The sequence below is a fragment of the Phacochoerus africanus genome, chromosome 4 (genome assembly GCF_016906955.1).
Source record: "Phacochoerus africanus isolate WHEZ1 chromosome 4, ROS_Pafr_v1, whole genome shotgun sequence".
NCBI classification, from domain to species: Eukaryota; Metazoa; Chordata; class Mammalia; order Artiodactyla; family Suidae; genus Phacochoerus; species Phacochoerus africanus.
In genome coordinates, this window is record NC_062547.1 from 119,813,277 (window position 1) to 120,101,634 (window position 288,358).

At 38.8% G+C, this 288,358-nt stretch overlaps 3 protein-coding genes across 4 annotated transcripts; 1 reads left to right on the forward strand and 2 right to left on the reverse strand.

Annotated features, from left to right (window-relative positions):
• Positions 1-114,298: 114,298 nt before the first annotated feature.
• On the reverse strand, positions 114,299-127,396 carry CDO1 (cysteine dioxygenase type 1). Its single transcript, XM_047778455.1, has 5 exons — positions 126,749-127,396; positions 123,548-123,625; positions 121,582-121,736; positions 116,631-116,800; positions 114,299-115,036 (listed from the first exon to the last, which is right to left on the reverse strand). The coding sequence occupies exons 1-5, from the start codon at positions 126,916-126,918 to the stop codon at positions 115,007-115,009; spliced, it is 603 nt and encodes a 200-aa protein (XP_047634411.1). The 5' UTR covers positions 126,919-127,396; the 3' UTR covers positions 114,299-115,006.
• A 6,353-nt stretch (positions 127,397-133,749) lies between these two features.
• On the reverse strand, positions 133,750-152,578 carry ATG12 (autophagy related 12). Its single transcript, XM_047778458.1, has 4 exons — positions 152,130-152,578; positions 142,216-142,352; positions 136,060-136,122; positions 133,750-135,142 (listed from the first exon to the last, which is right to left on the reverse strand). The coding sequence occupies exons 1-4, from the start codon at positions 152,290-152,292 to the stop codon at positions 135,083-135,085; spliced, it is 423 nt and encodes a 140-aa protein (XP_047634414.1). The 5' UTR covers positions 152,293-152,578; the 3' UTR covers positions 133,750-135,082.
• A 40-nt stretch (positions 152,579-152,618) lies between these two features.
• AP3S1 (adaptor related protein complex 3 subunit sigma 1) lies at positions 152,619-223,266 on the forward strand. 2 transcript variants are annotated; one of them, XM_047778456.1, is made up of 6 exons: positions 152,619-152,851; positions 176,033-176,124; positions 179,695-179,806; positions 197,822-197,893; positions 213,294-213,401; positions 222,546-223,266. In XM_047778456.1, the coding sequence occupies exons 1-6, from the start codon at positions 152,783-152,785 to the stop codon at positions 222,672-222,674; spliced, it is 582 nt and encodes a 193-aa protein (XP_047634412.1). In that variant the 5' UTR covers positions 152,619-152,782; the 3' UTR covers positions 222,675-223,266. The 2 variants fall into 2 exon arrangements, with proteins under 2 accessions (XP_047634412.1, XP_047634413.1); XM_047778457.1 differs by lacking the exon at positions 197,822-197,893 and having other exon boundaries at positions 152,651-152,851.
• Positions 223,267-288,358: the final 65,092 nt, after the last annotated feature.

Sequence of the window (288,358 nt, forward strand, 5' to 3'; positions counted from 1 at the left end):
ATAAGACACATTATACAGAAAAAAAAAAGAATACCAGTCTGTGTCTGAGTAATAGTCTCATTCTATTGTTTCTGCATCTATTCATCTAGAAATTTAGGAATCACCCTTGATTTCTCTGTTTTCCTCAGTACTGCTTTTAGTATTTTTAATAGAAAGAACTATAATAACTTCCAATTTGAGCTTCTTGCCATAATGTTCCTTACTCTCTGCATCAGGAGCAAACCTGGAAATGTTATCAGTTCTTTGCTATACCAACCTTATATTCAGGAGCTGAGAAAATAACTACAGACTGTATCTTGGGCACACCTGGGCTTAGAGTGAAGTAGACTCGAATCAGAAGCCCTGCTCTGATTGGTGAATCACAGTGATGTTTGGAGTCCCCTGCAGTTAGTGTTAGTTAGCTAGCACTGAGTCATCCTCAAAATTAGAATTATTTCTCCAAATGCATGATTTCCAAGGTAGATGGCCAAAGTCCCTAAAAAGAAGACAAGCTGCATCATCATGGAAAAGGGGTTTTTTCAAGGATAGTCAACATCTTACTCGAAACATTCTAGGGCTGGGAACAGACTCAAGTCTGAAAGTAGATGAAGGCTCTTGTCTCTCTGGAGTGGAGATTCAGCTCAGGTTTCTCCCAGCCTTCACCCTACCTGGAGTCTGGGACTGCATAAATCAAGAAGGACCCTGGTGGGTTGCCTACCAATTTTATTCCTGTGGACCCAAGTGAATTAACTACAACCAGAAATCTCTGCATAGTAACCCTATTCTAGGCCTAATGAATAAACACACTCTTGCTTGTTACAATGAAATATATTCTTTATAACACACTGTCTTTAGAAACCCTTCTGATTCCATTGATTTCAAGGAGGCCATTTGTTCAGCTTTTTCTACCAGTCCCAGTTTACTAAGGACAACCAGTAAAGCAGGTTTTAACGGTGGTGGTACTCTCCTCCCCGATTAAATTATCATGGCCAGATCAGGAGTCTTCAAGACTACAGTGTTGGCGAGAAGGTGAGTGGAAGGGATGCTTATAATACTGAATTCAACATGGAGGCCCTCTGAAGTCTTTGAATTCATTCCTCTACCTCATACAAAGAAACTTTTTCCCCTTTGATACCATTTAACATAGCCATTCACTGCAGGCTTATATTTGCTAATCCAGCCACCAGGCTTTTATCTATTTATTTATTTTAAAATCTCTTTATTTATTTTCCAGACCACACCTGTGGCCTGTGGAAATTCCCAAGCTAGGGGTCAAATTGGAGCTGCAGGTGTGGCCTACACCACAGCCACAGCAATGCCAGATCTGAGCTGCATTTCAGCTTGTGGCAACACCAGATCCTTAACCCAATGAGCAAGGCCAGGGATTGAACCCACATCTTCACAGACAGTATGTCAGATTCTTAACCCACTGAGCCACAATGGGAACTCCCAGCCAATACACTTTTAGAATCACAATTGATTTCCTGAGCCAGCTCAAAGAATAGCAACACTTGCATCAAAACATAAGCTATCTGAACATATTCCCTCCTCAACCAAGCACCTTCAAAGTCCATTTTCATTAATATTCTAAAAATTTTTATGATGTGACTTGGTAAATTCCTGCAATTCCTTAAAATATAACCTTCATTCTCCCTATTCAGGTATTATTTTTCCCTCTATTTGAGTTTGAATTCTGGTTATCAGCCAAGCTACAATGAGATTTAAAGCATAATTGTCAGCTTTCTTCTACAAGGGAGGTAAGCTTCCTTGACACAGCCAAGTAGTAGTCTATCAGAAGATTTGGAAGGTTTTATACTTGCCAAGTCCTAAATGTGTCCTAATATTTGCTCTTCTAAATGTCAGGATCCTAGTTTCTCCTTATCATTTTAGTGAATCCTGATGATTTTATTTAAAAGTCATAGTGAGGTTGTGAATTCAACCTTATAATAAGGCAGCCCTAGAATTAATCTCTCGGTTTGGTTTTCAGTGACTTCAAGCTCCATCAATCACTGGAAAGGTTTAGAGTTTCATCCTGTGCTTTAAGGAAAAAATTTTTAAGACGTCAGTGTGCCTTTCTTTCAGTTTTTCATCTAGTGCCTTTGCAGACAATTCTCCTGCTTAGTACACCAGAGATTGGCTCCAGCTGAACACAGACTGGAGACTACCTGTCTCACCACAGGATACCTTGGGCTGTTGGCTTCCAGCCTGGAATCTGAACTTCTGTCACTCTCTCAGTGTGATTTTTTTTTAGGGAGTTTGTATGAAGTAAACTATAATAACCATTCAGATTGGTGGGGGGCTTATGTTTAAAATCAGATGAACAAAATGCTATGTTACTGGGCATTTTGATATTTATGCTGATTACATATGAGCTCTTGGACTTGTCCTCAAAGGTTCTGAAAAAAGGACAAGTCATCTCTTCAGAGAATACAGCTCATCAAATAGTATGATAACATGTTCATCTAATAATTTCCCACCTTCAATTCTCTTTAGAATATGATACATGAAAGAAGGAAAAGAAAAAGGAAAACAATAAAAAAATAAATAGAAAATCACACAAATAAGTTATAAGGAATTCTTACTGCTAATGACTCATATTTTTGCTACCTTTAGCTTTACAATGATGATAGCTTATTAAAGTTCTGTGACTTGTGTGGTATGGAATCTGATTCCCCCATCAAGAAAAGGGGTTATGTGATGTATGCCAGATAATCACTTTCAGAATAGAAATATGATTAGACAACTGCACACTGACCTTTCTAAAGGGATACAAGAAAAAATTTTTGGCCATCCCCTTATGGTTATCATTGGCTATCTGCCCAACATATAAATTTCTTACCATACAGCTGACTCAGCAAGAAGAAGAAAAATATTCACCAGTAATTTGACAAAAGTTATGTATAATACTGAGGGTTCATATGTCATATTTATGTATGGAGAATAGGATAAACTTTTATTTGGAGATTTGGAATTTTATTTGTGCTGAAAATTAACCCATTCCAGATTCCTCACTCAGTGGTTACACGTGATAAAGTAGTTAATCTTGAGAGTGGGTGAAATTATTAAGTTTCCCTAATGTTAAACCATAGCAAGTTTTTTACTGGCTTTTAAGACACGGCAGGGATGCAGTTTCTGAGTTAGGCTATACAATTCTTTTTTTTTTTTTTTTTAATTTTCCCACTGTACAGCAGGCTATACAATTCTTATGTGTATATTTCATTTGAAAATTCATTTCGGCAATAGGACAAGGGGAAAAAGAAGGAAACGGACAGTATATTGTGTCAAGGGTGAAGATGACATAAAAAAGGCTAAGGTCCAGATAGTAATCTCACATGAGCTTTCTTACTACACAGGAATAAAAGATGATAAATTATTATTATTATTGTTATTATTGCTTTTTAGGGTGGCACCCACAGCACATGGAGGTTCCCAGGCTAGGGATCTAATTAGAGCTGTAGCCGCCGGCCTACACTATAGCTACAGCAATGCGGGATCTGAGCTGTGTCTGCGAACTACACCACAGCTCAGGGCAACACCGGATCCTTAGCCCACTGAGCGAGGCCAGGGATCGAACATGCAATCTCATGGTTCCTAGTCGGATTCGTTCCTGCTGCACCAGGTCGGGAACTCCAACAAATTATTATTATTATTATATAACTCTACACTGTCCAAATGCACTATAAAAAATAGCGTGTTTTCCTTAAGCCCACACATAATCATACTTTATACATATAAAAAGAAACCATGTTTCCAAGAACTAAACACAAGAATAAAGACTCCAGCAGGGAGACTAGCTCAGGGGGCAGAAATCAAAGCAGGAAGCTCTTCCTGAGGAATCGTGGTCACAGTGTGAGGTCCTGCCACAAAATGTGACAAGAAGTTGCTAGGAACTGTGAAGAGCAGAGAGTATTGTAAATCTCTTGGGGATGTGGTGTGGAGAATTAAGTTTGGCTATGAGAGGGAAACAAAAAAAGAATCTAGAATGACCAAATCAATCTTGCAGAAGAAAAACTGTGAGAATTTAGACTACCATACTTTAAGACTTATCATAAGCATCTTGAATAAGACAATGTGATATAGGCACATGGATAGTCAATTAAAACAATGGAACAAAATAAGTCCAGAATAGACTTACAGAAAAATACCAATGCAATTCTTTGGGAGTGGGGAGGAGAGTTACCTTTTCAACTTGTTTTTTAGTAAGTGGTGTTGAATAAATTGGATAATCACATGGAAATCAAAATCAGCTTTGATTCCTATATAATACCATACACAAAAGTTAATATGCAATGGGTAATAACCAAACATGAAAGGTAAAATAAATTTTTAGGAGAAAATGTCTTCGTGACATTGCTGTAGGTAAAGATTTCCTAAACAGGACACAGTAAGCACTATCATTGAAAGAAAAATATTAGATTTCATTGAGTTACAAACTTAAATTCATCAAAAGGTATCATTTAGAGAGTGAAAAGACTGGGAGGAGAAATTCACAACTGATAAAGGACTCATAATACATACATCATTTTATCAGATTGCTCACTTTAGAATTTTGTACTTGACTTAATGTATAGTATACCTCCATACAAAATTTTTAGATGTTGTGGATAAAGAAAAAGTTATAATGAAAATTATAAAGAGGAGAAGTGAGTTAGTAGCGACAGAGAAGAAACAGAAGCACTAAATGGACAAGTCATACTGCTCTGTGACTCTAGGATGTGGCAATTCCTAGAGTAGCTGTTGTGTTCCAGGGTTGCGGTCAGGTTACTGAGCTACAGCTATATTGGGAACCATTCTTTATTTTTCCTTGAAGATTACTGAGACTGTTTTCTGCTCTCCCTTGTTTTCACTTGGATTCTTGCAATAAAATCTTATCATTAGAGGTAACTTGAACTTATCTCTAATTTTTGCAACCTGTTGTGTTTACCTGACCAACATTCTTGCCCTCTTTTGCGAATAGCTGGGGACCACTCTGAACACTTTCTCATTACTCAAAGTTTTGTTTCCTGAGATGTTGACCCAGTCTCCAAGTACTATACTGGGCCCATGGTCCAGGCATGGTTAAGTAAAGCACAGCCTTACAGGAGGCTGATGCAGGGGTGGGCACCTGTCCACTCAGACCAGTCAATGTTATTCCCATGACTTTTGCTGAAACCACTGGGAAGAAGGCAGTCTCTTTCCTTGAGGTTACTAGCTTGATTAAATCCAGTCTAGAGTTAATGATGACCACTTTTCCAACACAATGGGAAGAATACCTTGCTTGAGAATGAAGCCAAAACAGAGGAAAGCAGAGCAGAGATGGAGAAGGAGAAAAAGCATAGGAGTGACTGCTAACAATATTCCTGAAGGTCCTGGATCCAGCGATGGTTGGATCCATATTTAATTGCTTTTTAGCTTAAACTAATTTGTTCTAGATTTCTACACTTGCAACTCAATGCCCTAATAGCAGCCATTGACCAATACAAAACCCTATCTCAATTAAAAATATCACTGCTCTTTCAGGAACACAGAGGATTTACATATGCATTTTCCCTTAATGTTACAGTTATTTTTTTCCCTTTTAAATTAGTATTTATAAGACAGTTTTTATACTATATATCAGAATGTATAAAAACTTTACCAATTTCATGAGATTTCATTGAAACTCTTAGAAGATTCAGCTTTTTTTTTTTAAAAGGGCTGCACTTGTAACATAAAAATTCCTGGGCTAGGGGTCAAATCAGAGCTACAGTTGCTGGCCTACACCACAGCCATAGCAATGCTGGATCTGAGCCATATCTGCAACCTAAACTGCAGCTTAACACAATGCCGGATCCCAAACCTGCTGAGTGAGGCCAGGGATCAAACCTACATCTTCATGGATACTAGTCAGATTCCTTAACTTGCTGAGTCACAATGGGAATGCCTATGGTTTGAATTTAAATTGAGGAAATAAATAAAATAATTTGTCAGGGCCATGGATATTCAGTAGTTATAGTACAAACATAGCTTCCCCAAAGAATTATTCTCCTTTCTTCCATGGAGCCTCCTGGGCATAGGCTGCTAAAATGAGATTTTAAATTATTGGCATGATTGAAATGCTCAGAAAAATCAGTGCTCTTAGAAACTGCTGAGCTCTCATTATTTTTCAAATACTTAGAATTCAACCCTTTTGAGTGCTATCTTCAATTTCCCCACAAAAATCCATGAGTAAAGGAAATAAAAATCATAGCAATAGCAACAGAGCCAGCAGATTAGTGCTGAGCTCATCTGCATTTTCCTCTGGGATCTGCTCCCAGGCCGAGCCCTTGGCTAATACTCATTGTGTGCGCCCTCTCCCATGAATGTGTTCTCCAGAGAAAAGCCTGGATTCCCACATCATAAAGGCTGAAAGCGTTCTCTGGTGCTTTCAGAGCACACCACATCGCACTGCAAAAGCTTGTAGTTTTCATTGTTATGGTTTTCAATTCCAGTTTTAATAGCATGAATTTTGATAGCAGAACTTTCTTCTTAGTTAATGCTAATCAGTGGTTAATAGACAGAACTTTAGAGACTGCAGATGACTGAATTACTCTTCCCTCTAAATCAGAGTCTCAATTAATAAAATGTACAGCTATTCAAACAACAATCCTGCATTCCCAGAGCAAACAAGTTCTCTCACAATGGCTTTCATGGGTTTTGTGCACAAATTCTCCCCCTTTGGCTGGCCTTTGCATTCCCATTTTAAAAGCAGAAGATGAAGCACTTTTCAGCAGAAAGGTAGTAGGTGTATTTCTTTTGGCTTGCTGCATGGTTCATTTTATTTCTAAACACTGATCTTATTACATCAATGTAACGTGATACATTGAATCAGATTTACAAATATTTGATTATTGGAATAAATTCAGATAAGACTACATCTCAAGTTCTCCAAAGAACTGAAAAACAAGGAACACATGTGCCTCCCAGCAGGAGTATCTAGGCTTTTAGCTAAAAATAATTTCATTTTTAATAATGCTCATTATTATCTCTGGTCTCTAGCATAAATACATCTTTAATCAGTGAATAAATGAATGGATGAATTCTAGTTCATCAGGGACATTTTCTCTTTCTTTCTTTTACAACTTTGGTTTGCTAATAGTTTGCAATTAAATCTTTGCTGCTGAAAGTCATAAAAAGATAACTTAGATTTATCATATGTTCATCTGCCTTCCTTTCAGGGCATTTTCCTTCCTTAACTTTTTCCCAGAAATCTAATGGGGAGCGACTGAAAAGGAAAATTCAGTATTCATCTTTTTTCTTAGGCTCAGCCAGTAATTTGGGAGTCTAAGAGAATATGCCTGTTCACTGATCGGTGGAAGGCTTTTTTTTTTTTTTTTTTGTAATGGCCACATTCAAAAAAATGTATTCCTGGGCTAGGGATTGAATCTGAGCCACAGCTGTGACCTATGCCGTAGCTGGGGCAACGGTGGATCCTTTAACCCACTGTGCCAGGCTGGGAATTGAACCTGCACCTTCACAGTGACCCAAGCTACTGCAGTCAGATTCTTAACCCACTTTGCCACAGTGGGAACTCCTGGTGGAACACTTATGGCCAGATAAACAGTTCTTTGTAAGATGCTGATCTGCAAAAATCAAGTCAGGCAGAATGTCAAATGAGAGGCAAAATTCCAATTCTCCTGAGGGACAATGTGTTCCAAAAAAACAAAGCAAAAGTTTCCAGCGCTTTTATACTGGTCTGCATACCATGTTCAGGTATGCTCGCCTCTAAAATTTATCTCGTTAATTCCACCATGAATTTTTAATGAATTTTTATTTTTTGCATTATAGCTGGTTTACAGTGTTGTCAGTTTGCTACTGTACAGCAAAGTGACCGAGTCACACACACTCATATATATATATATATATATATATATATATATATATATACATTCTTTTTCTCACATTATCCTCCATCATGCTCCATCACAAGTGACTAGATATAGTTCCCAGTGCTATACAGCAGGATCTCATTGCTTATCCATTCCAAATGCAATAGTTTGTATCAATTAACCCCAGATTCCCCATCCACCCCACTCCCTCCCCCTTCCCCTTGGCAACCACAAGTCAGTTCTCCAAGTCCATGAGTTTCCTTTCTGTGGAAAGGTTCATTTGTACCATATATTAGATTCCAGATATAAGGGATATCATATGGTATTTGTCTTTCTCTTTCTGACTTACTGCACTTAGCATGACATTTTTCACAGAACTAGAACAAACAATCCATAATTTTATATGAAACCATAAAAGACCCAGAATTGCTAAAGCAATCCTGAGGAACAAAAACCAAGCAGGGGGCATAACTCTCCCAGACTTCAGGCAATATTACAAAGCCACAGTAATCATGACAGTGTGGTACTGGTACCAAAACAGACAGAGAGAGCAATGGAACAGAATAAATCCAGACACCCTCAGTCAATTAATCTTCAACAAAGGAGGCAAGAATATATAATGGGGAAAAGACAGTCTTTTCAGCAAGTGGTGCTGGGAAAAATGGACAGCCACATGTAAATCAATGAAACTGGAACACACCCTTACACCATGCACAAAAATAAATTCAAAATGGCTTAAGGACTTAAACGTAAGACAAGACACCATCAAACTCCTAGAAGAGAACAAGGCAAAATATTCTCTGATATAAACCTTACAAATGTTTTTTTGGGTCAGTCTCCCAAGGCAATAGAAATAAAAGCAAAAATAAACCAATGGGACCTAATCAAACTGACAAGCTTTTGCACAGAAAAAGGAACCACTGGAAAAAAAAAAAAGGCAACCAACAGAATGGGAGAAAACAGTTTCTTTCAAACGATGCAACTGACAAGGGCTTAATCTCTAAAATATACAAACAACTTATACAACTCCACAGCAAAAAAAACCAACAGCCCAACTGAAAAATGGGCAAAAGACCTGAATAGACATTTTTCCAAAGAAGATATACAGATGGCCAACAAGGACATGAAAAAATGCTCAACATCCCTGATTATTAGAGAAATGCAAATCAAAACTACCATGAGATACCGCCTCACACCAGTCAGAATGGCCACCATTAATAAGTCCACAAGTAACAAATGCTGGAGAAGCTGTGGAGAAAAGGGAACCTTCCTACACTGTTGGTGGGAATGTAAGCTGGTACAGCCTCTATGGAGAACAGTACAGAGGTACCTCAGAAAATTAAATATAGAACTACCATGTGACCCAGCAATCCCACTCTTGGGCATATATCCAGACAAAACTTTCCTTGAAAAAGACACATGCACCTGCATGTTCATTGCAGCACTATTCACAACAGCCAAGACATGGAAACAACCTAAATGTCCATGGACAGATGAATGGATTAAGAAGATATGGTATGTATACACAATGGAATATACTCAGCCATAAAAAAGAACAAAAGAATGCCATTTGCAGCAACATGGATGGAACTAGAGACTCTCATACTAAGTGAAGTAAGTCAGCAAGAGAAAGACAAATACCATATGATATCCCTTATATCTGGAATCTAATATACAGCACAAATGAACCTTTCCACAGAAAAGAAAATCATGGACTTGGAGAACAGACTTGTGGTTGCCAAGGGGGAGGGAGTGGGAGGGACTAGGAGTTTGGGCTAAATAAATGCAGGATTTGCCTTCGGGATGGATTAGCAACGGGAACTTGCTGTGTAGCACTGGGAACTCTGTCTAGTCACTTACGATAGAACACGTAATGTGAGAAAAAAGAATGTATATATGTATGTGTAATTGGGTCACCATTGCTGTACAGTATAAAAATAATAATAACTTGGTCACATAGATACGGTCAACTGCTCTAGTGGCTGACTTTTTTTTTTTAATTTATTTTTTTTGCTTTTTAGCGCCTCACCTGCAGCCTATGGAAGTTCTCAGGCTAGGGGTCGAATTAGAGCTGCAGCTACATCACAGCCACAGCAATTCTGGATCCGAGCCACATCTGTGACCTACACCACAGCTCACGGCAATGCTGGATCCCTGACCCACTATGTAAGGCCAGTGATCTAACCAGCAACCTTGTGGATACTAGTTGGATTCATTTCTGCTGAGCCACAATGGGAACTCCCTCTAGTGGCTGACTTTTAAAGTCTGACCTTAAGATTTGAGCAACTTTGGCCTAAAGAGGGAAAAAAGCAGGAATCTGTTATAGCTTAAATTGATTTTTCACATCAGTTTGAAGCTGCTTTAGGAGGAAAATAACCTGCATCATCACTTTTCATCAAAACATTTAAGAGAAGAGACAGAAGTTAAGAGTGAATCAAGTCAGAGAAGGTCCAAGCCAGAACCAGCTCTCCTGGAATGTCACAGCCCTCACTCAGCCCTGAGAGTAGCAAGCAGCTGGGTGCTAGTTGCTTTCCCTTTTCAATCTTGTGTTTCCCTTGAAAATGAGTTCTCAGATCTCTCTGGAGGAGTGACTGCAATTGTAAACAAAGAATATGGGTGAGAGAAAATACTTCAGTTATTTTCTACCCTTCTCCAAATAAGGCATGGAAGTTAAACTTGGGAGAAGACAAAATGAAACCACCCCAGCATGTAGATAAATAGCATCTGTTTAAATGATTGCACTTGGGATTTTGTAAACACCATGAATACAGGTCAAGAAGCATGTGGCTTTGTGGAAACTGTTTAATGGATCTTTATGAGCAGCCTAGGAACAGAATCCGAAAGGTGACAACTGTAGATAATGGGACAGAGTTGGATTGTGGGAGAGATTAACTTTGCTAATCTCTAGATCAGGAGATTAGATTTAGATCAATAAAATGCCTGGGATTCATAAATAACAGTGGAGGGAAGAAATGAATGTCCAGAAAGCTGTTATTCCTCTGCTTAGCTTTTAGCAAAGTCTGAGGAATTTGATCGGGTTATTTGAGAAATTCCTGTGGTACTTATGACATAATTAGACTGAGGTTTTCATAGCTTTGCTTGCCTTCCAGATGCTAATGATTGCTGCATAGGAGGTGTTAAATGAGTTTTCCTTCCTGTCGTCTCTGGGGGTATCTGGCAGTGTGGGTACCCTGTCAAGTATGCCTCAGGGGTGAATCACCAGATCCCCAACCCCTTTTCTACTCTGGAGGCAGAGATTAATCCCCAGGCCTCGTTTACCTCCCTGACACTGCCCAGAACTTTAAAGAAATTTTAGAATCCTCAGGGGTATGACTGCAGGCTTCCGTATGCAGGCTGAGCTTGGCCCAAGAAGGCTTTTTCACACCAAGGATGTTTGTCTCCTCCACCTTCCCATTCCTCAAGGGCTCTGCCTGCAATGTTCTCAGCCTCTGAGCAACCTCAGAAGCAGCCAGCAGAGCTTCAGCCAGATTTGGAGAAACACAGCCAAGAACACAGCCTAGAGAACACTAAGCAAGCCTGTGAACATCCTAGAACTCACCACCTGGTCTGCCCCAGGGCATACCCTCTTCTTGAGGGTTTATGCTCATGGTCAGCTTTGAGTGTAGATGGGAAGTGAGTCCCCCAAAATACACCCTTCTTCTCCTAAAAGTGTAGGCCGAGGTAGTGAGAAAAGGGGACCTGGGCTTGTGTTTTAAAAGCCATCACTGTGAGAATGTAAACTGGTACATTTCCATACTGATGGAAAACAGTTTGGAGTTTCCTCAGAAAATTAAATATAGAATAATCATATGATCCAGCAATGCCACTCCTGAACATATAGGAGGAATGTGAACATATAGTTCCAGACAAGACTACAATTCAAAAAGACACATGCACCCATATATTCATTGCAGCAGTATTCACAATAGCCAAGACATGAAAACAATATAAATGTCCATCAACAGATGAATGGATTAAGAAGACGTGGTACATATTATACAATGGGATCCCACTCAGCCATAAAAAAGAAACGAAATAATACCACTTGCAGCAACATGGATGTAACCAGAGATTCTGATACTGAGTGAAGTAAGTCAGGGAGTGGGATGGACTGGGGGTTTAGGGTTAGTAGAGACAAGCTATTACATTTAGAATGGATAAGCAACAAGGCCCTACTGTACAACACAGGGAACTTTGTCCAAAATCTTGTCATAGAACTTGATGGAAGACAGTATAAGAAAAAGAATGTATAAATGTGTGTCAGAGAGAGACTGGGTCACTTTGCTGTACAGCAGAAATTGGCACAACACTGCAAATCAAGTATAATTTTTCAAAATGTAAAAAAAAAAAAAAAAAAAGCCACCATCGTGATAGCCATTCTGACTGACAGGTATCAACCCTGACTCTGCACCACAATCACCTGGAGAGCTTAAACACCAAACCAAAAGCACACCTAGCTCACTCCTGACACTCAGACCTAATCAGGTGCTGCCACTGGGAGGTTAAGAAGGCACCACAGATGGTTCTCGTCTTTGGCCAGGGCTGAGAGCCTCTGCTCTAGACTTAGACAATGATCAAATTTTCTGGTTATAGAAATTAATTCACTGAGGTAATAGTCTCTGTTCCCCTTTTTGTGCTTGGGGGAAAGAACAAGGTAAATGTTGGGGAAGATGATGTCTGCTGGGAGATAGAAAGGATGCTTTATCCTCTTACGGAGGCAATAAGGGGGCCTGCAGCTGCCCTCCACCTACAGCTGTACAGGCAGGAGTTGACCCATATAATCACATGTTTCAACATGTCCTTCTTGATTGTCACTGAAAGTTTTCTGGGATAATCGTGGGTTCACATGCTCTGGTAAGAAGTGATACAGATTCCATGTACCCTCTACCCAGTCTTCCTTCATGATAATATCTTGCAAAATTCTAGTACAGTTCCACAACCAAGGTATGACTCATATGATTTGCTGATGTCATTCAGATTTCCCATTTCATGTGCACTGTAAATTTAGTTGCATACAATTTTTGACTGTCCACAACCACGGTCAAGAGGCAAAACAGTTCCATCATAAGGATCCCCATGTTGTCCTTGTAAAACCACACCCTCTCCCTCTACCCTCCCTATCCCTCTAACCCCTGGAAACCACCAATCTGTCCTCCATCTCTAAACCTTTGTCATTTCAAAAGTATCTATAAATGGAATCATAATGAATATAACCTTCTGGGATGGGCTTTCCTCGCTCGACATGATTCCATGGGGTCATTACATGTGTTAACGGTACTGCATGGAGCAAATTGCACCACAGTTCATTAACTTATTCACCCATCCGAGGATCTCTGGACTGTTCCCAGTTTCTAGCTATTATGAATAAAGCTGCTATGAACATTCATTTTGTGGGTGAAGTTTCCATTTCTTGGAGTAAATATCCACGAGTACAATTGCTGGATCAAAAGGCTTAGCTTTATACGAAACTTTCCACTGTGGCTGTACCATTTTATATTCCCTCCAACAACAGGGGCCAGTTTTTTTCACATCCTTGTAGTTTTCACGACTCTTTATTTTAGCCCTTCTGATAGGTATGTAACGACATTTAAGTGGGGTTTTAATTTTTATTTTTCTTATGTCTAATGACTTTGAACATCATTTCATGTGCTATTTGCCATCAGGATGTCCTCCTCAATGAAGTGCCTATCAGGTTTTTGCCCATTTTCTAACTGGATTGGTTGTTGTTTGCACTGTTGAGTTTTGATTTCCTCATATATTCTGGATACAGGTTCTGTCAGCCAGAGGGCAGACAGGGAATACAAATAAATGCTGAGGGCTTCAGAATTACATGCAGTTGTACATTAGGTGATAGAACATAGTCAGTATGCAGCTCAGCATCTGGTTTTAGTTCTACTGCAGTTTGCCTTTAGTTAAAAATAGATGTGATGGTTGCCAATAACTTTCCCTGATTAACGTGAAATGATTTATGCAGAAGGAAGAAATTCCAAGCCACATCAACACAATGTATTTCCATTGTCTAAGTCTGTTCAAACACAATGTCTAGCATTTCAGAACTTGTTAATAACCAAACGATGTTTAAAAATGAGAGGTTTTCACATTTTCATAGGATTGGCAAGTCTTGCTTCATGCTGCCTTTAAAAATCATTTGTGAAAGTGACAGATATTTGCAGTTGTCCTCATGACATCATTGAAACCAAATGTTTTCTGTCAAGATCAGGTGAACCCATTAAGGAAGTTGCTAATGTCAAGCTACCAAGTGACAGAATGTTAGTTTCAATAAGAGCAAAACTAGAATGAGATCCAGACTGTTCAGCTCTTAGTCCTGGGCTGTAGTCTTGACACTACCAGAAAGTCTTTAAAAGAGAAGGGGGGAAAGAGCTTTAAAACATCTGTTACATAATTTTTTAATTGAGATGCCAGATCATTTGGGAAAATCTGGATACAGAAAAAAACACTCACATTCATGCCACCACCTTTTCCACTTTCAGAAAGTGGAGTAATTTTATTTATAGAATAATTTAATTCAGTGGGAGAAAAATGCTGGAATGTTTTCTTATTGTTTTCTAGGACTTAGTGATTTCAAAGCCCTCTCTTATATTAGCTATAGATCCAGAACTTCCAACAAGGTCATTTATATAAGAATTTCTATTTTAAAAAACTGCTTGTAGAATATAAAGAAATCAGGAGGACAAGGAGTCACTTGGCTCAGAATAAAGGGGGAAATAATTATGAATGATTATTCCTAAGAATTAATTTTAAAAAGACTTTTTTTGGCTGGTATTGTTTCTTAGAAAGCAATTCAACAGCATTTATTAAGTATCCAATTTGTACTTCAATCAACCCTGTCCCCATTTTCAGTTTTAAAAAATTTCTCTCTTCTTCAAGGCCTGGCTTGAACACAAACTTCTTTCCTGATTTGTTTCTTCCTGTCCTGTGGCACAAAGATGATTTCCTCTTGTGTTTTGAAGACTTTTTTTTTTTTTTATTTTACCTGTTGCAAAGTAAGCTCCCTGAGACCTCATCTGTTTTGTTCAGTACTAGAGTCTCAGAATCTATAAGAGGTGCTCAGAAAATAACTGTTTTCCCCACTTGCTGGTCTTTCTCATCGAACTAATACAGGCACACCTGATTTAGAGTTGCCCTGCAGACTGCTGAATCATTAAAGCCCTCTCAGCCAATTCAGAAAAATCTCCAAATTGCTATGGCTATACTCTGGCCATGCTTAGGTTAGGATGGTGCACTTGCTTAAGGGAAAGTGGTAGTTAAATTTATGTGTCAGTATGGCTAGGCTAAGGTGCCCATATGTTTTGTCGAATACAGGTTTTGTTGCTGTGAGGTATTATTTAGATATGATTAACACTTAAATCAGTAGACTGGGAGTTCCCATCGTGGTGCAGTGGAAATGAATCTGACTAGGAACCATGAGGTTGCGGGTTCAACCCCTGGCCTCGCTCAGTGAGTTAAGGATCCGGTGTTGCCATGAGCTGTGGTGTAGATCACAGATGATGTCATTGTGCAGTGGAAATGAATCCAACTAGGGACCATGACTTTGAGGGTTCGATCCCTGGCCTCACTCAGTGGGTTAAGGATCCAGCATTGCCATGAGCAGTGGTGTAGGTTGCAGATGCGGCTCAGATCCAGCATTGTTGTGGCTGTGGCTTAGGCTGGCAGCTGTAGCTCCGATTTGACCACTAGCCTTGGAAACTCCTCATGCCACTAGTTCGGCCCTAAAAAGCAAAAAAAGAAAAAAAATCAGTAGACTGGATAAAAAAGATTACTCTCCATAATGTAGGTGGACCTTCTCCAATCAGCTGAAGTTCTTAAGAGGGAAAAAACTAAAGCTCTCCAAAAAATTCTGCCTCTGGACTGCCTATGAATTCAAGGTTACAATATCATCTTTCTCTGGGTCTCAACCCTGTTGGCCTCCTGCTTAGGACTTGCCAGACCCTTCCATCACATGAACCAATTCCTTAACATTTCTCTCTCTGTTTATGTATGTGTGTGTATGTATATATATATACACACATATGCATACGTACACACACCCACCCCACTGGTTCTGTTTCTCTGATGAGCCCTGACTAATACTGGAAAGAAGTCAGAGAGGGAGACTGGCAGTGATGCTTTTTTTTTGTTCACTTGTTTTCCCTGTGAACATAATGTGACCTAGAGCATTTTTCTGTGCACCCAGCTGAGAGGATTACATTAAAATGATGAGGAGTGACCACAAAAATCCCTTGTGCTGCAGAAAGTTTCACCTTCTAGCAAAAACAAGTTTATGGAAAGAGTTATCATGCTTAAAGATAAGAACAAAAGGAAGAGGCTATAAATCTTCTGACTTCCTCAACGAGGACAAAATAGCTGAAAGTAGTATGCCCTCTAGTAATATTTTCAAAAAGATAGACACACAGTTACTTCAAGGTGAAGGCGGTGCTTTAAACAGTGAGTGAGAAAGCAATAGCTCAATTGCGCTCCAGAACAGTATCTCAAAAGCAAATGTTTAGAAATAATTTTTGTTAACAAAAGTAACTTAAAAACCTATAAAACTTACATATTTATACACTTTAAAGTTGGAGATAAAATGTTAAAATGCAGTATCTTTCACAGTTCATGCGAATGGAAATGACAAGAAAGTGAGGGGTAACAATACTCATATCAGACAAAATAAACTTTAAAACAAAGGTCATTAACAATAGAAATACAAACAAAGATAAACAACTGGGACCTAATCCAACATTTAAGTTTTTGCACAGCAAAGGAAACAATTAAAAAAGAAAGAAAGAAAAGACAACCTACAGAATGGTAGGAAATAGTTTCAAAAGATGCAACTGACAAGGGTTTAATCTCCAAAATATGCAAACAATTCATATAACTCAATAACAAAAAACAGACAACCCAATCAAAAAATGAGCAGAAGACCTAAATTTAGGTCTCTAAAGAAGACATATGAATGGATAGTAGGCACATGAAAAAATGTTCAACCTCACTAATTATTAGAGAAATACAAATCAAAACTACAATGAGGTACCACCTCACACCAATCAGAATGCCTATCATCAATAAGTCTACAAATTACAAATGCTGGAGAAGGCGTGGAGACAAGGACACCCTCCTACACTGTTGGAGGTACAACCAATGTGGAAAACAGTTTGGAGGTTTCTCAGAAAACTGAATATAGAACTATCATATGATCCAGCAATTCCACTCCTGGGCATATATTTGGACAAAATTTTCATTGAAAAAATTACATACACACCTATGTTCATAGCAGTATTATTCACAATAGCCAAGACATGGAAACAACCATGTTCACCAACAGATGAATGGATTAGGATGTGGTATATATACACAATGGAATACTACTCAGCCATAAAAAGAACAAAATAATGCAATTTGCAGCAACATGGATGCAACCAGAGATTCTCATACTTAGCGGATAAGTCAGAAAGATAAATACCATATGATATCACTTACATGTGGAATCTAAAATGTGGCACAGATGAACCTATCTAGGAACAGAAACAAACTCACAGACATGGAGAACAGACTTGCGGTTCCCAAGGGGGAGGGAGTGGGAGGGACTAGGAGTTTGGGGGTTAATAGATGCAAATTATTACATTTAGAATGGATAAGCAATGAAGTCCTACTGTATAACACAGGGAGCTATATCCAATCTCCTGGGATAGACCATGATGGAAGGTAATATAAGAAAGGGAATGTGTATGTATGTATATCTATATATCTATATCTATATCTATGGCTGGGTCACTTTCTTTTATAGCAGAGATGGGCACAGCATTGTAAATCAACTATGCTTTAATTAAAAAAACAAGACAAAATGAATGCCATTAATAAAGATAAAGGACACTACACAATGATAAAAGGATCAATACAAGAAGAGGATCTTACACTCATTAACATATATGCAGCCAATATAGGAGTGCCTAAATACATAAAACAAATACTAACAGACATCAAGGGAGAAAGTGATAAGAAAATGATAATAGCAGAGAATTTTACATCACACTGACATCAATGAACAGATCTTCCAGACAGAAAATCAATAAGGCAACAGAAACCCTAAATAACACTGTAGAACAGTTAGACTTAATTGATATTTTCAGGACATTAATCCAACTAATCCCAAATACATACTCTTCTCAAGTGCACAAGGAATATTCTCTAGTACAGACCACATACTAGGACAAAAAGCAAGTCTAAACAAACTTAAGAGTATAGATAAAAATTATTTCAAGCCTCTTTTCTTATCACAATGGCATGAAACTAGAAATCAACCACAGAAAGAGAAAGAGGGAAAAAATTACTACATAGAGCATGTAAACAACATGCTCCTAACAACAACAACAAAAACCAATGGGTCACCAACAAAATACAATAGGTGTTAAAAACTAGTTTGAGCAAATGACCAAGAAAACACAACCATACAAAATCTATCCTTTCCCCATTATACAGTTATTCTTGAGTGCTGCCCCATGTAGTCAAAAATCCATGTAAAACTTCACAGCCAGCCCTTCATATCTGCAGATCTGCAGCCACAAATTCAATCAACTGTGGAGAATGTAGTACGTATTTATTGAGAAAAATCCATGTATAAGTGGACCTGCACAGTTGAAATTTGTGTTGTTCAAGAGTCCACGGTATAGTCTTGGTTCTTTTGTTACAAATTAATTTACCATATAAGTGTGGGTTTATTTCTGGGCTCTCTATTCTGCTCCATTGATCTAGTGTCTGTTTTAATGTCAATGCCACACTGTTTTAATTACTATAGCTTTGTGATACAGTTTGAAGCCAGGGTGCACTTTGTACTTCATTTATTATGCTGAACCATTGGTTGCACTTTTAGGAAAGGACTCAAAATTCTAAGAGAGAATCCATTGGAGAGAAGTATCATTAATATGTGTAGGTGGTAAGAATCAACTTAGCTGATTTTAAAGGAGGAGACTTTCTATACAAAACCCTAAAAATATTTTTCTCCATCACATTACTTCTAGCTCATATGGAAGATCTGAAAGAATAGAAAAAGTAGGGGAGTATTCCTAAGTATTAAACCTGGCTGGATGTTGACGTGTCGTGAAAATGAGGAAGTTCTGCACCAGAAGAGGGTCCTAGAAATAGCAGGAAATAATAGTTGTTCTCTGCTACATAGTATTTATGATATTTTCAGGAGTAAATAAAGTCTTTTTGAGTATGTTTGCATTTCCTGTTGGGACTATTTCTTAAAGATAATGAGTTCCATACTTTAACTGTAGATTTTGTCTCAAATGTATTGTGCTTATTATTTTAAAGAATAAACTCTTAGAGTTCCTGCTGTAGTGCAATCAGATTGGCAGCATCTCTAGAGCACTGGGATGCAGGTTTGATCCCTAGCCTGTCATAGTGGGTTAATATCCAGCATTGCTGCAGCTGTGTCATAGGTCCCAACTGTGGCTCAGATCTGATTCCTGGCCTGGAAACTCCTTATGTTGTGCGTCAGCCAAAAGTGGTAAAAAAAAAAAAGAAAAAGAACGAACTCTTAATCTAGCAAAACGAACACTTATGAAAATATAGTATAGTGAAAAGAGCATGAACTACGAAGTTGGAGCAATTTGGACTGAAATTCCAGCTTCACCACATATCAGCTATGTAATCTTAGGCATATTGCCTAACTTCTGTAAATCTGAGGACTCTCATGGTGATTCAAACTACTAACCTTATTGGTCTTGTTTTATTTTTTATAACTAAACTCATAAATAAAGTGGTCTCCTCACTTTGACTGGAATTTTAACTCCCTAATCTGGTCTAATCTTTCATGTGTCTTTATGTTTTTTGCACTGCATTTATCATTTACTTAATTATCTACCTTTTTGACTAGATTGAATGTAAAAAGGTATAGTCACTTTGGAAACAGTTTGGCACTTCCGCAAAGAGTTAAAACAGTTGCCTTATTATTAATCAACCCCACTCCTAGATATGTACTCAAGAGAAATCAAAATATGTGTCCACACAAAAACTTTCACATGAATGTTCATTTTAATATTATAATAGCCCAAATATGGAAACAACTCAAATATCCATCAAGAGCACAATGGAATATTATTCAGTACTGATAAATGCTACAATATGGATTAACTTTGAAAACATTATACTATACTTAGAAACATTAAAACCACTGGCAATTCCAAATGCTAGAGCAGATGTGGAGCAAAAGGAATTCTCATTTACTGATGGTGAGATGGTAAAGCCACTCTGGAAAACAGTTTGGAAGTTTTTTACAAAACTAAACATACTCTTACCATATGATCCACTGATCATATCCCTTGGTATTTACCCAAAGGACTGGATATAGATGTTTATAGCAGCTTTATTCATACTTGCCAGAATTTGAAAGCATCCAAGATGTTCTTCAATAGGTGAATGCATAAGTAACCTTTGTTATATCCAGACCATGGAATATTATTCAGCACTTAAAAGGAATGAGCTATCAAGCCATCAAAAGATATGGAGGAGCCATAAAGTTATTACTAAGTGAAAGAAGCCAGTCTGAAGAGGCTACATACTGTATGAATCCAACCATATGACATTTTGGAAAATAATAAACAAAAAATAAACAGTTGCCAGGGGTTGGGGGTGGGGAGAGGTAGAAAACAGAGGAATTTTAGGGCAGTCAAAATATTCTGTGTGATACTAATAATGATAGATATGTGTCATTACACATTTGTCCAAACCCACAGAATGTACCACATCAAGAAAGAACCCCAATATAAACTGTGGACTCTGGGTAATAATGATGTATCAATGCAGGTTCGTCAGTTCTAAACAAATGAACTGTTCCAGAGGAGGATGTTGATAATGGGCAAAGCAATGTTTGTGGAGGTACAGGGGTTATCTGGGAAATCTCTGTACTTTCCTTTCAACTTTGCTGTGTGCCAAAAACTGCCCTAAACATTTAAAAAATATGCTAATGAAATAAACCAACTATAAAAGACCACATATGATTCCATTTATATGAAAAGTCCAGGAAAAGGAAAACCCATAAAGTAAAATAGTGGTGGCTTATGTCTTGGGGTGGGGGGATGAGAGAGAAGCAGGGGGTTATAGCTAAGGGTTTAAGGCTTCCTTTTGAGATGATGACAATGTTTTAAAAATGACTGCAGTGGTGGTTGCACATATTTTGAATATACTATAAACTTTAAATTGATAAATTGTATGGTATGTAAATTGTATCACTAAAAGCTGTTAAAGAAAGCTATATGTCCTCTTGCTTATTTTCTTTCAATAAAATGTAAAATAAACTTTACACTGTGTTTTCTGTAATACTCAGGGTTTGGTTATTTCTGAAAAACCTAATTAATTAAATGTTCTAAATTTCTGAAGAGCTTAAGATATTTAAGTCAGCTAAGTTATTTTTTTCCATAAAATACTTAAGGGCACAAAAATATAAACAGACATGTTTGATCAAATTGTAACAAATACTACCTCTTAAAATCATTGTATTTTATGAATATCAGACAATACTACAAATACTTTTGACTTAGTTATTACACTTTCTGAAAACTTTAAAATACCATCTACCTAAATTTTAATACCAATAGCAATTATGTTACTCTATACTTTCCAACTTAATTTCTAAGATCCTTAGAGCTTAGACTTGCATTAAATTAATTTATGCACAAATTTGGTTACCTGAATTCTTTGGTTATCTGAATTTTTTTTTTCTTTTTAGGGCCACACCCATGGTATGTGGAGGTTTCCAGGCTAGGGGTCGAAATGAAGCTACAGCTGCTGGCCTACACCACGGTCACAGCAATGCCAGATCCGAGCTGTGTCTGCAAGCTACACCACAGCTCACGGCAATGCCAGATCCTTAACCCACTGAGCAAGGCCAGGGATTGAACCCTCAACCACATGGTTCCTAGTCGGATTCATTTCCGCTGAGCCGCGACGGGAACTCCATGGACATTTTCTAAGGAGATTAAAATTTATGAAGCTGGAAATTACAAAAACAATGTAAATGAGTAATATGTCTTTAGTTTTTGCAAAGTTTCAATTACAATATAAATTTAGTACATTAGATTTAGTATACTCATAGTCTTAGGTAAACTAATGATATAGTTAATATATCTGAAAGTTAAAATTAAAGCTTTAATTTTCATCTTGTTTATATGCACTTGTGTTACATTTAAACTTACATATAGTATTATAATCGAAGCATGAAACTGAGAACCCTATGAATAATAAAGAGAAAAAACTAACAATTTAGGAGGAAATGGTCTTTGAATATTCAGTATGCTGTTTAATACAAAGAAAAGAAATAAAAGTCACATCTTATTTGGTAGCTTTTATGAAAAAAAGAACTTCCTTATCTCACAGAAAGAAAACTTCTAGAGAAGTCTCCCAACTCTGTGATTTGTGCAGATTTCTTTTTATACTAAAATTTCTAATTTCTGTAAAAGTTAAAATTTCTAATGTTACTTACTGATGTGATTGATTTAAATATTATTATTAGTATAGCTAAGATTTTTAAATCTTTTTTGGTCTTTAGACACCTATGTCTTATGTTTATAGACTAATGCTATAAAATATTTATTTCATAATTATTTTTGATAATGATTTTCCCAAATTTAGGCTTTAAATGTTGCATAATGAAAATGTTAAGATATTTTTCATCTAAAGTATCTTTCAGATTTCCCCAAGAAGGATTCTGGGACAAACCAAGGACTTGGTCTGGGAATTTATAAAATGAATGACACTGCAAGTGATTAAGAATATGTATTATATGCTATGTGTTTTTTTAATGAGCTCTAATTCTGAGAGCTGTCCTGTCATCGGTCTCATAGAGTGTGTGGAAAAAACCCTCTCAAACCAAACACACTTGACCTCTCTAGGTTAATTATACACAGCTAAAATGTTATGAATGCATATATATTCTTATTTTCAGGATACTTGAGAATCATTTATATTAAGAGGTCTTGTTTTCTTCATTCTAACAATTCTGGGTAATGTAATGTAGGACTCAGAGCCATTTTGCTTTGTTATCAATAGACAGTGTCTGCCTTTCCCTTATACTTGTATAAAGGGTTTTACACAAACAGCAGATCAGAAATTCTGGATAAAATTTCAAAAGATCTTCAGTTAAGAACTGCTAACCTTTTGAGTCCACAAAAAAAAAAAAAAAACAGATTCATGGATCCAGACTTGCCAAACAAAGCTGGTTTTATTATTACAAAGAGACACCTTGTCAGACTTCAAGAAGAACAACTTAGAACCTCCACAATTCTTTCAGCCAAAAGCAGTCATTCTCACAAAAGTAGATCTTAAGATAAGATTAATAAAACAAGAATTAATCACCTAGGGCTAAAGGAACAGACTTAATTATACTAAATGCTTTATTTACAAGGGGTATATTAAAATTTAATTTTCCCTTCTTAACTCCTACCCTCAGGAATAATTCCCTACAGATCCCATAGACTAATGATTTGGTTAGTTTATTTTTTGAAATAATATGAATAGTAACTCAATCAGTGAGATTGACTATGTGCCCTTTTTGCACATGATATTTTGCTAACCAGAATGTAATTATGTCGTCAGAAAAGTGACTTGTGCCTCTAATTGTTTACACTCTACTACATTAAGGATATGTCGATATTAGCGATTTTTTTTTCTTTTTATGACCACACCTGTGGCATATGGAAATTCCCAGGCTAGAGGTTGAATTGGAGCTGCAGCTGAGGCCTCTGCCATGGCAACACCGGATCTGAGGTGCATCTGAGATCAACACAGCACTTCGTGGCAATGCCAGATCCTTAACCCACTGAGCAAGGCCAGGGATCAAACTTCAACCTCATGGAGACTACATCAGGTCCTTAACCTACTGAGCCACAATGGGAACTCCATGATATTTTTTACATTAACAATACATTAATTTCATGTGTCTCCAAAAATGCATCTAAGAATATTCGGGTTATGTGCTACTATTAGGATTGTGTGCTCTTTTTAGGGATGTCTATTTTAACGTTTATAAATATATCCTATTCAGCTTTGTTCTGCTTTTTTTTAACAAGAGATCTGTGATAGTGAATTCTGTGTATCAAATGACTAGGCTATAGTACTCATTTAATCAAACAGTAATCTAGATGTTTCATGAAGATACTTGGAACATGTAGCTAATACTTATAATCAGTGACTCTAAGCAGAGTAGATTACCCGTGATAATATGGGGGGCCCTATTAATTACTTGATATTTTAAAAAGCAAAATCTGAACTTTCCCAGGAAAAGCAATTCTGCTTCAGAACGGAGACGTCATCTTCTGTCTATGCTTCAAGCAGGGTCTGCCCTACAAATTTTGCACTTCTCAGTGCCGCCAGCTGTGTATGTCAACTTCTTAAAATAGGGAGTTCCCATTGTGGCTCAGTGGTAATGAACCCAACTAGTATCCATGAGGAAGGAGGTTCAATGGGTTAAGGATCTGGTGTTGCCATGAACTGTGGTATAAGTTGCAGATGCAGCTTTGATCCTGCCTTGCTTTGGCTGTGGTGTAGGCTTGCAGCTGCATCTCCGATTCATCCCCTAGCCTGGGAACTTCCACATGCCACACCTGTGGCCCTTAAAAAAATTCTTAAAATAAATTTATTTACATAAGTACCTATATCTATGTCTGCCTATATAGCGATCCTGTTGGCTTTATTTCTCTGGAGAACCCTGACTAATAGAGGAGTGGATTTGCATAGAAGTTAGCTAAGGTTATAGGAATACTGTTGGTACCTGTAGAAAAATAGGTTTTTCTCTATGAAAAGATGACTGAAGTCATTTAAGGAATAAATCCATAAACTGGATTTCATAGTACCACCAGCTTGTAAAATAAGGATCTGAAGGGATGGGCACACCAAGATGTATTTTTTAAATAAGGCATTTTATTCTTAATCAAATTATATCTATTTGTTTCAAGGTCAGAATGTGAGAATTCAGAATGCCATGAGTTATCAAAGCAGAGTTCTCTTTGTCCTAATTTTTCATCTTAATGGCTGATTAGATAACTTTTCCATTGACACACCAGGCTTTTATGTGTCACCTACAGAGTGGATCTTATTTTCTCTATCAGACTTCTCCTCAAATATTAAATGCTTCAGAGAAACAAGCATTCCAAAATCAACAAGGCAGAGCTGGAAAAATACATTTCTTTTAAAATCATAACCACACTTGACCACAGAACAGATTTGTCTCCTTTGGGAGACCACATCTATTTCCGTTCCAACTGCTAACACCAGTTAAAATGCTATTTACCCTGTCTTCAGAGGAAAAAGCATTTTCAAATTCATATTCTTACGTCTTCATCTTTATCTAAAAATTTTTAGAAGCTTTTTTTCATAACACAGTTGTAAAATTAGTTACCTCCACTAAATACATGGAGAAAAGGGGCAACAGGAATTTGAATGATTTTTCTAAGAACAGTTTCAAAGACTAAAAAAGGATTTCTACCTCTCAAATAGTTCCTCACAGTACCCAGTAGAAAAAAAACTTCATTTCTAGCCTGTTATTTTGTATCTATTGTTATTGGCACTTAAAATAAATGTCAAACAATAATGAAAAGGTTATTAATATATTCATGTGCTATGGAGCTTTCATCTATTCATTTCCTAAATTCATGTGAGCCTTTTGAAACAAAAATCATGGAGTTTCCACTGTGGGGCAGTGGGTTAAAAATCTGACTGCTGCGGCTCGGATTGCTACAGAGGTATGGGTTTGATCCTAGGTCTGGTACAGTGGGTTAAAGTATCTGGTGTTGCTGACAGTATGGCAAAGGTCACAACTGTGGCTTGGATTCACCCCCTGGCCCAGGAACTTCCATATGCCATGGGTATGGCCATAAATAATAACAATTTTTTTTTAATTTTTAAAAATTTGAAAAATCAGAAAAATGTGTTCCTTGCATTACTATCCCCTAGGATTTTGGTTCTGCTACTTTGGACATCAATTGCTATAGAAGGTTCTCCATAAAGAATACACTTTATCTTTTCCAGAATACAAATGCTAAACATTTAAAAATTCTACAGACTATCATAAAAGATCGCCATATCAAATTGTTACAAGAATAAAAACAAATTGCCCAACAATATTTACATTGTTATATAATGTATAAATTGGTATGCGTATTGCTTAAACAGGAAAAAATCTGGAATAAGAGTTATCAGTGTATATCTCAAAGGACATATGGTGCTAAGGGTAGAAGGAGACATACCTAAATTACAAATATTTACAGAGGACCTATTTATGAAGAAGCCTAGAACCTATTTGAAAAGATCTTCTACAACTAAAGATATAAAGAAGGAACTACAGAAGTTCCCATAGTGGCTCAGTGGTTAGCAAACCAGACTAGTATCCATGAGGATGCAGGTTCGATCCCTGGCCTCACTCAGTGGGTTAAGGATCCAGCATTGCTGTGAGCTGTGATGTAGGCTGCAGATGTGGCTCAGATCCTACATTGCTGTGGCTGTGGTGTATAGCAGCTACAGCTCTGATTCAACCCCTAGCCTGGGAACCTCCATATGCCACAGGTATGGCCCTAAAAAGAAAAAAAAAAAAAAAAAGGAGGAACTACAAAGAGATGGGGAGGAAGGGCAAAGTCAGAGTAGGCAACCCAAAAACAAGAAGACTATTTAAATTGCAGAGGCTCTTCCCAAGGAGTGAAGGGTCTGAGCCCCACATCAGCCTTCCCAGCCTGGGGTTCCTGAGCTGGGAAGACAAGCCTCCAGAATGTTTGGCTTTGAAGGCCAGACGGGTTTACCTTCAGGAAACCCAGAGGACTGTGGGAAATAGAGGCTCCACTCTTGAAGGGCACATACAAAAACTAATACACTCTGGGACCCAGGAAAGAAGCCATAACTTGAAAGAAGACTGGATCAGATCCATCTGCTGACCAAAGAGAGTCTCCTCAAGAGGCATGGTAACTGCAGCTTACTCTAGGAACACAGACAGTGGGAGTAGCCATTTGGGGGAACTCATTTTACCACAAGGACACTAGTAAGTGCCAGTGCCATTTTGGAGTCCTCCCTCTAATATACTAGCCTCTGGACCCAGCCTCAACCTGCCCACTAGCCTGTAAGCACTGGGACTGGGACTCCTCAGGTCAAGCAACTAACTGGGCAAGGACACAGCCCCACCCACAAGTGGACAGGCTGTTTTAAGACTCTCTGAGCTCACAGCCACCATCGAATGTGGCCCTGACTACCAGAGGGACAAGGAACTGGATCCACAACATGGTGCACAGCACTAGACCCAGGACTTCCAGGGCCCTGTAGCCAGAGACCCAGGACCCAGCTCCATCCACCAGTGGGCAGCCACAAACCCCAGAATATCCATGACCATGACACCACCCACAACCAAACTTGATCTAGCCTCAAGAGCAATCTCACCCACCAGTGGGCAGACATCAGCCCCAAGAACTGCCATGACAGGACCCAGCCCACCTACCAACAGGGCAACAGTAGCTCTGAGACACTCTGGGATCCTCAGCCAGTCACCCTGGGATCCAGCCCCACTCATCAGTGGGCTGACATAAGCTTCAAGACACCCTAGACCCCACAGCCAGCTGTGTTAGGAACTGGTCCCATCCACCAATGGTCTAACACCAGCTCTGAGAAACCTGGGTACTGTAGCCATACCCCAGAACCTGGCTTCACTCACTGGTAGAGAAGCACCCACTCTGGGACCTCCTCAATCCCAACCTCACCCACCAGTGAGCAAGAACTAGCCCCAGCACATACATCCCATGATACTGCAGCCAGCTGCCTTGTGACCCAGCCCTGCCAACAGCAGCCAGCAGGCTCCATACAAGGCAGGACCTGGCAACAAATCAGACAGGGGCCAGCCATGCTTACTAGATCACCCACCATAGTGAGTCTGCCATAAAAGAAGGATACGAGGAGCCCACAAAGGGGTAAACAGCCTTAGGGACCAGAGAAGAAAGCATTACTGGGACATCTTACAAAAGACTGCTTCTTCAAGGTCAGGAAGTATAACCAATCTACCAGCTACATAGAAATAAAAACAGAAAATTAGGCAAAACAAGGTGAGAGAGGAACATGTTTCAAATGAAGGAATAAGATAAAACCCAAAAAGAACAACTGGTGAAGTGGAGATAGGCATTCTACATGAGAAAGAGTTCATGGTAATGACTACAAAGATGAAAGAACTTGGGACAAGAATGGATGAACAGTGAGAAGTCAGAAATTTTTATAAAGAATTAGAAAATATAAAGAACAACCAAACAGAGATCAAGAATACAGTAAGTGAAATATAAAATATACTAGAAAGAATCAGCAGTAGAATAAATGATACATAGGAACAAATAAGTGAGCTGGAAAATACAGTAGCAGAATTCACTGAAGCTGAACACAAAAAAGAAAAAGTATAAAGAGAAATGAGGACAGGTTAAGAAACTTACAGGCCAACATCAAGCATACTAACATCCACATACGGGGGTCATAGAAGGAGGAGAGAGATTGATAGAGAGAGAGAAAGAGAGAGAGAGAGAGAGAGAGAGGGAGAGGGAGAGGGAGAGGCTGAGAACATATTTGAAGACATAATAGCTAAAAAATTCTCTAAACTGAGAAAGGAAATAGCCATCCAAGTCCAAGAAGTGCAGAGAACCAACAAATGATTAACCCAAAGAAATTCACACCAAGACACATTGTAATTAAAATGGTGAATATCAACAGACCTAAAGGAAAAAGTTGACAGTAACACAATAATATTAGGGGGCTTAAACACCCTACTTACACCATGGACAAATCATCCAGACAGAAATCAATAAGGAAATAATCACCTTAAATGACATATTAGACCAGAAGAACTTGATAGAGACATATAGAATGTCCCATCCAAAAGCAGCAGAATACACATTCTTTTTAAGTACACATAGGATACTGCCCAGGATAGAGCCCATGCTAGGTCACAAAACAAGCCTTGGTAAGTTTAAGAAAATAAAATTATATTAAGCATCTTTTCCAACCACAATGTTATGTGACTAGAAATCATCTACAAGGAAAAAAACTGCAAAAAAAAGCCCCACAAACATGTGTAGGCTAAACAATACACTAAAAGCAACCAAAGGGTCACTGAAGCAATCAACGAAGAAATTTTTAAAAATGACAATGAAAACACAATGATCAAAAATCTATGGGATACAGTAAAAGCAGTTCAAAGAGAGAAGTTTGTAGTGACAGAAGCTTACATAAGAAAAAACATCTAAAAGAAACAACCAAAACTTACACTAAAGGAATTAGTAAAAATTCAAACAAAATTTAGAGTTAATAGAAGGAAAGAAATCATACAAATCAGAGAAGAAAGAGACTTAAAAAAATAGAAAAGATAAATTAAAGTAAGAGCTAGCTCTTTGAAAAGATAAACAAAATTAATAAACTTTAGCCAGATTCACCAAGAAAAAGAGAGGGCCTAAATCAATAAAATAAAAAATGAAAAAGGAAAAGTTACAGTTGATACCACAGAAATACAAAGCACCATAAGAGATTACTATGAACAACTATATGCCAATAAAGTGGACAACCTAGAAGAAATGGACAAATTCCTAGAAATAATCTCCCAAGATTGAACCAGGAAAAAATCACAAGTATTAACAGACCAATTACCAGTAATAAAACTCAATTAGTAATAAAATAACTCCCAGCAAACAGAAGTCCAGAACCAAATGGCTTCACAGGTGAATTCTATGAAATGTTTAGAGAAGAGTTAATACCTATCTTTCTCAAACTACTCAAAAAAAAATTACGGAAAGAAAATAATGCTTCTGAACTCATTCTATAAGGCCAGTATTACCCTGATACAAAACTAGACAAAGATACCACAGAAAAAGCAAATTTCACATAAATATCACTGATGAATAGAGATGAAAAGTCCTCAACAAAAAATTAACAATACATTAAAAGGATCATATACCATGATCAAGTGGGATTTATCCAGGGATGCAAGAATGGGTCAATATGCACATATTAATCAAGGTAATACATCACATTAACAAATTGAAAAAAAAATCATCTCACGGATGCAGAACAAGCTTTTGACAAAATTAAGCATCCATTTATGATTAAAAAGAAAAAAAACCTCTCCAAGGGAGTTCCTGATGTGGTACAGTGGGTTAAGAATCTGACTGCAGTGGCTCAAGTTGCTGCAGATGTGCAGATTCAATCTCTGGTCTGGTACAGTGGGTTAAAGTATCTGGTTTTTGCTGCAGCTGTGGCATAGGTCACAGTTGTGGCTTGGATTCAATCTCTGGCCTGGGAGTTTCCATATTTCATGGGTGTGGCAATAAAAATAAAAAAAAAATCTCCAAAAAGTGGGTATAGAGGGAACATACCTCAGTGTAATAAAGCCATATATGCTAAGCCCACAGCTAATATCATAATCAAAGGTGAAAAGCTGAAAGCATTTCTACTAAGATCAGGAAAAAGACAAGGATGACCATTCTCACCTCTGTTATTCAACACAGTATTATAAAACCTAGCCACAGCAATTAGAAAAGACAAGGATTCCAAGTCAGAAAAGAAGAAATAAAACTGTCATTGTTTGCAAATGACATGATACTACACATAGAACATCCTAAAGAAGTCATAATGCATTTGGTAATGTTGTAGTATACAAAATTAATACATAGAAATCTGTTGGATTCCTATATACTAACAAGGAAATATCAGAAAGAGAAATTAAAGAAACAACCCCATTTACAATGGCATCAAAAAGAATAAAATACCTGGAATGAACTGTCCTAAGGAGGTAAAATACCTGTACTTGGAAAATCAGAAGACACTGATGAAAGAAAATGAAGACAACATAAGAGGAGAAAAGATATACCATGTTTATGGATTTGAAGAATTAATATTGTTAAAATAACCAGGAGTTCCCATTGTGGCTCAGCAGTAACAAAGCCGACTAGTATCTATGAGAATGTGGTTCAATCCCTTGCCTGGTTCAGTGGGTTAAGGATCCAGTGCTACTGTGAGCTGTGATAAGGTGCAGTGCAACTCAGATCTGGTGTTGCTGTGTCTGTGGCATAGGCCAGCAGCTGCAGCTCTGATTTGACACCTAGCCTGGGAACATCATATGCCACAGGTATGTCCCTAAAAAGACAGAAAAAAATAACCGTACTACCAAAAATAACCATACTACCAAAGATTCAATGCAATACCAATTAAAATACCAAAGGCATTTTCCATAGAACTAGAAAAAAAAATTTTTTTAACTTGTGTGGAAACATAAAAGAACCCAAATAGCCAAACCAATCTTGAGAAAGGAAAACAGAACTGAAAGAATGAAGTTCCCTGTCTTCAGACTAGACTACAAAGCTACAGTAATCAAAAAAGTATGGGATTGAAACAAAGACAGACACATAGATTTTAAAAAATGGAAAAGAATATACAGCCCAGAAATAAACCCATGCACTTATGGTCAATTAATCTATGACAAAGTGTGCAAAAATATATGAATAAAAGACAGTCTTTTTTTTTTTTCTTTTTTCTTTTTTAGGGCCACGCCTGTTGCCTTTGGAAGTTCCCAGGGTAGGGGTCAAATCAGAATTACAGCTGCTGGCCAACACCAGAGCCATAGCAACACCAGATCTGAGCCACATCTGTGACATACGCCACAGCTTGTGGCAACTCTGGATCCTAAACTCACTGAGTGAGGCCAGGGATTGAACCCACATCCTCATGGATACTAGTTGGGTTCTTAACCTGCTGAGCAATAGCAGTAACTCCAATACAGTCTCTTTAAGTGGTACTGGGTAAACTGGACAGATACATGTAAAAGGATGAAATTAGAACATTCTATAACTCCATATACAAAAACTAAACTCAAAATGGATTAAAGACCTAAATGTAATACTAGAAACCATAAAATTCCTAGAAGAAACTATAGGCAAAACACTTTTACATAAATTGTAGTTATATTTTTTTGTTTCTATCTCCTAAAGCAAAGGAGATAAAAGTAAACAAATGAGATTTAATTAAACTTAAAAACTTTTGCACAGCAAAGGAAACCACTGATAAAATGAAAAGACCACCTACTGAATGTGAGAAATATTTGCAAATGATATGAGCAATAAGGAGTTAACAACCAAGTTATATAAATAGCTCATACTACCTAACACACACACACAAAACCAAACAACCTGATTTAAAAAATGGGAGGAACACCTGAAGAGACATTTCTCCAAAGAAGACGTGCAGATGGCCAACAGGCGCATGAAAAGTTGCTCATCATCACTAATCAGTAGGGAAATGCAAATCAAAACCACGATAAGATGCCACCTCACACCTGTCAAAATGGCTATTATGAAAAAGAACGAATGTTGGTGGGAGTGTAGGAAAGAAAACCCTTTTACTGTTGGTGGGAATATAATCTGGCATATCCACTGTGGAAAACAGTATGGAGGTTTCTCAAAAAACTAAGAATAGAACTACCATATGATGAAAAAAATTTCACCTCTGGGTATATAACAACAACAACAACAAAAAACCCCAAAAATTAATTCAAAAAGGTACATGCACCCCATTGTTCATAGCAGCATTATTTATAATAGTCAAGATATAGAAGCTGCCTAAGTGTCCATCAACAAATGGATGGATAGAGAAGATGTGGCACATACACAGTGGAATACCACTCATCCATAAAAAAGAATGAAATTTTGCCATTTGAAGCAACATGGATGGACGTAAGGGTATTATGCTAAGAGAAACAACTCATAGAAAGACAAATACCATATACTATCACTTTATGTGGAATCTAAAAAATGAAACACATGAATGAATATAACCAAAAAAGAAACAGATTCGCTGATATAGAGAACAAACTTGTGGCTACCAGCAGGGAGTGGGATGGTCAAAGGGGCAAGACAGTGGTAGGCAATTAAGAGGTACAAACTACTTTGTATAAAATAAAGGATATATTGTACCACATGGGAATATAGCCAATAGTTTATAATAACTATACATGGAGTATAATCTATAAAAATTGTGAATCACTATGTTACATACCTGAGACTAATGTTATAAACAAACTATTCTTCAATTTTTAAAAGATTCAGAAAAAATCCATATCAAAATCACTTGGGGAAAAAAAAAATCACTTGGGGAATAACCAACTAAAACTCTTCACATGAGTCAAAGACATGAAAGATAAAAGGAAAGACCAAAGTATTGTTACTGATCTATGGAGACTAAATAGACATGACAATGAAATGTAATATGGTATTCTGGAACAGAAAAAAGATATTAGCGTAAAAAATGTGAAATCCAAATAAAGTCTTCAGTTTAACTAATAGTATCGTACTAATGTTAATTTCTTGGTTTTGATTAAGTGTACCATGGTTAACTAAAATGTCTGAGGCCTAATGAAGGGTATAGGGAATTCTCTGCAACTTTTAAGTATATATAAACTTATTTCCAAATAAAAACTTTAATAAAAAAGGGAAAAGGGGAGCTTATAAAAATTACACATTCCTGGAGTTCCCATCATGGCTCAGTGGTTAATGAATCCGACTAAGAACAATGAGGTTGCGGGTTTGGTCCGTGGCCTTGCTCAGTGGGTTAAGGATCAGACGTTGCCGTGAGCTGTGGTGTAGGCTGCAGACGTGGCTCAGAACCCGCGTTGCTGTGGCTGTGGCGTAGGCCGGTGGCTACAGCTCCAATTAGACCCTTAGCCTGGGAACTTCCATATGCCGTGAGAGCGGCCCAAGAAATGGCAAAAAGACAAAAAAAAAAAAAAAAAAAATTTACACATTCCTAGACCCCACGTCACAGTTAATAAAATAGATCAAGCAAGGAAATCTGCATGTTAAATATGCTCCCAGGTAACTGTGCTGCAAATCAGAGTTTAAGAATTTCTATGCTATGTACTTCAAAAAATGTTTTAAACATTAAGACTGTATGAAAAAAATTAACAAGAATGAATTTATGCATTACTTATGTAACTAAAAAGAATATGAGAACTGTCAGTGGTTCTCATCTTGGGCTGGATGTCAGAATCACCTGGAGAAGTTTAAAATAATCCGAAGACCAGAGCACTCCCCAAAGACTGTGTCGGAGTTCCCAGGGGTTGGACCCAGGCAGGAGTAGGTTTAAGAGATGCATGGTATTTTACTGCTTTATTGCAGGAAAAATTTTATAAGAATTTCCCAAATTCTCAGTATCTCATACAGTACATTTTATTTAGAAAAAGTTACACTGAAATTATTTTAAAAGAGAATGAGCTATGGGTTTTTGTTCACAAAGAAGGAAGAGGGAAGTCTAGTCTCATTTTCCAAGCAGATCTCCACTCTTTTTCAGGCTGAGGATGAAATGTTACCAGCCTTTTAAAGGTCGGTTAGTGGAGGCATCTAGTTCTTTCTGAAGAACAGAACTGCTCAAGCCACATATTTACATGGTTGCAGCAAAAGCAGCCATGTCTTAACCTGATCCAATGCTGCACCCAATCCAGCCAGGTGTCTGGACCAAGTTAGTATCTAACCTAAGTTGGGTCTGAGAGAACTTTCCTGGTATTTTTTTTTTTTTTTTGAATGTGAGAAAAAAATATAGCTAATCTTTTTTGGGGGGACTTGAACTGTAAGATATTAAACTTGCAGAAATAAATCAAGTAGTGCCTTTTTTTTTTTTTTTTTGGCTTTTTAGGGCTACACCTGCAGCATATGGAGATTCCCAGGCTAGGGGTCGAATTGGAGCTGTAGCCTCCGGCCTACGCCACAGCCAGAGCAATGCCAGATCCCAGGTGGGTCTGTGACCTACACCACAGCTCATGGCAACACTGGATCCTTAACCCACTGAGCAGGGCCAGGGATCAAACCCACATCCTCAGGGATACTAGTCAGATTTGTTTCCACTGAGCCATGACAGGAACTCCAAGTACTGCCTTTTTTTCTCAGTTATTGCTCAGTACAATAAAACATCCATGTTCCCACTGGCATATGATGATCAAAGAATCATAAAATACATACCATACATAAACACACTGTCAGCAGTGATTCCTTTATTAGCAAAAGAGTGGAAGTGGGGAGGGAAAATAAGCTTTTTTTTTACATTTAGTATATATTTCAATGTTTTCTAGAAAATTTTCATAATCAATGGATCATTATGTTACCCGAATAATTATTTAAAACCACAGGGGTCAGAAACTTTGATTATAGTAGGTAGTAGGCCTGCTGCTAGACTGTAATTAATGCATTCATAAAGGAGCATGTGTATTACAATATCACAAATTTGACTTAATATTTAGGTAACTGTATTTATAAATAATAGTTTTCATCTGTAGCCCTATATATGGTGTTTTTATGCATTTAAAACATTATTCTTAGAAAAAGTCTGCAGACATCAAGAAATTTCCAGAGAGGTTCATGACATAAACTAAGTTAAGAATCTCTGCTTAGGGCAAAACAAAAGTCTATTTAACAAATAAAAATAATAATGGACTTTGACTCCTGTTAGAGGAGATTTACAAGGAATTCCTGCCATAGTGCAGTGGGTTAAGAATTCAACTGCAACAGCTCGGTTTGCTGTGGAGGCACGGGTCCAGTCCCTGTGGGTTGCAGTGGGTTAAAGGATCTGGCACTGGCATAGTGGGTTAAAGGATGTGGCACTGCCACAGTTGTGGCTCAGATTCAAGCCCTGGGTGAGGAAATTCCACACGCTGTAGGTTATGGCCATAGAGTTTTTAAATTTTTCTTCAATTAAAAAAGAGAGAGATTTATAGATCCTTAAAAGTCCATATGTTGGGACTTCCCATTGTGGCTCAGCAGTAATGAACCCGACTGGTACCCATGAGGATGAGGGTTCGATCCCTGGCTTCATTCAGTGGGTTAAGGATCTGGCGTTGCCATGAGCTGTGGCATACGTTTCAGACACAGCTTGGATCCCGTGTTGCTGTGGCTATGGCATAGGCTAGCAACTGCAGCTCTGATTCAACTTGGGAGCTTCCATATGCTGCAGGTGCAACACTAAAAAGAAAAAGAAAAAAAGAGTCCATATGTCAAAGAAGTCTTTATTTTTTAAACACCTAGCACAAAGAAAATAACATTACCACTGTTATCTGGAGGTAAACCATCTTCCTATAGCTCTAAAAAGATCTTTTGTTTAGAAAGAGGACTAAAGCAGGAAACAATTTTTTACAACAAACATGGTATTTTTTTCCTTTAATCAAGTAAGCAGTATTTGACAAAGTCCCAATTTATCATATTTCTCTTTCAAATGATGGAGAGGGTGCTTTGAAATTTCGACTGAATTTTTCTAAACAAGAGACCCATATCCCATTTTATCTTTCTGGATCTAAAAAAAGAGGAACAGGATCCATACAGCAAGTCAAAATGATATGACACATACAGTACTCAGTTTAGGATTTCAAGATTATTGCCTGGAATCACTGTATTAAGGTTTCATAGCTCAAACAACATCTTCAGAAGGGCAATGCAGAGAACTGAGCAGTAAGTCAGCCGCAGGTGTCTGTGTTAATATGTTCCAGAGTGTCCGTGGACTTTAAAAAGTTTGCAGAAGGATGGCAGTGAGAGAAGTAAAGACCTCAGGACTTAGTAAGGGGATATTAACGGATGGGGATGAGGAGGGGCCGCAATGTCATGTGATGCCCCACATGTCAACAGAGCACAGTGTATAATAACCTTGCTTGCCCCTCCGTGGGACACATTCCCACCCTCATGTTGAGTTGCATAAGTAGAGATTTCAGGGTTTCCTTTTACCTTATCAGTGAGGATGCTGTTTATGGTGCAAGGCATCAGGACTTATGGACTAGAGAAACATCCCTCTCCCCTCCTTCCTCTTACTTCTCAGTGTCTGAGTTTGAAGCAAGATGCAGGGCATCCCAGGTTACCCTAGGAGGGCAGGGAAGTCCCATCTAAGAACAGAAATGAGAGGGATCAGGATGGAGGACTATCAGGGCGCAGATATTCAAAAGAATGGCACCAACCAACACATATGCTGCATGTTTTTAAGGTTTATCTGCTTCTGATTGTCCTGGCTCCATCAGCCATATTTATTAATAAATAAGGAGTGATCCACCAGAGACACTCAAGTGTGGCCTGTGGACAGGAAGCATCATCCAGGAGCTTGTTAGAAATTCAGAGTCTTGGGATCCAGCCCAGAGCTACTGAGTCAGAATCTCTGGGGTGGGGCCCAGGAATCTGTGTTTTAACAAGCCTTCTGGACAGTTTCTAGGCAAACCAAGGTTCAGGGAGCCCTGACCTAGACAACCATCTACAGACTGTTCTTCTCAGGAAGAAGGATGTCATTGTGTCACCAGGCAGCAGTAGTATGATGGGGTGTTTATTAAGTGGCCAAAGCCCTACACCTAAGGGCACCAAAGCCAAGATCTCATTGGAAAAAAGACCAAGCGGGAAAAAAATCCATGAGTTTGTCTTTAACTTGCCCGTGCTGCACCCATGCCAGTGAGTTTGCAAAACATGCCACACCTCTACTGTGACTAATTGTTTTGAAATTGCAGGCAAGAAGAGAGGTGGAGTAGTTCAGAGAATTAAGGCAGAACAAGTTGTTTATATAGTTTGAAATCTTTTCCGGTCTGCCCAGTGACTTTCTATAAACATGTTAAAAGCCAAGACTGGATCATATGCATGTTTTTATTACCAAGGACCTGCTTGGAACCTGGTTCATTATAGCTGCTCAAGCAATGTTGAAAACTGAATAAATGAGTGAATAAATAACATTAAATGAAACTTTCATCTTTACCTCCACCTATTAGCTTTATACTGCTACCAAAAAAACTTACCACTAATTTAGTGGCTTAAACAAAAATGTATTATCTTACAGTTATCCACGTCAGGAGCCCAGCATGGGTCTCACTGGGCCAAAATCAGGGTGTCAGCAAGGCTGCATTTCTTTCTGAAGGCTATCGGGGGCAATTTACATCCTTGATCATATGGGTTGTTGGAAGAATTCAGTCTCTTATGGTTGCAGTAGAAGTCCCCACTTCTTTGCTGGCTGTCTGCTGAGGGCTTACCTAGGTTCTAGAGGTAGCCTGCATTCCATGCTCATGACTTCCTTACGCCACCCATAAAACAGCAACAGAGGGTTGAGTACCTCTCAGGCCTTGAATATCTCCTCTTTCTGATCCTGCTACATTTCTCTGGCTGGCTCATTTGCCTTCCTCTTCCACTTTTAAGGATTAGATACATCTTAGTAAGACTCATATCAAGATTCATTATCTTCACCATAGCTGCAAAGTTCCTTTAGTTATGTAAGGTAACATACTTACCAATTCCAGAAATTAGGATGTGTATAACGTCGGTGGGCTATTATTATGCCTACAACACTCTACTGAATAAAGTGTATTACAAGCATCTGACTCCCAGGAATTTGGTGGAGAGTAGATACAATATTCTTATAGAATGCACTGGTCTCAGGCATCAATAGCCAGAATCGGCCCATTGAGAGATGATGAATTTAAAGAAATTTCTAGCTTTCCACTATCACCACTTTTAAAACTTTTCCTCTTACATTTCCTCCTTCTTTCACACAGGGCTAGACAGCACCCAAGCTCTTAACCCTTCCTCCTCTTTCCCTTTTCCTGCTTCCCAACCAAAACATAATAGGAATAGCAAATAATCATTGACTGTTTTACTATATACTGAGTATTTTCACACAAACCATTTCATTAAATGATCTCAATTCAGTAATTGTATTTTCATTTTGGAGAAAGAGGAAGCTTAGAACATCTAAATAATCCATTCGATATAGTAGATAATAAAGCTCAGATTCTATCACAAGTCATTATTATTATTATTATTATTATTATTATTTTGGCTTTTTAGGCTCTAACCTGCGGCATATGGAAGTTCCCAGGCTAGGGGTCGAATTGGAGCAGAAGCTCCCAGCCTACACCACAGTCACAGCAACGACAGATCCAAGACTCATCTACGTGAGACCTATACCACAGCTCATGGCAATGCCAGATCCTTAACCCAGTGAGCAAGGCCAGGGATCAAACCTGCATCTTCATGGATGCTGGTCAGACTCATTACCCCTGAGCCACAATGGGAACTCCACACAAGCCCTTATTGTTAATCATTACAAATCTTACCTCCTTGAGATGCCCTGTTTTCACATTTTTCCCTTCACCCCAAGAAATAAACAGGAAACTTAATTCAAGCTTATCTGTTCACTAGCTGATATGCAAAGAAATCTTAGTCAGTGTTCTCCAGAGAAAAAGAACCAACAGGATATATAGATATATATAAGGGATTTGCTCAAGCAATTATGGATATACAATATGGAAATTAGAGAATCAGGAAAGTAGGTGGTATCATTCAATTCCAAAGGCCTGAGATGCAGGGTGCCAGTGACATAAATCGTGCACAGGACCTGAAGGCCCACACTCTAAGAGAATCAGGGGCACTGGAGTCTGTGGGCAGGAGAAAATGGGTGTTTCTAAGCACCTTTACCTCTCCTCTGCCATTTTGTTCTGTTCAGGCCCTCAGTCATTGAATGACCCACCCATATTGGTGAGATTGCTCTTCTTTATTCAGTCTCCCAATTTAAAAGCTAATCTCTGCTGCAAACACCCTTACAGACACACCCAGAAACAATATTTTACCAGCTATCCGGGCATGCCTTAGCCCAACAAAGTTGGGCACATAAATTTACCCATCAGAGAGACTTTCATAACAAGATTTCAAGCTGTAAAAATCACCTGCAAGGGTCAAAATCAAAGTAATCTTGTGATAAGCCACAGAGGAAGTGAAAACATCTGGTTTCATTTGGGACAGAAACATTTAAAACCCTAGAAGAGTAGGAGTTTAGGAGAAGAGCATTGGAGAATTCGTTTTCATCCTTTCTGTGCCAGGAAAACAAGGCACTTGTTTGAAGTAGTTAGAAAGAAGGACTAGGGGAAGTCTCAAGAACACTAGTTATTACTATAGACAATATTTGAACAAAGTCCCTCACTTCTAGATTGAAATTCTGTCCCTACCAGAATTGTATCCAGATTGGTCCATATGTTTCCTGAATATGTGAAGAACATGTGAAGTAAGAATTAATGAGTAATGGAGTTCTCTTGTGGTGCAGCCGTTAACCTGGCGTCAATGCAATGGCTCTGTTTTCTACTGGGGCCCTGGTTTGAACTCTGGCCCTGTAACACCTATATGTCATGGGCATGGTGGAAAAAAATGAAAGAAAAAGAAGAAGAAGTATTAAATAATGAGTTACTCTGCCCCTCTTTTAAATATTTAGCCATTCTTTGTCTAGTTTTATTAATTGGTATTCAGTGACTTATTATTTGTACATAGGGGTAGAATATTTTGCTATTTGCTGATATCACGATAGCTACAGAGGGTAAAAAAGCAAGAATTAAAAAGTTCAAACATAGATTGAGACACACTCAGCAACCAGCAATTATAATATGACATGATCTCATCAGGGTACACTCTCATTTTTAATCTTTATCCTGGATGATGCCTTAATTGAGAACCCCAAGAAACCACAAGGAAACATGGATTTAATTTTAAATGACTTGTTTGTTTGGAGGCCTAGTCTTGCTCCCTAAGAGATTTATTTTTAACAACTGTCCCATACAGGTAGGGAAGCCCATTTCCCCTTTGCTCCTTCATGTTCCATTCACAAAAAGGAACTGTGTTCCTGGAGAACAGGGACAAGACAGTAGTTCTTCACCACGAAAGACTGTTTCACCCTTAGATTTCCCACCAGCTTTCCTGAAAGAATAATCAACTTAACATTCTCTTATGACTTACACCTTTATTGAAGCCATAAATGAGTATTTATTGTACCCAGTGTTTGCCATACATAATTTGCCATGAATAATAATCCTATAGCTATGATAAGTGTTTAATTTTTTTTCATTAGCAGGACTGACCTTGTGAAAATGATCATGTGGGTGAGTTTGTCTTCACACATCTCTCCTCATTCATCACTAGTTGACTCTTACGATACCAAGAGGACAGAGGATGCTATTTGATCCACTTTTACAACTACACTTCCAAACTTCACCTACCTAGCATGTACTTTTCCAGTGTGCATTATGTGGCTTTGGGATTTGTATTGCTGATCTCAAGACCCTATTCTAAAAAAATTTGGTCCAGTTCCCCTCTCCAAACTGAGTTCACCACTTCAGAACTTAGCTCTTTAACAAATAGATAAGGAACCAGTTACAGGACAGGGTCTATGTCTTATATATATCTCTATTCTCAATGTCTAGGTCACTTCCTGGCTATGATAATAAATAAGGACACCACAAACCAATAGCACAATGTATAGTATTTCATATGTGCCAAGCAACTATTTATACAATTTATATATATTAATTCATTTCTTCTCATAACAACTATATGAGATAGGTACTGATATAATATTCATTTTATACATAATAAAATTAAACCTGTTTGATGAGCTAATGAATGAAAGAATGGAAAGTCACAACATATGCTTAAGTGGACTTCCTTGAAATAATTCCTTTGGGTCTGGAAAGATACTTGGGAGTGAGGGGATCTGACATGGAACAGGACAAGTCTTTCACATCCCTTCTGTGACATGGTACCCAACTTAGAGTTTTTCAGGAATCTCACCATGGCTATGGTCTTGCTTCAGACAACTGTGCTCTATCATTTTTCTGATTTTAAGGAGTTCCAGGAGTCAGCACATGTTTTCCCAGGTCAGGGAAGTTCCTTGGAGAAATTACAGCTCTGCAATCCAAGGATCCTGAGGACCATAAGAGAGGTGAACAGACGAAGCCAGCTTAACCAGCTAGAGAAGCCTGTGGGACAGTGCTAGGCCTGGTTCTTCCTCTTGTCTACAAGGGCTCTGTACTAATTTTCTATTTTCCTTAAGATAGTACCAAAATCTCAGCAGCTTAAAATAACACTCATGTGTTACCTCACAGTTTCTCTAGGTCAAGAATCTAGAAATGGCTTATCTGGATCTCATGAGGCTGCAGTTAGACTGTCACCAGGGTGCATTCTCATCTGGAAGCTTGAATGGGGAAGATTCCACCTCTAAGATCACTCAGGGTGCTGGCAGAATTCAGCTCCTCACAGCTGTAGGCCTGAGGACCCTGCCTACTTCCTGCTTGTAGATTGGTGGCTTCCCTCAGCTCCTTGTCACACAGACCTCCCACAATAGCCCCTTATTCCTTCACAGTCAACTACAGAGTTTCTAGAGTATGTGTTATCAAATTGAACTTAGGTCTCCTTGCTTGCCAAGCAACAAAGGCAATTTACCAACACCAAGTGTGGTGAAGGGAAGTACAGTGTTTATTGCAGATGCCAATCAAGGAGTATGGGTAGCTCATACTCAAAAGACTCAAACTCTCTGATGGTTTGCAGGAAAGCAGGTTTTTTGTCTCTGTCTGTGGCATGCAGAAGTTCCTGGGCCAGAGACTGAACTCGTGCCACAGTGGCAACCTGAGCTACAGCAGTAGCAATGTCAGATCTTTAACCTGCTGAACCACCAGATAACTCCCAGGGAAGTGTTTTTAAAGGCAAGATTTAGGGGTGAAGACTTCAGGATGCATGATTTTCTTCTGATCAGTTGGTGGTGAGATAACAGAATATTGTTTCAAGAATCTCAGTCATCAGCCTTCTGGTTCTAACAAGTCTGGGGCCTATGCATTTATGCTCAGCATGTGGTCACTGTCTACCACCTATGGCAGGGCAGTGTGTGGGGGGGTGCTTATTTCTTGCAGGACAACTCAAAGATATCCATTAGATTATTAGGTAAATCCCTTGAGAAGGAATTAGAACTGAACTTCTCTTGTTTGACTGCTTTTCCTTTCTTTCCAAATTCCTTTACTTTCCAAATTAACAACTGCTTGTACCTATTTTTTGGGACTCAAGGAAGTCCTAGGAAACTAAAGCCTATTCCTACAAATAAGAAATGGTGAGCATGGAGAAGCTTTTGTACCCAAGAGGGCCCTGCAGAGTCCTGCTTGATTCCATGTAAGCAAGATAGACTCTTATACATCCTATTATAATCACTGAGCTTGTAACCTCTCTTCCACAGTCTCCCAGGACAGTTTCTTGAAAGAAGCCCCACCACGCTACACAGAAGTGTTCCATGCATGGCCATTCACTAGTATGTGAATAGGCATTATCAGGAACCCTGTCTGACCTGTTCATGAAGGGATCTTGAGTTGAAAATAGTGCCTCTCCTCAATTAATGTCTGTCCATGAGTGAATAAGTGGATGACTTCTGGTATCGCACCTGTGGTAAAGAAAGGGAGTAAACATGCTGGGCAGGAATGAGGCTAGAAAGCGTGCTCACGTTAACCTGATGTGTAAAGATGGCCCTTTGCTACTATTTACTCCAAGTTAACTAGTCCATTTTCTACAACAGAAGGTCATAGGCAAAGAAAATTGAGGCAGGAGACAAGGGAGGAGGAAAAAGACTTTGGGTGAGGACACATTTTCTGGTGGACAGAAAACTCATCTGCTCTCAGGAGGGATTAGATCCTAGGCCCCAAGTCATCCTGGTTGTCTCTGCTCTTCATAATCTTTGAAAGCACTATAAAAACATAACAAGGGCCCTATGCCTTTCTCTTTTATAGTACTTATATCTTATAAACTCTCAGATAGAGTTTTCTTTGAGCCTCACTCTTCTGGTAGCAACAATGGACACAACGAGAAAATAAATGGAAAGACAGAGAGACTGAAATGAGAAGGGAAATTTTTAGCATTAAAGTGGCTCCAAGATCCAGACAAAGATAAACCCAGATACTGCTTAGAGCCTTGAGTGTTTGACCATTCTTCCTAGAGCATTTCCTGTGGGGCCCATCACATTGTGCTAAATTTGACCCAGGTGGTACAGGCATGTACACATGTAGGAGCTGGGACATGAGGACAACAGCAGAGCAGATATTCAAGATGTGGCCTTTGCCATTCATTTTGACCATATTGAAACATGGCAGAGTTTGTCAACCAAATTCAAGACCAGTTCAACATTTAAAACACTGGTTGTGGAGTTCCTATCGTGGCTCAGCGGAAACGAATCTGACTAGCATCCATGAGGACACAGGTTTGATCCCTGGCCTTGCTCAGTGGGTTAAGGATCCAGCATTGCTGTGATGTGGTGTAGGTTGCAGACACAGCTCGGATCTGGCATTGCTGTGGCTATGGTGTAGGTCGGCGGCTACACCTCCAATTCGACCCCTAACCTGGGAACCTCCATATGCCATGGGAGTGGCCCTAAAAAAGACCAAAATAATAATAAAAATAAAAATAATAATAATAATAATAATAAAACACTGATTGTTGGTGTGTCCACGTGCTAGTGCATGTGCACAGGCATAGATACAGGCATTGGGGAGGGCACACCCAGCCTCACTTTCTATAAATCAAGCAGGTATAAAGGGGAGGAATAAAGAGTTAAGAGGGAAAAGAAGACATGAGACTTTTCCTACAGAAACCCAAGGTGTGTGAGAAGGACAGGGATCAGAACTCAAGAGACTGCCTGTGGCCTCCTCTTCAGCAGATTTTCTAAATTCCAAGTGCACAGGAACTTTCAAAAAGGATAAAGGATCTATTCACAGGCAAAGCCTTCACCAAAACTTATAAATCAGAGCATATTGTATAACTAACAGGTAGGCTCTGCAATCAGGCCAAGAAAAACTCTAAAAGGGCAGGATTTATTTCCAAGAAGAAACAGTGACCACAGAAAACAAAGCACAAAAAAGCAGTAAATAATCGGTGTTACCTTTCCACCCACAACTCTGAGTTGCTGTATGTCCCAGGCATTTCTAACATACAGTTCTCATCTTCTGTGTCACTGGCAGATCATGCTAACTCACCAGAGACTCTAAGGACTTGAGTGACCCTTAGAGGGTCTGGAGGTCTTAAGACTTTCTTTGTCTTGTTCCTTTCCTCCAGTCTCCCATCTCACCCACCTCTCCCCACCCCTCCTCCCACCAATGTGGCTGATAATGAGACATGTCACTTATCTCCAACAATCACCCATTACTTCTGGATGAACTGTATAGAGGCCTCAGAACACTTTTATACTTCCATAAAATTTCAAACATCTTCCTAGCCAACTAACCAAGTAGGGAGCTGGAAGCACTTAGAACGTTTCCAAGCACTGGTCTTTCCAGTTTGGACACAGTTTGTGATTATAGATGATATTCAAAGAAGTCATAACTGAACTTTATTTGAACCCATGAGGCTAGGGAAGCTTTTCTCAAGAGACAGAATGTACAATAGCAAAAATTTTACAAGCTAATTAGGGACAGTCAGATTTCTTGGCGCTAGTTACAAAGATATGTAGGCACAAAGAATTTCTGCTTAGCTCTAGGTAAGAGAATCTTTGAAATTCTGGCTGTGCTATATTTTTGGAGTATACTGTGAGCAGAAAGAATATATAATAAGCTTAATAAAGGTAAATAAGAACTGGCACTTTAGTTGAGTGCCATACATGCCAAGGATGCTCAGAAATGCACAGGAGTGGTGGGAAGATGAAGTCAGAACTTGAAATTAAAGCCTTTACTTGAACAACACGATAAAAAAGAGAGAGAGGACAGAGTGGGAGAGGAGAAAGGACATAAACATGGTAAGTGGGTAAGTGTCACCTCAGAATTTATGCACAAGGCATTAGCTGCAAGAAATCTGAAATGCTATTTTTGTGCTTAAGGAATAAAAGTAACAAAAAGGTTAAAATAGGGAAAATAAGTTTATCTGGGACCTGAGTGGACTGAGAGACAGAATTATTTTTACAATTAAGATAGACCAACTCTTATCAAGATTATGGTGAACTTCACTAACATTTGTCTTCTAAGCTGACAAAATAACCGTCTTTTCTTTTTTTCTAAATTTATGTATTTATTTTTCCACTGTACAGCATGGGGGCCAAGTTACACTTACATGTATACATTTTTTTCCACCCTTTGTTCTGTTGCAATATAAGTATCTAGACATAGTTCTCAATGCTACTCAGCAGGATCTCATTGTAAACTCAAGTTGTATCTGATAACCCAAGCTCCTGATCCCTCCCACTCCCTCCCTCTCCCGTCGGGCAGCCACAAGTCTATTCTCCATGATTTTCTTTTCTGTGGAAAGGTTCATTTGTTCTGGATATTAGATTCCAGTTATAAGTGATATCATATGGTATTTGTCTACTTTCTGACTTATTTCACTCAGTATGAGAGTCTCTGGTTCCTTCCATGTTGCTGCAAATGGCATCATGTCATTCTTTTTTATGGCTGAGTAGTATTCCATTGTGTATATATACCACCTCTTCCGAATCCAATCATCTGTTCATGGACATTTGGGTTGTTTCATGTCTTGGCTATTGTGAATAGTGCTGCAATGAACATGCAGTGCATGTGTCTTTTTCAAGGAAACTCTTGTCTGGATATATGCCCAAGAGTGGGATTGCAGGGTCATATGGAAGTTCTATGTATAGATTTCTAAGGTATTTCCAAACTGTTCTCCATAGTGGCTGTACCAGTTTACATTCCCACCAGCAGTGCAGGAGGGTTCCCTTTTCTCCACGGCCCCTCCAGCACTTGTTATTTGTGGACTTATGAATGATGGCCATTCTGACTGGTGTGAGGTAGTATCTCATGGTAGTTTTGATTTGCATTTCTCTTATAATCAGTGATGTAGAGCATTTTTTCATGTGTTTGCTGGCCATCTGTATATCTTCCTTGGAGAACAGTCTATTCAGGTCTTTTGCCCATTTTTCCATTGGGTGATTGGCTTTTTTGCTGTTAAGCTGTATAAGTTGCTTATATATTCTAGAGATTAAGCCCTTGTCTGCTGCATCATTTGAAACTATTTTCTCCCATTCTGTAAGTTGTCTTTTTGGTTTCCTTTGCTGTGCAAAAGCTTGTCAGTTTGATTAGGTCTCATTTAGTTTATTTTTGCTTTTATTCCTGTTGCTTTGGGAGACTGATCTGAGAATATATTCATGAGGTCGATAGAGAGTATTTTGCCTATGTTCTCCTCTAGGAGTTTGATGGTGTATTGTCTTATATTTAAGTCTTTCAGCCATTTGGAGTTTATTTTTGTGCATGGTGTGAGGGTGTGTTCTAGTTTCATTGCTTTACATGCAGCGTCCGGGTTTCCCAGCTACGCTTGCTGAATAGACTTTCATTGTCCCATTTTATGTTCTTGCCTTCCTTGTCAAAGATTAATTGACCATAGGTGTCTGGGTTTATTTCTGGGTTCTCTATTCCATTCCATTGGTATGTCTGTCTGTTTTGATACCAGTACCACACTGTTTTGATGACTATGGATTTGTAATAGTGCTTTAAGTCTGGGAGAGTTATGCCCCCTGCTTGGTTTTTGTTTCTCAGGATTGCTTTGGCGATTCTGGGTCTTTTGTGGTTCCATATAAATTTTTGGATTGTTTGTTCTAGTTCTGTGAAAAATGTCATGGGTAATTTGATAGGGATTGCATTGCATCTGTAGATTGCTTTGGGTAGTATGGCCATTTTTACAATATTGATTTTTCCAATCCATGAACATGGAATATCTTTCCATTTCTTTACATCTTCTTTAATTCCTTTGATTAAAGTTTTATAGTTCTCAGCATATAAGTCCTTTATCTCTTTGGTCAGGTGTATTCTGGGGTATCTGATTTTGTGAGATGCAATTTTAAAAGGTATTGTATTTTTGTATTCTTTTTCTAATATTTCATTGCTGGTATACAGAAATGCAACTGATTTCTGAATGTTAATCTTATATCCTGCTACTTTGCTGAATTTATTAATCAGTTCAAGTAGTTTTGGGTTAAGTCCTTAGGGTTTCCTATGTATAGTATCATGTCATCTGCATACAGCGACAGTTTTATCTCTTCTCTTCCTATTTGGATGCCTTTTATTTCTTTTGTTTAATTGCTGTGGCTAGGACTTCTAAAACTATGTTGAATAGCAGTGGTGAGAGTGGGCATCCCTGTCTTGTTCCAGATTTGATTGAGAAGGCTTTCAGTTTTTCTCCACTGGGTATTATATTTGCTGTGGGTTTGTCATAAATGGCTTTGATTATGTTCAGGAATGTTCCCTCTATACCCACTGGCAAGAGCTTTGGTTGGATCATGAATGGATGTTGGACTTTGTCAAATGCTTTTTCTGCATCTATTGAGATGATCATATGATTTTTGACTTTTCTTTTGTTAATGTGGTGTATGACCTTAATTGATTTGTGTATGTTGAAGCATCCTTGTGAGACTGGGATGAACCCTACCTGGTCATGGTATATGATCTTTTTTATATGTTGTTGGATTCAGTTGGCTAAGATTTTGTTGATAATTTTTGCATCTATATTCATCAAAGATATTGCTGATAGTTTTCTTTTTTGGTGGTATCTTTGTCTGGTTTTGGAATTAGGGTGATGGTGGCATCATAGAATGTCTTTGGGAGTGTTCCTTCCTCTTCAACCTTTTGAAAAAGTTTAAGGAGGATGGGCACCAGATCCTCTTTATATGTTTGGTAGAATTCACCTGCGAAGCCATCTGGTCCTGGACTTTTATTTGTAGGGAGTGTTTTTATGACATCTTCAATTTCATTTCTAGTGATCGGTCTGCTCAGTTGGTCTGTTTCTTCTTGATTCAGTTTTGGCAGGCTGTAAGATTCTAGCAAATTGTCCATTTCTTGCAGATTGTCAAACTTGTTGCCATATAGTTGTTCATAGTGTTCTCTGATGGTATTTTGTATTTCTGCAGTATCCGTTGTGATTTTTCCTTTTTCATTTCTAATTTTATTTATTTGGGTTCTTTCTCTCCTCTTCTTAGTAAGTCTCGCCAAGGGTTTGCCAATTTTGTTTACCTTTTCAAAGAACCAGCTCTTGGTTTTATTGATTTTCTCTATTGTTTTTTGAATCTTTATTTTATTGATTTCCTCTTTGATCTTTATAATTTCCTTCCTTCTGCTGACTTTAGGTCTTTTTTGTTCTTCTTTTTCTAATTCATTTAGGGGGAGGGTTAAGTTGTCAATTTGAGATCTTCTTTTTTGAGAAAGGCCTGTATTGCTATGAATTTCCCTATGAGCTCTGCTTTTGCAGTGTCTCATAGATTTTGAGAGGTTATGTCTTCATTATCATTTGTCTCCAGGTATTTTTTAATTTCCTTCTTGATTTCCTCATTGACCCACTGGTTTTTTAGTAGCATGTTGTTTAGTCTCCATGTAGTAGGTTTTTTCTCATTTCTTTTCCTGTGGTTGATTTCCAGTTTCATGCCATTGTGGTCAGAGAAGATACTTGAAATAATTTCTATGCTCCTAAATTTGTTGTTTCCCAATATGTGGTCGATTCTTGAGAATGTTCCATGTGCACTAGAGAAGAATGTGTATTCTGATTTTTTTGGATGTAGTGTCCTAAAGATGTCAATTAAGTCTAACTTTTCTATTGTTTCCTTTAGGATCTCTGTTGCTTTATTGGTTTTCTGTCTAGAGGATCTGTCCATTGGTGTGAGTGGGGTATTAAAGTCTCCTACGATTGTATTCCCATCACGTTCTCCCTTTGTGTCTGTTAATATTTGTTGTATGTCTCTGGGTGCTCCTGTATTTGGGGCATATATGTTGACAATAGTAATATCCTCTTCTTGGATGGCTTCCTTAATCATTAAACAGTGTCCTTCTTTGTCTTTCTTTATGTCTTTTGTTTTAAAGTCTATTTTGTCTGATATGAGTATTGCAACTCCTGCTTTCCTGTCATGTCTATTGGCATGAAATATTTTTTCCCACCTCTTCACTATCAATCTATATGTGTCCTTTTTCCTAAGGTGAGTTTCTTGTAGGCAGCATATTGAAGGTTTTTGCCTTTTTATCCACTCAGCCACTCTGTGTCTTTTGATTGGAGCATTCAGTCCATTGACATTTAAGGTGATAATTGACAGATGATTATTTATTGCCATTTTAAACCTTGTGATCCAGTTGATTCTATGATTCTCCATTCTTCATTTCTTTTTTTAGTTGGATAGTCTCCAATTATTTTCTGCTTGAGTGTTTTTCTTTTCATTTTTTGCGAATGCAATGTTTGGTTTTGATTTGTGGTTGTCGTGTTTTTTAAGTATGCTAACCCCTTCCTATAATTATGCGTTTTAGCCTGATGGTCCTGTAGGTTCAAACACTTCACTACTATACTAAAATTAAGAACAGAAACAGACAAAAAAAAAGAGAAGAAAATTTAAAAAAGAGTCTATTTATTTCCTCACACCAAGTCTTTTTTTTTTTTTGTCTTTTTGTCTTTTTGTCATTTTAGGGCCACACCTGCAGCATATGGATGTTCCCAGGCTAGAGGTCCAATTGGAGCTGAAGCCACAGGCTACAGGGATCCGAGCCACATCTGTGACCTACGTACGCCACAGCTCACAGCAATGCCAGATCCTTAACCCACTGGGCAAGGCCAGGGATCGAATCCATGTTCTCATGGATCCTAGTCGGGTTTGTTAACCACTGAGCCACGACGGGAACTCCCAACACACCAAGTCTTTTCTAAACACTCCGCACCTTTTTTTTGCTGAGAAATTTGGATGGTTGGATTGACAGTGTGGTATGTGAGAAAAACATCTTTATAAGTCAAATGATCCTGGCTCTCTCTAACACACCAGGCAGTGCATATCATTGGGTCCCATCATCAATGGATGATGAACTGTTCAGCCCTTATCCCCTTCAGTGAAATGGAAAGCACTGACTCTACATTAGTCTGCTAGTGCTGCTATAACAAAGTATGACAGACTGGGTGGTTTGAACAATAAGAATTTATGTTCTCACAGTTATGGAAGCCAGAAGTACAAGATCAAGATGTCAGCAGGGTTGGTTTCTTCTGAGGCCTGTCTCTCCTTGGCTTGGAGATGACCATCTTCTCCCTGTGTCTTCACAAGGTCTTCTCTGTGTATGTGTCAGTGTCCTAATCTCTTATTATAAGACACAAGTCATATTAAGACCCACCCTAATGACCTCCTTTTGCCTTAATTATCTCTTTAAAGACCCTATTTGCCATGAACTCCAATGTTCATTGCAGTACTGTTTATAATAGCCAAGACATGAAAGCAATCTAAATGTTCATCATCAGAAGAATGGATAAAGAAGATGTGGTACATATACACAATGGAATATTACTCAGCCATAAAAAGAATGAAATAATGCCATTTGCAGCAATGTGGATGGACCTAAAAATTATCCTAAAGTTAAGTAAGTCAGATGAAAAAGACAAATATCATATGGGATCACTAATATCTAGAATTTAACAAAAAAATGATACAAAAGAGCTTATTCACAAAGCAGAAACAGACTCAAAGGTTTCTAAACCAAACTCAAGGCTACCAAAGGGGAAATGTTGGGGAGGGATTAATTAGTATATTTGGATTAAAATATACACACTACTATACATAAAATATATGGGTGACAAGGACCTACTGTATAGCACAGAGAAATACACTGGATACTGTGTAATGACTTATATAGGAAAAATATATGAAAAGAAATGGATGTGTGTAACTGATACACTTTGCTGTACACCTGAAAGTAACACAACACAATAAGTCATTTTACACACTGCAATAAATTTTTTAAATGCAAAGTGAGTAAAAAAATTAACAAGCTAAAATTGGTTTTGAAACTATAAAACATTCTTTTTTAAAAGACCCTATCACCAAGTACAGTCACTTTCTGTGGTACTGGGCATTTTTCAGCCCATAGCAGACTCCAAGGAAGTGGAGACCAAAATAGGAGTTTTTAAAAGGTGCTTCTTCTTCTCAGTTTCTCCCATCATTTGCATAATACCATCCCTAACTGTGAGCTCTGTAGATGAGAGGAGGTTCCCAGTCTCTCCTGAGGCCAGGACCGATATCCTCATTTGAAGACCCACTATGGAGACTAAGATTTGACCTCAGAGTCCTTAGTGGAAAATCACTCAACAGTCAGAGGGAACCCACACAGACTTTTCTTCCTTTTCTTCTATAAAAACTGCATATTCTCTTTGCAGATATTGTGCCTGCACGTGATCCAGCATAGAGCTGCACCTTCGAAGTATATCTGTTATTTCACTTGGAAACACAAAAGCTTCACAAATTTTCTGTCACCGTTCTAAAATGTGATATGCATACCATTGGCAACACCTGTGACAATATAAGCAGGGTATCAAGTTACACTGAATCCAATAGCGAAAATGTTATTCCCTTTTGATCAATTTTTAGTTCTTTTGATTAAATGAAAAACAAAATATCAGGTTGGGGCTAATATGTCTTTAACACCTGACACTAATCTTTCTTTCTAACAAAAAGGGAGGACCTTAGGCCAGAGAATTTAGCAGGCAAAAGCAAGCAGCTGGAACTTAATATTCTTTAGTCTCCATTACATGTATTTTTAAACTTAAATTCTATTAGCAGGGAGGTGAGAAGTATTCATTGATCTTTTTAAGTTAATATGTATGTAAATGGAGTTAATTTAAAGAAAACATTAAGGGAATCATAGCACAGGTGGTATTTGAATATGGCAAAAACTGTGCGGGCAATTTTTGCATTGGTGAGTTACAAATGACTGAAATTTGGAGAAATCTGCTTTATTTCATTTAATTATAGCAACAATTCTACAGCAATCATCTTTATTTTTTCTGTTATAGTTGATTAACAGAATATTCTTAGTATTTTAATGAAGAAGAAACTGAGGTTCAAAGAGCTTGTTATTCAAGATCACCCATCTAGGAGTTTCAGGGGTGGCACAGCAGTAATGAACCCAGTTAGTATCCATGAGGACTTGGGTTCAATCCCTGGCCTTGTTCAGTGGGTTAAGGATCTGGTATTGCCATGAGCCATGGTGTAGGTCATAGACGTTGCTCAGATCTGGCATTGCCATGGCTATGTCATAGGCTAGCAGCTACAGCTGTGATTCAACCCCTAGCCTGGGAAGTTCCATATGCTGCAGATGCAGCCCTAAAAAGACAAAAAAAAAATCACTCATCTATTTATTTACAGAACCAAAATTCACAGGTGTGTATGACTGCAAAGCTTATGCTCTTAATCATTCAACAATCCCACTTGTTCATCACACCCACAATTTATTGAGTAAAATAAAAGGTAACTGCCTAAAGAAAACACCTCAGAAATGGGAATGTAACTAGGGAGGGATAGCTTGGGGTTTAACTAGTATGTTAAAAAAAAACATTTCTTCAGTCAGTCAATAAATTTGTACTGAGTGTCTGCTACTGCCAGCCAAGAAACTTGCTACTGAATTATGATTTTTCTGGGAGTAACCAAAGACATGATTTCCCAGACAAGAAAAAAATCAACCAAAGCAAATTAACACAAAACAGGGAAATCTCTTTTCCCATGGTGATCACCTAGTGGACTGAGAATGATTTAACCGCCAAAAGATCAGTAAGACTCGTCAACAGCAAAGTGTACTGACCTTCCGCTCTGGACCATAAAGTAAATATCAATGATCTCCTCATAAAGGAACATTGCACCATTACTACTTTAAGGCATGGGGCTCTAAACTACAAGGCAGGAGGTTCTTATCCAATCTCTGTTGGTATGAATTTCTCAGCGTTGGCAATAATCCCCAGTAATTTTGCCAGAAAAGTCATTGCAGTCTTTCAAAGACTCTACCTAGGAGGACTGCCAAGACAGAAAATTCAAACTGTGACAGGGGTCAGAATCCAACTTACTCAGGCTTCCCCAGCCCACTGTGCCACCTATCATAAAAAAAGGTGATCGGCAAACTGAAACCTGCTGGTGAGCAACTGACCAGATGAGGATGAACAATACCTGTAATTTCTATAGCACCAGAACAGCAGCAGAGAGAAAGGAATCAAATGATTCTCTGCAGCCTCTTTCTCTTTGTGGGGCCCTCTACCAGGAGCCACACCCGAGAGGCATCCTCTGAAATCTAGCACCGGCAACCAATGGTTTCCCCCTCTAGTCCTGGGAATCTTGGATCAGAGAAAGAGCAATAGAGTTTGCTCCCGGAACAGAAGCCCTCTCTGTGGAGTTAATTTGGGAGTTTCCCTCTACTTCTTTCTTCTACGTGAAATGTTTCCAATTTGGGGATGGGGGGGGGGGCACTTGGAAACTTTTGATTAAATATTCCCTGAGAGTCAGCCTCCACCACACAGTATCTTGGCACTGACTGCCACACTTCAAGGGGCAGAATCCCTTACACCTAAGCAAATAGGATGATTCAGGTTTCTATCAGAATGTACCACCCTTTCAATCAGCAGATTCAGCCAACTTGACCATAAGGAGCTATTTTTAATACCCTGTGAGAAATGTTGCAGACTACCACATAATTGCAAAAGAAATAAGAATACGGGGTCCTTCAAAATTATTTTTAACATTTATCAATCTCAAAGTAACTACATATGTTTTTAAAATAAAGCATATATGTCTGAGATAGATCATTCATTCAGTCTGATGAACAAACAGATTCTCAGAAAAAGATTTCCTAAGGAATCTCCACTCTATAAGCTGAAAAGGATTACACTGTGCCATTAGCTCCTTGAGGATAAAAGGATGTTTTGTTTAGATTTAAATCCCTAATGCTTAACCCAGTACTTAGCCCATAGCAACTGCTTAATAAAAAATAAATGCTTGGGAGGTGCTTTGTTTAAGTTAACACTTGTGCCATTCATGGCACACTTACTGTGGGCCAGGCACAGTCTGAGCGATGTACATGTATTAACTCATTTAACCATCAAACTACCCTGGGGGTAGATTTTTTTTCCATCCACATATATAGATGACAAAACTGAGCCTCAGAGATATTGTATAATTTGCTCAAGTTCTCATTGCAAAGAATTTTAAAAGCCAGGATACAAACTAAGATTTTATTGTTTTCCGTGTGTTTAATTGTAACTTCGCAGAGTCCTCAGCTATGGGTATTCAGTAGTGCTTTGGGCACGGCTGAGCCACCATTTTAATAGAGTGCCATTGGGAAACTCCACCCCATATGAGGAGGAACGGGTGCCTTTCATGAAGAGGCATTAATCTCCTCGTCTCTAGGCTACTAATAAACAGCTTCACAAGCATGCATCACAGTGCCAGTCCCAACCTGATGTATTTCAGACAGTAAGCTCTCACCTGGTCTTTAAGGAGAATGAGAAATGACATGAACGAATGATTGAGTGAATGAACATCCATTCCTGCAGGAAGAATTTAAATGACATCTATTACTTTTTCTGAAATGTAAGCCCTGCCATGAAAGAAAAGCATGTCAGGGTTTGTTTCTAGTGGCTGAAGCATTAGAATTCATCAGTAAAAGGCACAAAAACATGAAGCCGAGAGAGAGACATGAGGCCAAGCCCAGCCCAATGTGGTCAGTCTGACTCCACTGCTTCCCCTCAGCTCTGTGTGCTCCAGAGAGGAGGGACTATGAGAGATGCAAAGAAATGTGGAGCGTGCTACCCCCGAGGAGCTCAGGTGACAGAAGGTGAAATGTGTCCATCGATAAACACAAAACAAGGCCAAAATGGGACCTGAGTTTACAAAAAATAAAACAGAGAAAGATTTGAACCAAGTGTTCTCGGAGCACAGAGAGGGTCAGGTGACTGCCAGCTAGGAGAAGCAGGAGATACCAGCCTCTGAACTAGCTGTTTTTTGATTAATAGAGATTAGAGGGGAAGGACTTTCTACACAAGTGAAACTCCCTGGAAATGCAGTGGGAGGGGAAGAGGAGAGAGAACAGGCAGTTCATTCCAGTTGATTAAGCAGTAGTTGCACACTGGCCAACTCTGGGCTAATCTTCCTTTGGCTAGTACATTATTGTTTTTAAAAAACAACAACAACAAAAAACTCCACAAATGATGTATTTCAATGCCCTGATGGAAGATGTGGGTTCGGTATTAGTCACTATCCTCCGCTATCTGACTGAGCAATTCACATGCTCGTGTTACCTGCTGTCTCTGAAGGTTTTAGGATGGGTTACCCCTCCACTAAAGCAGAGGGTGTCTGGAGGCTTGTTGGGGAACAAGGGAATGGGCAGGGGTTCTTCACCTGGAATTGAGGCAGAGAGGGAGTTGGGGGAGAATGTGTGTCTGTCTCTATGAGGTTGAATTTGACAGGGGAAAAAAAAATGCACCTTTGTTTTCACTAACTTCTAATTGAAATTTAGCATTTCCTTCCATTTTAGAACATGGGCAAAAAAAATCACATTAACAATGTGGGTGACTTTGTCACCAATAAAACTCACAGATGAACTCACATCAGCATCGTCGCAGAGATCTTAAACTACTGTTTACGTTCATCAGTACGTCAACACTGCGGTAGTTAGGAGACCTACGTCAGCTGTTCTCATTCAATGAGTTCATAAGGAAGTACATACACTACCATATCAAACATTTGATAAGTATTTTGATATAATTTCCATTTCACTGGTTTCCTTTACACTCTTACATGTTTTATTTTTCACCATGCCAACAAAATGGGCCATGACACCAAATAGGTTAAAAACCTTTGCTGAAGGTAGCTTGGGCCCATGTAACAGAGAGCTTTAAATATCTTCAGTGGTATGAATTTAATCCGATAGGCCAATAGGAACTACTGAAGAGTTTTTTTGGTTTGATTGTTTTACGGTGAATTGTTACTTTTTTTTTCTTCTTTAAGGTCACACCTGCAGCTTATGGAAGTTGGGCTAGGGGTTGAATCAGAGCTGCAACTGCAGGCCTATACTACAGCCACAGCAATGCCAGATCCAAAGCTGCATCTTCGAACTATGTTGCAGGTTGTGGCAACAATGGATCCTTAACCCACTGAGCAAGGTCAGGGATCCTCATAGAGACTATGTCAGGATCTAACCCGCTGAGCCACAATGGGGATGCCTTATAAATTATTACTTTTTAATTGTATGATTGATGCATAATTACTTTTAGTAAATTTTATTGAAGTAGAATTATAAAGACCTGTACCCTTTTCAAAGTGCAGTGAGTTTTAACAATGTGTAGATACACATGTAACAAACACTACAATCAAGATACAATTTGGGTGGTAGAAAGTAAAATTTTAAAATTGTACATCCTGCTCTCCCTTTCCCACTCTGGGCTCACAGCCATTCACTGAGGGACCCAGGACCCAAACTCTGCAGAAGAACAATTCTCAAAGCAGTTCAGGTGTCCAAAGGGATGGCATATTGAATAAAAGAGATGTATATTGGGAGTCCCTGTCATGGCGCAGTGGTTGACAAATCCAACTAGGAACCATGAGGTTGCGGGTTCGGTCCCTGCCCTTGCTCCGTGGGTTAACGATCCAGCGTTGCTGTGAGCTGTGGTGTAGGCTGCAGACGCAGCTCAGATCCCGAGTTGCTGTGGCTCTGGCGTAGGTCAGCAGCTACAGCTCCAATTCGACCCCTAGCCTGGGAACCTCCATATGCTTCGGAAGCGGCCCAAAGAAATAGCAAAAAGACAAAAAAAAGAGAAAGAAAAAGAAAAAAAGAGATGTATAGTGGGATACATACATGCACAGACTAGTGTTAGTCTTCAAATATCTATCTATGTAATAATTTATGGAACCCCTACCAAGATCACTACTTTTTAAGGGTTAAGGAAGGGACAGAATCTTAGCGCGCAATGCTGCTAACCATACAGTCACATGGATTGATAATACTTGTTTTATATTAGCCACTACTTAAGCTACACTTTGCTGGAACTCCGGAAAACTAGAGACATTCATTAAAAAAAAAAAAAAAAAATCTCCAGTAATCTTCTCTCTGGGACACTGAGAAATTAGGCCAATTTGGTTTGTCAGCTTCTACAAATATTTACCAGGGTAGCATAAAACTAAACAAAGTCACAAGATTACCTTAGCTGCATCAGGGTAGGTTTCCACCATCCTAAACAAGGCTTTTTTTTTTTTTTTTTTGCTTTGCTTTTTAGGGCTGAACACGAGGCATATGGAGATTCTAAGGCTAGGGGTCTAATTGAAGCTACAGCTGCCAGCCTACTCCAGAGCCACAGCAACACAGGATCCGAACTCAGGCTGTGACCTACACCACAGCTCAGGGCAACGCTGGATCCTTAACCCATTGAGTGAGGCCAGGGATCAAACCCACAACCTCATGGTTCCTAGTTGGAATTGTTTCCTCTGCACCACGATGGGAACTCCAAGGAATGCTGAAGCTATTATTGAAACCCTCCAATATACTTTTTTAGTGTCTGAGATAAAATTGAAAAGAGAAAATTTTATAGAAGGGTGTATATGGAGTTGTTTGACTATTATACAGGTTTTTGTCACATGCTTCCTTGTAGTATTCATGTTAGGGAAGCAAATTACACTAAATAAATATGTTTGTTCCAAATTAAATTTTCTGCAAGAATGTTCGTAAGCCTATCACTGCATGCTAATGATTACAATACAGTGACACAGTGATTTTTTCCCCCCGATGTAAATGGTGAGTGTTTTAGCATTTACTTTAATAATAATTGTTGTCATTTATTGAATACTGACTGTAGATCAACACTGTATAAGACACTTTATTTATATTTATGTGTCTTCATTTAATCCACACAGCAATCCTAAAAACAGTATTAATAACCATATTTTTTACAAATGAGGAAACAGAAGCATAGAATGCCAAGTGGCAGGTCTGACTCCGTCTTCCAAAATTACATTCCTTTCACTTCCTTATCTTAACATTGGATACCTTATCTCACTGTCTAGAGTTTGTTCACTATACTTCAGAATCTCATTTTACAACACCTGGATTTGAAAGGTGTGAACTAAGAGTGATGGATTCTAAGAAACAAATTCATGGACATGGAGAACAGACTTTTGCTCACCAAGGAGGAGCGGAAGGGAGTGGGATGGACTTGGAGTTTGGGGTTAGTAGATGCAAAGGAATGAATAAGCAATGAGATCCTGCTGTATAGCACTGGGAACTATATCCAGTCACTTGTGATGGAGCATGACAGAGGATAATGTGAAAAAAGAATATATGTATATATATATATGTATAACTGGGTCACTTTACTGTACAGTAGAAATTGACAGAACACTGTAAATCAGTGATAATAAAATTTTAAGGCAAAAAAATAAAATGAAAGCTGATTGTAACTTCAAAAAAAATATTTTTAAAAAAGTACTAGATTCTATTTTGCAGCAGATAATCTCATCTTTTGTAACTAGTGAGATTGCCGAGGCAAGGGGTAAATTTTAAGAAGGGGATTGATCCCACCAAGTTCCCAGGACTAATTGGCTTCGTTCTTCTTCTAAGACCTTTACTCTGGCCTCCTTCACTTCTTACTAGAGACTGAATGTTTGTGTTTCCCCAAAAAACTCATGTGTTGAAACCCTAACCTCCACTGTGATGATATTTGGAGATGGGGCTTTGGGGAGGTATTTAGGTCATGAGGGTGGAACCCTATGACAGGATTAGTGCCTTTTTCAGAACAGACATACACTCCCTCTCTGCTCTCTCTGCCATGTGGGGGATACAGCTAGTAGATGGCATTCTGCAAACCAGAAAGAATGGCCCCACCAGACACCAGATTTGCAGGTGCCTTGATCCTGGACTTCCCAGCCTCCTAACTGTGAGAAATAGTGCATGTTGTTTAAACACTCCTTCAACGGTATTCTCTTACAGCAGCCTGAACTAAGAAAATTCTTTAACTCCCAGTTACTGCACAGCCATACAAATGCACCTGAGGCTATCCCTGATCATCTTTTCTTTTGACTCTTTTTTAGCCTATTTTTAGTCTTCTTCCTAAGAGAGTGCTTTTTCCCATAATTTAACAATAACTGCAGAGACTGCTCAGAGAACTACTGCAGGGCCTGCTTTAGCTCTTGGTGATCAGTACACTGAACAAGCACATTCATGAGAGGTAATCAAAAGGAAATGTGAGCTTTGACTCCAACTGTCCCTTTAATATGTGTTCAGCTACTCCTTCCCCTGAATGCAATCCAGCGTGTTCCATGACTCTTCTGCTCACTCTTAGGGAATAGGCCATCTTAGGTCATTTTATGTCATAAAACAGTCTCTATCTGATGAGAATGTCCAGTCTCATGTAATAGAAAGAACTCTTTGGTTTAGTGTTAAATCTTTGCCCTCTCCTAGCAAGGGCAGGCTTCCAGAAGAGTGGTGAACTGTTTCTCTCACTCCCAACCTGGCAAGCAAAGCTCCTAGGTCCCTGGGGTTGAAGGAAAGAGGGGAAGGAGTAGAAAGTTCTTCCTTGACAGGTGTCATTCTCAAGGGCTTTGCATGATCTGAAATGGCAGATGCTTAAAGGACTACTTAATAGTATTCCTAACGGATGCATAAGGACTTCTATAGGTTCTTCAGAAAATCCTTTAATAGGACCCTCCGACTGCAACTCTGCTTGAGAAACCAACAGTTTCTCAACAACTTTTAACAAATGTCATTTTGATCTGCTTCGTTATGCCCTTTGGTACCCGAAAGCTATTCTATCTCAGAACCTCGGTCCACATTTCCTATTTAACAACCTACAACACCTGCCATTACATTAGTCTTATATATTATGGCTCCCTTTCACTGAGTGCAGAATGGCATTCCTTTTAGCCAGTAAAATTATATATAAGAAAAATGCTGACTGGCCCTTGTTATAGTACTTGAAATTTTTCTTTCTTTCCTTTCTTTTCCTTTTTTTCTTTCTTTCTTTTTTTTTTTTTTGTCTTTTTGTCTTTTCTAGGGATGCACCTGCAGCATATGGAGGTTCCCAGTCTAGGGGTCCCATCAGGGCTGTAGCCACTGGCCTAGACCAAAGCCACAGCAACTTGGGATCCGAGCTGCGTCTGCAACCTACACCATAGCTCATGGCAACGCTGGATCCTTAACCCACTAAACGAGGCCAGGGATCAAACCCACAACCTCATGGTTCCTAGTCGGATTTGTTACCCACTGAGCCACAACAAGAACTCCAAAAATTTTCTTATAATTAATTACCATTCATTCAAAACTTTGTTTTGACTTCAATTTAAAAATGATTTATAATACCTCTTCCACTGATGCTAATTCTTTTTTTTTTTTCAATTTGTTCCACATTTGATGGTTGTCAATAAAAAGACACTCAAGTTATCTGTGCTTAGACTTGAAATCAATTCTGTCTCTCCTTGCTGACGGGAAATTTTCCTATGAGCTCATTTATATATTTTCCTATGTAAAAATATAGAAGAGGGTATACACCAGAATTCCTAATCTCCAGATTCACACCACAACTGCAGATCACTGCGCCATTCTTGGTCAATATCACCTGTGCTATTGATGGGCTTATTAGAGACTCATTGGAGTTACATAGTTTAAAATAACAGTAGCATGTTAATTTTTAAACACTTCAATCCCTTTTACTCTCTCTCACTCTGCCCTAGAATTATATTAGAGATTACTGTGGCAATTCCATCAGCATGGAAGTGACTAGGGTGAGGAGAGTGTGGCATCTAGGATACAAAATTTAAGGAGGCAGTCACTTCCATGGTCATGCAAGCTCAGTGCCTCCTTAAATTCTGCACTCTAGGTACCTCACTCACCTTACTCTTACCTAGTCTCTGTGTATCAGACTTGCATTTATTCAGTAATCTTGAGTTCCCATCATGGTGCAGCAGAAACGAATCTGACTAGTATCCATGAGGATGCAGGTTCGATGCCAGGCCTTGCTCAGTGGGTTAAGGATCCCATGTTGCCATGAGCTTGTGAGTTGTGATGTAGTTTGTAGACATGGTTTAGATCTGGTGTTGCTATGGCTGTGGCATAGGCCAGTAGCTACAGCTCTGATTCAACCCCTAGCCTGGAAACCTCCATATGCTGCAGATGCAGCCCTTAAAAAAAGAAAGAAGTAATATTCTTGAAAACCTTCTGTGAGTCAAACACTGGTCTTCATGGTGGATCTCCAGAAGGTGAGCAATCAGATAAAAGTTTCTACCCTTACTGCATAGTAACAAGTGCCATGAAGAAATATAAAGCAGAGAAAGGGAACGAGGAAGTGTCAGGCTGGGGTGGGGCGTGTTATTTCAAATAAGTTGGTCAGGGAAATCCTTACCAAGAAGGTGACATTTGAGAAAAGAATTGAAGAAGGTGGAATATTTTTGAAACCTTGACAAAGTGTTCAAAGTATTTTCTAAATTTGTTGCCAATGATACAGGATGAATAGATTTCATAAAAAATATCTAGTTTCTTTTGACAAATCCAAAGAACTGGCCATGAAGAGCCACACCACTGTAAAAGAACTAGATGGAGATGAGAAGGGCTAGCCACTTTGAACCAGGACTTAAACTGGACAAGAGTTTTCTGGTTCTCTAAGTCTCCAGCCACTCGCCATCCTCTGTTACATCACCTGTCTGTCCATTGTAAGCATTGGAGTTTGCAAACTTGGGCAAGAGTCATTAAGAAGGACCTCAAATGCTGATAACCTCCCTCCAGGTAGTAACTTAAAGGTTTGGTGGCTATTATGATGAGACGGTCTGTTTACCAGATCACAGTAAAATCACTCCACTGGTGAAGCAAGGAGACCTTGACTCTGGACTCCAAAGATGAGTGATGTTTACTTAATTGCTCAAAGCTAAGGAGAGAAGATAACAGTGGGATGTCCTGTTGCACAGCAACCGACATGACCAAAACTTTGTTAAAACCCTGCTGTCCTGGTCTACTCAGGTTCTAACATTCAACTAGTCCTTTTCATGGAGCAAAAAATTTAAAAATTATGGAGTATGCAAGGCATGATTTTCTGTCTCAGCAGAATTTTAATACAACAAGTAGTCACAGGCCTTTGAAACACCGCCCATCTGCTGGCACATGTCAGGGACAGGAATTTTCCACATGGCTGAGATGCTCATAACGTTCATTGAAACTATCCTGAGGAAGAGATCTGTGATGGCAGAGAGCTCCAACAGACACTTCTGTGAAGGGATGACAGCTAGAAGAGGTGAAGGCACATCGCCATAACAACTATCCCTTATTCTTTCCATGCTTTAGCTGGATTTTCGTTCCTGCAACTCTCCACCTAAATTACAAGATTTTAAACTGATGCCAAGTAGGTGAGAACAAGTTAAGATTTCTCAACTTCAACTTATATAAAATCTCAACTGTGAAATGAACCAGTTTTGTTGTAAAATAACAATTGCTGGGACCACTAAGACTTTGAAGCAGACATGGCATGTTTGCTTGACAAACGATGAAGAGTCTGGATACACTACAATCAATTCACTATATTTGAACTTCATTAAAAAAAAAACCTTCACACCCTGCCTAGTGTACAGAGTACATTGTCTCAGCTTTATTTCACAATCAGCTAAAAAAGAAAAAGCAAGAAAGAACTGCGTGTGTGGGGGGGAGCATATTCCCAATCTTAACTCCAAGTAGGTTATTGGAAAATTTAACTTTCATATTGGTAAAAATGAAAACCATGGGTAAAATATTAAAACTATTTTTAGGACAAGTTTGCAGATAACTACCAGGCCATTCACATAATGCAAATACCAAACTCACGTGAGGTGAAGGGAAACATTTTAGGGCAAACCAAAGAAAATTTGTGAAACAGGAGAAATTTCTCCTTTGCGTGCAAAATATCTCTTCTCTGTACTTTTCCTCCACCTTTAGTGGCCTTTCCTAAACACTGCTCACCACATGGTGCCCCTAATCAAGCTCTCCTCACATTTCTGCCATGCCCTTTCAAAATATGCACCAATGGGAAGACACAAGACACTTTTAAAAATCTTCTTGAAAGCTCTGGTTCAAAAATTGCCTCTGATTTTAAGAATGTGAGGGAAAGAAGATCAAGGCAACAAAGACTTTTTCCCTTTACAAATTCTTATGACATGCTTCTCCTCTGGAGCACATTTTTCAAAGGATGTCAATCATTTTAACAATGATAGGTTTTTGCAGTGTTCTTTCGGAAATCAAGCATTAGGCAACAGCATCTGGCCTGTAAATTGTTCTAATTGCTCTAATATCTTCTTGTTACATCTATTGCATCGTAAAGGTATTTTGCAAAAGTTTTCTTGGGATATCCTGAATAAACATATGTTCTAATTATGTAGAAGACCTGGACTTACCAAAAGTAAAACCAAAAGAAATCATATTTTAATTTTTCCATTAAAAAAACCTTCAGAGTTCTTTTTTTAGCCAGCATATATCCCTTTTCATTCTTTTTAGTTTTGCCTGTAAAACAAGTCTGCAAAGTAACTACTGACCCGTGCACAAAGAATTTAAATACTAAATTCTTATTAACTGCAGGAAATTCTAATTTTAGCTTGACCTTCCATATGTGAGAGAAACCACAGGTGAGAGAGGTATTACTTTAAAATATTGAAGATGCAATAAAGCCATTTAACAAGAAACACATTTTTTTTTACAAAACAATGCCATTTGCAGCAACATAGATGGAACTAGAGACTTTCATACTAAGTAAGTCAGAAAGAGAAAGACAAATATCATACGAGATCACCTATACCTGGAATCTAATATACGACACAGATGAATATTTTCACAGAAAGGAAACTCATGGACTTGGAGAACAGACACGTGGTTACCAAGGGGGAGGGGGAGGGAGTGGGATGGACTGGGAGTCTGGGGTTAACAGATGCAAACTATTGCATTTGGAGTGGATAAGCAATGAGATCCTGTTGTATAGCACTGGGAACTATATACCTATTCACTTGTGATGGAGATGATGGAGGATAAAATGAGAAAAAGATTGTATATATATGTGTGTGTGTGTGTGTGACTGGGTCACTTTGCTGAACAGAACACTGTAAACCAACTACAATAAAAAATAAAAATCATTATTAAAAAAAAACCACAAAACTGAGTGGATGAGGTTAAAGGGATATACATAAACTCTGTACTTTCCACTTATTTTTTCTGTAAACCTAAAACTTCTCTGTAAGGTAATATACATTAAATTTTAAAAAGTAAACAAACAAACAAAAAAGGCTGAGGAACTAACTTTGGGTACAGGGCTCTTTGCAGTGCCCCAGAAAGCACAGGAGGCGATGGGAAATTCCGCTTTTGCCGAGGTTGACCCTGCTTACCTGCTTTTCTTTCGTGAACCATTACTAAGGTGCAGCAATGTCTCAGGATGGTCCGCAAATAGACGACTCAGGACAGTCCCTGTCCTCAAGGCTGTGCACTATATGAGAAAACATCCAGCTTTTCTCAACTTTCTGTGATGGCACCTCCCTATCCACTCCTTGCACCTCCTTCCTTCCCGCAGAGGAAGAAGATTCTCTCTTCTGACTTGTCTTTTCATCCACTTCCTTTTTTCATCAACTCGCTCCTCTCCTTCTGAACACCTTCCCCTCCTCCTATCAATTCCTTCCTGGCTGAAAACCTGTGCCCATCTCCCCTATTCTGAATGACCCTTCTTTACACTGTGCTGTCCCCTCAAGATACTACTGTCAACATTCTTTCCCTACCAGTCACCCTGAACAAGCACTGCCTGCATGGGAATCACCTGGGGAGCAGTGTTCCAGCACAGATTCTGATCCAGTGAGGGCCTGAGAATGTGCATTTCTAATGAGCACTCAGGGGACGCCCATGTGGGAGGGTATCTCAATGTGTTCCCTCTTGATTGTTCTTTCATCCCTTATGGCCCGTTTCTTCCACCTCAATGAAATGGTTCCTACAAATCACCCCTGATCTTCCTACCCTCAAATCTAAGGGCTCTTTTCTTTGTCCTCAGCTTCTCTAACGTATCCCCAGGATCAGGTATCTCCACTGGTCACCTACCACCCCTCTTGTGGGTTCACTGGCCTGATACGCCTTTGGCTCTTCTTCCACAGGCAATATCTTTGTAGCACTTGCCCTTTTTGACACTTGAAGGAACCTAGTTGCCACCTAGCTGATGACCCCCAAATTCAGTATTTGCTCTTTGGTTCATCTTTGTCCCCTCCCTCAGAATTATCCAATATCTTGACTTCATTGTGTATTTTTCAAATGTGTACTTCTAAGGGGACCTTTCCCCCAAATCACATTCCAACCTCCCACTAGCCATTTGTTATGTCCATCTGGACAAGGTGATCATGCCTGAAAACTTAGGTTTTAGACCAAACTCGAGACCTAATTTCTATGCCTCCCTTTTCTGTTTCTCTTAATGGTGTCATTATCACTCCAGTCACACAAACTCTCAACCTCTAAGTTATCCTTGGTTTTCCTGTTATTTCAAGTCCCATCACTAACTCTAAGCCAGCAGTACAGAGGAGGAGGCTCACAGGATCCAGCAATGAGTGAGTTGAGACTATGTACTGTGAGATTTGCTAATCCCATTTCTAGCTACATTTTAGCAGTATTTTACATCCTTGTGAAAAATCTAGATAAACCTCAGCTAACCTATCATCTTAAACTCTTGTGCTCTTTTCTTCTTTCTCTTTTAATTTTCATTTGCATCCACATCTCCTATTTTCTTTACATTTCTCTGTTATTTCCTTCTTCCTTTGCTTTTCTCTTTCTCTTCTATCAGTAATCAATCATACTTTTTAAAAGGAATCACATTCCTTCACCTCTCCCAATCAGTGCTCCTTTAGTGAACAATATTCTATCCAATCCTACCACCCTCATCTCTCTCCCATTATATTCCATCACCATACTCATTCTTATAATACTTTTTAATCTTTTTTTTTGGGGGGGGGAGGTGCATGCCTATGGCATGTGGAAGTTCCTGGGCCAGGGATCAAACATGCACCACAGCAGTGACCCAAGCTGTTGCAGTGATATCACTGGATCCTTACTTAACCCACTGAGCCACAAGGGAACTTCTGCCTTCTTAATCTTAAAATAGTTTCAGGAGAACAACGACCATTCCAGTGTTGTTCCTGTCTTATCTTGCATCCCCTGGTTTCTGGCACTGGGTAGGTGCTCAGTAAGCATTTAGTAAAGGAATAAAGAAGGAAGGGAAGGAGGGGGAGAATATGATCCCATTTTGCAGATGAGTAACTACAGCTTCAAGAGATTAAGCAGCTTGCCTATAATCGTACGGTTCACTGGTGACAGAGATGGGTTTTTATGTCTGTTCTGTGTTAAGGACACTGCCTTTCTGTGTTCCCAGCTCTGCATTAGGTGTCCTAGGAGGAGACAAATGTGTACAAGGTAAAGGCTCTGCCCTGAGGCGTATATAAATTAATAAGGGAGCTAAAAGCACAAATAGCTGTAATAAAAAGTAGGGTATAATCATGAGTTCGCATTTCCTAAAATGATTTGTTTACTACCTAGCTTCCGGGTAAATAATTTTTGAGTGTGACAGAATAAAACAAGTTAATGAACAGTGTTTAGTTGGAAGGTTCTCCTTTTCCCTGGAGCCTTGTGGTTGCCACTACTCAGACTAAAAAAAGCCTTGAAAGCCAACCAAAGAGAACTTTCCACCCCATGTTAGAACTAGTGGCCCAGGTTAATGGAGACTCCACAGTAGTTCTCAGCCTAAAACAGACGCAAGGTGCTTAGGAGCAAGTCTTAACTACAGGCTGGCAAGAGCAGAAACAGTGTTACTAAAAGGTGCTGCCAGTTTATTGTCTTCTACAAGTTGCTACAAAAGAGGAAATTTCCCTAAGGCTTGGAAGAGACAAAAAGTTAATTTTTTTAAGCCTCAACTAGATAAACAATGTAGGTTTCTCTTATTATTTTTCATTCTCAGATGCTTTATCACAAAAACATTTGGCCTTCTGAAGAAAAATTTGGTATGACTTTCTGGCTGCTTAGCAAACAGACTGACTGGGTAGTATGCTCAAATTCATGCAAGCCACTAAGGTAGAATGCAAATAGCAAGCAAGTAGGTACTTTAGAGAAGTTAGTGTGCAGTGCAGCTCTGGAATGCAAAAGTTTGATATGAAAGGGCAGCATTAGCCATGGACAAGTAGGTTCCATATGTGTTTATTACATTTCTAAATCTCTAGTAGTTTGGGGTTAGGTTGTCATAAATCAGACATTTCAAATCAGAAGGATTAACGGCATTAGAACAACTAGCCATCTATTTGGGGGAAAAAGAAAAGTCAAATCATTGTCTTAACCTTCCATGAAAAAATATATCACGTGTGTTTTAAAATTTAAATAAAATTTCAGACTGTAAAAGTACTAGAAAAACTGTGCAAGAGGTAAATCATTTTACACCCATAGGGCAAATAAGAGTCTCGGTAGCATGACACCAAAAGCAGAACCCTGAAACGTGCAACTATATGTAAGCATGCTCAAAAATGAAAAAAGAAAACTCCTGTATTGCCAAAAATGTAATAAAACAATGTCAAAATTAAAATTAAAAACTAAAAAAAATATTTAAAACACAGGCAAAAAAAGAATTTACATTTCTACAGTGATTCAATTCAAAAAGGAGGAAATACATCCTTCCTATAAAAAGATAAGAAAAACAAATTTTTTAAAAAGATCCATAAGTTCTCAGATTGCCAAAAATATGTAAGAATCATCACATCCAGTGACAGCAAGCACGTAGGAAAATGAGCCCTCACGCAGGGCTTCAAAATGGACCCAGCAATCCTATTTCTAGAAACTATTCTAGAAAATTTTTAGAAAACTACAAATCAATATATATCCAAAACATTTATTATTATTTATAATAGTGAAAAACTGAAATATATTATGATCCAATCATACAGTAGAATATTCTGCTACTATTAAAAAATCAAGAGCTGGATATGCTTTTGCTGACACAGAGAGTTATTTAAGATATGCTATTAAGTGAAAGAAAACCACATTAGACCACAACTTGTGTAACAGTTTCTTTTTTTAAAAAAGATATCAAATAACAGAACTTGTGTAATAACTTCTTTTAAAATAATACATATGCACACACATACATGTGAGTGCTAATAAACATATATATATGTGTGTGTGTATTAACATATGCATATAGGAGTTCCTATAGTTGCTCAGTGGAAACGAATCTGACTAGCATCCATGAGGATGCAGGTTCGATCCCTGGTCTCACTCAGTGGGTTAAGAATCCCACAATGCCATGAGCTGTGATGCAGGTCGCAGACGTGGCTCTGATCCTACATTGCTATGGCTGTGGTGTAGGCCAGCGGCTACAGCTCCAATTTGACCCCTAGCCTGGGAAACTCCGTATGCTGTGGGTGTGACCCTAAAAAGACAAAACAACAAACAAAAATATACATAAGATATGTGTATATTAAAAATACACAAAAATATTTGTATAAAAATATACAAAAATATACATACACATGGAGAGAGAGAGAGAAAGAAAATGGACCAGATAGTCACCAAGGGCCCCACTGGAGTTGAACTGGCTTTGAGGATCTGGTGAAACCTGTATTAGCTTAATGCCAACTTCATCCCCTTTGAGAGTTCAACACTCTTCCCTGAAGTGTACTTCTTCATGTTTCCTTCTGGCTCTGCACTTCTCTATCCCTGGGTACTGGTCTTGTTTCATCTCATGAACTCCGAGATAAAACTTAGTCTTTTCACAACAAATCCACTCCCAGGAAGCCTTTTGTGAGTTTTGGCTGACTTTTTTTTTTGTCTTTTTTTGTTGTTGTTATTGTTGTTGTTGTTGCTATTTCTTGGGCCGCTCCCAAGGCACATGGAGGTTCCCAGGCTAGGGGTGCAATCGGAGCTGTAGCCACCGGCCTATGCCAGAGCCACAGCAACGCGGGATCCGAGCCGCATCTGCAACCTACACCACAGCTCACGGCAACGCCGGATCGTTAACCCACTGAGCAAGGGCAGGGACCGAACCCGCAACCTCATGGTTCCTAGTCGGATTCGTTAACCACTGCGCCATGACGGGAACTCCTGGCTGACTTTATTGAAGGGTTAAGGAGGGTGGTGGTGATCACCTAGACTCCTGGCTCAGCAGCTCTTCAGTCTTCTTCTGCCTGATTTTGGGGACACTTTGGTGTTGGCCAACATCTGGCCATGAGAGGAAGGTAATAGACTAAGATTCTCTCCTTATCGTTAGATATGTGTGTGTATGTATGCATGTATGTATTGTATATGCACATGTATATGGATGTATATATAATAGTGTATGTTTACAAATGTACATAATATCCTTTGGCTCTCTGGATATTTAAAAATCTAGGAAAGTATTATTCAAAAGTTAACAATGGCTATCTCTACATAGTGGAAATTCGAGTAACTTTTATATTCTTTATATTTTTCTAAGTTTTTTGAAATTTTTATAAGCATGTACTATTATTACAATAAGAGGAAATTTGTTATTTCACTGTGAAAGGATAGAGGTGTAGAACTGATGACACAGCAGTTTTTTTCTGGATCTGTCCACACCTGCTCTGCAGAAACCCAGCCCCTTCAAATTCACCCCTAATTGTTTGAGGACCCTGTGGGAGATGTCCACAGGCACCATGAAACAGCCATCTGGCTACCATGTTAGCCTCCCATTTGCTGTCTCTCCTGCAGTAACGTCCCCCATCCATACCCCAAAGGGCATTTGTCGTCAGATGGCCCTCAAAGAGCCCCACACTACTGCCAGCCAATGCCCTCCAGCATCTCAACCAAGGGACCAAAGGTCCCACAAGGCCACCATCCCCTATTTTTGCCCAAAATGACTTTATTCTACTGATTTTTTCTTTTGCAGCTACCACAGAGAACACTGCTACCTTCCAGAATTAATAGCGATCTCTTTTCCCCTGATTCTATCTTTGATAGAAAGAAAAGATAAAAAATAAACAAGGCTTAATGTCCATGGAAGTCCTTCAGTTTTTCCTCCTGCTCAGGTCAAAGAGAACAAGGAATCCTTGTAGTCCTACCTTCCTGGAGATCTCACTGTGAGACCTTGGCAGGAGACCACGTGGAGCAGCTGAGAGACTGGCTGGACCACCCACACAGAAGTGACAGAAGCCTGCCTAGCTCCCAGTTTACCTGTCTGGTGGAGTTCGGGGGTAGGGTGGGGACCAAACAAAGGTACCCCTAGTAGACTTATGACAACTACGTCACCAGTCCCATTTCATTGGAGATGTGTCTCCATGTGTCTCCATCCCTAGCACCTTGCTATGGAAGGGTCAGCTCCTTACAGTCAACCACTCTGTAGAGGATGTGTGAGCTGAGATGCACTACCAAGACCACAAAATATAGCTTCCTGTAACAGTCTCTACATGGCTTCATAACCTCAGGATGGGAAATACACAAAATCTGAGGCCAAGTCTCAAAGGGCCTGTGCAGCCAAAAACACCACACTGAATACATGGGTTTCCAAAGGAAAAATAATGAATCTCAGGATCTCTGGCAAACTGACTCACCCCAGGCTGGATCAGGTTTTGTTTTAGGCCACTCACCTGAAGGGGTGACAGAGTGAGCATGGATATACCCAAGGAAGCACATCGAGGCACAGACAACAGCCCATGGGAAGATTCTGAACTGGGAGGTGGACCAGTGTTTTCAATTAAGAGTTAATGTGGTTTGGAGCAGAGTAAGTGCATGAGAGTGAAATTTCCGAGTGAAATAACAGAGTAAATACGTAAAATATGAATGAAATTTCAGAGGGAAATAACAGATACACTGGATCACATGCAGGCACAGTATCTGCTGAGAAAATGCAGTTTTTATAAAAGAAAGGGAAGGAAAGTGTGTTGTGGGTTCCCTCTTACTGTTGGGGGAGTTTCTACAAAGGACTCTGAGGTCAAATCTTAGACCCCACCGTGGGTCTTCCACTTAGGAATTCAGTCCTGGCCTCAGGAAGACTGGGAACCTCTGCTCATCTATAGAGCTCTTGGAGATTATAGGGTAGAGATGACGTGGTGTCCTGTAGAGTGCTGTCATTTACTGGGTGAGATGGAAAGCCACTGGAAGGTTTTGTTACTTATAATCATACTCAAGTTACTGATTTTATTACAGCAGAGCTAAGAAGAAAGGGAAATATTTTTTGTAACCATGTCACCACCCTGATCCCTATAGACATCTGAGTTTACAATTCATGTGGCACTACTGGAATATGATAATATAGGACAAAATATCTGGCTTTCTTCACCTTGATAGGCCACATCAGTCACACTGACCAACTTTCAGGAAAATGCCAACTTTGGGGGTCTCCTTTCTCTAGCCTTTGGATTCAATCATGCCACTGTGCTCTCACCACTTAGAGCACCTGTTTCTCTTCCTTTACTTGGGATCTGCTAGTGCCCTCATCACAGAAGTCTTCTCTAATCCCCTTTGCCAAAGCCACCACTCTGAAGGTTCCATCCAGATACAGATTCCACATCTCCAAACCAGAGCTGCCTTACGTCAGGACTCACACCATTGACAGAAAGACTCGTGATCCCTTGAAAAGGAAAATGCAGCACCCAAAAATTAACTCAGCAACCACACCTCACAGGTAAACTCTACAAATGGAGTCAATGCTTGAAATATGCTTTGAGATTAGAGGAAAGAGTTTAACTTCTAAATGCAAAGTAAACTTTTCTGAAATTAGTTCACCAATTAGGAAAAAAGTTAACTCAGGAGGTTAGAGATTAGGGACTTAACCTAAACAGTTACATATGATTTCTGAAAAGAAAGAAATATGGCCAAAAGTAATCTGGCAGAATGCAATATGAAAAAGTCAGTTAAACCAAAATAGTCAGTCCATGTAAATTTGCTCCTAAATTAACACTCTCAGTCACAAATGAAAACTCAAATTTAGCAGTTGATGGATTCAGTTGACACAGAAATCCACATATTTATCTTGGTTATAGTACTTTCTAGAGCTCAGTTATTTCAAAATATTTGAACTCTGAGGGTACCTCAAAAGGGTTAAATTATTATGACTGGAAGCTAGAATTATGCATTTCTCCCTCTTCCTTCCTCTAGATATAGCCAAATCCCTGAATGTAAATCATATATAAAACAAACATAAGAAGATTCTGAAAGGTTGAGAGAAGAAGAAAGAGCATCTATGAACCTTGGAACCTTAGAAACAACATGGCAGTGAATTCTCTGGATTTTCTTTTGCCTTATATATTCTATGCTGGGTACCGAAGAAGCCTAGAACCCAGAAATGCCAACAGACAAAAAAAAAAAGCATCAAGAAAAGCCTGTTCTCTCTAGCTAGGTCATCCTAGCAAGACAGAAAATTTTTGACAAAACCCACCCAACTCCAACCAAACACCAGGAAGAAAACTGATCCCATCCCTGCTCCTGTCAGTGAAGGTCCAGTGGGGAGCTTAGATTTCCATCCTCACCCAGGTGTAATGAGGCGCCCTCTTCATTTCCTGGGGGTAACAAAGGAGGTTGAATTGGGAAGCTAGACCTATAATCCCACCTAGCAGTATCTTCCCCTGACAGTGTGATGCTAGAAAAGGCCTGCCAAAACAGAAGATTTAAATAAGATACAGAGTCTTACAACATAATACCTAAAATGTCCAGATACAATTTTTAAAAAATCACTTCATAAAGAAAACCAGGAAAATATCAACTTGAATAAGAAAGGGCAATAAAAAATGTCAATGCTGAGATGACACAAATTTTAATATGACAAGGATTTTAAAATAGCTATTGTAAAATTGCTTCATGAGGTTTACAAACATATACGTGAAACAAATGGGAGAAAGTCTTATAAAAAACAAACCAAAAAAAAGGGGGGGGGGGAGAAGACATAAGGAAGAACCAAAAGGAAATTTTAGATCTGAAAAATAAAATAACCAAAATAAAAACTTCAATTGACAGGCAAAATGAAGAAGAATAAGGAAAGAATAAGCGAACTTGAAGATAGAACAATGGAGATTACCTAATGTGCACAGACAGATAATAAATGGAAAAAAATCAACAGAGCCTCAGGGACCTATGGGACCATAACAAAATTTCTAACATTCATGTCACTGAAGTCCTGGAAGAAGAGGAGAAAAAGGATGGATAATAAAAAGCATTTGAAGAAATAGTTACTGAAAAATTTCCCAAATTTGGCAAAAGACACAAAGGTACACATTCAAGAAGCTACATGAATTCTGAATAGGATAAACCTAAAGAAATTCCCACCAATGGGGGTTCCCATTGTGGCTCAGTGGTAATGAACCCGACTAGTATCTGTAAGGACATGAGTTCGATCCCTGGCCCCACTCAGGGGGTTAAGGATCCGGCGTTGCCATTGCCATGAGCTTTTGTGTAGGTTGCAGTTGTGGCTCATATCTGGCATTGCTATGACTGTGGCTAGGCTAGCAGCTACAACTCCAATTTGAACCCTAGCCTGGGAATTTCCATATGCTATGGGTGCAGCTCTGAAAAGCAAAAGAACGAAATCCCCACAAAGACATCATAATTTCTGAAAACTAAAGATAAAAAAAACTTCGAAACAACTAGAGAGAAACAACACTTCACCAATAAAAGAAAAACTATTTGATATTAAATTTCTCATCAGAAACCACGGAAGCCAGAAGGAAGTGGCTAAAAGGACTATCAACCAAGAATACTATACTCTGCAAAAATATCCTTCAGAAATAAAGAGGAAATCAAGACATCCTCAGATGAAAGTAAATTAAGAGAATGTGTCACCAACAGAACTATCCTTTAAAAATGGCTATAGAAAGAGTTCCCCTGGTGGCCTAGAGGTTAAGGATTCAGTGTTGTCACTGCTGTGGTGAGGGTTTGATCTCTGGCCTGGGAACTTTTGCACACAAGGGGTGTAGCCAAAAAAAAATCCAAAAAAGCAACTGATTCATTAAAGTTAATTAAAAAAAAAATAGCTACAGGAGTTCCTGTCATGGCACAGTGGAAATGAATCCAACTAGGAACTATGAGGATGCAGGTTCAATCCCTGGCCTCACTCAGTGGGTTAAGGATCTGGTTTTGCCATGAGCTGTGATGCTGGTTGCAGACACAGCTTGGATCCAGTGTTGCTGTGGCTATGGTGTAGGCCAGCAGCTGGAGCTCCAATTTGACCCTTGCCTGGGAACCTCCATATGCCTCGAGTGCGGCCCTAAAAAGCACACGCACACACACACACACACAAAAAAAAAAAAAAAAAAAAGCTACAGGCTGTTCTTGAAACAGAAAGGAAATAATAGAAGGAAACTTGGAACATCAGGAAGGTAGGAAGAACAACAGAAAATGTAAAAATATGGGTAAAATACAATAGACTCTCTTCTTGAGTTCCTAAGTAGTGTTTGACCTTTGAAGCAAAAATTATAATACTGTCCAATATCATTTTCAATGTTTATGTAGGATATACTTAAGACTACTGTATTATAAATAGTAGAGAATGAAGGGGCTTAAAATGAAGAAGGTTTGTTTTTTTTGTTTGTGTTTTTTTTAGGGCCACTCCCACAGCATATGGAGGTTCCCATGCCAGGGGTTGAATTAGAGCTATAGCTGCTGGCCTACACCACAGCCACAGCAATCGAACCTGCATCCTCCTGGATACTTGTCAGGTTTCTTAACCACTGAGTCACAACAGGAACTCCACAATGAAGTAAGTTTTCTATACTTTACTTGAACTGGTAAAATGTCGACACAAATAGACCATGATAATGATATCACTTGTGCATGGAATCGAAAAAAAATAAAAATAAAATAAACTAGTGAACATAACAAAAGAGAAACAGACTCACCAATAACAGTGAACAAACTTGTGGTTAATGGTGACAACTTGGGAGAGGCAAGTTAGGGGTAGGGGATTAAGAGGTACAAACCACTCTGTATAAAATAAAGAAGGTACAATGATGTATTACACAGAGAATATAGCCAATATTTTATAACTTGTATTGGAGTATAACCTTAAAAATTGTGAGTCACTATGAAACAATAACACCTGAAATATAATTATAAGTAAAGTAATAGTTGAAACACAATATTGTACATCCCAACTACATGTCAAGAAAAAGAATAATATAAAAAATAGACTATGATAATTTATTTATGTGTAATATAATAACTAGAACAACCACAAAGAAAATCTATACAGAAAGAGAGATTCAAAAATGCTAGATATATCAAAATGGAATTCAAAAAAACTCCAAGTGATGTAAGAAAAAGAAAAGAAATTAAAAGACACAGGAAAACAAATTTTTTTAAATGTACTGATATGTTAAGCGTTTTTTTTTTTTTTTTTTTCGTCTTTTTACCTTTTCTAGGGCTGCACCCGAGGCATATGGCGAGTCCTAGGCTAGGGGTCAAATCGGAGCTATAGCCGCTGGCCTCTGCCAGAGCCACAGCAACGCGGGATCCAATCCACATCTGCAACCTACACCCACAGCTCACTGCAATGCCAGATCCTTAACCCACTGAGTGAGGCAAGGGATCAAACCCGAAACCTCATGGCTCCTAGTCGGATTTGTTAACCACTGAGCCACAAGGGGAACTCCAGTTTGTTTTTATTATTTTTTTCCCCGCAGACTAAAGATCTGGTGTTGTCACTGCAGCGGCTTGGGTCACTGCTGTGGTGCAGGTTCATTCCCTAGCCAAGGAATTTCTACATGAGTAGCAAAAAAAAAAAAAAAAATGACGGATGGACTGGCTGCCATCCCATTTTCCTCAGAATCCTATTAATTTGTGCTCTAAACTTTCATTTGTTAAAAATGAAGGTTTGCATGTATAGACACGCCCAAAATGGTTAAAGCCACATTCCCCCCTCCCAATGGTTTTCCATTCCTTTGACTCATTACAAACTTTAAAATGTTCTTCAAATCACAGACCTTAGAAATCAGAACAGTAATCAGTCAGGTAGGGTTTACAATTACCTAAAGCTATGATATCTTTAGCACTTCCTTCAAACCAAGGTTTTCCAAATATTTCAGATTTAAATTAAGCCTTGGAGTTGCTCAGCTCAGATCCCACATTGCTGTGGCTGTGGTACAGGCCCGCAGCTGTAGCTCTGATTTGACCCTAGCCTGGAAACCTCCATGTGCCATGGGTGTGGCCCTAAAAAGACCAAAAAAAAAAAAAAAAAGACATGACAACTGATAGGCTGCAAGAGAGGCACTATAACCATGAGTAAAACACATAGGTACTCAAGAGCAAAGCAGTTTAGGAGTGGGGACAAATAGTTACACACCTCAACAGGCAGGAAGTAGCTGTATTATAGAATAGTGCCAGCAATCATGCTGGCAGTGTTGACCCTGAGTCATTAAGGAAAGTCTGACTCACGTTCAGATTATAGTATTTAAGACATTTAGCGAAGAGTGAACTGCATTTCTATCTAAAACTTTTTTTTTTTTTGTCTTTTCTAGGGCCGCTCCCGCAGCATATGGAGGTTCCCAGGCTAGGGGTCCAATCGGAGCTGCAGCCACCGGCCTACGCCAGAGCCACAGCAACACGGGATCCGAGCCGCGTCTGCAGCCTACACCACAGCTCACGGCAACGCCAGATCGTTAACCCACTGAGCAAGGGCAGGGACTGAACCCGCAACCTCATGGTTCCTAGTCGGATTCGTTAACCACTGCGCCACGACGGGAACTCCTATCTAAAACTTTTTGAAAGTTTGTTTTCCAATGAATAAACGTTTAACTATTTGAAATGCAACCAATTAGAAAATGTAATGGGAGCCTTCGCTTGAACCCCAGCTGGGCCTGGATGGCCTAGGGCTCAGAGCTGTGTGATCATGAAGGCCCTTGGAGAGGATGCCGGGAATCCTGGAAAAGGAAACTTACCTAAGGAAAAGTACCTGTACAAGAGAAGGTGCAGGGGCATCTGAGAAGCTGGTTCTTAGTGCTCTGTGACCCACATCCTCCCTTCCCCTGAATATTTCACACTGCCGCCTACCTGCAGGCCTGAGAATTGCCCTGGCGAGCAGACAACTAACAGACAGCCATTCCCTGGTAGCTGAAACTACAGTGTGTGAGCAACATATGAGACCCTTCAGGGGTTTAGAGAGGACCAGAAACCTCAGCGGGGTCCCCAAGCAAGGCCAGGGATCGAACCTGCATCCTCATGAATGCTAGTCAGGTCCCTTGCCACTGAGCCAACAAGGGGAACTCCATTGTTCTGAATCCTAACTGAATTTTCTTGTAATGTGCACTTGTAATCTGCATGTTTGGTTTTCTGTATCTCACTATAAGGAAAGTTATTATGAATAATGTCTTTGGAAACTGAGACTCTAATAAAACCATCATAATGTAGATGAATTTGGTTAAATTCCTGTCCTAGGACCTTATACAAGGTTTATTTTTCTATGAAGCTATTATCTTTCCTGAAAAAAATTATTAAAATATCTCCTTGAATTTCCCATTGTGGTTCAGTGGAAATGAACCTGACTAGTACCCTTGAGGATTTGGGTTTGATCCCTAGCCCTGCTTAGCGGGTTAAGGATCCAGCGTTGCTGTGAGCTGTGGTATAGGTCGCAGACATGGCTTGGATCTAGCATTGCTGTGGCTGTGGCATAGGCCAGCAGCCCTAAAAAATAAATAAAATAAAAATCTCCTTAGGTAAATTAGTTCTCATTCAAATATTGAAAAGTGTATGTGTGCATGTGTGTGGACATATACAGGTTCTGGGGTTAATTTTATTTTATTTTATTTTTTATTTTTTTTTTTTTGTCTTTTTGCTATTTCTTTGGGCCACTCCCGCGGCATATGGAGGTTCCCAGGCTAGGGGTCCAATCGGAGCTGTAGCCACCAGCCTAAGCCAGAGCCACAGCAACACAGGATCCGAGCCGCGTCTGCAGCCTACACCACAGCTCACGGCAACGCCAGATCGTTAACCCACTGAGCAAGGGCAGGGACGGAACCCGCAACCTCATGGTTCCTAGTCGGATTCGTTAACCACTGCGCCACGACGGGAACTCCTGGGGTTAATTTTAGATATGAGAGAATGATTTAGAATGTGACTAATTTATTTTGAATAATTAAGAAATTAAGAGATTTTTTTGGCGGGGGGGGGGGGGGCTGTGCCTGTGGCATGTGGAAATTCCTGGGTCAGGGATCAAACCTGAGCCGTAGAAGCAACCCAAGCCTCTGCAGTGACAATACCATATCCTTAACCTGCTGAGCCACCAGGGAACTCTGATTATGACATAATTTTAAATATATGTACTATTTAAACTAGTGATGCATAGAGTTCCCTGGTGGCTCAGCAGGCGAAGGATTTGGCATTAACACTGCAGTGGCTTGGGTCACTGCTGTGGTGGAGGCTTGATCCCTGGCCTGGGAACTTCCACATTCTATGGGCACAATCACTAAAATAAAATAAAATTAAAATTAAATAAAATAAAACAGCGGTGCACAATATTGGGATTCAAAGATAGTCCAAAAATAGTACCTTTTGAAGTAAAATAGATGCAAATATTTTCAGTGTTTAAAACAAAGTGTATATAACTTTATAATTAAATAGATCTCTCAAATGCCACATTAAAAAAAGGGGGCAAAGGGAAGGAAGAGGCAATTCACAAAGGAAGAAGTAGAAAGAGATAACAAACCTATAAAGCTTTTCTCTACTACAAATTTTAAAATAAATAAGTAAAATGATGTTTTTCTCCCTCCTTTTATTTTCTTTCCTTTTTTCTTTTTTTATTACTCAATGAATTTTATTACATTCATAGTTGTACAAAGATCATCACAACTTTCTCCATCCGTTTATTGGGAGAGGAGGAGGGGCTTCCAAATCAAGAAAATGCAAACAAATGTCTAAAGCCACTGTTGGCAAAAGTGTTTAGAAGTGGACAAAGTCACGTGAGTGCACAGGTGCGTGCAAAGGCTCAAAAATGTGTGATCTCTACCAGTCAGACCTGAGACACGTTCAACAGTCAATCACAGGAAGTAATTAATAAGTCATAACATCACTGATAAAGTAGATTGGCAGCGAGGTAAATCTGTGCTCAAAAGCACTGAGATTAATGACACGTTGTTAAAAAAAGAAAAAAACCAGATGCGAGATCCAATCACCATCTTGTTACTGATAACACTGATGCTGGAGAAGGGGGCTTGTATCTATAAACAGAAAACTTCCTGGTATTGGAGCTGAAATTAACCCCTTTCCCAACAGCAGTGGCAAGGCTATCCTCTGCATGCAGAGGAGGAAGATTCATATGTGTTCTATCTGGGACAGTTCACTCTCCAAAGGGAAGGAAAATGAAAAGTCTATGCTACTGATGCTCATTTTTATCCTTCCAAACTCATGGGTGTGATAAAGGAGGTAGTGGAGAAAGTGTTACCTAATGAATGTGCTTCATATGGAAGGAAATATCAGGGGTGATTCCCAATTAATCCTGGGGAGCAGCCACCCCTTTGGGGGAAATTATCAGTTGTCTGTCACTATCATCCCCTGCTCACCCATCATGAGCTTCCCAATACCAATGCCTTGCCCTGTGAATAGCATCGTGGAACCACTGGTGGGACTTTTTGATTTTGCTTTCAGAGGCTCATAAATGTATCCGAACATTAAGTAAAGCCAAAGTCACTTTATACCCAGTTATAAAAGTTGACTACCTAATCTTTCTTCCATTACAAATCCTGAGCAGCCTCATTGTCCAACATCACCTGTTACACGGTCACAATGACAGCAAATGACAACATTAACATAGACCAACAAAAATGTTCAACATAGAAATATGAATATAAATTCCCTCTCATTAACAGTTCTCAAAAACCAATGGAGGTCCATAAACTGAGCCCTGCTTACAAAGTGAATCTAAAGCCATAACAGTGAAAAAAGAAGCCCAGAATCAATTTTCCTTGCCTTTCAGTGTTAAAGTACAAAGACATTAGTGCTCACAATTTACCCTTTCCAATTCCTTATCTTGTTGAGTTTTGATAGAGGAAGTCTCTATTTTGGGTAAAGCTGGGATTCTTGCAGTAGCCAAACCTTCATACCATAATAATTAATGTAGTTTATAAGAAGTGGTATCACCTAAATGCCAAATCTTTGACAAACCACCCTTGAAAAAAGTCCAGAGTTAATTATTAGTAGGACATAAAAGATTATCATAGCATTGGTCCAGGTCTACCAAATTTAGAAAATGACTCGATCCCCAGTGCTTAGGGCAGTTAGCCCAGAACAAAATTATATTCCCAGAACTCAGTATTTAGTCTAGACCAGAAAGAGCTGGCAAGACCACAGGTTCAGTAGCATTGAGAGAAGGGCATCTCCTTGTTTTGACCTGTGCCAGTGTGCCAGAGTTTATGTTAGTTGTCCAGAGACCATGAACTGTGAACTTCAAATCAGTTGGGAAATAGCTCCTGGCAAGAGATTACTTTTGGAACTATGAATTTTCTAGATTGGGAGAGAAATCCACTAATGCATATTGTCTTTTCTCAGAGAAGAGCATTTAAGATATTGCTGCCTTGAGACAAGTCTAGAAATTTGAACTACTGGCATTCCCAGTCTGATGTGAGGTGCCTTTCCTTCCACCTCATGTATATCACATTTCCTAACTTTCCATTTCCCCTTTGAATATGCTTTGAATGTTAAAAGAATTTCCAAAAGAAGCAAATCATAACTCACATATACACAGAAAATGAACATATGGTAAAGATTTTATTTCACTCATAGATTAAATGGAAAAACCAGGCAACTGGCTCAGAGAAGCCAAAGAAGCACAGATATTTATGGAGTAATGAAGGTTGAAATAAACGTGCAAATAGATACCAAATTGGTTTTTGCACAGGATGGGAGGTAAGTGCTGTCCCTCCACAGAAGGAATCATTTCCATGTCTGAAGACAATTATTTTGCATTGCCATCAGTTATTTAACTTACAGAGTCAGTGGTAAAAAAAATGGTTCCATAGAATCAGAATAGGATAACCATGAAGGGTGTGTGCCAGTCTAGATGGCTCATGGATACATAGTTTTCAATCACAGTACACATTTTCCTTCACTAGCACCCCAATATTGACTTGAATGTATGCCCCAGTTCATTCCGTAGTATTTACATTCTTGTGTAAGCCTGCCTTTCCCTTCTTTGGCTGTAGATGCTGTTTCTAACACCTCTGGCCGTGGGTTCACTAGTCCTTAATACCCTGCCTTCTAACCTGAGCCATATTAACATCACATGGTGGGGAGTGATTCTTGAATCTGTCCACAAGCCCTGTGAACCCAAAGTTGGCTCTTTCACAGCTCACTTCTTCGGTCTGGAGGCAGAATGGAATTGAGGCAGCTCAGTTAATGTTCCCTCCCAAGCTCTGGCATTCATAATTGAAACCCTCTGCCACACACACACACACACATACACACACACACACACACACTTACACACACTTCATTTATTTATTTATTTTTGGTCACACCCACAACATGTGGAAGTTCCCAGGCCAGGGACCCAAGCTGCTACAGTGACCATGCCTGATCCTTAATCTGCTGTACCACAAGGGGACTCCTGAAGTGCATTTTAAAAACAGCAAAAGAATTCTGCTTTAAAAATCTCTTTTTCCCTAAAAGTGGGTGATTGCCTCAGCTCCTTCACTATGAATTCCTCTGAGGCCCACTGGTATTGCAAGAAGCCCGGGAGGCTGAAGCACGTATGCCTGTGTAATCCAAAAAGACAGCTGCAGCCTGTACATCAAAGCTTCCACTTGGGAACAGTACTTCTGCTGAGCTCAGCAAGGCCAGGGTCAGCTTGCTCACCTGTCCCCTCATAGCTGTCTGCTGAGGCCAACCGTGGATCCCCTACATTTGCTGGATCCTCCTCCATAAAAGACAGCCACTGGCCTGCGAATAAAGCCCCATGAGCATCAGTAACAGCAAGTTCAAAATACCACATGGCCCACGAGAGGGAGGCTCTGGCCCAGGCCACAGCCATTAAGAGTTAATTGTGGAGTTCCTGTCGTGGTGTAGTGGTTAATGAATCTGACTAGGAACCATGAGGTTGCAGGTCCAATCCCTGGCCTTGCTCAGTGGGTTAAGATTCCGGCGTTGCCGTGAGCTGTGGTGTAGGTCGCAGACATGGCTCAGATCCCGCATTGCTGTGGCTCTAGTGTAGGCCGGCGGCTACAGCTCCGATTCGACCCCTAGCCTGGGAACCTCCACATGCCACGGGAGCAGCCCTAGGAAAAAAAAAAAAAAAAAGTTACTTGTACAGCTGTGCAGATTGTGTGAAACCACCACAGTCACAGATCTTCATGACAGGACCCCACCTTAGACCTCCTTCCATCTTAGACTACCATTTTGCCACCCAAATTAATTCACTTCTTTGTCTAGTTCTCCAGGTTTGCTGCAAATGCCCTAAGGCCCAGCACCCCCTGGATTCAACTCATCCCTTCATACTACAGTCCCAAGAGGACCAGAAAGGAAGAGCAGGGTCCCTGCAGTCCAGCTTCTGCCATACTCTTCAGCGAGAGAAGCAGGAAGGGAAAGGCTAGAGAAAGGCCAAAATCTCAGGGCTAAATGCTATCCTTTCACATCTCTCAAAGGAAATATAGAATCAGAAATAACTACTCAGCAAACACAAAGTACTACTTAAGATGCATTTGTTTCATGTATCGCCAAGATAGAAAAAAGAACTGTCCTTTAAGCCATGTCACGTCATCTACTATAAGATATATCCCAACCAGAAAGAAATTACAAATTGGAGAGAAAAAAAAAAATCTAGTCTTACAATCCCATAGTAATGACAGTAACAAGAGCTAAAATTTGCCTTTAGTTACAATGTTTCAGGGACTGTTTAAGCTCTTTATTTGTAGTGTCTCATTTGATCCTCTCAAGAGCCTCATGAAGGCAGATAGTATTAGTACTATCATCCCCATTTTACAGAAGGAAATGGAAGTAGAGTGAGACAGTCATTTTCCCAAGCCCATGTAAGTCTTAGTAGAGCCAATCACTGGAGTCTAAATCCCTACTCTTGCACCATTGTAGCTCTCTTGGAAGTTACAGAAAATATGAAGCAGCAGGAAAAAGTCACCTGTGATCACATGATTAAAAACAGCATCACAGATTTGACACTGTTCCCTCCAGTAATAAAAATAACAATACATTTTCTGTGAGATTTTCAATGATTAGTATTTGTGAAGGCAATAATTTATATGGGGACCAAATGGGACAATTAATAAATACCACCCTGAAATTGCTGTCCAACATTTTCTAATAAACATACAGAGTCTTCTGAACTAGAAAATTTGTGTTGGGTGTGCCTGCCAGCCGACTCCTTGCTTTGTTCCTTACTGGATTAATCCAAGCCTTCCAATGATCTGCCCCATCTTCATGGCTTATGAAAGTCCCCAAGAAATATGTTTCTTATGTCAATACCAAGTGCTTCTTGGACACTGTAACATGATGCTGCTAGATTCTTGCAGAAAGTGGTCACAGACCCCTTGAGACACCATATGGCAAGCAACTAGATGTCATCATAAAAGCCTGTCTCAGATTTCTGGGCAGCCAGCAGCCTCAGAGGACATAGCTCCTCCAAAGCCTTGGCGTTCTTGCAATACCACTAACTGGTTGGAATGAGTATCTCCAGGTCAGACAGCCCATCCCAGAGGGGTGTTTGATACTTGAGAATGCAGGTGAGGCTTAAAAGCTTGTGTATAACAAAGCTGAAGATTTTGCCTGTGCATGTGACATCAGCTGTTCATGCATCCAGTGAGGCCAGAAAATGGAATGCAGATTAGCTATATCCTACTGGAACAAATTGAAAGTATTATGATGCAATATAGTTCCGCTTAAAGCACGCAGAAGGGAAAAGTGGGGTGCCTTACACTGTCAGGGCCTCCAAAGGCCCCATATGTGATTGGGAATGGTTTTGTATGGAAATAAATTTGGCAGTACATGTTTTTTCAAACTAGGCAGCGGGTGAGAGAGACTTTGCTGTTTCGCAAAAGCTTGGGAATTTTTTGAGTTTTCATTTTAAAAATAGCAAAAAAATAATTTTGTTATGAAGAAATCATTTTCTGCAATGACAATTCATATCTGAAAAACTTTTTTAGACTAAAACTTGATTTCTCTCAAAGAAGAGTTTCTCCCACTGAAAGAGGTGAATATATTCTTGTGACTTTATGAGAAGGTTTTTTCCCTTAAAAAGGTTAACAGAGCTCTGAAATTTGAAAAACATTTGTGTAGTACATAAAAATTTTTTTTTGTCTTTTGTCTTTTTTTAGGGCCACACCTGAGGCATATGGAGGTTCCCAGGCTAGGGGTCGAATCAGAGCTATTGCTGCCGGTCTATGCCACAGCCACAGCAATGCCAGATCCGAGCCACATTTGCGACCTACATCACAGCTCACAGCACCACCGGATCCTCAACCCACTGAGCAAAGCCAGGGATCGAACCTACAACCTCATGGTTCCTAGTCAGATCATTTCTGCTGCGCCACAATGGGAACTCCCTTTTTCTTTTCCTTTCTTTTTTTTTTTTTTTTTAACATGAACAAGTTTTTTTTTTTGTCTTTTTGTTGTTGTGGTTGTTATTGTTGTTGTTGTTGCTATTTCTTGGGCCGCTCCCTCGGCATATGGAGGTTCCCAGGCCAGGGGTTGAATCGGAGCTGTAGCCACCGGCCTATGCCAGAGCCACAGCAACACGGGATCCGAGCCGCATCTGCAACCTACACCACAGCTCACGGCAACGCCGGATCGTTAACCCACTGAGCAAGGGCAGGGACCAAACCCCCAACCTCATGGTTCCTAGTCGGATTCGTTAACCCCTGCGCCACGACGGGAACTCCATGAACAAGTTTTTAAAATTACTACACCTCACTATAATTTGGGATCAAACTGTAATTTGGGATCCCTCTTTTACCTCCATTTCTCTGTTAAAAGGCTTCCTCTCACTCTGAAATGAGATGTAAGATCAGGTGAAGTTAATAAGCTGTAGGTCTCTCAGCGGAAAGATATGAACTTAATGGAAGATAGTAGTTGTTTTAGGCATAAGTAGGAATCCAATGCATTCTACAGATAAGAAAAAAAAATCCATTCTTACCCATGAGCTTTGCAGGGGCCAGGGTGAGACAATGGAACAGGGGCTCAGAGCCAGTTGGTCTCCTCCTTGGGCTCTTCTGCAGGGGTGGGTCATCCTGGCCGTGGTCAGCACTGGACATCTAGGCAGGAACCGCAGGGGGATTTCTATTTTGGTCAGATAAGCAAAGCAAACCTCTATGTAGAGAACAGTTACATGCAAGTGAAAGTACATATAAAAGTACCTACATGATGCTTGGCACAAAGCAGACGACCCTCAGGTGTTTGTTCATTCTGAATCTTTAATTCCAGTTCTGGAGCTCTTATGGATGCAGATTTGGCTGGATAAAACTGATAACTAATATTCTGGACAAGCTTTTGTCTTATGCTCTGCCTACCTTGGGTAGAGACCAATAAACATACATTTGACAAGCCCACAGTGGATCTCTACCATATATATGCCAGGCACCTGTGCCAGGTGACTTCACAGACACTACTCCAGCCCTTCCCGGGTCTTCCAGTGTCCTAGGTTCAACCCATCCATGAAAACCCAAATAAATAATGGTCCCATCTCATATTACTCCAGAAGCCCAAAGCCCTAAGTTTCTGGCATGAAGCTCCCACTCTTCCTATTAGGTTTTCTGTCCAGTTCACTTTATGCCATAATGTGGATACTTCTTATCCATCATTCCCCAAAGAACACTATCTAGCGCTCATTTGCTCTTAAAATGAATTCAGCTGCTTCTCTAGAAAACTACCTCTGCAGCAGGATTCTTACCCCCAAACGATAAGCATGTGTTTCCATTCCTTACTCTACTTTTATTTCCTAATCCCAAAGAAATCACCTTGCCTATGAGAGACCCCTCTCAGGCCAGCCCTCTTACTGTTTACTTGTATCTAAATTCAGAATGCAGATTTATTCTGATACCTGTTAGTGCCCAAATAGAAGTTAAGGATGATCAGAAAAGAGCAAGTTGCCTTACACATGCAATTCTACAAAGTCTTTCTCTATTATAAGGCCCTATCTCAATTATTTCATTTCAGAAAACAGAGTACTATTGAGGTAAACACTCTATCAGTGCTAATTATGGCTCCCCAGAGAGTCACCTGATGAACTTGAAAACAAAGGAGGAATATAAACATTCATTCAGTCATTATTCCTTTAGATATGACCACACAGCTGTGGTTAAACATTCTTGTAAGTCTTTTTTAAAATTACTTTTAAAAGCAGTATAGTAAATGGTTAAATTTGGGCAATGAGGGAAATATATACCCACAGAAGAAATGAAAAACAACAAAGAAGCACCATCCTGTAGTTACCTGCTGGTGTACCTACAGCTTGCTTCAGGACTGTCTTCAGCTGCATGTAACAGAAGCCTAGCTAAAATGACTTAATCCAAAAAAAAGGTTGAATTCTTCTCACGCAGCAAGTTTGGATAGGAGCAGTCCAAATCTGGTAGCGCCGTGCCACAGTCCCAGTAGGAACACAAGTTCCTTTTCACTCTCACTCCACCATCCTCACTGTGTATTTCAGTCCTGGCAATTACAAGACGACAGCTCCACTTTCTAGCTTCAGGTCCACATTCCAGGCAGAAATAAAAGAAAGGATTAGGATCTGAAGGCAAGTCCAAAGAAATCAATGCAAGCTGAGTAACTAACCCTTTTCTGAAGAATTTTTCCTGAAGCCCCTTCTGAAACAGGAGGGAAGGCGGCAGGGCATAACCTTTCAAAAAAGCGGCATATGAAGTTCCCCTTAGTGGCTCAGCGGAACCGAATCTGACTAGCATCCACGAGGACGCAGGTTCCATATCCGGCTTCGCTCAGTGGGTTATGGATCCGGCGTTGCAGTGAGCTGTGGTGTAGGTTGCAGATGCTCCTTGGACACACACATACACACACACACTGTGGTGTAGGTTGCAGATGCTCCTTGGACACACACATACACACACACACTGTGGTGTAGGTTGCAGGTGCTCCTTGGACACACACACACGCACACACACACACACACGGTACATAGCAAAATTCCCTGGTGGCACAGCAGGTTAAGGATCCAGCATTGTCACTGCTGCCGCTCAAGCAGCTGCTGTGGTGTAGGGTCAGTCCCTGTCCCGAGAATTTCCACGTGCCAGTAGCATGGCCAAAAAGAGAAAGAAAAAAAAGAAAAATTACACAGCTCTTGAGAAAGCAAAAATTAGTTACAACCCATAACGCCCAAGATGGCGGAAGATTCACTCCCAGCGGCCCTTGAGCCTCTTTATACGCTCATGGTAATAGCATATGCTAAATAATCTGCCAGGCACCCTGACAGTTCTGAGGCTGCCCACAAAAGAGCAAAAATGGGCAGGAGCTCAGTTCCTAGAAATCCGTACCCCTCCCCTGAAACGGTTGGAATAATCCTCGCACTCATTAGCCTATGAAATTACCCAGCCCATAAAAACTCACCACCCCTAAACTGAGGCCTCTTCCCTCTGAGATAGTCTGCACAACTTCTATGAAGCGTTATGCTCGCATGTTTTTTTGACTGTAGGAATAAACCACATTCTGTCTATAGAATGTTTATTTTCACTTTTTTTTGGTTCTTTGAAACAGTTTAGCTTTATGTCTATTTTTTGTTGGAGTTTCTTGGTAGCTTAACAGCTAAGGATTTGGTGATGTTACTGTTGCCGCTGAGGCTCTACCTCTACCCTAAAAGCTTCTACAGGGGTTGCTAAGAGAAAAAAAAATTGCACAATGGGTATTTCTTTCACTGAAGTTTTTCATATTTTGTGTTCTCTTTATGTCCTTAGAGATAAAACCTGAACTACAATAAGCAGTGAGACCAGGTGTGTGATTTTAATTAAAAAAGAAAAAAAAAAAAAGCTGTGGGTTCAAGTCACAATCTGACTTGTGTAGTTTCATATCCAGCAATTTTTGCTTACCTCTCATTAGTCAGAGGTTAATTGTGTTATATGGTCAAGCCAGCTGCAAAGGAGTCTAGGAGGCTGAGTATTTCTAATTGGGCACAGTGTTCCACCTAAACAAAGTTGGAGTTCCATTCTTTAAGTGAAGAATAATGGCTATTGGGAGAGCAATGAAAGCATTTGCTGTAGCATCTTACAGAGGTTGAAAGCATGCTATACTGCAAGCAGCTGACAAGGAAGTAAAAATTATGTACTCTGAGGGAAAAAATGACACTAGTGAAATGCTTTGTGCGGACCTATGTATAGTGCATCTCAAACATAATTGTGCATACCAATAACCTGGGCATTTTGTTAAAATGCATATTTTGATGCAATAGGTCTAGAAGAGAGCTTGAGATTCTGCATTTCTGACAAGTTCCCAGATGCCAGTGCTGTTGATCCATGGATATGTGTAGCAAGGATGTAAAAGATACAGATGAAGAATAAGGTAAAATGGTTTATTGATATATTGAGTAGGGAAAAATAACATTTCTTAATCAGTACATTATTTTGAATAATACGTCATTTAAAATATGTATAACAAATTAAGTACGTGAAACTAGTCATCATTTCAAAATTTCATCTACTTCAGTACAAGTTTTCATTTTCAAGATGGCCCCTTGAAACGTTTAAAAAATGAGAAATGAGGAAAATATCTTTTATTTAGAGTTGCTTTTTTTCTTTTCTTTTCGGCACCTTGTGGCATATGGAGTTCCCCGGGCCAGGGATCAGATCCAGTGCTGCAGCACTGATCCCATTGTACCACATCAGGAACTCTTGGAGTTGCTTTTTATCTGGTCATATTCAGCAACATTGAAATCTTGTCTTATGTCCTGTAAACCACACTCTCCTGGATTCTGTAACTCCTGGGGCCACTGTTTAGTTCACATACTCAATAAGACAAGCCATTTTTTTTGGAAGAAGTAGGGAGGGAAAAAAAGATTAAGAGATAGGCTTCTTAACTCAGAGAAATCAGAGTTCTAATCCCAACTATTCCTATTCCTATTCCTATGTAGATCTATTCCTATATAATAAATTACCCCATTTATTAAATACCCTGAATACAGCCATAATCATTTATTGTATCTTACAGTTCCTGTGGGTGAGGAATTCAGACATGGCTTGACTGAGCTGCTCCAGCTTGAGGTCTCTCATGAAGCTGATGTTACATGTTGGCTGGGGCCAAAGTCGGCTAAAGGCTTTTCTGGAAATGGAGAATCCACTTTCAAGGTAGCTCATACAAATCCACTTTCAAGGTAGCTCTTCCCCTCTTCAGGGAAGCCTTGAGCTTCTTTTTATATGCACCTCTCTCCACGGGGCTGCTTGAGCGTCTTCACAGCAATTCAAAAGGTTAAGGCTGGGAATTCCTTAGTGGTCTAGTTGTTAGGACTTGATGTTTCACTGGTGTCGTGAGGGTTCAATCCCTGGTCTGGGAGGTGAGATCCCACATCAACGTGCTTCACACAACAGCCAAAAAAAAAAAAAAAAATTTGAAGCTACAGTGTCTTTTCTAAGCTTACTTCTGAAGTCATACACCATCACTTGTGCCATATGCCATATTTATTGGGCGCAGAGAACAGCTCTGATTTCAACACAGGAGTAGATTACACATGTGTGGGACTATCAGGAGATAAGGATCATTAAGGGCCTTCTTGGGGACTGGCTACCATTGTTTAGCTCCGTCACTTGTTTTCAGAAGATTAGATCACCCCTCTGAGCACCAATGTTCTTATTTTTAAAGTGAGAATTAATAATAGCCTCTAATGTATATGAAATTGTTAAAGATAATACATAAGTGCCCTTCACTTAGTAGGAATTCGGTATCCATTAACCATAATGATAATACTGTCATCAACATTGTTAGATGATGGCTGTGATCCTGTGATTTATATAAGACATGTAAATTTGGTCTTCCTTCCCTATACACTGCTCCTAAAATCCTTGCAATTTCTTAAGCAGTAAGAGAAATGGGAGCATCTTTATTATTTTTTTTTGTCTTAGTTCTTGAAATAGCTCTAGAGCAATAAAGATAAAATAATCTCTCTTGTTATTCACAAAGAGCTCCTTTCCACCATACTTGAGTTTATGTTAATCAGGTGAATTTTGGAAAGTCCCCAGATAACTACTTCGTAAGGGCTAGTTGACAAGTTACCACGTGATTAGAGTGTAAGAACTTTCAGCCCCACCCTCCACGCTTCAGGGCCAATAATTTATTGACATGCCTGCATAATGAAGCTTCTTAAAAAACTCCTAAAATATGGAGCTTGGAGGTCTGAGAACTTCTGGCTTGAAGAACTCTGGAGGTGCTGGGAGAGTGGAAGCCTAGAGAGGTCCTAAAATTTCTGTACCCCTTTCTCCTACTTTGCCCTAAGTGTCTCTTCCATTTGACTCTTCCTGAGTTGTATCCTTTCATAATAAACTAGTAACCTAGTATGGAAACATTTTTTCTTTTCTTTTCTTTTCTTTTCTTTCTTTCTTTTTTTTTTGTCTTTTGTCTTTCTAGGGCTACACCTGTGGCATATGGAGGTTCCCAGACTAGGGGTCAAATCGGAGCTGTAGCCACTGGCCACAGCCACAGCAACGAAGAGTCTAGGACCTACACCATAGCTCACGGCAATGCTGGATCCTCAACCCACCAAGCGAGGCCAGGGATCGAACCCAAGTCCTCAGGATTACTAGTTGGCTTCATTAACCGCTGAGCCATGATGGGAACTCCAAGGAAACATTTCCTGAGTTCTGTGAGCCATTCAAGCAAATTATCAAACTGGAAAAGGGGATCATGGGAAAGTCTGACCTACATCCAGTCAGCCAGAAGCACAAGTGACAACCCAGACTTGCAATTGGTGTCTGAAGCGATGGGTCAGTCTGTGGGACTGATCCCTTTAATCAGTGGGGTCTGATGCTCACACTAGATAGTGTCAGAATTGAGTTAAATTGTAGGATACCAGGTAGAGAATTGGTCTGTGTGAGGAAAAAATCTACAGATTAGGTGATGGATGTGAAGTCTTAAGAGTGGTGTGTGTGTGGAGTTCCTGTCGTGGCTTGTGGTTAACGAATCTGACTGGGGACCATGAAGTTTTGGATTCGATCCCTGACCTTGCTCAGTGGGTTAAGGATCCAGCGTTGCTGTGAGCTGTGGTGTAGGTCGCAGATGTGGCTTGGATCCAGTGTTGCTGTGGCTGTGGTGTAGGCCGGCAGCTACAGTTCCAATTGGACCCCTAGCCTGGGGACCTCCATATGCTGGGGGTGCAGCCCTAAAAAGCTTAAAAAAAAAAAGAATAACTTAAATAATTTATCTTTCCCATATTCTCCATAGACTGTGAATATCTCAGAGTCGGATATTAGATCATCAACCTCTATATCTCGCAGTACTTAACGTATCAGACAAGATCAACGCATTCAGGGTTTGGTCTAGACTCCAGGACTTAATGCATCTGGAGCCAAGGAGATGTTTAATAAGTATTTGTTGAATGAAAGAATGAATGAATAAATGTTAGATTCCAGTATAAACTCCAGATGAGAACACTGAGGCCCAGAGGGGTTGGATTGGCCCAAGAGTGAACAGACAACAAGAAAGAGAAATCTTAACTCCCCAAAATGCTTTCTTCAAGGACAATGCTGTTTTTACTGTGTCATATCATGCATGCCTAAAACATCTTTGTTTTAATAATATCCCATCTGTTCCTCTTTCGGCATTTGGCTACTTGAATGGAATTCTGAGAGCTTGTTTTTCTAGTTCTTCGTCTTCATGGAAACCATCACTGTTTATTCTTGACGAGACAAAGTCCCCACGGTATATTTGTTCACCTGGTCAAGCAGTTGCTTGGTCATAAGTCACAAATCTTCAGAATGCGTAGCTGATCAAGGACCAGACAAGCCTTCCCACTGAGATCTTCTTCTAGGATGCATTTTTACAGAGGAAAAATAAATTGAGGACAAGAGCTCTCAAACTTTTTGCCTGGGACAGCTTTACCTTCTTAAACATTACTAAACAGCCCATACCGCTTTCGTTTATGTCAGATATATCCACTGAGATTTGCTATATTAGAAATTAAAACTAAGGTATTTTTAAAATATTTAACTTTCTAAAAAATAGCAATAGAAGATGCATTACGTGTTCGCATAAATAATAGCGATAATTATGAAAAATGAGTATATTTTTAAAACAAAAAAATAAATGAGAAGCAAGACATTGTTTTCTATATTTTGAGAATCTCTTGAACGGTTTAGGTAGCTCAACAGAAAGGAAGGCTAGATCCTCTCAGCTTCTGCATTTAGTTTGTGGTGATGGTACTCACCATTTAGCCTCAGGAAACATTCCCTCATTCATGAGAGAATGAATGTGAAAAAGTCAAATAATGTCTTGGTATTCTTACAAAAGGGCCACTTTGATCTGTGACTCTATGCAAATGTATTGGTGATCCCAGGTTTTTTGTTGTCTTTGTTGTTCTTTTGCTTTTTTAGGGCAAATGGAAGTTCCCAGGCTAGGGGTCAAATTGGAGCTACAGCTGCAGGCCTACGCCACAACAATAGCAATGGAGGATCCAAGCCTACACCACAGCAACCTACACCACAGCTCATGGCAACACCGGATCCCCCGACCCACTGAGCGAGGTCAGGGATCGAACCTGCATCCTCATGGATACTAGTTGGATTCGTTTCCTCTGCACTACAACGGGAACTCCAAGAGCCATACGTTTCTATTGAAATACAAACAAGGAAATGCAATTAAACTATGTGTTGAGTTTTTGTTTTGAAAATGTGTGTATTTTCATATTCCTGTAACAGTGGTCCTCAACTTTCAGTACGCATGCTTAAGAATCATTTAGGAGGCATATTTAAAGAGATGATTCTGGGCTTCCTTCCCCAAAGCTACTGATATACTAAATTTCAGCTGAGATCTAGGAATGTGTGCTTTTGTTTATTTGTTTTCTTTAAGGAATGTGTAATTTTTTAACAAGTCACCACTCCAGTTCCTCTGTCCCCAGGTAATACTAATCCACAGCGGATTGCTTGAGAAAAATTGTTCTGGAGGAAAAAAAAAATAATCTTAGTTATTTTGCAAAACTGAAACACATTTCAGTAAGATGAAATTTTAAAATCTGAAGTGAAAGAAAATATCTAAAACAGAGGGAGTTACCAAGAATAGAAAGAGGCATTTCTTGTGATACACAAGGGCCAGTTCTGGTTATTGTACCAAGAATGTATATTCTTTGGAGCATGTGGCATGTAGAATTTTCCTGTCTTTTGGATTTCACTATAACTAAAAGCCCCTTAAAGTCATTCAAACATGGTTCTTCAACCTACTAATAAGATATTTACTTTATGCCATGAAAGTGAAGAACACATTTTTTTTCTGGAAGGAACTAAACATATCCTTAGAGCTTATGAAAATATTACAAAAAAGTAAACATTTTAAAACAAGGACTTGGAACATGCATGAACATTAAGGTAACTCCCTTATGTCTACCACCAAGTCATGGAGGCACAATTTGACGTAATCTTCCCCAACCTATCCAAAATCCTTAATTTTTAGGTAATGTTAAGTTTCTTCCATGTAAGTCTAGTCATTTGACTTGCTTGTCTATTTGGCTGAGAAGACAAATATGTTGTATTATTGTGAAGTCTATGAATAAATACATTAAATGTGTTAATATTTACCAATATCTACTAAAGTGCTGTTATTTTAATTTTATAAATTCTTTACTTAAATCTTAATTTTTTTTGTGTGATAAAGAAAAGTGCAGCATTTATCACAGGTGCCAAATAATGAGTGCAAGTAGCTGATGCTTAAAAGACTGGAACTCCCTGGTGGATTTCAGGGAAGGTTTGTTTTTTTTTTTTAACTTCATAATGATTTTTATTTTTTCCATTATAGCTGTTTTACAGTGTCCCGTCAGTTTTCTACTGTACAGCAAGGTGACGCAGTCACACATACATGTATTCATAAAAAATATTTCTTAAGAGTCCCCATCTACTTCACCCCCTTCCCTCCTTCTCTCCCTCCTTGGACATCAGAACTTCTGGCCTGTGCCAGGTTGTAAGCAAATTCTTCACCTAGATCTTCTAACCAATACTTAATCTTCACTTTTGTCGATGCTTCTGTTAAGCTTTTTGACTGAGATTTCAGATTTTCTGTTCATATTTTTAATTCCCAAGACTCTTGGAGATTTTCATAATTGTCTATCTTGTCATATATGGATATATATCTATAGTCCTCTTTTATCACACGAGAGTTGTTATAACGTTTGGGATTCTTTCTATTTGTTCTAATAACTGTTTCTTCAAGTGTTGAGTCTTTAGGAGTTCCCATCGTGGCACAGTGGTTAACGAATCTGACTAGGAACCATGAGGTTGCGGGTTTGATCCCTGGCCTCGCTCAGTGGGTTAAGGATCCTGCGTTGCCATGAGCTGTGGTGTAGGTCGCAGACTCAGCTCAGATCCTGCGTTGCTGTGGCTCTGACATAGGCCGGTGGCTACAGCTCCGATTCAACCCCTGGCCTGGGAACCTCCATGTGCTGTGGGAGCGGCCCAAGAAATGGCAAAAAAAAAAAAAAAAACCAAGTGTTGAGTTTTTAGGTGAGGTTGGTGCCTCTCTTTAACAGTATTCCTCAAGTTGAGGGTTGCATGCTTGCCTTTCTATCAATGGCTCTGTGTATACATATCTGTGGATTTGGCTTCTGCTTACTACAACCTGCTTCCAGGGATTGTGGGGTGGGACAGAACACGTGGCCAGGAGGAGGTATCGCGACAGATGTTCTCTGTGTGAGAGGTCTCCTCCTGTCCCTCCTTGAGTCAGCAGCTCTCTGGGGCGCTGCTGTGCTGTTTCATCCCCAGGGTCCACTGTAAGTGTCAGACACTGCTGCCACTGCTTATGTGAGGGAGAGAAAGGGGATGGGCTGACCCCTCCTGCTGCTCTGCACAGGATGCCCTCATTAACACCTGTGGCCTCCTGCTTCACCTCATCTGGGCTTGCAGGTTCATTGAACTACAGTTAGATTTCACAGTTACTTATAACAGATTTCCTTTAAACAACAACCATTATTCTAGAGAATTCATCTAGCGCATAATATGAAACACATTTATGTCAGTATAATTATGATATTTGCTTTCCGTTAAGAGATCTATGAGATTTCTTGAAGCCTCTTTAAAAATGTTTTTGCTTTATGACCTGCATAAATTGTTTTCTGGGGTTTTTTTGTTTGGTTGGTTTTGGTTGTTTTTTTGTTTTGCTTTGTTTTTGTTTTTGTTTGCTTCTTAGGGCCTCACCTACGGCATATGGAGGTTCCCAGGCTAGGGGTCAAATCGGAGCTGTAGCTGCCAGCCACAGCCACAGCCACGCCAGATCCAAGCCACGTCTGCCACCTACACCACAGCTCAAAGAAACACTCCTATCCTTAACCCGCTGAGCAAGGCCAGGAATCGAACCTGCATCCTCATGGATACTAGTCGGATTCGTTTCCGCTGCGCCACAATGGGAACCTCTGCATAAATTGTATTACGAAACTTCTAAAGAAATATGAAATTCTCAACTTACTGTTTTAAAAAAACAATGCTGAAGTTCCTGTCATGGCTCAGCAGAAACGAATCTGACTAGCATCCATGAGGATGCAGGTTCAATCCCTGGCCTGGCTCCATGGGTTAAGGATCTGGCATTGCTGTGAGCTATAGTGTAGGTGGTGGATGCGGCTCGGATCTGGTATTGCTGTGGCTGTGGCTAGGCCAGTGGCTATAGCTCCGAACCGACCCCTAGCCTGGGAATCTCCATATGCTGCAGCTGTGACCTTAAAAAGATTACATAAATAAATAGGCAATGCTAGTCACTAATCAATTGCCTGATGGTATTTATAGATCTCTTTATTTATTGGTGTACATTTCTCTCTAGAAAGTAGAATTAGAGCTTTGAATAAAGCCAGGAGATAAGCAAAACAGTTATGTCCAAACTCAGATCTAATTTTAAGAACTTTTGGTAGGAAACTATTACCATCATAAACAACAGCAACAAATAAGCTCGTCCTTTAACAGAATAGGTCTTAAATATCTCTGTACAGTTTAGGGAAAATAAATGAGAGAGAGAAAAAGGCATAAACTCAATTTAATTTGATGTTTTAAAGATACATAGGGTCAGCTGAACAACAGCAGCCTTCCCCAGTGACTACACCAATGCATGCTGTGGGCATGGCCAAAATAAAATAAAATAAAATAAAATAAAATGCCTACTCCTAGTTGCCATTCACCTCCCAGAGTAAAGAGATGCCATTCACCTCCCAGAGTAAAAAGGAACCTATTGATGAATGTGGAGTGATTTAGATTATATATTCCACATGCATCTCAACTGAGGAATATACTAAGAACATTTCAAGCTAAAGAAAGCTTAAAAGAAGATGCAAGAATGATGAATAATGAATCTTGACAGACTTGTATTTGGCTGTATTTTAAATAAACAGTGGTAGAGTTTGTAATGTAAGTGTCAAATACAGAGTCTCAAACTGAAAAGTTGAAGACATAGACAGCAAGTGAAAAATCTAAAAACAGTTTAGAATTAAAAATACCAAAGAATCTCAGCCAATAGGCATCAGGCAATGGCGTGAAGTAAGGGAAATATTCTAATCTTAAAGATCTACTTTAAAGAGTGAAGAAGCAGGAGTTCTTATTGTGGCTCAGCAGTAATGAACCCAACTAGTAACCACGAGGATTTGGGTTTGATCCCTGGCATCACTCAGTGGATTCAGGATCCAGCATTGCCACGAGCTGTGGTGTAGGTCGTAAATGTGGCTCTGATCTGGCATGGCTGTGGCTGTGGCAAAGCTGGCAGCTACAGCTCTGATTTGACCCGTAGCCTGAGAACTTCCATATGCCGCAGATATGGCCCTAAAAAGACAAAAAAAGCAAGGGCAGGGGTGAAGAAGCAAAAACCTGAGAAAGGCAAAAGTAACCCTTAGTATCTTGGCTTTTATGTAATAGCAGAAAAAAATATGTAATAAGTAGGAGAAATTAGAAAACAACCTCCAGTGGAATGGAAATTTAAGTAAGAACTTCTAAAATGAGAGCCCTTTGCCAGGAGAATTTGGACGGAGTCTCAGTTTTATGCCCAAGGGCTCAGTTTCTTGGCTTTAAGCATCTGAACAGCTCAGCCTGAAGCCAGGATACTCATCTGGCCTCCAACTCAAGAGTGTGAGAAAAACCCACTGTAGAGTTGGAGCTGTAGGATGCATGGAGCACAGGCTTTGGAGTCAGTCATTCAGAACTTGATCTATATGTTCAGAAGTCTGCCACTTTGTAGCTTATCACTATCTGTAAAAGGGGGATAAAACGCACCCTCATGACACCAACATCAAATGCTTTCACTGACATGTGGAATCTGAAAAAAGGACAGACTGAAGTTCTTTGCAGAACAGATGCTGACTCGCAGACATTGAAAAACTTATGGTCTCTGGAGGAGACAGTTTTGGGGGTGGGGAGATATGCTTGGGTTGCGGGATGGAAATCCTATGAAATTGGATAGTGATGATCATCATACAACTACAGATGTGATAAATTCATTGGGCAATAAAAAAAAAAAAAAAGAACTATTAGCTGAGAGGTAGACCAAATTTCCAAAACTGAATATAATTAGTGACTTTATTGAAGTGATATTTTTGTTTAGAAAGAAATGCGCCCTCACAAGGTTGCTGTGAAATGGGGTGAAATAATAATGTGAATGTGCATGCAGAGCCTAGCGAAGGTAGCCATGCTGCAAGAGTGGTTCTTATTTTTATTATCAGTCTTATTCTTCAGGGAGATTAGCTCAGCCTGCACAGATGTTCTGGAGCCCAGGGGCCAACTGGACTCAGCTGGTTAGTCAGGGATTTCGGTTTCAACCCCCTGACCCCTGTTTTAACTCTTTCCTATGTGACTTTGTTCTGTAATTCCAGGACATTCCAAGGACCATTCCTCCTGCCTGGAGATCGATTGGACTGGCTTTTTGAATCTCTCTTTACATGACTCTTTGGAATATATTTACATGATTTTGTTGATCTGTTTCTTTACATTTGGTGAAGTTAGGATAGCATACATGGATTAAAAAGAGACCGTTTTGTGACTATTCTGAAAAAAACCTGAAAATTATGAAGTAAAAGAAGTTTAAAAATTGAAGTTGGGTTTGAAAGGGAAGTATTCAAATGCTTCACTAAATATTTTCACTAAGAGTGAAATCTGTAAGTTAAAAACTAATTTTTTTCCCCAGTTAGGACCACTGCAAATTCCTGCTGATATAGGGTATGGGTAAAGAAAGAATGCATCAGACTCAAACCTAGACTTAAAATGTTGTCGATGGGAGAGTTCCCATTGTGGCTCAGCGGGTCAAGAACCCAACTATTATCCATGAGGCTAAGGGTTTAGTCCCTGGCCTCACTTGTGGGTTAAGGACCCAGCATTGCCACCAACTGCAGTGTAGGTCATAGATGCAGCAGAGATCTAGCATTGCTGTGGCTGGGGCATAGGCCTGTGGCTAGGGCTCTGATTCGACCCCTAACCCAGAAACAAGGCCTTTGAAAAAAGACAAAATATTGTAGATGGAAAAAGAACTTGATGGTCCTGCAAACAAGGGCTAAATTAACATATGCAGACAAGTTTATATCTTGGATAAAGATAAAGCATAGCAAAATATGTAGGACTAGTTTTTAATGCACCCTTAAACCTACTTTTAATGATTTGCATGGGGATTTTTTTTTCTGAAACTAATTTGATAATTCTTTCCGTCATGTGCCTAAGAATGATACTCTGTTATATTTACTTCAAAACAACCTATTTACCTGAGTAAATTAAGTGAATCTCCTTATATGTGGAATATTTTTAAATGGAACTCATAGAGTGGAATGGTGATTTCCAAGGGCTTGGGAAGCTGGTGAGAGAAATAGGAAAAAACTGGTAAAGGATACAAAATTTCAGTTGTAAAATGAGTAAGTTCAGAGGCTCTAACATGGTGACTAGAGTTGAGTAACATTGGATTACATAATTGCAACTTGTGAAGAGAGTAGAATTTAAATGTTCTCACCTGTATACCACTGCTGCTAAATAGAAAAGGTGGTGGCAGTGTTATTAATTCAATGGTGGGAATTCTTTCACAGGGTATACACATATCAAATCATCACATTCTACATTTAAATATATTATCATTTCACTTGTCAGTTATACATCAATAAAGTTTTCTGTTGCTTTTCCCCCTTTTTTATACCGCAATACAGCTGGAAGAGAAGCAGTTATTAATAGAATGAAAAAATAATTAAGTGAATCTACACATTGTTATCTTGGCAATTGACACAGAATGGACTCTCCTGTGAAACATCCTCCATCCCATTCCTGACTGCATTCATTTTCCCTTCAGGCTGTACTCTACTGACAGCAGTGAAATTCGGTTTGATAAGAGAATTAATAAAAAGCAGATCAGCTCATAAATTCCATTTCCCTATGAAACTACCCCAAATCAAACAATTTTATCTTTATGAGATATAGTTCTTTCTGACTTATCTGTGGTAGATATATATTGTCCCTTCTTCCTGGAGCCTGGTGGACATGTCAGAGTCATCTTTGATTCCTTTCCACAGATTCTCCTTCCAGCCAATCCATGACTACATTCTATGGATTCAGCCAGGCCAATGGCTCCTCCATTCCTTGGCCTCTGTCTGTTCAACCTCAAATTCCTAATCCAGATCTCCCTGTCAAGACTTCTGCAGAAGCTTCTAAAATGACCCTTCTGGCTTTACTTCTCTCCTTCCCCCAACCCAATTCACATCAAGAACCAGGTAATGGAGTTTCCATTGTGGCTCAGCGGGTTAAGAACCTGACATAGTATCCATGAGGTTGTACGTTCAATCCCTGGCCTCACTCAGTGGGTTAAGGGTCTCGTGTTGCAGCGGCTGTTGCATAGGCTGGCAGCTGCAGCTCTGATTCAACCCCTAGTGGAATATCCCAGTAAAAGCTAGTAAAAGAGCAAAATCAGAACCCAGGTCTCTTGTTTGAGTATTCTTTCTATTCCTCATAGAATAGGGTCGTGATAGAAAAATGAAGTCCAACGAGAAACAGACTAAAACTCAGAAGAGATACTAAGAAACAGTGTAGGCATATGCATCATAGCAGAACAAAGTCCCAATAATAGTGACACAAGTGGTATGAACCTGCAGGGTATTATACTTAGCGAAATAAGTCAGAGAAAAAGACAAATACTATATGGTATCACGAATACATGGTATCTTAAAATAAAACTATTGAATATAAGAAAACACAAATAGACTCACAGATATAGAGAATAAACTAGTGGTTAATGGTGGGGAAATGCAAGATAGGAGTAGGTATTTAAGAGGTACAAACTACTATGCATAAAATAAATAAACTACAAGAAAACTTTGTATAGCACAGGGAATATAGGAAACTTTTTCTTTCTTTTTTTTTCTTTTTTCTTTTTTGGCTTTTTGGGGACATACCTACGGCATATGGAGGTTCCCAGGCTAGGGCTCAAATCGGAGCTACATCTGCTGGCCTAAGCCACAGCCACAGCAACGTGGGATCCAAGCCCACTGAGCGAGGCCAGGGATCAAATCTACAGCACAGCTCATGGCAACGCTGGGTCATTTAACCCACTGAGCAAGGCCAGGGATTGAACTTGTGTCCTTATGGATGCTAGTCATATTCCTTTCCACTGAGCCACAACGGGAATTCCAGCAACATTTTATAATAACTATCAATGGAGTTTAACCTTTAAAATTTGCGAATCACCTGAAACTCATACAATATTGTATATCAACCAGACTTCAATTTAAAAAATTTATATTGGAGTTCCCATTGTGGCTTAGTGAGTTAAGTACCCAACAGTGTCCATGAGGACATGGGTTTGATCCCTGGCCTCACACAGTGGATTAAGGAACCAGTGTTACCGCAAACTGTGGTGTAAGTCAAAGATGCAGCTCAGATCCTGTGTTGCTGTGGCCGTGATGTAAGCCTGAAGCTACAGTTCCAATTTGACCCCTAGCCCTGGAACTTCCATATACTATAGGTGTGGAAGAAAACAAGAAAAATCGTAATGAAATCACATATGGAAATGTCCCTAAGAGATCACCTTAGCACCAAGAACACTCTAACCATCACCCTGCTATGCTTCCGAAACTGCACTCTAGGCTGGCATCCCCCTCTGTCTTCTCTGCAGTGGGCCCAGAGCAAGGCAAGGAAGAAGAGAGGAGAAAGAAATAGAGCAACCAAGGCCGCTTAATGTCACCAAGTTTGTTAGAGAGCACATGCAAGCCAATTGCTTCAAAGGCTCAATAGGATAGCAGTTGGAAAATGCACTAAGATTCAGAACCTAGAACGATATAAAATCTAAAATGTAATCTTCTACAGCATTTTTTTTTCATTTAATATCAGTTTTCATGTCTTTCATTTGTCTTGGACCAAACATTGAATTAGATATCTGCCTGAGCTGGATGACATCAGATTAATATTTTATGGGATGACATCAGATCAATACCTCATAGCATGATTTCCCCAAGTGTAATATACATCCACTGATATATGCAAAGTGGTTTTGAATGGTACACAGACAAGTAATTTTTAAAAGCTGATTTTAATTATGTCAGAAAAATGTATCATTGGCAAATCAAATCCCTGATTCCATGAGAATTTTTGCTTCAGGCAATGCTAAAGTGGAAATCATTAAAGAACCAATAAAACTTTAATAATAATATAGTGAGATGTATGACATTCACATTTCCACATGGAAGTCACCCAGCTGCACTAACACTGTGCGTGCCTTTCCCCACCCCGACTCTGCAGGGAGGAAGAGGGACTCATCTGACTACATAGAGTGTGGGAGAAGAGCTGAGCATGCGCACTTAGCCCCCTTCCTCAGTCCTGCAGACTGTTCCCTGCTCAAGGGTGCTATTCTTGGAAAAGGTGTATGAAGGGAAAGGGGTTGGGGAGAAGGCCTAACGTTTTCTAGCTGGGCCAGCGCCTAGATAAGTGACTAAATCTGATCAGGGAGTGAGAGAGATATTAGCAAACGCACGTGGCTACAGTCCTAAAGCCACAGGCCCCAACCAACATTATCAGCATCAGAGCTGGTATTTTCAGTTCTATATGTCTGACTCAGAAGAGTCTCTCTCAACTTTGTTCCAAACTCAGGCCCCCTGATCCTCTCAGTGTGTGAAGCTACGAAAGGAATCTCAGAAATATGGGTGTATACATTCCATGAAGACAGTGAACATGGATTTGGTTACTCTCTGTATCTCATCTCTCAGCACATCCCAATGATTAAGACTGGGTGGGAGTTCCCGGTCACGGCCCAGCAGTAACGAACCCGACTAGTATCCATGAGGACAAGGGTTCAATCCATGGCCTTGCTCAGTGGGTTAAGGATCCAGCATTGCTGTGAGCCGTGGTGTAGGTCACAGACACAGTTCGGATCCTGTGTTGCTGTGGCTGTGGTGTAGGCTGGCAGCTGTAGCTCCAATTCGACGCCTAGCCTGGGAACTTACATATGCACAGGCATCGCCCAAAAAAGACAAAGAAATAAAAAATTTTAAAAGGCTGGGTAACAAATGACCCCAAAATATAATGATGTAAAGCAAGCATATGTTATGCTTATAATTTTGAGCATAATTGTAATTATGAATTCAAACAGGGCACAGAGGGGATGATTTTCTTTGCTCTCTGTTATCTGGGATTCTCTGAAAGCTCATTTACTCACATGGCTGGCAGTTAATGCTGGCTGTTGGCTGGAGACCTCAATCTCTGTTCTCATGTGTCTCTCCATGTGATCTTTCTGCATGAGCTGGTTTGGGCTTTCTGGAAGCACAGCGGCTGGGTTCCAAGAGTGGTCATGCTGACAGAAAGAGAGACTGAAAATAGGTGGAAAGTGGTAGTCTAGCCTTGAAAACCATGCAGCTTTATTTCCACCACATTCTATGCACTGAACCAGGTTTGAGGAGGGGAAGTGGGATAGGTTAAGGGAAAGCCTGTGGGTCCAGAGGTAGTGCTGGAGCCATTTTGGAAAATATAATGTGCCACACAGAGTAGCAGGGTCTAAGAGAAATCGTCTTCCCTTTATCACATCTGTAAAATTGCTGTTATAAGACTTAGCTACAATTTGGTCATTGCATACGATATTGTGGGTCTATGAAGTGATTCCTCTGGATTATTAATCAACTCTGAAGAAGGTCTGTCCTTCAGCATGGAAATAAGAAAGGGGTTGAGGTGGGCACCAAGGTGGATGAATAGGAAGAAAATGAGAATAAAGCACACAGGACACCCCTGCCCTGTGGGAGAGAAGAGGATGGCACTTGACCCATGGAAACAGGCTAGAACATAGAAGAAAAGAATTGAAAGGAGATGTCTGTGAAATTGTCTTAGTGGTATAGTGAAGTTATTGTAAGATCTCAATCTTTATATTGAAAACCTTTGTATTGTGTGCAATTTTTTTTTTCTTTTTAGGGCTGCACCTGTAGCAAATGGAGGTTCCCAGGTTAGGGGTTGAATCATAGCTGCAGCCACTGGCCTACACCACACCCACAGCAACGCGGGATCCTTGACCCACTGAGTGAGGCCAGGGACGGCACCCACATCTTCAGGGATACTACTCGGGTTTGTTTCTGCTGCACCACAACAGGAAATCTGCAATTATTTTTTAACGAAGTATTTTTTGGCCAATATTTTATTATGAACAAGTGTAACCTATAGCCTAAAATAATTTAGTCTATTTGGAATTAATTAGAATTCAATATATATTTACAGGCCTTTTTTGAGGTAAAAATTCAAATTTATTTATTTTAGTATGAGTTAATGTCTCTTAGTATTGAGATAGCGCAATGTTTAGGAGTTCTGAGGCACATAGCTTTATTCTTGCTCAGTCAAAGTGATGAAGTGGGAGCAGCATCCTCTGGACCCAGCTGGGTGGTGGCCACAGGAGTTGGACTGGAAGAAGAGTCTCATAGAATGGCAAGGCTTGAGGGCACGGAATGAGACCTGCTTGGCTTCACCTGGAGATGCTGCTCATGCATTAGATCCCAAAAAACCTCACTAACCTTCAGATGTAACCTTGGATCATCACCTTTCTGTTACATATATTCATGATGAAGTTCCAGTCCCTACCAGCATGATTTTGGACCCCCAGTACTTGTAAAGCACCATCTAGGTATTTTTGAGAATATGCAGGATGCTCTCTTGTGTGTGTAACAAACTGCCTTTGTCCCTCCTTGCTGCCTCACCTACTGATTTTGCCGTGACTCATGAAGCATACTGAACCCATCAGTGTGTCCCCAACTCTGGCCTCAGGGAGAGGACACCACAGCCCTTCTGTGAATTCAACCCCAATTTTCCCTTGATCCCTCAGAGCCCTGTAAAGACTAAGTTAAGGTGAACAAGGCATCACTGAGAGCTCGGACACAACGAAATGAACTATAGGAGCTCCTGCAGTGGTTAAGTGGGTTAAGACTCTGGCGGAAGCAGCTGGGGTTGCAGTGGAGGCATAGGTTTGATCCCCACCAGGTGCAGTGGGTTAAAGGATATGGTATTTCTGCAGCTGCAGTGTAGGTCACAGTTGTGGCTTAGCCTGGGAACTTCCCTATGCTGTAGGTGTGGCCATAAAAAAAAAAAAAATACCATGTATAGTACATAGCCTCACAGTCCTGCTAGATATGGTTTCCTGAGACCCCATGCTCAGACCTGCTCTGAGGCATGGAAGGAGAAACCTGGCTTCCCTGCAAAAGCCCTGAGATTCATGTCACATTTTACACTCTTCTGCTGGGCAAGAAGAAGGAGTTTCTCACATCCTGTTGGTCTGTGGCCCAGCATCTCTTTCCCTCAGCCAGAATCTGCCTCTTCCCAGAAGGACTGAGAGAAAACAGACGCTCCCTTTAGGCCAAGCCTTCCCCACCCTGTCCACCACTGCTGCCTCCCGGACATGACCTGGTCCCCTGGCTCCAGCAGGACACTCACAACAGAAAACACGTCCAACAGAAATACCTTGCCAAAGTCTGGCATGTTCCGTAATGACGGCCGGATGGCTCCCTTGCCAGTCCGGTTCCTTCCAGCATCTCCTGCAGAGCGAGGTGACCATGACCATGTCTCTCCTCTAGTCTCCTGTGGACTCCAGCTTGACCATACACACTGTCTACACAGACAAAAGATCCCTTTACTCCAAAGTAACAATAACAACTACAAAGACATAAACCTAAGTCGTATGACACCCAGAGCATTTAGCTTATTTATCATAATACCTGAATAGAGATGCATGAATACGTCACAGTTTTCTCAAAACAAAAATGTGGGAGCTTCTTGATTTACTTTTTTTTTTTTTATCGTATTTATGTTATGGAAAGACTGTCCAAAGATACTTGCCAAGAACAAAAATCAGTCTTGAGCAAAAGTAAGTCAGAAAGTTCTAACAACTTTTAAATCACCTTTCCCCCCAATTTTCTATTGTCCTCAACGTTTCTAAAAATATCAGGTTATCCCATAACACATATTTGTCTTCTATCTGACGAAGAATTGAAGGCTTTCCGTGATTAACACATGCTTGGGTACTTACTACTGCATGGTGATAGTTAACTACTGTATTCGTTGATGACAACATGTATTTTGAACCTCTGATAAGTTCCTGTTGTCTTCCAGAGACCAAGAAAGATTGTTGTATAACCTGCCATAACAGCGAAATGCACATCTTCAGAAGGAGGCAAAACTAAGTGCATCTATCAGCTGCAGAGTCTGAAGAGGCTCATCTGATCCCAGATGATACTGTCTTCTATTCTTACACTACTTGTGCCCTTTTGCTCATGATTTGGACCTTTTCTGCCTTAGAAACCCAGGTGTTCACAGCAGATTCTTGCCCCATGGTCCAGTTGCCTGCAAGTCTATGAATCTGAACCTGGCTTGAAAAAAAAAAAAAATCCCTTTTGACTGGGCATTTAGTTCACAGCAGCCAGCCTCTTATTCAACTCTGGAAGCTGTATTACTTTATTTTTCTGTGAATCAAATTAATTCCAACTCTTGGCCAGTATTCTGCCAGGCTGGTGGGAATTCACTTTTAGGTTTTTATTGGAAGCAGTTCCTTCCCTGACTCAGAACTGCACAAGAATTCAAGAAACTTATGTGATGCTGAAAAAGTAAATATTCTAGGTTTCAGTTTATCTTTGTAGTCACTGATAGGCTTATTGCTTAAATCTCTATGGTCCCTGGAAATATCCTGCTCTGTGCCAAGGCTGGAGGCACCGGTTCTCAGAGTCCAGCCCTCCTGGGTGCAGCATAAGTGAACTCTTTTCAAAATACTTCCACGGAAGAGGGCACAAGTCCTTCTAAAAGATACTCCCTTTTCCATTCAGCTGTCATTCACAATCCCCAACCTACACAACTCCTGAACACTTGCCATAATTTCTCCAGTTTAAGCTTGGGGGGTGGGGGGGAAAGGCCAGGAAAGATTGTCCCAAAGTCACTTCTTTGTCCCCTGAGGCAAACTCAAAGACAGACAAAAATCAAGGGAAAAAAACCCAAAAAAACAAAAAAAAAACAAACCTCAGTGGCCCATAATCTTTCTGATTTCTGTAAAGTAGTAAAAACAAGAAACAAATTATATTCCCTTAAAAAAAAAAAAAAGTTGCTACAATTCAAAACAAGAGGAATTAGCTGGGCCCATTGAAGAGAGGTCCCTGTTTTCAGGGCAGTTCCTTGTTATCTGGTAGTAGAGCAAACACAAACAAATTTCTATAACCTAGAGGAGAATATGTAAATGCTGTGTTTATGAAAAATTTATCAGTTGATTTAAGGAAGAAATGGAAAATTTTATTTGGGATAAATATGAGTATTATAACCTAGGAACAATGTCTCAGAAAGCTTTGAAAACGGTTTCATCCTTTAGGAATCATGGCGCAGTTGGCTAAGGTTTTTTTTATTTCATTTTTCTTTTTAGAGCTGCACCTGTGGCATATGGAGGCTCCCAGGCTATGGACTGAGTCAGAGCTGCAGCTGCATGCCTATGCCACAACAACAGCAATGTGGGATCCTTAACCAACTGGATGAGGTCAGGGATCAAACCCACATCCTCACAGACACCATGTTAGGTTCTTAACCTGATGATCCACAGCAGAAACTCCTGGATATGTTTTTTGGAGACAGTGGGCTATACATTAAATGAGAGTTACACAACCCTGATCTAAGCCCCTTATAAGATCTGGAAGAAATGTTATCTTCTAAGCTGTCTTGTTGGTGCTAGCAGAATGTTGCTCTTTAAGGTTGAGGAGGCATTTCTGCCTATGGCAGAGGTTTGGTTGATGCATAATGCAGATACACAGTGCATAGTAGGGGAGAGAGAGGAGGATAAAGGGCAGAGAAAAAAAATTCCTGTTTAAATTTTTCTTGTCTTGCCAAAAAATGTGGATTTTATTTCATAGTGTCAAGAAAGTGAAAATGAAATTCTAGAGAAGCCCAAATATGGAGAGATTCTGTCCACTGGGGAACTTGTAAAAGAAGTGGTTTTTGATCTGGGCCTGAAAGAGTTGTTGGAATTACCCTCAGAAGGTCAGGTACTGGGACAGAGCGCATTTTGGGCAGGAGACAGGAGAGCAAGGCCAGTGAGGTAGCAAAGTGTTATTTGTCTAGAGAACAGGGAGGCCTAAGATCCAAATGGAAAATCTGGCTCATCTGGGCAGAGGAACGGGGAATGGGGAGGAGGGGGCAGGAGCTACATGAGGTGTAGTCCTAGCAGGAGCTGGGATGCAGCTCTAACAGGCTCTTGCAGTCATGTAGACTCAGGAATGAGTATTAGACAGATGTGAGCAACTCAAAATGGCAATGCCATTACTCCAGCTCCTCAGCCTTATCTTATGCAGACAGAGGAGGGGTGATGGGCTAGTGTTGCTGCTGGAAGAGCAGGGGCCTCTGGCTCCTAATAAGCCCCAAGAGAAATGCCTTCCCTTACATCCTAGGGGCTTTTTCTGTTCACTTTAGAATATGAGGGTATTTGACACTTTTTTTCCCCCCCAGGACTGCATATGTGGCATATGGAAGTTCCCAGGCTAGGGGCTGAATCAGAGCTGCAGCTGTAGGCCTATACCACAGCCATGGCAATGCCAGATCCAAGCCATGTGCCCGCAGCTCATGGCAATGCCGCATCCTTAATTCTCTGAGCAAGGCCAGGAACTGAACCTGAGTCCTCATGGATACCAGTCAGGTTTGTTACCACTGAGCCACAACAGGAACTCTTGACACCTTTTATTTTCTATTTCATGACTTATTTAGCTACAATTCTGGGACAGTGTAAAAAGCTCACTTTCCCCTGTCACCTAAAGCTGTAATTCTGGTGGAAAATTTTGCTTAATGGATTAGAAATGGTGGAGGATATTTACATATTGGAGGTTTCCTTGGGGCACACCTATGAGTTTTTCTGTAAATGCCTCTATCTTTGGAGTTATGGTGTGTTTTGTAAGTTTTATTAGTAATTAAGTGAAAGAAAAATGACTACAGTTGAATTGTTTTTTGTTTGTTTGTTTTTGTCTTTTTGTTGTTGTTGTTGTTGCTATTTCTTGGGCCGCTCCCGCAGCATATGGAGGTTCCCAGGCTAGGGGTCTAATCGGAGCTGCAGCCACCGGCCTACGCCAGAGCCACAGCAACACGGGATCCGAGCCGCGTCTGCAACCTACACCACAGCTCACGGCAACACTGGATCGTTAACTCACTGAGAAGGGCAGGGACCGAACCCGCCACCTCATGGTTCCTAGTCGGATTCGTTAACCACTGTGCCACGACGGGAACTCTGAATTGTTTAAATTGATGTTATCAGGGGTAAAAAGGTGATGGAGATTTAGTTGCTATGATCTTTCCTTCATTACTTCACCAAATATCTGTTGGGTTCCCAAGTAGTAAAAATCAGTTGGTTTTATCTGCCCAGGACTTAGTCTTCCCTCTCCCCTTTCTTCTCAAAAGAGTACTCAGATTTCCCTTGGTGACCTTACCCATTCCTCCTCCACTAATCCATTTCACTGGGCGATACTGGTTCCACCCCTGACTCCAGGGGCAAACAGATGACCCAGGCCAGGGCTGAGCTCACACGCTGCTGCCCTCAGTGAATGGGCCAGGGATGTGCATATGATGTAATCAGAGCCCACACAGCTAAATTCCAAAATTTCTGTGGAAAGACTGTAAAGAAATAAACCCTTATCTTGCCAAAATTGAAATTGAAATTGTAAACTTGGAGGTAGGGGGAATCCTCTTATACCACAAGGGTAGGCCTCAAAGTCAAGAGAAGTGGTGGGCAAGGTAAGAGTACTAAAAAGCTCTTTGGACCCTTTGACCCACTCGTGCCTGAGGATCCCCTGGATTTGAAAAGTACATGAGCACATTTTCTTCAGGTCACATGGATCACATTTTGTCGCTTGCAACTGAGTGAGTCCTAGTGAAAATAAGCTGGAATACTGGTCTGGTGCCACGGGGGTGTAACCATGACCGCAGGTGCCGAAGACTATAACCTGTGCTCTGTTAAAAAAGTAGGAAGAAAGCACAGATCACTCCCAACTTTGCTATGACAGAATAATTAATTGGATCCCCTTGAGGGAAATACGACTGTCCCATCCAGCTTGAGGAGTTCCTGAGTATTTCTCTTTTAAACTATGAAGTCAGGAACCAGTTGACAGATTTCAGACAAGAAGGCCACAGAATCACCATTGCATTGGCCACATCATTAACTTTCTGTCCCTGCTTAATAGTTTTTCTCTCCTGCCAAAGGTCCAGTGTGTCCTGGGCGGAACCAATGTCTATTTTGGTCTTTCCATTACCTAGCAATGTGTCCCTGGGTAAACTATTTGATCTGCATCTGCCTACATGTCCTTATCTCTGAGATGGGGAGGGGAGAAATAATATCCCTATTTTACTCTTAAGGATTTCTCTGAAGTGACAATAACATTTTTCTAAACATGTAAAGGTCCAATAACAATGAAAGGATCAACATGTGTACTTAAATACTCTAGGCAAACTTTGTCTTTATTTTGAGTTGGCTGAATAGCCTTAGATACAGAGGCTTGCTGTCAAATGTTTAACAGACTCTCTTGAAGAGAACGGCTTTGATTTGTAATATTGACCGATTGCCACAGTGTAAATATTCCCACTAGAGCCAATTTAATCTATCAATCAGCTTGTGAAATTCCTCAATATTGACTCCCATGGGGTTGTGTGAACCCGCCCTGGCATACCTCTGCTCAGGTGCAGCGGCTAACCTTAACCTCACCTGCCTCAATTTCCTCATTCATCAAAAGATTTGTTTGACTCTATGCTCACTCAGGTACATTTCCTCTTCATGACTCCAAGCTAGCATTATTTTATTTTATTTAATTAATTAATTTATTTATTTATTTTTGTCTTTTTGTCGTTTCTTGGGCCACTCCTGTAGCATACGGAGGTTCCCAGGCTAGGGGTCCAATTGGAGCTGTAGCCACTGGCCTAACCCAGAGCCACAGCAACAAGGGATCCAAGCCGCATCTGCAACCTACACCACAGTTCACGGCAACGCCGGATCCTTAATCCACTGAGCGAGGCCAGGGATAGAACCCGCAACCTCATGGTTCCTAGTCGGATTCGTTAACCACTGAGCCATGACGGGAACTCCAAGCTAGCATTATTTTATGTTCATCAGTGAGATGAATCCTGCATGAACTTATTATAATTACACCTTCATCTGCTGAAAGGGGCATCGCAGTGATCTATTGTTGTAATGATGCTTTTTCTTCTTGTTATATGTGCGCAGGAGGCTAATCAATCTTCCGTTGTATCACATATTACATTACATATAATAACTATTATACTATACTATACTATTCTATTATAATTGTAATGCACATATAGCTTCCTAATTCTATAATATTTCTATCCCTCTTATGCAAGTAATTTTTCTGGTTGCACTTTTAGGTAAATATTGTATGAACCACTATGGTGTATGATATACAGACACAAATATGTTAAGCAGATCACCACCTCCTTGACCTTGTATAAGGATGTCCCTCAGACGACTGACTGAGGCTTACATCAGTGCTCAAAACCACATTCAGTAGATCTCTTTACATCTCTCTGTGCGTAACTCCAAAAGTAAACAAAATGCCCCTCATTAAGCAACCTGAGGCATGTTTTCAAATAATACATGAAGCCGTCACATCTTCAACCCCTCAGAAAGCTCAGCGACTAAACCAAACAGACAAACAATCCGTCAAGCTCTTCTATTGAGCATGGGCAGAATCCTCAATTCACTGTGACTAGATCATTCACTTTCTCACAGAGTCAAGGGACTTCTTGTTGGTGTTAAGTAATCTCTGCCAGTGTCAAGCTTCTGACGGCGCTGGAGGCTTCACATGAACACACTTGACCAATGAACAGTGTGGAAGTGGTTGAAGAGTGATGACATCAGGTGACAGGTTCTGCCCTGAAGGGGTCCTCTTCAGCCAGGGCAGCTTGCTATGACCTCCCTCTGTTACCTCATTTCTCGGGGCTGAGTTATCTTGGTTGTTTTGTAATCAAGAATGTCAACTACTATTTGTGGAATGACTTCATATACATGGTTGTTCATTGCAGAATTGTTTGTACTTGTAAAAGGCTGGAAGTCACGTCAAAGTCCATTGGTACAGGACTGGTGGACTAAACTATGGTACATTCATCTGATGTAATACCAGGCAGCCAGCCATCAGTCCAAAAGGAAGGGGGAACTTTTTAAGATTTTATAAGTGAACTGCACAAACTTGAGAAAGCTACTATGTGTATAAACAAGGGGAAAAAGTAAATGAGGAAAAAGAAGAAAGTGGTAACATAGGTTAGGTTACATCTAGAGAGGAAAACTGAGAGCCTCGGATGGGAATGAAAAAGATACTTTTCACTATGTGCCTTTCATATAGCTTGCATTCTCTCTGACAATTTTACCTAGTCCAACACATCACACACACACACACACACACACAATTCACTCACTTTTCTCCCACATACACTTTCTTTCAAGAAGTAACTTCATGTGGGAAAATACACATTTACTATTTTAACTATTCATAAAGCTGCAGTTCAGTTATATCAAAGACATTCACAATGCCATGTACCTACCACCATTATCTACACCTAAATCATTTTCATCAATCCCAACAGAAACTCTGCACCCATTAAACCCTGACTCCCACTTTCTCCTACCCCTTAGCCTCTGGTAACCTCTAGTCTACTTTATTTCTCTGTGAATTAGCATACTCTAGCTATCTTGTCTAAGTGGAATCACACATTATCTGTCCTTGTGTGTGTGGCTTATTTCACTCTTCTGCATACGCTTGTAAAAGAAAACATCTCCCAACAAGATAAAATTGTGAAAGTCTGCAATGTTTTTCATGTGTTTAGAGATAACTGACCTTGTGAAACATGTGGACGTGCCTTGGACAAGGTAGCATCAGCTTTTGGTGTTTTCCTAGAAACTCCACTATAGCTTTTAAAAGGTTAACAAGTAGCCCAGCTTGCGAATGCTTTCCTTGCTTAGAAAATGAAGCGAAATAGCCACCATTTCTCACAAGCCTTGGAAAAGCCTTACATTTGCCAGGCTGGGGTCCCTAAGGGCCTTCACAGGGTCCAGGGAATTGGACCTGAAATTGTATGCAAATTTGTCGTGTGCTGGCCTTTCTGGAGCATTTTTTAACTTTTGAAGATTTTAAAAGTGGTCTCTGAGTCAGGAAAAAGAACAAGACTAAGCACCATTGCTAAATGCTGTCCCTTCCCATGAAACATAGATAAAAGCCCTTCTTTCATCAACCAATTTGTCTAAGGACAAGATTAATGAACTCACACTAAAAGATAAGCCTCTGACATGGGCCTGGCACTTCTGACTTCTGAGCAATGGAGCTGGAGAGAAATAAATTTGTGTTGCTTAAGGCACTTGGTTTGTTGCAGTATTACAGCAGCAGTAGAAAACCAGTAGAGTACCACACTTATGATTACCACAGTAACTCATAAGAAGTTTTCTGGATTTTGTGACTATCTCTATGCAACTTACAACAATGTCTAGTATGTTACAAGTACTCCATAAATGTTCATATTCTCCTCAAAGATGAGAGGAAGCAAAGGTATAAAGATGTAAATAATGCTATGAGATGATATAAAACCATAATCAATGACCTAACCGGAACTATCTTCAAAGGACTTTACCTTCTGATGAAGTTGCCAGAGATGACAGATTCCTAAGAAAATTGCCTTAAGTAGGGGCAACGAACTCAAATGCATGTATGGGTTTTTCAGGTAACATACACGAGGGAAACAGGCAAGGTGGGGACTGCCACAGATAGGAGAGGTGGCCCCAGCCAAAGGACAGACCCCCACCCAGCCAACTGGTATCCCTGAAAGTGCAATGTGGGTTCAGTCTTGCCAGATTCATCAAAATCCATTCCTTCTTCTGGGAAATCTCCAGTTGTTAAGTGGTGAAGTCAATACACACAATTTTCAGGCAAAACTGATTAAGTCTACGAGCCACACTAAGGCCAGAGGCCCTCAGGTTGGTATCTCTGTCCACTTGGTGAACACGTATAAAAGCCCCAAGAGGTAAGCTGCTTTTCAACATCATTTTTGGGCTTTTTTTTTTTTTTTTTGTCTTTTTAGGGCCCCACCTGCAGCGTATGGAAGTTCCCAGGCTAGGGGTCGAGTTGGAGTTGCAATTACACCACAGCCACAGCAATGCCAGATCCAAGCCACATCTGGGACCTACACCACAGCTCACAGCAACCCCAGATCCTTAACCCACGAGCAAGGCCAGGGATTGAACCTGCATCCTCATGGATACTAGTCAAATTCGTTACTGCTAGGCCACAATGGGAACTCCCAGCCTTTTTATATTCTTATACCACAAAAGCATCTTTTGTGATGGTTTTGGTAGTCTACCTAAATCTGAGAAGCCATGAATCGTATGAAATTCTCAACATGTTAAAGAGAAAGACAACTTCAAATTATGTTCAAATCCAGTTTTATTAAAATGATTTGGCAATTTTGGCAGCAGTACAAAGTCTTTGACCACTGGACACATTAGAATGAATTTATATTTTTGGTTTGTTGTGGATTTGGATACATGTACTTTTCCAAAGCTCCTGCCCTTCATTTCATTACCAAATGGCCAAGTACCTTAACTTTCTCTATCTACAATACCCTATTATTTATAGAACAGGAATTTGTAAAATAAGATTGAAAAAATAAAATGCATGGATTCAAAAAATTCTCTTCCAACATTAAGAACGTACAAAGTATATTGAAGACACCCACATTTAATTCTCTAAGTAACAAGGTGGGTGGTTTGATGTCTTGTTTTTATTTATTCCTAATTACAGTTCAGAGACCAAAGGATTTCCAAAAACTATAAAAACCTTTGTTGATACTCTCCAGATGGTACCAATGGATTTAGAGGGTGAAACCAGTAGAGCCCTTGAGCTGGCCTTTAAAATCACAAGCCTTTTTATCCTTAGTGGGAGTTTTTTTCTTCTATAGTAGCTCAGGGCACTATTTGCTTACTTAATGCCTTATAATTAGCATCTGCCTTATAGTAGATCTAAATATTGGCTTTGTAAAGTGTATTACTGGAAAGAAAATGGTGGGAAGCCTTCCTGTCCATGGCAAAACTTTCACCAGACCTTGAAGTAAAACATCAGAGGGTTTGGTGCTCCTTAGTTGTTCTCCAGGGACCCTGAAGTTGCCTGTAAGAAAGGAAAAAAAAAAGAAAGCTAGGTAAGAATCTTGACCTAAAACATCTCTGCTTGTTCTAAGTAGTCCTGCTTATCTAGCAGTGTAGGAAAATTCAGGGCATGGCAATGGAACCCTGTTGTTTGTTCCTGTGATAACAGTATCTCTTGGAGACTGAAATGCAGGAAATAAAGGAGGGTGATCACTTGAGAAAACTCTGTCCTAGCTTCTCTCAAAGGCTGTACGTTCACAAGATTAATAAGAATTTTCAGCCTCTGGCTTCATGCATTGTCTATTTCTGCATTCTGATGAATAACTCTAACTTCTTTCCAGAACAGATACTGACTCACAGACCTTGAAAAACTTAATGGTTTCCAAAGGAGACAGTTTAGGAAGTGGGGGATGAGCTGGGGTTGTGGGATGGAAATCCTATAAAATTGGATTGTGATGATCATTGCACAACTATAAATGTAATAAATTCATTGAGTAATAATAAAAGAAATAACTATAGACCATTCCCCTGAATGGCTGATTTATTTCAGAGGCAGAAGACTGCCATCTCATATTATGGTTGGTTGCCATCACTACTCAAAGAGAAAGCAACCTGGCAATCAAAACAGGCAAGTTTCTTTATATTATCAGAATTAGCACTCCACTTTGCAAAGGTTAATTATGCAAACTGTGCGTATTTGTGCAGGTCTCAGTAAATCAGACCTGTAACATTAACAGGAATAAGTATCTATTTTGAATTTTTTCAATAATCAATTCTTTGCATCTAAGGTGTTTGTCTGTTTAAGGGCTGCACCCATGGCATATGCAGGTTCCCAGGCTAGGGGTCGAATCAGAGCTGTAGCCACCATCCTAGGCCATAGTCACAGCAACACCAGATCATTGGATCCTTGATTGAACCTGCGTCCTCATGGATGCTAGTCAGGTTCGTTTCCACTGAGCCACGATGGGAACTCCCCTAATATATATACATATATATTTTTTATCCATTGAAAATATAGTCTTCGGGGGAGTTCCCCGGTGACCTAGCAGTTAAGGATTAGGTATTGTCACTGCTGTGGCTCAATTTCAGTCTCTGGCCTGGGAACATTCACATCCTGTGAGTGTGGAAAAAAAAAAAAAGGAAGAAAATGTAGTTTCCGAAGTTTAACAAAATAAGTTTAATAGGAAGTTCCCATTGTGGCTCAGTGGTAACTACCCCAACTAATATCCATGAGGATGCAGGTTCAATCCCTGGCCTTGCTCAGTAGGTTAAGGATCTGCTATTGCCATGAGCTATAGTGTAGGTCGAAGATGTGGCTTGAATCCTGTGTTGCTGTGGCCATGGTGTAGGCGGGTAGCTGCAGCTCCAATTCAATCCCTAGCCTGGGAACTTCCATATGCCGTGGGTGCAACCTTGAAAAGCCAAAAAAAAAAAAAAAAAAGGAAATACTGTGTCTTTCCCCCAAATTAAGGCTCATCTCATTCTCCAATTTAAGAATACTTGAAACTTAAGATATTCAAACAATATCTAGAGCAAAAAAAAAAAAAAGCAATGCATCAGTATAACGCTGCCAACCCACAAAGTATTTAAATAGAGGAGAAAGAAATTATACTTACAAGTGGAGTCCTGATTCCAAATTTGCTATGGAATGTCATGGTGACTTTGTTTTTATGTCCTGTTCTTTGATCAAAGGCATGGCACGTATCGAAGGGTGGACTGTACAAGTGAAGGCTCACGGCAGGTTCTGTGTGACTCATATTCTCTACTCGATGTAAGCCAATGGAATCTAAACAATATCCACGATGAAAGAAAAGGTGAAGAAGGTTAGACGACAGCTGTAGGTAAAAACTTTGTCCATTGCCCAAGATACTTAATAATTTGATGGATTTAATAAAAATTACTTAGAACTGAACTTTTGAGTTACAGACAATAAATGACATACACTCTGCTTTTTCTTAAAAACTCCCCTACAACTGCAGCATAAGAATAAAAAGGCATCCATATTACAAGACAACGGAAAAAGAGAAAACTTTTAAACTTAAAAAATAACTTAAAAAAAAAAACTTGAAAGCTTAAAAGTAGATGGATGGTGGGATTCCTGCCATGGCACAGTGGAAACAAATCCAACTAGGAACCATGAGGTTTCGGGTTTGATCCCTGGCCTCCCTCAATGGGTTGAGGATCCAGCGTTGCTGTGAGCTGTGGTGTAGGTTGCAGATGTGGCTCAGATCCCGCATTGCTGGGAACCTCCATGTGCTGCAGGTGTGGCCCTGAAAAGACAAAAAAGACAAAAAAAAAAAAGTAGATGGATGGCTTTGCAGAAGAGAAAGCTAAATCCTCAGTTGTCCTTGGAGACAGCCAGGAAATAACCTGATTTACATCCTGAAACTAACAAACAGCTCAGCAACTGTACTGGTACTTCTTAATATGAAGGTGAAGAGGGGCTACAGATATAAGATCTGGTTGAGGGAGTTCCCGTCATGGCTCAGTGGAAAATAACCATGATGACACAGGTTCGATCCCTGCCCTCATTCAGCAGGATAAGGATCAGGCATTGCCATGAGTTGTGGTATATATCACAGACAATGGCTCGGATCTGGCATTGCTGTGGCTATGGAGTAGGCCAGTAGTTACAGCTCCGATTCGACCCCTAGCCTGGGAACTTCCACATGCCTAGTGTGCAGCCCTAAAAAGACAAATAAATAAATAAATAAGAACTGGTTGAAACCTATTCAAGCTTTGTCTTAAACCCTTTTCATCACTTCTCCCTCGCCTTTCTTCCACCCCTGATAAAAGCCTGAGATCTATTCTCTAGAAAGAGTACAACAGATGAATCCAGGACTGGTGGATACCCAGTGAAAAAAGGTGACTTAAATGAAAATTTACACATTGAGTGGTAAGATCTCTACTTTCTTCACCACATAGCCACCAGAATGCTGCCAGACAGGAATTTCTTCTCCATGCAGAAGATGGGAAGCAGATTCTCTGAGAACCAGGTCAGCCCAGGAAAGAAGTCCTGAAAAGATTGCCACTGGTTGTTCCTCAAGGAAAAAGCTTTACCAGATTATCCTGAAGTGAAGTCCAGTTGACCAACACTATCCATGTGTGAAAGTTACCAATGTATTTTTTTGTCCTGGTTTTTTAAATATTAGCACCCAGCTGAGGTTACTAAACATGCAAGCAGAGCCTCTAGTATAAAGATACAACCTGAAAAAAAAGACGACTTGAAATAAAACACTACTCAAGGGAAGACTTTAAAAAATAAAACCAAAAACTTATCATCAATATCCTCATAGAGATAAAATACTATTTAAAAAAAGGACTAGAGAATAAAGAGGTTTTATAAATAAAAAGATAGCAGAAATAAAAATCTGAGTAGAAGAGTTAGAAGAAAAAACTGAGGAAGACTCAAAGAACAAGGGGCCAGGAATTCCCTGTGGGCTTAGCAGGTTAAGGAACTAGTGTTGTCACTGCAGTGTCTCAGGTTACTACTGTGGCATGGGTTCAACAAAAACAAAGCAAAATCCACCATCACCACCAAAAACCAAAGGGCCAAAGATAGAATAGAAGAAGGTTTAAAAAAAAAAAAAACCCAATGCCCTCTCCCCAAAAAAAACCCCACAATCCTAAACCAGAGGACTACTTCAGGAGGTTGAATATCTGAGCAATAGGAGTTTCAGAAACAGAACAGAAACAACAACAAAATCAAAGTAACAACTTGAGAATATTTTCTTAATGTGAAGGACATGCATTTATGGATTGTAGAACCTATGGCTTCCAGCATAGCGAGTGTCATGAAACAAGTGCATGGCTATGATACTGAGGGTGTGGAAGAGACCCAAAGAGAAGGCCCCAAAAAATTTGAGAAAGGAAAAAGAGGTTTCATAGAAAGATTCAACAATCAAGATGGTATCAGGCTGTCAACAAGACTGGAAACTAAAAGACATAGGATGACTTTCATAATTCTGAGAGAAGATGACTGTCAGGTCATGATTTCACATCCAGCTAAACTATCAAGCTAGTTGCAAAGGTTGAATATAGAGAATTTTAGATACCAAAGGTCTGAAAAATTTACTTTCCATGAACCTTTTCTCATAGGGGCTTTGAAGGATATGTTCTACCAAAACAAGGACATGGAGCCAAAATGCAGCAGACACAAGATCAGCAAACAGGGGATCAGCAATAGGAGAAAACAAAGGGAAAGACTGGATGATGTAATGGGACCCCAGGATGACAGTGGAGCCCTGGCTGAAGGAAGTCAAAAGGCCTGGGGAGATGCCTTCAAAAGATTACAAGAAATAGACAAAATATCTGACTTTTATAACTATGTTGATAAGGAATTTATATAGTAAGGAGAGAATTTGAGGATTACTTAAGGAAGGAATTCAGTGTATTATTGCAGTTAGTACAGGCACCTATTTGGTCTTCTGCTTTATGATCTAGCTCCATTAGTCCACATGTCAAAGAAGAGCAAAGCCTAGAAGCAGAAGACTTTGGCTTTATTCCAGCTAGAGGGACTACCTTTGACCAATTCAGAAATTCAGTTTTACTCATTTTAAAAACTAGGGCCGAATTCTCAGATCTGCCAGCTCTTTGATTCTATAGCTTACTGCTTGTAAAAGAACACTGGTTTAAGCATAGTTTTCAACAAAAGTTAATGACTCTAAAGAAAGGACTGCCCTTTATACAAATTCCAATTTCAATGCACTGACCACCCATGGCAAGCAAAGCTCTCACAAAAACAAGTCACCCATCCTTTTGAGAAACCCCTGAGGCTCATGCTTGATGCCTATTAATAATCCCATCATCATCATCACTATTACATCTTTGCCTCCTTTTTCTTTACACCCATGATTTACCCTCTGCCACAATACTTTGGCCCTTTCTTGGTGATACCTATGGATGCCAGCTTGCTTCAGGCAATGTCCATCTTTTGCCTATTACAACAGGCAAATTGATCTCCTTGTCCCAATTCTCCCTTTCCTCACCCAATGACTCATATTGCCAATGAAGTATCAAGACATTCCCAAACACAATTCTGTGGACCAAAGAAAGCTCTTACTCTAAGCTGGTCTTAGAGGCTCAAGCCCTGATCTCACTTCTCCTATCCAAACCCATTTTTTTGCCCTCCAGCTAGACCATTCTTGCATAGTTTTCATTCTTTGCAATGGCTGGACCTTCACTCATGCTCTTCTTTATACTCGAGATATCTTTCCTTCTGATCACTATCCATCTTTAGCCTTCTTCCTGAATCTGTAAAAATCAAAAGTCAAAAATTTGTGGCTTTTGAGTAATTACTCTGCAGAAATATTTGGCTTATCCTATACCAATCTTTTTCTGATTGGCAAAATTTCCCACCTCTATGGAAAAAGAAGTCAAGATGATTTCATTGTAGCTGGGTGGCCACTGTTGTCCCTTTAGGCAGGGTGGCTTGCACACCAGTCCCCACAGCCTATTTCTGGCCTATTCCACTCACCTTACCTGCTTGGCTCCTAGAGACTTTTGCATTGAGGACTCTTGAAAAAAATTTTTTTACGTGTTCTTCAAGGTCTAACCTAGCTTCCCAAATACTCTGTAACTCTAGCTGAAAAGGCTTTTGGCTTTATTGTGAGCAGTACTGGAAATCTGGTGTGCCTTCTATAAATAGCAACCCTCAAATGTTTCCTGCTACCTGAGAAAAGAACCCCTTTGTGTTATGTGAATGGGGGAAAAACTTCCTATACAATCAAATCTAAGTGACTTGCATTCTTAAACTAATGAACAAATTTTAGGCCAAGTATCAAGGCCAATACTAAACTTTAAGACAAAAGAACTTAGTGTGCCAGAAAAATCTCTGTAGTATTTTACATAAGTGGGACAGCTTTCCAACTAAGACTATGGACTTTGGAATTAAATTTTTGGGGGTTCAAATCCTGAGTGACCTTGGACAGGTTAATTTTCCCATGTATTGGCAATTTCATTTGTAAATGGGAATAGAAAAGTTATTTCATAGAAGCTTTAAGCAGCTTTCTGGAAAGTCATGAAGTCCTTCAGGAATACAGATATTAGCCACTGCCTCTGCTGAAGAACATCTGTCTCTCTCATATCACATTTAAGGGAAAGAATGAATTCTTTGTAAGAGATCTATAAATCACTGCTAAATAATGTACTTTGTAAAGTTTCTCTTGAGAATACTCTTTAAGCTGTATGCACTTTAGTAAAACAGGGACTAGCTAGCATGCTAAATCACTTCCAGAACATTTCTTTACATTTTCTAACCAAAGACGAATACTTTCAACTTGGCCTCATGCCTATATTAAGACTCTACTTATGTAAATTCATGTTTAATTCTAACTGTTCTAAGACTTGGTAGGTTAATGTCTTTTCAATGGATGCTAAACTGTGTGCATATGTTTTTAATAAGTGATTCCAAGCTTTAAAAAAAAAACAAACACCCCACAGCTTCTAAGCAGATGAAATCATGATTCCATGATCCAAGTTCTAAGGCACACGTTTAAGTAAGCAGTACTTTAGATGGGAGTTGAAGGTTTTTCCCACTTGCTGTTAGAAAAATGGATTGAATATTACCGTTGATGTAGGCACACTGGTTTTCCCTCAAGATTCTTTCAGACTTCTTGATCATCTCGTTGGATTTTTTGTCAGGCCAGGCAAATAATGTCTCCTTTAGATTTCCTTGCAGCATCTTCAGAAAGCAGTGGGAGTCGGTGTGATCATGGATACTGCTATACATACACAAAATGACAACTGAACTCAGCAGATGGTCTAGTACCCAGACCTGTAGCAGTCTGCCCAGAGCTTAAAGCTGCAAACGGTCAATAGGACATCTCCCAGGCCAAAATCCATGTCCGTTGGATTTTTGTATGTCACTGATTTATAATTCAACATTGTTGAGGACAAGGTGTTAAAATACTATGTCTTCCGCATCAATGCATAAAAGGGGTACAGTTTTGATGCACACCCCTACTGAAGGACAGTTCATTGTTTAAAACCTTGTTGTAATACTACTTTGATAACAGAGACACAAAACCAGTAACCATTTACCTTCTCTAAGATATAGCTTTTAGTAACTCAATTAAGCTGGGCTAGAACTGGATTTTAAAACTACAACAGAGAACCTTTAGAAGGAATAAAGATAATCATCTGTAATAACTGCATCACGTTGAGAAGATCACCTAAAAGAGTTTTCCCTCCATGGCTTTTTTTTTTATCCTTCCTTTAAGGAATAAAAGGTATGTATATGTGTATTACCACATGAAAATTATACTGTAAAGTATATATAATGTTAACTTTTTGTAGATTTAGAGCATCCTATCCCTTATTATCTCCCAATATTTGTGGGAGAAAGAAAGCAAAGTGAATTTGGGGAAAGAATTTATTCCTGTAATCTTAGGGGAAACAGCATCTAAGTTTATTAAGCAGTATTAGCTATAGGGTTGATTAAAAGATAAGACATGAACTTGTATACGCTATTAGCATTTATTTCATATGTTGGATTCTATTAACCCATATATGTACTATAAGAACTTGTTTTCTAATTCACAGAGCCTTTTCTGTTGCCTGACATATAATCTGCTTTTAAAAAATATTGAGAGAATGAAAACTCCATTCCATATGAGCAAATAAATGTACTCTGTAGACCTAACTTATGAAAACGTAGAAATTTATGTTCCCTCTTTTGCATCAAAAATGATTCTGGATTATAGGTTTTTTTTTTTGTTTGCTTATTTATTTTTTACCATTCTCAAAAGACTGAGCACGATCTTCTTAAAAAGGAACAATACTTGGGGAGTTCCCTTTGTGGCTCAGCAGTTATGAACCTGATTAGGATCCATGAGGATGCAGGTTTGATCCCTGGCCTAGCTTGGTGGGTTGAGGATCTGGTGTTGCCTTGAGCTGTGGTGTGAGTCGCAGACGCAGCTCGGATCCAGCATTGTTGTGGCTGTGGCGTAGGTTGCTGGCAGCTGTTGCTCCAATTTGACCCCTAGCCTGGGAACCTCCATATGCCTCGGGTTCGGCCCTAAAAAGGAAAAAAAAAAAAAGCAATACTTGATTGGTGGTAAGATGTGCAATATATAAGGTAAGGAAAAATTAAGGAAGAATTGGTGTTAAGTTGCTTTATTGTCTGTAAAGAAATTTTCAAATTTGTGAATTGTTTTCTAGGTCCAAATCTGGATCCTTTGGTCTTTGATCCGACAACTGTTTACACACTTCAGTGCACCACAAAGGTCAAGATTTAGCACTTCCATTGAAAGTTTAACTCCACAGAACACAGATTAAACTGATCACTTACCAGCACCTCCTTGGATTTACTACTCATTTTGGGGGCAGATCTGCCACACATGGTATATGTCTAACACCGTCCCCCCCCCATGGTAATTCCCATGAGAATTTGTGCTGGGATTAGGAGACTCTGTGAACAAATTATTGTAACACGCGATTTGTTAGTGTTCAGAAGGTGTGTGGCCAGCTTGGCACTGTACTTTTTCTATGCTTGAATAAATACTAAATATCTGTGAATGAACAATTGTATTACCTGCCATGTCCTTCACCCCAACATAGAATCATTAGATTAAATTTTCCATTTCCTTGATCCACAAGATTTCGGGTGTACCTAAAAAGAATGTTTTCAAAAGTTTGAATTTAGTTGATGAAACAAACACTGGGAAAAATAAGTGTGTCATTAAGTATCATTCATTTACAAATGATAATGCTTCTGCCTCTAAGCAACTTTAAGTGGGGTTGTCTCATTAGAAGTTGAGCACAAACGAAAACAAATGTTTTTTCAGTTCTTTTTTGACATTTTTGTATTTTGAATCATATGTATAGCTGCTCAATATTAATTTATGGCTTGAAAAAGATAACAGGAAAAAAAGCGAATTTTTTGATTCTCCATGTGACAGCCTCAAACTGATAAAAAGAATAAAAGTTTCTCACAGAAAACATTTGCAAAGTGAGATCCTGCTCTAGGCAAGAATGTTGCTATTTTTTTCCCCCTCCCTGTTGCTAAACCACAATCCGATAAACAAGGTTTCACTAAATAGCTGTTCTAGAATTCTCCTTAGTTTTGCTATAGCCCAGACACAAAGGACAACACATTCAAAAGCATCATAATGAAAAGCCATCTACAAATGAAGTAGGGGTTGACCTAAGTACCAGAACAAAAGAGACTACGCTAGCGAACTAAAATAACAGGCTAAACATTTTACAATGAGAAGAAATTAGTAATTGGCCTCCAAAAATTTCAAACCAAAACAACCGCATCCACACTACTCCCCCCCCAACAAAAAACCCAAATCAACTTTTAACATTTCTAGTGGTACTCTTGCCACCATCTTAATTAGTAAAGTTTGATAATAGTGATTCATTTAGATTCCTTTTTCAGGAAAGGAATCTGTATCCCATCTGGGGGTAATATATGTTCAAATGGTCACCGTGTTCCACATGCCCCTTCCTCCCCTCCCCTCCCCTCCCCCAGCCTGGAGGCAAAGTGCTGGCAGAGGAGGATCAATGAGAGAGCTGATTAGTAAGTACTTTGAGATGTCAGTCATCCTTACTTTGTAGCCCTTTATGACCTAGCAAGGGGCTGGGGGCACACAGACTTTTTAGTTCATGGTAAACTTGGTCCTCCTTCTCCCTCCACCTGTCCTAGGGTTTACTTCTGGTCCCACACTGCGACATACTCTTTCTTGATTCTTCCGCCTTGGCCTTCCCAAGATCACAGATCAGACTCCTTCACAGTGCTGAGACCCTTATTACATGCAAAAAATAACCATCATGTTGATTTCTGCTCTCTTGCCTCCCTCCAGCCCATTATCTGAGCTGTGCCTCACAGACCTGTCGAATAGATGGATCCAATGAGTTGCATTTCCGTTGGCTGTGAGCTTGTCAGTCAAGATGAATTCAAGGCCCCTGGAAATGCCCAGCTTCTACGATTTGAAAGCTCTTACAGCCTACCCTGGTTAATTCATTTCACTAGGTCAATAATAAATCTAGGCAGAAGAAAACTAATATGGCACCATACATGCATCAAGTTTAGTGTTGGTTTAGACTGTGAGCTCTGGAACAATAAGGATAATTTGTCTTTTTGCCGTTTCTTGGACCGCTCCTGGGGCAGATGGAAGTTCCCAGGCTAGGGGTCGAATCAGAGCTGTAGCTGCCAGCCTACGCCAGAGCCACAGCAACGCGGGATCTGAGCCACATCTTCGACTTACACCACAGCTCACGGTAACACCGGATCCTTAACCCACTGAGCGAGGCCAGGGATCAAACCTGCAACCTCATGGCCCCGCCACAACGGGAACTCCCACAATACGGCTAATTTGGATCTTGGAGCCACTAACTGACATTAGTTTCACCTTGAGGTAATCCAACCTTTTCATTGCGTACCATTCCTCACCTGTAAGACAGGGATAAGTATGGTACCTATCTCATAGAGCTGTTGTGAGGTTAATATACGTGTCAAGTGACTGGAAGAGTACTAGAGCCCCTAACAAGTCCTCAATTACTTGGAGCAAATGGCAAAATTAAACGAGACTCTGATAGCGTCACTGGCAGCCACAGAAGGATAGTTCTCAAAGGAATTTCCTTGAGCCGCTTGCAAGAGGAAAACAGGACCCTCAAGAGCTCACTTTCTAATTCAGTTGAAACCACTCTTGCCCACAAAACTTTACCAAACCCACTTGCACATGTTGAGGTAAAGGGACTACAGAAACTGCTTTGAAGGAAAACGTCACCTTTCTTTATTCTGCTCTTTTCAACTAACTAGCCGCCTTTCCCAGCCCTCCACACAAACCACCAGTAAGCTGTAAATGCTGGCTGCGCTTTGGAAAAGAAGCCCTCACTCTTCAGGGTGACTAAGTTTTACTTATCACCCCAGAGGACTGGAAGAGCATTTCATTTTTACTTAATCTCCAAGCCAGGGCTGCAAGGAGTGGTCTCCTAGGGCATCTCACTCACCAACATCTGGGAAGCAGGGGCCTTCAATTTACATTCCAGACCCTCAGATCTGAGGATAAGAGAAAACCTATTGCTTGGGGCTGAAAAAGAAGTACTCGTTTAATTCTCGAACCTGACAGTGGGTTTAAATAAACCCGCAGTCCGTGGTGGTGGTGGGGGTAGTCAAATTGGTTTGGGAGAGGGGGCAACATAAACCAAACACCAGCAGCTGAAAACTCCAAGATGTTATTTTAACAAAAATTCCCTTTGGCAAAAGCCTGGTTGCAGGCGACCCAGGGAGCAGTGATGGAGAATTGGCGTCGGGTAAGTGTGTCCTGCACTGTCACCCCTTTCTCCCGGCGGCCGTTGGAGTTCTCTCCTGGGAGCCCCTCCAGTTGGTCCAGCCAGTCGGAGCCTGAGTGAGTCCGGCCGCCAGGGTTTCTCCCAGCCATCTCCTCGATGTCCGAGACGAACAACGGCTCAAAAGGAGAGAATATTGCTCCTGGGGCCGGGGAGAGAGGAGGAGTTGGGGGGGTTCGGGAGCTGCGAGTTGATCCGCGAGAACAGAACAGAACACCCGCAGCCGCGCGATGGCCTTCCCTTCGGGAGCCCGCCGCCGTCTCCGGGCAGTGGGACTCACCTTCTGCTCAGCCGCGCCGGGGTGCGGGAAAGGCCCGAGGGCGCGGGGAGGGTGAGCGCGTCGGGCATCTGGCAGCTGGCGCTCTCCGGGAGTCAAACCCCCACCCACCGCGCCCGCTGGGACTCCGAGTCGCCGTAGGCCTGCGCCCGAGATCCTCACCTGTACTGGTCGAACTTGGCGTACATGGCCCACTCCGCGGGGTCGCTCTCATAGGCTTCCATGACTGCCTGCACCTCCTCCACGTTGACCTCTTCGCTGGCGAAGAGCTGGTGCAGTATGCGGATCAGATCCGCGAGGGTGCGTGGCTTGAGCACCTCGGTTTGCTCCATCCCTTGAGCAGCTGACGCGCGTCTAGCTGCTGGGCTGCGACGAACGAGCTGAGAGAACCAGGAGCTGGGAGGCGAGGGTCCCTAGCTGCTAGCTATACAGTTGCACACAGACACAAAACCCCCAAATGCTCGAGTGCCACAGCGTAAAGAAACCCTTGCCAAGATATCAAGAGGTACCCTGGCAGCTTTGCCGTGACGGACCTCGGTACCCGCCAAGCATGCAAATTGGGACCAAACCTGCTAGGTTCAGCCTCCCTGGGCCCTTTTTAAGCGCTCGGAGTCGGCGGGAATGTACCAACGGCCCTCCAAGGGTGGGGAGAAGCTGGGAGCGACCTGATAAGGGTGGCAGAAGGGGGATAAAGCTTGCAAAAAAGGCCCATGCACACGGTCCCAGATCTTTCGATACTCTGGCCATCGCTGAGCCCTTCTCTCCTGGGTCCCAGCCCTCGCGGTGGGCTTCGTGCAATCTTTCCCCCACCTTAGCAGGGCGCGTTTTGGAAGCCCATCCCAACCTCTGTCCACCCCACCCCACCCCCGCCGCCTCTCCCAGAGGCCCCTCTCCACCGCTGTGGTTCGCGACCCTAAGACGCCGACAAGAGGGGTTTGGAGAAGGGGGAACGAAGAGGAAGGAATTAGAAGGAAAGGGACCCTTCCATACAAATGGAGCCTACGAGAGAACAGTGAAGTTTGCAAAGGTTGAGAATGGATTCCACTCCCAAGGATGAAGAGCTACTGTTTGGTCGGTTGAAATCATTGATAATATATTCAGAGGCTAGGTGAAAAAGTCCAAGTCTTTTTTAAAAATTTGAATGGGCTGTACTGAAACTAATTTGACAAGGGAGACGTGGGTCTAGAGCAAGACTAGTGAAACAAATAGAAGGCCAGATATTCTTTTTGGTGTTTAAAATAAAACATTATCTTAAAAATAACATATTCAGTGAAAACACTGATGTTTCAAGTAATGGTTCAAAGAAATGCTGTAATTTGAGTTCTAATTATACTTCAATTCTAGGGGTGTGCTTGCAGGAGCCTCCTGGTAATACACACAAGGAGGGCATTTCTATGTAGTGGACAGAACATAGCAACAAGCTTTGAGAATAACACAAATTAAGCATGAATGAAAATAAGAAAAAAGGGAGAGAAGAAATGCTAGGATAGCTTCCTTCTTTCTTGCTATAAAAAGATTCTGGGTAAAGATCTAAGCTTTTGGAAGACTGACCTGTTTTTTCTAGACTTTGTTTCAATTTTCAAGATATGTATGTGTATAAACATGTATGTACATGAATTTACTTGTGCCACCTGGTCTTAAACATCCCTAGTTAAACTGATTACACTATAAGTACTCTAACGATGTTATTAGGAAGTAAAAATGACACCTCAATCACCATTGTTCAAAAAGGGTTACAGGCAGAAAGCACTCAAGGCCAAAGATGTGGTTAAATAAAGAATTATGGGACAAAGTAACTTGTACCCTTTTCATCATTTATTCAAAATTTTTTTTATCAGTGTTTTCTACTAGAGTCTCTAAATCAGTTCATTTCAGCTCTTAATCCATGAATATTTGGAATGAACAAAATCAAATAAGTTTAATTTTTCTGCATTTCATACTAGACTACACTCTTGAAATTTTTCAGACAATTCTTTTTCTTTCTCTGGCTCCTCGTGACAGAGACCAAAAGGATCTTTGCTAATGTAGCCATATTCACACATTCATGGTGACTGCCTCTAAATCCTTGCCCAAACTCACATTTTCATTGACTCCTTGTATGTGGATGTCTCCCTCATCTCCCATGGTGAAAGCCATCGCTAACGCCTTTTGGTACCTCAAATGAAATACACTGAGTTTAAAACGCCTTTCAGACATGTTTTCTATTTCCATAATGAGGCTACCCAAGCTCAAGAACCTTACTCTGCCTACTCTTTCCTGGATCATTCTCAAGCCCTTTTAACCAATAATTAAATTTCTGAAATCTCCAGAATTATCTTTTGTTTTCCCACTTTTCTATCCCTACTGCTACTCCGCTTGCTCAAGCTTCTATTCCAATTTTGAGTGGATTACTGTGCTGGCATCCTAAACTGGATTTCGTGATTCCAGGTGTTCCCAGTGCAAATCCTTTATTCATACCCACTAAAATTATTCTTAAGCATGGACCAATGGTGTTGTTTCCTTGTCAGAAACTTTCAATAACTCTTATTTTCTACTCACTAGGCTGTAAATCTAGCATTTAAATTCTCCATGTTTTGGCTCTACATTACCTTTTTCATCTTTTTCTTCATTACCAAATGTCTTCCAGCCAGACTGTGTTAGTTACTACTTCTTGTGGTTATCAAATCCATTCTTTCGCTCAAGCTTTTGTTTCTGCCTAGATGCTAGAAAGACATTTCGGTATGTCCAAATCCTACCTTAAGGTCTTGGCTCAAATGCTTTTCTCTGATGCAAGTTATATCCCCTCCTGAACAACTAGGTTAGTAATCAATATCTTTCATACAGGACGTCACAGCAGGTATTATAGTTACTTATGTGAATTATCTTGACAGTGAGAATTTTTGGGAAAGGCTCTATTTACATTTTATTTTTCTATCACCCCTCTATGCCTAGCAGAGTGTCTTGCAGATGCATGAATGGTGATTTAAGTAAAAGCACATGGTAATTGGCTAGAGTCATTCAACTGCTAGTTTTTAAGGATCCCTGGGGTTGTGAGTTCAAATCAAGCAAAGATCTATTTTCTCTCTCTCTCTCTTTTTGGTTTCTCTGCAAAGAACACTCATATTCTTCCCCAAAGAAGCACACACTGTAACCTAACTACTGTCCCCCCGCCCGCCATTCCACCCACAACCCCAGCCGAAAAAAAGTGAGTGAGTGACATTACAGGCTTCATCAACAAAAGTAGAATACCTAGATACCACTCTTGGGCAATGATCATTCACATTTTATGACAGACATTGTCATGTGGTAGACATCCAGAGAAAGGAATCAGAGGTTCAGAAACACTGATCTATCCATCCATTCAACACATTTTTATAAGGATGTACTAAATGCCGGGCACCACTTATAAAACTTAAGTTTATGCCCTCTGAGGGCTTATGTTCTAATGGGAGGTGGGGGTAGATACACCAGCAATACTTACTTACAGTATACATGGAGAAACAGACAAACAGTACTGTATATACAACATATGACGGAGAAAATCAAAGCAGGGAAGTTAGAGGGTGCTAAGGAGGTGTCATTTTAGAGCGAGTTCAGGGAACACACTTCCTTTGTGAAGTGATAGTTGAGCAGGCACTGGAAGATATTAGCGAGACAGCATTTGCCTTGATGAAGTTTCCATGTAGAAGAAATAGTAAGCTGCAAACAGTCCTGGGATGTGAGCAAGCCTAGTGTTTGAGTGACAACACAGATGAACACAGACCTGGATGGCAAGTTGTGGTCATGGGGACTGCAGATCACACAGGACAATAAAGTGTTTCAATTTTTATTCTGATGTGGGAAGCCACTTGTGGGGTTTGGTCAGAAAGCAGATAAAGGGAAGCCAATTAGCTAGATATTACAATTCTACTGGATGCTAACTGTGGCTTTACCAGACTGGGAGACATGAAAAATGGTTGGACTCTGAACATGTTCTGGTATAGCTGTCAGGGTTTGCCAATAGACTAGAAGTGAGCTGTTAGAGAGGGATCAATAATTACTTAAGCAATTGGAAGGAATGGAATTGCTATAAGATAGAGAAGTCTTGGGAAAACTGGGGTGAGAAGGGGGAAAAGATAAGCCCCAGCGATCTAGATACATACCAGAATTGGGAAGAAAGTGTGTTAAGAGGCAGGGAGGAAGGCCAAAGGGAAGAATTCTATAAAGAATAAACCCACCTCAAAATGGATAGTGCTTTCCTAGTGGCTACCACTAGAAGTAATCAACCCAAGTTTCAGATATATCTACTTCACATGAAGACCTACCACAGCTGTAGCAATGCCAGGCCCTTAACCCACTGTGCCATAGCAGGAACTCATATGAGGACAAAGAAGGAATTATGTGACTTGATTTAAAGATTCTTCTAACTCAAGATTCTAATCACACTCACATACATACATATTTTACCTTTTCTTCATCAGTATAAGAAAACACAGGTATGAGTTCCTTGTCATAGCTCAGTGGTCAACGAACCCGACTAGCATCCATGAGGATATGGGTTCAATCCCTGGCCTTGCTCAGTGGGTTAAGGATCCGGCGTTGCTGTGAGCTGTGGTGTAGGTTGCAGACAAGGCTCTGATCCCGTGTTGCTGTGGCTGTGGCACAGACTGGCGGTTACAGCTCCAATTAGATCCGTATCCTGGGAACCTCCATATGCTGCGGGTGTGGCCCTAAAAAGACAAAACAAAACAAAAAACCCCCACGGGTAAATCTAATATTTGCTATCAACTTTCCATTATTACATATTTAAAATTTCAAGAATTTTTTAAATTCATGCCTGACTATCTCCCAATTAGAGGAATGAAAGTTCCAGAACAGGGATCTTATGTCTTACTCCAATGCTAAGGACATAGAAGGCACTCTATTGGTGAATAAACAAATGCAGATTTAGTTTTAAGGCTTCTGATAGAAATTGCCAAAATGTCACCTAAGAATGTAGTACCCATTCACATTTCATTCACCAAGAATGACAGGACTTACTTCTCCACAATGCTGCCAATACTGGTAATTGTTTTTAACTACTGATACTGTTAAGAAGGGATAATCAGAATTTCATTGTTTTTACTTGTACTTTATATAACTAATGAGGTTCAGCACTTTTCATGCTTTATTAATCATCTATATTTTTATTTTGTGAACTGCATTTTTATGTATTTTGCCCATTTTTCAGATGGCCTTTTTTCTTATCAACTGAAATGAGCTCTTCAATTATTGGACATCAAAACCCTGTCCTATGTTGCAAACCTGATTTCATCTTCTGCCAAACAAAAACTAAAAACACTGAAGTATATGGAATGATTGGTGGAAGGGAATCTGCACTGAAGTATATGGAATGATTGGTGGAAGGGAATCTGCTATATAGCACAGAGAATGCTACCCAATATTCTGTGACAAATTACGTGGGAAAATAATCTGAAACAGAGAATGGATGTCTTTTCCTGTATTACGGAATCACAGCAGAAATTATCACAACACTGTAAATCAACTACACTGCAATACTTTAAAAAATGAAAATAAAAAAATGCAAATTTCCTTTATTGCTGCTTTAATTCATTCTGCAAATCAAATTAAACTTCATAAACTTAACATGTAATAAATTACTGATTATATATGTATAAGGAAATGTACTAAGCATTGTGTGGGTACCACATAAAAAAACACCAAAAAAGTCCTATTTTCAGGTATATTATAATGATGAAAGGGTGCTGAACAAGGCTGTTGTTAAGTGTGTAACTGCTGTAACAGTGGTAGTCTGCTGTGTTCTTATGAGGGAGAGAGTTATATCTTCTCCTTGAGAGATTCAGGTAAGCTTTAAGGAAGTCAAAATATGCATTAGGAACAGAGGTAGGAGTTGAAGGGGTGGAGGTATAAGTACATTTTCAGCATGAGCATGTAGGAAACATAAAAAAACACAAGGCATAATCAGGGAATAGTGAATAATCCAGTGTGGGTTGAACAATTTTGAAGGAAAAAGATATTTGTAAGCTAAAGCTATTCAACTGGTTTCTGAATACTTTCCTTCCACTATGTGGTCTGTAGCTGAATTCTTTAGTGCCTTACCAAGTATATTATAATCCTTGGAAAATGAAGCAGAAGCTGCACAAGATTTTCATTTTCACTTGCACTTTCCCCCTTTGGGTTACACACAACTAAAATGTCTGACTAATGCTATATAAGCTAAAGCATAGTCTGCACTTCTCTTTGTTTTCTAATCTTATCAGAGTAGATGATATTTAAGGCCCCTTCAGGCTTAAAACTTCTAGAAAATTATAGATTCCAGGAAGTATTCAATCGTATTTTGATTACAGATAAACATTCTTTGCTTGTCTTATAGCCTAAATATGGGGGAACTCATTGTCAAGTCCTTGGCATAGGCAGCTTCAAGGATGACAGCACAATATTCTAACATTATACACACCCTATATAGTATGGGTCCTATTTGTGCAATTAAGATAAAACATGACATTACTGACACTGAATATAAACACGGAAAACTTAAAATATAACCTGAAGGTTTAGGGTTCCTTCTTCCCCCACTGCTCCAGCTCAATTACAACTAAGACAGTTTAAATCAGACATTTGCAAAAACATTCTGTGAATTGTGTTTTAGGTTCCTGCTACTCAATAACTTAATGGAGGCTCTAGGCTTACAAGTAAATGCTGCAAAGCTGACACAGGAAAATTATTTCTTTGGGTAAAGATTAAGAAATAATATGAATACGGTTTGAAAGTATAAAGCACTATATATTCTTAAAGGTTATGAGGGAAAAAAGCAAATATACATATTTAGCTAACCTCAGATTTAATAAATTAATACTTTAGATAAAAAAACAGTTGACACTAATTCAAACTCAAGTAGCTTTGACTGTTGAGGTATGTAAATATGCTATCATTTGAAACTTTAGCAGCAAACAAATATATGCATAGGTTAAACACATTTTTGCTATTTGTTAAATATCTATGCATGTAGATAAATATACTCACATCCTTCAATAAACTGTAAACCAGAGAACAGATCTTTCCCATACTCAACTTATTTGACCTGAAAGTAAATACTTTCCAGATTTCAATATATATACTAATTTCTTACCTAGTTTTACAAAGTAAGTTTACACAATTTAAACCTGTATTATTTCAGGGCTAAATACTTGCGGTATTAATTTATTAAACAGAGACACAGGTATAAGGGGACTTAGGAATTCATTCTTGGGCAGAAAATGAGAATTGAACAGTGATTTCATCACCTTAAAATGAGTTGCTCCTTAGCACCCCCTAATGATAATGTACGGCAGATCATTAACCCTAAAGTACATTCTGGGACTTAACGGATATAAGTATAGTTCAAAGTCCTTTGACAAAATCATACCATTCTCATTACCTTTGAAAATAAACACTTAGAATTCTTGTACACATTAGATCTTATTTGAACATTCCACTCAATTTATGGATTTTTTTAAATGTTGCATTACAAAAATGATACAGAATAAAAAAAATTAAACCTTACTTAAAGCAATTATTAGTTTAATAGCATCAGTAAAAATGGTACTTTCAATCATGGCATGAAATACACATAAAATCTAGCTACTTTCCAATTATTCCTTGGGCATTTTCAAGTTGAAAAATATATAAAACCGAGAGATGCTGCCAAATTTACTCATAGAGTGCTTTTGACACTGCACAAGTAAGAGAGAGAATAATAACACAGTTATAATCCCTGGGACTCAACAATCATTAAATGAAAGGACTGAAAAGAGCTGGATGACTCATCTGCCCAGAATTTATAAAATTCCGTCTGTTTCCCACTAAAACAAACCTAAACCACATATTTTCTTTAAAGCAGTCTTCCATTGTGTCAGCATATGTACCCTCTTGGCTAGGTGTTTCTTAGAAATTAGCAGGAATAGCTATTATCTTCTGGCAAACATGTAAAACCGAACTGCCTAGCTCTTTCTACCAGCTAGGTTGCCCTCTGCTGGCCTAAGTAAGGCAATAAAGCCAGTAATGTAGATAGAAAAGTAAATGCGAAAAGACGTATCCCATACCTCAAATAAAATGAATTTCCCTGAATAAGTCCCCAAAGAAAACTTTAGTAAGTTGACTTTTATAGTGAAGGGAAAAAAAAATCAGCAGGAATGCTAATTTTATGAGTAAACAATTTCAGTCATTTTGAGAAGTGGTAATAAAAGCAGCTTTACATAATCTTAGTCTCCTTTTTTAATACCTTGGAGGCAGCTCTGAAGCAATAGCTGTAGTAATGGGTATACTCTAATGTCAACCTTTTATGATGATTTGTGTAGTAACACAAATTACATTTTTGTAGGTCCATCTACTCTGTGGATTTTTTAAAATGTATAAACATGGGTCACAGCAGATACATGCTGAATAGATTACATCTATGTCTCTTGCCATGAGATCAAAACTGTTCAGAGCTGCTTCCTTTGTGTAGATTTAAGTTAGTGAGATCTGTTCCTCTGTAGTTCATCCCCAAGCCTGAGATTTGCAGTAATGCAGGACCAGTTTACCATCACTGCCAAAACACTACGAAAAGAAAAAAGGCAATATATTAAACTCAATTTTTGTTATTCTTAGATGCGAATAAGAAAAAAAAGTTACATGCATCATAAATATCCTCATACATGGACATGTAACTTATCTATAAGGCTATTTATTTCAACAGATGCAAGCTGGCTACTGTACGCATAACAGTTATCATAAATGTTCAATAAAACTTGTCTCCACCTTAGACATGAATAGGCACACATATTTTAATCTTGTCCCTTCTCTGTATCTGACTATAATATACATACTATTTTCTAGTAGTAGAGTTTTAAGAATGCTGAATAAAGTCATTCTTCCACAGTCTCCTTTTCAATTTCATGTAAGGAGATCTGGATTACTGATTACATTAAAAATGTAGAGACTAAATGCAGGTAAGAAAGGAGACCTTACTTTCTGGTCATATTTCACGGTCATCTTCTGTGTTATTCATTCCTTAATTCTTTAATTCCTGTATAATTAGTTGAGATCCAACTACATTCAAGGTGTTAGAGATATAACAGAGAACAAGAAATTAATCTCTCTTGATAATTAAAAATGGCTTATCATCTCTTAAAATGATGTGAATTAAGGATCATACTCTACACAGATGAGAATGTTTCATTAAGAATATAAAGCAGGAGTTCCTGCTGTGGCTCACTAGTTAACGAATCCGACTGGGGACCATGAGGTTGAGGGTTTGATTCCTGGCCTCACTCAGTGGGTTAAGGATCTGGCATTGCCGAGAGCTGTGGTGTAGGTCGAAGACAAGGCTCGGATCTCGAGTTGCTGTGGCTGTGGTATAGGCCGGCAGCTACAGCTCTCATTAGACTCCTAGCCTGGGAACCTCCATATGCTACAGGTGCAGCCCTAGAAAAAGACAAAAAAAAAAAAAAGAATATAAAGCAGTAATGTTTTACCTCATAGAGGGTTCCAACTTCCTGGTCTGGAGAGGGGGCAAAGGACTGATTCACATAAATAAACTACAAGAAAGAAAAAATTCATGGTGATTCATTTTTAATGGTATTCAGGTTAATCTGCATTTTTTTTTGGTTCCCAATCAGCCAGCTATTTCAAATTCTTTGTCTTCAGAATTGAAACTTTCCCTAAACTCCTTCTAATTCTTATAGTCAACTAATTAGATCTTTACATGAGCACGTCTTCTCCCTGAATGAATAAGATAATTTTTGCTTCAAAATTTTGTAGCTAAGAAACTTTCGCTTTCAAATAGCTTTTAAAGGTTTATCCAATAAATGACATTATTAAAAATATTAATTTTCTCACTTACTCATAAAGACATAATTTCTATCAAAATTCTACACACCAGCTCCAAGGCAAAAAATCTAATTAACTGAGATAGACGGTGCATTTTTCTTGAGTAAATGACATCTATGGTTTGATTTTTTTTGACCATTTACTAACTTTGAAAACTTTTGAATGTATTAAACTTCAGGCTGAATATGACCACTGTGAAGTTCCTTGCAGAAAAAGGAAATAGAAAAAATTGAAACCTAATGATCTTATAATCTGGTTCTTAATTTAAAGGGTTCATTGTTCAATGTTTCAGTTTAGTACGTTTCTATTAAAACATTTTTGAGTACATAAAAAATTCTTAAAGATATTGAAACAAAACATCAGAGTATCAAATTGGCTTTTGATAGTTTTAAGAAAACAAAACATTAGTTTCCTTCTTAGAATTTGAAATTTCCTTCAAATCATACTTTCAAGTATTTGTTCCTTTGCTTTGGTTTTCTTCAGGGACGCCTGTTATCTGTGTTTACTGTGGTATCTGTTCATATTCAATATTTGTCACTTTCTCTCAAATTCTTCTTACTTTGCATTTCTCCCCACCCTCCCATCCACCATCCCTGGGCCTAAGCAATCAAACGCTTCAGGTTAAAGTTTAAAACATTTTTGTAAATTAAAAAATTTTGTACAATTTTTAAAGATGACTTTCCATTTACAGTTATATTACAAAATAGTGCTTATATTTGCCATGTTGTACAATACACCCTTGAGCCTATTTTATACACAACAGTCTGTACCCCCCCACTCACCTATCCCTATATGCCCCCTCAACACACTGGTAACCACTAGATTGTACCTGTAAGTCTGCTTTTTTGCTACATTCACTAGCCTGTTGTATTTTTTAGATTCCAAAAATAAGTGCTATCAGGCAGTATTTGTCTCTGTTTGACTCATTTCACTTAGCATGATGCCTCCCGAGTCCATTGATGTTGCTACAAATGGCAAAATTTCCTTCTTTTTTTTGTGGCTGAGTAGAATTCCATTGCATGTATATGTATGTGTTCTATTTATCTGCTGAGGGACACTTAGGATGCTTCCATATCTTGGCAGTTACAAATAATGCTATGAACATTGGGGAGCATGTATCTTTTCAAATTAGTGTTTTTGTTTTATTCGGATATATACCCAAGAGTGGAACTGCTGGGTCATATGGTAGTTCTATTTTTAGTTTTTTGAGAAACCTCCATACTGTTTTCCAGAGTGGCTGCACCAATTTACATCTCTACCAATTGTGTACAGGGATTCCCTTTTCTACACATCCTTGTCAGCATTTGTTATTTGTGGGTTTTTTTTTTTGTTTGTTTGCTTTTTAGTCTTTTTAGGGCAGCACCACGAGGCATATCAAGGTTCCCAGGCTAGGGGTCAAATCAGAGCTGTAGCTGCTGGCCTATGCCACAGCCATAGCAACGCCAGATCTGAGCTGTGTCTGTGACCTACACCACAGCTCATGGCAACGCTGGATCTATAACCCACTGAGCAAGGCCAGGGATCGAACGTGAATCCGCATGGATACTAGTCAGATTAATTTCCACTAAGCCACGACTGGAACTCCTATTTGTGTTCTTTTCGATGATAGCCATTCTGACAGGTGTAAGGCGCTATCTCATTTTGGTTTTGATCTGCATTTCCCTGATGATTAACAACACTGAGCATCTTTTCATGTGCCTGTTGGCCATCTGCATTTCCTCTTGGAAAAATGTCCTTCCAGTTCTTATGCCAATTTTTAAATTTGTTTTTGTATTTCATTGTATGAGCTATTTATATATGGTAGATGTTAATCCCTGACTGGTCATATCATTTGCAAATATATTTTCCCATTCAGTAGGTTTTTTTTTTTTTTTTTCATTTTGTGGATAGTTTCCTTTGCTATGCATAAGTTTATATGTTTGATTAGGTCCCACTTGTTTATTTTTGCTTCTATTTCCTTTAGGAGACAGTTCTGAAAAAAAGATTACTGAAATTTACGTCAAAGAGTGTTCTGCCTATGTTTTCTCTTATGAGTTTTCTAGGATCTGGTCTTATGTTTAGGTTTTCATCCATTTTGAGTTTATTTTTACATATGGTTTAGAGAATGTTCTAATTCCATTTTTTTTTTGCATGTAGGTATCCAGTTTTCCCAGCATTATTTATTGAAAAGACTTTTTTTTTTTTCTAATTATTCTTCCCTCCTTATTGTAGATTAACTGATCACAGATGTATGGGTTTATTTCTGGACTCTATCCCATTCCACTGAGTTATGTTAGTTTCTGCACTGGTACCACAGTGTTTTGATGACTGTAGCTTTGTAACATAGCCTGAAATCAGGGAGTGTGATGTGATTCTTTCAGCTCCATTCTTCTTTCTCAAGAAAGAAGACTGTTTTGCTTTTTGGGGTCTTTTCTGTTTCCAAACAAATGTAAAAAGTTTTTGTTCTAGTTCTGTGAAAAATGTCATTGGTAATTTAATAGGGATTGCAATGAATCTGAATGTTGTCTTGGTGGTATGACCATTTTAACAATATAGATTATTCCAATCCAAGATGATGGTATATCTTTCCATCTGTTTGTATCATCTTTCACTGTTATGTAGTTTTTGCAGTACAGGTCTTTTCCCTCCATAGGTAGCCTTATTCCTAGTTTTTTTTTTTTTTTCCAAAAAAAAAAAAGTTCTTTTTTTCTTTCTCTAATTTTCTTCAGGCACTATCTGCTGTTTATTTGCTCTGACATTCCTTCTCGTTTAGTCTCCATTTCTGAAATAACTTTTTATTTATAATGTTTTTTCCTCAGCTCTGCCACTTCATTTGAGTTTATTACTGCTGGTTTGTTGTCTTTTATCATTTTCTTGCTGCTTTTGAAACTTGTTTTGATATAATGTTAGTTATTGAGCTGTCACACAAGCACATTTTTCTGACATGCTTTCATTGTCTTTACAGATGTTATGTTGTTTTCTTATATCATTGTGCAGGATTTGACCTTGATACTTCTCTGCTGCTTGCTTTTACATGAAATTAGTTTACTTCAGCTTTTAGAACGAGGTGGGTTAGTGCAGTTTTTCTAGCTCCACAAAGCGCCCTCCTCTTGTTTTTTTTTTTTTTTGGCATAGTGTCGTACAATATGGAGGCCCGCTCTCTGAGTTTTCCAGGTTGTTTGCCTCCATTTTGATCTTGTCCTTCTCTTCCTTTCTCAAGTTTCTGCTCTGCTTAAATGTGTTTCCTTCACTTGTGGAAGTTCCTCCTTGGTGTGGGATCTTGTCTTGGAAGGGAGCCTTACTAAATCTATTTAGAGAGATCTCAGGGGATAGACTGCTCCAGTCCCTTCAGTTCTCTTTACTGAAGATATAATGTAATCACCCGCTATTGGAGAGAATCAAACCCTTTCAAATTTCAGCTACTTTCTGAAATTGGCTCACTGCACTTTCCACTGAATACCTCTTAGCTATTTTCAGATTCTCCCTTTCTCACTGCTGTCAGATGCTGATCCTACTCCTTGCTTCTTTCAGGAAATTTGTAGATAGCCCGCAGATCCATGCGATCCTCAACAACTTGCATCTTAGGTTCATGAGGATACTCTTGTCATCTAAGTTTTGTTATATGCATAGTGACCATGGGTTTTTGGTCTGGCTATCTAGCTCTGTGTTTTTGTAGGAATCCATGCCTTCTGACAAAACTGCTATCATCCCAGAATCTCCAGCATGACTTCTCCTTTTGACACTTATTTTACGAAAATAATGTAGGGTACAACTCTATGAAGCCAGAAGACAGGAGTTCTAGTTTAATCTAGAAAAGTGACAAAACAACTCTACTTTTGTTTATGTTTCCTATTGCTTAAATGAGAAGGGATAATCAAATTCCCTACAAAGTTTAAGTTTATACCATATGAAACTGCAGTTTTTACAGGTTAAAATGATTGATTGATGGCTATTTTACGTGGCTAAACCTAATATATATTGATATCAATCAAGTTCTTTCAGATTACTGAATATAGGCAATACAAAATGTCAACATTCTAACATTAACATAAAACAGCATTGTTTCGTTTCTTCAACCTGCAAGTTTCTACAAGTAATGCATTAATTACTTGGAATTCCTCTGGTTTCATACTTCACTAACTCTTCACACTCTATTCTTAGTAGAGATAACCTCTATTCATTTCTCTTAAGTGTATGTCCTTATTCCAACTTTTCCATTTAGACTGGGATTCTAGGCAAGGTCCTCTACTCTTGAAGTTTTAGCTACTATCTGAAAATGGATGACACTATAATCTGGTTTATCTCTGAAATTCAGTTAAATTCTATATAGTACTCTGCTAAAATAGATGATTTTCTCACTCTGAGTAATAATAAACAAATATGCTCACCTGCAAAAGTCAAAAATCCCCAACACTTTCCCCTTACAACTTCCTTTGGAGGAATTCCTGGCTCTAGGCTATCCTTTCTTGCCTCAAATATCTCCTAGTGATTAATCTATCTTGCATTTAATTCTGTACCTATGACATGACCCACTTGTGAAAGCTACATTGCAGCCAAAATCTTAGATCAGAGTAGCTTCTTTCTCTTCACTGACAAAAATAAATTCCAACACATCCCACCATAATAACTAGTTCATTCATTTTACCAGTTCTCATTCCTGTTTTCACAGGCAACTATATCTCTCCCCAATGCTTATACATAATTTTATTTAAAAAATACTAACTGATTCTTCAATACCTATTCACTCATACAATATATGTGTTAACACTGACCAAGACTGTGATCTGAAGATAAAGGCATTTAATATATTAATATAACATGATAAAACATCAAATACACTTAAGACATTTAAACTTCTGTAGTCAAATGCCAAGTTAAAAACAAGTGGCATTTAAAATTTTAATCCTTCCAACTTATCACGAAATGTTTAACACGTACTGTAGTATGAAGTAAGTACAAGTGACTCCTGAACAATGAGGTTGGGGAACCTACCCTCTGTACAGTTAAAAATCAAGGCAGATTAACCAAGTGAGCATCATGTAGTATAGTACTATTGTATGTATCTCTTGAAAAAAATCCATGTATAAGTGGACTGGCACAGTTCTAACTCATGTTGTTCAAGGATTAACTATATAACTCTTAGTTCTTTCACAACACATGGCAAAGGTATATTGCTTACCTTGAGGAGAATGGAAAGGAAGCAGCATTGATACTAACAAATAAAGAAAACCCTAAAACTTTCAATACCAATATTTGATGATAAATCTTACTACATGGGCATTTAGTGACTTTTTGAGGAAAACAACCAATACAACAGGTTAAAAAAAAATATCCGTTCACACTGGAAAAGCAAATCTAAAATTCATTTCACTTTAGGGTTCCCATAAAATCCTTCAATAAATCACAAAAATTCCCCTAACAAATAAAAGAACATTACTGAAGTAACATGTGACTTCATATGTATTTCTACATACAATAGTTATTCAATGTTGCCTAGGAACTACAGTTCCCTCTCTGTAACCATGGGTTCTGCATCCTCCTTGAGATTCACCCAAATGTTATGGAAAATATTTGAGGAAAAATAAATTTCAGGAAGTTCCAAAAAACAAATCTGTAATTTACATTGTATTAGGTATGCTAAGTGATCAAAACATGATTTAAAGTATATGAGAGGATGTGTACATATTATACGCAAATATGCCATTTTATATAAGGAAGCTGAGCATCTGCAGAGAATGGTCCCAGAATCAACCCCCCTCAGATACTGAGACACAAATGCACTATTAGTTTTTGTAGGGAAATGATCACCATTGATTTCATACCAACTGTTCTGAAGCCACAAGTTTAAGAAACTTTTTGATGAAGTCAATGAGTCCTTGGATGGTTCGGGTTCGCTCTACAGCCCATTTCTTTGTTTTCATTATAGGTGTGTCTCCCACAGCCTTTAGTAGGATGTCAACTGTAAAAGAGAAACAAACAAAAAACAAAAACCAAACAGAAACAGTTGACGCTAGCCAAACAGGAGTTAGGGGCATCAACCTCCATGCAGTTGAAAATCCAGCTATAAATTTGCAGTCAGGCCCGTGCACCTGCAGATTCAACCAATAATGGATTGTGTAGTATTCTTGTATGAGTTTATTAAAAAAAAAAATCCACATGTAAGTTCAAACCCATATAGTTCAATGGTCAACTGTACTACAAGTACACTAAAATGTCTAAAAAGAATGCAATATAAAAAACTTCAGAAACTTAAACCTTCACTCAACATTTAGTTTACATCTTTATAATACTGGAGGTGTGGCCAAGATGAACACACGAGATATGAAAAGATTCACTTAGAAGGATCTCACTTTCATTGAAATATTTACTTTCTTTAAAAAAAAAACAAAATAAAACCTGGTAAACCTAAATATCCAACAAAGATTCTTAAAGGGAACAGGTTAAATAAAGGATATTATACTTTATGATAGAATTTATATATTGTAGTAAAGACAAAGAGCACACACTCAAACTTCTTTGGTTCAAGATCCTGGCTCTGCATTTGCTAGGGATATACACATATATCTAGATAAGCTACTTAATCTCTCTGTGCCACAGTTTCTCCATATGTAAATTGAGAATAACAGTACCTACTTCATAAGATTATTATAAAGATTAAGTGAAACATATGTTAGATGTTTAGAATAGTGAGAGTTGCCATTTTGGCTCACAGTAACAAACCTGACTAGAATCCATGAGAATGTGGGTTCGATCCCTGGCCCTGCTCAATGGGTTAGGGATCTGGCATTGCTATGAGCTGTGGTGCAGGTCACAGATGGGGTTTGGACTGGAGTTGCTGTGGCTGTGGTGTAGGTCGGCAGTGGTAGCTCCAATTTGGTCCCCTAGCCAGGAACTTCCATTTGCTGTGAGTGAGCCCCCCCCAAAAAGTGTTTATAATAGTACCAAATCACAACTCACTTATTAAAGCTTAAGATTTATAAGCTGCCACTAAAGGAATACATTATAAAAGCATACTTAACAGTACAAAAAAGTTATCAAAAGGTACTAACTATAAAACAGTATATGATCTTAATTTCATCGAAAACATCACGAGCACATGTTCACCTAAGTGTGGAATATACACCAAAATGCTTTTTCTCAGTAGGGACATTATAGGTGGTTATAATTTTATTTTACTTGTGTTTTTTGTAACTGCCACGTTTTCTACAGTAAAATACAGTAAATAAAGGAAAACAACAAAAATCATTAAGAGGAAAATACAAGAACCAAAGGCCAGAAAGCTTTCAAAGAAATTAAAGGTTTCAATAATTCAAAATACAAAGATGCGAACACAAAGACTATGGTTTTATCTTCTGAAGTTACTTTGCTTAAAAAAGTTAAGTTTTGAACAAAGAATTAGGAAATATAAAGAACCACCAAACAGAATTAAAGAAAAATTGAAATAAAAAATACACTTGGGGAGTTCCCATCGTGGCGCAGTGGTTAGTGAATCCGACTAGGAACCATGAGGTTGTGGGTTTGGTCCCTGCCCTTGCTCAGTGGGTTGACCATCCGGCGTTGCCCTGAGCTTGTGGTGCAGGTTGCAGACCCGGCTCGGATCACACGTTGCTGTGGCTCTGGTGTAGGCTGGTGGCTATGGCTCCGATTAGACCCCTAGCCTGGGAAACTCCATATGCCGCGGGAGCGGCCCAAGAAATAGCAAAAAGCCAAAAAAAAAATGCACTTGGAGTGCCCATGTGGCTCAGGGTGTTAAAAACTCAATGTTGTCTCTATGAGGATGTGAGTGTGCTCCCTGGCATTGTCCAGTGGGTTAAGGCTTCAGTGTTGCCACAAGCTAAGGTGTAGGTTGAAGATGCTGCTCCAGCCTGGTGTTGCCATGGCTATCTCTTAGGCCTCAGCTGGAGCTCTGATTTTACTCCTACTGGGAACTTCCAAATGCTGCAAGTCTGGTTGTTAAAAACAAAAAACAAAAAACAAAAACCCAACCAACCAACCAAAAGACACTAGAAGGAATCAAGAGTAGACTAAATTCAGCAGAAGAACAGATCAGTGAAATGGAAGACAGAACAGTGGAAACATAAAAAGAAAAAAGAACGAAATGAACCAAGGACAGTTTAAGAGACCTCTGGAATAACACTAAGCACACTCAACATTCACATTACAGGGGTCCCAGAAAGAGAAGAAAGATAGAAAGGGCCTGAGAAGATATCTAAAGAAATAATAGCTGAAAACTTCCCTAACTTGAGTTTGGAAACAGTCACCCAAGTCCAGGAAGTGCAGGGAATTCCATACAGATTAACCCAGAGAGGAATACAAGACAGTATAATCAAAATAACAAAAATGAAAAATAAAGGGAGAATATTAAAAGCAACAAGGGAAAAGCAACAAATAACATGCAAAGGAACTCCCATAAAGCTGCAAACCAGAAGGGAGTGACACAATACACTTGAAGTAATGAGAGAGAAAAACCTATAACCAAGGATACAACACCTGGCAAGGCTCTTGCTCAGATCTGATGGAGAACTCAAAATCTTTATAGATAAGCAAAAACTGAAAGATTTTAGCACCACCAAACCAGCTTTGCAACAAAGCTAAAGGAACTTCTCTAATCAGAAAAGGAAGAAAATTACAACATGGTGAAGTTCACTGGTAAAGTTAAACATAGAATAAAAGTAAGAAATTGCCCAAGCACAAAGCGAGTAGATGTTAAAAGATAAAGTAGTAAAATCATTTCTATCAACAATAAGCAATGAAGGGATACAAAAACAATTAAATGTAAAATAAAATTATCAAAAAGTAATCATGAGAGGAGGAGAGTACAAATGGAGGGTACTTAAAATGCATTTGAAATTAAGAGATCAGTAATTTAAAACAAGCATGTATATATAAGCACATACACTGCTATACACAAATCTCATGGTAAATGCCAAATAAAAATCTATAATAGACACATATGCACACATACACACAGAATCCAAACATGCTAAAGATAGTCAGCAAACCGTAAGAGAACAAAAAGGGGGGAAAGACCTACAAAGACAAATCCAAAACAGTTAAAATTGCAATACTGATAATTATCTTAAATGTAAACGGACTAAATGCTCCAATCAAAAGACATAGACTGAATGGATACAAAAATAGGACCTGTAGAGGAGTTCCCGTTGTGGCGCAGTGGTTAACGAATCCAACTAGGAACCATGAGGTTGCGGGTTCGGTCCCTGCCCTTGCTCAGTGGGTTAAGGATCTGGCGTTGCTGTGAGCTGTGGTGTAGGTTGCAGACGCGGCTCGGATCCCACGTTGCTGTGGCTCTGGCGTAGGCTGGTGGCTACAGCTCCGATTCGACCCCTAGCCTGGGAACCTCCATATGCCATGGGATCATCCCTAGAAATGGCAAAACAAACAAACAAACCTGTATATATGCTGTCCACAAGAGACTCACTTCAGGTCTAAAGACTCAGAATGAAAATGGAAAGAAGGAAAAAAGTATTCCATACAAATGGAAATCAAAAGAAAGTTGGAGTAGCAATATTTAGACAAAATAAACTTTAAAATAAAGACTGCCACAAGAGATAAAGAAGGACACTTATATAATGATAAGAAGATAAATCCAAGAAGATGACATGACAATTATAAATATATATGCATCCAACATTGGAGTACACATACATATGTTCTTAACAGACTAACACATTAATAGTGGGGGACTTTAACATCCCACTTACATCAACGGACAGATCAGGCAGACAGAAAAAAGAACAATCTCAAATAACCTAATCTCCCAGCTCAAGCTACTAGACAAAGAACAAACAAAACCCAAAGTTAGCAGAAGGAAGGAAACCAAAAAGATCAGAGCAGAAATAAATGAAATAGAGACAAATAGAAAAGATTAATGAAACGAAAAGCTAGTTCTTTGAAAAAATTAACAAAATCAATAAACCCTAAGCTAGATTCATTAAGAAACAAAAAGAGAGGACTAAAATCAATACAATCAGAAATGAGAAAAGAGAAGTTACAAATGATACAACAGAAATACAAAGGATCCTAAGAGCAACTATACGCCAATAAATTGGACAACCTGGAAAAATTCTTAGGTGCATTCTCCCAAATCCAAACCAGAAAGAAACAGAAAATAAGAACAGACCAATTACCATTGCTGAAGAAATTAGTAATTTTAAAAACTCCAACAAGCAAAAGTCCAGGACTAGATGGTTTCATTGGTGAATTTTATCAGAGAAGAGATAACACCTATCCTTATGAAACTATTCCAAAAAACTGCAGAGGAAGGAACACTTTCGAACTCATTCTATGAGGTCACCTTGACCCAGATACCAAAACCAGACAAAGATTATCACAAAAAAAGAAAATTACAGGCCAGTATCATTGATGAACATAGATGCAAAAATACTCAATGAAATACTAGCAAACAAACTCCAACAATATATTAAAAGGCTCGCAGGCCACGATTGAGTGGGATTTATCCCAGGGATGCAAGGATTTTCCAATATCTGCAATCAATGTATACACCACATTAACAAACTGAAGAATAAAAAAAATCTGATTATCTCAACAGATGCAAAAAAAAAAAAGCTTTTGATAAATTCAACATCTATTTATGATAAAAACTCTACAGAAAGTGGGCAGGAGTTCTCATCATGGCTCAGAGGGTTAAGAACCCAACACGGTATCCATGAGGATGTGGGGCTGATCCCTCATCTTGCTCAGTGGGTTAAGGATCTGGCGTTGCCAAAAGCTGTGGCACAGGTCCCAGATGTGGCCTGGATCTGGTGTTGCTGTGCTTGCGGCCTAGCCCTCAGGTGAAGCTCCACCCCTAGGTTAGGCATGTCTATATGCCACAGATGCAGCCGAAAAGAAAAGGGAAGAAGAGAAAAGAGGGCATAAAAGTAATAGAGTCAACATAATAAAGGCCAAATATGACAAACCCAGTTAACATCATACTCAACAGTGAAAAGCTAAAAGTATTCTTTCTAAGATCAGGAACAAGACAAGGATGCCCATTTTCACTACTTTCACTCAACATAGTTTTGGAAGTCCTAGACACAGCAATGAGAGGAAAAAAAAGTAATAAAAGGAATCTAAATTGGAAAAGTAATAAAAGGAATCTAAATTGGAAAAGAAGTCTGTCATTGTTTGCAGATGACATGACGCTATACAGAGAAAATCCTAAAGATACTGCCAGAACACCCCTAGAGCTCATCAATGGATTGAGAAAAGTTGCTGGATACAAAATATACAGAAAGCTGTTGCATTCTGATACACTAACAACAAAATATCAGAAAGTGTAATTTAGGAAATAATCCCATACCACAGCATGAAAAAGAATAAAATGCCTAGGAACAAACATACCTAAGGAGAAAAAAGACCTGTACTCCAAAAACTGTAAGACACTGAAAGATGACACAAACAGAAAAATATACCATGATCTCAGATTGGAATAATCTATAATGTTAAAATGACCATACTACCAAGACAATCTTCAGATTCATTGCGATCCCTATTAAATTACCAGTAACAGGAGTTCCCTTTGTGGCTCAGTGGTTAACAAACCCAACTAGGACCCATGAGGATGTGGGTTCAATTCCTGGCCTTGCTCAGTGGGTTAAGGATCTGGTGTTGCCATTAGCTGTAGTGTAGGTTGCAGATGTGGTTTGGATCCTGTGTTGCTGTGCTGTGGTTGTGGCGTAGGCAGGCAGCTGTAGCTCTGATTGGACCCCTAGCCTGGGAACTTCCATATGCCTCAGGTGTGCCCCCGCCCCCCCCCCCCCCCCCCCGCCAAAAATCACCAGTGACATTTTTCACAGAACTAGATCAAAATCTTTTTTACATTTGTATGGAAACAAAAGACCCCCAACAGCCAAAACACTCCTGGGAGAGAAGAACAGCTGGAGGAATCATGCTCTCTCATTTCAGACTATACCACAAAGCTACAGTCATCAAAAACGGTATGGTACCAGCACAAAAACAAACACATAGATCAATGGAATAGGAGAGTCCAAAAATAAACTTATACATCTATGGCCAATTAATCTATAACAAAGGAGGGAAGAATATACATTGGAGAAAAGACAGTATTTTCAATAAACAGTGCTGGGAAAACTGGACAGCTACATGCTAAAGAATAAAATTACAACATTCTCTAACATCATACATAAAAATAAACTCAAAATGGATTAAAGATCTAAACATAAGACCAGATACTATAAAAACTCCTAGAGGAAAACACAGTCAGGACACTCTTTGACACAAACTGAAGCAGTATTTTTTCAGACCCATCACCTAGAATAATGGAAATAAAAGCAAAAATAAACATGTGGGACCAAATTAAACTTAATAGCTTTTGCACAGCAAAGGAAATCAAACACAAAACAAAAAGAAAACCTATGGGAGTTCCCATTGTGGCTCAGCAGGTTAAAACATCAATATCATGTCCATGAGGATGCATGTGGGTTTGATCTCTGGCCTTGTTCAGTGGGTTAAGAATCTGGCATTGCCACAAGCTGCAGTGTAGGTTGCAGATATGGCTCAGATCCACAGTGGCTGTGGCATAAGCCAGCAGCCACAGTTCTGATTCAAATCCTAGCCTGGGAACTTTCATATGCTGCTTGATGCAGCTGTAAAAACTTAAAAAAAAAAAAAAAAAGACAATCTATGGAGTGGGAGAAAATATCTGCAAATGATGCTAATTACAAGACGTTAATTTCCAAAATATACAAACAGCTCAATTAAAAAAAAATCTTATCAAAAAGAGGCAAAAGACCTAAATAGGCATTTCTCCAAAGAAGACTGACAGAGGGCCAACAGGCACATGGAAAAATGATCAATATCACTAATTATGAGAGAAACGCCAGTCAAAACTACAATGAAGTATCACCTCAAATCTATCAGAATGACCATCATTAAAAAAAAAAATCTACAAATAGGAAATCCTGTAGAAAGTATAGAGAAAAAGGAACCCTCCTAAATTGTTGGTGGGAATATAAATTAGTGCAGCCATTATAGACAACAGTAGCATGATTCTTTAAAAAACTAAAAACTGAGTTACCATATGATCCAGCAATCTCACTCCTGGGACAAAACTTTAATTTGAAGATACCTGCACCCCAATGTACTAGCAGCAGTGTTTACAATAGCTGAGGCATGGAAGCAACCTAAATGTCCACTGACAGATGAATGGATGAAGAAAATGTGGAGTGTGTGTATACACACACACACACACACACACACATATATTGGACAATTACTCAGCCATAAAAATGAATAAAATAATGACATCTACAGCAACATGGATGGATCTGGAGATTATTCTATGAAGTGAACTAATACAAAGACAAATATATATTATTCAATGTGGAATTTTAAAAAAAGATACAATTAAACTTATTTACAAAACAACAGAACCACAAAGAAAACAAACTTACGGTCACTAAAGGAGATAGTGGGGAGGGGGAAGATAATTAGGAATTTGGGATTAACATATATACACTTCTAGTAAAGAACATGGGGAACTAAGTACCTTATAATACCTACAAAGAAAAAGAATCTGAAAAAGAATGTCTATCTATCTAAAACTGAAGCACTTTGTTGTATACTTGAAACACAATTCTGTAAATTAACTAATTAAAAAAAAAGATATCCACAATTAAAAGAAACACTGAAAGCAAAAGTGTTCTGCTGCCCTCTAAAGTCAATTCTATTCTATTACATCCTTCCTGTCCCATTCTTTGGTATTAAAAAATCAGGAACCAATGAGGTTACTGAGATCAGTTTATTCAAGTTTACCCCTGGAATGAAGCACCTACAACACATAACATATAGTTATCTTCCTACTAAAGTTTATCTTCCTTCTTCCACTGAGTAATGCTACCCACAGTTACCTAAGGAAAAGAGAAGAACTGGCAGAAAACTAAAGGGATTTTGGTTAATTCGCCTTCCATACCTTCCCCTCCCTGCTCCCTCAGTTCAGTGGGGCTATCAATTGTCAGCTGCAACTGGGCATTCCAAGAAACTTAAGCTGAAAATAATGAGGTGTACTACTGAAGCAAAGGGGGAGAGTTAAAATGTTTAGAGAATGAAAAATATTTATTATAACTCTATTTTTTAACTTCTAAAGGTTACTTGTTCGTGTATCTCAACTGTAGCTACACATCAGACCCAAATGGGGGAACATTTACAAGAACACAGATGTCCACATCAATTAAATCAGAATCCTCTGGAGGTAGCACCTTGACACTGATATGTTCAAAAGCTCCCCCTGGTGATCCTAATGTGCCACCACAACCAGCAAACTTCCTCACCTTCACTAATCTGTAAATTAAACCAAAGGTAGAACATATGAAATATTTAAGGTTTCATCAGAAAAGGTCCTCAAAAAAGGACAATAATTTCAGGGTAGAAATTCAACAACTACAAATAAGTTTTATTTATATCACAGAGCCTAAATGCTCCCAGGAACTAGGAAATGAAAATTTGATGGTTAAAAAACATAAATTGTGCAGACTTAAGGAAACATTCTACATAACTCCAGGCCATATATGGGAGGTGGGTCATTACTTTTAGCCACTGTTTTACACAAAAGCCTTCACGGTCAAGTACATAGTAAGCTGTTGACTAAGACTGCTAGATACTAAGACAAACCCTTTGAAAGTCTGTTCCTGCTTATAGTAAACTGATAGGAAAAAGGGGTAACCACAATCTATAAAATTAAGGGGATTCATTTAAAGAAAGATTCTAGCAGTTAGCCACAGAACTAATCATAGGTTTCTATTTCTCTACTGGTGCATCATGTGGAAATAACTGAACAGATTTCCACCAAATGTAGAGGCAGTGTGATTTAAAAAGGGGACCGTGCTAGGAGAGACAATTATCCTCCCTAGCAGCAGAAAGTGAGGTTGGATGAAAGGGCATGGGATCACTAAGCACAACGTAGGATACCTACACTTTAATAAGACTCTGGTCTGAGAAAGCCTGTCTCATGGCCAGGGTCAACCTCTTTCAACAGGGGATGTTGATTTCCTGCTTTTCTCAGCAACTCTACAGAGTGCCCCATTTAGGAATTTCTGTATTTTACAATGGTGAACTAATTCTCAAGAAATAAAGGCTGAAGACAGCTAGTTCAAGGAATGAAATGATTCATTTACAAGCGTTCCAAAAAGGTGTTTTGCTTTGTTCTGTTTATTTAAAAGAGTGATGCCTATGCCTTTAATTCTCTCTTAGCATTCTTCATACTGGGTAAATCTCCAGTTTTTGGTCCAATTCACACTAACTGATTAAAACACAGCAACCTAATCGGAAGGTGTGGATTTTAATTGATTTACCACTGACCATCCCTATCACCTAAAATCATTACTCAAATTATTACGTTCCTCATTAAGCATCTGGAACTACTGAGGTCCCAATGAGCGCCCACCTTCCGATAGCTCACGGTCTGCCCGATTCAAAGGAAGATGCGAGCACAGCATACTAAATGTTGTGGCACTCATGTGCCAGGCACCACAACCCGAAGGTGCGTCCAGAGATAGCTTCCTGAAAGGCACTCAAGGCAAACGTCTTAAAAGCCGAAAAGTATACTTCCTCTCTCCTGCTCAAAAACCTCGTATTGAGCCGGCCCTGGTCTGGAACCCGCCCTCCTCTAAATTTCATTAGCTGCCATCCCTACTTGAACTGTAAGGAAAGCTTAAGCTTCCTTCTCTGCCCAAAGTGAAACTTCTCTGAAAATTACTTTTTTTCTTGGTGTCACCGGCAGGTTCTTCTGTTCCGGGGGAAACTGAAGCGGAAGAAGGGGGTTCCGGAGTGGCAGTTTCTGGGGAGACCTCCGTAGGTCCATCGCCCTCAGCAGCAGTTGCGGGCGGGAGCTGCAGCGCAGACTCCGGCTCCTCTGCCATCTTGCACCGAGGGAGGTGAGGGCGGAAGTGGTCGCTCCGTGCGCGTCGTGGGCGGGCTTTGAGCTGGTGAGAGTCGCTAGGAAGGCGCCGGAGTAGGCGGGTATCCAAACTACTACGAAAGTCAGTATTGCAGCCTGGTCCCCTATGTCCAACCTGCTGCAGTCTTCTCACCGTTGATAACGCAACTGCTTGCCCCAAGACAACAAATCTCTGGAAATGTTCGGTGAGCAACGGCCCCACGAGCTGCCGAATGCGCAAGCGCCGCTTTGCTTGGCCCTCCGGCCTGAAGCTGTTTCCGCTTCCCTCCGCGCCGGCCCCGCCCAGGCCCCGCCCCACCCAAGCCCCGCCCCGCAGCCTGGAGGCGCGCGCGCGCGGGCGCGCGTGCGGGAGGGGGCGGGTGGGGAAGGATCGCCAGCGAAATCCGAGGCGAGCCTCGCGCGCCCGCCCCCGCCCTGGCCCCCAGCTCCCACCCGGTGGGCCCGGCTCAGCCATGATCAAGGCGATCCTCATCTTTAATAACCACGGGAAGCCGCGGCTCTCCAAGTTCTACCAGCCCTACGTGAGTACCCTGCCGCCGCCAACCCGGGCGAGGGGGAGTCGTTGGCTGCCGGCTGCGCCCTCAGGGCGACCCCCTCAGGCGCGCCGCGGCCCTGCTCGCGCCCTGGCCGTCTCGCGCTCGCGGCTGTCAGCCTCCGGGTGGGTGTGAGCGAGGTGCCCACTTCCCGCCGCGCTCCCTTCCTCCGACGTGGCTCTGTCCAGGCGGCTCCTCCGCCCGTCTGTGGGCTGGGTGGTTTCCTGGCTGAATGGGCGAGGCCCTGGAGACTTCCCGGTGCTGGGCCGAAGCCGGTCTGGCACCCGCAGCCCACCTGCGCCGCGAGCCCACCCGGCGCTCTCGCCTTTCCGCTGCCCGCGGCTTGTGTTAGCCCCCGAGGGAGACCGAGCGGGGCCGGTTGTCTCGCAGCCCCACCTCCGAGTTCCAGCCTTTCCTGGTGGACTTCTTTCTCTTCTCCTGTGGGCTCATGGGCTACTGCTTTTCGCCGTAATCCTCTCGTCGCGCAGGAACTTTGGCTTCCTGCGTTGAAGACCTGCACGCTCTGTATAGTCTCTCCTGTTAGGCTGCCATACGTGATACACTGCCCACTGTGGCTTTCAGGTGTCTCCTTTTAAAGGAAAAAGATAAGTGAGGACTTAACGTTTTCCTGTGGCTGTTCCCCTTGGTGGCTACAATTTATTTACTCTTGGAATAACTGGCGACCATTGTATTTGACCGATTAGAACTGTGATTCTATATCTCAAAGTTAGAATTTCAGCGGCTGGTTTGGCATTTGTCTACGTAAGGGAATTTTCCCTAATTTATAGCTTTTCTGCCACTTACGAAAAGTAGTAATATTTGTTAAACTCTTTTAAACAGGTACATACTGTTGAAAAATGCAGAAGGTTTCAAGGTGATGACGATAAGTTATCATTGGTTGAGGGAGGGTCATAGACAGGTGTGCCTATCTGAGGACAAAATCCACCACGAGGTAAAACATGAAATTGGGCTCTGTAGTACGAATAATTGCAGAGATATACCTATGTGTAGTGTTGGGGCATTTTGCTTAGAGCCAAAAATAAACTTTCAGTTAAATATTGAAATTGTGCCAAGGCTAACACTTTTATGCAGATAAATCCCAGATGGAAATCATTCCTGCCATTAAAAATTGAATGTGAAAATGTCACTTTGCCTAAAAATGATAATGCAGTCTGTGGAGGTGTTAGTTGAAGTGAGAAATCTTGAGCTCATTCCTCATTTCCTTAAGTAGTTTGCTTTTGCTGGCAATAAAGAATATTTTCCACTACTCTTGTTTGGTTTTAATTTAAACAATAAACATAATTTAAACACTAAAGCTCTAAAAAGTCCATATCATTCTTTAATCCAGGATACAATTCTAGTTGATTCTTGAGTGGAAAAAAATCCCCTTGACTTTACATTGTTACCCGTTTGCTTAAAATATAGTACTGGCCTTTACTGAAGGAATCTTTTCTTTTAGCCATTTTGCCTGTGCCATCCATTTGCAGTGTAGAAGTGGTATGTTCCAGTAGTGAAGCAAGAAAATGTGTTTTTTTTATATTTCTGCTTAATAATTAAGCAACATTCAAGGTAATAGGTTTCATGGCTATGCCATAATATCAGTATAACCACTCCTGTTAGCGTAGAATTTAACTTAACCACATGCAGAGAAATGTATTGAATTTGGAAATCCGGAAATACATCTTTCTCTTGGAACAGAAATATATTTTACCTTTACTCAGTAGGTAGCAGTGAAGGTTAATATGGGAAGAGACAATTCTTGCAGCAGTGGCAGCTCTGGTGTCATTTTTAGCCATTGCTAAATGAGAGTGTTACTGGGGGCAGAGAGCTGAGATGTAAAAAGGGGAATCTAGTGGTCACTAGATGTGTGGAAGTGGGGATGCCAGGAACTGTAATTAGTCTTTTATAAATTGAGTTTTGCCAAGTTTATTTTTGTCATTCAGGAATAATTTAAGATTATATATTTGCTTCCTCTGCTAGAGCATAACCTGTTTGAGGTCAGAAATTTTTTTCATTCCTTTATTCTATGAGTTAGTTTGCCAACAAATATTGATTTCAGGCCTACCATGTGTAGGCAGTATTTTAAAATTTGGAGATGAACAAATGGATAACTTGTGTTCTTTCAGCAGGGGGATAGGCAAAGCTAATAAGCAGAATATATGCCATGCCACATGATAATCAGTGCTGTGGGAAAAATTAAGCCAGAAAGGGTGATAGGGAATGCAAGAGTGACAACTTAAAATAGGATAATTAGGTAAGTTTTCACTGAGAAGGTGACTCCTGAGCAGAGACCTGAAGGACATGGGAAAGGTTGCTTGCAAGTATCTGGTGGAAAATCATTCCAGGTAGAGGAAGCAGCAGATGCAAAGGCCCTGAGGAGGAAATGCCTGTTTGAAGAACCTGTCCTATTGGAAGAACACCAAAAAGACTGGCATGGCAAGAGCAGAATATGTAAGGAAAGGATAGTTGGAAATGAGGGGTGTATATATAAGGCATCAGAGTTTATTCTGTTCTCACTTGCCTGGGATGTCCTTCCCTTCCATTACCAAAAGACTAGATTCCAGGCTTAACTCAAACATCACTTAAGCATCTTCTGAAGCCTTTTATCTTGCATAAAAACTTCTCCTGGTTCTTAGGATTTTATTTTTTGTCTATATTATGGTATAATATTCTGTTTCATAGCCCATAATTCCTTGGGATATCCTTTAGATTCCTTAAAGGAAGGTATCAGGTTTGAGATATATTTGTGTTACTCCTTACAATCAACATTGAACCTCATATATAGAGAACTCCATAAATCTTTGCTGAATGCATTTTTCAGTAGCTTGAGATGGAGTCTGGATTAGAAATGACTTCCTAAGATTCCTTCCAAGTCTTAAAATTTAGTTCTTTATTAACTAGAAGTTTTAAGAATCCATGCCTTTAGGAAAAAAGTAATGATGAGATAGCTATTAATGCAACTGTTTCTGTTTAAGTTGAAAGAAGTCTCGGAGTTCCCCGTCCTGGCTCAGTGGTAACCAACTCAAGATCCATGAGGATGCAGGTTTGATCCCTGGCCTCATCAGTGGGTTAAGGATCCGGCATTGCCGCGAGCTGTGGTATTGGTTGCAGACAAGGCTTAGCTCCCTTGTGGCTGTGGCTGTGGCTGTGGCTGTGGCATAGGCCGGCAGCTACAACTCTGATTTGACCCCTAGCCTGAGAACTTTCATATGCCGGCAGGTGGAGCCCTAAAAAAAGCAAAGGGGAAGGAAAGAAGAAAGAAAGAGAAGTCTTTAAGAAGTGTGTATCTAGTAACATTGACAGTTTTGAGTTTGATTTATTAAGGGATATCTAGGGGTGTGGCTTTGGTACCAGTTCTATACTCTGATAGGATTCGAAGTTTTCAGTCCAGCAGTAATGATTTAACATGGAGGAGTTTGAAAACTGTATAACCATTTGCCAACCAGGTTCCTTTACAGCATTAGTTTTACATTTCTCATTTATCCTCCCTCATTATAAAACAGTTTATATGTTCATCTTTATCCTTTAATTGTGCAGATATCCAGCCCCTGCTATAATAGGTTTTTAGATTTGATTTTGCTTCCAACCTGCTGTTATGAGTGGGACATAAGAAGTCATACCAGTTTTTCTAAACTGAAGTTTTTAGTTCATTCTGCTAGAGTCAGACATTAAGATTTCAAGAATGCATCCAGTTTTGTTTTTGCCTTCTATATCCTTGAGCTGTGACTGCAGAAGTTTAAATTTTTTTGGGGGGGGGGTTGTTCTTTAATTGATATTTAGTCACAGTGACTTGGCAACAATAAACTTTAGTCTTTTTAAATATTTGCCTAGCAATATTTGTTTATTGCTATGAACGACTAAAGAGATTTTTTTTTTTTTTCTTTGTACAGCCACACTTGTGGCATATGAAAGTTACCCAGGCTAGGGTTTGAATGGGACCTGCAGCTTCAGGCCTATGCCACTGCCATAGCCACAGCAGATCTGAGCCACATCTGTGACCTAAGCTGCAGCTGGTGGCAATGACAGATCCTTAACCCACCTGAGTGAGGCCAGGGATTGAACATGCATCCTCACAGAGATAGTGTTAGGTTCTTAACTCTCTGAGCCTCAACAGGGGAACTCCTAATGAGATTTATATTTCATAAACCAGATATATTTTTACATAGCCATCAAGCAAATTAAAAAAAAAAAAACCCTTAGTTTCTGATTCCCGTGTTATTGATGCACCACAGCATATCCTTTGGTGAATTACTTTTAATAAAATAAAAATGTTTTTCTTTTGTATGAATTGTCTTAGTTGTTTCTATAGATAAATAAAAAGTTTTGTATGTATAAGCATGTGCACACACACCAATTACAATAGAAAAGATTTCAGACTGTTACATACATGAATTCTCTATATTCTTATAAACTGTATCTGATTATTAAGTTGTTTGTCAACCAAATGCAAGCCCCAGAAGGAACTCTCAGATTGCTCTTTACTTTTTTTTTTAAATTTGAATAAAAAAATAAAATGTAAGTATGGATAACCTTTTTTTTTTTTTTCCTTTTAAAAAAAAAATCCTTGGAGTTCCCGTTGTGGCGCAGTGGTAAATGAATCCAACTAGGAACAATGAGGTTGCAGGTTTGATCCCTGGCCTTGCTCAGTGGGTTAAGGATCTGGCGTTGCTATGAGCTGTGGTGTAGGTTGCAGATGCGGCTCGAATCCTGCGTTGCTGTGGCTCTGGCATAGGCTGGTGGCTATAGCTCTGATTAGACCCCTAGCCTGGGAACCTCCATACGCCGCAAGAGTGGCCCAGGAAATGGCAAAAAGACCAAAAAAAAAAAAAAAAAATCCTCAAGAAAGGTGCATCCCTGTTTACTGATGTCTTTTTTAGTGGCTATTAAGACTATGTGGCAGATGGGCTAGTTAAAACTTATATTTATGATCTAGATGTAGGCATCAGTGGATCTAAGTGTTAATTAAGGTATTAACACATAGTATTTGAGCTGTTTTGTTAATAAGATAATTCAGAATGATTTCCTTCCATATGAGATAGGATGCTTTTGGTTACATAAATTGGGTTTTATATAACTCAAAATTTGCTTAAAAAGCAAAAATTATATGACTCAAATTTGCTTAAAAAGAACTTTGTTAGGATACATAATAGGAAGTGAAGACTAGTAGACAAACTCCGAAATCATTCGATTCAGCAAATCAGTGACTTAAACATAGGTCCAGTTTCTTTCTCCTTCTGTGTCTAGCTCTTAACAAAGTTGATGTCTAAAGGCTGCTTTCCTCCTTGAGAAAGTTATAATCAATAAAATCCACAAGGAGTGTGATCTCTTCCTGTAATCCTGGAATATATCTTTCCCTTCATTCTGGTTAGTTCTGCCCAAGACCAATAACAGCTTATACTAGTTGAGATCCACACTTGTAGCTGAGGATGAGGGTGGAAACATGAAGAAAATTGGTATTCTGTTGGAAAGGTGGAAGAGAGGAGTGGATGAGAGGAGTGGCTCACAAGTATCCGTTATTCCCTCTTCATGGGCTCATGTTATTTCTTTTGAGTAGATATTTTTTCTTCTATGTAATTTTATTTTGTTTTTTTTTGTCTGTGCCCACAGCATACAGAAGTTCCTAGGTCAAGGATTGAACCTGTACCACAGTAGCCACTTGAGCCACTGCAGTGACAATACCAGATCTTTTACCCAATGCACCACAAGAGAATTCCCTGTGTAATTTTATTTATTTATTTATTTATTTATTTATTTTGCTTTTTAGGGCCACACCCGTGGCATATGGAGGTTCCCAGATTAGGGGTCTGATTGGAGCTGCAACTGCCAGCCTACACCACAACCTCAGCAATGTGGATCCAAGCTGCATCTGTGACCTGCACCACATGGCAATGCTGGATCCTTAACCCACTGAGCGAGGCCAGGGACTGAACCCGCAACCTTAGAACTCCTAGTCAGATTTCGTTTCCGCTGTGCCACAACGGGAACTCCTCTCTGTGTAATTTTAGATTGCTTCTAAGGATGTGACTATCAGGAATTGTTCTTGCTAATATGTGGTTCTGAACATGTGCCACAGAAGATCTTAGCTCAGGGTATTCTTTATATCAGTGGTTCACTGAAAAACTCAGATTCTTATGTCACAGTTTTTGTACATAGTATGCTTGAAGATTTGCTTTTAAAAAATTAAGATTAATAAGCCTGTTAAAATTGAATTGAAAAGAAGAAATAAAATGTTCAAAGTCACAGTGATTTTCGGTTTTGGGGAAAAGGTTATAAATAAGACAATGATATAGGTCATTCCTTTGCCTTTGAAAACAGAAAAAAGCCTTTCATAGGGTGGCTGTATTATGTTTCTTTAGTAAAGTTGATTGTTAAATTATTCATTGTTTTTAATTTTAAAATAAGTTTCTTTGTTGTGATTACATGGAAAATATTTAAACACGAGGTTCACTAAAGTCATCTTTGTTTCACCACCCACAGATGACTATTAATGTTTTGTGTATTTCTTTTTTATTTTTCCTTAAGTTTTTGTTCTTCCAGAATGTCTCAATGAAGAGTATATACCTTTTAGACGTTAATAATACCAAGAATGCATTGAAGCTGTTGGTGGATTTATCAAACATTTGTGGCTTTAAGATAACTACATATGTTAATATCTGGCTGTTCTATTGTTAGATGTTTAAAAATACCATAATGTATGTTGATTGCACTTTAACAACATGCGTATATCTTTTCTCTGCATATGTTCCCCCCCACACACACCCCCAGCACAGAACTGAACTTATGTGAATAACCTGAGTGTTATAATCAAGGTCCTTCTAATTTTTGACCTTGAAGTGAAATCTTTGCTAATTTTTGCTATAACGTCTGAGAATTCATTCTTTAGCACTTGGAGTTCTTTTTGTACTTTTTGGGTTATGTATCACTCCTGCTGCTAAGCCAAGGTGATTCTGAGTTGTAAACCGCCTAGAGGAGCCAGTCCTCTTCCAGCTGTTATATAAAACTCTCACATCGGGATAAATTACGAATGTTCTTTCCTTACCCATTCGGCCTTGTCATCCTTCTCCTATCAAATCCTTTGAACTGCATTACAGATAAACAGCTTTCTTTATAGAAGGATCAGGCAATTCTCAAGAATATTGTGCTGTAGAAAGAGTAAATACTAATATTCTAGCTACTAAGTTCTTAAGACTCCAAGGGGAGGTGTGTCTAGACTTAGTCCTTAGTCCTCTGCTAATAACCAAAAAGGAGTGGCCTCTTTGGATACTACCTGACCTGTTCATTGCACTTTCCTTTTTTCTTTCCCTGCCCATATTCCTTGAACAGATTTTTTTTTGTTGTTTGTATGCCCCTGTTGTAAGCACTAGTAATATTGTAATGAGTAAGACTGATGTCCTTCTTGCTGCTATGAGTTAACATTCCAGTGATAGGAAGTAGGCAATAAACAAATTATGTAAAATTGTGATTAATCTGTGGAGAAAAATGAAACAATGTAGGAGGATAAAGAATGATAAGGGAAAAGCTAACTTAAATAAGATCATCAAGGAAAGCCTCTTTTAAGGCCTGGCATTTGAGAAGAGAACTGAATGAGGTGAGGCAGTGTTGGAGAATAGCTGAGGAAAGAATGTTTTGGGCAGAAAAAGATTCAGGATCCTTCAGATGGATCTGGAACTTGTGTTGAGGAATAGCAAGAAGGAAAGCTGAGTGATCACAGGAAAGAGTGGCAAGAGATGAAGTCAGGGAGAAAGATAGGGACAGATCATGACTATATGCCAAGTCATACAGTCTCTTCAAATCTTTCAGTCTGATGACATCCTTAACATGCTGTCCACAAGAAGTGCTATTTCTCCCTGAATCCTGCTTGTATCTTGTACAGTTCACCAATGCCACTGGCCTCTGCAGGGGAGGCAGTGTTGCTCTTCTTGACTCAATTATTTCCGTCTCTTTCTGGTTTGGAGAGGTCGGATTCCTGTCCTAGTGAATGAAGGTAAGAGTGAGTCCTCAATTCTGTGCATCCTGAATATTAATGAGACCAGTGATCAAGCTGGTTTCATTTCCTAAGTAATCTGTGAACTAATACAATTCAAAATGAGCAAATTTTATGTGAAGCCCACTAGACCACCTCTATTTTTGTGCCAAAAAGCATCTACATCTTTCTTGTCTTGCCTGGAGCCTTGTAATTCAAGAATCACTAGCAGTCAGTCATTATTCCCTTTGTTACCAAAAAGGAAAGAGTGCTTTATCAGTGTGTCAGACCCATTGATTGTTTTGATTACTGTGCACTATTTTATTAAAGAGAAGATTGCTAGTTCATCCCACCGCACATATATTTTGCTGTTTTCTCTCATTGATATATCTTATGGTGATTTTTATAAAATAATTGTTTTATGGTCATAAAATATATGTATCATGAAATTTACCATTGTAAGTATATAGCTCTGTGGCATTAAGTAAATTCATAGTGTTGTGTAACCATCACTATCATCCATCCTCAGAACTTTTTTTAGTCTTCCCCAGTTGAAACTTTGTATACAGTTGAACACCTAACTCTGACTCTCCCCTTCTTCCAGCCACTGGCAGTCACCATTGTACCTTATGCCTGTGAATTTGGCTGCTCTACGAATCTCACAAAAGAGGAATCGTACAATGTTTGTCCTTTTATGACTAGCTTATTTCACTTAGCATAATGTCTTCAAAGGTTCACCCATGTTGTAGCATGTGTCAAAATTTCCTTCCTTTTCAAGGGTGAATAATATTCCATTGCATGTAAGTGCCACTTATTGTTTATCCATGTTTATCCAAGTGTTAATGGACCCTTGGGTTGCTTCCCCTTTTTGGTAATTGTAATGCTGCTATGGACATAGGTTACTTTTCCCTGCTGACCAGTAATGTTGAGCATCTTTTCATTTGTTTACTAACCATTTGTGTATCTTCTTTGCAGAAATGTCTTTTTACGTCCTTTTCCCATTTTATAACCTGGCTATGTTTGTGGTGGTTGTTGCTGTTGAATTGTAGGAGTGATTTATACATTTATGAATCCCTTATCAGATATATGACTTGCAAATATTTTCTTCCAATCTTTGGGTTGCTTTTTCACCCAAGGAATGGCATCCTCTTTCAAAGGATAGTATCCTTTGATAAATGAAATTTTTAAATTTTTGGTGAGATCCAGCTTATCTTTTTTTTCTCCTGTGCTTTTGGTGTCCAGAAAATAATTTTATAATGACTACCTGATAGTTTGTTGTTTAGTGTGTCATAATTTATTTAACTAGTTTTTTGCTGCTGACTTTTATTTTGAATAGTTTTTCTTTTTCTTTTTTTTCTTTTTTTCTTTTTTTTGGTCTTTTTAGGGCCACTTCCTCAGCATACGGAGGTTCCCAGGCTAGGGGTCGAATCAGAGCTGTAGCTGCTGGCCTGTGCACAGCCACAGCAACTCGGGATCTGAGATGCATCTGCAACCTACACCACAGCTCACGGCAATGCCGGATCCTTAACCCACTAAGTGAGGCCAGGGATCAAACCTGTGGCCTCATGGATGCTGGTTGTTTCTGCTGAGCCCTGATGGGAACTCCATGAATAGTTTTTTCCTTTTTTGATGAAAATTGAATAAGACAATCATATAAAACCTGGCATTTAATAAGGATTCAGTAATTGTTACCTAAATTAATAATAACAACTATTTTTATTCTTACTACTTTTTGCTACTTCCTACCCTTAGTTGGAAAATTATATAGCCAAGGGACTGTAAAACATTCAAGAGATTTTTTCTCAGATACTCTTTCTGTTTCCTCAAAATGAATTGTCTCTTTGTAGGCCTTGTTTTGGAATGAACTTTCTTATTACAAGATACAAGGTACCACAAGATTCTTCCAGAGAAGAGTGTCACTGGGAGAAGTTTTAAGGAGATAATTAGCTATAAAACTTGCCCTGGCTTTTTTTTTTTTTTTTTTAAAGAATAACCTATCCTTTAAAAAAAATCTCTAAGAGATAATTCACAATTTACATACTTAATATAAAATTCACCCATTGAAAGTGTACAATTCAGTGATGTTTGTTTTCATGGTTGTGCAACTATCACCATACTCTTTTATGTTTCATCAAACCAAATGAAACAGTCACTCCTCAGTCTCCACTTTATCCTACCAGCCCCTGGCAACCACTAATCAATTTTCTGTGTCTTTAGATTTGCCTATTTAGACGTTTCTTGTAAGTGAAATTATGAATTGTATAGTCTTTTGTGACTGGCTTCTTTTCACTCAGCATGATGCTTTTAAGATTCACCCATGTTTTGGAATTCCCTGGTGGTGCAGCTTGAGTTGCTGCTGTGGCACAGGTTTGATCCTTGGCCTCTAGAACTTCTGTATGTCATGGGTGTGGGCCAAAAAAAAAATAAAAAAATAAATAAATAAATAAAGAAGATTCACCCATGTTGTAGCATGTATCTATTGCATTCTTTTTTATGGCCAAATAACATTTCATTTTATACCTGAAATTATATACGTATATCATTCTTGTTTATCCTTTTATCAATTGATAGATGTTTAAATTGTTTCTACTTTTTGGCCACCATGAACATTTTTGGCTACAGTGAACATTCGTGTACAAATTTTTCTGTGGACATGTTTTCAGATCTAGGAGTGGAATTGCTAGGTCATATGATAACTATGTTAATTGTTTAAAGAACTGCCACACTTTGCTGAACAGTAGAAATTGACAGAATGTTTTAAATCACCTATATAGAAAAAATAAAAATTTTACAAAAAAAAAAAAACTGCTGGACTGTTTTCCAGATTGTCTATTCCATCTTCCATTCCCATCAGCAATGTATGAAGGTTCTAATTTCTCCTTATTCTTGTTATTTTATTATATATATTCCTGATTTTAGTCATCCTGGCTGATGTCAGATGGTATCTCATTGTGATTTTGACCTGTATTTTCCTAATAACAATCATAGTGAGTATCTTTTCATGTGCTTTTTGGCTATTTGTCTGTCTTTGGAGAAAAGTCTATTCAAATACCCTGCCCATTTTTGAGTTGGGTTATATGTCTTTTTATTATTGAGTTTGTAAGATTTCTGTATACACGCAGATATGAGCCCCTTACAGATATGCAATTTGTAAATATTTCTTACTGTTCTGTTGTTTTTACCTTCCTATTACATCATTTGCAGCACAAACTTTTTAATTTTTTTTTTTTCAGGGCCACATCCATTGCATATGGGGGTTCCCAGGCTAGGGGTTGAATCAAAGTTGTAGCCGCTAGCCTGTGCCACAGCCACAGCAACATGGGATCTGAGCCTTGTCTGCAACCTACACCACAGCTCAGAGCTGCGCTGGGTCCTTAACCCACTGAGCAAGGCTGGGGATTGAACTTGCGTCCTCATAGATGCTAGTCAGATTCATTTCCACTGAGCCATGATGGGAACTCCCAAAGCTTTTTAATTTTAGTGTTCTCCAATTTATCTGTTTTTTCTTTGCTTGTGTTTTTGGTGTTATATCTAAGAAAGCTTTGTCTTATCCAAGGTCATGCAGAGTAGTACCTGTATTCCTTCCGAGAGTTTTTTAGTTTCCTTTCACTTAAGTCTGTGATCCATTTTGAGTTAGTTTTATGTATGGTGTGAGATAGGAATTAATGTCATTTTTTTTTTTTTTTGCATGTGGCTATTCAGTTTTTCTTATACCATTTGTGGAAAAGACTATTCTTTTCCTATTGAATTAAGTGTCTTACTTCAACTTTCCTCCCCAGTTTTACTTTGTTTTTGGGTTCTCAGACCTTTCAGTTTTCACCACAGTGCATTCTCTCTCTTTAAATATTTCAAACTCAGTCTGTCACCTTCTCAGCTGTTTAGTTAAATAATAGGGCTTTTTTTTTTTTGCCACTGAAAGTGGGAAACATCTTAGTATGGTAGATGTTAGTTTTAAAGTATTAATAATAAAATGTAATTGTAATGTATACATGTAAGGATAACTTGGTCCCTTTGCTGTACAGTGGGAAAAAAAAGTATTAATAATAGCTGACATTTATTGACTTTCTTGTGCTAAGAAGTTTTAATACATTTTTTATACATTGTGAGGAAAAACACATTTTATGCATAGAATTCGAAGAAATTTATCTGAGCAAGTTTATTTCTGTTGCAGGTGCCCTATTCCCTCCTTGTTTGAAATTCAAGGGTAGCCCCATCCTGACTGCCTCTGTATATATTTCAAGCTAAAGTGAAGCCTGCTTACATACACCAGGTCTCTAGCCAGCCTTCCTACTTCCTTCTTGGGAGAGATCTGGCAGAAAGACACACTAACTGGATTTTCTTTGGTGAGACCTTTTCTTTTTCATGATTCCTAAATGTCGGAGTGCTTTGAGGCTTAGTTTTCAAACTTCTATTCCTTTTAGGAAAAAGACGTCTTCTTTCCTTTTTCAATTTAATCCAAAATGAAGTAATTATTATTCCTCATATATACTCTTTACTTCCTTGATTCCATGCTTTGGCCAGACTCTTCCTTTTGTCCCCAATATCATGCAGCTTCACATTTTCTCTTCTCTGCATTCATGAATTCTACTTATTCTTTAAGGCTCTGCCTAGGTATCTGTCACTTTTTTTGAAGATAATCTTGCTGCTGAAAAATCATGTGTTCGCCTTGACTTCCTTTTTTTTTTTTTGGCTGCACTCATGGCATGCAGAAGTTCCAGGATCAAACCCAGGCCACAGCAGTGACCTGAGCTACAACAGTTGATAATGCTGAATCCTTAACCCAGTGAGCCACCAGGCAACTCCCCCCTTTAACTTCTTGTAATTTGTCGTTTATACTGTTCTTACATCAGGGTTGCCTTCTTTCGTTATAAAGACATTGATTTCTTTTCTGAATTGTGAAAATAAGTCAAGATATAGAACACAAAATAAAAATGTTAGATAGTTATATTCATTTTATTTCTTGCTTTAAGCTGTTTGAGAGAAGAATGTGTTTCTCTTTTATCTAGATGTAATTCTTGGAGTGGAGTAAATTAATGCATTTTCAGAAAAAAATTCTTTGTGGGAGGGAGGGAAGAGGGTAACGACGTAATTACTGTTTTATTAGAGAGCATTTTGGGTTTTAAAGTTGCCTTTTATGATATATGCATAGGAATAAGAAAGGAACACAGGAAAAGATGCAGTTTTATTAGTGGGATGCTGAATTTTTAAAATTTAGTTTTCAGTATGCACTAAGAAATATTTAAAGTACTAAATGTTGCTGCCTTTATGTAGCTCTAGTTTTCCTTAGATTGTTGTAATCTAGGAGTTGTGACCAATTGGAATGTTTGTATCTCTTTTTGATATCAGTTATGAAACTGTAGCATTAGGAAATCTGATCAGCCTGTAGCAAGCCCCAGGCTTCTTTATGAAAGCTGTTAAATTAAATTGCTTTTTAAAGAAAAGGAAATTGTCTTATGTCAGCAGAGACTCGATTTGTTTAATCTTAACTTAGACTTTGGTTTTTTTGAATAAAATTTCAAGGCATTCTTTCTAGTATTGATTTGCTTAGCTAAGTATCGATTGGCATTTTAAGAAAGATGATTCAAAGTAGCAGTCTTGAAGTTCATATGAGAAATACTTTTCACTGTTAAAATAGTGAAACATAATTAAGTTTTATCATATTTAACCTGTTACTTGTTTATAAACAATAATGTAATGCAAAAAGATAACTTGCCTTAAAAGAAATTCCTCTAAGACCTTTACACTATCAGAATTCTAGAGATGATGACAAGGCCTAGAGATAGATATTGTAAAGTAAGTCAGTATTAACCCATGCTTATTATGTGCCAGCTGTTGTTTTGAAGAGCTTAATGTATTATTAACTCAGTCCTCACAACAACTCTAAGGTAGATATTGTTATTTCTTTCTTGCTACAAATGAGGGAAACTCAGGCACAGAGAGGTTAAGTAACTTACTGAGAGTCACCCAGACCATATTCAGGAATAAACCCACATAGTTTGGTTGCAAATTTCATACTTTGCTCTCTCCTTTATTTTTAGTTTGCTAATCAAAGTTATACATAAGCATAAAGAATATAATGGTTCTATAAGGTTTATTATGAAAAGTAGCATGCCTTTATTACCCCCTTTCCCCTAAGTACTTTTAGCTGACAACTGACTGTTTATGTACGTCTCTAACATGCTTGTTTTATTGCCTGTTTTTTTATTTGTAGGCATTATCTATTGACCACTGCTGTTGAAAATGATAATTTAGCTCTTTTTCCACCTTCCCACCCAATACATATATCTTTCCAGTCCCCTTATAGTAGTTATTTCATAATTTTCATTAGGTCAGTATTTGGTGTTTACATTGTGTTTACATTTTGGCGTTTACATATGCAAACACCAGCCTCAACTGAACCATATTATAAACTGCTTAGTTTTTCTTTTCCTGATCATTTTCCTTGATGATAAAATCACCTTTTCCTTTGATCTTTTTTTTTTTTTATCACTAATTCATGTCTTTGTCAGTTGTTTCAGTCATATAAGTCTTCTATCAGTTTCATATTCCTAAAGAAATCCCTTCTGGGGTTGACTTTGACTAGGGCCACTCTGGAGCTGTTTTATGGCAGTCATACTAGGATCTTTGTTATCTTAGATAATCCTTTTGCCCGTTCTGTGTTGGATCTCCTATTTTTGATTTCTTAGTTTATTACTTACTGTGATGGAGGATATCCTCCAGTAACGTCTTGAGCAAAGTCACGGGAGGTAGATTTTTTCATACCTTGCATGTCTGAAAAGAGTCTTCGTGGAGTTCCGTTGTGGCTAAGTGTTAATGAACCCAGCTAGTATCCATGAGCATGTGGGTTCAGTCCCTGGGCCTTGCTCAGTGGGTTAAGGATCTGGCATTGCTGTGAGCTGTGGTATAGGTCACAAAAAGAGTCTTCTTCACATTGCCTATAAAAATCTTGGTTGAAAATAACTTTTCCTTAGAACTCTGATGACATTTCTCTATTATCAGTTTCCAGTATTGTTATCAAAAAGCTTGAAGTAATTCTCTTCTTTGTGTACCTATTTTTATTGTTCAGAAAGTGTGTAAACTCCTGTTGGCAATTTCTCCAGTTTCAAGGGCCCTTGCTAAGAGTCTGTTTTGAAGGGCTCTCTAATTCTAGAAATTCTTGGCCTTTCTCCTTGAAAAATTTATCAGTTTTCTCTGTTCTCCCTTTGAATATCCTTTTATTCAGTATTCCTTTGGCGTATGTTCTGCTTTTATTATCTATTTCTATCTTTTTGCCCTTTGGCTTTTTTTTTTTTTTAAATGATTTTCTCACTTTATTTTCCAGTCCTTTCCTTAGACCTTAAATTGTCTCTTCATATTTTTAGTTTACATGAAGTCTTTTTAAAAAGTTTCTGAATATTACAATTTTATGGAATGCAGTTCTTGTTTCATAGTTGAATTTTCTATCCTCTCTGGTACTAATGATATATGTTTGAATTTTTTTTCTCCTTACTTGGTTTATTTCTTCTGAATTGCTTTTCTCTCATTTTTTATACTAGTTTTTATGTTAGAGCTCTGCTATGTTAGAGCTCTACTAATCTTTGGTCAATTTCTCCTGTGTAAAGGTAGGATACCAAAAGCTATTTGGAAGCTCTGAATCCATGCCTAGAGGTTATCTGTATGAGATGGTCAGGCCAGGCAGTTTAGGTGTTGTTAACAGTTTGATTGCTATAATAACAATCCCCCAGTCTTAGTGCCTTAACATAGTAAAAGTTTATTTCCCATTCACGTAAATTCTAGTATTGGTGTTCCTGATTGGCTAGAACCTTCTATGTGGACATTTATTTGTCATATTTGAGATGGAATCAGAAGATCTCCTGAATCTAGTGGAAGATTGTGCAGGAATTTTTACGGATGAGATGTGGATGATATATTTTTAACCACTGGCTCACCTGGAAGGAAAGAGCTCTGATTCGTACTATTTGCTTCAGTGGTTGTAAGTGCTCCTGTTATGGCCAATTTCAGGCTTCTGACATGTCACTGAAAGCAGAATTGGGAAGAGATAGGCACAATTGGCTTTCAGTTGTGCCAGCTCTGTTTTACCACTGTGATTCCAACCACATTACACTGACCAGAACTGAGTTGTAGGGCACCCCCTAAATTCAAGGAAGAATGGAAAATAGTGTTGAATTGTGTGCTTGGGAAGTAGATTTTGGTGAATAAATAACTGTTTTTGCTATAGTTGGTAACCCCAGTGTCATTACCTTTAGATCCAAAAGGTAGGGTTCCCCGAGAAGTTTGCTCCAGGCTCCAGGATGAAGGCCTGGCTGTAGGAATTCTGGGAACTGACTGAAGAGAAGAACTAGGGATTTCAGCATATGGCTTGTCATATTTTCTTAACCTTCCTGTTTTCAATATGGCTTTTTATCCACTTTTATTGCTGCTCTAACAAATGACCTGAAACTTAGTGACTTAGAAACAATACAAATTTACAGGCATACTCTGCTTTATTACACTTATCAGATACTGCCTTTTTTTTTTACCAATTGAAGGTTTGTAGTAACTCTACCTCGAGCAAGTCTATTGGTGCCATTTTGTTCAACAGCATTAGCTCACTCATGCCTCTGTTTTCATATTTTGGTAATTCTCGAAATATTTCCAAATTTTTCATTATTATTTTCTTTCTTATAGTGATTTGTGATAGTTATAATTGATGTTACTCTTGTGATTGTTTTTGAGGTGCCATGGACCCCCCCCCCCCACACACACACACAAGACAGTGAACCAGTTGTGTGTGTTCTCTTTGGCCCACTGACCAGCCAGTCGGTTATGTCTCTCCTACTCTTTACGGGCCTCCCTATTTCTTGATACACAACAGTATTGTTACTTCTAAGTTGTTTAAGTGAAAAGAAGAGTCACTTTAAATCAAAAGCTAGAAATGATGAAGGTTAATGAGGAAAGCATATTGAAAGCTGAGATAAGCTGAAAGCTTGGCTTTTAGTACGAAACAGTTAGCCAAGCTGTGAATGCAAAGAAAATGTTCTTGAAGGAAGTTGAATGTGCTATTGCAGTGAGCACACAAATGGAGGGAAGCAAAACAGCTTTGTTGCTGATGTGGAGGAAGTTTAAGTGGTCTAAATAGAAGGTCAAACCAGCTACAACATTTCCTTAAGCCAAAGCCTAATTCAGAGCGAGGCCCTAACTCTTTAACTCTGTGAAGGCCAGCAGAGGTGAGGACTCTGCAGAAGAAAAGTTTGAAGTTAACAGAGGTTGATTCATGAGGTTTAAGGGAAGAAGCCATCTTAATAACATAAAAATGCAAGGTGAAGCAGTAAGTGCTGATGTAGAAATGTATTGAGTAATCCGGAAGATCTGGCTAAGGTAATGAATGAAGGTGACTATGCTAAACAACAAATTTTCAGTGTAGATGTAACAACCTTCTCCTGAAAGAAGATGCCATCTAGGACATTTAGTAGGTGAAGAGAAGAAGCTAGTGTCTGGCTTCAACAATTCAAAGAATAGGCTTTTTTTAGAGGCTAATGCAGCTGGTGACTTTCAGTTGAAGCCAATGCTCATTTACCATTCCAAAAATCTTAAAGCCCTTAAGAATGATGCTAATTTTATACTAAAATTGTGCTATTGTGCTTGTACTCTATAAATGGAACAATAAAGCCAGATGACAGTGCATATATTTATAACCTGGTTTACTGAATTTTTTAGGCCCACTGTTAAGAGCTACTGCTGAAAGGAAAGGATTTCTTTCAAAATATTATTGCTCATTGACAATGCAACTAGTCACCCAAGAGCTGTGACAGAGATGTACAGTGAGAGTCATGTAATTTCCATGCTTGCTAACAATGTATCCATTCTGCAGCCCACAGATCAAGGAGTCATTTCGACTTTTAAGTCGTATTCTTTAAGAAGTACATTTTGTAAAGCTATAGCTGTCATAGATACTGATTCCTCTGATGGTTCTGAGCAAAGTCAATTGAAAACATTTTAGGGAGGATTCACTGTTCTAGGTGTCATTAAGAACATTTATGATTCATGGGAAGAGGTTATAATATCAGTATTCACAGGAGATGGAAGAAGTTGATCCTAATATTTGTGAATGACTTGGGGGAGAGAGATTCAAGATTTCAGTGAAGGAAGTAACTGAATTTGTGGTAGCAGTAGCAAGAGAACCATAAGTGGGAGTAGAGTCTGAGGATGTGACTGAATTGCTGCAATCTCATGGTAAAACTTCAGTGAATGAGAAGTTGCTGTCTAAGGATGAACAAAGAAGTAGTTTCTTGAGATGTAACCTACTCCTGGTGAAGATGCTATGAAGATGGTTGTCATGACAACAAAGGATTTAGAATAATACATAAACTTAATTGCTAAAGCAGTTGCAAGGTTTGAGAGGACTGACTTGAATTTTGAAATAAGTTCTGTGGCTGAAATGCTATCAAGCAGCATTACATGCTACAGAGAAATCATTTATAAAAGGAAGAGTCCATCGATGTGGCAAACTTCATCATTGTCTTATTCCAAGAAATTATCACAAAAACTTCAACCTTCAGCAGCCACCACCCTGATCAGTCAGAAGCCATTGAAGCGATACCTTCCACTAGTAAAGATTTTGACTCACAGAAGGCTCAGATGATGGTTAGCATTTTTTAGCAATAAAGTGTTTTTCAGTTAAGGTATGTCCATTTTTTAGATATAATGCTGTTGCACACTTAGTAGACTACTGTATAGTGTAAACATAATTCATATACTCACTGGGAAGCCAGAAATTTCTTGTGACTCCCATTATTATGATATTTCCTTTATTGCGGTCTGCAATCAAACCTTCAATATTTCCAAGGTATGCCTTTATATACACCACATTTTCTTTTCTTTTTTTATTTTGTGGCCGCACCAGCATGTGGAAGTTCCCGGGCCAGGGATTGAATCCAAGGTACAGCTGTGATCACTGCTGCAGCTGTGGCAACACAGGATCCTTTAAACCACTGCACCAGGCTGGGAATCCAACCTGTACCTTCGCAGCAACCCAAGCCACTGTGGGAGGAGTCTTAACGCACTGCACCACAGCTTCACATTTTATTTTCCTTATCCATTCATCATCCACCAGTGGACACTTAAGTTGTTCCCATATATTGACTATTGTAAATAATGCCCTAATGAACATGGAGTGCTTGTATCTTGTCAAGTTAGTGTTTGCATTTTCTTCAGATAAAAACCTGAAAGTGGGAGTTCCCCAGAGGCCCAGTGGGTTAAGAATCTGACATTATCTCTCTTGTGGCACAGGTCATGGTTGTGGTGTGGGTTCATTCCCTGGCCTGGGAACTTGCACATGCTGTGGGTATGGCCAAAAGAAAAAACAAAAACAAAAAAACACCTGAAAGTGGAATTGCTGGATCATGTGGTAGTTCTATTTTTAATTTTTTGAGGAACCTCCATACTGGTTTTCAAAAGCAGCTGCAACAATTTACCTTCACTCCAAAGAATTCCCTTTCTCTGTTTCCTCACCAATGCTTGTTATTTTTTAGCATTTTTGATAATAACCATTATAACCAGTGTAAAATGATACTTGATTGTGGTTTTAATTTGCCTGACCCTGATGATTAGTGATTTTGAGCACCTTTCCATGTATCTTTTGGTCATTTGTATGTCTTCTCTGGAAAAATGTTTATTTAGTTCTTTTGCCCTAGTTTTTTTTTTTTTTTTTTTTTTTTCTCTTTTAAGGCCCCACCGAGACCTTATGGAAGTTCCCAGGCTAGGGGTTAAGTCAGAGCTGCAGCTGCAGGCCTGTGCCATAGCCACAGCAACACCTGATCTGAGCTGCATCTGGAACCTATGCTGCAGCTTGCAGCAATGCCAGATCCTTAACCCACTGAGTGAGGCCAGGGATGGAACCCACATCCTTAAGAATCCACTATGTCGGATTCTTAACCTGCTAAGCCATAATGGGAACTCCTGCCCCAATTTTTAAAATTGGATTGTTTGGGGTTTGTTTCCTTTCCTCCCTCTCTCCCTTCTTTACTGTGAAGTTATATGAATTTTTTATGTTTTGGATAATAACCACTTATCAGATATATGATTTGCAAACATTTTCTTCCATTCACCTGTTTATTTTATTGATGGTTTTCTTTGCAGAAATTTTTTATTTGAGGTATTCCAGGTTTTATATTTTGTCAAGTCATTTTTTTCTATTGGGATGTTTATCTTTTTCTTACTGGCATATAAGTGTTCTTTATGTATGCTGGATACTCTTCCTTTGTTAGTTTTTATGTATTGCAGGTATGTTCTTCATGTATATAGCTCTCTTAATTCTTTTTCTGGTGTCATTTACTAGAAGTTCTTACTTTCAATGTGATAAAATTTGCCAGCCTTTTTCTTTATGATTACCCTTATTTGTGTCTTGTTTAAAAGTCCAGTATTCTTACAATGTCATGAAGATGTTCTCCTGTATTATGTTTTTAAATTTTTGTAGCTTCACCATTGACATTCATTTCTAGTCGATCTGGGGTTGATTTTTGAGTATGAGAGCTAGAAGTTCATTGTATTAGGAAAAAAACCCCAAAATTTTTATCCTAGCACTATTTGTGGAAATGCCCTTTATTCCCGCCAACTTGCAATGATTATTCTGTTTTAAATTAAAATTCTGTACTTATGTGTGAGTGTGTTACTGGTTCCATCAGTGTTTCCCTATTTCTGTACCAATATATTATCTTAATTACTATGGCTTTATAGTAATCCTTATCTGGTGAGCAAGTCCTCTTATATTCTACTTGAGAGTGTCTTTTTATTCTAGTCCTCTGATCTAATATGTAAGTTTTAGAATCATAATGAGGTTTTCAAGTTTCTCCCTCATAACCTCCTTGGGATTTTTATTAGAATTACCTTATGTCTTTGGAACATTCATTCAACCTATAAACATTGTACATTTTCCCATTTACTTAGGTCTTTTAAAATTTTTTCAGTAAACTTTTACATTTTCTCTTCCATTTTTTTTCATTTATTCCTATGCACTGCATGATTTTTGATGGTATTGTAAATGGTATCCTTTTAAAATTACATTTCATAACTCATACTTGCAGAAGTTTATACTTACAATAGAATTTTATGTAATGTCTGTGTTCTTATTAAAACTTTTTATTAATTATACTATCTGAGTAAATTATGTTAAATTTTCTATTTGGAAAATGTTTTCATCTGTGAATGACAGTTTTGTTTCTTCCTTTAATAACTGATTCTATGAAATTTGTTGAACATTTCCATGATTTTCTTCAGCTTTATTTTTATCACCTATGTGTCTGTCATTACGTAATATTTAGTTCTGCATTTTTTAAAATTTTATACTAATAGAATGATTACCTATCATTCTTATACTTGATTTTCTCCCCTGCTATAGCCTGAATTGTATACCCTCCAAATCCATATGTTGAATCCCCTAACCCTCTATTTGATGGTATTTGGCATTGGGACTTTGGAAGGTAATTTGGTTTAGATGAGATCATGAAGGTAGGGCCCTTGTGATGTGGTTAGTGGTCTTAAAAGAAAAGATACCAGAGAGCCTGTTCTTGCTTCTGTCATTGGACATTGGACAATGAGAAGATGGTTGTTTTCAAGCCGAGAAGAGAGTAGTCACCAGCAACCAACTATGTTGATACCTCTGTCTTAAACTTCTTGTCTCTGAAATTGTGAGAAAATTCATTTCTTTTAGTTAAGCCATTAGTCTCTGGTATTTTTTACAGTAAATTGAGTTAAGGTGGTAACTCCTTTTTTCCACATTAAATTTTTTTTTTCTTTTAGGGCCATGCCTGTGACATATGGAAGCTCCTAGGCTAGGGATCAAATCGGAGCTCTAGCTGCCTACCTACACCACAGCCACAGCAACGCCAGATCCAAGGCTCATCTGTGACCTATACCAGAGCTCATGGCACCACTGGATCCTTAACGCACTGATCAAGACCAGGGATCGAACCCGCATCCTCATGGATACTAGTCTGGCTCCTAACCTGCTGAGCCACAGCGGGAACTCATCCATATTTATATTTTTGAGAATCATTCATATTGATGAGTGTAATTTACTTCTTTAATAATTTTCACTTCTTATATGATTCCATTTAATGATTTTACCATAATTGTGGTCTTTTTGGACATTTGGGTTATTTTCAGCTCTTTTTTGTTGTTACGGTGCCTTTATGAACATTTGTCTTTGTGTACAAATGTTGGTGTACAGATTAGGAGTTTTATATATATATGTATATAGAGAGATTTGCCTACATATATAGAGTTGCCTATATATATACATATATATGCTAATTTTCTATTGTTTTTGACTTTCAAAAATAGTGGTTTCATATGGTGTAGCTTTGTACCAGGGAGTGGAAGTGCTAGATTTTAAAACTTTTTGCCCAAGTGATTATACCACTTACCTTCCCACTGGTAGGATGAGAATTTCTTTGTTTCCACATCTTTGTCAACATTTGATACTGTCATAAGTTTGCATTTTCACTAACACACATGTGGAGTTACCTCATTCTTTAATTTGTATTTCACTTCATTGCTAGTATAAGGTTTAGCATCTTATCATTTGTTATAGACCATCGTGTTTTCTTTCCTGTGAAATTCTTGTTCACAATTTTGCCCAGTTTTCTATTGCAAAGTTTGAGAAGCTGAATCTTTTTATTGGGATATGAATTGTTTGGTAAGTTTAACAAATATTTATTGAGTCAATTCTTGGTTTTAGACTGTGCTTATATAAAGATGAGTAAGATGGATAGATTCAATCTGCATTTAGTTAAAATTACAAAATTGGAAGCTTGAAACTTCTGTACTTTCTTCCATTAAAGTATAGATTACCTACATTAAATGTTTATAACTTTATCTCCCTATTTCATTTTACTCATTTGTAAAATGATGGGCTTTGGATAGTTAATATCTAGTGTCCCTTTTTATAGTATCTATAATTAATTTGTCATTTTTTTATTGGATTTTGAAGGTAAGAAATAAGTTTTGTAAGTGGTAAGCTATAAAGTGCTAATTTTTTATTTCGTTTTTGCTATTTGTTTTTAATAAAAAAAATTAGGCTTTGTTTCTGTTAAGATATGATAGGTTATTTCTTCAGGGACCTCTCTCTTAGATGAATTTCACAGATGTTAAGTTTTATTTTTAAAATTGTTAAAATGCTGTTAAACCTAGAACTTTGATCCTAACATAGATGAATTATTCTTTCTCAGAGTGAAGATACACAACAGCAAATCATCAGGGAGACATTCCATTTGGTGTCTAAGAGGGATGAGAATGTTTGTAATTTCCTAGAAGGAGGATTGTAAGTAAACCATTTCCTGGACATTTCTAATCTTTGCCTATATGTTTAAAATATATACTGTTTGTTTGGTTTATTATAAAATCCTAAATTGATTAATTGGATCAGGTGAATTAAATGCCACTTATATTAAAGTCTAACTTAACTAATTTTTTGAAAATAGCAATCTTTTTTGCTCAAAAGTTTAGAAATGCATTTCATATAAAGGTAATATATTCATATGGCAGAAATTCAAACATTACAGGGAAGTACAAAATATAAACTGAATCTTCCCCTCCAACTTCAGTTCTTCTTCCAGTTTTTTGGGTGTCTTTCTAGAAGATTAATTTTGCATTAACGTATAAAAGTATAACCTTAAAATATTTTACTTACAGGATCACCATGTATGGTGGTTTTCGTGTTGCTTATTTGCACTTATATTTTGAAAAACTTTGCACATAAACACATCTAGAGCAGTCTTATTCTTTTTAATGACTGTGAAGTATTCCTTAGGGTGAATGGACCTGTTTGTAAAAGTTTAGAGAGCATCCTTATTTTATTGTTATAAACAATTCTGAGGTCTGCTTTTTAAATGTATGTGTTTATATAGATAAATTTGAATTCAGCTAATAGACTTTTCTGTTTTTAAAATGAATAACAATTGCTAATAATTAGTTGCCAACTATTGTAATTCTTCAAATTTGTTTATTAATGAAAATACTGTTAAATTAATGGGTTTCATGAAAACAGTTTGTTCTCAAAGAGTTTCATAAATGTTCCCCCCTCCCTTTTTTTTTTTTTTTTTTGATTTTAGGGCGGCACTTGTGGCATATGGAGGTTCCCAGGTTAGGGGTCTAATCAGAGCTACAGCTGCTGGCCTACACCACAGCCACAGCAATGCCAGATCCGAGCTGCGTCTGCGACTTACACCACAGCTCCCGGCATTGCCAGATCTTTAACCCACTGAGCGAGGCCAGGGATTGGACCTGCAACCTCATGGATCCTAGTCGGATTCGTTTCTGCTGCTCCTCGATAGGAACTCCCTCCCATTTTTATATGTTTAATTTCTTAACAAGATTATTTCCTTATTGACAGTTTAAAAACTAAACTTTAGTTGAACCTCATTATGAATAATCACAGATTAGTCAGAGAAGCCCACACTTTTCTGTATTTTTAAAGTGTAAAAAGCATATTATGAAAAATAGTTTGGATAAGAGAGAATCCATTCTTACCTGATCATAAATTACTTTTTATCATGTAGAAAGTTTAATTATATTTCTTAAAGGTTGCACTTAAACTTGCAAATACACACCTAATAGTTTTTGCTATTAACTCAAGGCCTCTAATTTAATAGGTGAGAGAAGTGTACCTGCTTTTGTTTTTGTATTTTAATTATGCTTTACTTACTCCTCTTAAACTTCTGTAGTTTAGTTGTGTTTGCCAATGCCATCATTTCCCTTCATCTCAGCCTCTTAATCTTCTAATCTCACAGGAAATGTATCACCCGGCACAGTGCACTGCATGTGGTAGACATGCAGGAGCTTGCTTGATCAAACCAGGGCACTGTTTGAACTGGAAGTTATGACTTGAATTTGTGATTATTTTTTTCTAGCCTCATAAAAGGTAGAAAGCAAATATTGCATCAGAGATGAAGCTACATATCTGGTTTAGTCCTGGTTTTGTTCCTAACAAATTCTTTATATCTCAGTTTTCTCCTCTTATGTTAAATAAGATATTTGGACTAAGAGGATTTCTTAAACTGTGGTTTTTATATCATGTATTGCATTCAATACATGAATTTGAATCAGTGTTGTACTATAGTATGAAGATGAAATTATAATAAAACATGTACTTATATTAATATCAGTTTTCTTTTAATAACTTTAATTGCCATTTTGAAACTTAGAGTTTTCAAAAGTTTGGTCTCCTTTTGAAGCACAACCAAACAAAAATTAAGGTCATCACCAAATTGAAGATTCAGGATTAAGCAAAGCCTGCTGTTTGTGCTTTTTGTCCCTTTCAAGGAACAGTTGCAATGTTAGTTTATAAATACAACTCAGAGAATCTTTAAAGTGCATACATATTTTTAAATTGCCTATCTTTTCTAGCTAAGTAGGGGTTTTTAATTCTTGCCAAAGGTCATTTTCACTTTTGCTATTAGAGGATATAATATATCCAAGTAACAAATATATGGCTATTTTCCTGTGTCTTGTTTGAATGTTCAGTTATCTTTGATTGCATTTAGCCTCTTTTTTTTTTTTTTTTTTTTTGTGTGTGTGTGTGTGTTTTTAGGGCCCCACCCATAGCATATAGAAGTTCCCAGGCTGAGGTCAAACTGGAGCTACAGCTGCCGGCCACAGCCACAGCAACACCAGATCCTTAACCCACTAAGAGAGGCCAGGGGTGGTAACTGCATCCGCATCCTCATGGATATTAGTTGGGTTCCTTCCTGCTGAGCCATCATGGGAACTCCCATTTGTTTGTTTGTTGTTTATATTATGTGTGTATTAGAGGGTCTTTTGAGAAGGTAAACTAATTGTTGTAAACTTAACTAGGGATAGCTAAGCTATTTTTAGAAAAATAGAATATGTTTGAAATGGTTCCTAAATTATTAATTTTAAAACACTGAAATTCCAGTCAATATAAGTAAAAATATTTGGTGAATGAATTGAGTATCTTTTAGCTCAATTTTCTTGCATTTATATTCCAAAACAAAATCTATTTTTGGAAATGATATTGATGATAAACCTTTCCAAAACTTAAGAAGAAATGTAATTTTTTTTCCTAGTTGATAGTCAGTCTTAAACGGTGTAACTCGTGATCTTTGGAGTTAAATACATGCTTACAAATGCCCTATGATCTCATTTTTGCCCTATTCTCTTATCTGATCGCTTACTAATCTGTCATTGATCACAAGCCTTCTTTTTTTTCTTGAGTATAGATGTTTCATTCTTTATGAAATGGCCTTTTTATTAGTTATTACCTTTCCTCGAAATGTTGTTCTCTAAATTTTTTTGTGACAGGTTCCTTATCATTAAAGCTCAGCCTGAATGTCAACTCTTTCAATACTCAATTGGAAGTAGCAAATCCATCAATGTGGCATCATCTTATTTTGATTCTCTATACTTAGCCCCTTCCTCTCTGATCATTTTTCCTTGTTTGTTTATTGCTTCTTACCCACTCTCAGTGCATCAGCAGGGGTTCCCGTCACGGCACAGTGGAAACGAATCTGACTAGCACCCAAGAGGATGTAGGTTCGATCCCTGACTTTGCTTAGTGGGTCAGGGATCTGGCTTTGCTGTAAGCTGTGGTGTAGGTCACAGATGTGGCTTGGATCCTGCGTTGCTGTGGCTGTGGTGTAGGCTGGCAGCTATAGCTCCTATTCGCCCCCTAGCTTGGGATCTTCCATATGCTGTGGCATCTTTTAACTTGACTTCTCTGAAGAAAACAACCATCTGGTTCACTTGAATGCTATGTCATTAAATGTTACCTTTCATTTTTAGAGGGTTTTAAATAAATTGTAATTTTGCTTTAGCTAATGATATGTTTTTCATTTTATTCGTATAACATTACAGTTGTTTTTTTGTCATTTAGATTAATTGGAGGATCTGACAACAAACTGATTTATAGACATTATGCAACATTGTATTTTGTCTTCTGTGTGGATTCTTCAGAAAGTGAACTTGGCATTTTAGATCTAATTCAAGTAAGTTAACACTTGCGTCTTACTGTTTTAAACAACAATTTTGGCATTTGTATTTTTTAAAACTTCTTTGTTCTAAATTTTCTAAAATGATGTTTTTTGGATAATAAAAGTGTTCCATAGTACGTATTGGCTAGGTAAAGAGGGATAAGCAATGTAGAAGTCTTTGGGCTTAATCTGGTTAAGCTAGTTTCCAAATGCCCCTTTTTCCTCTTCATGAAAGTCATCACAGGATGCCCAACACTCATGGTTTTTTTTTTTTTTTTTTTAATGTATGTATCCAGATATAACCCCCAAACCCACCCATTTTTATTTCCTGAAAATCTTTCGTAATGTCTCTGAAACTCGTCAGCAAATTCCTCCTTATCTTCAACTTCTTCTATTAATATTACCTTTACATTTTTATGCTATTTACATCTGGCTTCTCTGATGACATTATCTGCCATCTTCTCAAGTACTGGCAGTTTTCTCTCCTGCTTTCTTCATAGCATTAAGCCTAGAGGGTGTTCTTGTTGCTTCTTATTGCTTTTTCCATTTCCTTTTCTTTTCTAAAACATCTTCAGACTTTATCTCATGTTACTAAACTATACCACCATCTACCCATCCAGTTGCCACCCCTCATTCATTGGAGATTTTGTCAAAAACTTTCAATGATGAGAAGTTATGCTTTGCTTGCAGGCAAACATGTTAACTAGCCTGATTTCATGGATGCTGGCAGAAGATGGGAGATTTCTGGGACAGAAACAAAAGACTTCATTGCTAACAGCAAAGGCAGTAGCCAAAGGGACAGCATTTGCTAAACTGGTTATTCAAGTCCCATTTCCTTAAGTGTGACTTAATAAGGTACAAGTAGGGCCTGCATACATAGTGGATTGAATTATAAGAGAGAAACCCCAAGCTTAGGGAACTAGAATCTTTTCTAATGGACACTAAGCATGTTTACCCTTGTCCTGGAGGAAAAGAGTATCTTCCAAGAGTGTAGGTAAACCTGACTTTTGCTTTAGGAGGAGACATTATCTTTTCCAAAGCAATTGGCTATATAAACTTGCTTGAAAAGGTAATCCCCGATAAAGGCACTCAATACCTCTGTTCATAAGATGTGCAGGAATGGAAGACCCATGGAGAATGGTCTCCTAACAGTTTTTGGTTCTTAGTTCAGTGACATTCATTCTGGTACCATTTGTGTTAACAATTCTTGATTATTTCAATGTTCAGGTGGTAATTCACTCAATACACTGGTATCTTCAAAACCGTGATTCCTCTTCTCCAATGAATTTTGCCTATTACCTCACTTCTCTACTCATTTCTAGATAGTCTTTATTCAAACTACAATCCCTATATTACCTTAATTTCAGTTTCTGCTCTCTGCTGCCATCTCTTATGCTTTCGTATCACAGTTTCTGTTATTCTAACAGTTCTTTGAGCCTATTGGGACCTTCAGGCTTTTTTTTTTTTTTTTTGAGGATAAAAAAATTTATTGAAAGTTTTCTAGCTATAGTTATACATTTTTAGTTGTTCAATCCATTCATTAATAAATAAATGGCAACTTTAGAAAAACAGACATGTTTATGTCCAAAATTGTATATTCCTGTTTTCCTAGTATCTTTTCAGTGTCTCTTTGGGACCTTCATTCTTTTAAATCTGTCATTTTTCACAGTCCCTGATCCTCCTAATGTCTTATTTTTCTTGCCCAGCTTAAATTCCATGGTCAATCATGATGATCACAGGCTTGTATATACTCAGCTCTTTGTCTGTACCCACATGTTTGAACATACTCAGAGAAAAAAAGGATAACCATACATGGCTTGCCTCACTTTAAAGTCATGATCCCTAACCTCAGTGAGTCCTTAATGGACCCAGTAATCATATTATATTTCCCTAGTTATTTTACTCTCCCACACTCTTGGACAACTGCTGATCCATTTTCCTCCGTCCTCAAACCTGTAGCACTTACAGCACATAGCTCTCTGATATAGTAGACATTCAGAAGCAGTCAGAAGGGAACTTCTACAGACTGCATCTGTGTCCTTGTAATCTACTGTCTTCTATAAGAGATGAACTTTGTGCCTAGCTAAGACCAGCTCACCCACTTATATGCTAGTTTCCTCCTTCTCATTGCTCTAGCATTTCTCCGCCTTTGTATCATTTTTTCCCTTTTCTAGATCATTCCCACTAGCCTATAATATGTTCTTCCATCGCAAAAAAAAAAAAAAAAATCTTGACTCTATTTCTTTTCCAGCCACTCTCTCATTTCTTTCCTTCCCTTTTTAGCAAAACTCCTTTAAAAAGTTGTCTGAATGCATTGTCTTACATTTTTCTTCTCCCATTCTTTGTTGAACCTACTCCACTCAGGTTTTTTAACTCTACTGTTGCTGAATCCAGAGGTTCTCATCAGTCTTCTTTTATTTGATTAAGATTGTTTATTATTCTCCTTCCTCTTCATCAAGTATCTTCTTCACGTGGCTTCTTGGACACCTTACTTGCCTGGTTTGCATCCTACCCCTTTAGTTGCTTCATTTAGTTTCTTGGTCTCTGTTATGTCTTCTTCTTTGGCAAATCCTGTTGATCATACAGAATCTACTTAATATTCACTGCACTGCCTCCATGTTAGTCCATGTTGCTATTAGTTTTGCCTGGATTATTTCAGTAGTTTTCTGACTGGTCTTCCTACTTGCACTGTTTTTTGTCTTTTGTCTTTTTTTCTCAGTAAAACAGCCAGAGTGATACTATTGAAATGTGTTACATTTTATACCTTTGCATTCTGAATGTATCCATGTAAAAGCCAACTTCCTAATAAATGACCCATGAGGCCTCATGTGGTCTGACTCTCCTCCCCATACCCTACGACCTAAGAATTTAAGCTGTCTTACTTCATTTTCTACCCCTTTCCCCTTTGTTCCACCCACACTGGCCTCCTTCGTCCTCAGATATAGCAGGCATGTTTTTACCTCGGAGCCTTTGTAATTGCTCATCTTTCTACCTAAATTATTTGCCCGTCATTGATTGCGTTGATGTCGTTGCTGATCTTAATGGTTATGATAGCATAGTTATTATATCTCAGAAGGGAGTTATATGGGGAGTTGTCAAAAAACATAGATCCCACACCATATCTAAAGTATCATGTATTTGTGGAAAGTGGAAACTGCGTCTTGTGTTTTGTAGTTTTTTAACCATTACTCTTTGAAATGTTGGTAATTTATCTTGATATTAGATACAGAAAAAAGAATTTCAGGAAAATTGTATCATTTTCCCATTTCTAATGTAGGCTTAAGCTATTTTTACAGGAAAATACTATTGATTTACCACATGTTGATCTATCATTTTACAAAAAAAGAAACTTTCTGTAATTTACCTTAAAGGGATGAATTCTCTCACTACCTGAATATGTTGGAAATTCTGTAGTTGCTGTTTTTCCCCTGTGGTTATCACAGATCATTAAATATTTAAGACAGAGTGCTAAATAGGCGTGAGTCAGTCACTTTAAAAACATTGGTTGAGTGAACAGAGATGGAAGGGAGTAGCTTATTGTTTCTGCTTCTGTTTTGTGAAATAGCTATTCAGAGCTTATTTAAAACCGATCTTCTTGCTTTGTCCATCCTGTAGTTTTGAGAAAAGCAAGTATAATGTAAGTAAAAGTGAAATATTATAAATCAGGAGAGTTTAGATCAAAACCTTGGTTTTGTATTTTCTTTAGAGAATGGATGAAGGAAATTTCATAAACATCAACAGGTAATGACTGAACATGTTTCATTTCTATTTTTGAATATTAAAAATGACACAATTCAAATCTTCATTGGCAACATAAATTTTTATGAAAAGATTTCCTGTTTTTAAGGTATGCATGCATTGTCCCAGATTTGACTTTTTATCGTGTACAAAATCTGAGAGGAGGCATTGTTAGTAAATTCCACGTGGGATTTGTACCAGTATGTCACCAAGTTGAATAGTCAGCTTCTGTTTTCTTTTGTTTCTTTTAATTCTTTATTAGTTGGAAAAAAGGTGATTTTTTTTTCTGATGTATGCTATTATAGTGTGATTTTAACTGTAATGTAAGTCAATTTCAGAGTTGATAGCCTTTTTTGAAGTCCTTTCTGTTACAGCATATCTTCTTTGAGAGTGTTAAAATATTTACAGAATGAGAATAGAAGTACATTAAATATTAATGTTGACTGAGTTATTTATAAGCAGTCATATTGACCTCAATTAATTTAGTATATGCCATGCTGATACTGGAGGCATAAAATTTAGTTCACTAGATAATTCCAAATTTTGTAGTAGTTTTCTGTATCACATGTAGCAGTTATATCAGCATCAGCCTTGTTTGGTTATAGCTAGTAAAAAATTGAGAACTAACAGCTGAACTCTTTAGGTTTAGAAAGTTGTGTTTTGACCATGGTGTTAGAATATGTATAGCATTTGTCATCACTATAGTACTGAGTGTTAGACTAGCTTTTGTGAAGTTTTATTTGTGGCCACTAATGATAATTTAGTATGATGTTGAACAAGTCATTTCATCTCTATAGACCTTGAATTTTTTCACCTGTTAACTGCCTATTTCATATTCTGCCTATAGACTTCATGAGTTGTTAGAAATAGCAGTGAATTAAAACAAGCTACTTGGTTAAAATTGTTTGGGCCCTTCTTTGTACTGGCTATGTAATTTTGGGCAAATTACTTAGTATCTTTTATCCTAATTTTTCTCATCTGTAAAATAGGGGTACTAATAATAAAACCAATTCATAGAGTAGATGGAAGTATTGAAAAAAGATAGTGTATGTGAAGCCTGTCACTAAATGACTGACATGTAGTAGTTAGTGGTTTTTAGCTAACATTATCGTTAAAGTACTGCAGTAGCACACAGACTTAATTGGGTAAAGAAGTCCTTTTCTTTTTCTTTTTAATATTTACACGAATTTGTGAATATTTTTATCCTATATGTTCTTTGATGCCTTAAGAGGAATTCTGCATTGTAGATAGAATTATATCATAAGAATAGGCTTAGCTGGGTAAACTTAGAAGCCAAGGATACTTAAGTGAAGATCCCCTGATCTTCCTCTATCATATAGGCCAGTGGAGGACTCACCCCTCCCACCCCACATCATTGTTCTCTTTTATTGTAAGGGTAGGCTTCATTGAAAGCATCCTTGTCAGGGAGTTGCCATCGTGACTCAGCAGTAGTGAACCCGACTAGTATCCATGAGGACGCAGATACTAGCCTTGCTCAGTAGGTTAAGGATCCAGTGTTGGCATGAGCTGTGCTGTAGAGCAGAGACCTGGCTCGGATCCCCTGTTGCTGTGGCTGTGGTATAGGCCAGCAGCTGCAGCTCTGATTCAACCCCTATCCTGGGAACTTCCCTATGCCGTGGATTCAATCCCAGTCCACAGGTGCAGCCCTAAAAAGCAAGAGAGAGAAAGAAAAAAAAGCGTCCTTGTCAGTGAGGTGGAATATGCATTACTTAAGCCTTGAGCTGCTCACCTTTAGGTGCCACCTGTTTTAAAAAATTATCTGGGGAGGAGTTCCCATTGTGGCTCAGCAGTTAACTAATCAGACAAGTATCCATGAGGATGTAGGTTCAATCCCTGGCCTTGCTCAGTGGGTCAAGGAACCAGTGTTGCCATGAGCTGTGATGTAGGTCACAGACTTGGCTCGGATCCTGCGATGCTGTGACTGTGGTGTAGACCAGCAGCTACAGCTCCAATTCAACCTCTAGCCTGGGAATTTCCATGTGCCATGGGTGCAGCCCTAAAAAGCAAAAAAGAAAAAAAAAATTGTCTGGGGAAACTGGCCAACCAAGTCTTGTGGGAAGTTACAGCTCTCCTGTTGGGGAATTAGATGGTATGTATAAACGCCTGGTCCCATGGAGAGATGAGTGAGTTCTGGTGCAGTTCCTTATGCTGACAAAAGAGGGAACTCTGGCCCCATTGGCTTGTTTTCCAGGATCATTTTAGGAAAATTCTGCTTGCTACATCATACTGTGTTACCAGAGGATTAAAATTTTCTTTTTTTCCTTCTTTGTTTTTAATGGCTGCACCTGTGGACTGGGATTGAATGTGAGTTGCAGCTGTGACCTATGCGCAGCTGCTGCAGTGGCTGGATCCTTTAACCCACTGTGTGGGGCGGAAGATCAAACACCCACCTCCACAGAGAGACCCGAGCTGCTGCAGTCAGATACTTAACCCACTGCAACACAGCAGGAACTCCATAATTTTATTTCTAATAAGATTTGTTTCTTATATATATGTGGGAAACCAAAAAATAGTGCTGTGAGCCATTTGAATCAGACACTGGTAGAGCCATTCGGCGTTCCTAAAATCCTTTTCCTCTCTTATTTTCATTGCTGAAAGGTCTGACTTACAATGATTGGAAATATAATAATTCACTTTTCAGTTATTTACATTGCTGCTGCTTCACTATAAACGCAGGTATCAGATTTGATGATACTTAACATTCTAGTTTTCATGTTTTGTTAACGTCTCAGCAGTCCTCTTGGGAGGCTGTCAGATTGGTATTTAGAGTTCAATTTTATGGGTTTAATAGTGGCTTAGTCATCTAAAGTTCTGCAACTTTGAGCAAATTAGTTAGTCTTATTCATCTCCAGTTTTCTTGTCTGTAGGTACTGATACTGAACCTTCCTTGTCAGCACTGTTTTAAGAATTGGGGCTAATCTACATAAAGCAGTCAGCAAGGGCCTAAAATATAGCAGTGGACACGTTATTACTTACTTTTTAGTGGTGAGGGCAGTATTTTGGAACTCAAGTACTTAAGTCAGAATTTTGAAGCTGGAAGTAACTTAAAATTTTTTCCCTTTAAAAGTCGGTTTGAAAGAGAAAAACTCAGCTTGTGTTGGTATCTTTCTTTAAGTGTAGAATAGTAGGCTTCATGGAGGGATTGGATATAAAGGAAAAGAGTGCCCTTTGAGATTGGTTTTTCAATTTTTTTCTTTAAAAATTTAAATCTTTTCATGTTGAAATTATTTCAGTCTTCAAAAGAGTGGCAAATATAATACAAAGAGTTTTTCTATACTGTATCCTTATCCAGATTCCCGCATTTAACATCTTCTGTAATCTCAAGTACACGATTAAAATAAGGAAATTTAGCAGTGGTGCAACGAATTAAGGGTCCAGGATTGTCAACGAGTTAAGGCTCTGTTTGCTGCTATGGTGCAGGTTCGATACCTGGCTTGGAAACTTACACAGACTGTAGGTGTGGCAAATAAGTAAATAAATAAAAATAAATAAAATTCAGGAAATTTATGTTGATGCGATACTAGTATCTAATGAGCACATCTTATTCATAGTTTGCCAGTTGTCCCATAATGTAATTTTTCTTGTTCAGAGTTCAGTTCAGGTCACACATTGCATGAGTTTACTCAGTAATAGTTCTTCATCTTGCCTTCCATTCATTTCATGTTGTTCCTACCTTGGTCTTTGAAGTGTAGTAGCCAGTTACGTTGTAGAATATTCCTCAGTTTGGATTTGTTTGATGTTTCTTACTGATTAAATTCAGGAATACCATAAGTGATGTTACGTCCTTCTCAATGCATTACATCAGGAGATACATGATGTCGTTTTCTCCCATTATTTCATGTTTATTCTCATCCCTTGGTTAATGAAGTGTCTGCCAGGTTTACTTACTTGAGCTTCCATTTTCCCTTTGTGCTTAGAAATGTCTTATGGGGAATACTTGAGAGAGTATATAAATATTTTTTTCTAATCATAATTTGGTCATTAGTTTTAGCATCTTTTGATATGATTCCTGCCTAGAAGAATTATTATGGTGTTTGCCAAATGGTTTCTGTATTTATTAGTTGATATTCTCTAAGAAAAATCTAAGATTTTTATTCATTTTAATTTATTTTATTTCTTTTTTCTTTTTTGCCTTTTAGGGCCACATCTGTGGCATATGGAGGTTCCCAGGCTAGGGGTTGAATCAGACTATAGCTGCTGGCCTACATTACAGCCACAGCAACACAGGATCGAGCTGTGTTTGCAACCTACACCACAGCAATGCTGGAACCTTAATCCACTGAGTGAGAACAGGGTTCAAATCCATATCCTCATGGATTCTAGTCAGGTTCATTACCACTGAGGCATGATGGGACCTTCCTCATTTTATTTTATTTTAAGTCAGTGTTCAAAATAACACTTGTATGGCATTTTGAACAGAGAAGAATATTTTTCAAGGCCAAATATCATTTTAAAAATCAAATTTTGCATGGAATTTTAAATGGCGTTCCAGCAATTGGTATCAATATGAGTTTTTTTAAAAGTGTTCTGAGTAGCTTTTGTACACTGAAAAATAATTCACAGGCTATTTTTATTCTAAAAGTTAATATTTGATATCTTACCTTACAAATTTAAAACCCTACTTCTACCTTAGACTTTTAAATTCAACATGCAAATCATAATGTCACTTTATTTATTTATTTTGCTTTTTAGGGCCACACCCGAGTCATATGGAGGTTCCCAGGCTAGGGGTCGAATGAGAGCAGTAGGCTTTGGCCTACGCCACAGCCACAGCAATGCCAGATCCGAGCCACCTCTGCAACCTACACCACAGCCCACGGCAATGCCAGATCCTTAACCCACTCAGAGAGGCCAGGGATCGAGCCTGCAACCTCAGGGTTCCTAGTCAGATTTGTTTCCTCTGTGCCATGATGGGAGCTCCCATAGCAAGTCACTTTAATGAGGAGGCTTCAATGTAATTAAATTTCCTATAGTATAAGCAGTCTTTGCTTTTGCACAATACTGTGTTAATGTGGGTGACAGAAAAAATTTTATTTGAGTATAGTTGACTTACAGAAAAATTTTGCTTTATGTAGTTCCCATCGTGTCACAGTGGAAACAAATCCGACTAGGAACCATGAGGTTGTGGATTTGATTCCTGATCTCGCTCAGTGGGTTAAGGATCCAGCGTTGCCATGAACTGTGGTGTAGGTCAGAGATGTGGCTAGGATCTGACGTTGCTGTGGCTTTGGTGTAGGCTGGCAGCTGTAGCTCTGATCGGACCCCTCACCTGCAAACCTCCATGTGCCACAAGTGTGGCCCTAAAAAGAAAAAAACATTTGCTTTATATTTTTCTGTATTTTCCAAATTTTTTAAATCACTTCTTACTGCATTAAAAATAAAGGATTATTTTTGCTGGAGGGAGTATGCCTAGTGAATAAGGATGTAGCTCTGCAGTGAGACTTTCTGGATTTTAATCAGGACTCTTCTTACCTAACTGTGCTAAGAATTAAGTTTTTGCTTTAAATTACAGATGGTTGATAAAAAGTATCTGCCTGTGGGATTACTGTGAAGGATTAAATACAATAATCTATTTAAAGAACTTGGAACAATAGCAATGTCATTATAAATTGTACTCAGTAAATGCTAACTAATATCATTAGCCTTTAATTTTTTTAATTTTTAAACATTTTTTTAAAATATGGAAATATATCACACAAAAAGAATCACTGATGTGAACTCTTAAGGAATCATTATCACATGAATATAGAACACAGTCCTTCGTCGACTTAATTTTTTCATATTGAAGTCAGGAGTTTGTCTTACGTAACAGGTACATGGTGTATATACACAATTGATGTCTGTATTTTACTGGTAGAATAATTGTCATCATTGTCATCAGTCGTCATTGGCACGTTAGTACCCAGGTCAGGTGTCATGGAAATCCAGTCCAGAATCCGGTCATATGCTGAATCAAGTGCTCTCTACACACCTTAAACATGCAATAGCTCATATTGGAGAGTATATCTCAGCTACATTCATAGCTGTTTAAAGGTAATTGGTCTGATTTTAAGTTTAGTTTGTCCTCCCTAGCTCTGTTGGTACATTTTAGTGGTATTTTGATTTTTTAGTTGAGCTAGAATATCTTGCAGCTGACTAAAAAAATTTTTTTAGATCTCTTGGCATATGCTTAAATTTATGCCTCCTTTTCTTGGGCTTAAGGTTTTTCCTGTCTTATAACATGTCAATTTAGTAGGGTTTTTTTTTTTTGGTCTTTTTTTTAGGGCCACACTTGCGATATATTGAAGTTCCCAGGCTAGGGGTTGAATCAGAGCAGCAGCTGCCAGCCTACGCCACAACCACAGCAATGCAGGATCCGAGCCACATCCACAACCTACACCACAGCTTGCAGCAATGTGGGATCCTTAACCCACTGAGTGAGGCCAGGGATCAATCACATATCCTCATGGATTCTAGTCAGGTTCTTAACTGCTGAGCCACAGCAGGAACTCCCTGCCAGTTTAACATTTATGTGTTTTATTTGATATTTTAGATTAGGAACAGGAGGATCAATTCCTTCTGAAATTTAGCGGAAGTCTCCATACCCAGAATATATATTTTTTTTTAACTCAGAAACTCTAAATGAGGGTCTGCCAAAGAAGTGGTATTGCTTGAGAATATTTTATATCTCCATCTGCCTATATTATTATAAATACTAGCTAATATCTATTGAGTACTTTTTTTTTGGTGAGATGCTATTCTAAACCCTTTATGTTTATTCATTTAATCACTAAAACAACTCTGTGGCATAGACATCATTATTATGACCAAATAAGGCTTAGTGTTAAATAACTTGTCCTAGATTTCATAGAGGCTAAGCTGGAATTTTAATAGAGTACTAAGTACTTTTAAGTGCTAAGCTGCTTTGTAGATGATTCTTGTTACCCTTTGTGGCCCAAGCATATAGATTTATAATTAAAGATAAAGGATGAACCTAGTGGATGTTATGCTAAGTGAAATAAACCACTCAAAAAATGACAAATGCTGTATGATTTCACTCATATGAAGTATATAAAGTAGTCAAAAATCATAGAAATGAAAAGTAGAAAGGAGGTTGCCAAGGTCTGGGCAAAGTGGGAAAGAGAAATTAATGTTTAATGGGCATGGTTTCAGTTTTACAATAGGAAAAAGTTCTAGAAATCTATTGCTCAGCAGTGTACCTAACACTATTGAACTGTGTATATATAAATAGTTAAGATGGTTAATTTAATGTTATGTATTTACAACCACAATTAAAAATAAAGTTAAAAAATTAAAAAAAAAGATAACAGAAGCACAAGGACATTCTGTTTATAGAGGGCCACAGGGAAAGGAGACTATGTGGATATGGCATTTTTCTAAATATCTCTCTCTCTTTTTTTTTTTTTTGCTTTTTAGGGCCATACCTGAAGCATATGGCAGTTCCCAGGATAGGGGTGGAATCGGAGCTACAGCTGCTGGCCACAGCCACAGCCAAAGCCACAACAGCACCAGATGTGAGCCATGTCTACAACCTATACTATAGCTCATGGCAATGCCGGATCTTAACCCACTGAGTGAGCCCAGGGATTGAGCCCACAACCTCATGGTTCCTAGTCGGATTTATTTCTGCTGCACCACAACAGGAACTCCTTGAATATCTCTTTTATAGTTATTCTTGGGAAACATGTGATTATTAAAGTGAAGGAAAACTTGAAATATGATTCTTAGTAAATTAAAAATATTTTTTCTCCCACCACCATTTGAATTCCCAAGACCAGAGATTAAGGAGTAGCTACTTAGTAGATAACTTTATATAGAAATTGACTTTAAATTTTTATCATGTAAAAATCAAACACATGAGAGTGCCATTTATTTACCATGTCACTTGTAGTTTTTTGCTCTTTTTATTTTTCTCTTTGTGAAATACAGTGCAGCAGCAACTTTATTATTTTTTGGTTGTTCTGGCTAGAGCTCCCAAGGCCCGTTATTTTTTTCTTGATTTCTTTACTTCAGTTTGTGGATTATTAGTTTTGTATTGGCCTTGTCCATGTAACAGATCAGCAGTGTATATCTACCATGGGGCTCTAGGTTCTAATTACGTTAAGTAATTCTTGCTAACTCAGAAGAAAATAAATGGAGTGTTTTTTGAAGAGGGTTTTTAATTTTTCAACCAAAGTTAGCATTTGAATGCCTTATATCTTAAGAATTCACCTAAGTTAAGGACACATAGTTATAATGACATTTTGCTGTGGGGCACCTTTTTAAAAAGTATTTACATTTTTCATAGGTAGTATTGTTCTGGTTTAAATATTGAAAACCTTTTTTTCTTTCTAAGTTAGTAAGCAAATCCCAAAGCCTTGGCAACCTCTGTGTGTAGTTACCTTTCCTTTATATCAGTGTTTATTAGCCTAATTAGAAGTTTCTATTTGTTTTAATTTTATAATAACAGTATGTTTTGAATAGCCAGATAATCAGTACTTGATTCTGTTTAGTAGGTGTGTTTTGGACACTGTGTTGAGCGTTTAATTTAAATTATTTAAATCTTGAAGATAATTCAGGAAAGGAGATAGTTGTATAACTCTTTTATAGTTCTGATCTTTGGGGGAGTTAAGTGATGCTTCAGTTCGAATAGCTAGATAGTAGCTAAGTAGGAATTTGAAGCCCGTCTTTCAGGTGTCCTTACCCCTTTGCTATACTGCCTCTATAGAGAACTTATATTTTTGCACACCGTAGTTTACCAATGGCACATTCACTGCTACCAGTATATTTGTCCAGTATAGTCTGTGCATTCATTGGGTTCCACTGATCCTTCATAAGTAATACATAAGTGAAGGGAGCCATTTAGACAGCCTTTTCACCAAGGTTGTGGTCTTTTGATGTTTAAAAAAGAACATCTACAGTTTATGGGTAATCAAACCAGTGGATTTGGGAGAAGCAAACATGAAAAAATAAAGGCATACTGGAAACTTTATTCTGATTAATAAGTTTAATAATGCTTTTAAATTAAGAAAGACCACCCCATACCACATATAAAAATTAATTCCAGATAGATTTGGTCCAAACATGAAAAATAAAACAGTGACGTTTTTATTTTCTTCTGCAAGAATATCTTCCTCACCTTGCTATAGGCAAAAATTTCTTAAGTTGGACACAAAAAAAGATTAACTATAAAGGGAAAAAATCTGATAAGTTGGACTATATTGAAATCAAAACATATGTTCTTCCAAGTACATTATTGGGAGAATGAAAAGGCAAGTCACAGAATGGGAGAAGATACCTGTAACGTGTGTATATGACATGACTGTATCTAGACTATGTAAAGAATTTTTAGACAGCAGTAAGAGAAAGGTATGAGCAGAGTCTTGAACAGACATCACAAAAAAAGGGTATTTAAATGGCCGATAAATATGAAATGGTGGTCAGTCTCCTTAGGCATCAGGGAAATACAAATGAATATTACAGTGACATAACTGCCATACACACACACTAATGGCTAAAATTAAAAGATTGATAACAGAATGCTGGTAAGGATGTGGCACTGTGGGAACTCTTAATGTACCACTATTTGGAGTGTAAATTTTTCTAATTGCTTCAAAAATCTGTTGAAAATTGCTTTGAAAAATCTCTATGACCCAGTGCCTCTACTCTAGGTATACACTCAGTAGATATGTATATGTATGTTCACTAAAAGCCTTGTATGAGAGGAGTTCCCACCATGGCTCAGCGGTAATGGACCCAAGTAGTATCTCTTAGGACACAGGTTCAATCCCTGGCCTTTCTCAGTGGGTTAAGGATCCAGCATTGCCATGAGCTGTGGTATAGGTCGCGGATGCGGCTCAGATCCTGCGTTACCCTGGCTGTGGCATAGGCCAGCAGCTACAACTCCCAATTCCACCCCTAGCCTGAGAACTGCCTCAGGTGCTTCCCTAGAAAGATGAATAAATAAATAAAAAAGACTTGTATAAGAGTGTCCTTAAGGGATTCCCATTGTGGCTCAGTGAGTTAAGGACTGGACATAGTCACCGTGAGGATGTGGGTTTGATCCTGGCCTTACTCAGTTAGTTAAGGATATGGCGTTGCCACAAGCCGCAGCATAGGTTACAGATGTGGCTCGGAGCCAGTGTTGCCATGGCTGTGGTCTAGGCCTGCAGGTGCAGCTCCAATTTTTTTTTTTTGTATTTTTGTGTATTTAGGGATGCATCTGTAGCATATGGAGGTTCCCAGGCTAGGGGTCGAATTGGAGCTGTAGCTGATGGCCTACGCCACAGCCACAGCAATGCCGGATCCTTAACCCACTGAGCCAGGCCAGGGATCCAACCCTCATCCTCAAGGATACTAGTGGGGTTTGTTAACCACTGAACCACGATGGGAACTCCTGCAACTCCAGTTTGATCCCTAGTCTGGGAACTTCCATATGCCACAAATGCAGCAGTTTTAAAAAAAAATATTGTTCTTAGCAGTACTAATTGTAATGGCTCCGTATTAGAAACAACCTGGATTTCTGTTGACAGTGAAATGGATAAATACATTGTAGTATATTCCTGTGATGACATACTGTATAACAAGACTGAACGAACTATTGTATTATGTAATAAAATAGATGAATCACAAAAACAACAACAAATGAAAGAAACCACTCAAAATGTTACATACTGTATGATTCCATTTAAACATACTGTTGTTCCTTGGGGTCTGCAGGGGGATTGGTTCTGGGACCCACTGACCAGAATCCATGGATGCACAAGTCCCTTACCGTTGGCCTCCTGTGTCTGTGGGTTCCACATCCCTGGATTCAGCCAACCATGGGTAGTATAGTACTATATTTACTGAAAAAAATTAGCTTATAAGTGAACCCATGTGGTTCAAGCCCGTGTTGTTCAGGTGTCAACTGAAGTTCAGAAATAGGCAGAATGTATTTTTAATGTTAGAAAGCAGGGTAGTTTTTACCTTTGATGATGATAGCTGACTGATGGAATATGAGGGAGCTTCTATAATACTGGTAATATTCTAAAATATTAAGGGTTGGTTACAGAGATATGTTTACTTTGCGAAAATTCATCTGGCTGAACATTGTTATGATTTGTATACTTTTTTATCATTGAGATATAGTTGGCTTATAACATTACATTAGTTTCTGGTGTACAACATAGTGATTCACAATTTTTATGGGTTATACTCCAATATGTTCTTGTAGCTCATTTATTTGATATGTAGTAGTTTATACCTCTCAGTCCCCCACCTCTATCTTGCCTCCTCCTTCCTTGTCCCTTCCCAGTAGTAACCACTAGTTTGTTCTTTGTGAGTCTGTTTCTGTTTTGTTGTATATTCCATCATTTTATTTTTAGATTTCACATATTAATGATAACATGGAGTATTTGTCTTTCTCTTTGACTTATTTCACTAAGTATAACACCCCGCAAATTCATCCAAGTTGTTGCAAATGGCAAGATTTCATTCTTTTTCATGGCTGAATAGTATTCCTCTATGTGTGTCTCTGTGTGTGTGTGTGTTATAGATTACTTTCAGACTTGGAATAGAAGTAGGAGCTATGTTTTATGTTTGCATATCTTGACAGTTGTAAATAATGCTTCTATGAACATTGGGGTGCATATATCTTTTCAAATCAGTGTTTTTGTTTCTGTCAGCTGTATAACCATGGAAATGCTGGGTTATGTGGAACTTTTACTTTTAGTTCTTGGGGGAACCTCAATACTGTGTACCACAGTGGCTACACCAGTTTACATTCCTACCAACAGTGTTGTGTGTTTTTGTGTATGTATAGTGAACCTAAGTAAAAATTTACCAAAGGAAAGAACTTAAATGGCTTTATTTCCTGTGACTTTTGTTTTTTTTTGGTCTTTTTGTCTTTTCCAGGGCCGCACCCTTGACATATGGAGGTTCCCAGGCTAGGGGTCTAATCGAAGCTGTAGCCACCAGCCTACGCCACAACCACAGCAACTCAGGATCTGAGCTGAGTCTGTGACCTACACCACAGCTCATGGCAACGCCAGATCCTTGACCCGCTGAGCGAGGCCAGGGATCAAACCCGCAACCTCATGGTTCCTAGTCGGATTTGTTAACTGCTGAGCCATGATGGGAACTTCGTATTTCCCGTGAAGTATTTAAATGTGAGTTTATAAATGTATTCAGACTTTTTCCAAGTTACAGATACTGTTCCAAAAATATTTTCATCTTTCTCATTGGAAAAGTTTTTTCTTTTTCACTTCCATTCTTACTTTCCTCAAGAAGTTATTATTCATAATTGTTTACTCTGTGTTCAAGCTGCATCATCGAATTATATTCTTATAATAAGAATCTGTTCTAACAAGAAGAAAAGTAAATCTGAATTAGATATAAAATTATGTCATGGACCATGTCACCAAGGCCTTGGGAAGAAATAGATAAAGTTAGGAGTTGGATAGATACTCAACAATATTTATTTTCTACTTACCACACAGTTGACATGAACTAGGAACCCTCTTGAGGCTGCCCTGTTTATGCCTTCTCATAAATGAAATTTTGTATAAAACTGTATATTCTTCGTTATTACTGATCTCTTTATTTTTCCTAGTGATTTTATTCTAAGTCAAAGGTCAACCAGTTAAAGCCTGCAGTTCAAGTCCAGCCTGCTACCTGTTTTTGTAAATGAAGTTTTATTGGAACAGAGCCATGCTCATTTGTTTATCCATTGCCTGTAGTTGCTTTTGTGCTACACTGTATGGCCCACAAAGCCTAAAATCATTATTCTCTGGCCCTTTGCAGAGAAAGTTCTCCAACCCCTGGTCTAAAACAATGTTGATCATGGTCAGATAGTTAAATATCTACGTTGTCTCACCTGTCTTATTCACCTCCATTGATTCCAGGAAGGAGCCTTAGGGTGTGGATCTGTGTAAATTGGCCTCAGAGTGGAGTAATTATAGCAGGCAGCCTACTGTTTAGATTTTACTCTGTCCCACAGGATCATAGAATAGTGACAGCTATCCAAAGTGGAATTTAAGAGATTAATTTTTAAAAGTTTGTGTCAGAGGTCTCCAAGATGGTCTCAGTGATTTGCTAGGATTTATAGAACTCAGAAGTGGCGATGCTTATGATTAAGGTTTATTGCACTGAAAGAATACAGAGTAAAGTCATCAAAGGCACATGAGGGGAAGTATGGAAGAAACTAATCGCAAGCTTCCAGGTGTTGTCCCTTTCTGCTAGAGTCACACAGGTGTGCGTAATTCCTCCAGAAGTATTATGTGATGATGACATGTGCAAAGTGTTCCGAGCTAGGAGAGTTTATCCTTGCCTCGGTGTCCAGGATTTTTATTGGAGGTCAGCCGCAAAGGTATGTGACACTTCACCTCCGTGATTGACCTTGGTTGCTTAAACTCCAGAACTTCAGAGAAGAAACCTGTTTATCATAAGTCACATTGTTAGCATAAATTGTTCATGTTGGTGCAGTGGGGCCCAAGGCCACAGGCATACAAAACACTCTTATCAGATGGAACTTTCCAAGGACCAAGAGCTCAGTTACCAGGAACTAGCCAAAGGCCATTTTGGGGGATGTGTAGATTTTGAGAAACCCATCTTTACTGAGTTAACCCTTTCCCACACAAGGTCATACAAGGTATTTGAATCAGAATTGGAATCCAGGTAAGTCTTATTCCAAAGTCTGTGTTCTTTTCATAAGTTTAATTTTTAGTGATAGTTATACTGATTTGCTTACTAAAAATTATTGGCTACATTAGATGGGGTTGAGACTTGGACTGTTTGCCCATCTATCTTGATAAATACTTAGGATAAGCTTTCTTTTTTCTCATATGAAGGTGGGGAGCCTGATTTGAGTATTTTTCAGAACTTTTGTAAGTAATGGTGCCAAGAATTTCCAGTTCTTAGTAATTTTCAGAGAAGTTTATTTTGTTTATTGTATTTCATTTATTAATGTAGTTAGTAGTTTAGATGAAGAATAGTCTATTCCTTTTGCACTTAATTCAATTTTTAATTTAAAAAAGAGAAATGTGCTGTCATTCAGTGGGTTAAGAATCTGCCTGTAGCGGTATGGGTCACTGTGGAGGCATGGGTTTGTTCCCCAGCCCAATGCAGTGGGTTAAAGGATCCAGCATTGCTGCAGCTGCAGCTCGGATTCAGTCTCTGGCCCAGGAACTTCCACATGCCACAGGTGTGTCCAGAAAAAAAAAAAAAAAAGAATTGTCTGCCTTTTAGATAATAGATTTAAATGAACTTTTCCCATTTTCAAAAACTTTTAACCTTTTTTTTTCTTTTTCTCAGGTATTTGTGGAAACATTAGACAAGTGTTTTGAAAATGTCTGTGAACTGGATTTAATTTTCCATGTAGATAAGGTACAGTTTCTATGTTATATTTTCTGAGCTTTTTATTTTAGAAAAATGTTAGTTTGTATTTGTCAAAGTAAAAATGTGAATAACACAGTGAATAACACAGTTTTTATTCCTTTATTCAGTTCATAAGTTTTATTTACTATGAGCCAGGTATATTGTACTTAGTGAAGAAGTTTCAGACCTTGGCCTAGAGGAATTTCACATCTAGAGGAGGAAACAGTGGTATTAACAAGTATGTTCAGAATGTTAATGCAGCATCACTCTCTGCCAGGGAGAGTGGGAATGGAGAAAATTAAATTTAAACTGGATTTTTAAAGGGTTAGTGATATTTATAGGCAGAAAAGGAGAGTATGGTTCTTCTGGCAGAGATATAAAATACAGCCTTCTTTGAGAAGGGCACAGGATTTGATATTGATCAGTAGGCTTATTTATTTATTTATTTATTTATTTATTTATTTATTTATTATCTGTCTTTTTGGGGCCACACCTGCAGCATATGGAAGTTCCCAGGCTAGGGGTTGGATAGGAGCTGTAGCTGCCCACCTATGCCACAGACACAGCAATGCCAGATCCAAGCCATGTCTGCAACCTATCCCACAGCTCATGGCAATGCTGGATCCTTATCCCACTGAGCAAGGCCAGGGCTTGAACCCGAGTCCTCATGGATGCTAGTCAGGTTCATTACTGCTGAGCTGCAATGGTTAACTCTCAGGAGGTCTAATTGTAAAGTATCTTTAGTGCCATGGATTTGGGGCTTTATTCTGAAGCAGTTTAATTTTATAAAACAAATTTTTATTGGCATTATTGTTACTTTGTTCATTTTTTAGAAGGAAAAATAATTTTCTTCTGTGTTAAGAATGTTGAATTGGTGGGTGGGAGATAAAACACAAGGAAATCAGAAGTCTATGGCCGTAGTCCAAAAAGAAATGAACTAAGGCAGTGAAGTAGGGATGAAAGAAAGTAGAGATGACAGGACTTTGAAGGCTTATCTAAAAGGAGGCGAGAAAAGGGAAGAATGACTGAGACCTCTAGCCAGTATAGGAAATACACTATATATAGATTTTTTTTGTCTATTATATTTGTAAAATGTAACAGATTGTTCTGAATGGTTAAGCCACTGAATAAAACAGTATGAAAATAATCTGAAAATTTTAGCAAAAAGTTGTGATTTTTTTTTAAAGAAATCAGCTTTTTTGAGCTAGAATTTATACACATTAAAATTCAGGAGCTTTTAGCATACATTTTACTAGGTTTGGTAAATGCATGTAGTTACATAACCACTACCACAATCAAAATATAGTGCAAGGATATAGCCAATCCTTTAGATTGTATTTCTCATTTACCAAGTGACTTAATTTCATATATTGACTCATTTTGGATAGAGAACTTAAACTTGGCTTTTGATGGTTTGTTTTTTTGTATTTCTAGGGCTGCACCTATGGCATATGGAGGTTCCCAGGCTAGGGTTCAAATCGGAACCTACTGGCCTACACCACAGCTACAGCAATGCTGGATCCAGGCCATGTCCCCGACCTATACTACAGCTTTTGGTAGTGCCAGATCCTTAACCCACTGAATGAGGCCAGGGATTAAACCTGCATCCTCATGAATACTAGTCAGGTTCTTAATCTTCTGAGCCACAAGGGAAACCCCAAAGGTGGTGTTTTTGAGAGAATTTTTTTTAGTTTTCTACTGCTTTTCTCAATTGTTATCCATCTTCTGTTATCACACTAACAGAGACTCCTGTTATTTTTAGGTAATAGTGTTCAGAGTATTTATAAGTTTCTTTTGGTACATGGTTAAAGTTTAAAGTTCTATTTTTAGAATAACTGCTCAAAAGATCATTAGCTTATATGATACTTCTAGCAATTTTATGAAAAAGTTGAGGATTCTGTTGTAAGATGTTGCAAGTAAATTTATCACCTTTGTACTAAACAATAAAAATTTTCTGTAACAGGCAAATTAAGTTCCATACATACAAAACTTACATACATGACACACAGTGTTTTTTTTGTTTGTTTTATGGCCTCAACTAGGTCATATGTAAGCTCCTGGGTCAGAGATTGAATCCAAGCCATAGCTGGGTCAATGCCAGATATTTTAACCCACTGAGCTGGGCTGGGAATTGAGTCCACACCTCCATGAGCCACTGCAGTCAGGTTCTTAACCCACTGTGCCACAGTGGGAGCTCCAATACACAATGTTTTTAAAACTTCTGTTTTACATTAATATACATTCATTTTAGAAAAATTAGAAAATGCAGATAAGAGGAAAGTAAATAGAAGCCATCTCAATTTCTGAGACTGCCTAGTATTAAAAGATAAACTGAGGTACATTAAAATTTTTAAAAGTTTATTTGAGCGAAAATTGATTTAAATTGGGAAGCACCAAACTGGAAGTGGTTAAGAGCAGTCTACCAACAGGAGCAGGGGAAAGAAAGCCTTTTATAGAAAAGAGGCAGAAGCAAAGCAAGGAAATTATCGGATTGGCTTTTGCTTAAGCAGGTGCTTTATTTGGGAAAGCCAAATTGACTGTTTGTGATTGATTGATCTTAGGTTTTGCTTTCTTAACCTTGAGGCGTTTCAGGCATAGGTTTTACTTGGCTGATGTAGACTGCTGATGTATTAGAGCCACCTCACTCTAATGGCCTCCTTGTTTAATTAACATGAGTGTTAACTTTTTAGAGTATGTCTATTTCTAAAATGTTTTCGCGCCAATGAGTACAGAAACAACTATGTCTTTTAAAAAAACCAAAAATAAGATCATATATGTAGTGTGTGTATAGCCTGTTCATTTCACACAACAGTGTATCACTATTTTAGAACCTGCCAAAATTAGCTGTGTCTCTTCTTTCTGGCCTAAGCTCTTGTTTTAATTTTTTTTCAGTGCAGTGAGAGAAAATCTTCAGTGTAACAGGAGTTAGAGACCAGTCAAATAGACATTTCCTGCCCCTACATCTCTACCTAAAACAATACAAGTCTTGTTTTCAGCCCTTCTATGAAAGTAGGCTTGTTTTCAGCTTCAAGCGGCCCTGGACCACCCAGCAGTCAGGGATCTCCTAACTAGCTCAGCTCATTTTCTCTTGGGGGCAAATATAGAGAGTTTCATACACAATCCTTTGTGTGCTGTTAGATAACACTTGGATAGAGGAAGGAAGGAGGGACGTTGTTAAGAATACCCTTTTGTGATATACAGATGGCCAACAAACACATGAAAAAATGCTCAACATCGCTAATTATAAGAGAAATGCAAATCAAAACTACCATGAGATATCATCTCACACCAGTCAGAATGGCCATCATTAATAAATCCACAAATAACAAGTGCTGGAGGGGGTGTGGAGAAAAGGGAACCCTCCTACACTGTTGGTGGGAATGTAAACTGGTACAGCCACTATGGAGAACAGTTTGGAGATACCTTAGAAATCTATACATAGAACTTCCATATGACCCCGCAATCCCACTCTTGGGCATCTATCCGGACAAAACTCTACTTAAAAGAGACACGTGCACCCGCATGTTCATTGCAGCACTATTCACAATAGCCAAGACATGGAAACAACCCAAATGTCCATCAACAGATGATTGGATTCGGAAGAAGTGGTATATATACATAATGGAATACTACTCAGCCATAAAAAAGAATGACAGAATGTCATTTGCAGCAACATGGATGGAGCTAGAGAATCTCATACTGAGTGAAATGAGCCAGAAAGACAAAGACAAATACCATATGATATCACTTATAACTGGAATCTAATATCCAGCACAAATGAACATCTCCTCAGAAAAGAAAATCATGGACTTGGAGAAGAGACTTGTGGCTGCCTGATGGGAGGGGGAGGGAGTGGGAGGGATCAGGAGCTTGGGCTTATCAGACACAACTTAGAATAGATTTACAAGGAGATCCTGCTGAATAGCATTGAGAACTTTGTCTAGATACTCACGTTGCAACAGAAGAAAGGCTGGGGGAAAAATGTAATTGTAATGTATACATGTAAGGATAACCTGACCCCTTTGCTGTACAGTGGGGGAAAAAAAAAAAAAAGAATACCCTTTTGTTATCAGTCAGGATGGGCTAGTTTGTGCTGCAGTAACTCATATCAAAGTATTTCTAATTCAGGCAGTATGTTTATCATGTCCCACATGCCATCCCTCTGGGATCCATGGTGACAAACCTGCAAGTATCTGGGAAATCACTGATTTTTATGTCAGAGAGGGAAGCGTTTTTGTGGTGCTTCTTAAAGTATCGCATGTAAAAGTTTTGCCAAATGTTTTTCCACTGAAAACATTCATCACTAACTTTCTAGCTTTCCAATACAATGGATCCCATGTGGCTTTCTGCCCAACCCCTAAGTCAGTATCTTTTCTTTTATTGTGATTGTAGTGAATTTCTCATAACAAACCTTTAAGTCCTAATTTCTGTATCCACCGCATAGGCTGATATTTGTAGTCGCCCTAATGTAGTGGACAGCAACTTCTACCCAAAATTGGTTTGGATGTAGAGACTGAAGATACCATGTATACACCAAGAGGATCTGATGTGAAAAGGTGTATCACTCACATAATAAGCTTTTTGGGGGAGAGCAAGGAATATGCACTATCTTAGGGTTTCATGTGGTGGGAAGGTGGGGCTGGAGTGAGGGTTTCCGCATGCAGGCCAGGTCTTCCATAGTTTGAACTTCTCACCATCGCAAAGGAGAACCTGGACTTTATTATCAACCTGCCTGGACGTGGGCAGAGAGGAAGGGAGAGTAATGGGGCTTAAAATCTCAGCAGTCAGACATCAGAAGTGGAGTCAGACTCTGTTACAGCTAAGTCATTCTGTGGTAATCACTTAAAATAAAAGTAACTTGGTTTATTTCTAACTTCTACCACATGGCCATTGTGGGTTTACTGCTGGCAAGGTCTGCTTATTTGCTCAACTGTGTTGCCTGCCCCTTTCCTCAGCACTGTGGCCTTAGTTGGGCATCCCCAACTTGTTACTGCCACTGCAATACAGTATCAAATCCCAGGGCAAAGATGAGAAAGCTGAAGATTTATGAAGAGCTTGATTTGGAGGATGTATGACACTGACAGCTATGAATGTGCTCTCTTCACTCCTCCCTTCAGCCTCCAATCGCACAAATGATCAGAGCAAGGGAGATGTGATTGGAGGTCTCAGTATCTATCCTATCCCCCAGGCTAGGAGAATGAAGAATTAAGGGCAGAGTGGTTTCCTCTAGCCCAGTGCTTCTTAAGGGCCTTGACAGCCTGTCCTTAAACCACAGGGCACAGAATGAGCGACTCCTTTTCCTTTCACCAACTGAAGAAGTCTAACCATTAAGTGTATCTCAGCAATGAGACCTAAGTACCAGTGAGCCAAAGAAGAAAAAGAATATCATGTCAACAAGAGAGGTGAGGAGCAGGCCAAACAATCAGGACATATGCTCCATGAAAAAAACTTCTGGAGAAGTTTAATGAAAACTTGAAATTTTAAAATGGTAATAAGTACTTAAGAAGATCCAATTTGAAGAGGTCTTCCTGGGACTTAAAAATGTGTTTTCAAACTGTAGAGTTTAAAAAAACAGAATAGTCACAGTTGAGGTTTGCATTACATATAGAAGGTAAATGCAGGAAATAATCTCAAAGCATATAATTGAAAGATTAAGAGAAAAAAATAAAGGAAAAGATAAGAGAATTTGAAATATTTAACATGCATTTTAAAAGGCTTTTATTCAACTGGGGGAAAGGAGAATAGGGAATACTCAGAGCATTTTAGTAGGAAAATAAGCCATCTCAGTGGTTAAAAAAAAAGATTTGATATTTTATTATTAATAATAAAGTCATATTTGTTTGATTAAAAGAGCAAGGAAAGATAGTTTTCATTAATAAAAATTATAAGCAATAGAATCTCTCATTTAAAAGAAGGGGAAATGATATAAAAAAATTTGATCAAACCAACCAACTTAGGGGAGAAATAGGAAATAATTTAAAATAGATGTATTATTCAGTACACTAAGCGTGAATTGAGTGAAACATTCCATTAAAAGACAGACGATGGGTTTAAAATGATACAGTGTATATAGGAAAGACAGAATAAATTCTAGAATATTTCCTTCTATACACCAGCTTTCATGGCATTTCTTTCCCTAGTACCCACTCAAAGTGATCATTGAATTTCTTTTAGTGCCCTGTGACATATGAATTTTAACATAATTAATTCATTTTTGTTTTAATCCACTGCAGATATCATTCTTTTTGATGCTCACATTGCCCTGTCTTTGGCCATTGGGAACCACTTCAGGTTGTCTTCTCAGTTCTTTTGACATGACCCCTCTCCCCCTCATGGACTTTGATAGTGTCTTTGTTCTGATAAAACTAGATGTTCCAGATTCATTTTGTTTATTTCCTGCTCTAGACATGTTATCAGTCATTCCATCTAGGAGCCCTGATTCCTTTTAGTGGAAATGATATAGGTATTGAATATGCTGAGAATTTTCCAGAATTAATGGAAGAAGCCAGTCCACAGATAAAGAATCACAAACAGAATAAATAAAAAGAAATCCATATATAGACTAATGACAGTAAAGTTGAATAGCAGAGAAAGAGCTCTTAAAATCATCCAGAAGTAAAAGACATTATTTTTATAAGAGCAATGATCAGATTTGGGAATTGATTTTTCAACACAATACAGAAGCTAGAAGACAATATGCTGAAAGAAAGTAACAGCGAAACTGTAATTCTAAAATTAGCAAAAATATTGTTAAGACTGTGGGTGAAATAAACACATTGTTAGAGAAATAATGAGAGAATTTGCAACCAACGAGCTTTTGGACTACCCTCTTAAGAGGGTAGTTTACACAGAAAAAAATCTGAGATATGAGAAGGAGTGAATTGAAGAGGGAAGAAGAGCAAAGATAGAAGTAAATCTGTGAGTGAGGGTAAAAGAACATTGACTGTTAAAGTACTTATGAAATTAAAATTAAGAAAACATGCATAGCATTAAAATACAAGTCAATAATAACACATAAGTCAGGAATATTCATTCTAAAGTTATTTTATTTTAAGGGTCCAGCTTTGCCACAGGCTGTGATGTGGCTCAGACCCAGCCGTTGCTGGGGCTGTGGCATGGGCCCTAGCTGCAGCTCTGATTTGAACCCTGGCCTGGGAACCTACATATGCAACAGTTGCACTGTAAAAAGGAAAAAAAAAAAACAAAAAAAACGGTAGTTTGTTTGGGGGTTGCAGCAGATCCTGCACAACTGAATCAGTCTCAACGTAATATTAACTAGATAACTGTAGAATTGATTATGTCATTAGCAAACACTTTCTTCAGGCTAATGACATTATCAAGTGAACATTTTGATTTATATAACACTTTGATATTTCAGCTATTCAGTTGGAGAATTATTATACAAGAGTTTAATGTATTTTTAAATTTAATTAAATTCTGTGAGGGTATATTTCTGAGGCTAATCTTTTTTTTTTTTTTTTTAATGTTGCTAATGAATCCAGTAAAACCCAAAGACATTTGTTTTCTTATTTAATTTTTTTCATTAAAACTTTTGTTTATAAATACCTCTGGAGCTAAAGCATGGCAAGAAAATATGCATGTCTTATTGATTCTAAAATGCGGATTTTCTTTCACATTTTAGCATATTTGAGATCAGGATTCATTTACAATTCTATAGCTTGTCATAATTTAATTGCCAGGATTTTTCCTTTTCAGTGGTATGTAAAGTGATGATTTTTTCAATCCTCAGTTGTAGCTTAGATTTGAAGAAATACTAAAATGTGAAGTGAGATTTATTGAGACCATTTAGATTTATAAATATAGATATGAATAGATTACTATAGGTACAATGTTTAAATTTTTATCGGTAAATATATATAAAACATTTTATTATCAAATTAGTAACAGTATGACCCACGAAAGTATGTAAATAGAAATTTTCTAACATATTTTATATAATGTATAATTTCATCATAATTGGGTATTCTATCTTAATAATAAAAAATCATATCTTATAGTGTTGTAATTTTTAGAGTAGACTTATAGCTCTGCTTTGCCTTCCCTGACTTTAAAAACTCCTGTTAAGGAGTTCTAACAGTGGTGCAGTGGCCTAAGGATCCAGTGTTGCTGCAGCTGTGGCATGAGTTGCAGCTGGGGCTTGGATTCAATCCTTGGCCTGGGGAACTTCCATATTCTTCTGCAGATGAGGCCAAACACATTTTACAAAATATTGATTGAGTGCTTAATACTTTTCAGGGTTGTGTAAAGAATATATATATAAATATTTAATAAATATGGTTTCCTGGTAGGAATAGTGAAACTGTTAAGTACAGAAAAACGCCATATTATTTTAACTTTTGAACTTTTGAGATGGTTGCGATAAATGATTTTGAAGAAAAAATATATTTAATATTTATTAGAGTCCCACAATGTGCATTTTAATATTTTATAAATAATAATATAGAGACCACTTAATCTTATATGTTAAAGTAGTTGTTTTGTTTGTTTTTTTCTTTCAGGGCCACAACTGCAGCATATGGAAGTTCCCAGGCTCAGGGTCGAATTGGAGCTGCAGGTGCTGGCCTATGCCACAGCCTCAGCAACACCAGATCTGAGCTGTGTTTTTGACCTACACCACAGCTCATGGCAATGCTGGATCCTTAACCCACTGAGCGAGGCCAGGGATTGAACCTGCATCCTCATGGATACTAGTCGAACTCTTTACCACTGAGCCACAATGGGAACTTACTATATTAAAATAGTTTTAAGCAAAATCTTAGGTTCTGCATTGACACATAAAAAGACTTCTTATTGTTTAAAATACATGTAAAAAGTAGCATGCCTGTCTTTTCTTATTACCAGCAAATATTCAACATCTTTGGGCTACTTCTTTTTTTGTTTGTTTTTCTTTTTCTTTTTTTTTTTTAATAGCCACACCTGGCGGCATATGGAAGTTCCCAGGCTAGAGGTCGAATTGAGCTGCAGGTACAGGCCTGTGCCACAGCCACAGCAACATTGGATCCCTAACCTACTTAGGCCAGGGATTGAACCTGAATCCTAGCAGAGACTATGTTGGGCACTTAACCCACTGAGTCACAGTGGGAACTCCTGAGCTACCTCTTAATAACTTAAATATGTATATGGCCATTGCCTTTAGTATTGTTCCTCTGAATGGTCTCTGTTTTAGTTTTAGCAAGCCTTTTATTTACTTTTTTTAAAAGCATTATGTGCTCATTTTAAAAGTTTTTCAAAACAAATAAACCAAAAAAACCCCCATAAAATGAACTCTAAATCTCCCTTTCCCCCCAGTCCTCCAGTCTCATTCTTCTTGTTTTTTTTAGAAATTTTATTTATTTATTTGTTTATTTTTGTCTTTTGTCTTTTTGGGGACACACCTGTGGCATATGGAGGTTCCCAGGCTAGGGGTCGAATCAAAGCTGTTGCCACCGGCCTCTTCCAGAGCCACAGAAATGCCAGATCCCAGCCACGTCTCCGACCTACAACATAGCCCACGGCAACACCAGATCCTTAACCCACCGAGCGAGTCCAGGGATTGAACCTGCAACCGCATGCTTCCTAGTCAGAATCATTTCTGCTGTGCCACGATGGGAACCCTCCAGTCTCATTCTTTAGGTAACCACTATCTACTAAAAAATATTTACAGCACATTGTGCACCTTTTGGAATGGCCAAAATCCTGAACACTGAAACAACAAATGCTGGTTAAGGTGAGAAACAGTAGGAATTCTCATTCATTTCTGATAGGAATGAAACGTGGTATATTCACTTTGGAAGACAGTTGGCATTTTCTTAAAAAACTAAATATACTCTTTACCTAGAATCCAGCAGTCATGCACCTTGATGTTTACCCAAAAGAGTTGAAAACTTAATGTCCATACAAATGCCTGCACATGGATGTTTATAGCAGCTCTTTGCATAGTTGTCAAAACTCGAAAACAACCAGGATGTCCTTCAGTAGTTAACTGGGTAAATACATTGTGTTATATCCAGTCAGTGGAATTTTATTCAGTGCTAAAAATAAGTGAACTCTCAAACTATGAAAAGACATTGAGGAACCTTGAATTGCATGTTACGAAGTGCAATCAGAAAAGGCTATGTACTGGAATTCCCTTGTGGTGCAGAGGGTTTAAGGATCTGCTATTGTTACTGCAGCAGCTTGGGCCACTGCTGTGGTGAGTTCAGTCCCCAGCCCCAGAACTTCCACATGCCATGTGCACAGCCAAGAAAAGAGAAAATGCTGTGTGCTTTATGATTCCAACTATATGACATTCTAAACTATACAGACACTGAAAAGATTAGTGGTTGCCAGGGTTGGGGAGGGAGAGGGTAGACAAATAAATGGAGCATTGATATTTAGGGTACCTTGTGTGATACTGTAATGATAGATAGTTATCATATTTGTCAAAACTCATAGAATGTGCAGTTCCAAAAGAGAACCCTGAGATAGACTATGACTTTGGGTGATTATGTTGTGTCAGTATAAGTTCATTAGTTGTAAAAAATTTACCTCTCTGGATAGGCTGTGTGTATGGGAAAGTCTGTGTACTCTGTACTTTCCTCTTAATTTTGTTGTGAACCTAAAACTTCTCTTAAAGAAAAAATTTTAAAGTATTTGTTTGACTTTCCAGAGTTTTTTGGGTATAACCAAGTATGTGTATGTGTATAATTTTTATTTTTGGTATACCTCAGTAGGACTATGGTATAGATATTGTTCTGTCCCACCCATTTTTCCTTTAATAACCTACCTATATTTCTAAATAATCTGTAGATTTCTCTCATTTTAGGTGTATAGTAATTAATACTTTTTTTTTTTACTTTTTTAAATTGTTATTTCCTCAATACAATTTTTTTCCTAGTGTACAGCATGGTGACCCAGTTACACATATGTGTATACATTCTTTTTTCTCACATAATCATGCTCCATCATAAGTGACTAGACATAGTTCTCAGTGCTACACAGCAGGATCTCATTGCTAATCCATTCCAATAGCAATAGTTTGCATCTATTAATCCCAAACTCCCAGTCCATCCCACTACCCCCCCTCCCCCTCCCCTTCAGCAACCACAAGTCTATTCTCCATGTCCATGATTTTCTTTTCTGTAGAAAGGTTCATTTGTGCTGTATGTTAGATTCTAGACATAAGTGATATCATATGGTATTTGTCTTTCTCTTTTTCACTTACTTCCCTTAGTGTGAGAGTCTCTAGTTCCATCCATGTTGCTGCAAATGGCATTATTTTTTTATGGCTGAGTAGTATTCCATTGTGTATATATACCACATCTTCCTAATCCAATCATCTGTCGATGGACATTTGGGTTGTTTCCATATCTTGGCTATTGTGAATAGTGCTGCAATGAACATGTGGGTGCATATGTCTTTTTTAAGGAAAGTTTTGTCCAGGTATATGCCCAAGAGTGGGGTTGCTGGGTCATATGGTAGTTCTATTTTTATTTTTCTAAAGTATCTCCAAACTGTTCTCCATAGTAGTTGTACATTCCCACCAACAGTGTAGGACGGTTCCCTTTTCTCCACACCCCCTCCAGCATTTGTTATTTGTGGACTTATTAGTGATAGCCATTCTGACTGGGGTGAGGTGGTATCTCATGATAGTTTCGATTTGGATTTCTGTAATAATCAGGGATGTTGAGCATTTTTTCATGTGCTTGTTGGCCATCTGTATATCTTCCTTGGAGAAATGTCTGTTCAGTTCTTTTGCCCATTTTTTTCAGTTGGGTTGCTGGCTTTTTTGTTGTTGAGTTGTATAAGTTGCTTGTATGTTCTAGAGATTAAGCCCTTGTCAGTTGCATCATTTGACACTATTTTCTCCCATTCTGTAAGTTGTCTTTTTGGTTTCCTTTGCTGTGTAAAAGCTTGTCAGTTTGGTTAGGTCCCATTGGTTTATTTTTGCTTTTATTTCTGTTGCTTTGGGAGACTGACCTGAGAAAATTTTGTAAGGTTGATTCACCGTTTTAATTTTGTATTTTTCTTTGCTCTTACCAGCAGTTTCATTGATGATTAGTGTACATATATGTGGCTCTAGGATCTTTTATTAATTAATTCATATGCTCATTTTCTCTTGCCTCTAACTTTCAAGTCATTTTCTTGTAGGACTGTGGGAATAATGTATACATATGATCTTACTTGTGTATGTTAGATATATGCATATATCAAGTATATGCATAACAAGATTTCTGGAATGGTGTGTAAGATATAATTAATTGTGATTTTCTTTGGATAGAAGGACCTAATCATAGAAGCAGAGAGTAGTAGAGACTTCTTATATTTAAGTTTTCTTTATGGCTTATATTGTGATTTTAAAAAATAAAAATGAATTTTAGAAGTTATGGTCTATGTCCAGAAGAAGTTATGTCCTTGAGTAGATAGGGCATATACCTATGTATATCTTTAAGGCAAAAATACATTGTTAATGTGGTATTTGCCACTTTTTAAGCACTTAAATGCCCACAAAAATTCATAAAAAGAGTGAAATCTCATTGAACTCTTATTTAGGTGAACATCAAAGCAGTTTAGTAGATGAGTTGTATTATAAGCATATTTTTAACCTTTTATTTCCAAAAAAATCTGTTTTAAGTAAAATTTATAAAACAAAATATTGGAGTATGTCAACCATATGAGTTGGCTAAGCTAAAAGCAGAGCTTTTATCATCTTTCTTGTATTAAGTCTGCCAGAAATTTTCTCAATTCTTTTGTCTTTTTAGGACTGTGGCATATGAAAGTTCCCAGGCTAGGGGTCCAGTCAGAGCTGTAGCTGCTGGCCTGGGCCACAGCCACAGCAATATCAGATCCGAGCCATATCTGCAACCTACACTACAGGTCACGGCAATGCCAAATTCTTAACCGACTGAGTGGGGCCAGGGATTGTAGTCCTCGTGAATACTGGGTGGGTTCGTTACTGCTGAGCCACAGTGGAAACTCCATTAATTTTTTTTTCATTTCTTGAACATGAATTTTTTTGTCATTGGACGTGTTCATCTTCTAAATTTCCCTTCCTCGTGAGACATACCTTATTTTGGACACCATGACCTAGGTAATATTGGAGTAGCCTCCCAATTATTAATTGTTATTCCCATCCTGCTTATCTCTTTGAATTTCTATGTAATGTATTATAGTACCTCATTGAGAATACAGTCTTTAGGCATTTATTAAGGATTTATCTCACAGGCCCTTCATTTGTATTTTCTGTCTTCTTTTGGATCTGAATTTGCTTTCATAGGAATTATTTTTACTTTAAGCACAAATTTGCATCCTAGTCCTTAGCTCTTAAATTGACATACGACATTCTTAGAATTTCCTGTGTACGACTCAGATTTGTAGGCTGCTCATATGTTGATGGCTCTACACTTGGTAGCTGTTTCAGTAGTACTGAAATCTGTGGTGTCCTGCAATCTAGTGCGTGTGTTCTGGGATGTTTTGAAAGGCAGTAGTGCCATGTACTTAGGGATGAACCCTCAAGAAAACCTGAGCAAAGTGGGGGTGGTGGAGTTGCTACACTTCTATCAGCACATGAGAATTTGTTTTAAAAAGAATAGAGAACTTTCAACTGCTGAAACATATATTAATGAATCTCTGTTCCCTGGACATAGCCTTTCTTTCTGAACACTTTTCTTTCCTGCACGTTGTACCTATTAGCTATTATAAAGTAATTTTATTTTATCATCTAGTTGCCTTGTTGACCTTTCATTGAATTTTTGTAGATTAAGACTTTCTCAATTTCATTAATTATTGTTAGTAGGAGAAAGAAAAATATTAGACTTAGATCACTCAGATTTAGGTTTGAGTCATTGATTTGCCATGTTAGCCGATGTGTCTTGAGTAAGCTGGTTTATTCTCTCAGCTGTAACAAAGGTTAATGTAAGAATTAAATTAAATACCATCAGGAGAGAAGGTCCAGAGGAGGGTTGAATTGGGAGTTTGGGACTAGCAGATGCAAACGTTATGGATAAACCACAAGGTCCTACTGTATAGCACAGAGAGTGTACTCAATATCCTGTAATAAACAGAAATGGGAAAGAATATGGAAATGAATATATATGGTATATATGTCTAAACTGAGTCATTTTTCTGTACAGTTGAAATTAGCACAACATTGTAAATCAACCATACTTTAATAAAAAATTTTTTAATTAGATACTATAAGTCTAGCATCAAAATGGAGTTTTAATAAATGGTATCTAATAACACAAAGGATAATAGTAGAAGTGATGATATTTGGTGCTAGTTTTTCAATCAGTTGTGGCTTCTGGTTTTGTTTGCTCAGGGAAAGTAATTTCTATAATTCTTCAAAATTGGTACATGAGGTGTCCATCTTTCCAAAATGAAACATTAGTAAATAATGATAGGATGTTTCTAAAATCATAAATACATTTAAATGAAATCTTAAAAAGGAATGAAAATAAAATAGTATAATTATATATTTAATCAAAAGAATTTTTGTTTAAAAAACCTGTTAGATACTGTGCTATGTACTTTACATGAATTTATTTAATTCCTGTGATAACTCTATGATGTATCTATAATGAGGTACCCATACTGTTTCTTTCTGTCTCTAGTTTACAGATAAGGTGACAGAGAGGTCAAGTAGCTGTTGAAGGGTATGCAACTAATAAGTGGTAGAGTCAATATTTCTACCTATCTAATTTCACAGTCTTCATTTTTAATTCCACCATGTTGTTTTTTAAAAATTATAGCACAGTGTACTATTCTTTGACACTCAATTCAGCTATGAATTGATGATTTTTGACCAGTAAATACCTTATGACAAAACTCGTGGTTATAGGTTTTCTCCCCAGTGTAAAATGTTATTTTTAGTCATTATAAAATATTGTTGATGATTGAAAAATCTGAGTAATTAGACACATAGAGAGGGCTTATTAAAAGCATTATTAAAGTACCTTTAATAAAAAGACAATTTTACTTCATTTTAAATCTGGGTCTTGTAGTAATGCCATATAGCTTTGTTAAGTATCTTAGACATAAAGTAACTTAATAGTTATTGACTAAGAATCTGTATGAAAGGCCAGGTAGGTAATTTTTTTAGCATTAAACTTGATACTATGATAATGGTAGCTAATGTTTATTGATTATTTACTTTGTTTTTGGCACTTCTGTGGTGGTTTACCTCACTTAATCCTTTCAACAATCTGTGAAGGAGGTTCTGTTATGCCTGTTTTACATTTCATTAAACTAGAAGCTAAATAAGTTTGTATAATTGCCCAAGGCTTCACAGTAGTGACAAATGTGTATTATGAATGCTCACTCCAAATTATTTTTATTTTACAGCTCATAAAATAGACGCAGCTGAGTATGAAATAAAAATTACTGGAATCTTGAAACGTTCTTATAATGAGTTTTCTTTATTTCCCTTTAGGTTCACAATATTCTTGCAGAAATGGTGATGGGAGGAATGGTATTGGAGACCAACATGAATGAGATTGTTACACAAATTGATGCGCAAAATAAACTGGAGAAATCTGAGGTAAGAATGGAAAGTGCTCTAGTTACTGAAGGTGGTAAGCATGATCATAAATTATGCATGATTTGTAGCTTTCACTGTTTGTCCTCAGTATCACTCTTTAGGTATAGCTGGTATGCTTATTCAGTTTTAAAAAGAAATGGAATATACACATTTTAGTATGTTAAATGTTCTGTGACCACTATCCACCAAATAATTTTGTTTATTCTTTTAGCCACAGTCAAATTGGGTAATAAATTAAATTCCAGTTCTTATTGCTTAAAAAAATTGTTTATTTGAATAATGCAATCAGTGTTTGATATTAAACCTTAGTCAATAATTATCAAGGAAGTCTTAGAACTGGTTTTAAAAATATATGTTTAGTGTTATAAAACTCTTTCTGAAAAAGGAAAAAAGAAATGGAATTCTCCTGAGGAAGTAATGTTATGATAGGTACTTAGTAAGCTCCTGAGTGCATATTGAGAAAAGAAATTCAGTGTTTTAATCTTTTAATTCTGAATCCTTCCCAAAGGCCACTGACAAGTTAGCCAAATCATGTTTAAAAAAAATATATATATATATATGTATATATATATATATACACACACACACACATATATATATACACACACACACACACACATATATAGTGATATATGTATTCATGGCTTCTAGAGGAGAAAGATTTGGTTATACATGGCTCACTAAGTGCTGTTAGATTGATTGAACGAGAACCAACTAGCACTTTTCACTGTGTAAAACTTCACTTTACAATTTTGTGACTCTTTTGTCACTTACTAGGCTGAATATCAGTAACAGGTGCTGTAGCTGAGCCACTGAGGTTTACATTAATGTTGTTGTTTCCTGTTACTGCAGAAGAAATTTAGACAGATGAATAATCTTGCTGTCTCACTCAATGCTATTCTTGTTTGAGGATACTCTTACCTTTGGTATTTATAGTTATGACTAAGATTAGAAAAACTAATTTTATTTATAATTATTATTCCAGTATTTGGTTGATTTAAAGTAAATACTATTATATAAACAGCAAAGTATTAAAAATATGCCAGCGTTAATTTACAACAGGTGAGTTTTGAAGAATTTATCTTGTTGGCACTTTTAAAGGATCAGTTTAACAAAATGCTGTGCTCATTAGAATTGAATGAAATGCAGGATGGTGGATAAATCTGAAAACTGAGGGTTAGAACAATGGAAACTTTATACAGAAAACATTCTCCCATGTTCTATTTTAAATTAAAATAGTCCTAGAGTTCCCTTGTGACTCAGCAGGTTCAGGAATCATCATTATCACTGCAGCAGCTCCAGTCACTGCTGTGGCATGGGTTTGATCCCTGGCCTGGAAACTTCTACATGCCATGGGCATGGGCAAAAACAAAAACAAAAAAATAAGAGAGTCCTGCATTTCTCCTCTCAATTTATCATCCCTCTTGTAATGAGGAAGAACTTGGTATTAGGACTTTTTAAGTAACTGTGTATATTTTGCATGTTCTACAACCAATTTTAAAAATACTGGTTTTTGAAAAGGGAAAACGAACTAGTTTAATAGAGAACATTTTGTTTTAGGACAAGGAAAAGGGCTCAGAATATTATTTGATAGAGTTGGTTTGCAATATATTGTTCAGTATAGTAAAATATTTACCATAAATGCCAGTATAACTTTTAAAGTCTTAAATGATAACTTAAAGTTTATATAATCTATTAAATCTTACTTTACAAAACTGTTTGGATATAGATTTTAAATGTCAAGAGACAGTGATACAGTCTGTTAATAATTAGTCTAAAATGAGTGGCTATCTGGGTAATCTGTGAATTCTGTATAACCATATGTAAAAATACATCAACTTCTTGTCTGGAATTTTCATATTTCCAGGTATTTAACTCCCTTTCATTGGTGGTGCCCTTTCCCCCTCTGTTTTTCTCCTCAGTTTGTTGTATATAACAGTGACAGAAGTCATGAAGGACCTATAATAATTACATAATAGATATTTGATTTTTGGTTGTCCCGTAAAACTTTATAAATGAGGCAGTTTTTCTTATCTATAAACAGTAAAATACGGAATTTACGTTTTCAGTGGAACCAGTTATAAGCATACGTTAACTTGAAAATTATTTTCACAGAAATAATGCTATTTAAAATAGTTTTGAATGTTGGTGAATATGTGTATTTTTCATCTATTGATTATATTTTAACATGTATAGTCAATCATTATCTGCTACCAAATTAATTTTTCTATTTTTCTTTCATAAAGAAGTATGTTTTGAATCTGATGGGGTAAACATAACATTATGTTTATCAAGTGTTTCTCTATATGTGATGTCTGCTAATATTTTACTTATAAAATAGGATTTTGAGTCAGAATGAAGCCATTTACTTCCGGTCATACTTTGAGAAATTGTGTTGAAAATAATGTTGACTTTGTGTAATTTTTCAGTAATTTTCATATATTTTAAGTATGTTTGGGAAGTTAGCCGCTTTTATTCCAGACACATTGAAATGTCAAAAGTTTTTGTATGAGTTCCATTTCCATGTTACTTAAACTGGTTATCTACCAATCTATGACTAGAGAATAATCCAGAATTATTTGAGAGCAAGCTATAGGCTTTTATTAATCTTACTTTTGCTAAATGTTAGTTAAAATGTATCATGTAAGCAAATACTTACTAAGAAAATCATAATTAAAATGAAGAATGCCATGATTGCTGAAAGGTGTGTTTATCATATTTTTAAAGTTAATTAAGTAATATTTAGAATATCATTTGTCTTTTAAAAAGCTTAAATATAACTAAGATACAGCTTTTAAAATATAACATGGATCTATCGAGGTGCCTTTGCCAGAAATCAAAGATTTTATTATTTTATCTTAAAAGTACTGTATTTCCAGTAACTATTAAAAGTGAGCCAGTTTAATTCCCAAAACCTAGAAAGGTGGAAGCAAAGATTATTCTGATCTTTAAAGAAAGGAGAAGCCAAGATATGCTCTGAATATGTTTTCATCTGTCCTGCTTTGATAGACAAATGGTTTACTGTAACTTTGGGATCTTGGGAAAGGAGAATTTAAGCTGGGAGGTTGGTGGGCTTTGGAGAAATTGTAAGAGGCACTCAGGAACCTGTGTAGGAGTAAAAGGACTCCCTGGGGGTGGAGGTAGAGGGGTGGGGTTGGGGAGACTTGTTAGCTTTTATGTATTTCATGTGATTTTTCAAGATGAATAAATGGGTCTGAATTTAGTCACTACTTTTTAAAAGTCAGTCCTCTTTTTTCCGAACATCCTGATCTTTCTAGCTCTTTCCATTCTTCTCTCTTACAGACCTTTATCTTTCAATCTCCCAGACAGGACAGGTAGACAAGGTATTGCTGACTTTGAGAAACATGTACTTTAACAAAGGGAAAGCAAAATGATGTCAAAGGCAATTAATTATTTAGGCCAGACTCAAAAATTCTTTGTGTTAATGAACCCATATAGTCCCTGTAGCCTATTTTCCATTCTAGTTTCTCCTTGTAGTTTATTCATCTTTTATTGGACTTAGTGTATTTTACTAGTATATCATTGATGTCATGTTTGTTCTGTTTTGTCTGCCTGCGTTGTAAAAGGAAAGTTTAAATTTTTTTTTGTTCTTTTTTTTTAACATTGTCATTTAACTGACAAATTACATTTGTAGAAATGACAATTTACTTTGTATAAAAATTAGAGTTTATTTTGAACATCATGTGGCAGAACCAGTCTTAATTTAATCTCTCACAAGTATTCCCCCTCCCCCTCCTAAATTAGGATTCTAACTTAAAATTGCCTCCTGGGTTTCCAGAAGCTGGAACTTAAAAACCAAAAGCTGAACCTTCAGAGATTTGCATGCAAAGTGGAGGCAGTAGAGACTTAGAATAGTGACTCTTAAATAGTACCCCCCCCAAGCCTTTCCCTTCCAAAGTCTTAACAGAATTGCTTTTACAATTTTGACTAACAGATGCATATTAAAAGTGGTCCAAAAAAAGTAAGATGAGAAATCTTCTAAAATTGAACTAAATACTCTAAAACATGGAATTAAATATATTGATCAAAATAAAATGGTATTTCCACTGTAGCAATTTTCTTACATCCAAACATGTCATAATAAGACTCAATAAAATATTGTAAACCTTGAAAAGTTTTGCAAAACGTATTGGCAAAAATTGGAAATATTTTTAATAGACTCCTAAGCACATAAATTTTCTCTAGTATTTCCTGGCATTTTCACACCATAAAGTAACTGTGTGAATTACTTTTTAGATATTTCCATGTAGATGGTGATGAACAACTTTTTTGTACAAAGCCATTTCAGAAAAAATGAAAATATTTATATACTTCCATTTGAAAATTTGAAAATGGCAATAATTTATTGAGTCCGATGCAGGGAAAAAAAATACACACTATACAAGTTAGATTAACCACTGAGGTTTGGCATTGCTTTTAGACACTAAGTTATTGCTTTCTGGATGTGTTCAAGAAGCAGCAGCGTACAGGTGGCTTTGCAATTTCTTATCCTGAGATTGTGGGCTATGTATCATGAAGCTGGGGATACCACTTTTGGTCCCTAGATCTGTATATTCGTATTACTTTGTTCTTGGAAGAGAAAACACGTAATGGTCTCTTTTACGCCATTGATTCCAGTTACTGCCAATTTCTATGTTCCAGTTTTTAATTTATGTTAAATTGTGGTTTTCTAGCAAAGAGCCATCAACCACTTATGTCTTTTAACTTCCATCACTAGAATTAGTAATTTGCTTTTTAAAAAAAATCAAAAATCTGTTTTCAAAGAATAGAGAACAAGAACAGTAGCCCTAAGATACAGATGTTAGAAAGCCAGTTTGTGAGTTGTATCCACCTCTCTCCCTTGATAATGCAGTTATTCTGTTCTTCAAAATTATGGTGAGGACCCCAAGGTCACTTGTAATGGTCAAAACTAGTTATATTAAATCCATAAATGTCACCAGTCCACTGTATTTATCTTACACAGGTAAATCCTGTGCTAGAAATTAAAACTATAACTTACGGTTACATAAAATGACTAGTATTGAAATGTTTAAAATTTTTTAATATTCTCATTTTGATAAAAATTTTCATAAAAATTTTAAGTTCTTGCTCACAAGAGGACTGTCATCAGCATTTTTAATCTGTTTATAACTGCAGTATTAAAGCACTGCCTTTAAAATAGAGCAAACTTGTTCCCAATTTAAAAGTTATTCTGCCTTAAATTGAGAAATTAAAATATCAATATTTTCTGTTTTGTTCAAAACATACTTTCAAAATCTGCCATTATTTTGTTAATGATTTTGAGTCTGAACCCATTTATTACACTGTTTTTTAATGTTGATGTTCTTTCACTTTGCTGTTAGGTCAAAATTGTGAATGTACATATAGCAACTTCTAGCAGGAAGGATGGGTAAAGGTTTTTAGTATGTACACATTATTCCAACTACCATCTTATTATGCTATATTTCAAGCTTGAAAAATATTTTAAGATGGTAGGATGGTATTTTATGTGTTAGATGAAATAACTATCTAGGTTCTTTCCTTTTCCCTTCGAGAAAGCTAATTGCTTATTGCATGAGGAAAAGGGAGCCTTCAGATTCTTTGAAATATAATTTAGTAATGCTGCTTTTTCAGTTTTGCTTGCACATATTTTGTTTATTTTTGGGTCTGGCAATTTAAAAACAAAATAAAAAACAAATCATATCCATCCATTACTATCTTTGTGATTCAAGTGCTTGAAATTTCCAAGAGTATGTCTGTATAAGTCTTCTATCTGTTTGGCCTCATTTTGGTATACTTGCAGACTTCATTTTGTTTTCTTTCTCTTAATTCTGTTAATTTATTTAATCTCATGGGAGAGAAAACATGACCATCCTTTTATATGCTGTACTTCATTCTTCATCTGACTCATACTCTTAGCTGCTTTGGACTCATGTATTTGTTTTTGTTAGTGGAGTTGCTGCAGTTTACCTGCCATGGTGGTGCTCGAGTATTAACAACATAGATGGAAACAAGTTATTTCTCCAGTAGGGTTTCATTCTTTTTATTTCTGCTTTATGTCAACTGTGTGATCTTAAATCTGTAAGAACTGTATTGTACTGTCAGAAGTATCTTATTTTCACATTTTACATGTACATACCTACTAGTAACAAGTCAGGTAAACGTATGTAAATTTTAGTGTCCAAAAAATTGTGTTAGTAATAATTATATTATTGTTTTGAGTATATCTTACTGAAAAAAACTAAGTGGAAAATTACTTTATACCTTTGTGTTGGCAAACTTATTTCCTAAAGGCGAATTACCTCTTTTATGTTTTATTCTTCAATAAAAATGTTTCAGACTTCACTTTCATGGAAGTCTGAAAATGAAATGTGTTTTTAGCCATTCTGCTGTTAACTACCTGAGTACCATAGAGTCTTTTTTTTTCAAGCTGTAAGTTTTTGTATATAAACATTGACAGCTCTTGTAAGCATCTACTCACTGATCAACAATCCTTCTTATATTTTACTTTACGTTTTATATTTTATAGAATCTGATTTCTTAAAATATTGGTTTAATTAAAAATTAAAGTATACATTGCATTTTTAATTTTCTGTCATTTAAATTCATGACATACTATACAAAAGTATTGAACATGCTTGAGAAATAATTTGATTCTCTTAATTCATTTGCGTGTTCTGAATAGTTACCATCCTTTGCATGTCTATGGCTTGATGCTTATGTTTAGAGGAATTGTAGTTTTTTGTACTTAGAAACTTCTTTTGGTCTTACATAATAAGAATTTGGCACATATATGCTGTTTAAATCAATTGCTCTATTGACTTTATGTATTCTCATTAGCAGCCAACAGTCAACACCATCTGTGGTCACAAAGAAATGACTTAATCTAACAAAATTTAACAGGATGCATTTTTATTCTTTAGCTTAGCTCATGGTACCAGGGTATTACGGAAAAGAAGCCTTCTTGACAATGACATTTAATAGTTAAAAAAAAACCAACATATTTTTACTATTTATAAATGTAAACCATAGATCCAGTGGGCACACACACACACACACACACACACACACACACACACACACCTGTCTTTTCTCTCTCTTTTTCTCAATAATAAAATCCTCTAATAATTCATGCCTTTTAAAATATTTATAGTCCTATATGTTATGAATACTTTTCTATAGCCTACTGATTCTTAGCACCCTGTATAGAAATTCCAAAGTAAAAATAATGCAAATTGATTTTTTTTTAATTAGAAAAATTACAAAATCCTTCTACCTAGAAAAATGACACTGGTTCCAGGTTGTATATAAAATAATTTTCATTCCCTTGACAAACAACATGCTTCCTGAAAAGGAAGAGCCTACAGGATGGTAAAGCTCTTCACAATAGATTCTTCTCTGACTCTAAACCATTCTAAATTTTGGTAGGTAAACACTGAATTTGAAAGGATCAAGTTAAACACCCTTTTGAATATGATTCTTGCTACCCTAAATAATACTCATCTGTATCTCCAACATCTTTTGGGGGGCAGTTGGAGAGAAGTGGGGTATAACAAAAACTACATTGCTGCAGGTAGGTATAAATGTAGAGGTCAATCAGAATTTTAATCACACATCAGAAATGACTAACCTCCATTAAAGTAAAAAAATTGAATTCTCCAGCCCTATTCGGTCTTTAATTGGGTATGGAGTTTTTCATCCATATCACCCTTATCATTGCTTGTGTAGACCATATCTATTATTAATACTATTTTACTGATTTTTCTATTATTTCCAAGTCTAACTTGATAATTCATGGCTTTTGTTTCATTGCTTAACAATGTTTGTATCCTTTATTCAGCAAATAGTTTACACTGGCCTATTTTGTATCAGTCAAGATTTTTCTCAGGTAACAGCTTTATTATTATTATTTCTTAATTAGCAAAGAGGTAGGATTACATAAGAGGGAAAAAACCAAAATACAGAGAGGGAGTTTAAAACTAATCTTTCTGATTACATGGCCACTGTCTCATATATGTCATCTAAGCAAAGTGGAAGATTTGTTTTTGTTACTTAATTGCTTTTTGTGCAAGATGTTGTATGGCACTGAATTCAGATGTGTTTGTTGGCTTTATTATATAACCTGAATAAAAATTGACAAAATCTAATTGGTATATAAATTCAGCCTTAAAAATATGAAGACTGATGTAGTTATTTGAGAAGAGTGATATATATGCATTTTATTTTATTTTTAAGCCTATTTTCTCTCAAAATTATTTCACAAATTATAAATTTTCCTAATATGAAAGCCAAATATTGTGCACTAATGGTGGTGGAAATTTTAAAGCTCATTTATTTATATATACTACCTTTTAAATTTATGCTGTTCTTTAAATTTGTATATTGTAAACTGAACATATGTTGAATCTACCTTATATGGCGAAGTATTTTTAGTCATTATATTTTTACCAATGCATTTAAGGATTGGATTGATCCACTTCTTCCAGTTTCATTTTTAGCCAGAACTGTTATCTTTGGATTGAGGCTTCACTTTAAAAGCCTGATTTTTTTTTTTTTTTGACGTTCTAGAACTTTTCTAGAAAGGTTTAGAAGAGCCTCTACATTTTAAAAAATAGCTCTAAATAAACTTTATTGTATTGAAATGTTTTAAGGGGTTAGCCCTAAGAAACTGAACAAACTATTTATTCAGTTTTTATTTCACAGCATATATTGATAATAAATAACAGTTTAAAAGCAAAATAACCCCAAATCTATCACAGTTATTGCAAGAGATGTTTAATAAGGAAACTAATGTAAAATACACTTCATGCTTTTAACTCAGTTAAATCAGGATATAGGTGAAGATCTAGCTTTGTCATTTGAATAACATTTGTGATGTCTCTGTAGTGCAGGTTAATCTGTATTTAAATCTTGACATTGTTATCATTGCATGTATTCACTGTATTTTTTACTGTGTCAACTGTTTTCTCTTATAGATTAGTATTTCAGAGTAACCATTCCATACCAATTCAAACTACCATCTGGTCTCTAAGCTTGTTATATGAAAATCTTTTATCATTGTCCTCCATTTTTAGTGTTTTTTTTTTTGATGAGCTACACCTGAGTTGTACATTTTCTTTTTCTTTTATTTGCTTCTGTATACAGGCTGGCTTAGCAGGAGCTCCAGCCCGTGCTGTATCAGCTGTAAAGAATATGAATCTTCCTGAGATCCCAAGAAATATTAACATTGGTGACATCAGTATAAAAGTGCCAAACCTGCCCTCTTTTAAATAAAAAATTTAAAAGGCCACTCCCAGGTAAAATCCAGGGGGAAGAGTCATCTAAGTTTACCATGCAGTTGTTTACCAAAAATAGAGGAGGAGAGTCTTAACTTTTGCTCTTGGATTTAAGTCAAGGTACTGTATAGAAGTTATGTAAAGTCTGTATCGAAGTTCAACATTGCTTTTCTTGCTCAGTGATTTTGAAGAAATTGAGTAGTTCCAAGTGTGATTTTTTTCTTTCTTTTCTAAACTGCATTCCTATGGCCACCTAAGGCATGCCTCTATGTATTGGCTACTACAGTATTTCGAAAAGTGTTTTGAGACATCTCTTTAAAGTATGTACAACCCAAAATGTTGGTGTTTTGTATGGATCACAAGTGCAGCGTTCCTTAATTCCTTCTGTTATCTGTCACAATTGTTATTTAAAGAACCAAGTATGTATTGCATGAAAACATTATAACCTTTTCCTCTTAGTTTAAATAAACTCCAAGGTAACTGGACTTCTAAAGCACCTTTCTGTTTGCCTGATATCTACTTTAGCAATAATTTTTTTTATGACCCTCTGACTCAACAAAGTAAATAAAAGTATATTTTATCACTGTTCAGCAGCTGTTAATGTTCATTTATTTAATTTATGCCTATATTTTTAATATTCAGAAACATTAAATTATTCTGAAACTCATTTCACAGTCTAGAGTCCCAGATCTCTTAGTTGTGTGTGATGAGATTTGGAGTGGGAAATGACAAATCTTTTTCTAAAATCTGTATTGAGAAATTGCAAAATCTGTTTTATACACGTAGGTTTAAGTCTTGTATCTCATCTCTTCTTGCTGTGATGATGAAAAATAATTTCATAGGAAATACTTAGTTGCTTATGGACACAAAACCCTTTGGGTCCCCACTTGATTGTTTCATCCCAGAGTCAAAGCTAAACTGTTTTCTTAAGTCCTGGTGTTCTCGTATTCTGATTTCTCATAATTTGCCCACAGTTTCTTTTTTTTTTGTCTTTTTGTCTTTTTTTTCTAGAGCCTCTCCTGCGGCATATGGATGTTCCCAGGCTAGGGGTCGAATCAGAGCTGTAGCCGAAGGCCTACACCACAGCCACAGCAACGCGGGATCCGAGCTGCGTCTGCAACCTACACCACAGCTCACGGCAACGCCAGATCCTTAACCCACTGAGCAGGGCCAGGGATCGAACCCACAACCTCATGGTTCCTAGTTGGATTTGCTGACCACTGAGCCCACGACAGGAACTCCGCCCACAGTTTCTTATTTGGGCTTATCTTGTGATCCATAAGTGGGGTTCCTCTTCCAGTTAGACTAAGATTTCCCTCACAGTTCTTTCTAGTCCTCTCTCCCCAAATGTTCTTTTTGAAATATCTCCTTAGATTGTGACATCAACTAATTTTACTCTTAAGTTGTGGGATGTAAGAAAAGTCACATTTTTTTTCTAAATAAAATTAATCTGACTCTAAGCCCCACCCTGTTGAGGCAACAGAAAATTCATTCTTTGATTATTGGGCTTTCCATCAGTTCAGAGATGTATAAAAGTCCTAGAGAATATTATGCAAAGCAAAACATGCAGGGAAGTCCCTGGTCTTCAGTCATTTCTCTGATAAGCCAGATGAACAAGTCCCCATCCTCATGGAACTATATACAGTACCTCACAGAGTGCCTGCCTCTTTTTTCTTAATTTTTTTTTGGAGGAAATTATGGAAAGATTGTTTTAATTTGGTTAGAATGTACTAAAATGAGGAAAACTCTGGGCTAGATCAGACTTTAACCTCAAGAAATAGTCAAAGGAATTTCATCTTTTCTTATATCCTATTAAGAAATCCTGGTAAGAAAAAGAACCACAGTCATATGTAAATGACAGAAAAAGGTCATAGAAAACTAAATATCAATGACAAATAAATATATAGAGATGCTTAGTCTCGCTAGTAACCAGTAGTACTAGTAGCAGTAGAATGCAAGTTTAAAGGAAATTAGGTTTTATTTTCATCTATCATATTAGCAAAAATTAGAAGGGGTGACAACATCCAGTGCTGGAGAAGATACGAGGAATGAGAACTGTCATATGTTGCTTATGAGAATGTAATTTACTATTAAAAAAAAATTAAAAATACACCTGTAAAGCATATGCTGTGACTCACTTTGGAGACTCTGTAGTCTCTTATCATTCCTGGATCACTTTATATATGAAGGTGTTTATTTTATCAAATTAAAAAAATAATAATAATAAACTGGAGAGGTCTTAAATGCTCACCATTAGGTAAGTGGTTGAATAAATTGTGGTAGCTACCACACTAGATGTAATAGCAAAAACTAAAATGACCTAAATGTCCATTAGAAGGAGATTGATAGAAAAGCTGGATTAAGTCCACATTACTGAGTCCTGTGAAGCTATCAAAATGAGAAATGTCTCTTTATATTGCTACAAATTAACAGAATATACTGTTAAGTAAAAAGTCAAGAGGGAAAAAAGTATATATATGGTATATGCATTATTCAGGGTTCTCTAGAACCAGCAGGGTCTGTGTATGTGTGTGTGCGTGTGTGTGTGCATGATGTGAGATTAATGTTTAAATCAGTAAACTGAGTAAAGTGGATCGCCCTCCCTAATGTGGGTGGGCCTCACCCAATCAGTTGAAGGCTTGACTAGCCTAATAAGGCTGACCCTCATCTGTGTAAGAGAGAAATGCCTTCTGCCTGACTACCTTCAAATTGGGACATCAGTTTTTTCCTGCCTTTAGACTCGAACTGAAACAGGATCTTCCTGGGTCCCAAGGCTGCTAACCTTCAGACCAGAACTACACTATCAGCTCTCCTGGTTCTCGGGCGTTCAGATTCTTAAGCTCTCTGGGTTTCAGGCCTGTGAACTCACCTTGCAGACCTTGGAACTTACTAGCTTCTCTAATTGTGTGGGCCAATTCCTTATAATAAATCTCTTTAAATAAAATAAAATCATGGTGTTAGTGATTGCTTTGCATAAGAGATTTATTATAAAATTCAGAGTCAGAAGGCAAGAAAAAAATGATATCCTAGCTTGAAGGCAGTTCAGCAGGAGGAATTTCTCTCTTGGATGAGGGTCAGCCTTTTTATTCTAGTTCAGGCCTTCAACTAATTAGATGAGGCCCACTCACATTATAGAGAACCATCTGCTTTACTCAGTGTATTTATTTAAATGTTAATCTCAACCAGAAACACTCACAGAAACACCCAAAAGATTTCACCAAATGTTTGGGCATCCCATGGCCCAGTCAAATTGACACATAAAATTAACATTGCAGTATGCTACCAGTTAGCTAAGAAAAAGGAAGAATGAGTGGTGTGTGTGTATGTTGTTTGTATGTTTAAATAAACCATATATATGCACAAACAATATATAATGTGTATGTATAAATATATATGGTAAATATAGTGAGAAGGAGGAAACAGGACAGAAGTGTAGTCTTAGAAGCTCAACTTCTTGAAATATACTTTGTTTTGAAACCATGTAAATATTTTATGTAATAATCACAATTAAATTTTTTAAAGTAACCCTTAAAAATTAAAAGCAGAGTGAATAAATTGATTTATGCAATGAGTGGGTGGCATAATCACCCAAAGGGAAACTGTTTCACATGACTTTAAAAACTCTTAATTATACCCCAGTAAAGACAAAAAGACCTGCCCTGCCCCTCCCCACCCCCAGTTATTTTCTGTAGTTCTGGTGTTGGTGATGTTTTAAGACTCTGAGGCTGTGTGTGGCCTGTGGGGTAAAGCAAAGCAGAAGGTGCCTCAGGGGTTGTGGTGGAGGCTCTGACATGCTTCCTTCAGGATGGAGGTGCTCATTCCCTCAGCTACTGGCAGTGCTGGTGCTTGAGAGCACTCAGCCAAGTTGCTCCCTGAGAACTTCCACCAGCTGAAGGGACCTACTTCACCTGAAGCCATGCCTCCTCTCCAAAGACATCCCATATCCAAGATATAAAAGCCCTGTCCCTTTGGCTAAGGCAGGACAACTTGGAAAGGCTGTCCCAGCTCCAGTGCTACCCATGGGATCAGCTAAGGCCTTTGTCATGAGTGCATTTCAGTAACACTTCTCTCTGCCCATCCTACTTCCTTTAGACTTCAGGCTTTAATCTCAAAGGCGTTTCACAGCATTTGGCTTGCATCTGAATCTGTATCTAACTTGGTCTGTTTTTTTAGGGAAACCCATCGAAGACATTTATAGCCAAGAGTGGTCTGAGGAAGCAGATTCTAAAATGAGCTTTTGGAGCTGAATCATTTACTGGCAGACCGGCAACAGAAAACCCTATTACTGGTGGCAGGTGGAGCATGGTTCACCACCAGCATGCCATAGCAATGTAATTGTTGAGACTTCCACAGGTGATAAACTGAGAATGCCTTGGTAGACATTGAGGTAGAATGCCTCAGCATAAAGAGCATGCTGTTTATAGGGACACCGGCATTGTTTCAAAGCTTGGTAGTGGCTGTCTTCTGAAGGCCAGGGCTGATGGTAGAAAATGCTGCTACAGAGCTGGGTGCCCTAATAAAATGAGGATGATAAGATAGTGAAATAATAGATGCCAGGTTGTGGCATTTAACCAGCAGGAGCAAGGTGGGTTAATTAGCTTAATGAACTGCTGCGTCAGAGTGGCAGCCAAAGGTCCTCATCTGCAGAGAGCTATCTATAGAGATGGTTAATGGAACATGGCTTCAATACGTACAAGATGGATGGTCAGCCAGTAAGGGCATTGTCCAATCTATAGACAACCAAAAGAAATAATAAATGGATGATCAGGAGATTAACTCTTGCTACAGTTTCTGGTCCTGAGCCAGTTCTCAGACCCAGAACTCATTGACTGACAAAGATAACGTCTCCAGGAGGAAGGACCCTACACATCATGGCAAGTTCATATATTAACGATTTCCTCACTAATTTCTTCAAAGGGACTTACTTGGATAACTATTCACTGGGAAATGGAAAATACACAACCTTTTGAGGATTATTGGGCACAGTTTCCAGGTTGACACTGATAACCAGGAACCAAACATCATCATGTTCCATTGCCCCCATTACAGTGGAGCAGATGGGAGCTAGGTAATAAATTTAGTCCTGGCCCAAGTATGGTTCATAGTGAGACTACCAGGTCTATAAATCCACCTATTGGTCATTTTCCCCATCCCTGAATGTAATTTGCATGGACAGGTGTCTGCAGGATAAAAGCTACTACAGAAAGGTTGACTTAAGTGGAAGCTTTGAAATTGTCCCCACACTCACAGCCAAGATATGTAAATAATAATATTGCATCTTGGGGAGAAGAGAGATATTAGTGCCACACTTAAAGACCTAAAAGATTTAAGAACAGTGGATTCCATCACATACTCAATTAACTGACTAGTCTTCCCTACAGGTAGATCCTGAAGGATGACAGTGGACTTCAGCAAACTTGAAGAAGTTGTAGCTCTAATTGTAGCTGTTGTACCAGATATGGTATCTTTCTTAGGGAAGATTAATGAGGCCTAAGTTAGCTGATATATGGCCAATGATCTGGTAAATGCCTTCTTTTCCATCCTTGTTAGGTGGGAGGACCAGAAAACTCGTGATATGGGTATACAACAGTGTACTATGGATGTTAACTCACCTGCCCTCAGTGCATAATATAGTGAGAAAAGATCGGGATTATCTGAATATAATGTCACATTGGTCCACATATTTATGACATTATGTTACTTGAACTGAATGAACAAGGAGTTGTAAGCACATCGAAGGCCTTGGTAAGATAACATGCTCTCCAGGGTAAGATGAGCCCTGTGAAGTTTAAGGGACCTACCACATCAGTGAAGTTTGTAGGGATCTGATGATCTAGGATATGCCAAGGTAACCCTTTCAAAGTTAAAAAAAAAAAAAAAAAGTATTTCACAGCTTCCCCACTCAGGAGCAAACACAGTGTTTGGTAGGACTCTTCAGATTCTGAAGACAGCATACTTGATACTGGGAACCCTATTCCAGCCCATTTATAGAAATAGCTTCTAGCTTTGAGTGAGGCCTGGAACAGGAAAGGAAACTGCCAACAGGTCCAGCCTTGTGGTGCAAGTAATCCTTCCTCTTGGACCATAATCCTGACAGACCCAATGATGTTAGAGCTGTCAGTGATGGCAAAAGATGCCATGTGCTATCTGTGACATCCCCCAGCTGGACAATTATAACATAAACCCCTTATTCACCTGCAATCAGACAGTGCCATCTGGAGTGGAAAATTATACATCATTTGAAAAATATCCCTGGTTAAGACAAGCATCTGATCATAGAAGTGACCATACATCCAGAACTGAGCTGGGAATCCATCAAACTCACAAAATCATAAGGTTAAGCAGACCCAGCAACAGTCTGTGGTAAGATGCAAGCAAGACACGGGACAGAATAGGGCAAAGTGTACAAATAAGCTGCACAAGTCCTGGCCCCGGTTTCATTTTCCACTGTTGACCAGTGCATCTCCTTTAGTTCCAGGAAAAGAGGGCTACACATGAGCCCAGCAGCACGAGTTCCTACTCATCTAGGCTCTTCAGATACTGCTTGTGCCAGGTGTTCTATCTACCAGTAACAGAGCCTTTGCTGAGTCCTTGATACAGCACCTTCCCTTGGAGAAGTGAAGCAGCCATGTGGTAACAAGTAACTTCCACTTTAGAAAGAGGGGTGAATTAATCTTGATAGAACTGACTCATATTCTGGGTATGGGCTTCCCTTTGCTGACTGCATGACCTCAGCCAACATTGCTATCGAAGGACTTTCAAAGAATTTGATCAACCTACATAGGAGCCCACCTAGCTTCACAAAGGACCAAGGAATCAATCTTAGGGCAAAGGAGGTGCTGCCGTGAATGCAGAACCATGAGATCAACTGATCTTGTTCTTTGCTGCCCAACTCAAGCTGCTGCACTGATAGGGCAATATAATGGTCCTTTAAAAGGGTACATCTGAGGCACCAGCTTGGGACTAAACCCTGCAAAGATGGGGCAACATTCTCCAGGAAGTAATATATGCGCTTAATCCATAACCATTATATGGTGCTCTTTTCCCAACAGGTGGAGTGCAAGAGTCCAAGCATCAAGGGGTAGAAGTAGGAGTCGCTGGACTTAAACCAGTCCCAGTGACCCACCAGGGGAATTTGTGCTTCCTGGCCTTACAACTCTAGGATCTGTGGTGTAGGGGTCTTGGATCCCAGAAATGTTTCCTCTGGGATGCAACAAGGGTTGTATTCACCTTTAATCTACAGCAGCCCTCCATCCATTTCAGGATCCTCATATCAAAAGACCTTGTTGGCAAAGAAAAGAGTCCCCATCCTCCATTCCTCCACAACTCCTTGACATCTGATCCAAAAAAAATGCCTTTCAGAGTACCAAAAATAATAGCCATCATGACTTCTCTAGCGAAAATCACAGCTATTTTGGAGAACTGTTTCATTAGGACTCTGTTGCTGGAGTTGCAGCTGCTGACTTAACACAGGTCACTCAGTGTGACTCCAAAACTGGACATTTATATAGATATATATATAGTGTATGGTTGTGGAGAGGGAGAGAGAGAGCTTTCAAACTGAAGAGGAACCAACTATTGCAGGTAAAGAATAGATGAGGTTACCTCCGAGGCTATCACCCATGTAAGATCACAGAAATTGGAAAATATAATTTCTATGTCAGAATTACCTTCTGAAATAGGGTTGCTTGTTAAGAATTCATAGGGAGTGATGTCAGCATCACAGTGATGGAAGATGTTCCTCTTGTCTTTCCTCCCCTTTTAAACAATTAATTAGACATCTGTCCATGAAGAAAAGTGCCTCACTGGGAGCTGTGGGACCTACCACCCTACATCAAGGAACCTGGGAGGGCTCTTGCCTACCTGTGCTTCCAAATACAGACAAACAGACTGGTAAGAGCTGCAGATCCAAGGGAGTCAGCGAGCCTGCCCCACTCCTGCTTGTCCCAGTAGGGGGGAAACCTGGAGAGTACCAGCCTATTTAGATTCTCACAAGCAAGGGGATTGTAGAAGTCCATCCTGCTTGGGGGGGGTGGGGTGGGATTCATTGCAGTGTGAAGCATTAAAAGTTTGTGCACAGTGGAGAGGGCGGATCTCTATCAGAGCTCCACCTCCCCCATGCAGGGCAATGCATACATCAGGCCAGGCTGTCAAGTACTGGTGACCTCTCCTGTGGAGGAGGCAGAACATGGTGACTGCTAGGCTACCCTACTTTTGTGGGTCGCAGCTGGAGAAATCCATTTCTCTCCACCAGCACCCAGGGGACTGAGGTGGGACTTTCATGACTAGGGAGAGGCGGGTAAAGGGAAGGAAGCAGGTAAGACTATATTAAAAGGCATTAAGGAGGTTCCTGTTCCTGCTTCAGAACTTCAGCAGGAAGTCTACCCCCAAAGTTTTGGGATTATCCCACTTGAAAATCATTTCCCACCTACACTTCCCCCACCTCCCAACTTTCTGTGGAGGATCTTTATGAGTGCTCCATAGTTCAGAGTTGAGAGAGCAGGTCCAGCAATCTCAGTGCTCTTAGAAAAATGGACCAGGGACACACCACAAACCAGAGCTGTAGCGCCACCTTCTGGAAAACAAGAGATTTCCAGCAGTCGGCTGGGTGAGTTACAAGTAAAGATATAAAATCTTAACAGTTTTGTCACAAGAGGGAACAAGGAGAGTAGAGCAGGTCCACCTATTCAGAAACTGAGGAAAGCCCAGAAGTGGCAGCACCAATGATCACTGCCCCATCTGAAGGTAACCAATAAAGGTTTAAGGAGGTGTTTGCTACTTAAGATGGGGTTGGGGGAAAAGCAATGCAAAAGTATAAGGAACATGAAAATCCAATAGACTGCATCACCCCTAAGATAAATAACCAACAACTGAGCTCAAAGATACAGAAAAGTGTGATCTAGCTGATCAAGAGTTCAAAATGGATGTTTTGAAGAAATCCGGTGAAATATAAGAAAACTTAGACAATTTAGTGATACTGATGGGAAAATACACAACAAACAAAAATGAACTCTTGCCCAAGGAGATAGAAATCATAAAAAATAACCAAGCAGAAGTTCTGGAGCAGAAGAATGAATGAGAAGAAGATTACAATAGAGAGCATCTACAGTAGAGCAGAATAGATGGAAAACAGAATTAGCGACTTAGATCTAGGAATTTAGAAACAATATAGAAGTGAACAAAGACAATAGAGAGCAAAGAAGTTCTGAAAAATCTATAGAACTCCAAAGGACAAATATTAGAATAGTCTTTGTTCCAGAAGGATAAGAGAAGGAGAAGGAAATAGAGAGTTTATTTAAAGAACTAGCCCCAAACCTCCCAAACCTGGGGAAAAAACTTGAACATCCAGGTTCACAAAGCTAGTAAATCAGTAATTTAGAAATGTAAGCATAAACAGAAGGAAAAAGAAACAAGGGAAATACAGAACAATCAGAAAGCAATTGATAGAATAGCAATAGAAAGTATTTTACTTATCAATAATTATTCTAAATGTAAACGGATTGAATTCACCAACAAAAGGCACAGAGTGGGGTGAATGGATAAAAACACAGTGCCTAATTTTATGCTGCCTACAAGAGAGTCACTTCAGCTCCAAGGATACACTTAGGCTCAAAATGAAGGGATGGAAGAAGATATTCCATATAAGTATAAACCAAAAAACGTGGGGTAGCCATAATTGTATCAGACAAAATAGACTTTAAGCCAAAAACAGTAGCAAGAGACAAGGTCACTGTATAGTGATCAAGTGTCAATACACCTAGAAGATACAGCAATCATAAATACATACACATCCAGCATTGGAGCACCTTATTGTGTTAAACAAATACTAAAAAGTCTGAAGGGATAAACAGACATAATAGTAGAGAATGTAAATACCCCACTTTCAGCAATGGATAGATCGTCCACACAGGAAATCAACATGGAAGCATTGGAACTGAACCATATTTTAAACCAAATGGATTTAACAGACATGTATAGAGTATTCCATCCAATAGCAGCAGAATACACATTCTGACAAGTGCACACAGAATATGTTCCAGATAAGTCATATGATAGGACAAAAAACAAGTTTTAGCAAATTTAAGAAGACAAATCATACCAGCTGTCTTTTCCAACCATAATGGTATGAAACTAGAAATCAATAACAAGAGGAAAGCTGGAAAATCTACAAATAAATGGAAACTGCCTTCTGAACAAGCAGTGGATCAAAGAAGAAATCAAAAGAGAAATTCAAAAAATATTGAAACAAATGGAAACACAACACACCAAAACCTTTGGAATCCTGAGTTCTCTAATGTAGTCTTCATCAGATTCACTGACTTTTTTCAGCTCCAGAATTTGTCTGGTTCTTTTTTTGGCCACTCCCATGGCATGCAGAAGTTCCTGGGCCAGGGATTGAATCTGTACCACAGCAGGGACCTGAGTCGCTATAGTGACAATGCCAGATCCTTAACCCACTATATCACAATGGAAATCCTGTTTTTTTTTTTTTAATTTCAGTCTCTTTGCTAAATAACTCCTTCTATTTATTAATTTTGTTCCTGAGTTCATTTAATTGCCTTTCTGAGTTTTCTTGTAGCTAATTGAATCTCTTCATAACAGTGCTTTTGAATACTTTATCAATTAGATTGCAGTCTTCTGTGCCCTTGGGTTCAGTGATTAGAGAATTATTTTTTTTGTTATACAATATTACCATGATTTTTCATTGTGTTTGATGAAGTGTGCCTGTGTAGTTTCATTTGAAGTAGCACACCCCTTTCTTGTTCACTTTGTTCAGTTAAACCAACTGGTAATTAGAAATTTTGTTTTCCACACGGTGGCGCTGTAGGTCAAACCTTTGGCTCTCTTTACCTGAACTAGCTCTGGAGCTGCACCTAAGGGTCACCCAAATTGAAAACAAAAACAAAACAACAAAACAAAACAAACAAAACAAACAAACAAACAACAGCAAAAACTGTCAAAGAAAAAGTAGGGGGAAGTGTGGGCTGGCACTGGGGGCTTTGTGGATGCCCATTGCCCAGTAGGAAGATCCTCTAGTGAGGCTACTGCTGCTGAAATCCTGAAGCAGATAGCAGGGCACTTTTTCCTTTAATGACCTTTGTTATACTTGTCTGCCTCATATGCTTTCCTTTCCCTCTCTTCAAGTCACAGAGTTTCTTCCTCAGAAATTCCATGCTGCTGGTAAGAAACTGGTCCATCCTGCTGCAGCTTGTGCAGCCTAGAGGTCAGTCATTCACTCCTTTTGCTTTCCACCTCCACTATGAGGGGAGTCACCACTGTCACTGCTGAGGAAAGCCTGGGGAATGTGGTGTCACCCTGCGGAAGGAGAGCTGACTTTTTGAGATTCTCCTTCTTCTCTGCCTCTCACCTCATCTCTCTACTGCTCCAATGACAATCCTGATTCTCCTGTCATGCTTTCTGGACTTCCACAAATTCATTAACTCCCTTGCTTGTCTCCCTTGTTTTTCACTCTCCAGTTTTGCCTCTCCTTCCCCAGCACCCATTCTCCTCCACCACCATGTTCTATTGTAATGCGAAGAGGCACTTTTGTTTGGTTATAAATGACCAATTAGTTGCAAATAACAGGAGAGAGAAAAAAGGAACAACTCATGCCACCATGATGCTGACAACCCCTGCCTTACCCAAGCCATCTATAGATTCAATGCATTCCCTATTAAAATTCCAGTGACATTTTCCATAGAAATACAGGAAAAAGAAAAACAGTCCTAAAAGGTGAATAGGATCACAGAAGACCCCACATAGCTAAACCAATCCTCAGAAAGAACAAAGCCAGAGGCACCACACATTCAGATTCCAAACTACATTACAAAACTATAGTAAGTATAGTATGTAACTGGCATAAAAATAGACACAGAGATCAATGGAACAGAATAGAGAATCCATAATTAACCCCCTAAATATACAGTCAACTAATATTTGACAGAGGAACCAAGAAAACCCAGTGGGTAAAGGAGAATCTCTTCAACAAATGGTGCTGGGAAAATTGGATAACCAGAAAAATGAAACTAGACCCCTATCTTTCACCACTCACAAAAATTAACTCAAAATGGATCCAAGACTTAAACATAAGCCCTGATACCATAAAACTCCCAGAATAAAACACATGAAAGAAGCTCCTTAACATTAGCCTTGGTGATGATTTGGGGGGGTATAACACCAAAAGCACAAATAACAAAGGTAAAAATCAACAACCCACTCAAATGGTAAAAATCGAAAGGGAAACATCAATCAACAGACTTAAAAGCTTCTACACAGCAAAAAAAAAAAAAAAAAAAAAGAATAAAATGAAAAGGCAACCTACAGGATGAGAAAAAAATATTAGAAAACCATATATCAGAAGAGGGTTACAACTAAATAACAACAATAGCAACAACAAAAAAACCTGATTAAAAATAGGCAGAAGGAGTTCCCGTCGTGGCGCAGTGGTTAATGAATCCGACTAGGAACCATGAGGTTGCGGGTTCGGTCCCTGCCCTTGCTCAGTGGGTTAACGATCTGGCGTTGCCGTGAGCTGTGGTGTAGGTTGCAGACGCGGCTTGGATCCCGCGTTGCTGTGGCTCTGGCGTAGGCCAGTGGCTACAGCTCCGATTCGACCCCTAGCCTGGGAACCTCCATATGCCGCGGGAGCGGCCCAAGAAATAGCAGCAACAACAACAACAACAATAACAACAACAAAAGACAAAAAAAAAAATAGGCAGAAGAACTAAATAGACACTTTCCAAAAAAGGTGTCCAGATAGCCAACAGGTACATGAAAAAATGATCAACATCAGTAATCCAAGGAAAATGCAAAAGCACAGTGAAGAGATATTTGCACTCTCATGTTTGTTACAACGTTAATCACAATAGCCAAGATATAGAAACAACCTAAGTACCATGGAAGCATGAAAGAATAATTAAGTTGTGGTACACAAACATGTATTCTTTAGCTGGGAGAAGAAGGAAATCCTGTCATTTGTAGCAGCATCGATCTTGAGGGCATTATGCTGAGTGTGATGTCAGGCAAAGAAAGACAAATGCTAGATATGATATCATCTGTGTATGGAATCTAAAAAAATCTGAATTCATAAAAGCAGAGAATAAAATGGTGGTTACCAGATGCTGAAGGATTGGGGAATAGGAGAGATGTCCTTCAAAGGTACAAATTTGCAACTAGTAGGTAAATAAGTCCTGGAGATCTAATGTACAGGATTGTGGTTTAGATAACAATACTGTATTATAAACCTCATGTTGCTAATAGACTAGATTATAATTACTCCCAGCACAAGAAAGAAATCCTAAGTATGTGATGTGATAGAGGAGCTGGCTTTGGTGACAATCACATAAATACATCAAATCAACTTTTTGTACACCTTAAGCTTTCACAGTTATATATTATGTTATATGTTAAATATATTTCAATTTAAAAAACAATTGATAGGACTGGAAAAAGGAGAAGGAAACTCATTGACCTCTCCTATTTTACCCATCCGTACCTTAGCAATTCCCCTCATTTTGAGCTCATTATAAAATAAACCTTTGGCAGCGTTTAAAAGAATCCCCTGCACTGCAGATACCATGATGATTAATTGCATGGCCTATAGAGTCAAATCACCTGCTTTTTAATTCTCAGTCCCTCTAAGCCTCAGTTTTCTCATGTGTAAGTGGAATACCAATGGTCCTTACCTCACAGAATAGCTGGAGTGACTGCATGAACAATTCTGTGTAATGTGGCCAGCATAGTGCCAAACATAAGGCTGGCATTGAATGAAATGATTGCTTAAAATTTTTTTTATGTGTTTTTGCGCCAGAGGGAAATACATGCAAATTCAGAAGGAGCCTGGCTGGCTAGTAGAGGATATTTTTCACTCTCAAGGGCTTGTTCTGTTTGGAACATTGCCCTTCTGGGACTTTCTTTCAGACACCTTCCTCAACTATTCAAGGTCCTGAATTTGGGGCTGCTAAGATCCCTCGTCACTCTTATTCCAACCTCCCCTAGGGTTGGGAAAGGTCTGCATATTGCCACACGGAAAGTAAGATCAGAGTATATTCCGCAGTAAAACTATCTTAATTTCAGAAGGCAGGAACTCTAATTATTATGTTCAAAACCCTCTTTGTAATGTATCTTCCACTTTCTGGAGTTTATTTTTCTAGGTGCTTTCATGTTTCTTTGGAACTAGAAGAGACAATAACACTCAAATTACAGAACCATTCATTCTAAAATTAACAACACACATGATATTTTTTCCCTAAAGATCACCCCAAATTTGAAGGCTAAAATAGCTTATTTTCACAATAAATAAAATAAATAAATAAAAAAAATATTTTCACAATAAATAAAATAGATTATTCCCACCCTTTAAACTAAGTGCCACCACTCCCTCTATGTGTGTCACTCCTGACCTCTACCCCAATAAGCTGGCCCTGTGAATGTGGCCTGGGCCTCCCTTAGAAAGTTGTCCCCTATCGGCATTAATTAAATGTCATTTCCTAAACATATGGTGTATTTTAAACCATTTACTTGTAGAAAGAACAGACGTAGTTGTTAACTGTCTTTTTTATCCTTAAGCTGTTGCCTAGCACCCTACCATGGAACATACAGAATGAAGGGCACTGTAAAATTATTTTTAAAGTGAAAAAAACTCCTAAACAACCTTATAATGTGGAAGTCATTATCTTTTCAGTCTCCAGTGGGCCAATGGTACTTGTGTCCCATTCAGAAGATTTTCAAATGTACTTTAAATATGACTGCAGCAAAATCTGATAAAGCATTAGATTTTAGCTGACCAGAGGAACTGATTTGTGGTTGGGGAAGTGAAACAATTTGCAGGTGAGGTGGTTTTACTCCCTGAGAGGCGCACTCTAGAATAAGCCACTATGTGCCAAGATCTCATGCATGGTTCACCCAGTGCTACTTTCCATTCATTAATAAACTCTTTAAAATGCAGCTGTCACTTACCACAAGCTGCTGTGGTCTGACTTCATCCCCCTAAAATTCATAGGTTGAAATCTAGCCCCCAAGGTGATGTTATTAGGAGGTGGGGCCTTTAAGAGGCAATTAGGTCATGAGGGTGCATCCTTCAAGGGTGGGATTAGTGTCTTTATAAAGGAGGCACTAGAGGGCTTTCTCTCTTCCTTCAGTGTGGAAGGCCACAACCGGGAGTCTGTGACTTGGAAGAGGCCCCTCACTCGTCTGTACTGTCATCTTGATTCGGACTCCTAGCCTGCAGAACAGTGAGAAGTACATTTCTCGTGTTTATAAGCTATCCAGTTTGTGGTGTTTGTTACAGCAGCCCAAATAGACTAAAACACAGAGGTAAATCCCAAGAGTTTGTGACTGTTTTGTGCCAGGTAGGAAAAGCATAATTTTAGGCCATAGGACGTAGTAAGGGCAGATAAACCTAGAAAGGACCTCAAAAGAGACTAACACAGCCAGGTGGGACACAGCTAAGGGAAGATGCAGCTGGAGCTTAGCTTCTGATTCTTGGCATTACTGGTGTGTGGAGTTGGATAATTCACTGTTGTGGGGCTTTCCTGTGCCGTGTAAAATGATTAGCAGAACCATCCCTGACCTCTAGCCACCTGATGCCAGCAGTGGCCTTCCTCCCAGTTCTAATAGCAGAAATGTCTCCAGACATTGCCCAATGACCCATGGCAGCAAAATCACCCTCAGCTGAGAACCACTGAAATAGAGAATTCATAGTTCCAGAGAAAAACTTTATATGTTGTCTGTGCTTTGATTAGGCCCCTGATGGTAGTGGCACCCTCTATGAGCCACTAAGAAGCATTTGTCATATGCTGTCAGGAGGTTGGCATTTAAAGCCCATCTCAACTGGGTTCTAGTCTACCCTTCCTGGGTGATCATCTCTTCCCTAAACACCAGTGTTTTGCAAGATACTCACTAGGAGATTATAAAATCTATTTAATGGATCCAAATCAGCATTTTAAAAAAAGAGAGACTGGAATAGACTAAAATAGTATAGAAAATAGCAGGGTGGCACGTTGTGGAACAAACGCTGATTTGCAGAACTTTGGATTCTGTATTTATGAATAGCTTGCTCATATTGGATATTAATGTAAAATGTATGTCTTACATTTGGCATGCAAAAGAGTTTGAGAATTCCTGTCTTATTTTAACACATCCCCTGGACATAACACTTCTCTCCCAATGTGTGCAGTGTATTAGTCTCTTATTGATGCTGTAGCAAATTCCTACAACTTGGCAGCTTAAAACATACAAGTTTATTCTCTTACACTTTGGGAGGTCAGAAGTCTAAGATCAGTTTCACGGTACTAAAATCAAAGCGTTGGAATCCCCTGGTTGCACAGCAAGTTAAGGAATCAGCATTGTCACTGCAGTGGCTTGGGTTCGATCCCTGGCCCAGGAACTTCCAAATGCCACAGGAGCGGGGCCTCCCCCCCTCCCATTAAAACATTGACAGGGTAAGGACCTCAGTCCTATAGCTGCAGGAAACTGCCTTCTGCCAGTGGTGAGCTTCGAAGAGGGTTGTGAGTCTCAGATGAGATAGCAGCCCAGACTGAAGTGTGGATTGCAGCCTGGTGGGAGCCCCAACAGAGGACTCATACGAACTGTTCATGGATTCCAGATCCTGGGAAACTGTGAGTTAATAGACTGATGTTGTTTTAACTCCCTAAGACTGCACTAATTACATAGCAATAGCAAATGGGTAGAGGCATTCAAGGGATTCACTAGAGCAAAAAAAAAGTAAACTATGCTGATGTGGTACATGAATATGGATGTTAAAACCACGTGATTCTGTGCGATAACATGGAGGAATCTCCAGTGCATGTTTGCTAAGTGAGATAAGCCAGACCCCAAAGGCTGCATCCTGTGTGACATTTAGAAGAAGACAAAACTATAGAGATGATGCATAGGTCAGTGGTTAACAAAGGCTAGGGAGAGGGCAGAGATTGACTCTAAAGGGAAACAGAAGGTAACTTGGGGGCTGAGTGAATTGTTCTGTGTCATGATGGTGGTGACAGATACACATCTCTATACACTGGTGAAAAGCCATGGAACTTCGCATCACAGACTCTGACTTTTACTGTCTACAAATTTCAACATAAATTTAGAAACTAAGGAAAGGACCAATTCTTACTTTGAGCTGCTTGCCCTGGGAAGAGTTTGCCCAGCTGGACATTAGGAGAGGCTGAAGAAAACATTGTCCCAGGATTGGAGCCACTTAGCATGGGGCTTAGCCTGGAAGTCATAGAGGAGGTTTCTCTTCTTGTCCCCTGAGCCACTTTATCCCATTCATGGAGTCAGGGTCCATCTCTAATGTGTAGGGCCTGGTGAAGGTACTGAATTTCAAAGACAGGCAGAATTGTTAAGCAAATTGAGTTATGTAGAAGAAGAGAAAAATTTTAGTTTTCCATGCTTGCAATATTTACAAAATGTATGGTAAGGGGTTAGAACTTATTTTTATCAAAATAAAGAGACAGACAGATGCATATAGAAATACGTATGGATGTGTGCACACAAATAGTATACACACAAATATTTCTTTCCTTTGCCAGCTGAGAGGATCTAGAAGAAGTACGAAGGAAAGAAGTGCTGTAACCTAGTGGCAATGAGCATACCTGGCGCCCAGATCTTGGATTCTAAATATCATTCTTCAATAAAGGGGAACAGGACTCATTGGGGAAAAGGCTGATTCTAGGGCTGGGACAGGGAGTATATAAGATGTACTGTACCTGGTGCCAGAAAGTAATGAAATGCTCAAAAAACAAGACAATGGGGGGAGTTCCCATTGTGGTGCAGCAGAAACAAATCCGATTAGTATCCATGAGGATGCAGATTTGATCCCTGGCCTTGCTCATTGGGTTAAGGATCTGGTGTTGCCGTGGGCTGTGGTGTAGGTCACAGACAAGCAGCTGTAGCTCCAATTTGACCCCTAGTCTGGGAACTTCCATGTGCCACAACTATGGCCTTAAAAAACAAAAAACAAACAAACAAACAAAAACAATGGGTGTATGTCAAAGAGGCTGGAGAGCAACCTGAAAGAGCTCTCAATGGCCAAATCAGAAATATATTGAGCAACAAACTAAATAACATGGCAGTGGATTAGAAATCAAAATATAAATATCTTTGAATCCACACTGACACAAATAAGTGAATAGGTAGATAAATAAGAATAAACAAATCTCCTGTCCAAAAGAACTTCAAATACCTTAAGTAAGTACTATATCCTGAAGTCAATAGAGTCTAACTCTGTCCCTTAGGGATGGGTGCCTATGGTGACTTCCATCCAAAGTGTGCAGTATGGATGGAGGACAAGAGCGCAAGAACCTGCCACACTGCCTCAGTGTACACTCAAGCTAAATGAGTCATGTGGAAAGCCTGTACCCTGGGCATGTGGTGGCCAGAATTGTGCCTGACCTTTGCCGTCTGGCTCTCAACTACCCTAAACCCTAAATCCTGAGAAAAACATTGGACAAACCTAGACTGAAGGTCAGACTATTAAAATATCCTGAACCACGTTCTTCAGAACTCTGAAGTACATCAAAAACAAGAAAGATCTGAGAAACTCTCACAGTCTGGAGGAACCTAAGGAGAAGTGGTGATTTAATGTAATATGGTATCCCGGATGAGATCCTGGGGCAGAAAAAGGACATTAAGGAAAACCTAAGGAAATTTGAATTAAGTATGGACTTTAGTTAATAATAACATATTGGTTCACTTGTTTTGACAAATAGTTTTGAGGCATATTTGGGAGCCTAAGGCCGGCTGCCCGAAACATGCCTCAGTGGCATACTGATAACTTTGAACTAGTTATTTGGAAAACAGCCGGTGAAAAAAAAACCTTTTTTAAACAACATGGCTCTGACCCTCCTTTTCCTGTGGAAAGCAGGAAATAAATCTCTCCTGTGAAATTATCCTCCCTGTATCACGAGGAGGTAAAGCACCCTAATCACTAGTTAGGGAATTCAAGGCTGAGAAAGCTGTCTAAACAAACTGTGCTGCCTCTTCATTAGTCTGCTACCCAAGCACAAGCCCCATTGTTTAGTTAAATCTTCAGAAATAGTTGTTTCTTTGTCTAAAGATGTTATAGAAACAGCTTGCTTTGGTCACTTGGGGGTTCCATTCCTGTGAGAACTTCATGCATACAGATTAAATTGTTTTTTTTTTTTTTCCTCTCTCTCATTTATCTGTCTTGTGTCAATGTAATTGCTAGATCAACCAAAACTACTTAAGAGTGGTGGTGGAGGAGATTTCCCCTTCTGACAGTATCATACTAATGTGGGATATTAATAGTGAGGACAACTGGACTCTGTTATAAGGGAACCTCTGTGCAACCCTTGCTGCTTTTCTAAATTTGAAAATATTTAAAAACACACCTTAACAATTCAGAAGCATGTACAGTATGACTTTCTTCTTTCCTTCCTTCCTTCTTTCTTTCCATCCATCCATTTATCTCTGTCCTTCCATCAGTTCCCTCTGTACATGTACATAGAGAAGGGCCTGTAAAAAATTTGCCACATTTTTTTCCCCTACAAGGTTTGGATCCCTTTAAAAAAAAATTGAGGTATAGGTGATTTACAGTGTTGTTAGTTTCAGGTGTATAGCAAAGTGATTCAGATGTAATATATATATATTACAGCAAGTATGTATATATATATTATACATATGTATGTATATATAATATATATATACACACACATACATATATTCTTTTTCAGGTTATTTTCCATTATGGGTTATTGCAAGATATTGAATATACTTCTCTGTGTATAAGTAGGTCCTTGTTACGTACCTATGTTATATATAGTAGTGTATATATATTGTTCCCAAACTCCTTCTTTACCCCTCCCCCCTCTCCCCTTTGGTACTATAAGATTGCTTTCCATGTCTGTGAATCTGTTTCTGTTTTGGAAATAAGTTAATTTGTATAATTTTTTTTAGATTCCACAAATAAGTGATATGATATGATATTTATCTTTCTCTTTCTGACTTATTTCACTTGGTATGTTAATCTCTGGGTCCACCCATGTTGCTACAAATGGCACTATTTCATTCTTTTTTACGGGTAGTATTCCATTTATCCATCTTATTTATCCATTTATCTGTAAATAGAAACTTAGATTGCGTCCATGTCTTGGCTATTGTAAATAGTGCTGCTCTGAATCTTTTCAAATTAGAGTTTTCATCTTTTCTGGGTATATGCCCAGGAGTGGAATTGCTGGACCATACAGTAACTCTGTTTTTAGTTTTTAAAGGAATTTCCATACTGTTCTCCATCGTAGCTGCATCAATTTACATCCACACCAACAGCCTAGGAGGGTTCCTTTTCTCCACACCCTTTCTAGCATTTATTATTAACAGACTTTTTGACAATGGCCACTCTGACCAATGTATCACATTTTTAAAAACTGAAGTACATGGAGTTCCCGTCGTGGCGCAGTGGTTAATGAATTTGACCAGGAACCATGAGGTTGCGGGTTTGATCCCTGGCCTTGCTCAGTGGGTTAAGGATCTGGCGTTGCGGTGAGCTGTGGTGTGGGTTGCAGATGTGGCTCGGATCCCGCGTTGCTGTGGCTCTGGCATAGGCCAGTGGCTACAGCTTCAATTCAACCCCTAGGTTGGGAACCTCCATATGCCATGGGATCGGCTCAAGAAAAGGCAAATAAATAAATAAATAAATAAATAAATAAATAAATAAACCTGAAGTACGGTTGACTTAAAATATATTGGTTTGACTTAAAATATTACATTTTTATAGATCATACTCCATGTAAAAAGTTACTATAAAATATTGGTTACATTACCTGTGCTGTACCTAACATCCTTATAACATCTATTTTTTTGTCTTTTTTGACTGCCTCACAGCATGTGGAGTCAGGGATCAGATCCCAGTTGCAGTTGTGACATAAGCCACAGCTACAGCAATGCTGTATCCTTAATAGCACTCCCAGGATCCTACCGATCCCCTTGGGCCACAGCCGAAACTCGGTAACATCTATTTTATAGGTAGTAATTTGTACCTATTAATCCCTCTCATCATCTTGCCTCTCTCCCACCCCACTTCCCTGGGACAACCACTATTCTGTGAGTTTATTTCTGTTTTTTTTTTTTTGGTCTTTTGTCCTTTTAGGGCCACACCCACAGCAAATGGAAGTTCCCAGGCTAGGGGTTGAATTGGAGCTGTAGCTGCCGGCCTACACAACAGCTCACAGCAACACTGGATCCTTAACCCACTGAGTGAGGCTAGGAATTGAACCCCAACCTCATGGTTCCTAGCTGGATTCGTTTCTGCTGCGCTACAACAGGAACTCCATGTTTCTGTTTTTTTGCACTTGTTCATTTATTTTTTAGCTTCCCCATATAAGTGAAAACACAGTATCTTTCTCTCTCTGATGTATTTCACTAAGCATAATACCTTCCAGGCCCATCCACATTGTTGCAAATGGCAAATTTCCATTCTTTTTTATGGCTGAATAATAATCCATTTTTCATCATATATATAAATATGTGTGTGTGTATATACACATATGTATATATGTATGTATGTATACACACACACATATGATACATATACTACCTCCTCTTTATCCATTCATCAGTTGATGGACCCTTAGGTTGCTTCTGTAGCATAACTCTTATAAGTAATGTTGCTCTGAACATGGGGATACATATGCCTTTTTCTGAATTAGTGTTTACATTTTCTCTAGATAAATACTCAGGGGTAGAATTGCTAGATATTATGGTAGTTCTATTTTCAAATTTTGAGGAACTGTCATAATGTATTCCACAGTGGCTGCACCAATTTACACGCTAACCAACAGTGCATAAGGGTTTGTCCACCACATTTTAAGGATTACTGTATCTGACTAGTGGTGATTTTTTGAACTGCTTGAATTATTTTTAATGATTGTATTATCTCTATCAAGTTATTAAAGTCACTATTTTTTTCCCTTTTTTAAAAAATTATTTTCCATCATGGCCTATCCAGGATATAGTTCCCTGTGCTATAAAGTAGGACCTCATTGTCCATCCATTCTAAATGTAATAGTTTGCCTCTACCAACCCCAAACTCCCTGTCCATCCCATGTCCTCCTACCACCCCCCGGCAACTACAAGTCTGTTCTCCATGTTGGCAAGTCTGTTTCTGCTTTGCCAAGAGGTTCATCTGTGCCACATCTCAGATTCTACTATAAGTGATATTACATGGCATCCATCCCTCTCCTTCTGACTTACTGCATTTAGTATGAGAATATATATTTGCATCCATGTTGCTGCAAATGGCATTATTTCATTCTTCTTTATGGCTGAGTAGTATTCCATTGTGAATAAGTACTACATCTTCTTAATCCTTTCATCTGTCAGTGGACATTTAGATTGTTTTTGTGTCTTGGCTACTGAGAATAGTACTTCTAGAAACATACAGATGTATGTATCTTTTTGAATTGTAGTTTTGTCTGGATATATACCCAGGAATGGGATTGCTGGATCATATGGTAGTTCTATATTTAGTTTTCTGAGGCACCCTATACTCATTTCCATAGTGGTTTTACCAATTTACACTTCCACAAGGTCAATATGTTTTTTAAATGAAGGAGTTGGAGAGGGAAGTGCCAATCAAGAACTCGATAATATTTGTGGGAGTTCCCATTATGGCGAAGCAGAAACAATCCAACTAAGAACCACGAGGTTGCAGGTTTGCTTCCTGGCCTTGCTCAGTGGGTTAAGGTTCCAGCATTGCTGTGAGCTGTGGTGTAGGTGGCAGACGCAGCTCAGATCTGGTGGCAGCTGTAGCTCCTATTAGACCCCTAGCCAGGGAATCTCCATGTGCCTTGGGTGCGGCTCTGGGGAAAAAAAAAAAAAAAAACAACTTGATAATATTCTAGTTATGATAAGGCCAAGCATACTGTTTCATTTTATAAAGATGAATAGGATGTTTGGCCCAAGAGAGAGCTTGACGATTTACCGTAATCCGTCAGTACATTTAAATGGTTTTTTTTTCCCCCTGTGGAAACTTCCACTCAATAAATAACCTTAATTTTGTGATTTTGTTGTTAAGATACATGACTTTTACTGTCAGCCACTACAGAGGGGAGGAATGCTCAATTGTTTCCACTTCAACCCAGCAGAGCTAATTTTTTTGAAGCCAAGAAGTAAAACATATCTAAAAGCCGGCAATATGTTTAATCCGTAGTAGAGCTCTGCCTAATAGGAGAGGTAGGGCTGGCGTAATAGAAATAATTATTTCAGGTGAATATAAACACAGTAGGGAGTTGGTTGTGGAATCAATAAATGAAGACATTTTTTCAAAAAAAGATTCCCCCCCGCATCCCTCAAAGCAGCAAAGGGCACCAAATCTCGATATTTGGAGGTAAGTTCTAAAACATTATGATTTTAGCACTGGAAGAAACATTCGACAAAAAGAAAAATACTCAAAATCACTGAGTCCAGTCCCCTCATGTTGCAGATGAGGAAAAGGGGATATGCATACTCAGTTTTTTTGTTTTTGTGTCTTTCTGTCTTTTTAGGGCTGCATCGCGGCTTATGAGGTTCCCAGGCTAGGGGTCTAATTGGAGCTGTTGCCACCGGCCTACACCAGACTCAAGATGCATCTGCGACCTCCACCACAGCTCATGGCCATGCCGGATCCTTAACCCCCTGAGTGAGGCCAGGGATCGAACCCGCAACCTCATGGTTCCTAGTCAGATTGGTTTCTGCTGCGCCAAGACGGGAATGTCCCCATCCTCAGTTTTAAGGAAACCTAATAAACCCAATTCTGCTTACAAAACAAATAACTCAGGAGGTGATATTAATTTTATAAAAATGATCCGATGCAGTATTCCTCTAAATGTGCTCCCCATATGCTCTTAAAGTATGATTCAAGTTACAGCAATATCATTTAAACACAGCCTTTAGGAATTTAGCAGACCACATTCCTGGAATGTCTTCTGTGTGCCAAGCTCTGTGCTAGATGCCCTAAGCATTGTAGAAACAAACCTCAGCTCCACTGTAAAGTAACAGAAGATGTTGAAAACATTTACCCTGAAAGTTGACACTCCTCAGTAAACATACAAAACAGACTGAGTTTTCAGCAATCATCAGAGTCCAGCGACAGCAACAACAACCGTGGTCTGAATCTCACTTCCATTGCCTGGAGTCCTCATCTTCCTCCCAGATTTCTCTGCTTTTCTGTACACCAGGCTGAGAGCCCACAAACATCTGGCTAAAACTAGTCAAGTGTTCACATACGTGGATTTCCAAGGGAAAAAACCAACTCAAACAGAAATGAACGAGAAAGGAGAAAATATTAAAATTCTTCTAAATATTTTACTCTTCCACTGGCCTGCATTTTGAATTTTTCTTTTTTTTTTGTCCTAGTGCTTTAATTCCCCCAGATTACTGAAACTGATACATTCTGGATATAAACATGACTCTGCTGTTTGTCTTCTCAGGAGTATGTTAAGCTTTTACTAGCAAAGTGTTAAAGCCTCCCTAAGTGCCAATCAACTCTCTTCTGACAGCCCTGCCCTGGAGCAGGTATTTGTCTATAGACAGTCACAGGCTGACAGAGTTCTTGAAGAATTTGTAACCAGCAGACCAACTCTAGGACTAGGACTGAAATGAAAAGGAAACCTCATTTAATCCTTTGTGTATGGCATTAACACAGCTGTGTGCAGGTCAGTGGTATCATTCATGAAGTGTTGATAACTGGGACAGAGATGATAAAAGTCACATGTTACTTATACCACGCCAGTGGCACCCCTGAGGCAGTTAGGGTAATGGAAAGATCCAGACAGATCCAACAGGAGTTTCACGGAGATTCAATTCAAGTGTTTATAAATAAAACACCTCGACACACTTCAGAATCTGTAGGGGCAGCCATTTTTCTTTTTGAGTGTTTGTCCACGTTTAACATTTGAAGTAGCCTTCGAAAAAATCAGGCTAGAAGAGAAACAAAACCCAATATCAAAAACAACTTATGAAAGGGAAGAAAAGTCAAAGTGAATTTTGATTTCTAAAGACGCTGTGTTTCTGGCCAGAGGAAATAACACACATTTTGCCCTTTGGCTTCATGGAATCCAGACTGGCCCCAGAGACAGAGGGAACAGATGTGGGAGCTTCTTCCTGGGTTGTGTGGCCAGACTTAGAGCCCTTGGAATCCCCAGCTGTAATTCTCTGAGAGGTGGGAGCTGGCCACGTCCTTCGATGGTGCGTGTTGTCATTCAGAGGTGGGGTGTGGAACCTCGGCTCTGCTCCTGGTGTAAACAGGACAGAAAAGGGCGGTGTGTTCCTGCCAGGCCTATGTCCTAGTATGTCCCTTAGTAAATTCTGCCACTTCTGGGAAGACTTTCAGTTTGGCCTCGCCCATTCCCTCCCTCTTCCTGTCAGTCAGACCTGCTTTCCTCGCCCCACAGAGAAACCCCCCCTTGGCTTTTTCTAGAAAAGGTTGATGTACAGCTCTTATTTGTGTGTCTGGCTCACATCCACATGCCCTAAGTGGTTTAGAAATCTTGGTAAGTTTGAGGGGAAGTTAATGAAACACCAACGATCCACCCTAACATTTCACAACCAGGCTGGACTCACAGAATGCCAATGTAAAATGAATTAAAATGTCAAGAATGAGACCTAAAAAACAACCAACTGTGAGAACATTGACGTCACATGTGGAAAGCATAGCGGTCTGTTTGAGTTCTTTTAGAAGAAGCCTACAATCAAAGAGATGCTCACAGCTACTAGCACACTGGAGCAGGGAGAGAAGCAGCAGAAGAGGGGAACTGTCAGCTTGAGCGTTTCATCGCCATTCATCTCAAGAAGAGCTCTCGGGGAGTTCCTGTTGTGGTGCAGCGGAAACGAATCTACTGGTATCCATGAGGATGTGGGTTAGATCCCTGGCCTCACTGGGGATCTGGCATTGTCATGAGCTATGGCGTAGGTCACAGACATGGCTTGGATCCTGTGTTGCTGTGACTGTGGCCTAGGCCGGCAGCTGTAGCTCCAATTCAACACATGAGCAGGTTCCTAGCCTGGGAACCTCCATATGCTGCCGGTGTGGTACAAAAAAAAAAAAGAAAGAAAAGAAAAAAAAGAAGAGCTCTCAGATAGGAATCTTAATGTAGTTATCTGAGCTGATTCTTATAATACTAATAATGATTTATATAAGTCCTGTTGCACTTAGGTTTCAATTGCTTTGAGACTATAAATTATAGGAGATCAGAGACTGAATCTTAGACTTCTGTTTCCTCTGTCAATGCCTAGGTCACCTTAGCAATTCATTGCACGTGTTCAATACAGAATGGAGCATTGAATTACTCACACAGCTAAAATAGCCCTAAATAAGATTCTTCTTCTCCAGTCCCCTATTAAAGCAGGTGCTAACTCTCCTGAAAAGGTAGTCCTCTATCCTCTTATATGTCCCTGGAAGTGAGAGACAGCACCCCACGGTCCATTTGGGCCTGATAATCAGTTTGCATGCAGGGGTGGGGTGAAGCTGATGGTGTAAATACTGACATGCCTCTATACTGTTGGAAACTAGGCATGGCTGCAAGCCTCCAAATGTTTCTATCTGCCACCCAGGCCCCACCCCTGGGACTCCCAGACCTCTTCATCATCTGTATCATCTGTATCAGTTGGCTAGAACTGCTATAACAAAATGCCACAAGCTGGATGGCTTATACACACAAATTTATTGTCTTATGGTTCTGGAGGCTAGGATTCTAAACCTGACATCAAGGTGTTGGCAGGCTTATGCTCTCTTTGAAGGTGCTCAGGGCAGGATCTGTTCCAGCCCTTTCCTCCAGCTCCTGGGAATTTTCTGATAGTCTTGCTTGGCTCATAGACATGCTGCTCTGATGTCTGCCTTCATGTCACTTGGTGTCCCCCTGTGTGAGGGTCTGTGTTCAGATGTCCCCATTTCATAAGCACACCGGTCATATTGGAGTAGGTGTCTACTCCAGGGTAATCTCATTTTAACTAAATATATCTATAATGACCTGATTTCTAAATAAGGTCACATTCTGAGGTACTGAGGATTAGGACTTAAAGATATGAATTGGGGGAAGGACACAATTCAACCCATAACATAATTTATCAACTAAAAGTCAACTCCTGGTACAAGAGGAGAATACTAGGACTCACTCTAGTCCCTCATCGATTCTGATTTGTCCATCCATGAGATGTAGTTCTGGGTAAATACTTCAATATTTCCTTGCTCCCAAGTTCATTCAGTGTTGATACATTGCTTGGCTTACCAAGAGGTGTTTATAATAGTTTTGTTCCACATTTGGGTAATACTGGGAAAGCTACAGATCAGTGTAGGAGTAGTTCTAAGCCAGCTGCATGCTTAGAATTCCACGTTTCTATTTACCAGCTGGCGAAGAAGAGGTACCAGGTGGATCTGCCTAACCCCCCCTCCCCAGGGTCTAAGGAAAACCAGAGCTTTGGAAGCTAACAGCAGCATGCTAGAGGAGATTCTTACAGGCTAGAGACTTTTGACATCCAGCCGTGGGAAGGGGTCTCTGAGTTCTTGGTCTGTTGGGATAAGCCAGGGTGGCACATCTTGAATGGTAGAAGGGAGGCCTGCAGGAAGTGAAGAACTGTGCAGAGCAGCGAGACATTGGTAACCCTCTCAGCCTCTGGCAAACTAAGGATCTTGAACCGAGAGCTATTTATTGAGTTCCCATTTCCTCCCATGCAAAGTCAGGGTCTACCAACCAGTATAAAATTCCTCCATAGGAGTTCCCATCATGCTGTAGCAGAAATGAATCTAGGAAATGAATCCGACTAGGAACCATGAGGTTGTGGGTTCGATCCCTGGCCTTGCTCAGTGGGTTAAGGATCTGGCATTGGCCTGAGCTGTGGCGCAGGCTGGCAGGTATAGCTCTGATTAGACCTCTAGCCTGGGAACCTCCATATGCCACAGCTGGGGCCCTAAAATGACAAAAAAGATGAAAAAATAAATAAAACTCCTCCATAGAATTTTCTATTCCACTTATCCAATTTATCAAGAATTGTTCTGCCATGGCTGTATTTCCAACTGACTATCACAGAGTGTGGCCCAAATCATTTTGACATCTTCCTTCCCATCTGCCAGAAATAATAACAGGTCTGATATTTGAGTATCACATTGCAACTGTAAGATTCCCTTGAGTGGGTATCTGCTGTAAGGGTCCCTCAAGTGGATCTCGGCTGCGTGTGTGTGTGTGTGTGTGTGTGTGTAGGACAAGACATCATCTGTGTGGCAGGAGGGTGCAGGGCATGAGGAAGGAGTGCTCGGGATGGTTTCAGCAAGGACCTTCAGCAGTCCTCTAGACCAGGAGCTTTCCATTGTTTCCTTTCCAAGTTTAACAAGAGCAGCTCCTTTAAAAAAAAAAAAATCTGTTTTGAATAAAGACCGTTATGCTTCACAACCAGCAAGCTTAGAAAATTTCTCATACAGGTTAATACCCTCCTTCTCAGAGATGGGATTTCTGTGGTGCTAAGAGGTTTGGGCCTCCCTGGGGCACTTGAAGCATCTCTCCTTGGGAAGCGAGGGAGTGGATTCAAGTGGCCTCTTTCTTAGCCCAGTGCCCACGCTTGCATACCACACTGGCTCCTACTCCAGCCGCTGTCATTTAATTCAAAGGAGCTAGTCCTCCCCTTGTCTTTCTTCCACCTGTTCAGAAGACCTTCAAAAGAAGGTCCTTGTCCACAGAATCCTGCAAAGCCTGTGGCCGCAGAAGGAGAGGACATGGGGAGCCCAGAGAGAAGAGACATCCAAGTTCAAACATCTAGACAGCTGTCTCAGACCTCTGCCTTCATGCATTGAAGGTACATTTTCATTTTTGACAAGCTCCCCTGATCACTTATTTCCTTGGAGCCTTATGCTGAATTCTCAGGTGAATCTTCTGTTTCTGTCGTGTTGGAGGACTGGGGGAGTCGATCAGAGAGCTTGAGGCTTATGTAGTGTCAGGCTGGTCTCATGAGTCCTCCCTTGGTTCCCAGCTCATGCCTGGAGTATGGGCTCCTCACCTCCAGCTGAGGGTAGCAGCAGGTTCTGACCAACGTTCAGGTGTTCAGGTGCCTCAAAGGCCATGTTACCTAGAGGTGGTCTGGAGTGTTGTGGGAGTGTAACAACTTTAGACACCAAGAGGCCCATCTCTCTTGTCCAACAATGGGACCCTAGCCCTATTCCAAGGATCGCTACCCCAGAACCACCCCCTTCAGATGGAACGAAGTTCAGCATCTTATAGTTGAAGAGGGGAAAAAAATACTTAATTTCTAGCACGTGACTCAGCTAGATTATTGTACATTTAGGTGCAAATCAACTGCCAAACTATGAGTGACACTTGAAAATAAGCCCTGTTGCCCTAAGCTTCCCTTTAGTGTATCACACTGGTCTGGTAATAATCTGTTTGGAATCATAAACTGTACTGCTTGGGGTAATAGACTTCGGTTTTCCTTTGGCCCCATTCCACCTTGGCCCCAAGGAATTCCTCATAAAGGCACATCTGAAAGTGCTCTTATATATGTGTCCAAGGCCAGACGTTTGACTGAACAGTGGGAGCAATGTTTCTGTATTGGACACCAGATACCAGATGAAGCTTCAGGACCTAGAAGTGTTTCTGTCTTCTTGATCTGAGTTTTCTTCTTTAAGAGACTACAAGCACACTTAATAGTTCCAGCTGTCCTGAGATGGGGAAGAAGATGACATATAAGTTCTTCTCTGATTTTTTTTTTTTTTGGTTATAGTAAAGGGCAGAATATTGGGGGAAATTTGCATGCATTAAAGCTTAAGAATCTAGGTTTTCCCTTTGATAGGTGGGTCAGTGGGTTGGGGTGGGGAATTTCCACATAGCAACAATCTCGAAGTCCTGGACCAGACGTATCCTTTGCACATGACAGGCTGTTTTGCTGCTTGGAAATTTTTGAGACTGAGATATTTTGTTCCAACCTAAGAAGAAAGTCATCTGAGCCTGGGTTCTTCCAAGAGTGGAGCCTGAGGTAGAAGCTTATGTGCTTTATTATCAGGTGCAATCCGGGGAAAGGAGTTGGGGAAAAGACTGAGACAGTGAGGCAGAAGATCCAACGTGACAGCATAGCACCAGCTCCACAACAAGTGCCAGATACAACTGATTGCTCAGTCTCATAGGACTGAAGAGAAGGGCAGAGGAATTTATATTTTGCCTCCTCTTGGTTAATGAGTCATCAAATAAGACTTAAGTGCCCACCTCCTAAACTCTCCCCTCATTCTGGATGATTCAAATGTGGGCACTGTGTGGTTCCAGGCCTCATCAACATTGAGGACACTGAAGCCCAAGCCAAGAGGATAGAGTTGCAAGAGGCAAAGCCTGTCAAGTTGTTGGAGGCTCCAGGTAGCTGGTCATTGCAGCGGAGGCTGGAAGGGAGTAAGTGACTTCTGACTCCATTCTCTTCCCAGGCCCAAGGCTGAGAGTGGGATTTGACTTTAAGTCTAAGTGGCTTTGGCTTCTCCACTCCTTGTCCCATTTACATCATTTTGTCTTTCCATCCCTTTCCCCAGTTTGGAGTAACCCATCAGTATGCTAGAGGAAACCTATCATGCATTTAAAAATTTTTTTTAAATTATAGTTGATTTACAATGTTGTACCAATTCCTTCTGTACAGCAAAGTGATGTAGTCATACATATATATGTACAGTATATATGTTATATATATATATATATATATATATATATATATATATATATATATATATAATTTTCCATCATGGTCAGACTATTGCCTATAGTTCCCTGTGCTATGCAATAGGACCTTGTTGTTTACCCATTCTAAATGTAATAGTTTGCATGGTCTCATACTTTTAAAACACTTTTTAAATTAAAGTACAGTTGATTTGCAATGTTGTGTTAATTTCTGCTATAATAGCAAAGTGACCCAGTCACATATATATATATATATATATATATAATTTTTTCTCATGTCATCTTCCATCATATTCTAGCACAAAAGATTGAGTATAGTTCCCTGTGCTATACAGTAGGACCCCATTGTTTATCCATTCTAAATGTAATAGTTTGCATCTATCTACTAACCCCAGACTCCCCATCCATCCCATTCCCTTCCCCCCTTCTTGGGAACCAAAAGTCTGTTCTCCACATCTGTTAGTCTGTTTCTGTTTTAGAGATATGTTCATTTCTGCTATGTTTTAGATTCCACATATAAGTGATATCATATGGTATTTGTTTTTCCTTTTTTGACTTACTTAGTAGGAGAATCTCTAGTTGCATCCATGTTGCTATAAATTGCATTATGCATTTTTTATTGTTACTTCCACCAGTAGTCCTTTAGCATAGAACTTTTTTTTTTTTTTTTTAATGACCACACCCATGGCATATGGAAGTTCCTGGGCCAGGGATTAAATCTGGGCCACAACTGTAGCAATGCTGGATCCTTTAACCAACTGTGCTGGGCCAGAAATCTAACCCCTACCTCTTCAGTGACCCAATCCCAAATGGGATTCTTTACCCACTGCACCACAGATGGAACTCATTTTTTTTTTTTTTTTTGGCCTCCCTGCACCATACGAAGTTCCTGGGCAGGGGATCAAATCCAAGCTGCCGCAGTTGTGACCTACATGGCAGTTGCAGCAACACTGGATCCTTAATCCATTGTGCCTGGCTGGTGATCAAACCTAGCATGCCAGCATTTCAGAGACAATGCTGATCCCACTGCAGCATAGCAGGAGCTCTTCCTTTAGCTTAGAATCATGCAATTCTATTTTTTTTCCAGGAGAATACTCATCTGGTTGGATTTCATACAGTGCTAAGTCTTTATATTATCTACAATTATTGATAGAAAATATTTTACATTTCAACAATTTTAAGGACTATTTACTCTTTTTTTCAAGCTAATGTAATTTATTTCAGTTTTGTGATGTCTTTTGCAACTGAGAGAGTCCTTGGTCCTTTCTAAATCAAGATTAAAAATAAATACATAATAAGGCACTTCAAGTTCTAGGTCTCATCAAGAGACTGTTTAAGCTGATGTTAACCATTAGCTTTCTAGACTTTTTTACCTGGATCCCAGGCTAAGAATCTGCCATGGGCCAGCAGAAGTGAAAACCTTTTATTCTATGACATTTGAACAAATATAAGCCTCCAAGCTCAGCTACAGATTATCAGTTTTATATAAGATAATCATCTAAGTCCTAGTTCTGTTTCTAGCCATGAATTCCCTCAAGGCTCCTGGTGTGTTCTTCTGGCTGCTACTGTCCCTGCTGACTTCACAATAGGAACATCAGGCCTTCAAGGACACTGTGTGTCCCCTGGATTCCTCAAGGGATCCATCCATGGCTTCCTGGTCAGTTGCTGTCCTGTCTTCATTCCACCCCACCCCCCTTTTCCAGATGTTCATGTCTTAATTCTTGCCAGATCCTTGCTACTATTGCTCTTTGGGGCCCTTTCAGAATACAAAGTGGGCACGTTTACAATTTAAACCTTATGAGTTTGAATTTTCAAGTTGTGAACTTAAACCTTTTGGTGATCACTCTTGTCCAAATGCAGTTTCCTGCCCTCATGGGAAAAAAAAAAAGTCTCCAAAGACATGTGGACATGTAGTAACTATTGCAAAAGAACATATTGTTGGTGACTTAAGTGTAAAGGAACCAGAAACACATGGGTTACATTTCCTTTTAAATGAGCATGGTCTTCAGAATGAAGGCAGTGAATGAATTATTTGGTAATACCCAGTTTAGAGGTGGTCAGTATTCAACCATTGAACAGTAAGGGAGAGCACCAGGCCTGCTTTCAGGACTCTCCATCCCCGAGTGGTGGGAGCTTCTGTACCTGGTTCTGTTGAGGCCAGTCCCCAGCTGTGGACCCGTCATGATGTACAACTACCAGCATGGGTTGGGAGACCACCACTGTCCAAAGACATTATTGAGTGGCGGATATTAAACATTTGAAGCCACAGTAGCATATGTGTTACCAGCCCGGTCTTTGTAAACAGAAATCCTACCTCAGTGACTGCAGGCACATCCCTTTGCTTTTCTGGGCCTGTTTCCTCATCTATGTGAATATTAAATAAGACAATGTACATGAAGTGCCACTTCAGACCTGAAACATTCATGACTGTGCAGATTTGATTCCTCAGTAGAGAGAAATTTATGTTTTTGTCAGTTTTACACTGGAATGAATGACCATGACCTTTCTTGTATCAGGCCCAGTTTGACACAGGTGTGCATTTTCAAGTTTGACACAATGTATAGAGATTGGTCAATGATCTGATTAAAAGAAACATCTTCAGGAATTTCTGCTGGGGTACAGTGGGTTAAGAATCTGACTGCAGTCACTTGGGTCTCTGTGGAGGCAAGGGTTCAACCCCTGGCCTGGTGCAGTGGGTTAAAGGAACTGGTGTTGCTGCAGCTGTGGTGTAGGGCATGGCTGCAGCTCAGATTCAGTTGCTGTACCAGGAACTTCCATATGCCATGGGTGTGGTCATAAAAATAAATAAATAAATAATACCTTCAGATCATCAGGTGGGGCCTACTGCTTTTCTCTTTAGGTATCATTGATTATTGATTTTCCTTGGATTTTTGCTACAAAAAAATAAAAAAAAATAAAAAGGCAAAACCAGAAAAAAAGAGGGAAGAAATGCCATAAAGAGAATGAAATCATCCACAGTGTGTGATATTGTTTCACAGGTACAAACATCTTAGAACCAACCAGAAGAATCCTATGGAGGATGCAAAATCACACAAAGCCGACCACAATATTTGTGCAGATCATGGGGGCGGGCATAGGCTGTGATGGTAGGACCTAACTTTGTATTTCAAACATTTGTTAGATTAGTGAAAGTGAAAGTATTTGACATTTGAAATACAATAAGAATTATTGAGCAGCTCTTAAGTACAGGATAGTGAGCTAGCTGGGGTGGGAAATGCAGACATTGTGATGAGTCAGCCAGGACCTGCGGGGAAACAGAATTCAAGGCAGTACTGTAATGACAGCAACACTGCATTATTAATAGCCTGCCATTTTGTACAGAATTGGCAGCCTTTTGAATCTGGTCTGATGCATTCCTCTGTCATTCTAAAACAAGCCCAGGTCTCCAGGAAGAGGGACTTTAGGTGGCCCAAGAACATTTTCACATCCTTTGTTTCTTGGTCACTTTCATAACCTGCATGACTCTCTCTCAGTCACTGTGGGTTCAACATACATATCAGGTGATGCAATATTTTTTTCTGCCAGCCAACTGGGTTCCTTCTTTGTTCCTTTGTCATTATGCTAGAGTCTCCTGCCGACCCAATTAGTTTGCCTTAGAACTATCTTAGATTCATTCCCCAACCTAATTTATCATTATACTAAATTGCCACATCCCGTTGATGTTTTTAAAAGAGTTTTATGAGATGAAATTTACATATTGTATGATTTGTCCACTGAATGGTACAGTGTTTTGTTTTGTTTTGTTTTGTTTTTAAGATTTGTACTTCTATGCAATCATCACCAGAGTCAATTTTAGAACACTTTTAGCACTTTAAAAAGAAGCTCTGTTCTGTTTAGCTGTCACCTCTCTACTCCCCCATTCCTGCCCCAAACCCTGGCCATAAGCAACTACTACTCTATTTTGTGTCTCTAAAGATTTGCCTACTCTGGGCTTTCATATGAATAAATTATGCAGCATGGCTTTTGTGACTGGCTTCTTTCACTTAGGCTAATGTTTTCAAGTTTCATCTGTGTTGTAGCATATATCAGTACCTCATTCCTTTTTATGGCCAGATAATGTTCCATTGGCTGGATATACCACATTTTGATTATCCATTCTTAAGTCGATGGGCATTTCAATTGTATCCATTCTTTGGTTGTCAGGAATAATGACATTCTAGACACTCGTGTATATCTGTCTCTGTGGACATATGTTTTAATTTTACTTAGGCATATATTGAGGAGTAGAATTGCTCAATCATATAGTAACTGAGATAAAGCGTTTGAGAAAGGACCAGACTGTTCTCTAAAGTAGTTGTACTATTTTTCATGACCCCCAGCCACGTATGAGGGTTCCATTTTCTTTACATTCTTTCCAACTCTGGTTACGGTCTGATATTTTGATTCCAGCTATCCTATTGATTTTTGAAAAATTCTTTTTCTCTGAAAAAAGGCACTGTCTTTCTTACTTAAACCTTTTGGTCCTATCGCGATGTCACCACCCTAGTCTAGCATTTCGTCATCTCATGCAGACTTCTGGAGGCTAAACTGCTTTCTTTTCTCCCCTTTCCAAATTACTCTACCCAACACTACCCAACCTACTACTGTAGGTTTCAGTATGTGAAACCTACAGTAATCTGTGTTTAATCTTCCTCAGATCCCTTCAGTGGCCTCTAAATTCCTATCACGCCAATGCTGAACTCTTGTTGGCTTTGCAGATCTCCCTGGAAAATTCAGCCCTCCCTCATCAGAGTCTTCTCTCTCCCTGACCACATTTTTAGGCAGATTTCACCCTCCTACCAGTAGTGATGTTGCTGCTCAGTTTTACCTCCTTGGCCTTAGACTTTTCACTATCAATATTCCCTTGTCTCTTCCCCTTGCCTGAAATATACCACAGCTTCTAAGAAGACTTCTCTGACTCTTTACCCTCCTTTCCCTATCCAAGAGGTGGCTGTGGCTAATCCTGTGTCCAGCAGGTAGGCCAATCTTGTATTTTCTCCCCGGAATGTAAATCTGAGCCAAGTGATAACAGGATTGAGAAACAGTGACAGTGTCTCCTACCAACACTCTTCCTTCATTCCTATTAGCAGATCCCTGATTCAGCCTTGAATTCCTGTTCCATCAAGAACTCTTTTTCTTGAGTCTTTAAGCTATCCCCCTAAATTATCAATCCATTCCTTTTCATTTGATTATTTGCCTGTATTAGCCAAAGCCACACTTTAGTGATTAAACCTGATGATCCTAACAGATACATTGAGCATAATAATACTAGCAAGTTTCTTCTGCACTTGCTCTGGATCAGGCGCTGTGCAAGTCTCTTAACTTAGATGATTTCAGTTACTCGTCATGATCAACCTCTGAAGCATTTTGTCTCCTTTTTAGACATGAGGAAATTCTATCTTTGAGAAGGCAAGAAAACCATCCCAGGTGATGAGCCAATTAACAGAGGAGCCAGGTTGATGCTTGGTTCTCAGTATGTGCCCTTAGCCATTACACTTTAGGCATCTCATGGCAACTGTCTGTCATCCACTGAGTACCATGTATATTTCTACCTTCTTTGGTTTGAGGGTAGTTCCTATTTCTCTGATGCCACTTGATCCCATTTTATCTTGCATTATAATTGTTTGTGTTTAATGACTGGTGTATAATTATTTCCTTAGCCCAGAACCTAGTATACATAAGAGATAACAAAATATTATTAAATATTTACATAAGGGATAACAAAATATTAAATATTTCTGAGTGGATAAATGTATAGATGCAGCTAAAGATCAAATGATCAAGTGAAATTTCTAATTCTAATGAAAGAAAGAAACCATTTTAGCAAAGCAAGTAGAGGAAACGTACCCTGGCAAGGATGGTGACAAGTACCCTTTTCCCCTATTCCTAATTTCTTCTTTAAAAAGCTTGTCATGTTGGAGTTCCCATCATGGCTCAGTGGAAACGAATCTGACTGGGAACCATGAGGTTGCAGGTTTGATCCCTGGCCTTGCTCAGTGGGTTAAAGATCTGGCGTTGCTGTGAGTTGTGGTGTAGGTTGCAGACAAAGCTTGGATCCTGAGTTGCTGTGGCTGTGTCATAGGCTGGCAACAACAGCTCCAGTTGGACCCCTACCTAGCCTGGGAACCTCCATATGCTGTGTGTGCAGCCCTAAAAAAACAAAAAGACCAAAAAAACAAAAACAAAAGCAAAAACAAACAAACAAACAAAAAAAACTGGTCATGTTATTATAAAATACCAATCTCCTTTCCAGGACTTTACACACAAGCCTTTAATAGTGGATTGTGGTTTTTGTCACCAAGGTTACTCTAATTAAATGCAGTAGTTAGCAAATATTTGTGGCAGTATTTCTTTCAATCTCTACATTGGCCAGTGGAGCAAATTGCTTTTTACCAGAGTCTCTTTGCTGAGATATTTTCTCCTTCTTTAAAAACAATTTGTTTTTATCTTGCTTCCCCTAGACTTTCATCATGGCTCCACTGAGCCAGCTGCCCCTCTCCTTATAACCTTAATGTTACATCCTGGGAGGGATTGGTGGAAAATCATTTTCCCAAGTAGCAGTTATTGGTAAGGCTAAGAACAGAGGGAGGGGAGCAGCCGGGTTGGGACAGCCTGATACCAGGCTGGCTGGCTGATGCTGGGATTAAGCAGGAAGGCACAGACCAGCACTAATGATGTCAGTAATAACATCGTCATGTTCCCACAAGATGCCTGAGTTGTCTCAGTGAGACAGTTTTTTGAAACTTCTACAGAAAAAGTACAAATTCTGACTTTTCCTTTTAAATATCACCAGCTGCTACCAGACTGTCTGGGCTTCAGTGGTTTAAGACTATTGTTCCCCTTGTAAAGGCCATGGAACACAACATTTGTATGTTTCTTGCCTCTTTGTTCATACAGAATACTGTAAGCTGTCCCTATCAGGTGGCCCGTGAGATAGAAAACCAATTAGATCCCTGCAGATATGGGCAAGTGGAACTGATACTATAACTCAAGGCAGGAGAAAGGCAAAGTCAGACCATGCAAATGGGTAACTTCAAGGAAAGATGAGATTAGTGCAAGGAGATCAGTATGGAGAATGAAAAAATTGAAAATACCGAGCAATCTCCATTTCAAAATGTGAATATATTCTACACACCTGCAAAAATTTTTCTTCGTTTCATTGAAATATTCTTTCCCAATATTGATGAATAAGCATGCTAAACTAGGAAATATCATGAACTTAAGGGCACACGCTCCCAGCATGTGGAAGATCCCAGGCCAGGGATCGAACCTGTGCCACAGCAGCAACCTGAACTGCTGCAGTGACAATGCCACGTCCTTAACCCACTGAGCCACAAGGGAACTCCCAGTCAGCTGTGTTCTTGAGCAAATCACTGAAGCTCACCAAGCCTCAGTCTCCATGTTTCTGCAATGGAGATAAAAGAACTGCCTGAAGGCTGATTATAAAGGGTAAATGAGATGCATGTATATAAAGTACTTGCTACAGTGAGCAGTACATAGTGGTGACTAAACTTATGATAAGCAGTGTGTTTGCTCTTCCACCACTAATGTGCCAGTGTGATCACCAGGCTTCTTCTTCATGACCAATGGAGTGAGCAAGACATATTTACTATGTCTGATGCAAAGAGCAATGGCATAAGAAGTTATAAGTTTAGATAGAGAGTCTTCTATGACAAAAGATTTTTTTTGGGGAAAAGACAACATATTTCTCTAATGTAAAGTGTTCATGGGAAAGCAGAAGTATCTGAACATCTTTTTTGTAAGATTGGATGCACCCACCCTTTTCAAACAGAATTGCAGACTAAGTACATTAAGTAAAGTGGAGGCTTCCCAGTTTATGACCTCAGTACTTTTATACCAATTTAAATTTTTGCCAATTCCAGCCTACCTGGACAATCAGAAAAGTAAACCAGAGTCCCAGAAAGAAAAAAAAATGTTTGAAGCAATGGTGAATTTATATTACGTTTTTTCTTTGTTTGTTTGTTTTGCTTTTTATGACTGCACCTGTGGCATATGGAAGTTCCCAGATGAATTGGAGCTGCAGTTGCTGGACTATACCACAGTCACAGCAACGCCAGATCCACGCCAAGTCTGCGAATGACACCAGCAGCTTATGGCAACACTGTAACCTTAACCCACTGAGCAAGGCCAGGGACGGAACCCACATCCTCATGGATACTTGTCGGGCTCTCTACTGCTGAGCCATAACAGGAACTTCCTGAATTTATATAATATTGAAACTAAAAGGGGCAGGATAAAATGAACCATACTATCTAAACATGCTTTAATAACCTGCAGTGTAAATCAATGATCAGCCTTATAATATGACTTATAACGCTATTAAGATAATAGTTGGGAAACTGGTTACATAGTCATAGCCAAAAATCATAGGAAATCATAGACCCTGATTTTATCAGATTTGATTTGGATTTGAACGTTTAAATTACGTGAAAAAATTTCTTTTTCCCCAGCCCTCTAGTTTTTGGAGATTATTCTTGGCCTTACTCATAACATTTTTTTTTTTTTGTCTCTTTAGGGCCACACCCATGACATATGGAAGTTCCCAGGCTAAGGGTCAAATAGGAGCTGCTGGCCTATGCCACAGCCATAGCAACATCAGATCTGAGCTGCATCTGCGAACTACATACACCACAGCTTATGGCAACACCAGATCCTAACCCCAAATGAGAGAGGCCAGGGATCGAACCCAAGTCCTTATGGGTGCTAGTCAGATTTGTTTCCCCTGAGCCCACAACAGGAACTCCGTTCATAATATTCTTGAAGCTGATTCTTTGCTAGTGGTTGTAACTTCCTTGGACATAGAGTGCAGCAGAGAAGAAAAAGCAGAACTGTTTAAAATTGTTAATCAAATTTGCAACTTTTTTCTTTAAACGATAACTTGTAATTTATTGGGTGTTGCCAGAGAACAAGCTGCTTTGCTCAAATAAATTTTGTAGGTGAGAACCAAGAAAGCTTTTTTTAAAAAAAACTCTCAACTTTTCCTGTGAGGAAATCTTGTATTTTCAGCTTTCTTAAGCAGAGTGGACAGAATATAGCCAAACAGTTTTTGACTTGGACATAGATGACTCAGGGTAATTATTTGGAGTATCTGGAAGGTAGAAAAGTGATACATTAAAAAGCACAGAGTCAGGAGATCTGGTTATAACAAATTAACACTATTACTTGAACAAATCACTTAATATGGGCCTTGATTTTTCTCACATGTAAATTAGGGGTTAATTTCTAAGTTTCTCCAAGAACTGGAATCCTTTACTTCTAAAGTCAGTTATGGGATTATGCTTGGCAGCTGGATGCAGTAGCTAAAATCATGTCCTTATCTGCCTTAACTCTTGAAAGCATTTAACACAACTTATCACTCTCTTTTCCTGAAAAGACTTCATTACTTGGGTTCTAAGAGTCTACACTCACCTTGTTTTCCCCTTTGCTGGCATCCTCTTTTCTGTGTCCTCTTTTGAATCTTCCTCATCTTACCAAAGTTGAGCTATTGGAGTGGACAATCTCCTCTCTGTTCATACATCTTTCCTAGATTATTTCACCCAATTATATGGCCAAAGCCATAAAAAAAAAACCCAGCTATTGATAACTCTCAGATTTATATGTATAGCTCTCATGTCTCCCCTAAATTCCAGACAGCCTACTCATTATCTTTATTCGAGTATCTAACAGGCATATCAAAATAAATAATTTAAATAGGACTATTGATTTTCCTCCAATGCCTAATTCTTGCCAAGAATTCTGGATGTTAGCAAATGGTATTTCCATTTCTCCTGTTTCTCAGATCAAAGCTTTGGAGTCAGTCCTCGCTCTTCTCTTTCACTCATATGCCACATGTCCTCCGTTAGCAGATCCTTTTGACTCTACTTTCAAAATACAACTGTAATCTAACCACTTCTCAACACTTTCAGTTGATACTATCCTCGTCCAAGGTACCATCATATGTTGCCTTGAGGTAGTCTTCTACCTGGTCTGTATCAGCAGCAGGGCGATCCTTTGAAAACAGAAAGGATGATACCTTCCCCTGCTTGTAGCCTTCCTGTCACAAAGAGAAGAAACTCCCAAGTCTTTACCTTGCCCTGAATGACCCGGCCCTGGTAGTCCTCTGTTCCATCTTCTCTTGCTTCTTATGCCCTTCCAGTCACATTCCTTGCTATTTCTCAAGCTCAGTGATCATACTCTTGCTTTGGGCTCCTTACTACACCTGCCTAGAATGCTGTCCTCAGAAATCTTTGCCTGGTTTGCTGTGTCACTTGTTCAAGTGTCACTTCTTTAGAACATCTTCTCTAGCGGTTCTGTCTAAAATGGTAGCTGCCCTGCTTCCTTCACCCTCTTCCTTTATTGACTTCCTCCTTCTTTAAGACATTTATTTCTACCCAATACATGGATTTTTAAATTTACTTACTGTCTATTTTCCATGACTAGAACGTCATCTTGCGGGAAGTGCCTTTGGCTGTTCTGTTCACTGCTATGTCCTTAGCAGCTACAACAATCCCTGACATTCAGTAGGAGCTCAGTTAAGTATTTGCCAGATGAATTAGGAAAGTGTTGGACTGTTTGCATCGACCTTAACTTCTTCCAGAATGTTTGAACACACACACTGTTTTATAGCTCTGTAATCTTACTTCTCAGGGTGCTAGCTTCTCAAACCACTCCCACCATTTTATAATCTGCTGCTCCTCATGAACTATGGTTATAAGCTACCAAAAATTCCAGGGTTTCCAGGGGAAGCTAGATAAATAAACCTATTAGGACAGTGAGATTCATTTTATGAATGATGCTGCATTAACAGGTCCTGTCTGTGGCAGTGTTGAAAAAACGGGACCCAGGAACTCCTGTATGCTGTGGGCATGGTCAAAAATAAAATTGAAAAAAAAGCAGGGTCACTAAATGGGAGCCTGAGGCTTGGAGCTCTCGTTATTCCTCCTCTACCAACCAGCTGTGAGATGGGGAAAGTTGTATGGTTTTCCTTCCCCTCCTCTGTCTCCACGTCCTGAAGATATCTCCGTATGGCTGCTCGTGACCATAGGTGTCTAAATTTGTGACACCTATTTCTATCCCAACTGGGAAGATAATTTTTCTTGCATTTGGATTTTGAATTGAGTAAAAGATGTGTTTGCTTGAAGTGATGTACAGCAGTTGATTGGAATTCAAGGATCTCATATTCCTTCATTAACTTTTAAAAAGATTTATTAGGGTGTTCCCGTTGTGGCTCCCAGTGGTAACAAACCTGACTAGTATCCATGAGGATGCAGTTCAATCTCTGACCTCGCTCAGTGGGTTAAAGATCTGGCGTTGCCGTGAGCTGTAGCTCCAATTCGACTCCTAGCCTGGGAACTTCCATATGCTGCAAGTGCAGCCCTTAAAAAAAAAAAAAAAAAAAAAGACAGAAAAAAAAAAGATTTATTAGGCATCTACTGTGCCAAGCAGTAAAACAGTAATTGTAAATAAAGTGGTAAGACAGTCCTTATCTTTGCCTCTGTGAAGTAAACAGTCCAGTAAACGGACTGTTTTAGCAGTCACATGGCAGGAGACCAGTTCAGAGGTTTGTGCAATTCTCCAAGTCAGGGATGATGTTAGCCTGGCCTGGAACGGTATAGATGCACCGAGGGAGAAAATAAGAGAGCTTTTTTTGGAGGTGAAACGGATAAAACTTGGCAATCGACTGGATGTCAGGAGTGCAGAAGAAGGGGAAATGTGGGTAACTTCCCAAATGTTGTGATTGATTGGGTGTGAGAAATAAGGAAGAGGGAGGAAGCATGGCTAACTCCTAATTCTCTGGCTTGAGCAACTGAGGGGTGGGAGTGGTGATGTCATTTCCCAAGACGGGAAACACTGGAAAAGGAGCAGATGTGGGGGCGAGAGGTTGGGAGAAAGAATGAGTCCAGTTCAGCCTGAAGGGCCTGGGAGACCGTTTGTGGAGATGGCAAGGAGCAGGTGGGTACACGGGTCAGGACTACAGGCACTGGATAGAAATGTAGGGTTCATCAGCAGATGTGGGCTGTTCATCTATGGGACAGGCTGACATCATTCTGGGAGAAAGCACAGGGTCAGAAGAGAATAGGACCCAAGAGCAAGCCTTGAGGATCTCCTCTATTTCATATTCAGGTAGAAGAGAAGGTTGTGCAAAGGTTATCTGAAAAGATGGGTGAGAGAGGACAAGAGCGAGAAGAGCTGGGTCCCAGAGGTCAAATGGAAGAGAGAGGCCACTGACGACTCTTCAGAGAGGCCCCGTGAGGTCAGGAGTTTAGGTTCAGTGCTATGGATACAACAGTGACCAGGGAGTGAGCAGGTTCAGGAAATAATGAGTTTGAAATTTCCACTGGGGTGGTTTGGAGAGTGAGTAATAGGTGAGAAAACAGAGACAGTGTATAATGTTTTAAAGATGCTCTGCTCTAAGGTAGAGGAGATGGAATCATAAATGGAGAGGTGCAGGAAACCAAGGGAATAGCTCTCTTTTTAAATAGTGCATGTTTTTTTATTTATTTATTTTTATCATTTTTAAGGCCACATCTGCAGCACATGGAGGTTCCCAGGCTAGGGGTCTAATCAGAGCTGTAGCTGCCAGCCTACGCCACAGCCACAGCAATGCCGGAGGTCCTTAACCCGCTGAGTGAGACCATGGATCAAACCTGCAACCTCATGGTTTCTAACCGGGTTTGTTAACCACTGAGCCATGACGGGAACTCCAGTTTGCGCATGTTTAAATGGGAAGAAAAATGGTAGAGTAGAAAAGGCAAAGTGAGAGTGGGAGCTAGAGGGGACAAGAATGAGATTAATAGAATTCCAAGAAGATAGGGGAGAATAAGATTCATAGCATAAGTGGATGAACCGAGGTTAGATCGGAAGCACATGTTATCTGCTAAGTCAAGAAGGAGGAGGAAAAGATAGGCGAGGATGCAGTTAAGTTGGATTACAGAAAAGTGAGGTGGTTCCCAGCTGATCACTTCTGTCTTCACTGTAAGGTAGGAGGCAATGGGGAGGAAAAGGGTTAAAGTGAGGAGAATGGAGAATGTGTGAAAATAGTAGTGGTAGATGGTACAAAGCAAGACAGAGAAAAATGGTAGGACTGAGGACCCAAAAGAGGCTGGTCACCATGAATTTATAATGTTACCAACCTGTCTGGTCATGTTACCCTCTCCTGTTTTGTTTAATTGTAAAAGTTAAGTAGAGAGAAGTATGAATAAGCAAATACAAATCTGCCATCACATGTTGGTGTGTTTCCCCCACTGCCCACCCTCCCTGAGCTCCCACTGCATACTCCTTGTACCACGGGGGCACGTGCACAAAGCATCATGAATCCCCAGCGCTAGTTGTCTCTGTGGCTGGAGGCCAGGGAAAGAGGCCTTCCTGGGAAGAGGTAAGGCTGTAAGGCTGTTGTCATCTTGAAACATGAGGAAGAACCAACTAAGAGCTGGACTAAAAGAGCTGATATTACTGAGGATGGAGAGAGAGAAATCCGGTCCTGGTGATGTTGTTTGTACCTTGGACCTAGAAATGCCTGGAGTGATATCCTGCCCTTTCCTGTCCCAGAAACCAGTATGTTTCCTTTTTTGCTTGAGTGAGTTTAGATTGAGGTTTTGTTTGTTTTTTCTTTTGGGGGCAGCACCTGTGGCATATGGAAGTTTCCAGGCTAGGAGCTGAATTAGAGCTGCAGCTGCTGGCCTATACCACAGCCACAGCAACGTGGAATCTGAGCTGCATCTGCAGCCTACACTGCAGTTTGTGGCAACATTGGACCCTTGACCCACTGAGTGAAGCCAGGGCTTAAACCCGCATCTTCATGGACACTATGTCAAGTTCTTTATCCGCTGAGCTGCAATGGGAACTCGTAGATTGAGTTTTCAAAAGGGATTTTCCTTAATGCAAGGTTTTAATTTTAATTTTTAAATTTTAATTTTTTGTTGTTTTTTATTTTTATTTTTTTTAGAGACGAACCTGAGACATATGGAAGTTCTCAGGCGAGGGGTCAAACTGGAGCTGTAGCTGCCAGCCTACACTGCAGCCACAGCAATGCAGGAAACGAGCCTCGTCTATGACCCACACCACAGCTCATGGCAATGCCAGATTCTTAACTCACTGAACAAGGCCAGGGATGGAATCCTTGTCCTCATGGATACTTGTCCGGTTTGTTACTGCTGATCCACACTGGGAACTCCAAGGTTTTAATTTTTTAAAAGGAGCCCCTATACTCAGTCATCTCCTTTTTGGAGATGTCTTTGCTGTCCATCTGAGTGCTAAGCCTCATAGGGATGCAGATCAGAGGAATGGTTGATAAAAATTACTTCAGAATGACAGAAAGTGAAAAAAGGGGAGCAGTATTTTATACAAATAAATTGTATAAAAAAGTAGTTTTAAAAAATGTAGTTATAGTGCTATTTTTTATAAAAGATGATAGAGTGATTGTTTGGGATTATGAAACTATAGTTTATTTCTCCACTCCCATCTTTTGCTATTTTATACATTTTTCTTAATGAGCATGAGTCACTTGTATGGATTTGCATATTTAACCTCTTTTGAAATTAATTTATATTTTTAACAAAATCATGTATACATTTTTTTTAACATCAAACAGTGCTGAAAAACTAATAATGAAAAAGAGCAATCTCCTATTACACACCTCTCCACCTGTCCCTGAACCTTTTTTAACCTTTCTTTCTTGGCTATACTTCTGGGTTTCTAAATACTATGTATGCATAGACAGCTATTTTTTGAAAAAAATTTATTGGAGTATAGTTGACTTACAATGTTGTGTTTCAGGTGTACAGCAAAGTGAATCAGTGATTGATTTATATATATATATATCTCCACCCCTCCCCACACACTCCCCCACATATACATATATCCATTCCTTTCAGATTCTTGCCCCATTTGATCACTACAGAGAATCGAGGATTCCCTGTGTTATATAGTAGGTCCTTGTTAGTTATCTATGTTAGATATAGTAGTGTGTATATGTCAATCCCAGCCTCCCAATTTTATGGCTTAGTAATATTCCATTCTATGTATGTACCACATCTTCTTTATCCAGTCTTCTGCTGATGGACAGTTAGGTTGCTTCCATGTCTTGGCTGTTGTAAATAATGCTGCAATGAACAATGGGATACATATATCTTTTCAAATTATGGTTTTCTCTGAATATGCCCAGAAGTGGGATTGCTAGATCATATAGTAGTTCTGTTTTTAGTTTTTTAAGGAACTTCCACATGGTTCTCCATAATGGTTGCACCAATTTACATTCCCACGAACAGTGTTGGAGGGTTCCCTTTTTCTCCACAGCCTCTCTAACGTTTATTGTTTGTAGACTTTTTGATGATGTTTGTCTGACTGGTGTGAGGTAATACCTCACTGTAGTTTTGATTTGCACTTCTCTAATAATTGTGATATTGAGCATCTTTTCATGTGCCTATTGGTCATCTGTCTATCTTCTTTGAAGAAATGTCTATTTAGATCTTCTGACCATCTTTTGATTGGATTGTTTTTTTATTTTGTTGTTATGGAGCTGCAGGTGGTATTTGTATATTTTGGAGATCAATCCCTTGTCAGTCACTTGGTTTGCAAAGATTTTTCTCCTATTATTTGGGTTCATATATAGCTATTTTTGTCTGTCAGTTTTAGAAAGGATCTTGTGACATCCTTCTATGTTGAATTAGGGACTAAGCTATCTCCACAGAACCACCTTTCAATTGCTTTATTCCTATCCTCCTAATACAGTCATGCCACAGTTTAATTGGCATTGGCAGTGATTGATATGCACATTATTCACTACTAAGCCAATAGCATAGCCATGAATATATTTCTAAGATAATTTTTTGCTTCTTCTTGGAGTTAATAATAGCCTTGTTTATGTTTGTTTATATCCATTTATTTCCATGCATCCATTAATGTTCTTAAAAGAATCATCCAATGATCAGCCAAACTTGTGGTGAAAAATGTTTGTCAAAAAATAAAACACCTCAGACAATCCCACCATCACTCTTAGACCTCACCTCGGCCTAGAGATAACTCAGCCTTCCACCCTCTTGGACAGGTTTCTCTCTAGGTCTGCCACAAAGCCACAAAGCCTTCACCCCCAGAGGTGATGGACCCATCACTTACTGAGCTCCATGTCTTTGTCTTTATTCAGCGTTTGGGGAAGTACATCTTTCATTAGTTTCCCAAGCAAGGCCATGGGAAGTAATTTTCTAAGTCCTCACATACCTGAAAATTTTAGATATTTAGTTTGCTCTTCTACTTGATCAATATTTTGGCTGGGTATAGAATTCTAAGTTGAAAATAATTTTCACTAAGAATTTTGAAGGAAGTTACAATGTTGTGATAAATCTGATGCCATCTGATTCCTGTTTATTTGGGCTTTCTTTCTGGAGCCTTTTAAAGATTGTCCTTTTTAGATGCTTTGAAACTCCCAATGAAGTGCCTTGGTGGAAGTCTTGAGTTTTATTTTTGTTACTGTTTTTCAATTAATTATGCTGGTCATACAGTATGGTCATCCCTCCATATTTACGGGTGATGAGTTCCAGGAGCTACCAGGGATACCAAAATCCATGGATGCTCAAATCCCTTATATAAAAAGGCATAGTATTTGCATATATTTATCATGGACCATTTGGGGCAAGACTGAAGAAGGCTAGCTTCAAGGAACCATCAGTGCAAAGGCCCTGAGGTAGAGACAGGTATGTCATGTTAGAGGAAGAACAAAGAGGTCAATGTAGCAGTAAGGGAGTGACTGAGGAGGAAATAGGAAGGGGGAGAACAGAGAGGTAAAAGGAAGACTTTGTGGGAAGCTTTTACTGAGCACAGATGTGTGCCTTCGTAAGGTTTGAAGGAGAAGAATGAAAGGATCTGACTTCAGATTTTGGAGAATCACCCTGGCAACATTAGAAGTGAGGAAACAATTTATGAAGTTATTCCGATAATCCAGTAGAGACAGAGATGGTGGCCCACACCAGGGTAGCAGCAATAAAGGTGGTGAAAAGTAGTTGGATTTTGGATTCTTTATTTATGTGTTTATTTATTTTATTTTTTTTTTATGGCTGCACTCATGGCATTTGGGAGTTCCTGGACTGGGAACTGAATCTGAGCCACACCTGCAACCCACACCCAGTTGCAGCAACATCAGATCCTTTAACCTATTGCACCAGGTTGAGGATTAAACCCTCACCTCTGCAGCAGCCTGAGCCACTGCAGTTGAATTCTAAACCCACTGTGCCATAGCAGAAACTCCAGATTCTGGATTTATTTTCAAAATAGAGTCAACAGAATTTCCTGATAAAATGTATGTCAAGTGTAAAAGAAAGAGATGTCAAGGAGGAATCTTAGGTTTGTGGACTGGGTACCTAGAAGGAAGAAATTGCCATGTGTTAAAGGAATGTATGGAGTTCACTTTGGATGTATTGAGTCTTCCTGTGGCTTAACTCCTGCCTTCTGCTGGGTGCAGTCGTAAGGTCAGAACCACTTCAGTTCATTTCTTCCCAGAATAAGCCTCCAGCTCCTTTTGTGTATATGTGGAGGTGGAGTGGGGGCCAGAAATTTGGTCTTTGGGCCATAAAGAGTGAGTGAAAGGATGTGTGGGGAGCTGTCCTGTGTTCAACAACGCCTCCTGTTTTTATTCTCACAGCTTATCTGTACCTTCCGTGGTAACAGATACCGCAAATCTTAAGCCTTTCTGAGGTTCTATGGAGGTCGATTCCCTTGTTTCTTATTACGTATTCTTTACAGGCTTTGGGTTTTTTTGCTTCCTCAGCCCTTTGAATTGTTCCAGAATTTCACTGACATTTTGTTTCTTCATGCCTCCCTTTTCTCATTCTCATTCTTCATGCTTCCCTTTTCTCATTCTCATTCTTCATGCTTCCCTTTTCTCATTCTCATGTTATGTGTGTTTGGAGAACAAGAACATATGATGTGTGCGATCATTTTGTGATGTTGAATTGGCAGTGTGCGTCAGGGGAAAAAAGAAAGCCTTTTAAAAAGCCTACATGATTCTGATGTCATCTCACAGCTTCCAGAACTGTGCGAAGTAAATGTTTGTTTTTTAAGCTATCGGTCTGCGGTATTTTGTTGTAGCAATCTGAGCTAAGACACTAGCCCAATGTCACTTAGCTAGAAAGCCACAGTTTAAGGATTGAAACCCTGACCCATATAACTTCAGAGCCTGCTCTCTTAACCACTGTGAAGTGTGACCTCTCTGATATATAAATAAAACATTAGGACCCAAATAAATAAATGGTCAAAGAAATAGAATGAAGAGTTAAGTTCTAAAATAATCCAATGGGTGTGAAGAAAAAAAATCTTCACCCTAACTAATAAGGTTGCACTTTAAACATTTTTAAAATAGTAGTGATAGGCATTCCCACTGTGGCTCAGTGGGTTAAGAACCCGACATAGTGTCCTCAAGGATGCACGTTTGATCCCTGGCCTCGCTTAGTGGGTTAAGAATCCACCATTGCCACAGCTGTGGCTAGGATCCATCATTGCTGTGGCTGTGTGGTCTAGGCCAGCAGTTACAGCTCCAATTCGACCCCTAGCCCAGGAACTTCCATATGCAGCAGGTGCAGCTGTAAGAAAGAAAAAAAAAAAAAGGAAATAAAAAATAGTAGTTACAAAAAAAAAAAAAAGATGAGGGCTATCTCTTTTGACTTAGAGATTTTTTTTAATATGTAAATAGCAATAATGCTGTTAAGAGTGGAATTTGGTGGCCCTGTAACTCAGCATAAGCAGGCTAGGATTCTGCTGGTGTTCTCCAAGGCTCTTTTGCAGGTTATGGAAGGCAGTAGTCTGTTCCTGTTGGCCTGTGGGCATACGAGGTGTTAAATAGTTCGAATTCCCCGTCCCCATGAAGCTGGAAGACAGTTTAATGACATTTATTTAGAAACATAAAAGTGGTCACATTGTAGTACCCTGTAATTCTACTCCTAAGGACCATTCCTAAGGAAGGAACATAATTCTGCAACTAGAGCTATATTTGATTTCACGCTCCTTAGCTTTTTTTTGTAATTGCAAACTTTTAGGAATGATCTAAATGTACAATGATAAGAGAATGGTTACGTAAACAAATAATCTACAGATGGTAAAGTGATCTTTGTGAAATAGTTACTTGAAGAAAGGCTTATGATATAATTTGAATTCAGTTTAAAAAAGGACTCTAGGGGTTCTCGTCGTGGCGCAGAGGAAACGAATCCTACTAGGAACCATGAGGTTGTGGGTTCTATCCCTGGCCTTGCTCAGTGGGTTAAGGATCTGGCATTGCCATGAGCTGTGGTGTAGGTCACAGAAGAGGCTTGAGGCTTGAATCCAGCATTGCTGTGGCTGTGGCGTAGTCCGGCAGCCATAGCTATGATTGGACCCCTAGCCTGGGAACCTCTGTATGCCATGGGCCTGGCCCTAAAAAGCAAAAAAAAAAAAAAAAAAAAAAAAGACTCTACAAAGATCACTCAGATGGTAAAGTGATCTTTGTGAAATAGTAACTTGAAGAAAGGCTTATGATATAATTTGAATTCAGTTTAAAAAAGGACTCTGTTTTGGTTTTTGGTTTGTTTTTTTGTTTTTGTTTTTTTAGGCCTGCACTGTGGCATATGGAGATTCCTAGGCTAGAGGTCGAATCAGAGCTATACCTGCCAGCCTGCGCCACAGCAAAGGCAGATCTGAGCCGTGTCTGTGACCTATACCACAGCTCATAGCAACGCCAGATCCTTAACCCACTGAGTGAGGCCAGGGATCAAACCTGCATCCTTGTGGATACTTAGTCTTGTTTGTTTCCACTGTACCACAACAGGAACTCCTGGGGCTCTATATTGTATATGCTGCATGTTCATAGTTGGGTTTTTTTAGTGGATAGATAAAATAGGTGGAGGGAAACACCCCAAAACGTTCATAACGACATATGTTAGTATGATGAATGCTTTTTTTCCCTGTTCTAATTGTCCACAACATGGGTATACTTCATTTAACATAGAAAAAGTTAGAAAAATAGGCTCTCCTCAAATCAGTTCTTCAGGGATGTGTTAAATGGCAAGTAAAACATCATTTCTAGCAAACTTTGCACACTTAACTATTATGAGGGCAATATTTCATTTTATTCTTCTTGAAATATGTAATGAAGATACAAGAAAAAAAATTTGTTATTTTCTACATATACGAGGGGAAGAATCCATTAGTGGTCTTCTGAAACTCTCTTCCGTATGTCCAAGTGCAATCAGTGGGAAATAGCGCCCCCTTGTGAGGCCTGATACTAAACACTGATTTCCATCAGCTGGTTCGTGATGATCACAATCTCAGCAGGTAACTTCAAGGGTGTTCTGGAATCTGTGATGTGATGCTATGCCAGTCTAATGATGGGGAGCTGGGTGTGGGCAGGGCATGGCCCCACAACTCTAGTCACAGAGATTCCTGGTTCTGAAGAGCAAGGACTCATTTTGACATGACCACAGCCCTCAACATGGGCTCCAGGGAGAAACAGCTTTCTGTTTCTGGCTCTTCCATCCTGGGCATGAAGGACCCAAACCAGGGAAAGGTAGTAAAATAGGGATTCCAGAAAAGATGAGACTCCTTGTCTGCTGACAGCAGCAGCTAATTTAGTTTTATCTTTTCTTTTTCTATGCTGCTTTATATTGTATCAAGGACTTATCTTGTAGTATATTCTTATATTAAGGACTTACCTGTTGTGTGTCTCAATATCTTAGGACACATTCCATGATAGTAGAGGAATGGATATTCTGTCAATTGGATAGATTCAATAGGATAGAATCAATATGGATTCAATTCATAATTTAGTTTCTACTTCTCTAGAGAGGGTAGTGCTAGAACATCAACCAAGTCACAAATTTCATCCCTCTGGAAGGATAAATGTGGCATTTTGGAAGCGGGCAGTGTGACCTCCTTTCAAAGACTCAAGGGTTAGCTCCCTGGAGTCACCGACTGTGCTTGACCCAGTGTTTCTGGGACACTTGATAGTGCCTGGTGTGGGGTCTGAAAGGGCTCACCCATAGGAGTTCCATGTTGGGATCCCCAGTATGAGGTCTGGATGAGCACCTCTCCTCTCCAAGAACCAGAGGGGCCTGTGCAAGGACCTGGGTAAATAAGATATCTTGGGGGAATGGATGGTATATACACAAGGACCAATTTTTATCAGCATTCCCAGGGATATGTTAAATGGCAAGTGAAAAGACATAATTTCTAGCAAACTTTGCATACTAACTATTATGAAGGCAATAACATTCTCATATGACGGCAAAACCAATACCAGTGGGAGAGCTAGTTGGACCTCTGTCTCGCTCTATTTAAGATGTGGCCTCCTCACCTTTCTTTCATCATTCTGAATTTTTTGAAAAATTCTGGCTATTGATAGAGTCATTCAAAATAGATTTTAAAACAAGGTTCCCCGGGAGTTCCCGTAGTGGCTCAATGTGTTACGAACCTGACTAGTATTCATGAGGATTTGGTTTTGATTCCTGGCTTTGCTCAGTGGGTTAAGGATCCAGCGTTGCAGTGCACTGTGGTGTGGGTCGCCAACTCAACTCATATCCTACATTGCTATGGCTGTGGTGTAGGTCAGCAGCTGCAGCTCCGATTTGATCCCTAGCCTGGGAACTCCCATATGCTGCAGGTGCATCCCTAAAAAAGCAAAAACAAAAACAAAACAAAACAAAAGGTTCCCCTTTGATTGGGTAGAGCCCAGGAGAGTTCCTGCATTCTTTGGGAGTGAGAAAGGTTTGGGGAGGTGCTAGGTAGAAGAAAGATTTGTTGTGGTGATAATAGACTTATTTTTTTTCCTTTTTATATTACTCAATGAATTTATTACATTTATAGTTGTACAATGATCATCACAACCCAGTTTTATAGGATTTACATCCCACAACCCCAGAGCACCACCCCAACCCCCAAACTGTCTCCTTTGGAAACCATAAGTTTTTCAAAGTCTGTGAGTCAGTATCTGCTCTGCAAAGAAGTTCATTGTGTCCTTTTTTCAGATTCCACATGTCAGTGAAAGCATTTGATGTTAGTGTCTCATTGTATGGCTGATTTCACTTAGCATGATAATTTCTAGGTCCATCCATGTTGCTAAAAATGCCAGTATTTTGTTCCTTTTAATGGCTGAGTAATATTCCATTGTATATATGTACCACATCTTCTTTATCCACTCCTCTGTTCATGGACATTTAGGTTGTTTCCATGTATTGGCTATTGTATATAGTGCTGCAGTGAACACTGGAGTCCATGTGTCTTTTCAAGTCATAGTTTTCTCTGGATAGATGCCCAGGAGTGAGATTGCTGTATCAAATGGTAGTTCTATTTTTAGTTTTCTGAGGAATCTCCATACTGTTTCCCACAGTGGTTGCACCAATTTACAATCCCACCAACAGTGTAATAGGGTTCCTTTTTCTCCACACCCTTTCTAATACTTATTGTTTGTCAACTTTTTGATGATGGCCATTCTGGCTGGTGTAAAGTGGTACCTCAGAGTGGTTTTGATTTGCATTCTCTAATAATGAGTGATGCTGAACATCTTTTCATGTGTTTTTTGGCCATCTGTATGTCTTCTTTGGAGAATCGTCTGTTGAGATCTTCTGGCCATCTTTTGATGGGGTTGTTTGCTTTTTTTCGTATGCAGCTGCAGGAGGTGTTATAAATGTTGGAGATTAATCCCTTGTCAGTCGATTCATTTGCAAAGATTTTCTCCCATTCTGTGGGTTGTCTTTTCATTTTGTTTAGGGTTTCCTTTGCTGTGCAGAAACTTTTAAGTTTAATTAAGTCCCATTTGTTTTTTTTTTTTTTGGTTTTACTGTCATTACTCTAGGACATGGATCTGAGAAGATATTGCTGTTGTTCATGTTGGAGAGTGTTTGACCTATGTTTTCCTCTAAGAGTTTTACAGTATCCTGTCTTATATTTAGGCCTTTAATTCATTTCGAGTTTGTTTTTGTGTATGGTGTTAAAAAGTGTTCAAATTTCATTTTTTTACATGTAGCTGTCCAGTTTTCCCAGCACCAATTATTGAACAGGTTGTCTTTTCTCCATTGTATATTCTTGCCTCCTTTGTCATAGATGAGTTGGCTGTAGGTGTGTGGGTTTAATTCTGGGCTTTCTATCCTGTTCCACTGATCTGTATGTCTATCTTTGTGCCAGTACCATATGGTTTTGATGACTGTTGCTTTGCAGTATAATCTGAAGTCCAGGAGCCTGATTCCTCCAGCTCCATTTTTCTTTTTCAGGATATCTGTGGCTCTTCTGGGTCTTTTGTGCTTCCAAACAAACTTTAAAACATTTTGTTCTGGTTTTGTGAAAAATGTCCTTGGTAATTTGATAGGGATTGTGTTGAATCTGTAGATTGCCTTGCGTGGTAGAGTCATTTTGATAATATTGACTCTTCCAATCCACGAGCATGGTATGTCTTTCCATCTCTTTGTGTCATCTTTGATTTCTTTCATCAGTGTCTTACAGTTTTCAGAGTACAGGTCTTTTGTCTCTTAGATAGGTTTAGTCCTAGGTATTTTATTCTTTTTGATGTGATGGTAAATGGAATTGCTTCCCTAATTTCTCTTTCTGATCTTTTGTTGTTAGCATATAGAAATGCCATCGATTTCTGTGTATTAATTTTGTATCCAATGACTTTGCCAAATTCATGGATGAGCTCTAACAGTTTTCTGGTAGGATTTTCTAGGTATAGTATCATGTCATTTGCAAACTGATAGTTTTACTTCTTCCTTTCCAATTTGGATTCCTTTTATTTACTTTTCTCCTTTGATTGCCATGGCTAGGACTTCCAAAATTATGTTGAATGGTAGTGGTGAGAGTGGACATCCTTGTCTTGTTCCTGATCTTAGTTGGAGTTCTTTCAGCTTTTCACCATTGAGAATGGTGTTAGCTATGCATTTTTCATATATAGTCTTTATTATTTTGAAGTAGTTTCCCTCTATGCCCCTTTCTGGGTTTTTTTTTGTTTTATCAGAAATGGGTGTTGGATTTTGTCAAAGGCTTTTTCTGTGTCTGTTGAGAGGATCATATGGTTTTTATTCTTCAGTTTGTTAATGTGGTGTATCACAGTGATTGATTTATGGATATTGAAAAGTCCTTGTATCCCTGGAATAAGTCCCACTTATCATGATGTAAAACTCTTTTAATGTGTTGTTGGACTTGGTTTCCTAGCACTTTGTTCAGGATTTTTGCAGATATGTTCATCAGTGAAACTGGCCTGTAATTTTCTTTTTTTGTGGTTTCTTTTTCTGGTTTTGATATCAGGGTGATGGTGACCTCATAGAATGAGTTAGGGAGTGTTCTTTCCTCTGAAAGTTTTTGCAATAGTTTCAGAAGGATAGGTGTTGACTCTTCTCTAAGTGTTTGATAGAATTCGCCTGTGAAGCCATCTGGTCCTGGACTTTTGTTTGTTGGAAGTTTTTAAATCACAGTTTCAATTTCAGTACTTGTGATTGGTCCATTCATCTTTTCTATTTCGTCTTGGTTTATTCTTGGAAGATTGTACTTTTCTAAGAATTTGTCCATTTTCTTCTAGGTTTTCCATTTTATTGGTGTATGGTTTCATATAGTAGTCTCTTATGATCCTTTGTAATTCTGTGATGTCTGTTGTAACATTTCCTTTTTCTTTTCTAATTTTATTGAAATGAGTCCTCTCTTTTTTCTTGATGAGTCTGGCTAAGGGTTTATCAATTTTGTTGATCTTTTCCAAGAAACAATTTTTAGTTTCATTGATCTTGTCTATGTTTTTTTTGTTTGTTTCTTTTTCATTTATTTCTGCTCTCTGATCTTTATGATTTCTTCTGCTAACTTTAGATCTTGTCTGTTCTACTCTTTCTAGTTGCTTTAAGTGTAAAATTAGGTTGTTTATTTGCGGCTTTTCTTGTTTTCTGAGTTAGGCTTGTATTGCTATAAACTTCCCTCTTAGAACTGCTTTTGCTGCATCCCATAGGTTTCGGATTGTTGTGTCTTTGTTGTCACTTGCTTCTAGGTATTTTTTAATTTCCTCTTTTATGTCTTCAGTGATCCATTGGTTGTTTAGTAGCATGTTTAATAACATTTTGTTTAGTCACCACATGTTTGTGTATTTTGCAGATTTTTTCTTGTGCTTGATTTCCACTCATATAGCATTGTGGTTGGAAAAGATGCTTGATATGATTTCAGTTTTCTTAACTTTACTGAGGCTTGATTTGTGACCCAAAATGTGATCAATCCTAGAGACTGTTCTGTGTGCACTTGGAAGAATGTGTGTTCTGCTACTTTTGAATGGAATGTTATATAAATATCTATCAAGTCCATCTGGTCTAATGTGTCATTTGGGGCCTGTGTTTCCATGTCAATTTTCTGTCTGGATGATCTGTCCATTGCTGTAAGTGGGGTGTTAAAGTCCCCCACTATTATTGTGTTATTGTCAATTTCTCCTTTTGAGGTCGTTAGCAGTTGTCTTATAGATTTAGGTGATCCTATGTTGGGTGCATATGTATTTACAATTATCATATCTTCTTCTTGGATTGATCCTTTGATCATTATGTAATGTCCTTCTTTGTCTCTTATAATATTCTTTATTTTAAGGTCTGTTTTGTCTAATATGAGTATTGCTACTCCAGTTTTGTTTTGATTCCCACTTCATGAAATATTTTCTTCCATCTTCTCACTTTCAATTTGTATGTGTCCCTAGAACTAAAATGGGTCTCTTGAAGGCAACATATATATGGGTCTTGTTTTTGTATCCATTCAGACAGTTTAGGTCTTTTGGTTGGGGCATCTAGTCCATTTACATTTAAGGTAATTATTGATATGTATGTTCTTACTGCCATTTTATTAACTGTTTTGGGTTTGTTTTTTGTTGGTCTTTTTTCTTCCCTTCTTCTCTTGTTCCCTTCTCTTTTGGTTTGATGACTATCTGTATTATTGTGTTTAGATTGCTTTTTCTCATTTGCATGGGCATCTACTGTATATTTTTGGTTTGCACTTACCCTGAAATATGTATGTATATAAATATAGAAGATTATTTAATGTTGTTGCTCTCTTAATTGCAAGTGCATCTCAGTGTCCTGCATTTGTACCCTCCTCTTCTCACAGTTTCTGATTTTGGTAGCATATTTTTGTGTGGATGATTTCCTACCTTTACTATATGTATGCCTTTACTAGTGAGAGCCTTGTTATTTTGTAATATTTTTGTGTCTAGTTGTAGCCTTTTCTTTTCCACCTAGAGAAGTTCTTTAAGTATTTGTTGTAAAGCTGGTTTAGTGGCTCTGAATTCTCTTAGCTTTTGCTTGTCTGCGAAGCTTTTGATTTCTCCTTTGAATCTGAATGAGAGCCTTGCCGGGTAGATTAATCTTGTTTCAAGTTTTTTTTTTTTCTTTCATTACGTTAAGTATATCATGCCACTCCCTTCTGGCTGCAGGGTTTCTGCTGAAAAATCTGCTGATAACCTTATTGGGGTTCCCTTGTATGTTATTTGTATCTTTTCCCTATTTGCTTTCAGTATTTTCTCTTTGTCTTTAATTTTAGTCAGCTTGAATAATATGTGTCTCTGGGTGTTCCTCCTTGGGTTTATTTTAAATGGTACTCATTGTGCTTCTTGGATTTGAGTGGGTGGTTCCTTTCCCATGTTAGGGAAGTTTTGGGCTATTACCTCTTCAAATATTTTTTCTGGCTCTTTCTCTCTCTCTTCTCCTGGCACCCCTATAATATAGGTGTTGGTGCATTTAACTTTGTCCCAGTGTTCTCTCAGACTGTCTTCATTTCTTTTCAATCTTTTTTCTGTTTTCTGTTCTACATCAGTGATTTCCACTAATCTGTCCTCCATCTCATTTATTCATTCTTCTGGCTCCTGTACTCTGCTGTTCATTGCTTCTAATGAATTTTTTATTTGTTATTGTGTTTTGCACTTCTGCTTGCTTAATCTTAAATCTTCTATTTCTTTGCTCAGTGTTTCTTGTAATTTATTAGTCTTTGCCTCCAGTTTTATTTCCAAGATATTGAATCATCTTTACTGTCATCTGTCTAAAGTCTTTTTTCGTGGAGATTGGTAATCTCTAGATCACTTAGGTGTTTTTCTGTTTTTTTTTTCTTGCTCCCTTATCTGATTCATAATTCTTTGTCTTTTCATTTTCTATAGATTTCTGGTGTGGTCTTCTTTTGGCAGACAATAGAATTGTATCCTCTTTTGCTTCTGATATCTGCCCTCCTTGTGACTGAAGTTGGTATGGAGGCTTATTGTAAGCTTCCTGATGGGTGGGACTGGTTCCTGCCCACTGGTTGATGGAGCTGATTTCTATCACTCTGGTGGGTGGGGCTTTGTCTCTGCATGAGATTAGAGGTGCTGTGGGAGCACATGCTGATGATTATTCCCAAGAACCTTTGCCGCCAATGTCCTTCCCCCACAAGAGCCACAGTCACCACCCCCCGCCCCTGTTTTCCCAGAGGATCCTCCAAGAACTGCAGTCAGGTCTGACCCAAATTCCTATGGAGTCTCTGCTTTGCCCTGGAACCCAGCGCACATGAAAGTCTGTGTTCACCTTTCAAGAATGGGGTCTCCATTTCCTGCAGTCCTGTGGTGCTCCTGTGCACAAGCACCACTGGCCTTCAATGCCAAACACTCCGGGGGCTCCTTCTCCCAGTGCCAGATCCCTAGGCATGGGGAACTGACTTGGGACTCAGAACTCTCACTCCCATAGCTGAGTCTCTGTGATAAAGTTACTTCCCAGTCTGTGGGCTGCCAACCTGGTGGGTATGGGGTTGCTTATATCACATAATAGCCCCTTCTACTGTCTTGATGTGGCCTCCCCTTTGTCTTCTGGAGTAGGATATCTTTTTTGATAGTATACTGTCTATTTGGTTGAAAGTTGTTCAGAAGTTGGTTTTAATTGTGTTGCTTTTATGAGAAAAGTTGAGCTCCAGTCCTTCTACTCCCGACCATCTTAATCCCATATCCATGGTTTTTGTTTTTTAATAAGTTAAAAACAGAAGGTTTTACATAAAAATAAGAATTCCTGGTTTGTCTTTAAAAAATCAAAATATCTGGCCCCACTGGGCAGAAGTCCCACCTGGCAGCCTTCAGCTGGAGCTGAGTGGCAGATGTCACTTATAGAAAGACCTCTCTTTTTTAAAAAAAATCAATATTTTCCATACTTGTGGTTCCCACACTTGATGCACATCAGATTGTGTGCAATATGCTACAGAAAAGAAAACATATAATTTTATCCTCCTCTTCTTTACAGTTGTTCTCAATTATTTTATGTGAATTTCCAAGAAATTTTCAGGAAGTGTATTTTCTAATTTAGAAAAGAGGGTTGATTTACACCCAATTTATCTTCATTTTAAACATATGAACTTAGTGAAAGTGATTAAAATATTATCTGTAATATGACAGGAGAAATAAAATCCTTGGGAACTAATCATTTGAATCCCATTATTCATTCCACAAATGCTTATTGAACATACTATACTGTGAGGGTGCTGGACTCAGTGTTTCATGAACACTCAAGCCATGATTTCTATTAGAAATGCTTTTAATATTCAGAATAGAAGAGAGCTATTTTCACATCCTGTATAAAACTATAAGTGGAGTAAAGCCTTTTGTAAAAAGAGCATCTTACAAGTGCTCCAGATGCACCTTCCCCCACCTTGTCACTAAAATACCTCATCAGCTTTAAATAGAATAAATATAGCATCACCAAAAATTAGGAATAACAACTATTGATAGCATTTGGAGGAGCTTCCAGTTACTGGAAGTTTCATGTAGTCAGAAACAGGGCAGACTGGCCTGGCTGGAATTATGTAGGAAGCCCTATCTGGACATCTTTGTGCAAAAAGAACAAAATTGGAGCCTTACCTTATACCATGTATCAAAAAAAAACAAAAACAAAAAAAAACCTGTCAAAATGTATCAAAGACCTAAACATCAGAGCTAAAAATATAAAGTTCATTGAAGAAGGCATAGTAGACCGTCTTTATGACATTGGATTTAACAATGAGCTGAGAAAGAGTCAAGGGAGGGATGTGTTGCTCCTGAGGTAGTATTATTTGCCACAGATAAAGCATTTTAAGTGGGGACAGAGACAAGGGATGGCAAAGCCTTTGGGCCCTAGAATTTCTTGAATTGATATTCAGTGCAGTGTCAGAGAAGTAGGTAGTGAGGCTGGTGGTAGTGGGGGTGGGGAGTGGAGACTCTCAGCCTCTCCAGTCCCTGGGTTATACCCACTCTTATCATCTGCAGGTGTGTAGGACTCTTGCTTTCACTCATTCTCTACTTGGTCAAATATTTTTCTCAGTGCTAAGCCTGGATACTGTCCTTGTCCAAGTCCCAGTACTGTATAGATTTTTCCTTTGGTGAATCTCTGTTGTGAGGAGGAAACACTTGATCAGTTCTCCAAGAACTAAAGAGAAAAATGACTCAAGATAAAAGAGAACGCATATAATAGATAAAGAGGACAAACGACAGAGATTTGACTTCAGATTTATGGATGTTTCTGATGAAAGAACAAAAACATTAAACAGGAGAAGCAATAATCAAAAGCATAAGTCTATAAAACTTTCTTAAAGTGAAAAAAAAAACATTACAAATCCCAAAAGAGTCACGATGTTCTAAATTTTAAAAAACCAATTTAAGAGGTTGCTCTTAAACACAAACTAGGAATCATTTTTGAATTATGAGGATAAAAAAAAAAATTCCTGTATGTATCTGGACAGGAGTGTAACAGAATTTTAAACATATTTTTTTCTATAGTGTGTTAGTTTGGGCCTCCAGAAAGCAGACTCCAAGATGGAATTGAATGTGGAAAGGATTTATTTGGGGGAAATCACTATAAGAAGAAAAAGGCAGGAAGCCAGAGGAGGTTTGGGGAGCCTTCAGATCATGCTGCTTGTCTGACCTCTTTGCAGGAGGGAGGAAAGAGAGGAGGGTTGGTTAAGAAGAGTCCCAGACTGCAGTGCAGTGTTAAGAAAATTTCTGTCAGGCCAATGGGAAGCCCTCCAGCCAAAGTTGCCTATCAGCACAGTCCTTCACAGGACTTTCGCTAACATCCCTGTCATGCTCGCTCAGTCATTCCTTGGCTGGGAACAGCCTGTGGGATTTATGGCTTCAGTGTTAAAACTGTGCTGGACTCAGAGCAGCAGCTGGGGCTGTCATTCAGTTGCACTCAGTGCAGCAAGAGATCTGAACAACACATTTTCATAGCCACCTCACACTATCAGCCAAAACCCTGGGCCTAAGAAGCATAGATGACAAGTATCAACATCTAAAATTTTATTAGACACCTGTCAACAGGACTTAGTAAAGACAAAAAAAAAAAAAAAAAGTCTAGAGACTGCTACCCTAACCAATCTCTAGGGGAAAAGGGTACAATTTGGAATTTCAAGAGAAACTGTTTGAAAGGAAATTCCTCTCTTGGAAGCCTTCTCTTCTATGGTCTGCTGTCTCTCTTCTGCTTTAATACCAGAAAAGGTATTTGTAACATAATTACCCAACAAAGGACTGATACCTAGAAAAGATACAAATCAATAAGAAAAAGACAGCCAAAGAGAGTACCCCCAAAACAAAAAAATAAATAAAAAAGCAAAGAAAGAAATAAAGGAAGGAAGAAAGAACGGAAATTGCAACCGTAAAAAAAATGTGCAAAATCCTTGAATAAGCAAGTACTTCTCAAATAAGGAAATCCAAAGACCTAATGATTTTAGGAAAAAGTCCCTAGCCTCATTGTAAATCAAGGAAGTGGAAACTAAAAACACACACACCCCAAAATGGATATAATGAAAGAGATTGATTATATCAAGTATCGGCAAAGTTATGGAACAGTGGAAACTCTTACATATGACTGGGAGCAGTGTAAATTGGTCCTGCCAAGAGTTCTACGTCATCTACATAAGCTGAAGGTACACACATATCCTGTGGTTTAATAGCTTTATTCCTAGATGTGTATTCAAAAAAACATGCCAGAAGACATATAAACATGAGTATTTGTAGCAGCATATTTAATAATAGCCACATATTTAAAATAACTCAAATACACCTCAACAGTAAAAAAAATAAATAAATAAAAAATAAAAATAAAAAAAACAGTAAATCTTGGAACATGCATAGCATGCAATATTATTTATTTCTAAGAATGAATCAAAAGTTAAATGTAACATGCATGAATCTTACAAACATAATATTGAACTAAAAAAAGTCCAGACATCATAGGTACCTATTAACATTACTTTTAATGTAAAATTTAAAAAGAAAACTAAAATATAAGGATTAGGGATGCACATATAGATGGTAACAAAGAAAGCAAAGGAAGCGAATATCACAAAACTAGAGAACAGTAGTGGTTTGTTTTTTTGTTTGGATTTTTTTTTTTTTTTTTTTGAGGGGGAATGGAGATTATCCTTGGGAAGGGATTTGGTAGGGGATGCTGGTAATGTTTTCTTTCTGTTTTCTTATTTCTTCTACATTTATGCCTTACAGATAGTGAGAGGTGAGTTTTAGACCACCACAATAAAGTGAATATCACCATAAAGTTGGTCACACAAATGTTTGATTTCCCAGTGCATATAAAATTTATGTTTACTCTATACTGTAGTCTACTAAGTATGCAGTAGAATTGTGTCTAAAAATACAATGTAGATACCTTAATTTTAAAATATTTTATTGCTAGCAAATGCTAATCATCATCCAAGTCTTTAGTAACTCAGTCTTTGTTGGTAGAGGATCTTGCCTTGATGTCTACTTACTTATCATCACGGTCGTGGTTGCTGAAGATTGGGGTGATGGTAATTTCTTAAAATAGAATCATGAAGTTTGCTATGTTGATGATTTTTCCTTTCACAACCAATTTCTTTGTATTATGCGGTGCTGCATGGGTACAGCAGTATTGCATGGTACAAAGAAATTGTACCCCTTGTATGGCGTTTTACCCATCAGAGAACTTGGAATGTTGGAATCATTTCTCTCAAACTCTGCTGCTTTTGAGTTAAAGTGAGGGATGATCGACTCTTCCTTTCACTTTAACACCCTGAGGCCATTGTAGTGTTATTAATTGGTCTAATTTCCATATTGTTGTGTCTTAGGGAATAGGGAGACCTGTGGAGCTGGAGAGATACAGGGGAATGGCTGATGGATGGGGCAGTCAAACCACAAAGTACTATTGATCAAGTTCACTATCTTATGTGTGTGTAGTTCATGGTACCCAAAACAATTAAAATAGTAATGTTAAGGGTCACACATTACCATAACAATTACAGTACTGAAAAAGTTTGAAATATTGAGCAAATTACAAAAATGTGACAGAGACACAAGGTTAGCAAATGCTGTTGGAAAAATGGGTTGCCACAAACCTTCAATTTATAAAAAACACTATCTATGAAGTGCAAGAAAGCAAAATGCAATATAATGAGGTATTCCTGTAGTCTTTTATCCAAACATAAAAATTTTTCAAAAGGATTTATACTTGTCCCTAGCAGTTCAGTTCTTAAATTTGCAAAATAACAGATATGATTAAGAAACATTCAGGGAGTTCCCTTCATGGCTCAGCAGTTAATGAAACCGACTAGGATCCATGAGGATCCAGGTTTGATCCCTGACCTCATTCAGTGGAGTAAGGATCCCATGTTGCTGCAAGCTGTGGTGTAGGTCAAGGATGTGCCTTGGATCTCGTGTTGTTGTGGCTGTGGCTGCGGCCAGAAGCTGTACATTGGATTTGACCCCTAGCCTGGGAACATCCATATGCCGTGGGTGTGGCCCTAAAAAGCAAAAAAAAAGAAACATTCATAAACTAAAACACCCTGAAAAAACTTTTAAGCTAATATTGTCTTCCTTTTCTTGGATTTTTAATAAGTAATAACTCTTGATCACTATTAATAATAAAATCTTATTATTACACTTCAGTTTATACTTTGTGTTTTCGTTGTTGTGGGATCTACAGAACATTACCTTTATCTTTTTAACCATTTGCAAGTGTATAATTCAGTGGCATTAGATACATTCACAGTGTTACATAATCATAACCACTGTCTATACTTAAAACTTTTTCATTATCCCCAGCAAAGTCTTTATACCCAGTAAAAATACCTCTTTTCCCCCTCATCCCAACCCCAGGTAACCCCTAAACTATTTTCTGTCTCTGTGAATTTGCCTCTTCTAGTTACCTCATATAACTTCACATCATCATACAACATTTATCCCTTGGGACTTGACTTCACTAAGCATTTGGGCTTTTTCTACCTTTTGGCTATTGTGAATAATGTTGCCATGAATATTGGTATAAGAATGTCTTTTTGATTTCCTGTTTAAAAATAATTTTTTTAATAATTTTTTTATGGCTGCACCCATGGCATATGGAAGTTTCAGGGCTAGGGACTGAATCTGAGCTGCAGCTGTGACCTATGCCATAGCTGCGACAATGCCAGATACTTTAAGCCACTGCACCAGGCCAGAGATCAACCCACACCTGCTCGCAACCCAAGCCACTGAAGAAGGATTCTTAACCCACTGCTCCACAGTGGAAACTCCTTCTGTTTGCAGTTTTTATGGATATATGCCTTGGAGTGGAATTTTCTTGGTCATATGGTAGTTCTATGTTTAATCTTTTGAGAAACCACTAAACTGTTTTCTACAGAGCAGTACCACACTGTTTTAAATACTTTTAAGTTTGTAATAGTTTCAAAGAGGAGAAGTGTGAGTCCACAAGCTTTTCTTTTTCAAGATTAGTTTGGCTTTCTGAGGCCATTTGCAATTTCATGTAAATTTGGGAACTGGCTCTTCCATTTCTGTGAAATAGACTGAAATCTAAGAGAGATTGTGTTGTATGTATAGCACTGGGCGACAAGACATCTTAATGATGTTAAGTCTTCCTATTCATGAACATGGAATATCTTTCCATTTATTTGGGTCTTTTTTACTTTCACCAGTGTTTTGTAATTTTCAGAATACAAATCTTTCACCTCCTTCGTTAAATTTATTCTTAAGTATTTAATTCTTTTAGATGCTATTGTAAATGGAATTGCATTCCTAATTTCATTTTCTGAATTCTCACATTTAGTGTATAGAGACACAATTGATTTTTTAAAGCATATTACATATATTTTTAAATTTAATTTTATTGAAGTATAATGGATTTACAATGTTGTATTAGTTTCAGGTGTACGGCAAAATAAACCAGTCATGCATATAAATATATCCATTCTTTTTTCCCAGATAGGTTATTATAAACTATTGAGTAGATGGTCCTGTGCTATACAGTAAGTCCTCTTTAATCATCTATTTTATACAGTAGTGAAACACAACTGAGTCTTGTGAGTTGATCTTATATCTTGCAACTTTGCTGAGCTTATTTATTTTTTAGCTATAATAGCTTTCTTGCAAATTTTGGGGGAATTTTCTTTCTTTTTTTTTTTTTTTTTGTCTTTTTGCCTTTTCTGGGGCCACGCCTGGGGCATATGGAAGTTCCCAAGCTAGGGGTCTAATAAGAGCTACAGCTGCTGGCCTATGCCCGAGCCACAGCAACACAGGATCCGAGCCGCGTCTGCGACCTACACCACAGTTCACGGCAATGCTGGATCCTTAATGCTGGCCAGGGATTGAATCCGCAACCTCATAGTTCCTAGTCGGATTTGTTAACCACTGAGCCACGACGGGAACTCCCTGGATTTTCTATACATAGAATTATGTCTTCTGCAAATAGAGATAGTTTTATTTCTTCCTTTCCAATTTTCAGTTATTTTTTTTCTTTTTCTTGTCTAATAGCTCTAACTAGAACTTCCAGTACAATGTCGAATAGACACAATGAAAGCATCCTTGGAGTTCCCATTGTGGCACAGTGGAAATGAATCTGGAGGAACCATGAGGTCGCAGGTTTGATCCCTGGCCTCGCTCAGGGGTTAAGGCTCCAGCATTCCTGTGAGCTGTGGTGTAGGTTGCAAATGTGGCTGGAATCCAGCATTGCTGTGGCTCTGGTATAGGCCGACAGCAACAGCTCCAATTAGACCCCTAGCCTGAGAACCTCCATATGCTGTGGGTGTGGCCCTAAAAAGACACACACATACACACAAAAAGCAGGCATCCTTTTCTTGTTCG

Excerpts from the sequence above, each read along its gene's own strand:
- ATG12 (XM_047778458.1), bottom strand. The coding sequence starts at position 152,292 with ATGGCAGAGGAGCCGGAGTCTGCGCTGCAGCTCCCGCCCGCAACTGCT. Across the intron at positions 142,353-152,129 it reads CGGTGACACCAAGAAAAAAA|TTGACATCCTACTAAAGGCT; the intron begins GTAATTTTCAGA and ends TCTCTTTTACAG. Across the intron at positions 135,143-136,059 it reads AAGTTGGAACCCTCTATGAG|TGTTTTGGCAGTGATGGTAA; the intron begins GTAAAACATTAC and ends TTCTTTTCGTAG.
- CDO1 (XM_047778455.1), bottom strand. The coding sequence starts at position 126,918 with ATGGAGCAAACCGAGGTGCTCAAGCCACGCACCCTCGCGGATCTGATC. Across the intron at positions 121,737-123,547 it reads TGGGGTGAAGGACATGGCAG|CAGTATCCATGATCACACCG; the intron begins GTAATACAATTG and ends GTGTATGTATAG. Across the intron at positions 115,037-116,630 it reads TTGGAATCAGGACTCCACTT|GCAACTTCAGGGTCCCTGGA; the intron begins GTAAGTATAATT and ends CCTTTCTTACAG.
- AP3S1 (XM_047778456.1), top strand. The coding sequence starts at position 152,783 with ATGATCAAGGCGATCCTCATCTTTAATAACCACGGGAAGCCGCGGCTC. Across the intron at positions 152,852-176,032 it reads CCAAGTTCTACCAGCCCTAC|AGTGAAGATACACAACAGCA; the intron begins GTGAGTACCCTG and ends ATTCTTTCTCAG. Across the intron at positions 197,894-213,293 it reads TAATTTTCCATGTAGATAAG|GTTCACAATATTCTTGCAGA; the intron begins GTACAGTTTCTA and ends ATTTCCCTTTAG.